At 42.1% G+C, this 250,089-nt stretch overlaps 9 protein-coding genes across 29 annotated transcripts in view; 6 read left to right on the top strand and 3 right to left on the bottom strand.

Moving 5' to 3' along the window:
• The first annotated feature begins 11,758 nt into the window (after positions 1-11,758).
• On the top strand, positions 11,759-34,845 carry LOC106579583 (WD repeat-containing protein 48). 2 transcript variants are annotated; one of them, XM_014159625.3, is made up of 19 exons: positions 11,759-11,849; positions 18,458-18,598; positions 19,036-19,111; positions 21,115-21,197; positions 21,602-21,731; positions 27,360-27,448; positions 28,048-28,149; positions 28,390-28,614; positions 29,855-29,929; positions 30,143-30,245; positions 30,827-30,924; positions 31,071-31,178; positions 31,287-31,383; positions 31,504-31,596; positions 31,894-31,999; positions 32,232-32,319; positions 32,693-32,769; positions 32,943-33,138; positions 33,395-34,845. In XM_014159625.3, the coding sequence occupies exons 1-19, from the start codon at positions 11,802-11,804 to the stop codon at positions 33,488-33,490; spliced, it is 2,031 nt and encodes a 676-aa protein (XP_014015100.1). In that variant the 5' UTR covers positions 11,759-11,801; the 3' UTR covers positions 33,491-34,845. The 2 variants fall into 2 exon arrangements, with proteins under 2 accessions (XP_014015100.1, XP_014015099.1); XM_014159624.3 differs by having other exon boundaries at positions 19,033-19,111.
• Positions 34,846-37,055: 2,210 nt separating this feature from the next.
• Positions 37,056-96,346, top strand: LOC106579584 (aspartyl/asparaginyl beta-hydroxylase). 14 transcript variants are annotated; one of them, XM_014159627.3, is made up of 25 exons: positions 37,056-37,348; positions 60,714-60,896; positions 62,357-62,401; positions 63,176-63,244; positions 77,476-77,544; positions 80,428-80,454; positions 80,546-80,587; positions 81,503-81,544; positions 83,756-83,788; positions 83,871-83,903; positions 84,060-84,095; positions 84,225-84,278; positions 84,401-84,490; positions 85,996-86,037; positions 86,117-86,202; positions 86,318-86,404; positions 86,612-86,762; positions 87,076-87,212; positions 87,417-87,515; positions 87,630-87,719; positions 87,944-88,081; positions 88,811-88,946; positions 89,102-89,193; positions 89,580-89,713; positions 94,125-96,346. In XM_014159627.3, exons 1-25 carry the CDS (start codon positions 37,309-37,311, stop codon positions 94,273-94,275), a joined length of 2,106 nt encoding a protein of 701 aa, XP_014015102.1. In that variant the 5' UTR covers positions 37,056-37,308; the 3' UTR covers positions 94,276-96,346. The 14 variants fall into 14 exon arrangements, with proteins under 14 accessions (XP_014015102.1, XP_014015103.1, XP_014015101.1 ...); XM_014159628.2 differs by having other exon boundaries at positions 62,354-62,401; positions 84,422-84,490; XM_014159626.3 differs by having other exon boundaries at positions 62,354-62,401.
• Positions 95,096-109,173, bottom strand: LOC106579585 (clavesin-1). 2 transcript variants are annotated; one of them, XM_014159634.2, is made up of 7 exons: positions 108,631-109,173; positions 108,457-108,534; positions 106,254-106,816; positions 105,613-105,787; positions 101,822-101,932; positions 101,158-101,390; positions 95,096-97,080 (listed from the first exon to the last, which is right to left on the bottom strand). In XM_014159634.2, the coding sequence occupies exons 3-7, from the start codon at positions 106,640-106,642 to the stop codon at positions 96,999-97,001; spliced, it is 990 nt and encodes a 329-aa protein (XP_014015109.1). In that variant the 5' UTR covers positions 106,643-106,816; positions 108,457-108,534; positions 108,631-109,173; the 3' UTR covers positions 95,096-96,998. The 2 variants fall into 2 exon arrangements, with proteins under 2 accessions (XP_014015109.1, XP_014015110.1); XM_014159635.2 differs by lacking the exon at positions 108,457-108,534.
• A 10,270-nt stretch (positions 109,174-119,443) lies between these two features.
• LOC106579606 (polymeric immunoglobulin receptor) lies at positions 119,444-128,137 on the top strand. The gene is made up of 7 exons (XM_014159681.3): positions 119,444-119,695; positions 119,830-120,165; positions 122,213-122,530; positions 126,567-126,692; positions 126,809-126,910; positions 127,238-127,287; positions 127,455-128,137. The coding sequence occupies exons 1-7, from the start codon at positions 119,659-119,661 to the stop codon at positions 127,653-127,655; spliced, it is 1,170 nt and encodes a 389-aa protein (XP_014015156.1). The 5' UTR covers positions 119,444-119,658; the 3' UTR covers positions 127,656-128,137.
• Positions 128,138-128,811: 674 nt separating this feature from the next.
• On the top strand, positions 128,812-137,526 carry riok3 (RIO kinase 3 (yeast)). The gene is made up of 13 exons (NM_001140510.1): positions 128,812-129,099; positions 129,602-129,720; positions 130,214-130,356; positions 130,606-130,713; positions 132,334-132,443; positions 132,656-132,799; positions 132,972-133,099; positions 133,409-133,591; positions 133,740-133,899; positions 134,085-134,165; positions 134,328-134,417; positions 134,868-134,975; positions 136,811-137,526. The coding sequence occupies exons 1-13, from the start codon at positions 129,064-129,066 to the stop codon at positions 136,922-136,924; spliced, it is 1,524 nt and encodes a 507-aa protein (NP_001133982.1). The 5' UTR covers positions 128,812-129,063; the 3' UTR covers positions 136,925-137,526.
• Positions 137,527-138,905: 1,379 nt separating this feature from the next.
• Positions 138,906-150,869, top strand: rmc1 (regulator of MON1-CCZ1). Of its 2 annotated transcripts, none has more exons than XM_082965472.1 (20): positions 138,906-139,128; positions 139,652-139,728; positions 139,820-139,904; positions 140,007-140,063; positions 140,192-140,278; positions 140,736-140,876; positions 141,045-141,148; positions 141,293-141,382; positions 141,668-141,773; positions 142,071-142,179; positions 143,252-143,296; positions 143,441-143,494; positions 145,483-145,611; positions 145,764-145,870; positions 148,171-148,290; positions 148,407-148,484; positions 148,727-148,831; positions 149,322-149,390; positions 149,646-149,876; positions 150,699-150,869. In XM_082965472.1, the coding sequence occupies exons 1-20, from the start codon at positions 139,027-139,029 to the stop codon at positions 150,771-150,773; spliced, it is 1,971 nt and encodes a 656-aa protein (XP_082821598.1). In that variant the 5' UTR covers positions 138,906-139,026; the 3' UTR covers positions 150,774-150,869. The 2 variants fall into 2 exon arrangements, with proteins under 2 accessions (XP_082821598.1, NP_001133503.1); NM_001140031.1 differs by having other exon boundaries at positions 138,959-139,128; positions 149,646-149,871; positions 150,694-150,862.
• Positions 150,870-151,092: 223 nt separating this feature from the next.
• On the bottom strand, positions 151,093-207,319 carry LOC106579586 (melanoma receptor tyrosine-protein kinase). Of its 4 annotated transcripts, XM_014159637.3 has the most exons (27): positions 206,752-207,182; positions 173,605-173,756; positions 173,024-173,231; positions 171,886-172,020; positions 171,260-171,328; positions 170,938-171,056; positions 170,614-170,755; positions 170,169-170,285; positions 168,590-168,716; positions 168,351-168,424; positions 168,156-168,246; positions 167,705-167,907; positions 167,076-167,208; positions 166,852-166,942; positions 166,483-166,640; positions 166,281-166,319; positions 165,780-165,924; positions 165,428-165,550; positions 163,175-163,273; positions 162,791-162,976; positions 155,204-155,359; positions 154,934-155,009; positions 154,666-154,812; positions 154,490-154,587; positions 154,122-154,265; positions 153,872-154,046; positions 151,093-153,721 (listed from the first exon to the last, which is right to left on the bottom strand). In XM_014159637.3, the coding sequence occupies exons 1-27, from the start codon at positions 206,828-206,830 to the stop codon at positions 153,393-153,395; spliced, it is 3,615 nt and encodes a 1,204-aa protein (XP_014015112.2). In that variant the 5' UTR covers positions 206,831-207,182; the 3' UTR covers positions 151,093-153,392. The 4 variants fall into 4 exon arrangements, with proteins under 4 accessions (XP_014015112.2, XP_014015111.2, XP_014015113.2 ...); XM_014159636.3 differs by having other exon boundaries at positions 153,872-154,265; positions 206,752-207,191; XM_014159638.3 differs by lacking the exons at positions 151,093-153,721; positions 153,872-154,046; positions 154,122-154,265; positions 154,490-154,587 and having other exon boundaries at positions 154,720-154,856; positions 206,752-207,258.
• Positions 207,320-220,678: 13,359 nt separating this feature from the next.
• On the bottom strand, positions 220,679-231,240 carry si:ch73-173p19.2 (V-type proton ATPase 116 kDa subunit a 1). Its single transcript, XM_082965543.1, has 17 exons — positions 231,206-231,240; positions 230,802-230,925; positions 230,571-230,683; positions 230,286-230,412; positions 230,069-230,151; positions 229,890-229,983; positions 227,641-227,853; positions 227,367-227,517; positions 226,527-226,660; positions 226,137-226,297; positions 225,951-226,044; positions 225,460-225,578; positions 224,851-225,058; positions 224,425-224,529; positions 222,939-223,056; positions 222,395-222,566; positions 220,679-222,167 (listed from the first exon to the last, which is right to left on the bottom strand). The coding sequence occupies exons 1-17, from the start codon at positions 231,238-231,240 to the stop codon at positions 222,083-222,085; spliced, it is 2,136 nt and encodes a 711-aa protein (XP_082821669.1). The 3' UTR covers positions 220,679-222,082.
• A 2,814-nt stretch (positions 231,241-234,054) lies between these two features.
• Positions 234,055-250,089, top strand: part of LOC106579588 (tomoregulin-1) — a 17,712-nt gene continuing 1,677 nt past the window's right edge. The window contains exons 1-7 of one of the 2 annotated variants that reach the window (XM_014159642.3): positions 234,055-234,777; positions 239,095-239,204; positions 239,487-239,616; positions 239,753-239,779; positions 239,971-240,067; positions 242,600-242,748; positions 249,828-249,884. In XM_014159642.3, the coding sequence (XP_014015117.1) occupies positions 234,576-234,777; positions 239,095-239,204; positions 239,487-239,616; positions 239,753-239,779; positions 239,971-240,067; positions 242,600-242,748; positions 249,828-249,884 (772 nt within the window). In that variant the 5' untranslated portion in view covers positions 234,055-234,575. The remainder of the gene's footprint in view (positions 234,778-239,094; positions 239,205-239,486; positions 239,617-239,752; positions 239,780-239,970; positions 240,068-242,599; positions 242,749-249,827; positions 249,885-250,089) is intronic. The other variant, XM_014159641.3, reaches the window with a different exon arrangement.

Here is a 250,089-nt window from a genome sequence, read left to right as displayed (position 1 = left end):
AAGATTGGAAAGCTGCCGCGGTCATCCCCCTCTTCAAAGGGGGTGACACTCTAGACCCAAACTGTTACAGACCTATATCCATCCTGCCCTGCCTTTCTAAAGTCTTTTAAAGCCAAGTGAACAAACAGATCACAGACCATTTCGAATCCCACCGTTCCTTCTCCGCTATGCAATCCGGTTTCCGAGCTGGTCACGAGTGCACCTCAGCCACGCTCAAGGTCCTAAACGATATCATAACCGCCATCGATAAAAGACAGTACTGTGCAGCCGTCTTCATCGACCTGGCCAAGGCTTTTGACTCTGTCAATCACCATATTCTTATCGGCAGACTCAATAGCCTTGGTTTCTCTAATGACTGCCAGTGTGTCAAATCGGAGGGCCTGTTGTCTGGACCTCTGGGAGGCTCTATGGGAGTGCCACGGGGTTCAATTCTCGGGCCGATTCTTTCCTCTGTATATATCAATGATGTTGCTCTTGCTACAGGTGATTATTTGATCCACCTCTACGCAGACGACACCATTCTGTATACATCTGGCCCTTCTTTGGACACTGTGTTAACAAACCTCCAAACGAGCTTCAACGCCATACAACACTCCTTCCGTGGCCTTCAATTGCTCTTAAATGCTAATAAAACAAAATGCATGCTCTTCAAACGATTTCTGCCCGTATCCGCCCGCCCAACTAGCATCACTACTCTAGACGGTTCTGACTTAGAATATGTGGACAACTATAAATACCTAGGGGTCTGGCTAGACTGTAAACTCTCCTTCCAGACTCCAGACTAAGCATCTCCAATCCAAAATTAAATCTAGAATCGGCTTCCTATATCGCAACAAAGCCTCCTTCACTCATGCTGCCAAACATACCCTTGTAAAACTGATCATCCTACCGATCCTTGACTTTGGCGATGTCATTTACAAAATAGCCTTCAACCCTCTACTCAGCAAATTGAATGCAGTCTATCACAGTGCCATCCGTTTTGTCACCAAAGCCCCATATACTAACCACCACTGCGACCTGTATGCTACATATTCGTCGCCAAACCCACTGGCTCCAGGTCATCTATAAGTCTTTGCAAGGTAAAGCTCCGCCTTATCTCAGCTCACTGGTCACCATAGCAACACCCACCCGTAGCACGCGCTCCAGCAGGTATATTTCACTGGTCATCCCCAAAGCCAACCCCGTCCTTTGGCCGCCTTTCCTTCCAGTTTTCAGCTGCCAATGACTGGATCGAATTGCAAAAATCACTGAAGTTGGAGACTTGTATATCCCTCACTAACTTTAAGTGTCAGCTGTCAGAGCAGCTTACCGATCGCTGCAGCTGTACACAGCCCATCTGTAAATAGCCCATCCAACCAACTACCTACCTCATCCTCATATTTGTTTTTGTTTTTCTGCTCTTTTGCACACCAGTATTTCTACTTGCACATCCTCATCTGCACATATATCACTCCAGTGTAAATTGCTAAATTGCAATTACTTACTACTAATTATGCTACTATGGCCTATTTATTGCTTTACCTCCTTACTTCATTTGCACACACTGAATACAGATTTTTCTATTGTGTCATTGACTGTACGTTTGTTTATCCCATGTGTAACTCTGTGTTGTTGTTTTTGTCGCACTGCTTTGCTTTATCTTGGCCAGGTCGCAGTTGTAAATGAGAACTTGTTCTCAACTGGCCTACCTGGATAAATAAAGGTGAAAAAAAATACAAAAAAATAACTCATAACCCTAACCTTAACCCTAACCCTAACCTTAACCCTAACTCCTTGCCTAGTTAATGTTTGGCACTTCACTAACATTAGCGTTAGCCACCTAGCTAACGTTAGCCACAACAAATTGGAATTTGTAATATATCATACGTTTAGCAAATTATTAACATATTGTACGAATTGTAATTCAGAACATATCATACAAAATGGATGATGGAAATCCACAATATAATACATACCATATGAAACATAACATATCATACTAATTGGAGTCTCTGTCACGCCTGCTCCCACTCCCCCTCTCTGGCGCTCGAGGGCGCCAGGTGGCCCATCATTACACACACCTGTCACCATCGTTACGCGCATCAGCGCTTCATTGGACTCACCTGGACTCCATCACTTATTGATTGCCTCCCCTATATCTGTCTATTCCTCAGTTTCATCCCCGTGTCAGCATTATTGTCGTTTTCTTCCCCCTGTCCAGACGCTGTCCCGACGCTGTCCTTGTTTTGTTTCATGTCGGTTATTTATTAAATATTCACTCCCTGTACTTGCTTCTCGTCTCCCAGCGTCTGTCCTTACAGTGTCCCGGATTTACAGGAACTGTTTTACGTCTACCCCTGAGTCCAGGTTGGTACATTTGGATTTCAGGGAAATGTATTTGAGTAAAAAGTACATATTTTCCTTTGGAATGTAGTGGAGTAAAAGTAAAAGTTGTAAAAAATATAAATAGTAAAGAAAAGTAGCCTACATATACCCCCCCAAAATACTTAAGTAGTACTTTAAAGTATTTTGGTTTACCTAGAGCAGCAAACATGAAAAACAACCCAATAATTTAAAAGAATGTTGCGTAGTGGCTTCAAATACCAAGTAAATAAAACACCACTAGATAGTTTCATTACAGAGAACAAACTGCACCACCTTTTTGTAGGAAACAGATGGAGGTGCATTTGCCAAGTCACACCTGCAACCAATCAGAGCACACAAACAATGAATTCAAACGGACCAATAAGTTCACCGTTTCAATTCACTTACTGTAATATAGGCACTTCTATAGTGTCAGAAACCCAGACCTAGGATCAATGGTACATAGTGGGAGCCAACCCGTCTGGATAGAGAGACTAGCACCTCAGGGTGTGCAGCTAAATTTAAGGGCACTAAATTCCTAGTCCCCTTGAGGGACTGGATAAATAGTCCTAGACAGAAATGAATGGACATATCTGTGATAAAATCCAGACAGAACACAGACAAATGTAGGCCTTTTGTTGAAATTGCAAACCAGGCAGGCACTGTTATGCGTTATATGATGAACCCGGAGGCGAATATCACTTTGGTTGACTTTAATGAAACAATAAGTAACATAACACAGGAGACTGTCTTCACTGGACTTGTTATGACGGCTGCACCAGGACCGACTTGCCCATTCACCTTTTAGATGACCTCATGAATATACTTGCGCCATGCGCTTTAATAAAATTGCTCCAGTACAACACATCACCCTTTCTTTTAGTCTTTTAAGACGTGTTTCTAAAATGTTTACACTGTTTATAGTTCATCACTCTGTAATAAACTTTTGTCTCCTTAACATATGAATTCATAAACAAACTTTTCGGACTTTAAAGTTCAACAACTCATGAAACATCAACTAATTTTCTGTTTTTAACTTTCCTTAAAACAGTCAGTCTCGGGGGTCGGCATCTGGAACCGGTAGGTACAACTCCGTGTCACACTCTGGGTGTTTCTCTCCACCCTTTTCAGAAGTCTCTGAAGCACTGGGGAGGGGTTTCAGGTGGCGTGGATTCCAACTGTGGTGCAGAGCTGTCTGCCAACCATGAACTGTGCTGGGCTTACATCTGTGGCTGGCAGTGTCGTTGCTCTGTAGGTCATGAGAGCTAGGAATGGGTCAGCCTGTTTCAGGATCCCTTTGGCTGTCTGCACTGCTCTCTCTGCTTCACCATTTGCTTGGGAGTAGTAGGGGCTGGTGGTAATGTGTCTGAAATCATAGTCCTTTGAGAATTGTGTGAAAGCTTTACCTGAGAACTGGGGATCAGTGTCTGTAATTAGAATATTTGGGCATCCCCACCTGGCGAAGATGTTCTTCAGTTCAGCTCTTGTAGTTTCTCCTGACATGTCTTTGAGGTAAGCTATTTCTATATATCTAGATAAACAGTCCCCAACTACCAAGTAGTGTTGCTTGTTGAGTTCACATACAGTACCAGTCAAAAGTTTGGACACACCTACTCATTCAAAGGTTTTTCTTTATTTGAAACTTTTCCGGATTGACTGACCTTCATGTCTTAAAGTAATGATGGACTGTCATTTTTCTTTGCTTATTTGAGCTGTTTTTGACATAATATGTACTTGGTCTTTTACCAAATAGGGCTGTCTTCTGTATACCACCCCTACCTTGTCACAACACAACTGATTGGCTCAAACGCATTAAGAAGAAAATAAATTCCACAAATTAACTTTTAACAACGCACACCTATTAATTGAAATGCATTCCAGGTGATTACCTAATGAAGCTGGTTGAGAGAATGCCAAACGTGTGCAAAGCTGTCATCAAGGCAAATGGTGGGTACTTTGAAGAATCTCAAATATAAAATATATTTTGATTTGTTTAACACTTTTTTGGTTACTACATGATTCCATGTCTATTATTTCATAGTTTTGATGTCTTCACTATTATTCTATTATGTAGTAAATAGTAAAAAATAAAGAAAAACCCTTGAATGAGTACGAGTGTCAACTTTTGACCGGTACTGTGTGTCAGCTGCTACTCTTTCCTATGAGCGACTGGGGAGTGGAGTGGTGATCAGAGGTTCCACCCTCTGAGTAGTTTTGGACTCATGGCACTCTTTGCATGTACTGACTAGTTATTCCAGGCCACCACACACTACCTCTAGCTTGCTCCCGGCACTGGCCATTGTGTCTTTAACATCTCAGTTCTCATATCTTGAGACACTACTATTCTATTACCATACAACACTAGTCCTTGTGAGGTTGGGAGGTTCTGTTGGAAGGTCTAGTAGGCTTTTACCTTGTCTGGCCCTTTGATTGCATACTGTCACATAGTGTTCCACCATCTGCAGCTCTGCAGCTCAATCTCCTGTGTTGTTATTTATTGTTTCATTAAAGACAACCAAAGTGATATTCGCATTCGGATTCTTCACATGTTGTCAGGAGATGATCAACGAAGTTTCCACCTCCAGAAAACTTCGACTTCGGTCACCCAGAACACTTGCCAGAATGGCGCCAATGATTTAATTGTTACAGGATAGCAACTAAGCTAAACAAAGAGGATGGAGAGTAACAGGTTTGCACTCTGCTTTATTCGCTGGGGAAAGAAGCTGAACAAGACATTCACGCATTCTGAGGATCAGAATGATTCTGAGATTGTTATGGGTAAACTGGACAATTATGTTGTGCCCAAAGTGAACACTATTCATGAAAGAGCCTGTTCTCATCAGTGCACCCAAAATCCCGCAAAACCCACCGAGGAATACATCAGAAGCCTACACGAGCTAGCTGATACCTGTGCTTTAGACACTGCCAAGAACAAAAATGTCCGTGACAGGTTGGTCATAGGGATATTAGAGAAGGAGTTGTCAGAGGAGCTTCAATTAATGCCTGACTTGATGCTCGACAAAGCGGTAGAGCTTGTGAGGCAGTCAGAGCAAGTAAAGGAGGATATTAGCGAACAAGTGGCTAATGCTAACGGTGCACAGCTCAGTGAAGAGTATGTAGTAGCATACAAACGCAAGTAGCACAATGAAAAACAGAGACACAGAAACGGGCAGGGACAAAACAAAGGGGCCAAAGCAAAAGGACACAATGTGAACATGACAGGATGCAAATGCTTCAGATGTGGTAAGACACATGCTAAAGAGGACAGGTGTGCTGCTAAGAATGCTGAATGCGCAACTGTAGGAAGCTGGGGAATTTCGTGGTTGTTTGTCGCTCCTGTGTGGTCAACAAGGTTACTGCACCCAACAAGAGAGGAGAAGGGGATGAGTTCCATTTCCTGAGCGAAGTCACAGATCTTGATGACTCAAACAATGCATGGACAGTGGAACTGCTGATAAAAGGTACTGCAATAGACTTTAAGATTGACACAGGGGCAGATACAAGTGTCATATCAGAAAATACTTCTAGCACACTGAAAAACATGCCACCACTGAAGAGCACAGTAACTAAACTAGACGGCCCAAGGGGGTAAACTGAACTGGATGGGTCACTTTACAGCTACTACTATTTGGAAAGGACAGCAGTTTAGGTTCAAAGTGTATGTGATAAAGGGGTCAAAGGGAAGCCATCTGCCAAGCCGTAATGTAGCTGTTGCCGTGGGCTTTGGTGAAGAGAATAGAAGAGATCAAAAGTACAGAGCAGATGGGCAGGCTGAAGATATGACCAATCAAAATAAGCCTGAAAGATGATGCGGTGCCCTACAGTGTAAACACAGCCAGATGTGTGTCAGTGCCCAACCTCCCCAAAGTGAAAAAGGAGCTTGACCGCATGGTAGCAAGTGGTGGGACCACAGCGATCAGGGAGGCTACAGAGCGGTGTGCTCCTATGGTCCTGGTAACCAAGAAGAACAAAGACCAGCTGAGGGTTAGGCGCTGTACCTGAGAAGGTTAAACAAATCAATGAAAAGGGAGAAATACATTCTACCCATCATAGACCATATCCTGACAAAGCTTGCTGGTGCCAAGGTGTTTTCTCTTTCAGATGCAGCAAGTGGCTTCTGGCAGATTCCACTATACAGAGAGTACCAAGCCTACCACGTTCATAACGCCTTTTGGAAGGTACTATTTCAATAGACTTCCATTTGGAATCACTAGTGCCCCAGAAATCTTCTAGCGTAAGATGACAGAGCTCCTGAAGGACCAAGAAGGTGTGGCCATTTACATGGATGATATTCTTATTTACTCAGACACGCCAGAGGATCATGAGATGAGACTCCAGAAAACCCTATACACACTGGTGATAGGAGGTTCAAAACTCAACCCAGACAAATGTCTACTGCGTCAGAAATGGCTTAACAACCTAGGACTCTGCATCGATGAGAATGGCATTTTACCTGATGACGCCAAGATCCAGGCCATCACCCAGCTGTAGCCGCCAAGTAATGTGTCTGATCTGAGAAGGATCCTGGGTATGGTTCACAACATAGGCAGGTACCTACCGGGTCTAGCCGATGTCAACAAACCACTCAACAACCTGCTCGAGAGTGATGCTACATGGACATGGAGTGCAGTGCAGGAGGAGGCCTTTAGGAAGGTAAAGCAACTCATCACAGAGTCACCTGTACTGGCATTCTATGATATGACAAAGCCTACCATAGTCAGTGCAGATGCCAGTAGTTATGGCTTAGGCTAGGTCCTACTACAGATACAGTTAAAGCCAGAATAGTATTGCCCCGGGACTCTCACAGATGTAGAGAAGCGCTATGCACAGATAGAAAAGGAATGTCTCGCAGCAGTCTGGGCATGTTGAGAAGTTTACCAGATATCTGTATGACCTAGATACATTCACAGTGCAGAGCGATCACAAACATCCTATTCCACTGATACACTGTAATGACCTAGACTTAGTGCCTTTGAGGTATCAGAGACTGTTGATGCGCATGATGAATTTTAACCCTACAGCCGAGTATGTGCCGGGGAAACAGCTTGTTATAGAAAACACCCTTTCCAAACACTCCCAGGCAGCTGTTACACGAGAGATCACAGAGCTGAGGCCCATGAGGATGCAGTTCATCCACCAAGCTTGATGTCATCAAGAAGCAGACACAACAGTATGCAGAGCTGCAGATGGTGAAACATTAAGTAACATAACTCAGGAGACTGTCTTCACTGGACTTGTTTACGATGGATGCATCCGGACCGACTTGCCCAATCATCTTTTGCATGACGTCATGAATATACAGTACTTGCTTGTAATAAAATAGTTCCAGTACAACAGATTGCAGGATAGATTCAAGCCCCAAATAATTCCTTGTTAATCTCAGTGTTTTGATTTTTATGTTACAATGAGCCCGTCCTCCTATAGCTCATCCCACCCGCCTCCTCTGACATACATTCATGCTACACACACACACCACAACTGCTGCTACCAGACTCTTATTATACTGCTAAATTTAAACACTTGCCCCCCAATCCCCCCTTCCCCAAAACACATCCTTAGCCGCGTCCTCAGAGCATGCGCAGACCAGCTGGCTGGTGTGTTTAGGGGCATATTCAATCTATCCCTATCCCAGTCTGCTGTCCCCACATGCTTCAAGATGGTCACCATTGTTCCTGTACCCAAGAAGGCAAAGGTAACTAAACTTAATGACTATCGCCTTGTAGCACTCACCTCTGTCATCATGAAGTGCTTTGAGAGACTAGTCAAGGATCATATCACCTCTACCTTACTTGCCACCCTAGACTCAATTTGCTTACCGCCCCAATAGATCCACAGACGATGCAATTGCCATTACTCTGCACACTGCCCTATCCCATCTGGACAAGAGGAATACCTATGTAAGAATGCTGTTTATTGACTATAGCTCAGCATTCAATACCATAGTACCCTCCAAGCTCATCATTATGCTCAAGGCCCTGGGTCTGAACCCTGCCCTGTGCAACTGGGTCCTGGACTTCCTGATGGGCCGCCCCCAGGTGGTGAAGGTAGGAAACATCACCTCCACTCCGCTGATCCTCAACACTGGGGACCCATAAGGGTGTGTGCTCAGAACCCTCCTGTACTCCCTGTTCACCCATGACTGCAATCATCAAGTTTGCAGACGACACAACAGTAGTAGGCTTGATTACCAACGATGGCGAGACAGCCTACAGAGAGGAGGTTAGGGCTCTCGGAGTGTGTTGCCTGGGAAACAACCTCTCACTCAACGTCAACAAAACAAAGGAGATGATCGTGGACTTCAGGAAACAGCAGAGAGTGCACCCCTCTATCTACATAGACAGGATCACAGTGGAGAAGGTGGAAGGTTCCTTGGCGTACACATCACTGACAAACTGAAAATGTATTCATTTTATTTTTTATTTTATTTCACCTTTATTTAACCAGGTAGGCAAGTTGAGAACAAGTTCTCATTTACAACTGTGACCTGGCCAAGATAAAGCAAAGCAGTTCGACACATATAACAACACAGAGTTAGTTAAACATGGAGTAAAACAAACCTACAGTCAATAATACAGTAGAAAAATAAGTCTATATACAATGTGAGCAAATGAGGTGAGATAAGGGAGGTAAAGGCAATAAATAGGCCATGGTGGCGAAGTAAATACAATATAGCAATTAAAACACTGGAATGGTAGATTTGACCGTATGGACCACCCACACAGACAGTGTGGTGAAGAATGCGCAACAGAGCCTCTTCAACCTCAATGTAGCTTGTCACCTAAAACCCTCACAAACTTTTACAGATACACAATTGAAAGCATCCTGTCGGGCTGTATCACCGCCTGGTATGGCAACAGCACCTCCCGCAACCGCATGGCTCTCCAGAGGGTGGTGTGTAACCGATGTGAAATGGCTAGTTAGTTAGCGGTGGTGCACACTAATAGCGTTTCAATCGGTGACGTCACTCGCTCTGCGACCTTAAGTAGTTGTTCCCCTTGCGTCGCAAGGGCCGCGGCTTTTGTGGCGCGATGGGTAACGATGCTTCGTGGGGTGTCAGTTGTTGATGTGTGCAAGGGTCCCTGGTTCGAGGCCAGGTTGGGGCGAAGAGAGGGACGGAACCTACACTGTTACATTGATGCTGTTGACCCGGATCATTGGTTGCTGCGGAAAAGGAGGAGGTCAAAAGGGGGGTGAGTGTAACCGATGTGAAATGGCTAGTTAGTTAGCGGTGGTGCGCACTAATAGCGTTTCAATCGGTGACGTCACTCGCTCTGCGACCTTAAGTAGTTGTTCCCCTTGCGTCGCAAGGGCCGCGGCTTTTGGGGCGCGATGGGTAACGATGCTTCGTGGGGTGTCAGTTGTTGATGTGTGCAAGGGTCCCTGGTTCGAGCCCGAGTTGGGGCGAAGAGAGGGACAGAACCTACACTGTTACAGGTGCAATCTGCCCAACGCATTACCGAGGGCAAACTACCCTCCCTCCAAAACACCCGATGTCACAGGAAGGCCAAAAAGATCATCAAGGTCATCAACCACCCGAGCCACTGCCTGTTCACCCCACTATCATCCAGGTGCATCAAAGCTGGGACCGAGAGACTGAAAAACAGCTTCTATCTCAAGGCCATCAGACTGTTAAACATTAGAGGCTGCTTCCTATAGGCATAGACAAGAAATCACTGGCCACTTTAAGGAATGGAACACTAGTCACTTTAAAAATGTATACGTCTAGCATTACTCATCTCATATGTATATACTGTATTCTATACTATTCTACGGTATCTTAGACACTTAATAATGACTACATATCTTGCATTTCTCATCTCATATGTATATTCTGTATTCTATACTATTCTACGGTATCTTAGTCAATATTACATATCTGGCATTACTTATCTTATATGTATATACTGTTTACTATACTATTCTACTGTATCTTAGTCCGTTCTGCTCTGACATCGCTCATCCATATGTATATAGTCTGAATTCATTACTACTTAGATTTGTGTGTATTGGGTGTATTGTTAGATATTAGATATTACTGCACTGTCGGAGCTAGAAGCACAAGCATTTCGCTACACCCGCAATAACATCTGCTAATCACGTGTATGTGACTAATAAAAGGTTTTATATATATAATTTTTTTAAATGGAAATATTGGACTATAAATTGTGCTGTCCTGAATTATACTCATGCTAACATTTATTATTCTATTCTACTGACATTTGCCTGACATTTACTTTTTTGTATTCTTATCTTTTATTATTTATTAGTATTTTTGTTGTATTGTCGAGAAGGAACCTGCAAGTAAGAATTTCGTTGGATGATGTATACTATGCACACGGTTGGGTAGGTTACTTTCTAAATGTAATCCGTTACAGTTACTAGTTACCTGTCCAAAATTGTAATCAGTAACTTTGGATTACCCAAACTCAGTAACGTAATCCGATTACATTCAGTTACTTTTAGATTACTTTCCCCTTAAAGAGGCATTAGAAGAAGACAAAAATGTATGTTACCAATTGAACGACATCTATTGCAGGAGAAATCCATGTTAAAGTTTACATATCTGGTCATATGGATGTTAAATATTATTTTATGAGTTGGTTATGTAGGCTTCTTCTAACCCATCGCTTTCTATTGCATATACTAATATGATAAAATGATATCTTTAGATTAATATATATACTTTATAAGTCCAAAAATAAATGTTGATACTACAGATTGCCCCTTTAAGTCTATCAAAAGTGTGCAAGTTTGAGCACGTAGCTAAATGAGAGAGCAGCAGTGTGATTCACGTCAATGCGCTATGTCGATATCAATAATAAGTGATATCCGTATCGCCGTAGACTACACCACTGCTGTCATCCTTACCTCCAAGCGTTTATTCAAATTGGATACTCTTTGGATGTCGACAGCAGTCACACAATTGGAAGACATAGCTTGGACTGTAGCCTACAAAAACCTATTTCTGCTCTTTTCCCGTGATCCATCTAATACATTTGGTGTTTAATCATAGTGGTCTCTGACTTGTGGTCAGATACGCTCAGGTGGAACAAACTTAAACATGCGCATTTTTTCAATGCTGATTTGAATGTCATTGAGAAAACAGAGAAGTGTCTAATATATTTTTTTCGCAAACATCTTTTCTGAATTTAAAAATAATCCTCTAAGTAATCATCTAGTTTTTCAAAGGTATCTGTAATCTGATTATAATAGTTTTGCTGGTAACGTAACGGATTACAGTTACCGTTTTTTGTAGTCCCTTACATGTAGCGGATTGTAATCCGTTACTCCCCAACCCTGACTGTGCGTATCCTGTACGTATGACTAATACCGCTTCAAACTGAAATTTGATCTTGAAACGTGAACATTTTAGAAATAGGCGGGGTTTATGACTTTGTGGCTGTGGTAACTAGGGACAACCGCCTTATGGAAGTGACGTCAAGCTGTCATCATGTAAGATGGCGACTCATCACAGGCAGAATGCTGCTGGGCGGAGAAAAGTCCAGGTAAATCACTAATGTATCTATCTTGTCATGCAGTTTCATGCAGAGTGAAGATTTTTCAATTTGCATTCATACACGATACTTATCCGCGGAAATGTATCTTTTGCCTGCTCATCCATGGATGTCTTTGAACCCTCAACGTGTGGCGGGCAAGTGCCACCGGTCACTCCTCCCTCGGCTCTGGCATTACTAGCAGAGAGCTAGCTAGTTTAGCTTGCTGCTACTCAATACATTCTGCGGCCCGCTGCAAATTACTCAATTCGGTTGACCGAGACCGTGTCTCGTGTTTAATGGGTTGTCAAGGGATTTGCATGTGAACGTGCGATTGTGTGGTGTTGTTATTTCAGCTAACGAGAGACATTGAAGATTTCCCCCGCGCCCACCCTCACATCACGAGCTAGCTGGTTAGCTAGAAAATCACATCCCCTTTAGCTAGCTATGTGGTATGCAACCAGTCGGATGGTGCAATTATCTTTGTCCGATTACAATTGCATAGGCTTGATCCTATGCAATTGCTCGACGTCAGCAAACTGCCGTCACACACATGCTTTACGAATGATGGCATGCAGTATGTTCAATGATGTTCAACAAGTTAGTGTCCTTGTCTTCTGATGCAATATGATATACTCTGTATCCATTCAATAATGTTAGTTTGTATGTACATTGCCTTCAAAGTATTCACACCCATTGACAAACTTATTATGTTATTACAAATTGGGATAAAAGTGGATTTAGTTGTCTATTTTTTTAAGGATCTACACAAAATATAAAATTGTCAAAGTGGAAGAAAAATGTTATTAAATAAAAGATTCATGAAAGCTATATAAAAAAAACAACAACAATAAATATATATAAGTATTCAACCCCCTGAGTCAATACATGTTAGAATCACCTTTGGCAGCAATTACAGCTGTGAGTCTTTCTGGGTAAGTCTAAGAGTTTTACACACCTGGATTGTACAATATTTGCCCATTATTTTATTTTTACTCTTCGAGCTCTGTCAAGTTGGTTGTTGATCATTGCTAGTCAGCCATTTTTCATGTCTTGCCATAGATTTTCAAGTCGATTTATGTCAAAACTGTAACTAGGCAACTCAGGAACATTCAATGTTGTCTTGGTAAGCAACTCAAGTGTATTAGGTTTGTTTTAGGTAATTGTCCAGCTGAAAGGTGAATTTGACTCCCAGTGTCTGTTGAAAACCAGGTTTTCCTCTAGGATTGTGTCCATTCATTTTCTATCCTGAAAAACTCACCAGTCCAATACATTACCAGTGTTTACAAGCCATTTATGACACTTGATTAGTTTCAGCAACAGTGCCTACATGTTATTGTAAAATGAACAAAAATATAAATGCAACATGTAAAGTGTTGGTCCCATGTTTCATGAGCTGAAATAAAAGATCCCAGACATTTTCCATTCGCACAAAAAGCTTATTTCTCAAAAATGTTGTGCACAAATTTGTTTACATCCCTGTTAGTCAGCATTTCTCCTTTGCTAAGATAATCTATCCACCTGACAGGTGTGGCATATCAAGAAGGTGATTAAACAGCATGATCATTTCTCAGGTGCACCTTGTACTGGGGACAATAAAGGCCACTCTAAAATGTGCAGTTTGGTCACAACACAATGCCACATATGTCTCAAGTTCTGAGGGAGCATGCAATTGGCCTGCTGACTGCAGGAATGTCAACCAGAGCAGTTGCCAGATAATTGAGTGTTCATTTATCTACCGTAAGCCACCTCCAACATTGTTTTAGAGAATTTGCAGTATGTCCAACTGGCCTCAACTGCAGACCATGTGTAACCACGCCAGCCCAGGACCTCCACATCAAATTGTATTGGTCACATACACATGGTTAGCAGATGTTAATGCGAGTGTAGCGAAATGCTTGTGCTTCTAGTTCCAACAGTGCAGTAATATTGAACAAGTAATCTAACAATTCCCCAACAACTACCTAATACACACAAATCTAAAGGGGTGAATGAGAATATGTACATATAAGTATATGGATGAGCGATGGGTGAGCGGCATAGGCAAGGTGCAGTAGATGGTATGAAATACAGTTGAAGTCGGAAGTTTACATACACTTAGGTTGTAGTCATTAAAACTTGTTTTTCCACCACTCCACAAATGTCTTGTTAACAAACTATAGTTTTAGCAAGTCGGTTAGGACATCTACTTTGTGCATGACACAGACAGATTATTTCACTTATAGTTCACTGTTTCACAATTCCAGTGGGTCAGCTTCTGATAGGCTAATTGACATCATTTGAGTCAATTGGAGTTGTACCTGTGGATGTATTTCAAGGCCTACCTTCAAACTCAGTGCCTCTTTGCTTGACATCATGGGAAAATCTAAAGAAATCAGCCAAGACCTCAGAAAAAAATGTGTTGACCTCCACAAGTCTGGTTCATCCTTGGGAGCAATTTACAAGCGCCTGAAGGTACCACATTAATCTGTACAAACAATAGTACGCAAGTATAAACACCATGGGACCACGCAGCCATCATAGCACTCAGGAAGGAGATGCATTCTGTCTCCTAGAGATGAATGAACTTTGGTGTGGAAAGTGCAAATCAATCCCAGAACAACAGCAACGTACCTTGTGAAGATGCTGGAGGAAACAGGTACAAACGTATCTATATCCACAGTGAAAAGAGTCCTATATTGACATAACCTGAAAGGCCGCTTAGCAAGGAAGAAGCCACTGCTCCAAAACCCCCATTAAAAAAGCCAGACTACGGTTTGCAACTGCACATGGGGACAAAGATTGTACTTTTTGGAGAAATGTCCTCTGGTCTGATGAAACATAAATAGAACTATTTGGCCATAATGACCATTGTTATGTTTGGAGGAAAAAGGGGGAGGCTTGCAAGCCGAAGAACACCATCCCAACCGTGAAGCACGGAGGTGGCAGCATCATGTTGTGGGGGTGCTTTGCTGCAGGAGGGACTGGTGCACTTCATAAATTAGATGGCATCATGAGGGAGGAAAATTATGTGGATACATTGAAGCAACATCTCAAGACATCAGTCAGGAAGTTAAAACTTGGTCACAAATGGGTCTTCCAAATTAACAATGACCCCCAAGCATACTGCCAAAGTTTTGGCAAAATGGCTTAAGGACAACAAAGTAAAGGTATTGGAGTGGCCATCACAAAGTCCTGACCTCAATCCTATAGAAAATGTGGGGGCAGAACTGAAAAAGTGTGTGCGTGCAAGGAGGCCTACAAACCTGACTCAGTTATACCAGCTCTGTCAGGAGGAATGGGCCAAAATTCACCAAACTTATTGTGGGAAGCTTGTGGAAGGCTCCCCGAAAACGTTTGATCCAAGTTTAACAATTTTATTGGCAATGCTACCAAATACTAATTGAGTGTATGTAAACTTTTGACCCACTGGGAATGTGATGAAAGAAATGAAAGCTGAAATATATCATTCTCTATCTATTACTCTAACATGTCACATTCTTAAAATACATTTGTGATCCTAACTGACTTAAGACAGGGAATTTTTACTAGGATTAAATGTCAGGAATTGTGAAAAACTGAGTTTAAATGTATTTGGCTAAGGTGTATGTAAACTTCCGACTTCAACTCTACATGTGATATGAGTAATGTAAGATATGTAAACATTATTAAAGTGGCATTATTTAAAGTGACTAGTCATTCATTTATTAAAGTGTCCAGTGATTGGGTCTCAATGTAGACAGCAGCCTCTGAGTTAGTGATGGCTATTTAACAGTCTGATGGTCTTGAGATAGAAAAACAGCTTCTATCTCTGTCCCAGCTTTGATGCATCTGTACTGACCTCGCCTTGTGGATAATAGCGGTGTAAACAGGCGGTGGCTCGAGTGGTTGGTTTCCTTGATGATCTTTTTGGCCTTCCTGTGACATCAGGTGCTGTAGGTGTCATGGAGGGCAGGTAGTTTGCCCCCGGTGATGCGTTGTGCAGACCGCACCACCCTCTGGTTAGCCTTGCGGTTGAGGGCGGTGCAGTTGCTGTACCAGGCTGTGATCTGTAAAATTTGTCAGGGTTTTGGGTGACGGGCTAAATTTCTTCAGCCTCCTGAGGTTGAAGAGGCGCTGTTGCGCCTTCTTCACAACACTGTCTGTGTGGATGGACCATTTCAGTTTGTCTGTGATGTGTACGCCCAGGAACTTAAAACTTTCCACCTTCTTCATTGCTGTCCCTTCGGCTTCTTCACCTGCTCGATCGTCTGAGACCAGCCACCCGGACAGCTGATGGAACTGGGTATGCACAACTGAAGAATTTCTGAAACGGTCTCGGGGAAGCTTATCTGGGTGCTCGTCGTCCTCACAAGGGTTTTGACCTGACTGCAGTTCAGCGTCGTAAACTTCGATGGCCACTGTCACGCTGGAGAAGTGTGCTCTTCACGGATTAATCCAGGTTTCAACTGTACCGGGCAGATTGCAAACAGCGTGTATGGCATCGTGTGAGCGAGCGGTTTGCTGATGTGAACAGAGTGCCCCATGGTGGGGTTATGGTATGGGCAGGCATAAGCTACGGACAACAAACACAATTGCATTTTATCGATGGCAATTTGAATGCACAGAGTTACCGTGACGAGATCCTGAGGTCCATTATCGTTTGCCATTCATCCACCACCATCACCTCATGTTTCAGCGTGATAATGCACAGCCCCATGTCGCAAGGATGTGTACTAGAGGTCGACCGATTATGAGTTAACACCGATACCGATTAATCTGACAATTAAAAAATATATATATATTTGAAATAATGACAATAACAACACTACTGAATGAACACTTGTATTTGAACTTAATGTAATACATAAATAAAATCTCTTTAGTCTCAAATAAATAATGAAACATGCTCAGTTTGGTTTAAATAATGCAAAAACACAGTGTTGGAGAAGAAAGTAAAAGTGCAATATGTGCCATGTAAAAAAACTAACGTTTAAGTTCCTTGCTCAGAACATATGAAAGCTGGTTGTTCAATATTCCCAGTTAAGAAGTTTTAGGTTGTAGTTATTATAGGAATTATGACATGTCGACTATTTCTCTCTATACCATTTGTATTTCATATACCTTTGACTATTGGATGTTCTAATAGGCACTTTAGTATTGCCAGCCTAATCTCAGGAGTTGATAGGCTTGAAGTCAAAAACAGCACTGTGCTTCAAGCATTGCTACGAGCTGCTGGCAAACGCAGTAAAGTTTGAATGAATGCTTACGAGCCTGCTGCTGCCTACCACCGCTCAGTCAGACTGCTCTATCAAATATAAAATCATAGACGTAATTATAATATAGTAAACACACAGAAATACGAGCCTTTGGTCGTTAATATGGTCAAATCCGTAAACTATCATTTCAAAAACAAAAAGTTTATTCTTTCAGTGAAATACGGAACCGTTCCGTATTTTATCGAACGGGTGGCAACCCTAAGTCTAAATAATGCTGTTACATTGCACAACCTTCAATGTTATGTCATAATTATGTAAAATTCTGGCAAATTAGTTCGCAACGAGCCAGGCGGCCCAAACTGTTGCACATACCCTGACTCTGCGTGCACTGAACGCAAGAGAAGTGACACAATTTCCCTAGTTAATATTGCCTTCTAACATGAATTTCTTTTAACTAAATATACAGGTTTAAAAAAAATATACTTCTGTGTATTGATTTTAAGAAAGGCATTGATGTTTATGGTTAGGTACATTGAAACGATTGTGCATTTGTTAAATCAGCACCCGTTTGGCGAAGTAGGCTGTGATTCGAGGATAAATTAACCGGCATCGCATTGATTATATGCAACGCAGGACAAGCTAGTTAACCTAGTAATTTCATCAACCATGTGTAGTTAACTAGTGATTATGTCAAGATATTTTTTAACATTTTTTTTTATAAGAAATTTAATGCTAGCTAGCAACTTACATTGGCTCCTTGTTGCACTCGCGTAACAGGTGGTCAGCCTGCCACGCAGTTTCGTCGTGGATTGCAATGTAATCGGCCATAATCGGCGTCCAAAAATGGCGATTACAGATTATTATGAAAACTTGAAATCGGCCCTAATTAATCAGCCATGCCGATTAATCAATCGACCTCTAATGTATACACAATTCCTGCAAGCTGAAAATGTCCCAGTTCTTCCATGGCCTGCATACTCGCCAGACATGTCACCCATTGAGCATATTTGGGATGGTCTGGATCAACGTGTACGACAGCGCGTTCCAATTCCCGCCGATATCCATAGACTTCGCACAGCCATTGTAGAGGAGTGGGACAACATTCCACAGGCCACAATCAACAGCCTGATCAACTCTATGCGAAGGAGATGTGTCGCGGCCCAAACTGATCAATGAGGCTAATGGAGGTCATGCCAGATACTGACTCGTTTTCTGATCCACGCCCCTACCTTTTTTAAGGTATCGGTGACCAACCGATGCATGTTTTCCCATTCATGTGAAATCCATAGATTAGGGCCTAATGAATTTATTTAAATCGACTGATTTCCTTATATGAACTGTAACTCAGTAAAATCAATGTCAAGGATTCACCAGAAACAATCCCAATCCATCTTCATTTTGTTATGTGGTTCAAATTGCACTCATATCCAATTCTCTGTGCAGGTATCCTATGTGATTAGGGATGAGGTGGAGAAGTATAACCGCAATGGGGTGAACGCCCTGCAGCTCGACCCGGCCTTGAACCGCCTCTTCACAGCTGGCCGAGACTCCATCATTAGGATATGGAGCGTCAACCAGCACAAGGTAACCTGTCCGTCACCTACACACTTAGGATGGCATCCTGCCAGGTTATCTTGACCCTTTGAACCCTTTCACTCTAGGTCACGCTGTGATAGTTTCCACTAAATAACACAGCCACAAAGTCAGATTTCACAGCCATAAAGTCAACATTTGTTTATTGCTTGCATCCTATCACTTTTCAACTGTATTGGAGGAGAGGCTCCAAGGTCCTGCCCCTCTGACTTTGTTCTCCAATATGGGGGAGATGTGACGTGTCAAGTAAAGAAAAATTGAGAAAGAGCTGATATGTCAGATGTATAGATGTACAGACCCAATATCCATGGTCAATGTTCAAATGAAAAGCGCCAAGCTTTTTGTTGTGCTGTTATTGTAATTGATTGTCATAGAATACTTGCATAAACCCAATGATATTGCAGCATAAGTCTTATTTATTGCAGCAGGACCCGTACATTGCATCGATGGAACACCACACGGACTGGGTCAATGACATCGTCCTCTGTTGCAATGGGAAGACATGTGAGTCAGTGTGACGTGTTAAGCCAGAGTTTAAGTTCTCTAAGAAATTCTCTGAGAACAGAGCCCTACCCGTCAGAATGGATAGCCTATATTTTTTATTATTAAAGAATGATCACTGAAACAGAACTACATTTTAGGACATATCCATCACATGCAAATTGGCAAAACCGTTTTATGGATATTTGCTTGTACAGTGCCTACAGAATGGATTCACACCCCTTGACTTTCCACATTTTCTTTGTTACAAAGTGGGATTTAAATGGATCAAATTGTCATTTTTTGTTAACGATCTACACAAAATACTCTGTCAAAGTAGAAGAAAAAAATCAATAATATATTTTTGATTAAAAGTATTCAACCCCCTGAGTCAATACATGTTAGAATCACCTTTGGCAGCGATTACAGCTGTGAGTCTTTCTGGGTAAGTCTCTTAAGAACATTGCAAACCTGTATTGTACAATATTTGCCAATTATTATTTTTTAAACTCTTCAAGCTCTGTCAAGTTGGTTGTTGATCATTGCTAGTCAGCCATTTTCAAGTTTTGCCATAGATGTTCAAGCCAATTTAAGTAAACTGTAACTAGGCCACTCAGGAACATTCAATGTTGTCTTGGTAAGCAGCTCTAGTGTATATTTAGTCTTGAGTTTTAGGTTATTGTCCTGCTAAACGGTGGATTTGTCTCCCAGTGTCTGTTGGAAAGCAGACTGAACCAGGTTTTCCTCTAGGACTTTGCCTATGCGAAGTCCTTATCCTAAGAAACTCGCTAGTTCTTGCCGATGACAAGTATACCCATAACATGAACTAAATATAAATGCAACATGTATTGGTCCCATGTTTCATGAAGTGAAATAAAAGATCCCCCAAATGTTCCATCAGCACAAAAACCTTATTTCTCTAAAATGTTGTGCACAAATGTGTTAACATCCCTGTTAGTGAGCATTTCTCTTTTGGTAAGAAAATCCATCCAGGTGTGGCATATCAAGAAGCTGATTAAATGTCATAATCATTGCACAGGTGCACCTTGTGCTGGGGACAATAAAAGGCAACTCTAAAATGTTTTGTCACACAACACAATGCCACAGATGTCTCCAGTTTTGAGGGAGCTTGCAATTGGCATGCTGACTGCAGAAATGTCCACCAGAGCTGTTGCCAGAGAATTTAATGTTTATCTACCATAAGCCGCCTCCAACATCGTTTTAGAGAATTTGGCAGTACGTCCAACCAGCCTCAACCGCAGACCATGTGTAACCATGCCAGCCCAGGACCTCCACATCTAACTTCTTCACCTGTGGGATTGTCTGAGACCAGCCACCCGGGCAGCTGATGAAACTGAGGAGTATTTCTGTCTGAAATAAAGCCCTTTTTGTGAAGGTAAGCTCATTCTGATTGGCTCGGCCTAGCTCCCCAGTGGTTGGCCATGCACCTTCCAAAGTGTCATTTATAACTTCACCACGATCAAAGGGATATTCAATATCTGTTTTTTTTTGCCCATCTACCAATAGGTGCCCTTTGCAAAGCATTGGAAAACCTCACTGGTGTGTGTAGTTGAATCTTTGTTTGAAATTCACTGCTTGACTGAGGGTCCCACATAATTATGTGTGGGGTACAGCGATGGGGTAGTCATTCAAAAATCCTAAAGTTATTTAGGCTTGCCATAACAGAGGTTGAATACTTATTGACTCAAGACATTCCAGCTTTTATTTTTAATAAATTTCTGAGAACATAATTCCACTTTGAGATTATGGGGTATTGTGTGTAGATCAGTGACACAAAATCGAAATTTAATCCATTTCAAATTCAGGTTGTAACACAACAAAATGTGAAAGTCAGGTGGTGTGAGTACTTTTCTGAAGGCACTGTATATATTTTGAATATTTTGCAGTCTGGTACAGTTAAGCCTGCAAGCCATTTTTATAAATAAATTGTCATCTTGTCGCTTTTTAAAGCCATATTACCTTTTCCTATTGATCCTGTGTCTGAATAATCTCACTCTGTATTCCAGTGATATCTGCTTCCTCAGACACCACAGTGAAAGTCTGGAATGCGCATAAGGGATTCTGCATGTCCACATTGCGAACACACAAGGTAAGCAATGCCATACTGTATACTGATGGCTCCAAAATACCACACCTCTTATCCCATTTCAAGTGTTATCACAAAGGCCTGAATGCTATCTTGAGATAAGTACCCATAACTTCCGTGTTCATACATCTTCGTTTGAGATAAATGCATATTTACATATTATACATTTTTAGTCAGTTATCAGACGCTCTTATCCAGAGCGACTTACAGTAGTGAATGCATACATTTCATGCATTTCTTTTCCTGTACTTTAAAGCGAAAGTTACGATACAACTTTATTTCTCTACAGCTGCATTAGATTTAGCATGCACATTTCAAGATGCGTGCTTTAGCCTAATCAGAACCAAAATCTAATTTTAAAAGCACTGAGACTTGGCATCAAAACCCTATGGTTTTGTCTGTACCAGGACTATGTCAAAGCCTTAGCCTATGCCAAGGACAAGGAGTTGGTGGCCTCAGCTGGGCTGGACAGACAGATCTTCCTATGGGACGTCAACACACTAACAGCACTGACTGCCTCCAATAACACCGTCACCAGTGAGTATGCTCTCTCATCTGGATCATGTTCATTCAGCACCAAACTGAAAAAAAGGACTAACCGGGGGAGGGATTACCTGGACTCCAATAAGAAATACTAATTTTATTTTCTTCTTGCAAAATGTTTTCAAATGTTTTCTGTTGCATGCCCTAATGAACATAACTCAGCTACCATGTCATAGGCACACCCTGGACCGAGTATTTTAAATGTTCACTGGACTACTTGGAATGTACTGTACAGATCTAGATAGATGTACTGTATATCTGGAGGAATCGCTCGTTGAAGACGATATCTGTGTTCGAATACTCATACTAACATACTATTTGTGACGTAAATTGAGTATGTAGTAGGCTTATTTGTCATAGTAATCGATATAGTAAGTATGCCAAAAGTTTCCAGATGTCCTACTAAATTCACAAAAATACGAAGTATACAGGCAGTCGACACTATTTCCGTGCATAATTCAGTTCTTCAAAAATGGGCGTGGCTTCACAACATTTTCAGATTTGAAGATGCAGCCGAAGTCCGATGAGAGCGGATACAAATTAATTGCTTTAACTAATTATGACAAATGTTAGGAAAATGTTGAGCAATATAATAAAGTAAGGCCTTTTCAAATAACTTACATTACACCTTATGTTGGCTGTCAATTTGTTAGCCACGCTAGCCTTACAAACAGCATATCATTACAGCAGTTGCTTGTATGTACCGTTATGTTAGCTACTAATACATAAAACTTGCCAGTATATAAACTATATACTATCTAACTACCCAACGTTTATTGACTTCATTATTCACGTCATTCTTAGCTAAGTGGTATAGTCGTTGTGCGTTCTCAGTGGACATTGTTAATGAAGTTGTAAGATGTCTAGCTAGTATATACGCATTAAGTATGTAGTATACAGTATGTTTACATTTACATTTAAGTCATTTAGCAGACGCTCTTATCCAGAGCGACTTACAAATTGGTGCATTCACCTTATGATATCCAGTGGAACAACCACTTTACAATAGTGCATCTAAATCTTATAAGGGGGGGGGGGGGTTAGAAGGATTACTTTATCCTATCCTAGGTATTCCTTAAAGAGGTGGGGTTTCAGGTGTCTCCGGAAGGTGGTGATTGACTCCGCTGTCCTGGCGTCGTGAGGGAGCTTGTTCCACCATTGGGGTGCCAGAGCAGCGAACAGTTTTGACTGGGCTGAGCGGGAACTGTGCTTCCTCAGAGGTAGGGGGGCCAGCAGGCCAGAGGTGGATGAACGCAGTGCCCTTGTTTGGGTGTAGGGCCTGATCAGAGCCTGAAGGTATGGAGGTGCCGTTCCCTTCACAGCTCCGTAGGCAATCACCATGGTCTTGTAGCGGATGCGAGCTTCAACTGGAAGCCAGTGGAGAGAGCGGAGGAGCGGGGTGACGTGAGAGAACTTGGGAAGGTTGAACACCAGACGGGTTGCGGCGTTCTGGATGAGTTGTAGGGGTTTAATGGCACAGGCAGGGAGCCCAGCCAACAGCGAGTTGCAGTAATCTAGACGGGAGATGACAAGTGCCTGGATTAGGACCTGCGCCGCTTCCTGTGTGAGGCAGGGTCGTACTCTGCGAATGTTGTAGAGCATGACCTACAGGATCGGGTCACCGCCTTGATGTTAGTGGAGAACGACAGGGTGTTGTCCAGGATCACGCCAAGGTTCTTAGCACTCTGGGAGGAGGACACAAGGGAGTTGTCAACCGTGATGGCGAGATCATGGAACGGGCAGTCCTTCCCCGGGAGGAAGAGCAGCTCCGTCTTGCCGAGGTTCAGCTTGAGGTGGTGATCCGTCATCCACACTGATATGTCTGACAGACATGCAGAGATGCGATTCGCCGCCTGGTTATCAGAAGGGGGAAAGGAGAAGATTAATTGTGTGTCGTCTGCATAGCAATGATAGGAGAGACCATGTGAGGATATGACAGAGCCAAGTGACTTGGTGTATAGCGAGAATAGGAGAGGGCCTAGAACAGAGCCCTGGGGGACACCAGTGGTGAGAGCGCATGGTGCGGAGACAGATGCTCGCCACGCCACCTGGTAGGAGCGACCTGTCAGGTAGGACGCAATCCAAGCGTGGGCCGCGCCGGAGATGCCCAACTCGGAGAGGGTGGAGAGGAGGATCTGATGGTTCACAGTATCAAAGGCAGCAGATAGGTCTAGAAGGATGAGAGCAGAGGAGAGAGAGTTAGCTTTAGCAGTGCGGAGAGCCTCCGTGACACAGAGAAGAGCAGTCTCAGTTGAATGCCCAGTCTTGAAACCTGACTGATTAGGATCAAGAAGGTCATTCTGAGAGAGATAGCAGGAGAGCTGGCCAAGGAAGGCACGTTCAAGAGTTTTGGAGAGAAAAGAAAGAAGGGATACTGGTCTGTAGTTGTTGACATCGGAGGGATCAAGTGTAGGTTTTTTCAGAAGGGGTGCAACTCTGGCTCTCTTGAAGACGGAAGGGACGTAGCCAGCGGTCAAGGATGAGTTGATGAGCGAGGTGAGGTAGGGGAGAAGGTCTCCGGAAATGGTCTGGAGAAGAGAGGAGGGGATAGGGTCAAGTGGGCAGGTTGTTGGGCGGCCGGCCGTCACAAGACGCGAGATTTCATCTGGAGAGAGAGGGGAGAAAGAGGTCAAAGCACAGGGTAGGGCAGTGTGAGCAGGACCAGCGGTGTCGTTTGACTTAGCAAACGAGGATCGGATATCGTCAACCTTCTTTTCAAAATGGTTGACGAAGTCATCCGCAGAGAGGGAGGAGGGGGGGGGAGGGGGAGGAGGATTCAGGAGGGAGGAGAAGGTAGCAAAGAGCTTCCTAGGGTTAGAGGCAGATGCTTGGAATTTAGAGTGGTAGAAAGTGGCTTTAGCAGCAGAGACAGAAGAGGAGAATGTAGAGAGGAGGGAGTGAAAGGATGCCAGGTCCGCAGGGAGGCGAGTTTTCCTCCATTTCCGCTCAGCTGCCCGGAGCCCTGTTCTGTGAGCTCGTAGTGAGTCGTCGAGCCACGGAGCAGGAGGGGAGGACCGAGCCGGCCTGGAGGATAGGGGACAGAGAAAATCAAAGGATGCAGAAAGGGAGGAGAGGAGGGTTGAGGAGGCAGAATCAGGAGATAGGTTGGAGAAGGTTTGAGCAGAGGGAAGAGATGATAGGATGGAAGAGGAGAGAGTAGCGGGAGAGAGAGAGTGAAGGTTGGGACGGCGCAATACCATCCGAGTAGGGGCAGAGTGAGAAGTGTTGGAGGAGAGCAAGAGGGAAAAGGATACAAGGTAGTGGTCGGAGATTTGGAGGGGAGTTGCAATGAGATTAGTGGAAGAACAGCATCTAGTAAAGATGAGGTCAAGCGTATTGCCTGCCTTGTGAGTAGGGGGGGAAGGTGAGAGGGTGAGGTCAAAAGAGGAGAGGAGTGGAAAGAAGGAGGCAGAGAGGAATGAGTCAAAGGTAGACGTGGGGAGGTTAAAGTCACCCAGAACTGTGAGAGGTGAGCCATCCTCAGGAAAGGAACTTATCAAGGCGTCAAGCTCATTGATGAACTCTCCAAGGGAACCTGGAGGGCGATAAATGATAAGGATGTTAAGCTTGAAAGGGCTGGTAACTGTGACAGCATGGAATTCAAATGAGGAGATAGACAGATGGGTCAGGGGAGAAAGAGAGAATGTCCACTTGGGAGAGATGAGGATTCCAGTGCCACCACCCCGCTGGCTCGATGCTCTAGGGGTATGTGAGAACACGTGGGCAGACGAAGAGAGAGCAGTAGGAGTAGCAGTGTTATCTGTGGTAATCCATGTTTCCGTCAGCGCCAGGAAGTCTAGGGACTGGAGGGTAGCATAGGCTGAGATGAACTCAGCCTTGTTGGCTGCAGACCGGCAGTTCCAGAGGCTGCCGGAGACCTGGAACTCCACGTGGGTCGTGCGCGCTGGGACCACCAGGTTAGAGTGGCAACGGCCACGCAGTGTGAAGCGTTTGTATGGCCTGTGCAGAGGGGAGAGAACAGGGATAGACAGACACATAGTTGACAAGCTACAGAAGTGTTGTTAGTATGGGTATTCGAACACAGCTAATGTCTTCAAGTACACATCAATTTGAATGATGGCCATGGGTATCTTTACCGGTCTTTAACCTCTTGGGGCTAGGTGGGACGCTAGCGTGCCACCCGTGGTGCACTCCATCAACAGCAGGTGCATTTCAAGAGCGGCAAATTTGAATCCAAATAAATGTCAAAATTCAAATTTTTCAAAAATACAACTATGTTACACCATTTGAAAGATAAACATCTCCTTAATCTAACCACGTTTTACGATTTCAAAAAGGTTTTACGGCGAAAGCATAAATTTAGAGTATGTTAGGACAGTACATTTACAAGAGTTGTGTGTAATGTTTTGTCAAGTCAAAGACAGGGTCACCAAAACCATAAAACCAGCTAAAATGATACACTAACCTTTTACAATCTCCATCAGATGACACTCCTAGGACATTATGTTAGACAATGCATGCATTTTTAGTTCTATCAAGTTCATATTTATATACAAAAACAGCGTTTTACTATGGCATTGATGTTGAGGAAATCGTTTCCCTCCAATAACCGGCAGTCAAGTCAGCGTCACAAATTAAATAATTAAAATTAGAAAACATTGGTAAAATATTATATTGTCATTTAAAGAATTATAGATTTACATCTTTTGAACGCAATCAACTTGCCAGATTTAAAAATAACCTTACTGGGAAATCACACTTTGCAATAATCTGAGCACTGTGCCCAGAAAAATACGCGTTGCGATACAGACTAGACGTCATGTTGGGGAGATCTAAAATCGAAAATACTATGTAAATAATCCATTACCTTTGATTCTCTTCATCAGATGTCACTTCCAGGTATCACAGGTCCATAACGAATGTAGTTTTGTTCAAAAAAGCTCATCATTTATGTCCAAAAATCTCCGTCTCGTTAGCACATGATGTAAGCCAGCCGGACTTCTCGTCATGAACGAGGGGAAAAAATATATTTCCGTTCGTTCAAACATGTCAAACGTTGTATAGCATAAATCATTAGGGCCTTTTTTAACCAGAACATGAATAATATTCAAGGTGGACGAATGCATAGCCTTTTATAACGTATTGGAACGAGGGTACCCAACATGAAGTAGCGCGCCAGGTGTCTAATGGGACATCACCGTTCCATGGCTCTTGTTCGGTCAGATCTCCCTCCAGAAGACTCAAAACACTTTGTAAAGGCTGGTGACATCTAGTGGAAGCAATAGGAAGTGCCAAAATATTCCTAAACCCCTGTGTTTTTCAATGGGATAGGTTTAAACTCAATACAACACATCAGGTATCCACTTCCTGTCAGAAAATGTCTCAGGGTTTTGCCTGCCAAATGAGTTCTGTTATACTCACAGACACCATTCAAACAGTTTTGGAAACTTTAGAGTGTTTTCTATCCATATATAATAAGTATATGCATATTCTAGTTACTGGGTAGGATTAGTAACCAGATTAAATCGGGTACATTTTTTTTATCCAGACGTGCAAATGCTGCCCCCTAGACCCAACAGGTTAAGTGCCACTGACTGACCAGAAGTCTGTTGAGACAGACCTGAGTGTTGTAACTATGCTGTTGTTGTCTTCTTCTCCCAGCCTCCTCACTGAGTGGGAACAAAGACTCCATCTACAGTCTGGCTATGAATCAGATGGGCACCGTCGTCGTGTCTGGGTCCACTGAAAAGGTGGGTTCTTAAATCACACTTGTATTGATATATTCTTAATGTTTCCAGTGGTGTGATGACATTTGGTGTAATACTTCCAGCTAACTGAAGCTGATTTATTTTACTGCCATTTTCTAAAGTGAGATGTGTTTAAAGGTTCAAAGCAGCCATTTTATCTCAATAACAAATAATTTATGGGTAACAATTAAGTACCTCACTGTGATTGTTCAATTAAAATGGTCAAAAATCAAACAGAAATAGGTTCTTAGCAAAGAGCAATTTCTGGGAGTGGTCTGAGTGGGGAGGGGAAAACTAGCTGTTATTGGCCGAGGGGAACTCTCTTTCTCATTGGTCTATTAACTAAATTACCGCCTGGTGATATCACCAGGCAGTCCAAAACTCCATCCAGCTGAAATTTCAGGTGGTCTTTTCAAACAGTTTTTGTTGGTGGCACACACCATAAACGAGTGTGCCACCAACACAAATGCAGACCTCTGCATGTAAGAGTGCCACCAACAAAAACCTTAACCTATGTTTTTACATTTTTTGGTTTGGCAATTCGAAATTAACTATGTTTTTTTCCCATATACCTCATAAAGAGTGAATGTGTCCTTTTAAAGGTACTGAGAGTTTGGGATCCTCGAACCTGTGCCAAACTGATGAAGTTGAAAGGCCACACAGACAACGTCAAATCATTACTGCTAAACAGGGATGGCACTCAGGTAAGGATGGCCCTTAAAAATCTAATCTTGTCGCTCACTTTTAAAAATGTCAGCCACTGGTACTCTTTTGTGGAAGCCTTATTTTTCATATAGGGACGAAGAGGACTTGACATGTTTTTTAAATACCATTTGGAGGATTTCTGGAATCAGCAGGGAATAAACTGCGAGGGAAGCCTCCAACCTGAAATTTTCAACTGGGATTTCGCATTCCTAATGTTACAGCTCTCTTTTCTCGCCCAGTGTCTCTCGGGCAGCTCAGACGGGACCATCCGGTTGTGGTCGCTGGGGCAGCAGCGGTGCATCGCCACCTACCGGGTGCACGATGAGGGCGTATGGGCCCTACAGGTCAATGAGGCCTTCACGCACGTCTACTCTGGTGGCCGCGACCGCAAGATCTACTGCACCGACCTGAGGAACCCAGAGCTCCGCATGCTTATCTGTGAGGAGAAGGCCCCCGTCCTCAAGGTGAGAGGGGTGTGGTTATTGGGATACTCTGAGCAGAGGGCATGCTAGGAAATGTAGTTGTAAAGTGTGTAACTTGTAGATATTAGGCCTGGATGTTTATTGGACTTAAGTATTTTGAGCCATATACAGTCCAGTCGTAATGTTACAATGTTTTTTCTTATCTCAGCCTTAAAGGCCCAGTGCAGTCAAAAATGTATTTTCCTGTGTTTTATATATATTTACACACCGAGGTTGGAATAATACTGTGCCATTGTGAAAGTGATGATAATGCCCTTTTAGTGTAACATGCTGACCAGACTGAACACGTCGTGTGTGCGAGCTTCGCAAAATGAATGTAGAAATCCATGTTATTCAATTGTTGCACCCGCACTGCTCGCGTGCGCCAACGAGCGTCTGCGTTGCCAAGGGCTAAAATAGAAGTCATTCCTATTTCTGACGCAGATCACGCTGCAAGTCCTGCTTCTCCCATCTCATTGGTTTATAGAAGCACGTACCCACGTGCCATCTTCTCATTGGTTATACCCACGTGGGTGATTGAAAGACGAAATGTTTTGGCGGTTGTAATATTATGGAAGTGTAGATGCCAATCACCATATAAGTTCAACGATGAAAAGGCCTGGAAGGAGGAGAGATGACTACAAACGATTCGGTTGACCGTTTTATGTGTGGATTAAAATTGTCGGGGTAGAGGACCTTGTGCATTTCAGGTAAAATAACAACTCAATGTTTATATCCCAGGACAAATTAGCTAGCAACAGCAAGCTAGCTAAATAGGACAAATTAGCTAGCAAGTGCAAGCTAACTAGCTAAATTGCCATACATGTTTAATGCTTTTCGACCTGTCCCCAAATTAATCTCATTGGTTCAGTGTTTGTTTTGATATTTTAACCTGCATCTCCTAATCGCGTTTGGTGTAGGGGGACAAAATAATTGTATGCACGATAGCGCACGATGGCGCACACGCGCAGCCGGTTTGGGTTCCGTGTAAGAGATGTTTGAAAAGACCACCTGAAATGTCAGCCTGTTTTGGTAGAATGGAGTTTTGGCCTGCCTGGTGACATCACCAAAATTCTTGCTTGAGAAATTGCTCTTTGCTAAGAAGCTATTTTTCTTTATTTTTTATTTTTTATTTAAAACATAGTAAGGTACTAAATTGTTACCAAGAAATGATTTGATATTGAGATAAAATAGTCTGCATTGGACCTTTAAGTGAAGGCTGCTCTGTGGCTCCCTGGTTCAGATGGAGCTGGACCGCTCAGCTGACCCCCCCACGGCCCTCTGGGTCTCCACCACCAAGTCCACCGTCAACAAATGGGTAAGCATCATAGCTGGAGTGGAACAGCAGGGGTTTTATATGAGTAATTGATATGTTAATATTACATGGAAGTAGAATTATACTGGATATAACACAGTAGAAACAAAGAATTCCGTATAGCCTGTGGGTCTCTTCTAAGAGAACCTTGTGTCTGTATACTTTTAATGCAATGTTCACTCCCTGATTTATGTTTCCTGTCATGATTCATTGCAGTCTCTGAAGGGCATTCACAATTTCCGAGCATCTGGAGATTACGACAACGACTGCACTACTCCCCTGACGCCTCTCTGCACACAGCCCGAGCAGGTTGTTAAAGGTAAACATTTAACTTCATAAGTCTCCCAGTCTTTGCATTGCAAATTCTGGTATTTAGAATATAATAGATACATTATGAACACATGCTCTTTCCATGACAGACTGACCCGGTGAATCCAGGTGAAAGCTGTGATCTCTTATTGACTTCTTAAATCCACTTCAGTCAGTTTAGGGGAGGAGACAGGTTAAAGAAGGATTTTTAAGCCTTGAAGCAATTGAGACATGGATTTTCTATGTGTGCCATTCAGGGGGTGAATGGGCAAGACAAAAGATTTCAGTGCCTTTGAACAGGGTATGGTAGTAGGTGCCAAGCGCTGGGGTTTGTGTCAAGAACTGCAACGCTTCTGGGTTTTTCATGCTCAAGCATGGTCCACAATCCAAAGGACATCCATCCAACTTGACACAACTGTGGGAAGCATTGGGGTCAACATGGGCCAGCATCCCTGTGGAATGCATTTGACACCTTGTAGAGTCCATGTCCCAATGAATTGAGGCAATTCAAAATTAGGAAGGTGTTCTTAATGTTTTGTACACTGTACGTTCTAGGCCTAAATGGGTGTTGTGTGTATTTCTGTCCACTAGGCGGAGCCAGCATTATTCAGTGCCACATTCTGAACGACAAGAGACATATACTAACCAAAGATACCAACAACAACGTTGCATACTGGGATATTTTAAAGGTGCGTGCCCATTGCCTTTTGTGTTTTACATTTGGGTTTTCTGCCATCATCCGTCTCTCTGCAATCTCTCTGCCATCTTCCATCTCTCTGCCATCTCTCCATCGTTTGCCATATCGTTTGATTGAATACCTCTTGTCCTCATTCAGGCGTGTAAAGGGGAAGACCTGGGAAAGATGGAGTTCGACGAAGAGATTAAAAAGAGGTTTAAAATGGTGTATGTGCCAAACTGGTTCTCTGTGGATCTTAAGACTGGGGTAAGATGATCCTGCCTTCTTTTTTTACATTGTAAAGCTTTGGACAGTAATAGCAATAGGTAGGACAGTGATTTGCCTTCATTTTAATGCACATATTTCGTTGGGTAGATGTTGACCATCACGCTGGATGAGAGTGACTGCTTTGCTGCGTGGGTGTCGGCCAAGGATGCAGGCTTCTCCAGTCCTGATGGGGCTGATCCCAAATGTGAGTGCTTTTAAAATAAAATGTACTGCCTTGCAAGATCAACTGGACTTTTTACCCACACAAAGTGAATATGGTCCCATATGTGCAGTACCGTCCGTATAGAGTTGTCTTCTCTTCTAGTGAACCTGGGTGGACTGCTGCTGCAGGCCTTACTGGAGTATTGGCCCCGGACACACGTCAACCCTATGGATGAAGAAACCGAGATGAACCACGGTGCGCTGTTACACACACACACAGTTGCAAGAAAGGCATTTCACTGTCCTTGTGCATGTGACATTAACACTTGAAAAACACACTTACATATACTACTGTTATAATGTATATAATAATAATATCAAGTATAATGCAGGCAGCCTTTGTGATATTCTTCTGACGTTATTGAGTTTAATTAAAACTATCAGTGTGTGTGTGTGTGTGTGTGTGTGTGTGTGTGTGTGTGTGTGTGTGTGTGTGTGTGTGTGTGTGTGTGTGTGTGTGTGTGTGTGTGTGTGTGTGTGTTTCTGTCTTCAGTGAACGGGGAGCATGAGAGCAGGATACAGAAAGGTAATGGCTACTTCCATGTTCCCCCTCACACGCCAGTCATCTTTGGAGAGGCAGGGGGAAGGACCTTGTTCAGGTAAAATACACAGCATTACTTACAGTACGTGAAATATGAACATTTTCCATCCATGCTGCTGTTGAAGTCTGCTAAACCGCCCTGTGATAGTCGGACATGGTTGGGAATAGTATTGGTTTTCGTTGAAATACTGTGCCGAGCGGCACTCAATCAAGCTTTTGCCGGTGTAATGGAACCAATGGAATAGTCCCAGAAGTGCAAACCCCACCCATCCGGCCCTCTCTTTCTCTAGGTTATTGTGTCGAGACTCAGGTGGTGAAACTGAGTCCATGTTGCTCAACGAGACCGTGCCACAGTGGGTCATCGACATCACCGTGGATGTGAGCTCTCGACTTATTATTAATGATAAATATTTTACATGTACACTCCCAGTCAAAAGTTTGGACACACCTACTCATTCAAGGGTTTTTCTTTATTTTTACTATTTTCTGCATTGTACAATAATAGTGAAGATATCAAAACTATGAAATAACACATACGGAATTATGTAGTAAACAAAAAAGTGTTAAGCAAATCAAAATATATTTTATATTTGAAATTCTTCAAAGTAGCCACTCATTGCCTTGATGACAGCTATGCACACTCCTCCATGACTGGTACTGTATATGTATCTTCTAACATTACAGTATTATAGCTAATTGTGTAGTGTTGATACAATATGATTCTCATGTATGATTCTTCCCTGTGATTTAGAAAAACATGCCCAAATTCAACAAAATCCCATTCTACCTCCAGCCTCATTCTTCCTCTGGTGCAAAAACCTTAAAGAAGTAAGTACAACATTTTAAACCGACAATCTGTTTTTCTGTTCCTATTATTGTTCTTTGTTCATCCTTCCCTGCAAAACATATTTTCCTAATGGTATCATTCACTTGAACTATTTATCTCACCGTTCAATGTTCTAAGCTTGCAGTTATATTCCAACGTTGTGGTTCTTCCGTAGGGACCGTCTGTCGGCCAGCGACATGCTCCAGGTGAGGAAGGTGATGGAACACGTATACGAGAAGATCATCAACCTGGACAACGAGTCTCAGACGGGGGCCTCGGGGAACAACGACAAGCCCAGCGAGCAGCAGAAGGAGGAGGAGGACGTGGCCGTGCTGGCCGAGGAGAAGATTGAGCTGCTCTGTCAGGACCAGGTACTGTACAGCATACTGTACAAAAACCCTACCTCTTCAAAGAGTATCTTAAACAATCCCCCCCCCCTTTTCTAGCTCTGACTTTGCTGATAGCTACTTTATTGAGGAAAAGTGTACTTACTATGCCTGTGATATGTAGTTGTCCCACCTAGCTATTTTCAGATGAATACACTAACTGTAAGTCCACTCTGGATAAGAGCGTCTGCTAAATGACTGAAATGTATTAATATATGTTCCCACTTTTCGTTGTTTGTAGGTATTGGATCCCAACATGGACCTGCGGACGGTCAAGCATTTTATCTGGAAGAGCGGCGGCGACCTAACCCTTCACTATCGGCAGAAGTCCACGTGAGGTCACCGGTGTCATCTTGTGCTATCCTGACCTCCTCCTCCTTCCTCTGGCACAAAACATGGACTGTTCAAACTCATCCAACCAGATCCATGTGTTAGTAACACAAACCTGTGCTCAACGACTCCTTGTTAGAGCCTTATAACCCCTCAAAGCATTTGTTTGGTCCGTAGCCAGAGTGTCACACAATAATCACTGTTCTCCAATCAGCCAGAACACACAAGGAGAAAGGAAGGTAACTATTGTTACTGTGTACAGTGAATGGACTGAAGACATTTCCAGGGCATTTTAAGGTTCTTTGTCATTTAGGTTTTATTTTATGACGTTTCCTTGCTTCCTTTTTGTTCATTTCTTTCCTTTTTTGTAAGTAAGATTTTTATTGACATGCCCATCTTCCGAGAGAGAAGGCGTGACGACCAGCTTGAGAAAGTCACTATGCTTGGGGGTTCACTTTGTGACATGAGTATGTTTTAGTTTCTGTTGGGGTCCCCCCCCCCATACATTCCTAGAACATGCTTGTTTTCGACCACCTATCACCACCCTTCATCCTCGTCCATGGTTAGGAAAGGGTTTATTGAGGAACATTTTCTGGATAGTCAGGCGACCATTCAAACCAATCAAAGACTTGACAGAATGTAAAGACGTGACGATGTTTATTGTGGGGCTTGTGTGATATTCCTCAGTTACCTTAGTTTGGCAACTGACTGATGTATTGAAAGCTGCTGGGTGAAGCTTCTCTCACCAAATGGACACATACAAGTACACATTCCCCATACTATCTCTTTAGCGAACACTGTTATTAAATTACTGAACCTATCTTTCTTTTTGTAAATAGACTGTCATATTTTATAGGCAACTTGACACAAGTTGTACTTCTGATCATCAGGAACATTATATTTTCTTTTTTTTAGCAAAACCTATGTTATTTTCAAAAGGGTGCTTTCTCATGTAAAAAAAATATCATTAAAATCACAAATGTCAAGAAGCAACAGGTATGTACAATTTAAAGGACCCACTGAATCAGGATGTTTATAGGCTACTGTACTGTATTTGAGAGCAAAGCTAAATTGTTGTCATTGGCATTACCCATGACAGTCTGCTGCTAAATCGGCCTATATCCATTATACACTGACAAAGTTTATGGGGGGATATTCTTGAGGAAAGTGGAGGGAATCACAAAACTTTTTTTTTTTTTTTTTTTTTATGACAACGAAATGAAGACTGTGCTCTCAAACTCCAACAATGTGAGTGGCACAGTGTTATAGCAAATGTATTATAATAAAGAATTTATTTGGTTTTAATCCTAAAGAAACTTTGGTTGTTGAATAATCTCTACATTAAAAAAAGATACTAAAGAATTACATGCCTCTGTATCCACAACCGCTTATGCTCCCAAGTGCTGATTGTAATTTTAATATATATTGTGGGTGCATAAGCGCTTAATAAATTAGCCAACATGACAATGAGAATAACATGCTTTTGAATTTCAGAGAAAGATGAATTGCATTGATCAGAGACTTAAGATCAGAAATCACATTGCCGAATTCCAGGACACAAAAGGCTACCACTTGCAATGTGGAATGTGATATTTGTCATGGAATACAAATGCTGCTGGAAGCAGGAGTGCAGTTGTCATGGTCTGAGCTCTGTCATCTGTGGGTCTGTACATCTGCAAGTATGTGTAAATGCTCAACTATACAGTATGTGTGTGTATATATATATATATATATATATATAAGACATTTTTTGCAATTGTATAGTCATCCCTGAAGCTCTCTTGATCTATATCTCTACAGATTGTTTCCAGGGAGCCCATCAGGGATCATCAACTAGAATCAGCCACGGGACTATTTATTTCTTGAATGGGTGGTCAGGGGACCTGAACATAATTACAAATACTTTGTAGACTGCAAATTGACAGCAAGAAGCCCAAACAGATATAATATTTGAATTTGGGGGCACGGCCGCCAGTTGGGGAACCCTGCATGGTTAGAGCTGACCAATTATTTATATATACACTAGATGACAAACGGGGAGCTGTTTAGAAGCCAACATGGCTCCATCTTGGCACTCCCCATCAATGTAGAAAATATTTTGGAAGCTATAGAAATTCGTTTTTTAACGTCTACATTTGTTTTTGCCATGTTTATTCTATTACAGACACCTTAATAGGCTTGGGCGGTATACCGTATACCAGGGGTATTTGGAAAAAGCCACAGGAGGGTTTTTCTATACTATAAATACCATCAAAACTATAATTTTGAAGTTTTTCAATAAATGTGAATATTTTTTGCGACATTTTTAGTTATTACCTGCAATCAACTTGTGCAATACCTTAGAAGATTGCGTTCATTTCATTTGTCAAATTATTTTAAACTATTTCGTTTACCGTAGTTCCCCAGAACAGTTGAGCCAGTAATGTGTTTGTAAATAGCACAATAAGAGAAAGCAAGCTGGTGAGGCCATAGCGTTCTATATCTATCGGCAAGTCTGTTGTGTGTCGCACGAGTTGGAGTTACACTTGTATGCAATACACTAAATGTTTGCCATCAGATATCTTATAATTGCTTTCTTCCAGAAGTCAAAGAGCTCTGGATGAGGTATCTGTACAGCTGTCATTTTTTTTGTGCTTCCTACTAGCATTTAGCTTTTTTTTATCTCTGTTCTTTTCCCATCTGGTCCGTGTACACATGCATGCTTTTCTGAAGAAAGAGCAGCATCACAACTTTGTTCATTTGCACAATTTCTCTCGTTCACTGTCGCTTATAAATGTCAACACTCACCGAAAATGACATTTGGTAGCTACTAGCTATGCTTGTATAACTTTATGAGCTGGATTTGCTTGTCTTTGCAATTAGTTTATGTCCGTTCTCGCTCGTTAGCCTTTAGCCAACAGCATCTGTGATTTTTCTTTTAGTTAGTGATAATTTTGTTAGCATTCTGGTAATAGAGGCCCAATGGGCTTTTCTCGCACCCCTTATGTGCTTTGCTGGTAATACCGTAAATCCCGGTATGACAATATGAACATCTGGATACCGCCCAAGCCTGCACCTTAATGCATACTTTTAAATTGTATTATGTGAGATAAACATAAAGATTGTAGTAAACTATTTTTGAAAGTTCTAGTTTTATTGTCCCCACTACACCAAAAAATACAAAAATACATTTAATTGAAATACTGTAGAATTCCATTTATTCCCATGGAGGACTGCTTCTTCTGGGGAGTGGCAATATGGCCGATCGGTGGCTTCAAAGACTCTCACTGGCCAATACATAGCAGTACAATCCAGGGTTTAAATACATCACTGTATTTGACCCCCCAGAAGATACTGCAGGCATCCCCATCAGGGACCCAGGCAGAGAAATCCCCGCCTGTCTCAGGTTGGATACTATACAGCCCTCTCTGTCCCTTCTAGGTCCACTCAGCAGCCACCTCAAACACTTTGATGTTTATGTTATGTGAAGATTTTTCGTGATTTTTGCTGTTATCAAAACTGCAGGGCGGAAATCTCTGGGCACTCCCAACAAGTAGTGGTCCAAGCGGTTGAATTACAACAAAAAATAATCCGCAGAAAACTCCGCCCATCTCTCATTCCCTGTCGTGGACTGGCGGAATTTAAGATCAATCAATAGTAAACTGGTTACCATGGACTTTAGCTTGTCGCTCAGTATACATGAGGACATGATTATTTTGTTGGAATAGTAGGTAATAGGAAGCTACCTCTATCAAGGTGGTATCAGCAATTCATTTAGGGAACAAGAAGGGAGTTTACAGGCTAATTATTTGAATCCTTTGAACAGTCAGCATCTGTGCACTTACAATGGCTCCAAGGAAGAATTTCAGAAACCAAGCCAAAAAAGGTCGGTAACCTTCCCTATGCTAACTAGCTAACAGCATAGCTCGTACGCTAAATGATTGTGCAAGTCTAGCTAGTTAAATATTTATTTGCCAGTTATGCAACTGCACGATCACCAGTCAAAGAATAATGTATTTGATAATGTTCTTTCCTCGAGCCAATTGTGCAGAATCTATTTTAAAACGCTACAATGTAGCAACTAGGTACTGTTACAATGTTACAATGTAGCCCCGCTGCTAACGTTCACTGTTGTCCACTGTGTCCGCGGGTTAGTTAATGTCTTCAGTACATTTAGAAGGGAGTTTATATGTTTAGCTATTTGTCTTCTGTTGTTGGTTTAGGCTTCGTGTTTCTCTCTTCTCAAATGATGATGAATGTGAATGATGCTATGTTGGCCTGTGGGGAATGGTCATCAAATTATTCCATATTCCCAGTGCACACCATGTCATTCATCCAGACCATCCCTGGGCACGCATATCTGGTAAAAAAAAAAAACCCGTCTAACTGTTTCATGGATTTTGTGTCATTTAAAAGGTTGCATAACATTTTTCACACTAATAACCTACTCTTAAATTATCTTAGAATAAGAGTGTCTTAATTGAGGACTGAGTCTAAACTAGTGAAAAGTGTCCTGTGTTGTGACTGGTGGATAATAGTTACTTATAACAAGGAACTGTCAATGCATGGATTTTAATTGTGTTTTCATTGCACAAACTGGCTTAGTTTATAGCAAGTATTTCCCACTATAAGTGGGTTTCAATCAGAAGTACAAAGACATGGGAAGTTGTCTGTTGCAGTGCATGGGATGCTATTATAAAAAGTCAACATGCACTGTGATTGTAATATCTAATTGGAAGGCATATCCTACTAATGCTTGGCCCTGTTTGCAGTGCTGTGACCTCAATGGGTTGTTTGTGCTGGTATTGGGAAAGAGACACTGAATCTACAGTAGGGTGTCACAACTGCCAAGGCAACATCAACCACAGACAAATGTTGCAGGCGTGCGTATGTCTGACAGTTCTTCATGGTCCATGCCCTGTAACATCCTTTGTTAGACAGATTGTTGCCGAACTCTTTGGCTGCCATTTATGGACCTACTACTCTGATGCACTCGCCTATTGAAAAAGAGGATGATGATGATGATTATTTGGTTAACACAAATTATGATTAGCCGATAACCTTTATATTTTTATAAACACATGAAGATTAGCCAATGGCCTTAGAGGAAGTCATTATAGTCTTCTGTCATGATGGCTGAAATACACTGAGTGTACCAAATGTCAGGAACTCTTTCCATGACATGGACTAACCAGGTGAAAGCTAGGATCCCTTATTGATGTCACTTGTTAAATCCACTTCAATCAGTGTAGATGAAGTGGAGGAGACAGGTTAAAGAAGGATTTTTTTTAAAGCTTTGAGACATGCATTGTGTACATGTGCCATTCAGAGGGTGAATGGGCAAGACAAAATATTGAAGTGCCTTTGGTATGGTAGTAGGTGCCAGGCTCGTGTGTCAAGAGCTGCAATGCTGCTGGGTTTTTCCACACTCAACAGTTTCCCGCGTCTATCAAGAATGGTCCACCACCCAAAGGACATCTTGACAACTGTGGGCATCATTGGAGTCAACATGGGACAGAATCCCATATACGCCTCTACAACAACAGCTAATGATGTCACTGAAACCCTTAACAAAGAGTTAGTCTGTTTTGGAATGGGTGGCCAGTAATAAAACTGGTCCTGAACATCTCTAAAACTAAGAGCATTGTATTTGGTGCAAGTCATTCCCTAAGTTCTAGACCTCAGCTGAATCTGGTAATGAATGGTGTGGCTGTTGAACAAGTTGAGGAGACTAAATTACTTGGTGTTACCTTAGATTGTAAACTGTCATGGTCAAAACATGTAGATTCAGTGGTTGTAAAGATGAGGAGAGGTCTGTCTGTAATAAAGAGATGTTCTGCTTTTTTGACACCGCACTCCAAAAATCAAGTCCTGCAGGGTCTAGTTTTGTCTTATCTTGATTATTGTCCAGTCATGTGCAAACAAAGACTTAGTTAAGCTGCAGCTGGCCCAGAACAGAGCAGCACATTTTGCTCTTCATTGTAATCAGAGGGCTGATATAAATACTATGCATGCCAGTCTCTCTTGACTAAGAGTTGAGGAGAGACTGACTGCATCACTTATTTTTATAAGAACCATTAATATGTTGAAAATCCCAAATTATTTACAGTCAACTTACACACAGCTCTGACACACACACTTACCCCACCAGACATGCCACCAGGGGTCTTTTCAGTCCCCAAATCCAGAACAAACTCTGTTCCTTATCATATTGCTCAAATAAACAGCAAACCTGGTTTAAAAAATCCCCAGATAAAGCAACACCACATGGCAGAACACCTCTTCCCTATTTGACCTAGATAGTTTGTGTGTATTAATATATAGACTACGTGGGCCTTTTTTTAATTGATGTAGTTCTGTCCTTGAGCTGTTTTTGTATATTAATGTTCTGTATTATTTCATGTTTTGTGTGGACCTCAGGAAGAGTAGCTGCTGTTTTCGCAACAGCTAATTGGGATCCTAATAAAATAACTAATCCCGTTGGAATGCTTTCGACACCTTGTAGAGTCCATGCCCCGACAAATTGAGGCTGTTCTGAGGGCAAAACGTGGTGCAACTCAATATGTTTTGTACACTGCTTGTGTAATGATGATTGTGACGTTTCAAATTGCATTGATGGCTTCTGTATCATGGCAACTAGCATATTGCGTGCCCCGTTGTTGGAAGCAGTCGAGAGAGTGCCATGTATTGCACGTTGTCTTCCGTTAAGGTATGGTATCAACATATTTAGACTAGGTTAAATGCTTGGAAGTTTGTAAGCCAATAAAACACTACTCCACCAATCTAGTGAGAAGATGGTAGTGCCGGTATAGCACCAGAATGGGTGTGTCAGCCTTGTCATGAGCCGTTCCTTCACACACATTTTTTTTTTTACTGTACAACTGTTTCTAAATGCTATAGTGCAATGTGCTCAAATTCAAGAGAATTTCAACCTCTGCACCAGGTCCTTTCTAAAGACCAACTGACAGGCAACGTTGTCTGTGTTTGGACAAGTGCCAACTCTGCTGCAATGTCTTTGTGCGTACCTTGTTCTGCGCAGTCCCTCTTGTGTCCTATCTTCCTATGGCAGAGTAGTGTCACACACACGGCATGTCCTTCCCATATTTGTTTGACGGCTCTAAAACAATAGTCCCCTGGGCTAGTTTGGCCAGTATCGAGTTCCAGCTGTCCAAGTGGTCACTCTACGCCTCATTCAGGCAGTGGGGATTCGTTAGAAACTGTGAAAGTTCTCATCATGGATCCCACTTCATCTGCTCTGATGGAGGAACCTGTGATGGAGGAGCCCATCTGTGAAGAAGCCATATTGGCTGAAGAAATCCTAGGTAGGGTCAAGGGGATTTCTAAATGGTAGGCTAATGGTTCTGCTTAACTGCTTCATTCAGAAGTGTTGAATGGTAACTGACAGTGTGGTGCCATTAAGCAATAAGGTTCGAGGAGGTGTGGTATATGGCCAATATACCATGGCGGTTCTTACGCGCGATGCAACGCAGAATGCCTGGATACAGCCCAACGCGGAGTGCCTGGATATATTGGCCATATCCTCTCTAGGCTAGGCGGGACGAATTCGTCCCACCTACGTAACAGCCACTTGCAGCCAGTGGCGCGATTTTCAAAACATTAAAAATCCTATTACTTCAATTTCTCAAACATATGACTATTTTACAGCTATTTAAAGACAAGACTCTCGTTAATCTAACCACACTGTCCGATTTCAAAAAGGCTTTACAACGAAAGCAAAACATTAGATTGTCAGCAGAGTACCAAGCCAGAAATAATCAGACACCCATTTTTCAAGCCAGCATATAATGTCACCAAAACCCAGAAGACAGCTAATTGCAGCACTCACCTTTTGATGATCTTCATCAGATGACAACCCTAGGACATTATGTTATACAATACATGCATGTTTTGTTCAATCAAGTTCATATTTATATAAAAAAAACAGCTTTTTACATTAGCATGTGACGTTCAGAACTAGCATACCCCCGCAAACTTCCGGGGAATTCGCTAACATTTTACTAAATTACTCACGATAAACGTTCACAAAAAGCATAACAATTATTTTAAGAATTATAGATACAGACCTCCTCTATGCACTCGATATGTCCGATTTTAAAATAGCTTTTTGGTGAAAGCACATTTTGCAATATTCTAAGTACATAGCCCAGGCATCACGGGCTCGCTATTTAGACACCCGGCAAGTTTAGCACTCACCATAATCATATTTACTATTATAAAAGTTTCATTACCTTTTGTTGTCTTCGTCAGAATGCACACCCAGGACTGCTACTTCAATAACAAATGTTGGTTTGGTCCAAAATAATCCATCGTTATATCCGAATAGCGGCGTTTTGTTCGTGCGTTCCAGACACTATCCGAAATAGTAAAGAAGTGTCGCGCGCATGGCGCAATTCGTGACAATAAAATTCTAAATATTCCATTACCGTACTTCGAAGCATGTCAACCGCTGTTTAAAATCAATTTTTACGCCATTTTTCTCGTAGAAAAGCGATAATATTCCGACAGGGAATCTCCTTTTCGGCAAACAGAGGAAAAAATCCCAAAGGCGGGGGGCGGTCGGGTCATGCGCCTAAGCCCAGAGTCCCTTGATCGGCCACTTGAGAAAGGCGATAATGTGTTTCAGCCTGGGGCTGGAATGACGACATTCTGTTTTTTCCCGGGCTCTGAGCGCCTATGGACGACGTGGGAAGTGTCACGTTAGAGCAGAGATCCTTAGTAAATGATAGAGATGGAAAAGAAGTTCAACAAATGGTCAGACAGGCCACTTCCTGTAAAGGAATCTCTCAGGTTTTGACCTGCCATTTGAGTTCTGTTATACTCACAGACACCATTCAAACAGTTTTAGAAAATTTAGGGTGTTTTCTATCCATATGTAATAAGTATATGCATATTCTAGTTACTGGGTAGGAGTGGTAACCAGATTAAATCGGGTATGTTTTTTATCCAGCCGTGTCAATACTGCCCCCTAGCCCTAACAGGTTTTAAACCACAAACTCCCGAGGTGACTTATTGCTATTATAAACTGGTTACCAATGTGAAAATAAATGTTTTGTCATACCCGTGGTATATGGTCTGATATACCACAGCTTTCAGCCAATCAGCATTCAGGGCTCGAACCACCCAGTTTAAAATATCGAATTGACTAGGATGAGGGACTGTTATTCTGGTTAACAGAGCAGTGTCTGCAGTAACGTAGGGCTATTACAAAAGGTAGTCGACAGAGCAACCTTCGCCAGCAACCTAAATAGGTAGCTTTGTAGCTATTTAACAGCACAAACTACCTTGCTTTTATACTGATGAAGTCATCACAGGAGGTTGGTGGCATCTTAATTGGGGAGGACAGGCTCGTGGTAATGGCTGGAGCCGAATAAGTGAAGTGTTATCAAATACATGGTTTCTGTTCCATTCAGACCGTTCCAGCCATTATTATGAGCCATCCGCTCCTCAGCAGCCTCTACTGTCTTTTTTATATATATTTATAATAATAATAGTGCCGGTCCAAGGACACACCTACTCATTCCAGGGTTTTTCTTTATTTTACTATTTTCTACATTGTAGATTAATAGTGAAGACATCAACTTTGAAATAACACTTGGAATCATGTAGTAACAAAAGTGATAAAGAAATCAAAATATATATGAGATTCTAATCAGGTCATCTGATGCAGCACTCCATCACTCTCCTTCTTGGTCAAGTAGCCCTTACTCAGCCTGGAGGTGTGTTTTGGGTCATTGTCCTGTTGAAAATCAAATGATAGTCCCACTAAGCGCAAATCAAATGGGATGGTGTATCGCTGCAGAATGCTGTGGTAGCAATGCTGGTTAAGTGTGCCTTGAATTCTAAATAAATCACAGACAGTGTCACCAGCAAAGCACCCCACACCAATACACCTCCATGCTTCACGGTGGGAACCACACATGCGGAGATCATCCGTTCACCTGCTCTGCGTCTCACAAAGACACGGCAGTTTGAACCAAAAATATCAAATTGGACTCATCAGACCAAAGGACAGATTTCCACCGATCTAATGTCCATTGCTTATGTTTCTTGACCCAAGCAAGTCTCTTCTTATTATTGGTGTCCTTTAGTAGTGGTTTGTTTGCAGCAATTCGACCATGAAGGCCTGATTCACGCAATCTTCTCTGAACAGTTGATGTTGAGATGTGTCTGTTACTTAAACTCTGAAGCATTTATTTGGGCTCCAATCTGAGGCTGGTAACTCTAATGAACTTATCCTCTGCACCAGAGGTAACTCTGGGTCTTCCTTTCCTGTGGCGGTCCTCATGAGAGCCAGTTTCATCATAGTGCTTGATGGGATTTGCGACTGCACTTTCAAAGTTCTTGAAGTTTTCCAGATTGACTGACCTTCATGTCTTAAAGTAATGATGGACTGTCGTTTCTCTTTGCTTATTTGAGCTGTTCTTGCCATAATATGGACTTAGCCTTATTTGGTAAAAGACCATCTTCTGTATACCACCCCTACCTTGTCACAACACAACTGATTGGCTGAAATGCATTAAGAAGGAAAGAAATTCCCCATTCACTTTTAATAAGGCACACGTGTTAATTTAAATGCATTCCAGGTGACTACCTTATGAAGCATGTTGAGAGAATGCCAAAAGTGTGCAAAGCTGTCGTCAAGGCAAAGGGTGGCTACTTTGAAGAAGTATATAAAATATATTTTATATTTGTTTAACACTTTTTTCTGTTACTACATGATTCCAAATGTGTTAGTTCATAGTTTTGATGTCTTCACTATTATTCTACAATATAGAAAATAATACAAATAAATAACCTGGAATGAGTAGGTATGTCAACTTTTGACTGGTTGTGTGTGTGTGTGTGTGTGTGTGTGTGTGTGTGTGTGTGTGTGTGTGTGTGTGTGTGTGCTAAATATTTAAAAGGACTATATATAGAACATAGTGACTTGTCATGGCTTGGATACTGTCAGAAACAGGATATGTTATTTGTGACTTAGGCCAGAGTATTTTTGTTGTTCTGTTTGCATCTGAAGAATGTGACCTTGTCTACAGCAATACTCTTGAACTTATACAGTTAGAGTAGGGTAGCTGTGTGTGTGTTTCAACCTTGTTTCTTTGGAGCCTTTAGTAGTTGAATAACAACACCTGTTCACACTCATGATCTTCCTCGCTCTAGCTCTCCCCACCTCTCCATCAGGTCATATTGTCACCATCACTCTATTTATGGTTGTATAGTTCTATTTACAGCACTATGACTACAGTACCTGTTCATGTTGTGGCCACATCTGTTTCCCTGGCACCAGAACTTCTTATTTTTCTTCTATGGAGGAATTGTGATTTGTAAATCTAGCGGGTCCTAATGAGCTATTGCAGTGCCTCTCTCATTGGTTTCACCTGTTCCTGTGGAGCTTGTGCTTCTGTACAGTGCCCTCCATGTGATCAGTTTTGCCAAAGCTGTCTAAGGCACGTTTCTGATATGGTAAGCCTAATTGATCTGTCCAGTTTGAGATGGGCCTATTTTGGTGTGAATATGATCACTCCCAGAAATGGCAATACAATGTAGTCTTGGTCTACTTCAATGTTTCATAAACTTCTTAATTGAGTTAACCTCTTGAGGATCCATCAAGACCTTATCTATTGACCATTTATTTTCTAGTTGATTATCACATTGTTTCTTTACACATCCAAAACGAGAGGTGATAGTGTTATTCAATATCAACTCTCTGCTATCTAGTTTCCTCGTGAATAGCCAATGTCACAAAGTATGACGTGACACTACCTCTCTACTGTATTTAAAAATATATATTTATTTAACTGTTAGAGGTGGAACATTCCCAGGGTCTCACTGAAAACATCTCTACGTTATTGGAGTTTTCAGACCATTTTTCAATCTCTTGTCCCAGTCTATAATCCCAACATGTTTCAAGCTGATCCTGTTCCCAAGAGAGGTTCGAAGGTAACCTGCCTAAATGTCTATCGCCCTGTAGCACTCACATCTGTTATTATGTAGTGCTTTGAAAGGCTAGTCATGACACACACCATCATCCCAGAACCATGGACCCACTACAATTTGCCTTCCGCCCCAACAGATTCACAGATGACACAATCTCAATTGCAATCACACTGACCTCTCCCACCTGGACAAGAGGGGAAATAGCTCAGTGAGGATGCTGTTCATAGACTACAGCTCAGCGTTCAACACCATAGTCCCCTCCAAGCTCATCACCAAGCTAGGGACCCTGGGACTGAACCCCTCCTTCTGTAACTGGATCGTGGACTTCCTGACGGGCCGGCCCTAGGTGGTGAGGGTAGGCAACAACACTTCCGCCATACTGACCCTCAACACGGGGGCCCCTCAGGGGTGTGTGCTTAGTAGTGGTGTGCTGACATGACCATACTAGTAATTAGTGATGCACCGATAAGACATTTTTGGCCGATACCAATATCCGATATTTTCCTCCCCGATACCGATATAAAAAATAAAAACTGCGACCTTTTAAGCATTCTAGTACAGTTAAATAGTTAGACCACTGCATCTATGTGTGTGTGTTGAGTCACTGCATCTCAGTGGAAAAGGCGTCACTACAGTCCCTGGTTCGAATCCAGGCTATCACATCCGGCCGTGATTGGGAGTCCCATAGGGCGGCGCACAATTGGCCCAGCATTGTACGGGCTGTCACTGTAAATAAGAATTTATTCTTGACTGACTTGCCTAGTTAAATAAAGGTTACACACACCACACTGACCAAAAAGTAATTTTGTTGGCATTTATGTATGTCCCCATTACCAGTAAAACATAATAAAAAGCTATTTATTTCACTGACTTGCTGTTTCGTTGTTCAGTCGTTTCATTCTCAACCAGGATTTCTATGGAACGCCGTTTGGGTCGTTGCGTTTCAAAAAAGATACACGTCAAATATCACAACATAATCTGTTTCAGTAGCTATATAGTTAGCTGGCTAACTATATAGCTGTAATCTAAAATAACCCTAATTTATAAGACGGTTCTTATTTGATTAATGGTGGTCGGACCCATCTATGTGAAACTAGCCACAATAAGGATTAGCCATAACAGTGGACTTTGCGGGTGGCCTTCAAAATAAAAGTATGGCATAATTTGAATATTTGTATTCATTTGCAACCCTGTCAATGACATATTTTATTTTGAAGGCAAACCACAAATTCCAGTATTGTGCCTAATCCTTATTGTGGCTAGCTTCACAACACAGTCCAGTCGAGCTCGCTAGCCAGCTGGCTGCTTATAACGTTAGCTTTGGGCAACAGGGTGAAGTAGCTGGCTAGCCATTTATTTTCATGAACTGAAGTTCAATTTCAATAGGTGAACAACAAGTGGCTACCTAGCTTATACTTACTTACAAGGATTCCTAAATCACTGCTAAGAATAATGAAAATGACTGCAGTTTTTACTGGTCATCGTTTTCAGCCTGGTTGTATTGGTGCTAGCTAGGTACCAAGCTAAAGCTAGCTACCCCAGAAGTTGCGGTCGAACAAATAATGCGTTATTACCAACGCTGTATTGTAAACACATCGTTCATGGTATGTGTTTGCAGACTTTTCTGTACAGCTTTGACAGTGTCACTGTATCCTTTTTTTGACACGCAAAGGCTCAAACAGCGTTCCAAAGTATGTATGTCGTGAAGCTAATAGCAGTGACGCTATTACTGTGTAACTCCGGTAGGGCAACATCGGAAAAATAGCGCACTTGGTGGTGTTAACCGGGGCTCGACCAGTCGGCGAAAGCCAACATCACCCACGACAGAGAACGGTTGATTGTCAAGGGCAATGAATTCCATTATCTTGGCTTTATTAGGTTTACATTTACATTTAACCTGTTGGGGCTAGGGGGCAGTATTTGCACGGCCGGATAAAAAACGTACCCGATTTAATCTGGTTACTACTCCTGCCCAGTAACTAGAATATGCATATAATTATTGGCTTTGGATAGAAAACACCCTAAAGTTTCTAAAACTGTTTGAATGGTGTCTGTGAGTATAACAGAACTCATTTGGCAGGCCAAAACCTGAGAAGATTCCTTACAGGAGATGGTCTGTCTGACCATTTCTTGCCCTCCTTGATCATCTCTAACAAATACAGGGGATCTCTGGCATGACGTGACACTTCCTACGGCTCCCATGGGCTCTCAGAAGGCGGGAAAAAGCTGAACGATGTAATTCCATCCCCAGGCTGAAACACATTAGCGCGTTTGGCAAGTGCTCTATCAGAGGGCCATTAGACTGAGGCTCGTGCATGAGGGGACAGCATGCTTTTACTTTCACTCTCTTTGTAATAAAAAACGATTTCCCGGTCGGAATATTATCGCTTTTTTACGAGAAAAATGGCATAAAAATTTATTTTAAACAGCGGTTGACATGCTTCGAAGTACGGTAATGGAATATTTTGATTTTTTTTGTCACGAAATGCGCCGTGCTCGTAACCCTTATTTACCCTTTCGGATAGTGTCTTGAACGCACGAACAAAACGCCGCTATTTGGATATAACAATGGATTATTTGGGACCAAACCAACATTTGTTATTGAAGTAGAAGTCCTGGGAGTGCATTCTGACGAAGACAGCAAAGGTAATAACATTTTTCTTATAGTAAATCTGACTTCGGTGAATGCTAAACTTGCTGGGTGTCTAAATAGCTAGCCCTGTGATGCCGGGCTATCTACTTAGAATATTGCAAAATGTGCTTTCACCGAAAAGCTATTTTAAAATCGGACATATCGAGTGCATAGAGGAGTTCTGTATCTATAATTCTTAAAATAATTTATGTTTTTTGTGAACGTTTATCGTGAGTAATTTAGAAAAATTCACCGGCAGTGTTCGGTGGGAATGCTAGTCACATGCTAGTCACATGCTAATGTAAAAAGCTGGTTTTTGATATAAATATGAACTTGATTGAACAAAACATGCATGTATTGTATAACATAATGTCCTAGGGTTGTCATTTGATGAAGATCATCAAAGGTTAGTGCTGCATTTAGCTGTGGTTTGGGTTTATGTGACATTATATGCTAGCTTGAAAAATGGGTGTCTGATTATTTCTGGCTGGGTACTCTGCTGACATAATCTAATGTTTTGCTTTCGTTGTAAAGCCTTTTTGAAATCGGACAGTGTGGTTAGATTAACGAGAGTCTTGTCTTTAAAATGGTGTAAAATAGTCATATGTTTGAAAAATTGAAGTTTTTGCATTTTTGAGGTATTTGAATATCGCGCCACGGGATTACACTGGCTGTTGAGTAGGTGGAACGCAAGCGTCCCACCTAGCCCATGGAGGTTAAGTCATTTAGCAGACGCTCTTATCCAGAGCGACTTACAAATTTGTGCATTCACCTTATGATATCCAGTGGAACAACCACTTTACAATAGTACATCTAAATCTTTTAGGGGGGGGGGGGGGTTAGAAGGATTACTTTGTCCTATCCCAGGTATTCCTTAAAGGGGTGGGGTTTCAGGTGTGTCCGGAAGGTTTCACCTTTGAGTTGTCTCGCTGGAATTTTGACTTGTTGACTGCTCGATCCACACAGCAGACATAGTGGGCTAGTTTAGGAATGCTGTGTTGCACGTATAGCGCACGTCATGCACCTTCGTTGTATAGGTATGCGCGTCAGCTTTGACATCGGTTTTGCACATCGGGCGTTAAACTAGACATCGGCTGATACCGATGTTTGCATTTTTAGCTAATATCGGCTGATTTTACGATATGTTCACCGATATATCGTGCATCCCTACTAGTAGTCGTATCTGTAAATTGACAGTTGATAATCAGATCAGCTAATAGTCGTGATTGGAAAATGTGTTTTTAATATGCCTAAATATATTAGCAAAATACCTCCCTGCACGTTCTCACTGCAGATTAGGAGGAGCGTGAAATTATGAAGCTATTGGACGGAGAAATGCAGCTTCACTCTATCCAATCAGAGCAGCAGGTTCTCGTCCTTATATTTATGTTCTTAATTCCATTCCTTTACTTAGATTTGTGTGTGTATTAGTTAGTTGTTGTGAAATTGTTAGATATTACTTGTTAGATATTGCTGCGCTGTCGGAACTAGAAGCACAAGCATTTCGCTACACCCGCAATAACATCTGCTAAACACGTATGTGACCAATAAAATTTGATTTGAACAACGCCCCTTCTCTTTACAGACAGACAAACGAGCCAGTTGACCAATTTAGACCATGTAGAACCTCGCACATGACTAATTGAAAGATGCGTGGCACACTATTATTATTATTTTTTACAAGTAATTACAAAAAATACTCTCATCATATCCAGAAAATTGCCATATCCGTTAGATACTAATATTGGACTATAGCGGAATGAGGGCAGAGCATGCCGCTATCGAGCGGGCCAGAGCTTCATGTTCCTTGGCGTCCACATCACTAAGGACTTAACATGGTCAACACACACCAACACTGTCATGAAGAGGGCACAGCAGCACCTCTTGCCCCTCAGGAGGCTGAAAAGATTTGGCATGGGCCCTCGGATCCTCAAAAAATCTTAACTGGCTGCATCACCGCTTGGAATTTGAAATGTACTGCCTTTGACCCCAAAAGAGTTCCAGAGGATGGTGCGGACAGCTAAGTACGTCACTGGGGCCGAGATCCGTGCCATCCAGCACTACCATATCAGGCAGTTTGTTTTATTTATTGGGGACAATGCACATTAATCAACATCAATAATGCAACATCCATGTAAATTTGCCGGGGTTAGCCAAAAGCTAATTTGCACCCGTAGTCCCAGGGCAGCTAAAGACAATTACACAGCTACAATACAAAATACAAATACATTACATCCAGAAATATCACTCTAACAACAACAACACTATCATCAACTGTTGTCTTACATATGAGGTAGCACGGATAACTCGTGTACAGGTTTGGATAGATTTTAGCCATGTTTTCAATTTAAAAGTACAATATTCAGTGCAGCTTCTCAAGTCCATGGGCTTGAGTTTATTGTTGATCTAATAGAGAAGGCTGATTTGGCCTATTTTTATTTTTTAATTTATTTATTTATTATTATTATTATTATTATTATTATTATTTTTTACTGTGTCCAAAAGGAACAACGCAATCCCCTCTAGTTACTGCCCTTGTTATCCTGGAGGTGCTTTCCTTGAGCATGATATGTCGGCATAGGGGTGGAGGGGCAAGACCATGCAGGATCTTAAAGACAAGGCTTGCATCTACATACTGCTTAAAGCTATCCAGACTAAATAAATGATGTTTGTAAATGATATGACAATGGTGGTAACTGTTTGGTTTGTTATAAAAAACTTAAGTGATTAGAGTGATTCAATTGGTTTCAGAATAGTAGCTCCTGCTTGTGATCAGCATGTGAGGCAATATCTCAAATGTGAGAAGATCATAGCATGCATATATAGTTTGGCGGCCTCCAGAGGAAGGAAAGGTCTTTATAAACCTAAAGCTGGACAATCCAAACTTAACCGTGTTAACCACCTTCACATGTTTCTTAAATGTCAAGTTGGAGTCCAAAATGACACCAAGATACTTGAAGTTAGACACAACTTTCATATTCTCCCCATTAACAAGAACAGCTCGTTGGGAAGAATCAATGGATTCCTTAGAGAAGTACATACATTTTATTTATTTATTTTACCCCTTTTTTTTTCTCCCCAATTTTGTGATATCCAATTGGTAGTAGTCACAGTCTTGTCTCATCGCTGCAACTCCCGTACGGACTCGGGAGAGGAGAAGGTCGAGAGCCATGCGTACTCCGAAACACAACCCAACCTAGCCGCACCGCTTCTTGACACAATGCCCATCCAACCCAGAAGCCAGCCGCACCAATGTGTCGGAGAAAACACCGTACACCTTGCGACCTGGTCAGCGTGCACTGCGCCTGGCCCGCCACAGCAGTCGCAAGTGCGCGATGAGACAAGGATATCCCTGCCAGCCAAACCCTCCCTAATCCGGACGACGCTGGGCCAATTGTGCGTCGCCCCATGGACCTCCCGGTCGCGGCCGGCTGCGACAGAGCCTGGGCTCGAACCCAGAATCTCTGGTGGCACAGCCTTAGACCACTGTGCCACCCGGGAGGCCCTTGAAGTACATACATTCTTGTCGATATTTAAATGCAGGCAAGACTTAGTTATCCATTTAGAAACATGTACCATAGCTTCAGTTAAGTTGTTAACAACCAGTTGTCTATTTTTTGAGTGTACATACAGAACTGTATCGTCTGCATACATCTAAATGTTAACTTGTGGGCAAGCCAGTGGGAGATCATTTATATAGATTGTAAACAGAAGAGGCCTAATATTGACCCTTGTGGGACCACAATGTTATAGTAAAGAGTGTCCCCCAAACGAACCCTTTGACTTCTGTTTGTCAGATATGAATACATCCAACTAATGACTTCAGTGGACACATTAAGGGAGGATAGTTCGGATAGGAGGACCTCATGATTCACAGTATCAAAGGCTTTTTTAAGATCCAAAAAGATTGTGCCAACTTCATCTATGTCCAGTTTAGATTTAATGCACTCCAGAAAATAGCAATTGGCTGTTTCGGTAGAATAGTTAGTTCTGAATCCAAATTGCATTTGATGTATAGCATTGCACTGAATAAGGTGATCAGTCACCAATCTTTCAGCTACTTTTGATAGCACTGGAAGAATGCTTATAGGGCTGTAATTTTCCACCAGTGTTGGGTCTAGAGGTCGACTGATTTAATCGGCATGGCCGATTTTTTTAAAATTTTTTTTTTTAATGAGGGCCGATTTCAAGTTTTCATAACACTTGGTAATCGGCATTTTTGGACGCCGATTACATTGCAATCCACGAGGAGACTGCGTGGCAGGCTGACCACCTGTTACGCGAGTGCAGCAAGGAGCCAAGGTGCTAGCTAGCATTGAACTTCTTAGAAAAAAACAATCTTATCATAATCACTAGTTAACTACACATGGTTGATGATATTACTAGTTTAACTAGCTTGTCCTGCGTTGCATATAATCAATGCGGTGCCTGTTAATTTATCATTGAATCACAACCTACTTCATCTTCGTCAAACGGTGCTGATTTAACAACGGCGCACTCGCGAAAAAAAACACAATCGTTACACCAATGTACCTAACCATAAACATCAATGCCTTTCTTAGAATCAATACACAAGTATATATTTTTTTAAACCTGCATATTTAGTTAAAATAAATTCATGTTAGCAGGCAATATTAACTAGGGATATTGTGTCACTTCTCTTGCGTTCAGTGCAAGCAGAGTCAGGGTATATGCAGCAGTTTGGGCCGCCTGGCTCGTTACGAACTGTGTGAAGACGATTTCTTCCCAACAAAGACCGTAATTAATTTGCCAAAATTTTACATAATTATGACATAACATTTAAGGTTGTGCAATGTTACAGCGATATTTAGACTTAGGGTTGCCACCCGTTCAATAAAATACAGAACGGTTCCGTATTTCACTGAAAGAATAAATGTTTTGTTTTCGAAATGATAGTTTCTGGATTTGACCATATTAATGACCTAACACTTGTATTTGTGTATTAATTATAATATAATAAAGTCTATGATTTGATAGAGCAGTCTGGCTGAGCGGTGGTAGGCAGCACCAGGCTCGTAAGCATTCATTCAAACTTTCCTGTGTTTGCCAGCAGCTCTTAGCAATGCTTGAAGCACAGTGCTGTTTTTGACTTCAAGCCTATCAACTCCCGAGATTAGGCTGGCAATACTATAGTGCCTATAAGAACATCCAATAGTCAAAGGTATATGAAATACAAATGGTATAGAGAGAAATAGTCCTATAATAACTACAACCTAAAACTTCTTAACTGGGAATATTGAAGACTCATGTTAAAAGGAACCACCAGCTTTCATGTGTTCATATTTCTGAGCAAGGAACTTAAACGTTAGCTTTTTTACATAGCACATATTGATTGCACTTTTTACTTTCTTCTCCAACATTGTTTTTTCATTATTTAAACCAAATTGAACATGTGTCATTATTTATTTGAGACTAAATAGATTTTATTAATGTATTTTATAGGAAGTTAAAATAAAAGTTCATTCAGTATTGTTGTAATTGTCATATATATATATATGGCTTTTTTTGGTCCTCTAATAATGAGTATCTGTGTTGATAAATCATAATCGGTCGACCTCTAGTTGGGTCACCAGATTTTAAAACGGGTATCACTGCAGCAGACTTCCAAGCACTGGGGAACAACCCATATTTGTTGGACAGATTAACTAGATTACAATAGGGGCAATCAGAGAATATTTGTGTCTTCAGGAATATCATGTCTAGACCAACTAAATATTTTGTTCTAGAGCTCCTGAAGAAACTAATAATATTCTTCTGACGCTGAGATTTCAGGAATTCTGAATATCGATGTATTATTATCTATTGAAGTGAGAACTGTGGTGTTGGTTGGAAATGTCAGAGGAAGGTCATAAAAATTGTCAGACTCCAGCCACTCAAGCCATAGACTGTTCCCTCTGCTACCGTCCAGAAAACTGTACCAGAGCATCGGCTCTCAGGCCAACAGGCTCAGAGACCGCTTCTACCTCCAAGCCATTAATGGTCAATTAGTTAGTCAGTGCAGATAACGGTACCCAATCTTGCACTGACTGACCATACGCACACTCACTAGACCAGGGATGAGCAACTGATTTAAAAAAAATGTTTTTCTTTTTTTTTCTTTACTTAGTCAGGGTCTCGACTCAATAGTGGAATACACAAGGTGCAATTTTGAAATTTGGTTGTGCTTCATCAGTTTTTCACTTGTTATGTCAGTCACTGATAGTCACTCAATTAGCCCATGTAAGGAAAAATATTTTAGATTGGTAAATTAGTGTAGCTGACCGACTGATCTAAATTTAGTTATCACGGTCAAATTACCGTCCGGGGGCCCCCATTGATTTTGTTAATTAGTCTCACTCAGATATCATATTAAAAACTGCACACATTTCACTCCATCCTATGGCAAAATGAGTAGAATTGCAGGAAATGTGTTTTATAAAATCTTCTACGCCACATGGCAAAATTTTGTAGAATTCCACTGAATCAACAAAATAAAAAATTCTCTGCTGTCGAGGGATCTGCTAAAATGTTTTGCAATGTGGTGTTGGGGGGTATGCACATGTGGATCCGCAGACTTGCGAGCAACTGTGGCCCCTCGTGATGGTGTTAAGATTTTTTGTGGCTCCCTCACCAATCCCTGCCGTACTCATTCAATCACACTACATTGACACTCCCACACAAAAACCACACACTCACTACCGTGCATTCGGGAAAGTATTCAGACCCCTTGACTTTTTCCACATTTTGTTACGTTACAGCCTTATTCTAAAATTGATTATATTGTTTCCCCTCCCCCCATCAATCTACACACAATACCCCATAATGACAAAGCAAAAAAAGGTTCAGAATTGTTTTGCAAATTTATCAAAATTAAACAACTGAAATCACATTTTACATACGTATTCAGACCCTTTACTCAGTACTTTGTTGAAACACCTTTGGCAGCGATTACAGCCTCGAGTCTTCTTGGGTATGACGCTATAAGCTTGGGACACCTGTATTTGGGGAGTTTCTCTCATTGTTCTCTGCAGATCCTCTCAAGCCCTGTCAGGTTGGATGGGGAGTGTCGCTGCACAGCTATTTTCAGGTCTCTCCAGAGATGTTAGAACAGGTTCAAGTCTGGTCTCTGGCTGGGCTACTCAAGGACATTTAGAGACTTGTCCTGAAGCCACTCCTGCATTGTCTTGGCTGTGTGCTTAGGGTCGTTGTCGTGTTGGAAGGTGAACCGTGGGGGGTCTGAGGTCCTGAGCGGGTTATCAAGGATCTCTCTGTACTTTCAACTGTTCATCTTTCCCTCGACCCTAACTGGTCTCAGTCTCTGTCGCTGAAAAACACCCCCACAGCATGATGCTGCCACCACCATGCTTCACCGTAGGGATGGTGCCAGGTTTCCTCCAGACGTGACGCTTGGCATTCAGGCCAAAGAGTTCAATCTTGGTTTCATCAGACCAGAGAATCTTGTTTCTCATGGTCTGAGTCCTTTAGGTGCCTTTTGGCAAACTCCAAGCGGGCTGTCATGTGCTTTTTACTGAGGAGTGGCTTCCGTCTGGCCACTCTACCATAAAGGCCTGATTTGGTGGAGTGCTGCAGAGATGGTTGTCCTTCTGGAAGGTTGTCCCATCTCCACAGATGAGCTCTGTCAGAGTGACCATCGGGTTCTTGGTTACCTCTCTGAGCAAGGCCCTTCTCCCTCGATTGCTCAGTTTGGCCGAGTGGACAGCTCTTGGAAGAGTATTGGTGGTTCCAAATTTCTTCCATTTAAGAATGATGGAGGCCACTGTGTTCTTGGGGACCTTCAATGCTGCAGAAATGTTTTGGTACCCTTCCCCAGATCTGTGTCTCGACACAATCCTCTCTCAGAGCTCTACGGACAATTCCTTCGACCTCATGGCTTGGTTTTTGCTCTGACATGCCTTGTCAACTGTAGGACCTTTTTATATAGACAAGTGTGTGCACATTTCCAAATCATGTCCAATCAAATGAATTTACTACAGTTGGACTCAAAGTTGTCGAAACGTCAAGGATGATCGATGGAAACAGGATGCACCTGAGCTCAATTTCGTTTCTCATAGCAAACGGTCTGAATACTTGTGTAAATAAGGTATTTCAATATATATTTTGCAAAAAATGTATTAACCTGTTTTTGCTTTGTCATTATGGGGTATTGTGTGTAGATTGAGGGGGGGAAAAAATTATTTCATATTTTAGAATAATGCTGAAACATAACAAAGTGAAAAAGTTAAAGGCTCTGAAGACTTTCTGAATGATTCGGAAAGTATTCACACCCCTTGACTTCATACAGGGACATCTTGTATTTCAGAGGTACAACAACTTTCATCTGTCATAGTAAAACGTAACTTGCCTGGCCCTACTATGGCCGACCTTGAGTTCAGCCTGTGGAACCAGTCAGGGTCTGGGGCCTTTAGGCCAACTGCCTTCCTCTGTCATTCATCATTTGATCCAGGCAGGGTTATTTTCTAACTGGACTGCAGCATCCCCCTCACTCCTCCTCATAGTCAGATCAGCTCTCACTAGCCCCTAGCATCTGGGGAAAGACTGACTTTCTTTCAGAATTCGCAATCACAATGACTGAAATATGCTCAGTCAAAATGACTGCGATATGTCCAGTTAGCAAATATCTTTGCCCTATGAGATACAGTGCCTTGTAAAAGTATTCAGACCCTTTGGATTTCTTCACATTTTATTGTGTTACAAAGTGGGATTACCAATCTATACAAAATACTCTGTAATATCATAGTGGAAGAAACATTAGCATAAGCAAATACAAATAGACAAATATAGCCTAAATTAGTTCAGAAATAACGTTTGGCTTAATAAATCACATGATACATGGACTGACTGTGAAATAATAGGGGTTGACATGAATCGTCCTTCTGAACTGAGCTGAAGGACAGGAATGAAACTGCTCAGGGATGTTACCATGATCCCATTGGTAATTTTTAAAACCGCTACAGAGTTCAGTGGGAGAACTGAGGATGGATCAACAACATTGTAGTAACTCCACAATAATGACCTAAGTAACAGAGTGAATAGAATAATACATATATACAGAATAAAAGTATTCCAAAACATGTATCCAACAAGGCACTAAAGAAATACTGCAAAGGAATCAAATCAATTGGTATTTGTCACATGCACCAAATACAACAGGTGTAGACTTTACCGTGGAATGCTTACTTACGAGCCCATTCCCAACAAAGCTGAGAATAGGTTTTTATTACGGGCATAAGGCTTGTTTTTCTTTTGAGGCCAGGAAGGAGCTGGTACGATGTACATTACTGGCAGTTTTAGATTTTAGTGATGTTATACAGTGCTGTGAAAAAGTATTTGCCCCCTTCCTGATTTCTTATTTTTTTGCACATTTGTCACACTTAAATGTTTCAGATCATCAAACAAATTTAATTACACAATGATAACCCAAGTAAACACAAAATGCAGTTTTTAAGTGATTTTATTAAGGGAAAAAAGCTATCTGAACCTTCATGGCCCCATGTGAAAAAGTAATTGCCCCCTAAACCTAATAACTGGTTGTGCCACCCTCAGCAGCAACAACTGCAATCAAGCATTTGTGATAACTGGCAATGAGTCTTTCACATCGTTGTGGAGGAATTTTGGCCTACTCTTCTTTGCAGAATTGTTTTAATTCAGCCACATTGGAGGGTTTTTGAACTACTCCAAAACCTTAATTTAAAAAAAAAAAATTTAAGCCATTCAGAGGTGGACTTGCTGGTGTGTTTTGGATCATTGTTCTGCTGCAGAACTCAAGCTTCAGCTTGAGGTCACGAACTGATGGCCGGACATTCTCCTTCAGGATTCTTTGGTAGACAGCAGAGTTCATGGTTCCATCAATCACAGCAAGTCATCCAGGTCCTGAAGCAGCAAAGCAGCCCCAGACCATCACACTACCACCACCATATTTGACTATTGGTATGATGTTCTTTTTCTGAAATGCTGTGTTACTTTTACACCAGATGTAACGGGACGCACACCTTCCAAAAAGTTCAACTTTTGTCTCGTCAGTCCACAGAATATTTTCCCAAAAGTCTTGGGGATCATCAAGATGTTTTTTGCCAAAAGTGAGATGAGCCTTTATGTTATTTTTCGTCAGCAGTGGTTTTCGCCTTGGAACTCTACCATGGATGCTGTTTTTGCCCAGTCTCTTTCTTATGGTTGAGTCATGAACACTGACCTTAACTGAGGCAAGTGAGGCCTGCAGTTCTTTTAGATGTTGTGGGTTCTTTTGTGACCTCTTGGATGAGTCATTGCTGCGCTCTTGGGGTAATTTTGGTAGGCCAGCCACTCCTGGGAAGGTTCACCACTGTTCCAAATTTTCTCCATTTGTGGATAATGGCTCTCACCGTGGTTCGCTGGAGTCCCAAAGCTTTAGAAATGGCTTTGTAACCCTTTCCAGACTGATAGATGTCAATTACTTTGTTTCTCATCTGTTCCTGAATTTCTTTGGATCATGGCATGATGTCTTGCTTTTTGAGGTCTTTTGGCCTACTTCACTTTGTCAGACAGGTTCTATTTAAGGGATTTCTTGATTCAACAGGTCTGGCAGTAATCAGGCCTGGGTGTGGCTAGTGAAAATGAACTCAGCTTTCCAAAAAATTTGATTTAACCACAGTAAATTCATGATTTAACAAAGGGGGAGCAATTACTTTGTCACATAGGGCCATGACGGTTCGGATACTTTTATTTATTAAGGGAAAAAAGCTATCGCTTAACCCAAGTAAACACAAAACGCCGTTTATCTTGGTGTTATTAAAATGTATTTGATCTGAAACATTTAAGTGTGACAAATGTGCAAAGAAATCAGAAATACTTTTTGACAGCACTATATATATGCAGGTCTCAGCCACTACCCTGAGAGCACTTGATTCAGTGTATCATGCAGCCCTCAGGTTCATTACAAATGAAAAACGTCTAACACATCATTGTGATCTCTACAGCGCTGTTGGCTGGTCGTCATTGACCAGGCTTAAACGCTGCATAGGCTTAAACACTGGCATACACTAATTTCTAAGACCATATTGGGTAAAATGCCCGTTTCTCTGTTCTTTTTTTAGTCAGGTCGGTAAATAAATATCAATATCATTACGGTCCCATTCTCATTTGCTTCTAACAGTTCCAAAAATTAGAACAGGTCATGGTAGAAATAGTTTTGGTTTCTTAGCTCCGTGGTCCTGGAATTCTCTCCTGAACATTTAAGAATTTGATGATCTACTTTAGTTGGAGGAGTTTAAACACTTGATCGATGTATATATCATAGAAGAGTGTAATTGTCTTTAGGCCAGCTGCTTTTAGTCAAGACTTTTGTGTTTTTAACGTAAAATGTTTTTGTTGTACTGTATGTGTGTTTTTGTTTAATGTGTTAGTGTATGTAAGTTGTTTTGTCTGAAACATTATTCCCCCTCCCCTTGCTGCTATTGGACCAGGTCTCTCTTGGAAAAGAGATGATATCTCAATGAGAAAAACCTGTACAAATAAAGGTACAACTTTTTTTAAATGCAGAGTTAAAAAGTAAGACACATTTTGCAAAAAAAGCAAATAGTCACACAAAGTAATAATGAGACTATATACCCGGTAGTGAGTCAATGTGCCGGGGTACGAGGTAGTTGAGGTAATACATTATGTACATGTGGGTAGGGGTAAAAGTGACTAGGCAATCAGGATAAATAATAAACAGAGTAGTGGTGTGTGTGTGTGTTGGACTCTCTGTAGTGAGTGTGCGGGTAGAGTCTAGTGAGTGTGCATTGAGCCAGTGCAAGAACACACATTTTGGCCTGAATGCAAAGCCTTATGTTTGGGGCAAATCCAACACATCACTGAGTGAGTGTCTGCCTCTTTATTTTCAAGCTTGGTGGTGGCTGCATCATGGTATGGGTGTGCTTGACATCAGCAAATACTGGGGAGGTTTTCAGGATAAAAATAAACTGGATGGAGCTAAGCACAGGCAAAATCCTAGAGAGAACTTGCTTCAGTCTGCTTTACACAAGAGAGAGTCAAATTCACCTTTCAGCAGGACAATAACCTACAATACAAGGCCGAATCTACACTAGAGTTGCTTACCAAGAACATAATGTTCCATTGTGGCCCAAGTTACATTTTTAAATCTGCTTGAAAATCTATGGCAAGACTTGACAATTGCTGTTTAGCCATGATCCCCAGCATCTTGAGAGTTCCACGTTTTTTAAAGCGTAATGGGCAAATGTACCACAATCCAGGTGTGCAAAGCTCTTATAGACTTACACAAGAAGACTCACAGCTGTAATTGTTGCCAAAGGTGTTTCTAACGTATTCATTCAGGGAGCTGAATACTTATGCAACGACGTTCATTTGAAATAATCTTTAAAAAAATATATATTTAAAATAATCTTCCACTTTGACATGGCATAATATTTTGTGTAGATTGTTGACAAAAAATTGCAATAATCCATTTTAAATCACACTTTGTAACACAACAAAATGTGAAGAAATCCAAGGGGTCTGAATACTTTTGCAAGGCACTGTATGTCCCAGTAGCGTAGCCTACAGTATGCTCCAGTCAGAATGACTGAGATGTATGTCCCGGTAGCCTGTCCCGGTAGCCTATGTTCCAGTCAGAATGATTAACCTACTCATTGTGTCCTTTCTTTTCCAGAGGTGAAGCCTGCAGCAGTGGTGAATAAGAATGGTGTGAAAGCGGAGGCTACTGTTGCTGCTAGTGGTGGTGGTTTTAGCGGCACAAAGATCTTCACTTGGTTCATGGTGCTGGCTCTGCTGGGGGTTTGGAGCTCCGTGGCCGTGGTGTGGTTTGACCTGGTGGACTACGACAATGTCATCGGTGAGTCACCTGACCTCCCCACATCCCTACGATAAACAGTAAGGTTTTATTTTACAGCCCGGTTTAAGCTGGTACCTGGTATTGACATGTTATTCACAAAGGAACCTTTGTGGTTACAATACTCACCTCTAAGAATTACACACTATCGGTAACTACTAACTACCAAAAAATGGTATGTCAATGAATTTCAAAGAAACCAAAGTGTAATTACCATGGAAGTATTATTTAATCAGGCTACTGTGTTAAATGAGAAATTACTTGTTAACTATCAACCGGCTGTAAATAATAAAGCGTTATCTGATAAACTCTTGCCATTTGTGTTACAATAAGATAAGAATTCAGTTATATCCGATTTAAATATAAAAATGCACAATGTTACAAACGTATGTATTGCAATATACAGTATAATATCATGTAAAATTTAGGGCATTGGGTTGTGTTTGTATTAGGGATGCACCGATATGAAATTTTCCTTGCTAAAAAAACCCGATAGCAATAACCACAGCCTTTTTAAGCATTCTAGTACAGTTAAATAGTTTAAACACACACTGACCAAAAAGTTATTTTGTTGGCATTTACAAATGTCCCCATTACCAGTAAAACATAATCAAAACCTATTCATTTCACTTCCTTGCTGTGCTGTTTCATTGTTCAGTTGTTTCATTCTCAACCAGGATTTCATCATACATGTCAAGCAGTGAAGTTTCAACTCTGTCTGTCCGTGGCCTCTCTTCCTCAGTGTGCACTGTCACTGTGTTCGTTTTCATCTTGTCCAGCTATGTCTGTAACATTTCACGTTAACCCTGTTTCTTACTCTTTCAAATGACTGCTCGACTTGTTGACTGCTCGATCCACACAGCAGACATTGTGGGCTAGGTTAGGAATGCTGTGTTGCATGTTAGCGCTATATTTTTTGTTGCGTCATTACGTCATCTACCTACGTTATGTAGGTATGCGCGTCAGCTTTGACATCGATTTTGCACATCGGCGTTAAACTGCACATCGGGCCGATGTTGGCATTTTTTGCTACTATTCCGATATGCTTACCGCTATATCGTGCATCCCTAGTTTGTATGCTACATTTCAACCTGCAGTGTTTAGCCTAAATTGAGTAATCCCCTATAGATGACGGTGATGATGATGATGATGATGATGTTCTGTTGGTGCATGAGAACGGCACTTACTTCCTGTATGATTTGGAGAAGGCATTATGGGGTTTAGACAGAAACCCGTTGCTGACAGAAGGCCATGACCTTATGAAGAAGAACATTTAAGGGGGAAAGAGGAATTCCTATTGAAATTAGTAAGAGGGTTTTGTAAAAATGTTTTAAATTATATTTTAGTACCCAATTTAATATGTGTAACATGAAGTAATACTGTTACTGTTTCATTAACTTTTGATATTGATGATGTCCCTTTAAACAAACTGCTCCTGTGTGTCTTTTAATCTTGCAAAGCAGAGAGAGCAAAGGAATTCCGTTTTAACTTTTCAGAGGTTTTACAAGGTATGGTCTTTACTTGCATGTATCACCAATCTTCAATTCTATCTGTCATTAGTTTTGAATAGGTTACATTATAGTATGCCTCAAAATAATGATTTAACAATATGCAGTACAACATACTTGTCTTACTGATGTTCCCTCTGGGACCACCCATACGAAAATGTATGCACGCATGACTAAGTTATTTTACATTAAAGTATCTGCTAAATGGCATGTATGTTGCATGGCTTGTTGATGTTGCTTTTCTTGGTCTTTTGATTGGTTTGTTTTTAATAGTCCCTTTTATTTATTAGGCTTTGACTCATACTGAATGTTTTTTTTATTTCTCATATCTGATTTTGAAGAAGAAAATTCTTTGGATTGAAGGTATAGCTTCATTTCATCAAGGCCCTGCGATGGACTAGCGTCCTATCCAGGGGGTGTACTTGTTAGCTACATTAAGCTGCCCGTGTTTGGCCTAGGGCTAGTCGAGTGGTTGCCGCTTCATATATATATGCGCTGCAGTATCACCATGACCACAACTTCCCTCTCAGAAATACAGAAGGAATTCAGAGCTGAGCTGTAGATATGATATGGTTCCACCCTGAACACCATGGTATGACTTCATTGGCAAGTAGTGAAGTATCACTAAAATCAGGAGAGTCACGTTAAAGAACCCCAATGACCTATTAACTGTCTGTAATTACAGAGGAAGTGTATGTCCCCTAGACATGATGGAAAGGCCTGTACTCTGAACATTGTTTATGATCTGACTTTAAGACTATTCCCTTTTTGCAGGTAAACTTTCAGCGTATGACGCAGATGGCGACGGCGACTTCGATGTGGAGGATGCCAAAGTACTACTCGGCAAGTGCATTTTCTAATAATGACCTTTTTGTGACCTCTAAAATGTTACTCATTCATGACTGACTTGGTTTTCTTGTGTTTGAGTACCAGTGCCATGAACTTAACAGCTTACTTAGAGCTCACTTCAATGGGGGAAAAACTCAAATGGGTGGCTTTAAAAACCGCCAGTCTTTGTTAAGAGTTCCCTATGAATTGGTAGTAAAACTTCAAATAAACAAATAGTTCCATGTAAGTACTCCTGCACAGAGTGGTTCAGCAGTAGCTATTTCATTTAGTATACGGCTCAAAAGAGCTTGAAGTCCTCTGGCAGCATCTACACAGCGTTATTTAACTTCGACAGTCTACATTTCTGTTGTGCATTTGTGCTGAAAACCAACAATATTGCTTATGGTTGTAACGTTGGCCTCATGTACAGTATCTAAAATACTGCTTTATTACTGACACTTCTCATTTCCCACAATGCCTAGCCTAATAGCTCTTGTCCTGTGTATCCTAATAAATAAAGGGACTAATAAAGACTAAACCAATCAAAGACCAGAACAAATGACTACCTTACCGACCACAATTCTTGAACATAGCTGGCAACGACATTTCATAATTCGACACTTTCAAGAGAGCTGCACTCAACTATTAAAGGGGGGGTATTTTCTTGCCGTTTTTCTATTCGACTTATACGCCTCTCTCTTTCCTGCATTACCATCCACTTTATTCATTTCTCTTCCCTCTCTCCATCCTCAATCCTCTTGCTCCTCTTCTCTCCCCCTTGTTTTTCTCCTCTCTCTCTCGTCAGGCTTGACCAAAGATGGCGGTGAAATTACTAATGAAAACGCAGATTCCCTAGAGGAAATCTTCGGTATTTTAGCCGAGGAGGGCTCTGATTGGTTTTACGGCTTCTTCACGTTTCTCTATGATGTGATCACTCCTCCCGTAGAGAAGGATCCAGAGATTCCAGAGAGTCAGACAGCAGAGGAGGAGGAGGAGGAGGGTGATGCTGGTACGTCCCAGAATGACGGTGGGGTTCAGGGCGTTATATTAGACCTACAGGATCAATAGCCAAAAGCTCCTGAGCGTTCCACTCCTAGCCTGCCGTCCATGAGGAGCAGAAGGAGACTAGTCTACTGGGTGAGGTCTAAGGTCACCCAAAGATCACCTCACCCCCCCCCTCATCTCTAACTGGAGGAAGTTGAATCTGGCGCTGATCCTGTCAAATGAAGGACTCTGTGAAAAGAGTGTCTGAAATAAGGATATTATGTTTTTGTCCTCGTCGACTTTGGCCTTGCTGCAATGGTGCTTGCCATTGGGAATATTGACCTGGACTTTTGGGACTATGCTTTGTACTTTTTCTAAGATTCTGCAATCTGTACTTCTCACCGTCATTGTGATGCACTAATTCTTTGCTCATCTGTTTTCTGACCTGAATTAATCATGTGCTATTCTAATCTTTTCATTTTTCCAAGTTAAACTGTGTTTCGCATTTAGTTGTAATTTTTTTTTAATGTAAATGAATCACTTAATCTTTACTCTTAAGCCTTACAGTAATTTCTTTTACTGTAATTTCCATTTCTTCTATCTATACAACCATCCACTCACCATCTACATAACACTGTTCAGGCTTCTGATTACGTTGGATGTTGCAGTTCAGATTACTTAGTTTAATTAGAAAAAAATATGATGTCATGTAGCTTTTTAAGCAAAGCAACGTTAGACACTGCAGTTTTTATACTCAGTAACAGATGACGTCAGCGTTGATCACCTTTGTTTAGTTAGCTTGTTGTACTGTAATTAATAATGTAGTAATGTAAACTTAATTCAAAACGTGCTGTATCTATTTGCGTTGTCTGTCCTAAGACTAAGTCTAGAAGTCACCTCTTTACCCAGCAGTAGGTCTAGGAAGACTGATTTTCTTAAATTCCTATGACTCGATGTTATTAGGCTAACATATGGGAAGTGCTAACACTGAGTGTGTTGTTGGAATGATGCAATGTGAATGACCACTTGAGCGGGGCCTATTCTCTGAATGTGCAACTCATGTTTTGGTACTTATGTTTGTTAAACTTTTAACTGCTAATATAGCACCATGCTATTATTGGATTTTAGAGAAGTTCCCGAACTTCACCGATCTCTTGCTAAACAGACCCATAAAGGTCAGCATGAACCCGGGAGTTTGGGAATATCCTCCACGTTGACTTGTGGCCATGTAGGCTAAGTATTTACTGAGGGATTTCAGACTGTTTTCAGTTTTTAAGGTCATGGTGACTAGGAGGGGTGTATTTCTGTTTCAGACTGGAGGGACAACAGTTTAGGCCATTTTAAGTAGGCATATTGCAAGATGTTGGCCTAGCCTATTAATATCTTGACAAACAAAATGCAGTGTTCAGATATTTTATGTTGTGAGGTAGTTTGAATGTCTGTCTATGGAATAAATATGTTGATTGAACTCTTATTTAGTGTCTGTCTACAAGCTTGGGCACTGTCAACGGTTATGGGCATCGATTAAGTATTTTATGCATTTTGTACAGGATAGGAATAAGTGACTAGTTTCTGTTTGATATTGATTGAGCGATCGTGTCAAATTGGCGCTATGATGCACTCTTTGAAATTGGCACGTACAGTCCCCTCCGACATGGTCCATGCTGTCTCTAATTTCTTTTTCGGTTTTGTTTGTATGTTAAATGAAAAAGAGGTCAAAGTTCCTGCTCTCAAAATGGAAAGGCTGAAAAAAGGTACTTCCTCCTTGTTGGTCACTCCTTGTGCGTGTTGTCATTGGCCAACATTTTTTGTTTGTTGCTCAACTCTCTCATGACCCTGCGTCCTTTAAAAAAAAACTACAATGTTGAAATATGTGTCACTGTAGCTAATGGTTCTTCTTTCCTTTGACATAATTAAAGGACAAGAAAAAAGTCCAAACGAATAGGTATCTTTCCCAGTGTTTTTTCTTTTCCAGCATGATTTTATTCTCCTTTGGGAATAAAATTGTCCTGTTTTGTTTGTGCGTGTGTTTTTAAGACAATTCATATCTGGTGGGCATGACATGGACAGACTTTGTGTGAGAATCAACCTTCTCTGGACTGTGACCCTTGGCTCTGTTTGCGTGTCTGCCAGGGATTTTGAAAACGCCTTTTGACTGACTGTTCAGCAGTCAGGGATCAGAGGTAGAAAACTTGTATCAATCACGTGGTGTTTTGACCTGGAAGCAAATTATAGTAGACAAAACCACATGCAACACCTCAGTCAAAACTGTGGTTTAATTAGCTTGTTACACTGTTGCCTCTCAATTTGAAGAGCGAGAGAGAAAATAGGAGTTTTAACTAGTGTGTAGCCAACGAAAACCTGAGTTCGGACTCAAGTTGTGCAAGTAGAGAGGCTGGATTATTTTGAACTGTACATCTGTTTTCTCCATCCAGAGGTAGCCAACCTACTCCTCTACAATCCTGCCCAATTCGAGTTTTGAGCCTAAATCCTCTGTTTTGTGGCTAGACTGTGAATTTGTATGATGTAAGACAATCTGCAGGCTTTTGCAAGGCACAATGGCATCTCAGTAGTGCATTCGGAAAGTATTCAGACCTTGAATTATTCCATATTATGTTACGTTAGTCTTATACTAAAATTGATTAAATCGTTTTTTCCCCCTCAATCTACACATGATAACCCATAATGACAAAGCAAAAACAGGTTTTTAGAAATGTTTGCTAATTCTTTTACAAATGGAAATATCACATTTGCATAATATTCAGACCCTTTACTCAGTACATTGTTAAAGCACCTTTAGCAGCGATTACAGCCTCGAGTCTTCTTGGGTATGACGCTCCAAGCTTGGCACACCTGTATTTGGGGAATTTCTCCCATTCTTCTCTGCAGATCCTCTCAAGTCCTGTCAGGTTGGATGGGGAGTGTTGCTGCACAGCTATTTTCAGGTCTCTCCAGAGATGTTCGATTGGGTTGAAATCCGGGCTCTGGCTGGGCCACTCAAGAACATTTTGTCCCGACTTGTCCCGAAGCCACTCCTGTGTTGTCTTTGCACTGTGATTAGGAAGGTGAAGGCTCTCTGTTCATCTTTGCCTCAATCCTGACTAGTCTCCCAGTCCCTGCCGCTGAAAAACATCCCCACAGCATGATGCTGCCACCACCATGCTTCACTGTTGGAATGGTGCCAGGTTTCCTCCAGATGTGACGCTTGGCATTCAGGCCAAAGAGTTCAATCTTGGTTTCATCAGACCAGAAAATTTTGTTTCTCATAGTCTGAGGGTCTTTAGGTGCCTTTTGGCAAACTCCAAGTGGGCTGTCGTGTCTTTTACTGAGGAGTAGTTTCTGTCTAGCCACGCTACCATAAAGGCCTGATTTGGTGGAGTGCTGCAGAGATTGTTGTCCTGGAAGGTTCTCCCATCTCCACAGAGGAACTCTAGAGCTCTGTCAGAGTGACCATCTGGTCCCTGACCGAGGCCCTTCTCCCCCGATTGCTCAGTTTGGGTGGGTGGCCAGCTCTAGGAAGTTTCTTGGTGGTTCCAAACTTTTTCCATTTAAGAATGATGGCGGCCCCTTTGTTCTTGGGGACCTTCAATGCTGCAGTCATTTTTTGGTACCCTTCCCCAGATCTGTGCCTTGACACAATCCCTTCTCGGAGCTCTACGGACTATTCCTTTGACCTTATGGCTTGGTTTTTGCTCTGACATGCCCTGTCAACTTTGGGACCTTTTTATACAGACAGGTGTGTGCCTTTCCAAATCATCTCCAATCAATTGAATTTACCACAGGTGGACTCCAAGTTGTGGAAACATGTCAAGGATGATCAGTGGAAACAGGATTCACCTGAGCTCAATTTCAAGTCTCATAGCAAGTCTCTGTCCTTTTTGTATATTTCTAAAAACCTGTTTTCGCTTTGTCATTATGGGGTATTGTGTGTAGATTGCTGAGGATTGTTTTTTGTATTCAATAAAATGTTAATGAGACTAATGTAACAAAATGTGAAAAGGTCAAGGGGCCTGAATACTTTCCGAAGGCACTGTGTGTGTGTATATAGGTAGATATAGTTTGGTTACATTTGGGTCTCATTGCTTATGTTATGAAAGACAATGAACTAGGCAGCGCATTTGATTAACTTAGTTGTTTTCAGAGACTGAGGTTGACTTTGGAGTGATGCACTCTGGAATAGCATGGTCAATCCTTCTTGATTTAACACACGCTTATTAACCTTTCTATTTGTCCTCTGAAAAAAATGTCAGCGGAGAAGATTTTTGAGGTTCCTGTTCCAAAAACAGAAAAGCCAAAAGGTAGTCTACTTATTTTAATGGTTGTGAGTAGGGATGCACGATATATCGGTGAACATATTGGTATCGGCCGATATTAGCAAAAATGCCAACATGTCAAAGCTGACGTGCATACCTATATAACGTAGGTACATGACGTAAGGATGCCACATGAAATGTTGCGCTACACGTGCAACACAGCATTCCTAACCTAGCCCACAATGTCTGCTGTGTGGATCGAGCAGTCAACAAGTCGAGCCGTCATTTGAAAGAGTAATACAATTTCAGCGAGACAACTCAAAGGTGATATCCATTAACGCCAAGATAATGGAATTCATTGCCCTTGACAATCAACTGTTCTCTGTTGTGATGATGTTGGCTTTCACCGACTGGTCGAGCACCGGTACAAATGTTGCCCTACCGGAGTTACCCAGTAATAGTGTCACTGCTATTAGCTTCACGACATACTATGGAACACCATTTGGGTCTTTGTGTGTCAAAAAAGATAAACGTCAAATAACACAGTTCTATTATAGAATGTTGTGTGTTCTGTATTTGCACGTGCAAGCCAAGCGCCACCACTACTATCAGTAGCGCTGTCAAAGCTGTACAAAAAAGTCTGCAAACACCGGCCACGAACGATATGCTTACAATAGAGCGTTGGTAATAAATCATTATTTGTTTGACTGAAACTTGACTGAAACTTCTGGGGTAGCTAGCTTTAGCTTGGTACCTAGCTAGCACCAATACAACCAGCCTGAAAACAATGACCAGTAGAAACTGCAGTCGTTTTCATTATTCTTAGCAATGATTTAGGAATCCTTGTGAGTAAGTATTAGCTAGGTAGCCACTTGTTGTTCACCTATTGAAATTGAACTTCAGTTCATGAAAATAAATGGCTAGCCAGCTACTTCACCCTGATGCCTAAAGCTAGCGTTATTAGAGAGCCAGCTAGCGATATCTGGCTAGTGACGCTCGACTGGACTGTGTTGTGAAGCTAGCCACAATAAGGATTAGGCACAATACTGGAATTTGTGGTTTGCCTTCAAAATAAAAGTACCTCTTTTGAAAGTGATGCAGGAGGTTACAATTGGTGGAATCATGCCATATTTAGGCTAGATAATGTTAAACAAGGTTGGAATGTGAAGCAATGAAATGGGGTATCAGTCTACTCAGTGAACCCACAGAACACAACTGTGAAGTTTACGCAAATATAAACATTGTAGCTCTTATCGCGGGACTGTGTTAAGTCACCCCCCCAGTCAGCCTATTGTGTGTATTGATATTCATATTGCACTGTGAAGCTTTACGTAAGGATTGGGGATCAATGAAATGGGGTATCAGTCTACTCATTACTCAAGATATTTGTTCCCAACGTCGTCGGAGTTATCAGACTCCAAAACATCCACGCAGTATTGGTTTTTCTCGGGAATAGTGTTCCATTGAATTGACCAACTAACTCTCATAGTCTCCAAGATGGCAGACCTAACACAGCTGTTTAGACCACCTCAAGATAAAAACGTAATATTCAATGTCGGTTAGACTAAATATTAGCACTACACAATCTGGTGGGAAATAACCTTCAATCTGGATAACAAAACAAATGATAAGACTAGAGAAATGTATCGACAAATATTCCGAAAACAAGCAACACTCTTATTTCAAATGAAAACGTGACTCTTCTACAGACACAGACAATTTAATATTTTCACCAGCGGGAATGGTAAAGGTCGAAACCGATCTGTTAAAATCAATAAATGACAAACTAGGTATACTTGAACTAGTCAGTAAGGATGTAAGAGTTGAAGGCAAGCCTTGGGATGAGTGACAAAAAAGCTGATAAGATTCAAACCGAAGTTAATGAACTTAAAAAGGAGAACATCGTTCTGAGAGAAGCCTTACTTGACTTACAGACTAGATCCATGAGAGAGAATCTGGTACTTACAGGTATCCAAGAGAAAGAAGTTCCTGAATCTGTAGTTAGAGTTCCTCCTTACAGCGCTTCAGATCCCAAGCGACGCTATCGACAAAATCCAACTCGAACTTGTACACCGCTTCGGACAGAGAGGGTAGAGGTATGAACGGGCAATTGTTGCCAAATTTGCTTTCTTTAAAGATAAAATAATGGTTAAAAGCCTGGGTAAAAGACTTGCTGGCACGAAAATAGGCATGAATGACCAGTACCCGAAGGAAATTGCAGAATGGTGTAAAGTTCTGTATCCAATTTAAGGAAAATAGATTGAAAGGGAAACGTGTAGCTAACGTGGTCGATTAAACTGTATATTGATAACCAGTTGTTCAGAGACAAAGACCCATGACTATTTTAAAAATGACAAAGTTCTCATAGAGGAGGGAAATAATGAAACACACAATTCTAGCCCAGTTATGGATTGTAATAATACAACAAAATATAGATTTTCTATCTTCAGATATAACTAATTGGAACACAAAAGCACTACTTCAACATGGTGGAGATAACTGAGTTTATCAGAAGGCACAGTATGTGTGGATGGATGGTGTGTTTTTTGGTGTTTGGGAAAGTGGTGTTGAGTGAGAAAGTAAATGGTTGCATATCCCAGAACCAATGTATTTCTGTGAGCAGGGCTTTCAATGTTGTGCAGATGAGGGATATACATTTATTTATTCCTATCATGGTGGAACAGCGTTTTTAAAATAAATTATACATCTCATTTATTTATTGTCCTATCATGGGGAACTACATTGTTTTTCAATATGTTATAGATTTTATTTATGTATGGTATTATATTGTTGGAACGGTCCACAACTCTATACCCTAGACACCCACCTGAACGACCCAGATACTAAGGAGAAGTCCCAATCTGTATTATGGGCCTGCTGTAAGCGGCCTGTATGCAGCCAAAATGCGGTCAGAGACCTTCTTGGAGCAGCACCGCTCCCTCAAGATTCTGAGCCTGCCTGGCAGGGTTGGTCCTGCAAAGCCAAAGCCCCCTGATGGGAGAGCATAACATGCAAGGAAATTCTCAAAGCCGCTAATGAGGACTTTGACGACCTTGTACCTAGCCGGGGGGGATTCCGATGTGGTGCCCCCACCCAGGCAGTGGCAGTGCTGGCAACACTAGCTGCAGTAACCCATGGGGACGGGGTCACACTCGGACATTCAGAGAGGGGGCGTATCATATTATTGTGGCCCTGGTGGCACAAAATCAAAGGTCTGACTGCACGGAGATGCTTGGGAATATGGTCACTATGTGGGACCATGTTGTGGTTGTTTCAGGGGAAGGGGAAGGGGGTATATCTGACCTCCATCATCTAGGATGTGACAATGGTTAATCAAATATCCCCATTTCTGCCCATTTTTTTGCACAGCTTTGCAAGCCTTCTCATACAGCTGCAACTGTATATGCATTTGTAAATCAAGACCTTTCTTGAGTTGGGCTCTGGGATGGTGCAGCTGTTGAGATTCTGAGTCTGTGGTTGTTGTGGGGGAAAGGGGTTGAGCGTGTATGTGGAAGAGGTTCCTTTGTTCTCCTGTGAATGTCTCTCTCTATACTGCATGGCCATGAGGAGAGAGACTCCTCTAGGAATTTATGACCTGCGATAACACAGCCTGGGTGTAGGGGGAAGAGAGGTGGTGAGAGCGAGAGAGGGGGATGGTGCTCGCTGTACCCAAAGAGGGCCACATCATGACAGGGTCTATCCCACAACTGTTGCGAGGGAGTAAAATATGTTAGGGAGAGTATAGGATGATTCACAATAATTGTTTGCTAATATAATAATTGCTTGCCATAATGTAATTTTGGTAATGGCGAGACTGGTGTGAGGTCAAAATCCTTTGCATAAATTGCCTACATTACTACAAATATTAATAGCTAATTATATATAATACAAATCGAGGTGAGGGCAATGGAAATGCATTTGGCAGTTGATCTGCTTCTGTTCTGTGGGTGGCATTGTGTGTTCTTTTCGAAGAATGGGTCCCGGTCTCTCTGGGGCTATGGGATCTGGGGGGTCGGGGGTGGTCTGCCGGGCATTGGGATGACAACCCAACTCGGGATGAGGAAGGCTTTTAGCGGCTGGAATAGTGGGGACCAATTTGCAGGTTTACTTAGTAGCAATGCAAATATCATGGTACAGCTATACAGACACTCAATCATCATATTACTTTTTAATGGTACTTTTACAAACCATATATTTTGATAAATAGAATTGAAACCTGTGTCTCATTATGGTAAGTGGTGAGAAGTATAGCCAGTTGTAATTGTAATGTCTTAGCAGATAATAAGAAAAGTCGATCAGTATTTACCTAGCTAAAAGAGAAGGAATATAATATCTATTGTTTACAGGAAACTCATTCAACAATTTTAGATGAAGTTTTGTGGAAAAAGAACTGGGGGGCGAAATATTTTTCTCCCATGGGCAAAGAAATTCAAAAGAGGTGACGATATTAATTAATAGTAATTTAAATCCGAAAGTGTAAATTGTCCGAACAGATCATTAAGGTAGATGGATTATTTTAAATATCTTATTGGACAATAAACAGATATGGCTTAATAACCTATACGGTCCAAATAATGATGATCCAAGCTTCTTTGAAAGTATATATAAGAATGTATCTACTCTACAAGCAACACTAAAGACTATTATTATGGTGGGATATTTTAATATGGTTTTTAATGCCTCTATGGACCGGAAAGGAAATCACACTACAAACTATCACCCTCAGGCACTTAAAGAAATCATGAATGTCATGGATATATTGGAATTAGTGGATATATGGAGGCTTAAAAACCTTGACCTGGCGAGATATACATGGCGGAGGCTTAATCAAGCTAGTCATCTTAATTACTTTGTCATTCTCTCTGGCACCAAAAATGTTAAGTGTTGATAGGGGACAGAATGCGGTCAGATCATCACATAATTGGCATATATATTACTCTTACAGAATTTCCCCATGGGCGAGGATATTGGAAATGTAATCAAAGCCTACTGGATGATAACTGGTTTATAACTAGAACAGAATAATTTATAACTGACTTTTTCCGACATAACATAGGTACAACAGATCCCCTTATTGTATGGGACACTTTTAAATGTGCCTTTAGAGGCCATGGAATTCAGTACTCATCTATGAAACAAAAGTGATTTAGATCAAGAGTCCATATTAACAAAGGAAATTGAAGGTCTAACAGAACAGATAGATGGCAATAAAAACTGTACCATAGAGGCTCCGAATAAGTTAGAGGAAAAACAAAAGAAATGGAGGAACTTATTCAAGAAAGATCCAGTGTAATATATTATTAAAATAAACCGTAACTGGAAGGAATATGAGGAAAAATGCACCAAATTCTAATTTCTTTTTCAATCTTCAACAATCTTCAATAGAAATGGTACCCCAAAAAAATGTATTGAAACTTGTTACAAATGGAGTCACGCATGATTCACCGAATTATATTTTGAAAGAGGAAGTAAAGTACTTTAAGAATATGTTTTCGTTTCAGTCTCCTCCATCTCCACTAACCAAAGCTACTTGTATGGATTTGTTTCCTATTAATAATGTAAAATTAACATCTGTACAGAAAGACTCATGTGAAGATCAAATTACAGAGGAGGAACTTCTTGATGCAATTAAAGCCTTTAAAGCTGGGGAAACTCCAGGGATGGATGGCATACCAGTGGAGGTATACCAAACATTTTTTGATATACTCAGAGGACCATTATTAGCATGTTTTAACCACTCCTATATAAACAGTAGATTATCGGACACGCAACAAGGTCTGATTTCATTATTTCTGAAACAGGATCCCAGTGGTGTGTGTGTGTGTATTTATATATATACACACACACAACACTGGGATCCTGTTTCAGTAATAATGAAATCAGACCTTGTTGCGTGTCCGATAATCTACTGTTTATATAGGAGTGGTTAAAACATGCTAATAATGGTCCTCTGATATCTATATATATATCTATATCCAATCCATTAAAAAAATTGGAGGCCTCTTACACTTCAGTGTTGTGATGCAAAGATTCTAGCAAAAATCTTGGCACATAGAATTAAAAAGGTTATTGTCAGATATTATTCATCCTAATCAGACAGGTTTTTTACATGGACGATACATTGGAGATAATATAAGACAAGTACTGGAAACAATAGAATACTATGATTTTGAAAAGGCTTTTGATAAAGTACGACTGGAGTTTATATATACATGCCTAGAATATTTCAATTTTGGAGAATCTCTTTATAAAATGGGTTAAAGTCATGTATAGTAACCCTAGGTGTAAAATAGTAAATAATGGCTACATCTCAAAGTTTTAAACTGTCTAGAAGAGTAAAACAAGGTTGTCCGCTATCGACATTGCTTATGGTTTTGCCTACACCTGCTTTTTAAATTATATGAACCAAAAAAATATTCAATTTTATTTGGAATGGCAAGCCAGACAAAATTAAAAGGGCCTATTTATATAACGAATATGAATTTGGAGGGCAGAAATTATTAAATATTAAAGCATTAGACATCTCACTAAAGGCATCAGTCATACAAAAATTTTACCTAAATCCGAAATGGTTCTTCAGTAAATTAGTAAGAAAGTCTCACCCCATGTTCAAGAATGACTTTTTTCCCTTTATTCAGATTACAACTGGTTACTTTTGGTTATTTGAAAATGAAATAATCTCCAAAATATTGTAATATTTTAAACAAGCCTTAGAAAGTTGGTTGCAATTTCAGATTAATCCACCTGAAAAGACAGAACAAATAAACAACAAACATTGTGGGTAAACTCCAAAATACTAATTGATAAGAAAAAAGTGTTTTTCGATAAAATTTTTAAAAAAGGTATAATTTTTGTAAATTATATCATAAATAGGACTGGTGGAGTTATGTCACACATGCAGCTAACACAGACATATGGAAATGTCTGCTCTACCCAAAATTACAACCAACTAATTGCAGCATTACCACAAAAATGGAAGAGGCAAGTCGAAGAGGGAAAAAGGACAGAAAATTGTGATAAATGAAATAGGTATATGTTTTTATTTAAAGACCCAAAACATTGACAGCTGTGCCATATAAATTGCAAAATAGTTTCCATGGCACATTGTTTTGCGTGTCAATTCAGAAACCATGTCGGATTCAAAACTTCAAATTTTTCAATTTAAATTATTATACAAAATTCTTGCATCCAATAGAATATATAATGGGGGATACATAATACGGGGGATACATAATGGGGGATACATAATACGTAATCTAACCTAACAATTTGTGTTAGTATAAGGTGTTTCTCAGTGAATAGGTATTCTACAGACATTTCAATCTTAAATATGAGCGCTCTAGACTCAATTGTTAACTGTCAACTGTGTGCTATCAGTTCTCTCTTTCCACTTATATGCTAGTTAAATAATATTTATTGTGTTAGCTAGCTATTGTAGGTTTTTTTGTGTGTGATGACAATAAGATTGGTCCTTTAGAGAGATGTATCTGCAGTAAAACCTGGGCACCTCTTTGCATATTTTGTGAAAAGCCTTATGAAACCAGGCTGTACATATATTTTTTCCGTAGATACTTGATTATGCCTTTTTAGTGAGAGGTTGAAACCCTCTGGGTGGAACAACCTACCAACTCTTTTTAGAGCACTGTTATTGCCATTTACCAGTTGTGAATCCTACCTGTACTGTGTTTTATTGCTGTAAAGGTATTATTTAGAAATTGTATGACAGAAAAAAAGTACCTTTTTTAGAATCTTTGTTTTTGTGTCTTTATGTTTGAAACAGCTGAGGTGTATTTTCATAATTATATGTTGGCCTTTTCTTGATTTGGTGAAGCATAAATCTTATCAGGTGCTGGTAGTACTGCTGAAACACCAATTTCAGGTTATGTGTTGAATCATGTCATTACTGACTTAGTTTTTGGTCCAAAAATGCAATGATACCAGATAAGGAAAGCTTGTGTCCTCAATGTAAAACCTCTGGTTATTGACGATCAGTTCTCAAATTGGCGTGTGCTCCTTCAATAACTACTTTATCTATAGCAACTTTCATACAAAATGTTGTAGCCCAACCCCAACGTGTTTCATCTTCAAGCATGTAGTACATATTTTGTTCTTTACATTAGGAATAGTGCCCTATTCGCTCAGATTGCCAGTAGCCCTGATATGTGATTGATAAACTGTCAATGTTGACATTGCTTAGGGCATGGCCAGGACTGTCAAAGGATACCCTTAAAATAACCAAACAAGATGAGGGGGGGTAAATAGTTAATGATGTCGTATATCCGTCTGTGTGACTAATGGCCCATACCTGCTGGATCAGGCACTGTTACGTCAAACTGTAAACCCAAGTCAGTTGTGCATTGTTGATGACTTCTTTCATTTAATTTCCCTTAATCTTTATAGAAACCTTTCTTTCATTTATTGGCCTTATGGTTCAAAAGACTAGAGCTCGATCAGTATGTTTTTTTAGTTCCGATACAGATTTCTTGGGAGGGGGACAAAAAAAAAAATGTTACTGCGGGGAAATAAAAAGTGACATTTTTCTACACTGAATTCTCATAAATTGCCATCCAAAAGAGCAATTGTCTAATAACTATGCTTCAGATATTGATTTCTTACATTGTGAGAATAATGACACGTCATGAGAATGTCCGCAAGTGTTCAGATAAGAGATTCCCTTTTGTCATCCTATTTATAGAATATTGGCTATCGGCTGGCAGCGATATATCGGTACAAGGCCGATTTATATCAGTGAACCAATATATCGGTCGGGCTCTACAAAATACCTAATTCTTTGGTTATTTTCACTTCTTGTAACATATGAATGTATTTAAATCAATCATATTCCTGACAGTTGAAATTGATACTCTTGTGAAATAGTTATTGTTTTGTCTGTGTTGCAAATAGACTAGCCGAGATTGGGTTTCTAGAGTTGTGTGTTGGTGAGAAATGGCATATATTATTTTTTACATAATGTTTCCCGTGCCCACATGAACATTTCCAAACTAACAGGACTGAAGGAGAGGCCGGTTTCTGTGCTGCTGAGGGAAGCCAAGGAGGAATCTGCTGTGAAAGAACCAGGTAAGACCACACCACCTTGAGTGATTGTTTTTCAGGGATTCTGTGCAAGGACCAAACTTAGTGTGCATTCATATTGCATAAAGGAAGGTATTATCTTACTTACCCCAAAAACACAAATGCATAATGTGATTTGTTCCATCTTGCCTTACCAAGAGACAATGAGAACGTGATACTACATTGAAAAAATGACCGTGATGTCAAAGATGCCTGTGTACATATCCTCACCAGATTTTTTTTTCGAGGACAGGTTAGAGTGGGTGTAACTCTCACTCAACTGAAGCCCTCTGGGCTTATTTGTTAACAGAAAATGTATTTGTCCTGTCCTACAGTACCAGTCAAAAGTTTGGACACACCTACTCATTGAAGGGTTTTCCTTTATTTGTACTATTTTCTACATTGGAGAATAATAGTAAAAACATCAAAATGATGAAATAACACATATGGAATCATGTAGTAATCAAAAAATATTTCAACAAATAAAACTTTTTTTTTTAATTCTTCAAAGTAGCCACCCTTTGTCTTGATGACAGCTTTGCACACTCTCGGCATTGTCTCAACCAGCTTCACCTGGAATTATTTTCCAACAGTCTTTAAGAAGTTCCCACATGTGGAGCATTTGTTGGCTGCTTTTCCTTCACTCTGCAGTCCAACTCATCCCAAACCATCTCAATTGGGTTGAGGTCGGGTGATTTGTGGAGGCCAGGTCATCTGATGCAGCACTTCATCACTCTCCTTGGTCAAATAGCCCTTACACAACCTGGAGGTGTGTTGGGTCATTGTCCTGTTGAAAAGCAAATGATAGTCCAACTAAGCTCAAACCAGATGGGATGGTGTATCGCTGCAAAATGCTGTGGTAGCCATGCTGGTTAAGTGTGCCTTGAATTATAAATACATCACAGACAGTGTCACCAGCAAAGCACCATCACACCTCCTCCTCCATGCTTCATGGTGGGAACCACACAGGGAGATCATCCGTTCACCTACTCAGCATCTCACAAAAACAAGGCGGTTGGAACCAAAAATCAAAAATGTATACTCATCAGACCAAATGACAGATTTCCACTAGTCTAATGTCCATTGGTCGTGTTTCTTGGCTCTTCTTATTGGTGTACTTTAGTAGTGGTTTCTTTGTAGCAATTTGACCATGAATGCCTTATTTCACACAGTCTCTGAACATTTATTTGGACTGCAATTTCTGAGGGTGGTAACTCAAATTAACTAACTTATCCTCTGCAGCAGAGGTAACTCTGGATCTTCCTTTTCTGTGGCGGTCCTCATGAGAGCCAGTTTCATCATAGCGATTGATGGTTTTTGCGAATGCACTTTCAATGTTCAAGAAATGTTTCTGGATTGACTGACCATGTCTTAAAGTAATGATGGACTGTCGTGTCTCACTATTGTTATTTTACTGCTGTTCTTTAATTACTTGTTACTTTTATTTCTTATTCTGATCTGTGTTTTTTTTATACTGCATTGTTGGTTAGGGGCTCGTAAGTAAGCATTTCCCTGTAAGGTCTTCAGCTGTTGTATTCGGCGTATGTGACTAATAAAATTTGATTAGATTATTTGAGCTGTTCTTGCCATAATATGGACTTGGTATTTTACCAAATAGGGCTATCTATTGTATACCACCCTTACCTTGTCACAACACAACTGATTTGGATCAAATGAATTAAGAAGCAAAGAAATTCCCCAAATTAACTTTTAACAAGGCATACCTGTTAATTGAAATGTATTGCAGGTGACGACCTCATGAAGCTGGTTGAGAGAATGCCAAGGGTGTGCAAAGCTGTCATCAAGGCTACTTTGAAGAATCTCAAATATAAAATATATTTGATATCTTTAACACTTTTTTTTTTGGTTACTACATGATTCCATGTGTATTATTTCATAGTTTTGATGTCTTCACTATTATTCTACAATGTTTCGTTACCCAGATAAACATCTTAAAATAACACCTAGTATAGGTGTGTTGGAAATCCTCATTCAATGTGGTGGGGAGAGTTTGCACTGTAGGACCTGTGGAACGACCCACAACCGGTACACATTCTCTAGCCTGACGTTGGTGTTGGGTCAGCAACTCACAATAGGACGATATTTGATTGAAAAAAAAACGTATGCATGTCCTCCGGCCAGCAGAACCCCATACAGCTACAATGACGAACTATGAAGGAGTTGTGCTACACTGCTTGGACATGCAGTACTGTCAACTAGTCTAAAAATGAATGACAAAAATCAATGTAAGCTGTGGTTTGCATGTCAAAGAGAGGGTAAAACTCCCACTTACGACTGATGCGTTTCAACAAACATGTCCTCACAAGGATATAGTCCCTGCCCTAAACGAATGTCCTTGGATTGTAAAATTCAACTTATGAGCCGAGCCCATTGTTAAGGAAGAAGTCCAGACAACAGAGAGGACTGAGGAAGAAGAGCTGCAGGCCCCTGAAGGGGAGAGTCCGAATGCTGAGGGAGCTCTAGTCAAATCAGAAGCTACCTCTGAGGAATCTTTTGAGGGGAAACTGGAGGTTAAGGCAGGCTCATTTGAGGCTCTCTCTGTGGCTGCGGTCCAGGTAGAGGAAGGTATATACCCCTCTTGATAAAACATTGTCTGTCCCAATCCCACCAGGGTACGAATGTAAACATCATTATCACCTGCTACATACTGTCATCATGGCTTATATCAACTGCTGTTCCATTTCCTCCATGTGTAGCTAAGCATAGTCCCATCAACATGTCAATCTGTTGGCATACAGTTTCAGTGGGGAGATATGTGTACTGTGACTTGAGACAAATGCATTCCACTCACTCTGTTGCTGTGCTTCATTGCAGAATAATGGAATCATAGAATTGGTTTGCAATACATGTCCTGTCTGTTCCTTCCAGATGCTGTCCCCCCTCCTGATGATGATGGTAAGATGGTATACTCTTTCTGTCTTAACTCTCAGACTGTAACATTCACTAGCCTATCCACTGACCTTTTTAATGTCGTTACTCATAACAGTTGATGGATCTCAGAACACGGATGTGGAATCTGAAATCCAAGGTTTGTGTGACTCAGACTAATAGTGAATGATAGAGGTAGTCAAGAGCTTGTAGTGAGTCCTCTTCTCTCCGCTCACCTCAGTCATGTACCATCGTTGGTCCCGGCCACACAGAGACGGATGAAATGGATCAATAAAAAATGATACTCATTTCAACTTTGGCTGTCTTTTTATCTCTGCAAGCCCTCAAAGTATGAACCCATAGAAGAACCATTGACCCGATCCGTTTTGGATGGATACTAAATCTATTTGCGGTCGGCACCGGCCTGTTATCCATTCTTTTGTGTAACTCGTTCTTATCATCCTGATTTGGAATTCAATAAAAAGATGCTATTCAGAGATCTTATCATAACATTTATTAATTTTTTGTATTGAGATTTCTCTGCCGCACATGTTATGATAATACCTTTGGAAAGACGAGGGAATTGCTAGGCTCCGTTCATTTAATACCATAGCTTTTAAACCTACTGTGATGGCTCATCCTTCTGAAAGGGCTGGAGAGGTCAAAGCAATGGCAGGACCAGTAACGTGCTTGGCCCAGTGCTCCCTCTCCTATTCCCATAGAAAATGTTTCTTAACTAGGCCCTGGATGTTGCTTTGGGGGCCTTGAGAACCACCCGAAAAGGTAGCAGCAGCGTTTCTGGCAACTGCACAAACTGATACGACCCGCCTGGGAAAAGTAATAATGGGGAAGCACTGGATTGGCCCACTACCTGCCAATAAAAGCATACTGTAGCGGTCAATGGCCACAACAGCAATAGGCTAAGCACATAGCTGCAAACCGGCTTAGTTTGAATTCCCATCAAGCTCAGTTTAACCCTAGTTAAAAAGCTTCTGCTGTACAGTATGGTGTGACTGCCTCCCAAGTTTCAGTATTTATTCTGTCTTCCTCAAGCTTCATGTCAATGTCATTTCAGCTGCTGTCCCTCTCCCCCCGATATCAGATGATTTTATCCCAGGTATGTTTTACATCTCCTCTTAATGAAATGTGGCAACAATTATAAATGACATGCTATGTTATAGCAATGGCTAGTACGACATGTTATAATAAATCACAAAATGGACTCTTATACATACTCATACTGTAACCGAGTGGCGCAGCAGTCTAAGTCACTGCATCTCAGTGGAAAAGGCGTCACTACAGTTCCTGGCTCGAATCCAGGCTGTATCACATCCGGCCGAGATTGGCAGTCCCGTAGGGCGGCCCCATAGGGTGGCGCACAATTGGCCCGGCGTCATCCGGGTTTGGCCGGGGTAGGCCGTCATTGTAAATAAGAATTTATTATTAACAGACTTGCCTAGTTAAATAAAGGCTCAATAAATGTTTAAAAAATGTATATACTCATTAGGGATGTGCATCTCTCCCGTTTTTAAGATTATTAGATACAGTACCAGTCAAAAGTTTGGACACCTACTCATTCAAGGGTTTTTGTTTAGTTTTAGTTTTACTATTTTCTACATTGTAGAATAGTAGTGAAGACATCAAAACGATGAAATAACACACATGGAATCATGTCGTAACCAAAAAAGTGTTAAACAAATCAAAATATATTTTATATTTGAGATTCAAATTAGGTCATCTGATGCATCACTCTCCTTGGTCAAGTAGCCCTTACTCAGCCTGGAGGTGTGTTTTGGGTCATTGTCCTGTTGAAAAACAAATGATAGTCCCACTAAGCGCAAACCAGATGGGATGTCGTATCGCTGCACAATGCTGTGGTAGCCATGCTGGTTAAGTGTGCCTTGAATTCTAAATAAATCATGACAGTGTCACCAGGAAAGCACCATCATACCACCTCCTCCATGCTTCATGGTGGGAACCACACATGCGGAGATCATCCAGTCACCTTCTCTGCGTCTCACAAAGACACGGCAGTTGGAATCAAAAATATCACATTTGGACTCATCAGACCAAAGGACAGATTTCCACCGGTCTAATGTCCATTGCTCGTGTTTCTTGGCCCAAGCAAGTCGCTCCTTTATTATTGGTTTACTTTAGTAGTGGTTTCTTTGTAGCAATTCGACTATGAAGGCCTGATTCACACGCAGTCTTCTCTGGACAGTTGATGTTGAGATGTGTCTGTTACTTAAACTCTGTGAAGCATTTATTTGGGCTGCGTTTTCTGAGGCTGTTAACTCTAATGAACTTATCCTCTGCGTCAGAGAACTCTGGGTCTTCCTTTCCTGTGGCAGTCCTCATGAGAGCCAGTTTCATCATAGAGCTTGATGGTTTTTGCGACTGCACTTGAAGAAAGTTCTTGACATTTTCCGTATTGACTGACCGTCATGTCTTAAAGTAATGACGGACTGTCATTTCTCTTTGTTTATTTGAGCTGTTCTTGCCATAATATGGACTTGGTCTTTTATCAAATAAGGTTATCTTCTGTATACCACCCCTACGATTGGCTTAAATGCATTAAGAAGGAAAGAAATTCCACAAATTAACTTTTAACAAGGCACACCTGTTAATTGAAACGACTACCTCATGAAGCTGGTTGAGAGAATGCCAAGAGTGTAGAAAGCTGTCATCGAGGCAAAGGGTGTCGACTTTGAAGAATCTCAAATATAAAATATAACTAATCAAAATATATTTGAGATTCTTCAAAGTATATTTTGGGTTGTTTAACACTTTTATTTTTTTTTGGTTACTACATGATTCCAAATGTGTTATTTAATCATTTTGATGTCTTCACTATTATTCTACAATGTAGAATGTCCAAACTTCTGTCTGGTACTGTATATAATTCGGATAATTTTTTGCTCAGAACTTGGCGGGCCAAAGAGAACCACGGGCTGCCAGTTGTGGAACCCTGGCCTAGGGCTGTTCAGCGTGCAAAATGACATGTAGATCAATGACACTCAACACAGTTACATGCTTAGTTCCACACTGAAGGAGAGAACGCATCAGTTGTCACAAAAGATGACACATTTTCAGAAGGTAGAAAGAAAGTAATATAAGCAAAACATTTTAGTAACGTTTGAGTCGATTTTCTGACCGCTACATTTTGGATCAGTTTAGGGTCAGTGGACCGATACGATTGCATCTTAAACATTTTGAATCCAGAGTTGTTACATCCCTCCTACTTATCGTACCGGTACCCTTTATAAGCTGCTCTGTGTTTTAGCATGATAGTTAACGTTTTTAAATGTTCCGTCTTGTCTCTCCTTAGATGATAGTAGAGATGAAGCAACACATCCTTATGGTTAGTATGTCTTCGATTTTGTTTTACCATGCGTCTTTAACTCATTCATACTTAATGAGTCTGTTTTGCATTTATTTTTTAGAGGATGAAAACAATGCCATTGACACGAAAGGAGGTGAGATTCAGAATGTTTTGATTATTCATTGGCCAAATAGACTCTTCTACACTCCTTCCTTGCCTTCTCCTTGGTTAACTGGTCTTAACTGTAACCTTGCAATGAAAACTAAGCAGACATTTCTGCACTAAATAAACTATGGATGTATATTTTCAGAATTGGTTGAGAAGGCACAGCCACAGCAGACAGTAGGTAAGCTACAGTACTGATTCTACATTTAAACATTTCCGTATGACCATTGGTGATGGTGTGTTTATTAGACGTTGTGAATGGTCTGTGTCTACTTAGTGTATTTGACGTGTTTATTTGCTTGTCTTGCAGAAGAGTCAAAGCAATACAACGACCAACCAGGCTCCCTGGAGACAAAGGAAACAGGTGTGTTGCTGATGCACACACACAAACGCACACACACACTCTCTCTCACACACAACACACACCAATGTGATATCTTAGATAAGTCCCCAATCTTACATATGGCACTGAAATCTAATCTTTAGTACAACTGCGATACAATGCAGAGGCTGAATCAGTCCCAGAACCGGAGGCTGACGTGGAACCAGAGGTGGAATCTGTTCCGGAACTGAAAGGTTAGGAGTGTAACACGTCTTGTACCATTGCTTTTTAAAGGAACATTCTCACTTAGAGCTCCTGTGAATAGTGTTGATTTCTTACTGTGAGTGCAGTGTACCTGCTCACCTGTACGTGTGGATTGTAGCTGAGGAGCCATTGGTGGTAGAGGACAAAACACCATAGGGAGATTCAGAACGTCGGCACAACAACACACACGTTCACGCTTTATTCTCAGTAAACATTTGTGCCGGATGTTTTTTGGGTGTTTCCCATAGCTGCTGCAGCACCCCCAGAAGGAAAAACGAATAAAAAAAAAAATTGTCACTTGTTGACATTAATGAGTTGGCTGTAAGATGTTCAATAGACGTGTATCACTACATGACTAGGTATCAAAGTCAGTCAGTTCCTCTTAAATAAGCCTTGACTGATAAACCGGGCCATCAGCACCCTCTTGTGGTCATTAACTGCAAGGACAATGTTGTGGTGTGAGGAACTCTGCCTACACAGCAAGCAGTAAGGGGAAAAAAACACCAGACTGAAGGTGAAGTGTGGAGTGCACTTTAAAAAGCCCCCCAGATCCCTGGCCTATGGCCTGTATCCAATAGGCCTAGTAAATTGTGACATAATCACCTTACATCACTGCTGAGAAATGTAAGCTCAGGTTACAACTTAAAATGGCACTGAAGAACTCATTTTATCAGTCCTTCATTAGGCCTGTCTGTTTTATTGAGATCTGATTGAGATTTGTACAATATGCAGTCCATATACGTCATGAAAAAACAGACCTCTACAATGTCAAGTGTCTATTATTGCAGAGTGTTTGTAAACCCTGGATTGTAATGCTATGTATTGGTCAGTGAGAGACTTTGAAGCCACCGGTCAGTCATACTGGCCCTCCCCAGAAGAAGCAGTCCTTAAGAATGAATGGAATTCTACAGTATTTCTATTAAATGTTTCAAGGACAAAATGACATGTATTTTTTGTTTTGGGTGAAGTGGGTACCGTAACATTAGAACTTTCAAAAAATATACTTTGAGGAGAATGATATATATATATCATTTTTATGTTTAGCTCACATAATATAATTTAAAAGTAGGGTGTCTGTAATAGAATAAACATGTAGACATGAATAAATGCATTTAATGGTAGGGGAGTGCGAAGATGGAGGCTTCAGCACAGTCATCTAGTGTATAATATATATAAATCATTGGTTTGCTGCTGTTGGCGTTATTGTTTTCTTTACTGTATTGGTGGACACCAGTTTATTCTCAATATAATCCTTTATATAAACCTTTGTTTTTTCCAAGAAAATCATTATGCTTTTTAAACCAGATCTGTTCTTGGAGCTTAAATGTGTCTTTCTTTATAAGAACTATTGAACATCTTGTCATGTTTTTTAGACCATGCTTTAGTTAAATCAATCTGAAAAGCTGTATTCAATATTTGTTATTTGTGCTGCCACATTATGTTGATAGCATTCATTTGTCTAGCTGTCATTTTCTTCCCTTTGTATATCTTTCAGAAAATGCTGAGGACCAGCCCAAGGATAAGCTTCAAGAAAAACGTAATTGCTTATTTTATCTATATTTTTATGGCGGAACGATCCAACCAATCCCTCAGTGAGGTTCTGTTCTTCCTTTCAGCCAAAAAGAAGAAGCCCAAACTCCTGAATAAATTTGAGAAAACGATCAAGATGGAGATTGACGCTGCTGAGAAGTTACGTAAAAAGGTAGTCTGATGTTGTCCTCTTTATAAGCCTGTGCAAGATTTTTAATGAACATGTTGTTCTCTTGAAAGTAAATGGCTGAATCAATGCTGATCTGTTGTCTTGTTTCACCACTCAGGGGAAAGTGGAAGAGGCTGTCCGGGCTTTTGAAACTCTAGTTCTGCAGTACCCCCAGAGTCCCAGATGTCGCTATGGGAAAGCCCTGGTGAGAACGACTGTCTCAATTTTCCTGGTTTATTTTGAACTGGTTAAACAATTTGTAACCGTTTAACATTTTTAACACTTAGTGTTTACACTTTAACAAAACACTTAAATACTGTATACTATGAGCATAAACAAATTGGACCCATGTACAAATAAGGAAAATACCTGAAATGTTGTGGGGCTCATTGTGTGTGCTATGTGAGTTCAGGCTGAGGATGGCCTGGCAGAGAAGATGCTCAGCAACGACATGCTGCAGAAGGCCATCGGCACATACAAGGAGGCGTCAGAGCTGCCCAACGCCACGCCTGACCTCATCAAGGCCACACTGAAGAAACGGGCTGAGCGTCAGCAGTTCCTAGGTAACACACAGGTCCCAGCATGCTGGAGTGAGCGCGCTCACACACACACACATTTTTGAAGGGAGAGAGGATATTATACTGTCCATTTTGTCCTGTGTACTTAGTTTGAATACCGTTTTGGACTCAGATTAATGGAAAGGGGGTTGTAGTGGTTGTCTTTCTCGTGTAGATTTAATTGATTATATATTTTTTATAACTCCAGTATTTTGGGAATATTTAGTCTAATTGAGATTACTGGGGAGTCTGGTTGTACATAGGGTGACTCTCTTTCTTTGTCTCTCTCTCTGTCTCTCTCGCTCTCTCTCTGGTGTAGGTCGTATGAGGGGTGCCTTGGCCACGTTGGAGAAACTGGTACAGATCTTCCCTGAGGACGTGGCCCTGAAGAACGATCTGGGCGTGGCCCACCTGCTCATCGGAGACAACAAGGGCGCCAAGAGGATCTATGAGGAGGTGAGCCAAAGTCGTCACCATATTGGTGAAACAATATGTAGAAAATGGATTGCCATTGTGTTTCACTTTTTCACACAACTGAAATGTGATCGTAATTTGCAAGATTACAAGTAAATGAAATTTGGCCGTTTTCAGTAGGGAAGTTTTAATGAGTGTCATTGTTTGATTAACAATTGATGATTTCGAATGATGTTTCCCCGGTAGGTGTTGGCCACTGCACCAAGTGACGGCTTTGCTAAAGTCCATTACGGCTTCATCCTCAAATCAGAAAACAAGATAGCAGAGAGCATCCCATTCCTCAGGGTAAGTACTGTGTGTTTTTATAAATAAAACATGAATTATGATCACACAGATTCAAACCACTCTTTTGATCCTGAACCCCCTCTCTCTGCACTGAACCCCCTCTCTGCGCTGCAGGATGGTTTGGAATCAGGACACCCTGGCACAGACGACGGAAGGTTTTACTTCCACCTCGGAGACGCTTTACAGAGAATGGGAGACGACAGTGTGAGTTAAGATCAAACTCAGACACCAAACTTACACCAATACTGACTCAACACCAGCAGTATTCACTAGAGTAACTTCACTGAGTATGGTATCAGTATGACTTCTCGTGATTACTCTTTTTCTTCTGACAATAAGAAAAAACAGAGCATTTGAAAATACTGTGTGTGTGTTCCAATGTGATGGTTTTTGAATGCTACAAGCACTATGGTCTTCTCCATTCTCAGGCCTACAAGTGGTATGAGAGAGGGCACCTGAGAGGTCATTTTGCCTCCGTATGGCAGCGATCTCTCTACAATGTGGACGGTCTCAAAGCCCAGCCGTGGTGGACGCCCAAGGACACTGGATATATGGATCTAGTCAAGGTACTGATGATGGTAGACTTGATAATGTCTCAGCTGGTTGTCTTTTCTCTCTGCTAGTTGATTGATCAATGTCACCGAGTTCAATAAAGCCTAGAGAGAGTACTTCCTCTCTGTTCCATTGATAGCTTCTGTGACAGCGTGGGCAGGGACATCTGAAGAACGATCTGGCCTTAATGGTTGTTCTGCCCCTGAGCAAGGCAGTTAACCCACTGTTCCCCGGGCGCCGAGGACCTGGATGTCGATTATGGCAGCCCCCCCGCACCTCTCTGATTCAGAGGGGTTGGGTTAAATGTGGAAGACACATTTCTGTTGAATGCATTCAGTTATACAACTGACTAGGTATCCCCCTTTCCCTAATGTCATTTTGTAATCTCCACTTGGCACAGCCAGAAGTGGACTGGCCACCCCTCGGAGCCTGGTTCCTCTCTAGGTTTCTTCCTAGGTTCCTGCCTTTAAAGGGAGTTTTTGCTAGCTGTGTGCTTCTGCATTGCTTGCTCTTTGGGATTTTAGGCTGGGTTTCTATATAGCACTTTGTGACAACTGCTATAAAAAACGGCTTTATAAAATATATTTGATTGATTGAACATAGAGGGCTGCCTGCGTCTTAAAGTAGCTTTCTTCTTCGTTTGGGTTTTGAACTGACATAAAGCTGACCATGTATCCCCTTTGCTGTACCTGGGGCAGACCGTAGAGATATAATAACGTGTCCTAACTCTGTCTATGGAACAGACCCTGGAGAGGAACTGGAGGATCATCAGGGACGAGGCCCAGTCTGTGATGGATAAAACCACTGGCCTCTTTGTTCCAGAGGAGGAGAACCTCAGAGAAAAAGGGGAGTGGGGCCAGTTCACCCTCTGGCAGCAAGGTAAACCAATCAAACCCTTCACAACTAGCACCTGGCAAGTTCCTATCTTACAAATACACTGAACTTAATTGAAATAAAAAAGTGCCTTAGGATTAGGGGTTAGTGGTGTCTGAACCTGGCCTCTATTTCCTTGCTTCACTTTCCTGGTCATGCAGGCAAGAAGGCAGGGGAGGCCTGCCGCAGTGTTCCAAAGACCTGTGGCCTGTTGGAGCGCTACCCAGAGGCTACAGGCTGCAAGAGAGGACAGGTAGGTCACCCCTCCACAGACGTGACTGACATGCCAACTATTAGGCATCACGCCAGCCAGCCAGCACTGCTGTAGAGCAGGGGAGGATAGATGGACAGACAGTCTGGCCCTGCAGGCTCCTACTGGAGATGGATGGAGTTACAAAGGCACTATGCTGCACTCACTGCAATTTCTTTCCATTTCTGTTGCAAAAATAGTAAATGTTTGTATTTTGTGAATGTGGCTGACCAATGCGCCTTTTGAGCTAACAGGTTGCTTCAAAAAGAAAAGTCAGATATTTTTTTAAACATACTTAAAGTATTAAAATTAATTTCAGCTGTGCTCACTTTCTCTGGGTGTATGACCGCCCCGCTCTCTCGCTCTCTCTCTATCTCTCTGGGCTCCAGATCAAGTTCTCGGTGATGCAGCCTGGTACTCACGTCTGGCCCCACACGGGGCCCACCAACTGTCGCCTGCGCATGCACCTGGGCCTGGTCATCCCCAAGACAGGCTGCAAGATCAGGTGCACCAACGATACCAGGTAACACCTTCCACTGTTATCAACGTCAAGCCTTTTTACATCTAATAACATCACCCACTTGTTCGTTTTTGGTACGGTGTAAGACTTACGAGTGCTCAGTACTTAATATCACTCAAGACTAAGTATTGCTGCAAAATATTTTTTACGTTATCTTGCCGATCTTGTGGACTGTAAGTCCTTGCATCCATAGCTCCGTCTATGAATTTGAGTGGTTACGTTTCCCCAGCCCCATCCCTCAGCTTTATACCAAACTAACTGGAAGAGCTGCCATTGGACTTATAAACTCATCCATGTGGCTTCATTAATTGCTAACCCGGTCTGCTAACTGCTAGCTTGCTATCCCTGGTCTGCTAACTGCTAGCTTGTTTAGCCACGGCCTACTAACTGTTAGCTTGTTAGCATCGGCCTGCTAACTGTCTGAATCGCCGTGTCCCCAGTCAGCCCAACCAAACACTGGACCCATATGTTCACTTGGCTACGCATGCCTCTCTCTAATATCAATATGCCTCGTCCATTACTGTCCTGGTTAGTGATTACTGTCTTATTTCACTGTATAGCCTTTAGCCCTGCTCAATATGCCTTAACCAACCATGATGTTCCACCTCCTGCATATGCGATGACATCACCTGGTTTAACCGTCTCTAGAGACTATATTGCTCTCATCATTACTCAATGCCTAGGTTTACCTCCAATGTACTCACATCCTACCTTACCTTTGTCTGTACGCTATGCCTTGAATCTATGCTATCGTGCCCAGAAACCTGCTCCTTTTACTCTCTGTTCCAAACGTGCTAGACGGCCAGTTCGTATAGCCTTTAGCCATACCCTTATCCTACTTCTCCTCTGGTGATGTGGAGGTTTATCCAGATCCTACAGTGCCTAGCTCCACTCCCACTCCCCAGGTGCTCTTATTTGTTGACTTCTGTAACCCTAAAAGCCTTGGTTTCATGCATGTTAACATTAGAAGCCTACTCCCTAAGTTTGTTTTACTCACTGCTTTAGCACACTCTGCCAACCTGGATGTCTTAGCCGTGTCTGAATCCTGGCTTAGGAAAACCACCAAAAACCCTGAAATCTCCATCACTAACTATAACATTTTCCACCAAGATAGAACTGCCAAAGGGGGCGGTGTTGCAATCTACTGCAAAGATAGCCTGCAGAGTTCTGTATTACTATCCAAGTCTGTACCCAAACAATTCGAGCTTCTATTTCTAAAAATTCACCTTTCCAGAAACAAGTCTCTCACTGTTGCTGCTTGATATAGACCTCCCTCTGCCCCCAGCTGTGCCCTCGATACCATATGTGAATTGATTGCCCCCCATCTATCTTCTGAGCTCGTGCTACTAGGTGACCTAAACTGGGACATGCTTAACACCCCGGCCATCCTACAATCTAAGCTTGATGCCCTCAATCTCACACAAATTATCAATGAACCTACCAGGTACAACCCCAAATCCGTAAACACGGGCACCCTCATAGACGTCATCCTAACTAACTCGCCCTCCAAATACACCTCTGCTGTTTTCAATCAAGATCTCAGCGATCACTGCCTCATTGCCTGCATCTGTAATGGGTCTGCGACCAAACGACCACCCCTCATCACTGTCAAACACTCCCTAAAACACTTCTACGAGCAGGCCTTTCTAATCGACCTGGCCGGGGTATCCTGGAATGACATTGACCTCATCCCGTCAGTAGATGATGCCTGGCTATTCTTAAAAGTGCCTTCCACACCATCTTAAATAAGCATGCCCCACACAAAAAATGTAGAACTAGGAATAGATATAGTCCTTGGTTCACTCCAGACCTGTCTGCCCTTGACCAGAACAAAAACATCCTGTGGCGTTCTGCATTAGCATCGAATAGCCCCCATGATATGCAACTTTTCAGGGAAGTTAGGAACAAATATACACAGGCAGTTAGAAAAGCTAAGGCTAGCTTTTTCAAACAGAAATTTGCATCCTGTAGTACTAACTCAAAAAAAGTTCTGGGACACTGTAAAGTCCATGGAGAATAAGAGCACCTCCTCCCAGCTGCCCACTGCTCTGAGGCTAGGAAACACTTACCACCGATAAATCCACTATAATTGAGAATTTCAATAAGCATTTCTCTACGGCTGGCCATGCTTTCCACCTGGCTACCCCTACTCCGGTCAACTGCCCGGCACCCTCCACAGCAACCCGCAAAAGCCCCCACCATTTCTCCTTCACCCAAATCAAGATAGCTGATGTTCTGAAAGAGCTGCAAAATCTGGACCCATACAAATCAGCCGGGCTAGACAATCTGGACCCTCTCTTTCTAAAATGATCTGCCGAAATTGTTGCAACCCCTATTACTAGCCTGTTCAACCTCTCTTTCGTATCGTCTGAGATTCCCAAAGATTGGAAAGCTGCCGCGGTCATCCCCCTCTTCAAAGGGTGTGACACTCTAGACCCAAACTGCTACAGACCTATATCTATCCTACCCTGTCTCTCTAAGGTCTTCAAAAGCCAAGTTAACAAACAGATTACCGACCATTTTGAATCCCACCGTACCTTCTCCACTATGCAATCTGGTTTCAGAGCTGGTCATGGGTGCACCTCAGCTACGCTCAAGGTCCTAAACGATGACATAACCGCCATCGATAAGAGACGTTACTGTGCAGCCGTATTCATCGACCTGGCCAAGGCTTTCGACTCTGTCAATCACCACATTGTTATTGGCAGACTCGACAGCCTTGGTTTCTCAAATGATTGCCTCGCCTGGTTCACCAACTACTTCTCTGATGGAGTTCAGTGTGTCAAATCGGAGGGCCTGTTGTCCGGACATTTTACATTTTAGTCATTTAGCAGAAGCTCTTATCCAGAGCGACTTACAGTAGTGAATTCATACATTTCATTTCATGCATTTTTTGTACTGGCCCCCCATAGGAATCGAACCCACAACCCTGGCGTTGCACACACCATGCTGGCGTTGCAAACACCATGCTCTACCAACTGAGCCACAGGGGAGGCTCTATGGGTGAACCTCTGGCAGTCTCTATGGGTGTGCCACAGGGTTCAATTCTCGGGCCGACTCTCTTCTCTGTATACATCAATGATGTTGCTCTTGCTGCTGGTGATTCTCTGATCCACCTATATGCAGACGACACCATTCTGTATACTTCTGGCCCCTCTTTGGACACTGTGTTAACTAACCTCCAGACGAGCTTCAATGCCATACAACTCTCCTTCCATGGCCTCCAACTGCTCTTAAACGCAGGTAAAACTAAATACATGCTATTCAATCGATCACTGCCCGCACCTGCTCGCCCGTCCAGCATCACTACTCTGGACGGCTCTGACTTAGAATACATGGACAACTACAAATACCTGGGTGTCTGGTTAGACTGTAAACTCTCCTTCCAGACTCACATTAAGCATCTCCAATCCAAAATTAAATCAAGAATCGGCTTCCTATATCGCAACAAAGCATCCTTCACTCATGCTGCCAAAACACACACTCGTAAAACTGACCATCCTACCGATCCTTGACTTCGGTGATGTCATCTATATAATAGCCTCCAACACTCTACTCAACAAACTGGATGCAGTCTATCACAGTGCCATCCGTTTTGTCACCAAAGCCCCATACACTACCCACCATTGCGACCTGTATGATCTCGTTGGTTGGCCTTCGCTTCATACTCGTCGCCAAACCCTCTGGCTACAGGTTATCTGCAAGTCTCTGCTAGGTAAAGCCCCGCCTTATCTCAGCTCTCTGGTCACCATAGCAGCACCCACTCGTAGCATGCGCTCCAGCAGGTATATCTCACTGGTCACCCCCAAAGCCAATTCCTCCTTTGGCCGCCTTTCCTTCCAGTTCTCTGCTGCCAATGACTGGAACGAACTGCAAAAATCTCTGAAGCTGGAGACTCATATCTCCCTCACTAGCTTTAAACACCAGCTGTCAGAGCAGCTCACAGATCACTGCACCTGTACAAAGCCCATCTGTAAACAGCCCATCTATCTACCTACCTCATCCCCATACTGTATTTATTTATTTATTTATTTATCTTCCTCCTTTGCACCCCAGTATCTCTACTTGCACATTCATCTTCTGCACATCTACCATTCCAGTGTTTAATTGCTATATTGTAATTACTTCGCCACCATGGCCTATTTATTGCCTTAACTTACCTCATTTGCACTCACTGTATATAGACTTTTTGTTTTCCTTTGTTCTACTGTATTATTGACTGTATGTTTTGTTTATTCCATGTGTAACTCTGTGTTGTTGTATGTGTCGAATTGCTACGCTTTATCTTGGCCAGGTCGCAGTTGCAAATGAGAACTTGTTCTCAACTAGCCTACCTGGTTAAATAAAGGTGAAATAAAAAAAGAAAATTAAAAATTAACAGAAAGGCTATGGTTTGTTTTTTGTTCTCTTCCAGGGCTTGGGAGGAGGGGAAAGTGCTCATCTTTGATGATTCCTTTGAGCACGAGGTGTGGCAGGACGCCGACAGTTACCGGCTCATCTTCATCGTGGACGTGTGGCACCCCGAGCTCACCCAGTACCAACGGCAGACTCTTTCCTCCATTTAGACTGTCCGACCGACAGACTGACTGACAGGTCCAAGGTATCTGTCAACCCATTCCCTCAAGTATTGACCCCACAGCCAGCCATTTTAGGTCAAATGGGACAATTGGGACACCTGCCTCTGCTTAGTCCAGGGTGCCATTTCGGCTCCATCTTGAAGAGTTACTAAAGGCCCTCTCAGATTGGAAAAAGCCTTACAACGACCCTTGGGAACACTGACTGCTAACTGTGGTACTCGCCAAGTAGGTTTTTAGGCATAAATGTGAATTTTTTTTAAGAACGGTAAGGTGTGGGTTGAATATCACGTAGGTTGTGTTGTAAATTTGTCACAAGTGCATTCTTGTTTTTCATTAGGGAACCAAAGTGCTATATGTCTGAAACATACCTAACATACGGTAACCGCACGAAGCTGTACTATTGCAGTTATTAACTTTACTGTTGGACACTTACTGATACTTAAAAGGGATCGTTTTTCAGGTGTTTGCCCCAATCTTAATTCATTTCTTACCTCAAGAAAATGTATTTGATTACTTTTGAGGTAAGTAAATGATATGGGTTAAAACACGGAAAACTATCAATTTTTAAGATGTTGCTAAGCTAGCTAAACTTCTGCTAGCTGAAAAGTGGGAACCTAAATCTGTTGTTTCTCTAACGTGATTCGTGAATATATGTCCTGTAATTTCCATAGCATTATAAAGTAACCTGCCTTTTACTGTATTTTGGTAGGGAAAAAATTGTAATACAGACACACTGCTTATTAGGTAATTCCATTTCACTTGTAGGATTTTCGCATGTCTCTTTGGATCAATGGATAGGAAATCACAATGCCAAGAATGTTTTTATTGCAGAATTAATATTGCCAAGAACCTTGACTGATACATCTTATTTTTGTACGCTAACAATATACACTATTTTCAACTGCGCCTTGACCTAGGAGCGCACACAAACATTCTACTCAACAGGCTTGTCTTTGTCATTTAAAATCTTACAACGTGTGTATTTACATTCTTAAATGTGTCAAATATGAACATGTGACTGAAGGCATGTATTTGTCAGATACATAAACATTTTATGTTTTATAAAATTACAATTTCCCTGTGTAAAACTTCGGCAGGAGCATGTTGAATGTATGCAAGACACGGCATTCCATATCTTGGTCAAATACTTCCCAATACTTCCGCTGGGCTTAATTTAGTTTGCCTTGTACAATGGAACCAATGGAATAGTCCCTAAAAGGAGAACCCCAGGCTAAATCAAGCATAGGCTATACTTGAAAGTATTGGACCCATGTCTGCTCCATTCCATGAATAGCAGAGCTGATTAGAGGGGCTTTGCCTGACCAATGTTGTTGATTTTCAAAATAAAAATGGCAAAGCATATTCTTCTAGATATGTTATTTAATCATTCTCTATGGACATTGGTAGTCGGCTTCACTGCAGGAATAAAACATATATATCATGTCCAAATCAGACCGGTGGTATTATGCAGCGTTCATGTGGTATTAGAATCTCGGTACTGACAAATTCTTGGCAATCCCAGGGACTCGTCACAACTACGAGTTTGAGGTCCCAAACCGTTCATAATGAGCTTCCAAGTGGGAAATATGTGAAGGAAACTTGGGTAACATAATTTTTCCCCTACTTCAGAGGAGCATGTGAACACATCATAATCCAATGGGATGGTGTCAAAACCTTAGGCTCATTGGATTGCCTTTCAACATGGTCATGGACATTGGTGTCTTGGGGTTATGACGATGACACATTCAAGCTATCTCCTCGATGCTTCAAATGATTCCCTTAGTTACAAGGGTAACAAATCCAGCACCTTCACAAAGCCACATCGTTTGAGATTACACCTTTTATGGTCCTCTGTTATGAATTGCTATCACTCATCTTAGATATGAAGTTAATACTTCTATGGTGTTGAAATCACTGAGCTGTTCCAACTGTTGTAACTGGCCTGCCAAGTAAGTCATGTTTCTTTCAATTCTATTTTGTGTGTTGTAATCAGTTGCATTGAATATATGTAAAGCTTTTTTTCAGTAAATTAAACAATGGTCAAAATGGTGTCAAGTGATCAGAATGTTGTGTAGTTTCATTAAATACATAGGTAGCTTCATTTGTATATTGTAACTCTGATTCCTCTCATTTGAAATTCTACTCCTTTGTGTGATTTTCAATGACAACCTGAACATTCACACACAACTAAAAATGCTTTTTCTATACATTCTTTTAAAGATTACTTAAATACATTGCAGTTCGACGGTCATACTGATAGTGCAGTTGCCCTGATAAATATACAATCTTGAAATATATTGACTTTCATAGAAACAACATCCCCTAAAACAGTAAGATACAGTTTGGCATTTTGTTCTCGAGACTTTTTGACATTAACTCGGTCAGTCGGTCCCTCCTAGTGGTACTGGTAACACTGACATTCGTTTAATCATTCTACTCCTATCAGCATTGATTTGGATGGCTGGTGACGGACAGGTTTGCCAGTGAAAGTAGATGGCACTGCTTTTGAAGGTCCTGAACTGAAACTGCCACTGGCTCAGAGTCAAGAGATGAGAGGTTTCCAGTACAGCAGCTCCATGTGAACAAGGGTTTAGAGTCTCCTTTTCCAGTCCGTTTTGGACTTTCTCAAAGTTCAGATTTAGGTTTTGGAGTCAGTGAGGTTGGAATCCTAATGAGAGGGGTTTGGATCCAGTGTGGACAGACAGGAGAGATCAGTCCAGAGCCAGGAGCGGCTGTGCCGTGTTCTCCCTGTCTGCTTGTCGTAGGGTACCCGGCTCCACGGCTGACTGGGACCTGAGATGATAAACAACAACAACAGTAAGAGATGGTCATTTCCTGTAAGACACAGGTGGGCCTCTATCAGCAGTATAATGGAGAAAGTCCAGCAGGGGCCAGGGTAATAGAGATCAAAGAGAGAACTGTAGACATACTGTATCTGTGGGTATGATGCATTATGATGTGGTTATAATACATTGTAAGACTAAGAATGGATCACCCCCCCATGTCTGAACACAAACTGAAAACCAACCATTTTGGGGGGGAAGTCCAGATTAGGAAAGTAGCACACTGCCAATGGTAAAATGCATGATGTAATACCCCTCGTCCCTAAACACTCCTCCCTGTTCTCTTCTCTACCCTCATTTTCATGCGTCATCATCACAAAGCCTCTGTGTTCTTGTCTCCTTTAGCTACCAGGAAGTACTTATAACATGCTAGGTTATGACTGGTCCATTAAGGATGACCTTAACGACCCAGCTGAGGAGGGCAATCCGATGGGGCTAAGACTAAATCCCTGCTCCGTGCTGTTTAACACCAGTGGGGGAGCTTAGCTCTCCTCTCATCTCCCCTTGTAAGCCCACTGATTAAAATCACCAGCCGGTGGAAATGGAGCCTACCCAGAACTCTCTCTGCTAAGGAAAGGAAGGACATCCAGACAAAGACAAACATGTCCTTCTGTCTCCAGTCCTGTCGCATTGAAAGTACTGAGATATTCCAAAATTAGCCTTGTTTAATATCTATCAGATTTAACATGATGATGATGATATAGTATTTAATAGAATGTTTTCAATTTTGCCTCAAATATATATTTGAATGCGACTCAAAATGAAACGCTTATATGTCAGTGAAAGGTCCCAATTCACATTATCTCAATGTAGAAGTATAGCTTATAAGGCTTAATAAAGCCTCTCCATAATCCTTTATAAAACCTACATAGAGCTTCATGGATCGTGTACACCCCATTTTGCCCTCAGAATATCCCTGAATTCGTTGGGGCATGGACTCTACAAGGTGCCGAAAGCTTCCACAGGACTGCTGGCCCATGTTGACTCCAATGATTCCCACAGTTGTGTCAAGTTGGCTGGATGTCCTTTGGATGGTGGAACATTCTTGATACACACGTGAAACGCAGCAATGTTACAGTTCTTGACAGACTCAAACTGGTGTGCCTGGCACCTACTACCATACCCCGTTCAAAGGCACTTAAATCTTTTGTCTTGCCCATTCGCCCTCTGAATGGCACACATACACAATCCATGTCTCGATAGGCTTAAAAACCCTTCAACTTCTTTGGGATTGGTGTCCCTTCCACGGGAAGGTTGAGCTAACGTAGGCTAATGCAATTAGCATGAGGTTGTAAGTAACAAGAACATTGCCCAGGACATACACATATCTGATTTTGGCAGAAAGCTTAAATTCTTGTTAATTTAACTGCACTGTCCAATTTGCTGAAGCTATTATAGTGAAGGAATACCATGCTATTGTTTGAAGAGTGCACAATTTTGAACATGAAGTTATTAATAAACAAATGAGGCACATTTGGGAAGTCTTGACACAGAAATACAATGATTCATTAAATCAGTCTAAAAAACTTTGCACAAACACTCATCTAGAGGCCAAAAACTAAATTGCACCTGGGCTGGAATAATACATTATGGTCTTTCTCTTGCATTTCAAAGATGGTACAAAAAAAATTCAAAAGAACGATTGGTCGTCTTATCTTTTACCAGATCTATTGTGTTATATTCTCCTCCATTCATTTTATATTTCCAAAGTGTTTCCTTTCAAATGGTACCAGGAATATGCATATCCTTGCTTCAGGGCCTGAGCAACAGGCAATTCGATTTGGGTATATCATTTTAGGAGAGAATTTTTAAAAAGGTGAACCTCTTAAGGATCCGCCCCTGTCTCCTCTCCTTCATCTACACTGATTGAAGTGGATTTAACAAGTGACATCAATAAGGGATCATAGCTTTCACCTGGATTCACCTGGTCGGCATATTTCAAGGAAAGAGCAGGTGTTCCTAATGTTTCTATACTCAGTGTATATGCATCGGTCAACCTATTCTACTTAAGCAATAAGGCCAGAAGGGGTGTGGTATATGGCTAATATACCACGGCTAAGGGCTGTTCTTATGCATGACGCAATGCGGAGTGCCCTATTGCTATTATAAACTGGTTAACAATGTAATTAGAGCAGTAAAAATAAATTATGTCATACCCATGGTATACGGTCTGATATCACAGCTTTCAGCCAATCAGCATTCAGGGCTCGAACCACCCAGTTTATAATGGATTATATAGCAAGGTCTCTACATCTGGAGCAATGCAAATCAAATTGTAGCAAAATTCTACTACTCAGTACAATCAGAGGTGAGTTTATTCTGCCATCTTGTTTCTGGGAGGATGTCCTTCACTGGTCATTAGCAGTCTTACTCTCTCTTACATCTGTCAGGCCCTTCTGCTGCACAGCCTTGTAGGACTACAGGCAACATGGCCTACTTAGTCCACACTGGAGCAAAACAGCGGCAATCAAAGGCTAACAAGCCCTCCTTGATCTAATCATAGAACATTAAGCATTTTCAACCAACCCACAAACAACCCAATCTTCAATAATCTGTTGTATCCATCTGATCGTTGCATCCATGGGCTCATGCCATCACATTGCTCATGACTACTATGATAACAGGATGCACTAATGACAATGATGACCGATAACAGGCAAGCATTTCCAGTATCCCTCATCAACGGTTGTCACTATTGGGCCAAGCTACAGAGCCGGTCGTATGACAGCTTCTCCAAACAAATCAGATTTTAAAAGAAACCCTCAACCATACCCCTAACCATGTGCCTCACCCTAACCATTAAATTAAGAACTAAAAGATCATTTCCGTGCTAATACATTTTCAAAATATAGTCAATTTTGACTTTGCAGCTTGGTCATATAGTGTGAACCCTAATCTATTCAATCAACATGATGAACGGGAGCTGGTTCATGCTCTCTGCACCAACCTCCCATCTACGCCCCGTCCCCTCCAGATGTCATCCCCTGTGTTATCGTGGCAAGCGAATGAGACTGGGGATCCCTGGGATTGGAGCAGACACTAGCTGGGGTCAGGAAGAGGGTCTCGTATGTGCTTTTTTAATTAAATCAATTCCGAGGAGCCCGCTCTCCCGAGACCTGATATTACATGGCTTTCTGTTGATTGCAGATGGGAGAGATTCTGCATGATTTTTAGATGTCTCTCTCTTCTCTCAAAGATGTTCTGTTTTCCCATTGCTTTAGGACAGAGCATCCATCTACAGTACTGTATACTGTATTCATTCATGTTCAGTCTTTAGCCTTTAGCTTGTAAAAGGGCACGATGTCCAATAGCTCTGAACCTAAAATAAACGTTACCCAGAGCCATATACAGTACCTCTATACCTCAGGAGGTTGGTGGCACCGTAATTGGGGAGAACGGGCTCGTGGTAATGGCTGGAGCGGAATCGGTGGGACTGGTATCAAAAACATCAAATATGGTTTCTATGTGTTTTATGCCATTCCATTGGCTCCGTTCCAGTCATTATTATGAGCCGTCCTCCCCTCAACAGCCTCCACTGCTCTATACATAGCTCTCGTGTAACCTTTGTTTCAGAGAGGAGTCTTTTTTTAGCTGGGGGGCGAGAATTAATGGCAAACTGCAGTGGGTCTCTGAGTGAGTGAGCTGTTTAGGAGACAGCAGTCAGCAAATCTCAAGTGTAATGACCACGTGCTGTAACGGGTATTTCTTAGGGCATACACTAGTCAGTGATCAGCCCCATAGTGGTCATTATCTGAAAGTCTTTGGACTGCGTAATTGCCCTGACAGAATTCAAACGAACGGCATGTCTATACTAACGAAGAAGAATGACCGCTCTGGATTGATCGTTTGTGTTCTCTAACTTTGTTTAGCTGTTTGTTAGCTTTCTGCACTACTATACTGTAGCTAGGGTTGCAAAGGAGGGGAATCATCCAAACATTCCATTAAATTCCCACAAATCCCATATATTCCCATGGATATTTTCCCGCTTGAAAATTACTTGAATTTTGCCACCTTTTTTGTAGCTCACCTTTTCAGAAGTTTGTCGGCACATTCCTTGTCTCCGCCACCATAGTTCTCTTTGACGTGGAGGGCGTCGTAGGTGAGTGTGTACTCCGTCTCGTCGTTGTAGTTGGGCCCTAAGAGGGTCCGCGCCCAGATGCCCATGTCATAGGGCGGCAGCGTGCCACCGAACTCGGACGGCAGACAATCGGGTAGAATTAACTGGTGTAAACTGTTGAGATTGTTCCCATGGAGGAAAATCTGTTGGGAAGAATGTTTTCTTTATTTATCCAGGAGTTCTCATTCTATGGGAACCCTGGCCAATACATTTCATAACTATCCACAATTCTTGTTCTCTTCCCCTTTTAACCAGTGTAATCACACACCCCTCCCAAAAATAATTAAACTCTTTGAAGGAAGCTGTATTACAAAATAGCTTTTAGCTTTTCCATTGATCTAACCTGCACTACCCTGAGGAAAGGTTGAAGTACTAAATTATACATCCCCTTTGTGTCACCTTTCATTTTATTCAACTAGCAAAGGCATTTAACGACATCTCTATCTGGCTTCATGTTCTACCTCTACCAGACCATTCAATAGGACTGCAACTGAGGCAGTTATAACGGAATGGATAGAAAAAAAGGGAGGGGTAGGGGTTAGAGAAAGTGACCAAGCAGTGAAAAGGCAATTACCCTTTTCCTTGTCTTGTCCTTGAGGAAAGGCTTGATGATGGTGTACATGGCGTGGATGTACCAGGGCTGGTTTACAAAATGGATCCCACCAAAGCGAGCAGGGAAGCTGTCCTGTAGTGGGAGGGAGGGGAAAATAGGTTGAGATACTCATACTGCTATATATGTTTTACTAATTGTTGTTTCAAACTCTGCTCACTCTCTTTTATTTTAGTTGCAATAGAGAGACTAGAAATTCAATGGCATAAAAAATATATATTAAATGGTAGGCTAACCCAGTTCTTCTTTCTTCTCTATTATCATAGCTAAATGAAATGGCATTCCTTATTTTATTGAAAAGGTTTTTAACAGAACAGTACAGTAGCCTGCAGCAAAATGGACTGAGGGGAGCAGGCCAAGCGCATTGCTTAGAACGGAAGAAGGGACAACCAGCCTGTTTGGCTAGCAACTTCAGAATATCAGAACTAAACAACTGGCTTTTGCCCAGACTATACTGTATGCTGGAAGGATGAAATAAAACACATTTACTCATTAAAATAACATTTAATGAAATCATGTTGTTCATCTTTTTTTTATATGTTGGTAACCATTTTATAAAAGTAATAGCCCCCGAAACTGAATATTATTATGAATACACAGTCCTAAAGGCTGCTCCTTCACACAATAATCCCCAGGTTCTCATGCCTTGTTGCTTAAATAGATTGATAGTTGATTATGAGGATTTTCCTTGCTGTTTGAAACTGTGCTAGCTATCTACAGTGTGCAGTACTGCAACAGCGCATTGTTTGGATATGTCCCTTTCACCCTTGCAATTGACACCTTTAATGATTGCAGTGTAAGACCAACAATGTAGTCCCCATGACAAAACCATGCACAGTTGAAGTTTACATACACCTTAGTCAACTACATTTAAACTCCGTTTTTCACAATTCCTGACATTTAACCCTAGTAAAGATTCCCTGCCTTAGGTCAGTTAGGATCACCACTTTATTTTAAGAATGTGAAATGTCAGGATAATAGAAGAGAGAATTATTTATTTCAGCTTTTATTTCTTTCATCACATTCCCAGTGGGTCAGAAGTTTACATACACTCAATTAGTATTTGGTAGCATTGCCTTTAAATTGTTTAACTTGGGTCAAACGTTTTGGGTAGCCTTCCACAAGCTTCCCACAATAAGTTGGGTGAATTTTGGCCCATTCCTTCTGACAGAGCTGGTGTAACTGAGTCAGGTTTGTAGGCCTCCTTGCTCGCACACGCCTTTTCAGTTCTGCCCACAAATTTTCTATGGGATTGATGTCAGGGCTTTGTGATGGCCACTCCAATACATTGACTTTGTTGTCCTTAAGCCATTTTGACTCACCTTTGGAAGTATGCTTGGTGTCATTGTCCATTTGGAAGACCCATTTGTGGCCAAGCTTTAACTTCCTGACTGATGTCTTGAGATGTTGCTTCAATATATCCACATCATTATCCTTCCTCATGATGCCATCTACTTTGTGAAGTGCACCAGTCCCTCCTGCAGCAAAGCACCCCCACAACATGATGCTGCCACCCACGTGCTTCACGGTTGGGATGAGGTTCTTCGGCTTGCAAGCCTCCCCCATTTTTCTCCAAACATACCGATGGTAATTATGGCCAAATACTTCTATTTTTGTTTCATCAGACCAGAGGACATTTCTCCAAAAAGTACGATCTTTGTCCTCATGTGCAGTGGTGGTTTTGGAGCAGTGGCTTCTTCCTTGCTGAGCGGCCTTTCAGGTTCTGTCGATATAGGACTCGTTTTACTGTGGATATAGATACTTTTGTACCCGTTTCCTCCAGCATCTTCACAAGGTCCTTTGCTGTTGTTCTGGGATTGATTTGCACTTTTCACACCATCATCTCTAGGAGACAGAACGCGTCTCCTTCCTGAGCGGTATGACGGCTGCGTGGTCCCATGGTGTTTATACTTGCGTACTATTGTTGGAAATTGCTCCCAAGAATGAACCAGACTTGTGGAGGTCTGCAATTTTTGGCTGATTTATTTTGATTTTCCCAAGATGTCAAGCAAAGAGGCACTGAGTTTGAAGGTAGGCCTTGAAATACATCCACAGGTACACCTCCAATTGACTCAAATGATGTCAAATAGAAGCTTCTGATAGGCTAAAGCCATGGCATCATTTTCTGGAATTTTCCAAGCTGTTTAATGGCACAGTCAACTTAGTATATGTAAACTTCTGACCCACTGGAATTGTGATACAGTGAATTATAAGTGAAATAATTTGTCTGTAAACAATTGTTGGAAAAATGACTTGTGTCATGCACACAGTAGATGTCCTAACCAACTTGCCAAAACTATAGTTTGTCAAAAAGAAATGCGTGGAGTGGTTGAAAAACAAGTTTTAATGACTCCAACTTAAGTGTATGTAAACTTCCGACTTCAACTGTAAATACAAGGCTGCTGGGTCATTCAATCATGCACCTCATAGGATTTCATTTTATGAAAGCGTTTTTTTAAATAAATAGAGTTTGATGTAAAGCGGAATACTGCTACCGGATTGGTTGTACGTCTCAGACGTATCATGGCCATTGCTAAATAATTCCCTCATAAGCCATAAGCATTTGGTGTTTTCACAACACTTTTGGGCTAACCATCTATTTGTAGTTAACTTCAAATGAATATATTCCCTGATATATCCACTGTCTGCTTGTTGATCTGCCCATATAATGTGTCCACATCATTCACTGTCTGATTATCATAGCATTTCAACATCAGGGCATACACTAACCGCTGTGCTTCACCTTGTTACTTAGCAACAGGACATCCCATCGGTATGTAGACCTAAAGTGAGGATCATCATCATATTGTATAGAAATCTTTAGTTACTGGTAGTCATATAGTGTAGTCTACATATAGACTACACTGCAAGGCAGGATACGCTGTCTATCTGTCTCTGATCTTAGAACTGATAAAGAAGAACCCTGAAATGATGCAATAAAAAAGTTGCCTGTAGAGTCGGCCATATAGGGTGCGATGGCTCCACATAATGCATGGGTCAAAACATCTAGTGGAATAGACTTGGGTTGAATAATCGAACCAGAGCATAGAGACATATGGCTGTAAGATTAGACTAAAACCATACAATCCATCTTCATTTCAACATTCAGTACAGTACAGTAACAACAATTGTTACACCAAATAGGTACAGTGAACTGTGCAAATTAGGGCCTTGTTGAAAGGCCCATCAACAGGTTTTTCACCTTGTCAGCCCTGGTATTTGAATCAGTAACCTTTGATTTACTGGCCCAACGATCTAACCGCTAAGCTACCTGCCACCCTATACGATCAGGACACAACCCACTGGGCACAGACGTCAATTCAACGTCTATTCCACGTGGTTGAATGTCATTTCATTGAAATGATGTGGGAAAAAACCTTGGTTCTACCAGTGTGCGCCCAGTGGGAATGTGCTGATGATACTCATCACTTTCCACCTTTTCTCTCTACAGCTAACCAATCAGCACAATTTACCTCAAGTAAATGTCTACATAATAGCTGTACAGTACAATCCAACTGTACTATACAACCGTGACTACTGTATATTCAACTTCATGCTTATTACCTAGCTACAACATCTATCTGCTTTGGGTCGATTCAACCCAGTCAGTGCTGGGTCATGTTCATTAGGACACACCGTAGTAACATGAATATAAGTGTTTCTTATTGGACAAGATCAGATTCTGTAGTACCTCCCTGTTTCACTCTGTTTTGTTCCGTTTCATGCCTACTGAACACAACCCTGGTTAGGCCTACCTGCAGGCCTTCGATGGCCTGTTTGAGGATGTTGGGCGTGAGCTTGGAAGCCTGCTTGAAGGAGAAGTTACTCCAGTCGATAATCAAGATGAAGCCGTTGATCTGGAGTTCTGGGTTCTCTATGAGAACCTCTAGGGAGAGGAGGATGGCTCGGAGGATGTCTGTGAAAGAGTTCCTTCACAGAGAGAGAAAGAAACATCTGATTGGGATAAAATCCAGAACAATGCAGCCCTGTGCTGTATCCAGACTAGTACCATAATTCAATGATGTTTGTTCCGGGTCTGTTCTAATGTGTCTGATTATTGACATTGTCCAGACAAGGGCTGGAGTAAAGTTTCTGGGCAAGTGAGTTTTGCTATTTTGTTCCAAATTAAATGTTCCAAAGTATTCTATCAAATCAGTATCAATCAGTAGCTAGAGCACAATTGCTTATTTGATTAATGAAACGATTAGATCATAGAAGCCATTTCAGTGAGACATCACTGAAGCCATTTCATTGTGAGACATCACTGAAGCCATTTCATTGTGAGACATCACTGAAGCCATTTCATTGTGAGACATCACTGAAGCCATTACAGTGAGACATCACTGAAGCCATTTTATTGAGACAAATGTGCTTACTAAAATATCTGTACACTCACCTGCCTTGATCCCAGTTGGAGGCGAACAGGATGAGTATCTTCCGGCCGTGCTGATCCGGTGTTTCTAAGACTCCTGGGAAGCCATCCATCAGCGCCCGCTTGATTCCCGGGTCGTCCACCTTGAAGCTCTGGAACATGTCCAGGTTCTGCTGGCGGAATTGAAAGTACTGGGCCAGGAGCCGGAAGGTCTCTGCCTGGTTAAACTTGCGCGCCCGCAGAAACCTCAGGATGAAGTCGTCGTCCGTGCGCAGGAAGCCGATGTCGGGCCGCGTCACGATCATGTCGCGCACCTGCTGGATGTCTGCGTGGAGGCTGTCGGGGTTCTCGTTGAGCTCCAGCCGAGCTTTCTCCGTGGTCTCGGAGCTCAGGCCGGCTTGCAAGTGAGTCATTTTTTTGGGTCAAGTTCACACTCTCTATATATGTGTTTTGGATAACTACTATTGTTTACACCTGCTTAGGAAACAGTCTTGATTGCTGTACAGCACATTGCTGTTAGTGGCGTCTAGCCGGCACACGTGTCTCTCCAGTACAACACCTGATCTGTGTCTGAGGTAGTGTCTAGCCTAGAAAGACAGAGGTTTAGCATAACACAAATGCACAAATCCCAGGGTTCCGTTTGAAAATTAATCGCATGCATCCTTTCTCCTCTCTTCCTTAGAGTAGGCCTATAGGCTCAGCACGGATACTAAACAAAACACAATAATTTCAACCATTTTACTGAGTTACAGTTCATATAAAGAAATCAGTCATTTGAAATAAATTAATTAGACCCTAATCTATGGATTTCATATGACTTGGCATGGGCGCAGCCATGGTTAGGCCTGCCCACCCACTGGCGAGCCAGGCCCAGCCAATCAGAATTCGTTTTTCCCCACAAAAGGGCTTTATTACAGACAGAAATATTCCTCAGTTTCATCAGCCTGTTGTGGAGGTCCTGGGCTGGCGTGGTTACACGTTCTCTGTGGTTGTGAGGCCGGTTGAACACACTGCCAAATTCTCTAAAACAACGTTGGAGGCTTATGGTAGAGAAACTAACATTACAATTATCTGGAAACAGCTCTGTTGAGCAGTCCTGCAGTCAGCATGCCAATTGCATGCTCCCTCAAGGCTTGAGACATCTGTGGCATTGTGTTGTGTGACAAAACTGCACATTTTAGAGTGGCCTTACACAGGTGCACCCCAGCACAAGGTGCACCTGTGTAATTATAATGCTGTTTAATCTGCTTCTTGAAATGCCACACCTGTCAGGTGGATGGATTATCTTGGCAAATGAGAAATGCTCACTAACAGGGATGTAAACAAATTTGTGCATAACATTTGAGAGAAATAAGCGTTTTGTGCATATGGAACATTTCTGGGATATTTTATTTCAGCTCATTAAGCATGGGACCAACACTTTACATGTTGAGTTTATATTTTTGTTCAGTATAGATAGGAGAATGTAGTGTTTCCACCTCATATCTATTCAGTGCTTGACTTGGACTGAAGTAGGTTCTGGTACTCATTTTGGGTGCCTGCACTGGTTATATTAAGGTGCAGAAGCTCCACAAGACTTTTGAGTTAATATTCTATAATGCAGGAGCTCATGTAGTAGAAATGTTGAGGTGTGGGTACTCAGCTCCGTTGAGCTCCTGCCCAAACCAAGCACGGTATCTATTACAGATCAAATCATGTCAGATCACTAGATATTCCAATGAAAGGGAGGAAGGAAAAAAAAACTTTATTTATTTATTTTTTAATATTCCAACAGTGCCCGGTTTTGGGACATGCATAAGGGCTGACCATTTCAATGACATACACAGACACTGGCGGGTATTGCTGACTTCATGGAGAAACCCATGAGCTATATTTTGTTGTGCATGGTCATCAGATCAGAGTTCAATTATAACAGGCACGCATTTGCATTCATTAAAATGAAGCGTGCCAAAATGTAGGCAAATCATATATGCATTTTATATGATAAACTCAAATATAATTAACAAAAGAGTTTGAATGTTATGTAATAACACTAATAATAATTTATTATTAGGCTATTATCATAAACCGTATTGTATTATTTTTGTACATGTTACTAATAAGGATCACTAGCAAGACTGACGTATAGCTAGCTGGTACACAAGCAGGTTATCGATGACTGATGCTCACCAATTAATGGGGCAAAACGCTGCGACAAATATTATGCCAGTGCTCAATAATACAATACCTATCCATCCATCTGCCGTTCAGGGATTAATTGCATCACATGACGTTCTGCACCCACCACAATGTGAATCGGGACGACCTGCCATGTACCCGTAAAAACATGCCACATATTGATAACTCATTTTTTTTCTATACACATTTTATAAATCCACATTAAGATAAATGAAATACTTACATGAACACCACGCCCTGTAAAACCAGCAAGGTGTCCGATGACGCGCAGGACCGCACAGCAGACGTATCATTTCATTGATTTAAAGACTGGCCGTTGGGGTTTCAAGAAAGACAAAATAACCAGTTGGTAAGGAAACGTTGGCCTAAATAATGAAAAAAAGAATAATTATTTTTGAAAGAATATCCGGTAAAATGTTCTTTGAAATCCTATAAGGGACTGCTTTGTCCAAATGTTGGCTATCCTCCGGTGAAGGCTGCCTAAAATGATGCTGTGACCCATAAACGAGACAGATTGGCGACCATGCGCGGCTGTAGCTGCTTCGATGAGGGTTGTACGCGCTCTGCCTGGAGGCGGACGCAAACTGAGAACATATTGATAGAGACCCACAGAGGAGGCGAATCACCCCGCGGTGCTCAATGCCGTGTGCCGCAAAGTATCACACCATTCTCACGACATAAACCATAGGCTATTCTCATCCCAATGGTATTTTCAAACCTCCAATAAAAAATTTACGCAGTCTCCATCAATTCCGTTTGCCGCAACTGTGCCTAGTTGGTTAGAATATGGGTTCTGAAGGACGCACGCATCGCATCCTTGTCCTGTTCATGCACAGTTAATAATTTTTTCCCCCATTTGACAAGTAAGCCTAGTTTTGCCTTTTCACTAGGCCTAATGTAATTTATTATAGCCTATTGCACAATGCCAGAATAAGCATAATATATAATTTATTAAAGTACTGTATATAGGATGGGTTAGGCTATTTCAATTCATTCAATTCCAACTAGACTACAAGTGACATTTTTCAAAAATGACTTTCTTGAATTGGATTTGAGAGAAACAGAATAAACCCGCACTGTAAAAAATATTGTGCCCCTTTTACTTAAAAAATTGCAGGTAACTATTTGCATCAGCTTTTTAAGTAAATCCAACAAGGAGGATCGTTTGTATAATATACTTTGCTTTTAGTGTATTACAAATTCAAATATATGAAGTGCAAACAACTGGATCTCAAAAATTCCTTTCATTCAACTTAATTTTATCAGGTTGTTGTTGACCTGCTTAAATCCTTCAAGTCCCAGAACTAATGTTATGAGTTTGATATACTTCATGTAATCAGTTAAAGAACTAATATTGTACGTTTAAATTGCTGAATTTACTCAGTATCATAATTGATATTCTATGTTTTATCTACAAATGTTTTTTGCTCAGTTACTTAGGTTAGTAGGTTAGTAAAATGTATTTAAATTGGGTTCCTACTACTCAAATATATACTCAAAAAGCTGATGCAAATAGTTCCCTCAATATACCTGGGATAATTTACAAAAAAATATTATTTCTATACAAGGGAATATGCAAAAAGAAACAACAATGTTCAACTTCAAACTTCCACACCTTTATTTGGAATTAAAATAAATGTTAAAATTTCTTCAAACTTTAATCTCAAATTGCCGCTTAAACCCTACTCCTTAGGCAATCATATTTTGTAATCTGTAATCATTCTGGGTATAACTCCACCTTGCCTCCGTAGTTACATCCAGATAGCTTGCACCTGACTACAAATCATTTTAGATCTTCACAACTGCATAAAGTTTAGGTGATAGTTTGTGATTAGCACTTTGACCTCACATCGTGTACATTTTGGCAAGACATTTCTGGTGGTCTGTGTGCTCCTTAACAACAAAGCAATATTTTAACAGAAATGTAAATTAACGATATGTCTTAATAGACTTTACACAAAGCACAATATGAACTTTAGCTCAAATACAACCTCATTCAAACTGTTTTAGATTAATGAAAACATGGGTTTTCAAAACATACATTGCACATATTGTTACACAATATATGCCAAATTGTCCCTTAAACCTGACTCCATATGCACTAGTGAAGCCCGTATGGACATTTTATTTTGACAGGTATAAGCATTCTAGGTATAACTCCACCTTGCCTCCTTAGGTAAAGTTACATCCAGACAGCTTGCACCTGACAAATCATCTCAGGTATCCACTAGTGCATGTGGAGTAAGTTTTAAAACAAAACTTTAAAAAAAAACAGGAATTGACAATGTCTCTTATGACTTCACCTGACAAAGAGCATCATATAAACTGTAGCACCTATACCACCTAGCAACTAGCTTTTCAGCGTACTGAGTAGGGTTTAGACCACAGTTTGTGAGTGGCCCTTTAAGAGTTCTCATAGATATATTTAGATATCTCTGAAAACAAGAAACTTCATCTTTAGAGCTTGGACCCGTGGGGAGGTCCTGAGATCATCAAGTTCCAAGAATACTTTTTGGAACACCTCAATGGTATATTTCAGTTCTTTGGGGTACCTTAGATTTCAGCCATAGATGAGGCCTATAAGCAACGTACATGACTGTGTAACTGTAACGGCTCTCGTTGGTGGTAGAAGTGGACCAAGGCGCATCGTGGTAAGTGTTCATGATACTTTATTTCACAAAAACACTTCAACAAAATACCAACGTAACAAAACGAAAGCGCACAGTTCTGTCAGGCTCAGATGCTAAACAGAAAACAACCTCCCACAAACTCAGGTGGAAAACAGGCTGCCTAAGTATGATTCCCAATCAGAGACAACGATAGACAGCTGCCTCTGATTGGGAACCACACTCGCCCAAAAACAAAGAAACAGAAAACATAGAATTTCACACCCATGTCACACCCTGATCTAACCAAACATAGAGAATAACAAGGATCTCTAAGGTCAGGGCGTGACAGTAACACAGGGAATACCAGCCAGGACCTCTGCTCTTTCGATGCAGATCCCATGCTCTATATTCTGGTGCAGATCCTTCACAATGAACACATTCATTACATGCTGAACGAGGTCCTCTCAGATCATGGTGTCGTCAGCATCATGAGTGAAAAAATTTGATTAACTAGATTAACTGTGCAACTTGAGAGGAGAGAGAGGGAAAGAAAGGAAGATACCTAATTTAGAGATAAATAAGGATACAAAAATAAAAACCTTTACCTTGTATTCTGTGTTAAGGTCTTCAACCCTCTCACTGAGGTATATGATCAGGCCACGGATCACACTGTCTCTTCTTTCCTGGATGGTGTTGCACTGTAATATGATAAACAAATAATTGCATTTAATACCGGCAAATAAATGCACAGTATAACCTATATACTATTGTGAAGGTGTTACTGTGCATACCCTGTACAGAACTTCAATGATTTTCTGCATGTCTGCCTTTACAGCACCTCCTTTTGACTTAAACAAGTCCAATAGTTTTGGTGTAAATTCATCTAGCTTCTGCATAAAGGTGGACTCAAGAGCAACAGTTGTAATTCTTCTGAACTCTTCCTTAATCTGAGAGAGAGAATTCTGAACAGATAAGGACAAAAGATGACCTGAGAGCCAGAATGCAATTGGGAAACCCCTCCCAAAGCACGTGCGAGTGAGAATGTTCAGACTAATCTTTAATACATATTTAATTGTAGATTAGAATATTAGGTCAAGACAACACAAAATATTTAAATCAATATACATATTTTTTTTTTTTACTTACATTGACTATTTTCATTCAGCTGTATTTTGTACCTGAGTGGGCTCAAACAGGGCTGGTCATCTTTCTTTGAAGTCCTTGACAGGAAGGGCCTGAACGACATCTTGTCTTTGATATGAGAAGGTCTTTGCCATTTTGGCACTCACAATGTTGTGGTTGTCACATATTTGTAGTCCTCCCAGTAGCTCCACTCAGTCTCTCTCCAGGGTCTCATCTGTTTCTCCAGCAGGGTGGGGTGGGAGGTCATTTACCTCCGCCGCCTTTGTTTTTTTTTTATGTTCTTGGCAACGGGCCTGTCCTCTGGTGACTTTCTCTTGACAGAGTTCACTTCCAGTTCTAGGCAACCAATTCCTCTCAGTTTTGATCTGTAATTGCCCATCTTGTACTTCAGGCAGGTTTGCCATCCGTACAGGCCTGAGAAGGACCCAGGGTCTTTAAGACATATGGGTACTTTTTTACCAAAGCTTCTGCAACCTGCCAAATTTGTAAACTTGACGGATAGGCTGTTAACTGGAAGATCCTTTCAGTTTTTCCAGGATGGCTGATTTCACAGACAGATTGTTGAGTAGTGTTCCATCCTTCACGTGTGCTTCATTAGCTGCTTCAAGAATGAGTACTGTATCATAAGCAAAGCGAGGAACTTATAACTCAGATGGCCACAGATGGCCACGGAAGAGGTACTTTCTGGAGAGGACAATATCAGGAGGGAGCCCCTCTCATCTGATGTCTCTGTGGAGCTGTTATTGAGTTGTTGTACATTTCAAGTAATAAGAGGTGGGGGGGGGGGGGGGGGTCAAGGTCAACCACTTTGATGGTGTCTTTATCCTTTAGGTCTTCAGTATCAAGCAAAGAAAATAACTAATCTCCAAATTCACTGTCCATGTACTGTAGAACAAATTATTTTTTAAGCTGAAATGTCTCTTGCACCATTGTGCCAAGCTCAGCCACAGTAGCAGGGATTCCAGAAGGCAATGTTAGCTTACGGATATCAGAGCCCTCAAATAGGATCCGTAGCCTGGCAGACATTTCTGTTCGGTTGTAGCGATAGTGATCCTGTCAAGAAAAAAAAAGCATAAATGTTATCAAATCGGGATGATGTCAAACATGGGTATCCCTCGAAATCGATATCAAGTGCTGCTTACTAGATCTCATAATAATAAACGTGCAAAATCAAATCAAAGTTTATTTGTCACGTGCACCAAATATTCGTGAAATGCTTACTTACAGGCTCTAACCAATAGTGCAAAAAAGGTATTAGGTGAACAATGGGTAAGTAAAGAAATAAAACAACAGTAAAAAGTCATGCAGCACATCTGGTAGATAGCCAGACAGCACGTCAAAATGTTTCAGTTTTTCAGTCAAAGCACACTGCTTTTTCACACCATAGCAATGTATTAAGGTGGGACTTTCTAAAGCTGTGTGTATTTGTTCAGAATGTTGCTGCTTTGTTCTGGGTTGGAATGCCCCAGTTCTCACTTCTTTTATCTGGATCTCAGATAGCTCAGCCAAACAGAACCTGCAGACATGCGTTGCACTGAAACTTTCTACAAATCCACCAATAGAGTGGGCTCCAAGATTATCTGCGCCACGAAAAAACAGTTGCCCTTCAGTATCTTTCCCAGCACAGGAATAAAAAGTCCTTCCTCCTCCAATTGTGCAAGATCTTTTAAAAGTGGCTCTAGCACCTTCCCATATGTTTTAACATCAACAGCCTTGCAGAGAACAGCTAAGTAAATAGACTTGAGTGTGGACCTAAACTGTAATGGGACTTTTGCCAACACCCAATAGACTCCTGTGATTTTGTGCTTTCTGCGGGATGTTCCAAGGGGATTGCACACTTCAAAGTCATCAACATAGAGAAGATAGGGTTAATTCATCTCCTGATAAACAGTCCTTTTCTTTCAAATGTGTGCCATCATAAAAAGACTTCATATCAAGAAAAACTCGTAGGCCTACTTTTTAAAGCTTTCTCCTGAATGTCCTTTTTGCTCAATACTTGTAACAGTGACTGCAGAATAGGAACATACTGAAAGCTTCTTCCTTTCTTTGCATCAAGTATATATTCTAACGCCTTCACCACAGAAAAGCTTCCTCTTGTACGGTGTGGCGGGGGATCCATCCGGACTTAAAACTGTGCTCATGGGATTTGTCTCACAGACATCTTGAACCAAATCTGTGATGATGTAATTGTCAATAATGACTGGACCTGACACAGAGCACGATATGAACTGCAATTCCTCTACTACCTCATTGATACACTTGTTTGACACGTTGCAAATACTTTCCAATTTGAGGATTTTTTTTTTGCTCAATGTCATTTTGTAATTCTGGTTCTTCTAAAGTTTCCTCCTCTTCATGGACTTGTGTATTTGAAATGGTCAATATGTTTTTGTACGACTCCGGTTCTAAAGTCGCCCAGAGAACGCGGATTGTGTTTTCGACTCCTATGAGATGCAAAGGTACCATATACATCTCTTCTAAATCCGCACGTGTCAAATATGCAGAGGACAGTTTCGTGTTTCTTTAGATGGTTTCCAAGAAAGAAAAAATAAATAATAGGAACTGCAAGCAGAAACAGAAACTGCAAGCTCTACAAATTTCACATTTAAAAGAAAAGACCTCTCCTGGCCTTACTGACTTGTCAGTTGCATGTTGCATCAACAAATGTACCTTAAAGGAACCCCATGTTTTGAAGGAACAGGCGCAATCTGGGTGGAGGCAGGGCAGTGGTTGATTATGTCCATGCCTCAGTCTATAGTGCTTCAAAAGTTCTGTTTGTTTGAATGCAGAAAAACTGCATATCTTATATTGCATGTGCCGCCTGATCCCTACAGAATTAAGATAAAATCTATCATTTTTGTGTGTATATATAAGCTTAAAACATTATTACTAACACATCCCATATGCAATCTCATTCTAAAATAAGGAAGACACACATTGTCAATACCTGCCTGGGCGACAACGCATTGTATAAAACACTAATAGGGCCCTATGAAATACTTTTGCTTTTTTATTTTCCGAAATTCCGTGTTAACTTTTTGTTTCCCAACTTGTTCAATCCACTTGGTTGATTTAAAAATACAGTATATATGTAATACCTATTATTCACACTAATGTTGGGTTACTGTAATAAACATATCCTGCATATCCTGTCTGAGGGGTACTGTTTACATTTCTGGATTCCGTCTGAGTTTTCAGCATTGTGGAAATCATTGGGCCCGACAAGCCCTAATGTGAGCTACAATCAAAACACAGACATTTTAATATATTTACATACCATGTCAATGTATTCTGGAAAATATGGTCTGTCCAGTACTCAGGAATGTCTGAAAACGTGAATACCAATAATGTTACCTAAAGAAGAGGAGTTGTATTAAAATCTATGACAATGTCAGGAAAATAAAACTCGACTTCAGCTTTAGATAGCTAGCAGAAACATCACAATCCTAGCTGACTTGGAGAGCTGCTTGTTATCTATATTACTAGCCAGCCCAGTTATTTCATTTAGCCAGTGTGGCTGTTAGATTATTGACTAGATAACTACTGCCTGCACAAGGTCAACGTTTGCAGTGCTGCCTTGAGCATGTTGTGAATACGTGAACAACGAGGTTTCTGCGAGGACAGGTGTAGCTAGATGGCTAGGTGGAGCTAGATACGTATTGTTTGTTCCTGTCTCTGCCTGGCTAGCTTGCCTAGCAGGCAAATATTCAATTGCAAGGGCACCATGTGTTCCGTTCTACTGTAATGTTTGCTGATGATGCATTTTTTGGTAAGCTAGGTAGGTAATATGTTACATAGCTATTTTGGTTAATATAAAACTTACACAAAAATGGCAAAGGTTAGAAACAGCGCAAAGGCAAGTAAATGCACTGCTAACTTACTAGCATGCCCACCACCAGCTAACTATAGAGACATCACGGCCGTTATCTAGCCTCTCTAGGTTATGTGGGACGAAATCGTCCCACCTACTCAACAGCCAGTGGAATCCCGTGGCGCGTTATTCAAATACCTTAGAAATGCTATTACTTCAATTTCTCAAACATTTGACTATTTTACACCATTTTAAAGACAAGACTCTCGTTAATCTAACCACACTGTCCGATTTCAAAAAGGCTTTACAACGAAAGCAAAACATTAGATTATGTCAGCAGAGTACCCAGCCAGAAATAATCAGACACCCATTTTTCAAGCTAGCATATAATGTCACATAAACCCAAACCACAGCTAAATGCAGCACTAACCTTTGATGATCTTAATCAGATGACACCCCTAGGACAGTATGTTATACAATACATGCATGTTTTGTTCAATGAAGTTCATATTTATATCAAAAACCAGCTTTTTACATTAGCATGTGACGTTCAGAACTAGCATTCCCACCGAACACTTCCGGTGAATTTACTAAATTACTCACGATAAACGTTCACAAAAAACATAACAATTATTTTAAGAATTATAGATACAGAACTCCTTTATGCAATCGCTATGTCCGATATTAAAATAGCTTTCGGCAAAAGCACATTTTGCAATATTCTGAGTAGATAGCCCAGCCATCACGGGCTAGCTAATTTGACACCCACCAAGTTTGGCCCTCACCAAACTCCGATTTACTATTAGAAAAATCTGATTACCTTTGCTGTTCTTCGTCAGAATGCACTCCCAGGGCTTCTACTTCAATAACAAATGTTGGTTTGGTTCAAAATAATCCATAGTTATGTTCAAATATCCTCTGTTTTGTTCGTGCGTTCAAGACACTATCCGAAGGGTGACGCGCCCGACGCGTTTCGTGACAAAAGAATTCTAAATATTCCATTACCGTACTTCGAAGCATGTCAACCGCTGTTTAAAATCTATTTTTTTGCGATTTTTCTCGTAAAAAGGGATAATATTCCGACCGGGAAACCCTGTTTACGTTCAAAGACAGAGAAAATAAAAACATGGTGTCGCCTCGTGCACGCGCCTCAGTCTCATTGTCCTCTGATCGACCACTATCCAAATGCGCTAATGTTTTTCAGCCAGGGGCTCCAAAGACATCATTCACCGGTTTGCCGCCTTCTGAGAGCCTATGGGAGCCATAGGAAGTGTCACGTTACAGCAGAGATCCTCAGTTTTCAATAAAGAGAGTGTAGAAGCCCAAGAAATGTTCAGACAGGCCACTTCCTGTAAGGAATCTTCTCAGGTTTTTGCCTGCCATATGAGTTCTGTTATACTCACAGACACCATTCAAACAGTTTTAGAAACTTTAGGGTGTTTTCTATCCAAAGCCAATAATTATATGCATATTCTAGTTTCTGGGCAGTAGTAATAACCAGATTAAATCGGGTACGTTTTTTATCCGGCCGTGCAAATACTGCCCCCTATCCCCAACAGGCTAGCTAGCTTATCAACGTGCAAATATAACATGCTATGGCAATATAGCTAGCTAAAGGCTTTTCGTACTTGGAAGAATATTATCTAACGTTTTCCACAAATATTTTCGAAATTGTCGAAAATATATGTAGAGAGATCCAAACTACATTCCAAGTTATAATTGGATCCTTACCTGCCGCATGGCCATTCCAGAGGAGTAAGATCAAGACAAAGTCCATTGAAATGTTCCAAGCACAATTGACATTCAGAACTGGATTTAGCATGTCAGTCCAACATAATAATGATACTTTGAATAACATTTTTAAGTTGTTGGTTGTTACTTAGAAATATTAGTTCTAATTTAGCAGCATATTACCTTGGATTTTTATTTACAAATGCCAGTCTTTTTCAACACATATAAATTAAGCATTATATTCCAAAATGTAAGTAAAACCAAAAACCTATTATTTTAAGTAAAAATCATAGATTTTTTTTGCAATATTTACTAAGCCGGTGGGTCATTTTTTACAGTGCGCGCACGGCTCTTGCTAGTATCACTGCGCTTTATTAAGCTTTACGTATCGGCCTGAAATCCTTGTCAGAGCTTTTGTGAGCTTTTAATTGTCACCGTTATGTAGACATTTCTCCACACATAACCGTTCAATGCATCGAATGGGGTTGGAGTCGAGGGAAAATAACCATGTGTTACCAAATATAACAATGTGCATTTCATAAGTATTCTAATAAAGTGTGTACATGAAACGTTATTAAGCACCTCTGTAAAACCACAATAAGGACATCAATCAAGCAAGTTTTCTTAAATCATTCAGTGTAACGTTGATGTGGCAACTCTCTTATTCTCTGCCATTGCACATTCTAATTTGTACATAGGTCACAGCTATTGTAGCACAACTCATGAGCCACATCCTGCACTGCTCACACCTAATCTAGTCCCCACCTGTGACTGAAAACAGGGGGAGAGATGCCAGTTGAAAAGCTCTCTCTTAAAAACCAAGTTAGCTATCTAGCTATATGACATACAATGCTGTGGAAACTAGCTAAAGGGCTATAAAGTATCATTAACTGTAAAGCTATCAGTCACTAGTGGAAACATTTACAACTGAAATTAAATTACGTTATCTTTTTAATGTATTTTACCTCAGACGATTTGGTACTAAGGTTTCTAGCTAGCACTCCTAGCAAGCTGGCTAGCATTTACCACTTGTGAAGTTACTAGCTGGCAAGTTAGCATAAACTAGCGCTAACTGGGCTAGTCATTGTCTAAATGACAGCTAGAAACACATTCATAACCATAAAGCTCCTAGGGGCCAGTTACCCCATAGTGGGGGGGGGGGGGGGGGCGAGTTGCCCCCAACAAACTCATCCAACATATTACTACTTTACTCAAAAATTATCTACATTTTTTTCTCTAAACAAGTGGATTATTTCTCTTAAGGCTTTCCTACTTGTATATTTAAAAAACAATTATAGATCTAACTTCATTGGAATATATCTATAACAAAAAAATAAAAACTTACCACAAAATCGTTTTGTTTAAATATCTCCAAAAGTTATTTTTGTTGAGCACCAGGGAAAGTGTTGGGGAAATAATTTGCTAAAATCTAGTTACCCCCTAGTACCCTACCATGTGATTTTGTTTTTTACAACATTAGACATTTTCATGATAAAAAAAAAATCTAAATGATTGATTTGACAAAATCCCAGGTGGAGACAAAAATATATTGTTGTCCACTTTTATGGGTTCCCTATGTACAGAACTGGCAACTCTTTGTTTCTGCTGAATGTAAAACAATGTGTACCTAGCTGTTCAATAGTACACTCTTGAACCAATAAATGGCTTTGTATACAAATAACACACACACACATGCACATTATATGATTGTGAACAACGATGTGTGTTCTGCAGGGCTGGTGTCCCCCATCAGAAAGAAGTCGACACACACAGGAAACACTGAAGCGGAGAGAATAGAATAACACACAGACACACAGAGAGAGAGAGAGAGAGAGCGAAAGAGAGAGAATAGCTAACCTACCCTCACTAGGAGGAAGTAGGAGTAATCTGAAGGTGAGAGACAGGAGACAGCAGCTTAATAAAGTCAGTATAAACAAATTGAGGACAGCAGTTCATCATGACAAGTCTTCGAAGAGTGTTCTTTAGCCTCTCTGGTGAGTTCATCATCATATCTACAGAACATAACATAAAGCTTATTTGAAGAACACTGGACGTTGTCGCAGTTGCTAAGCAGCTAGTAACTAAAGGGCATATCTGTGTCTGATGTGAACTTGTTGTCTCTCTCCAGCTGCTCTGTGGAGTGTATCTATTGCAGATGGGATCGTAGTATCAGGATATGAGGGAGGAGAAGCAGAGATCAGTTGCTCCTATGGCCATGGGTATGAGAATTACAATAAGTACCTCTGTAATAGGCACTGTGACAACTCAGATATTGTCATTGAAACTCAATTGAGAGTTCACCACACTAAGAAAGGCAGCTTTTCTCTGCATGATGATATAAAGAGAAGAGTCTTCACTGTGAATGTCACTAAACTGACCCTACAGCATGCTGGGATATACTGGTGCGCGGTGAGCAGATATGGGAAAGACATCTATACAGAAGTCAGACTGCAAGTTGTCAAAGGTAAGTTTCCTTTTTTATACATGTATTTTTTTCATAATTTTACACGAACATCAACACAAAAATGACACAGGCACATTTAACAATTTCAAAGAAACTCTAAAGACAGTTAGATACAGATGGCGTTGACTAAACTGATGACAATTTACTAACGTTTCCTGTGTATTTGTATATAATGTATCTAAAATCGCTTTGTCCAGCTCATCCCTTACAGAATGATTTCACATGAAATTTCCACGTTTTGCACGTAACATTTTATTTCACGTGAAATTTCACATGTGAAACCATGTGGTTTTGGAATGCTTCACATGTGATGATATTTCACATGTGAATATTTTTCACATGAGATTTTACAGATGATGCCCTGGAAACAGAAATGACTCATTTACATTACATTACATTTAAGTCATTTAGCAGACGCTCTTATCCAGAGCGACTTACAAAATGGTGCATTCACCTTATGATATCCAGTGGAACAACCACTTTACAATAGTGCATCTAAATATTTTAAGGGGGGGGGGGGGGTTAGAAGGATTACTTTATCCTATCCTAGGTATTCCTTAAAGAGGTGGGGTTTCAGGTGTCTCCGGAAGGTGGTGATTGACTCCGCTGTCCTGGCGTCGTGAGGGAGCTTGTTCCACCATTGGGGTGCCAGAGCAGCGAACAGTTTTGACTGGGCTGAGCGGGAACTGTGCTTCGTCAGAGGTAGGGGGGCCAGCAGGCCAGTGGTGGATGAACGCAGTGCCCTTGTTTGGGTGTAGGGCCTGATCAGAGCCTGAAGGTATGGAGGTGCCGTTCCCTTCACAGCTCCGTAGGCAATCACCATGGTCTTGTAGCGGATGCGAGCTTCAACTGGAAGCCAGTGGAGAGAGCGGAGGAGCGGGGTGACGTGAGATAACTTGGGAAGGTTGAACACCAGACGGGCTGCGGCGTTCTGGATGAGTTGTAGGGGTTTAATGGCACAGGCAGGGAGCCCAGCCAACAGCGAGTTGCAGTAATCTAGACGGGAGATGACAAGTGCCTGGATTAGGACCTGCGCCGCTTCCTGTGTGAGGCAGGGTCATACTCTGCGAATGTTGTAGAGCATGAACCTACAGGATCGGGTCACCGCCTTGATGTTAGTGGAGAACGACAGGGTGTTGTCCAGGATCACGCCAAGGTTCTTAGCACTCTGGGAGGAGGACACAAGGGAGTTGTCAACCGTGATGGCGAGATCATGGAACGGGCAGTCCTTCCCCGGGAGGAAGAGCAGCTCCGTCTTGCCGAGGTTCAGCTTGAGCTGGTGATCCGTCATCCACACTGATATGTCTGACAGACATGCAGAGATGCGATTCGCCGCCTGGTTATCAGACTCGTTAGGATGTCCCCAGAACATCACAAAATAATCGCAGTGTTTTCAATGTACATATTTGACATACATGATTACATTGTGTATGTTATTTATTCAGTAATTATTATTCAACATGTCCTCACCTGGGATTTAAACCCACAACCTCTTGGTTCACGGCATTCCGATCTTCCTGCAACGCCACCATGTTTGTGTCAATGACTGATTTTACCTGTATTCCTAGCCTTTGGACTTCAGCTTTGCACAATACACTCAAGAAAAACTATTGTTTTTATCATAGTAATTCAGGAGTAACATTCAGGAGTAAATTACCAATCTGGCCCTCCTACCATCACGGTCACCTAATCATCCCCAGCTTACAATTGGCTCATTCACCCCCTCTTATCCCCTGTAACTATTCCCCAGGTCGTTGCTGTAAATGAGAATGTGTTCTCAGTCAACTTACCTGGTAAAATAAGGGTTAAATAAAATGTTAAACATTTGAAATTTGCAGTTCCACATGCAAGAAACATTCACATGTGTAGTTTCATGTTATCTTTACATGTTGTCACATGTTATCAAATTAACTTCACATAAGATTACATGTGAGACGTGATTACGTGAAATTCATGTGGTTTTTCCTGTCATGAATTTGCCCTTTGTGTAATAATGTCTTGGACGAAATGGAATTGAACTGAAATTTGTATCTCATTTGATTGGCAGACTGGTGCTGTGACAACCATGCCCTCGTCCAGGGCAACAGCCAAGCTTCTGTGTCAATAAGCTGCCCCTACAAGCCTCAGCACAAGGAGAGTCAGAAGTACTTCTGCATAGGGACCCGACCCTCAACATGTCTACAACAGGCTACAGTCACATCCAACCACAACACTGGGAGGTTCTCTCTCCATGACAACAATGCAGATGGAGTGTTCACCGTGACAATCACTGATCTGACCCAAGAGGATTCTGGGATGTATATGTGTGGCGTCCATGTCGATCGAGGTTTGGATGTCTACTCTGTGGTTCATCTAGAGGTCAAAGGTGAAAAGTTTTTTCTCTAACCTTTCAGTCATGTGACCCTCACCCCTACCTGTACTCAAAGATGATCTATAATATTTGACAAGATAGTTTAGTGACAGCTCTAACAATGGAAACACATGTCCTCAAAGATTGAAGGCAGGCGGGAGGAGGCGAGAATTCGGTGGGACCATTCTAGCCAATGAGAGAGCAGATCCCCGTGTGAACAACTGGATCAACTCTGATATAAAGTCTGTTAGTTTGTTTCCGATATAAAGTCCACTTATATCAGCACAACAACCTTACCATTACAAAACTTATATTCTATCAAATAAGCCTCACATAGCAAATTTGAAATAAAAAAATATGTTAACCAAATTCGACACTCATTGACTTCCGTACAAAAATTCTTATTTTTGTGGACGTATTTTAGGCGGAATATTTTTATTTATTTTACCAGGCAAGTCAGTTAAGAACATTTCGCATTTACATTGACAGCCTACTGGGGAACAGTGCCTTGTTCAAGGGCAGAATGACAGATTTGTACCTTGTCAGCTCGGGGATTCAATCCAGCAACCTTTCGGTTACTTGCCCAATGCTCTAACCACTAGGCTAACTGTAAACCCTCTCACTTCGCTTATTCCTCTCTGCTGTACCCACTACCTGTTTCATAGCATGAGAATGTGTAGCTCTTAAAGGTTTGATTTGATTTAGATTTGAAGGTACTGTATATTTTATCCAAAAATCTAATCTAATCTGGAATTTTATGCTATATGTATTAGAGAGAAATCTGCATGTATCAATATCAAATGACTGGGATAGATTATCTAAACTACCCCTTTAATTAACTACACTGAACAAAAATATAAACACAACATCTAAAGTGTGGGTCCCATGTTTCATGATCTGAAATAAACGATCCCAGAAATTTCCCATACGCACAAATAGTTTATTTCTCACAAATGATGCACACAAATCAAAGTTTATTTGTCACGTGCGCCGAATACAACAGGTGTAGACCTTACAGTGAAATGCTTATTTACAGGCTCTAACCAACAGTGCAAAAAAGGTATTAGGTGAACAATAGGTAAGTAAAGAAATAAAAACAACAGTAAAAAGACAGTGAAAAATCACAGTAACGAGGCTATATACAGTAGCGAGGCTATAACAGTAGCGTGGCTATATACAGATACCGGTTAGTCGGGCTGATTGAGGTAGTATGTACATGTAGATATGGTTAAAGTGACTATGCATATATGATAAACAGAGAGTAGCAGTAGCGTAAAGAGGGGTTGGCGGGTGGTGGGTGGCGGGATACAATGCAGATAACCCGGTTAGCCAATGTGCGGGGGTACTGGTTGGTCGGGCCAATTGAGGTAGTATGTACATGAATGTATAGTTAAAGTGACTATGCATATATGATAAACAGAGAGTAGCAGCAGCGTAAAAGAGGGGTGGGGAGTCTTATGTCTTGGGGGTAAAAACTTTTGAGAAGCCTTTTTGTCCTAGACTTGGCACTCCGGTACCGCTTGCCATACGGTAGTAGAGAGAACAGTCTATGACTGGGGTGGCTGGGTTCTTTGACAATTTTTAGGGCCTTCCTCTGACACCGCCTGGTGTAGAGGTCCTGAATGGCAGGCAGCTTAACCCCAGTGATGTACTGGGCCGTACGCACTACCCTCTGTAGCGCCTTGTGGTCGGAGGCCGAGCAGTCAGGATGCTCTCGATGTTGCAGCTGTAGAACCTTTTGAGGATCTGAGGACCCATGCAAAATCTTTTTAGTTTCCTGAGGGGGAATAGGCTTTGTCGTGCCCTCTTCACAACTGTCTTGATGTGTTTGGACCATTCTAGTTTGTTGGTGATGTGGACACCAAGGAACTTGAAGCTCTCAACCTGCTCCACTGCAGCCCCGTCGATGAAAATGGGGGCGTGCTCGGTCCTCTTTTTCCTGTAGTCCACAATCATCTCCTTTGTCTTGGTTACATTGAGGGTTAGGTTGTTATTCTGGCACCACCCGGCCAGGTCTCTGACCTCCTCCCTATAGGCTGTCTCGTCGTTGTCTGTGATCAGGCCTACCACTGTTTTGTCGTCTGCAAACTTAATGATGGTGTTGGAGTCGTGCCTGGCCACGCAGACGTGGCTGAACAGGGAGTACAGGAGGGGACTGAGCACACACCCCTGAGGGGCTCCAGTGTTGAGGATCAGCGTGGCAGATGTGTTGCTACCTAACCTCACCACCTGGTGGCAGCCCGTCAGGAAGTCCAGGATCCAGTTGCAGAGGGAGGTGTTTAGTCCCAGGATCCTTAGCTTAGTGATGAGCTTTGAGGGTACTATGGTATTGAACGCTGAGCTGTAGTCAATGAATAGCATTCTCACGTAGGTGTTCCTTTTGTCCAGGTGGGAAAGGGCAGTATGGAGTGCAATAGAGATTGTATCATCTGTGAATCTGTTTGAGTGGTATACAAATTGGAGTGGGTCTAGGGTTTCTGGGATAATGGTGTTGATGTGAGCCATTACCAGCCTTTCAAAGCACTTCATGGCTACAGACGGGAGTGCTACGGGTCTGTAGTCATTTAGGCAGGTTGCCTAACATCCCTGTTAGTGAGCATTTCTCATTTGCCAAGATAATTCATCCACCTGACAGATGTGGCATATCAAGAAGCTGATTAAACAGCATGATCATTACACAGGTGCACCTTGTGCTGGGGACAATAAATGGTCACTCTAAAATGTGCAGTTTTTTCACACAACACAATGCCACAGAGGTTTTGAGGGAGTGTGCAATTGCCATGCTGACTGAAGGAATGTCCACCTTAGCTGTTGCCAGAGAATTTAATATTAATTTCTCTACCATAAGCTGCCTCCAACGTCATTTTAGAGAATTTGGCAATTCGTTCAACAGGCCTAACAACCGTAGACCATGTGTAACCACGCCAGCCCAGGACCTCCACATCCGTCTTTTTCACCTGCTCGATCGTCTGACACCAGCCACCCGGACAGCTGATGAAACTGTGGGTTCGCACAACCAAAGAATTTCTGCACAAACTGTCAGAAATGTGTTTGTCATCCTCACCTGTGTCTTGACCTGATTGCAGTTCTGCGTCAAAACCGACTTCACTGGGCAAATGCTCACCTTCGAGGGCCACAGATGGCAGACAGCGTGTATGGAGTCGTGTGGGTGATCGGTTTGTTGATATTAATGTTGTGAACAGAGTGCCCCATGGTGGCTCTGGGGTTATGGTATGGGCAGGTATAAGCTATGGACAACAAACACAATTACATTTTATCAATGGCAATTTGAATGCACAGAGTTACCGTGACGAGATCCTGAGGCCCATTGTCGTGCCATTCATCCGCCGCCATCACCTCATGTTTTTGCATGATGATAGACGGTCCCATGTAGTTAGGATCTGTACACAATTCCTGGAAGCTGAAAATGTCCTGCATACTCACCAGACATGTCCCCCATTGAGCATGTTTGTATGCTCTGGGTTGACGTGTATGACAGTGTGTTCCAGCAACTGTGGGACAACATGCCACAACCAACAGTCAATGATCAATTCTGGGAAGGAGATGTCGTGCTGCATGAATTGTGGCCACACCAGATACTGACTGGTTTTCTGATCCACGCCCCTACCTTTTTTTTAAGCTATCTGTGACCAACAGATTCATATCTGTATTCCCAGTCATGTGAAATTCATAGATTAGGGCCTAATTAATTTATTTCAATTGACTGATTTTCTTATATGAACTGTAACTCAGTAAAACCTTTGAAATTGTTGCGTGTTGCATTTCTATTTTTGTTCAGTGTGGAATGTTTCACTAGCCATGTATGTACTCCACGGGAGGTTGGTGGCACCTTAGTTGGGGAGGACGGGCTCGTGGTAATGACTGGAGCAGATTAATTGGAAGGGTATCAAATACATGGTTTCCATGTGCTTGAAGCTCCGTTCCAGACATTATTATGAGCCGTCCTCCCCTCAGCAGCCTCCACTGATGTACTCATATTGACTGAATTCATATTAGATATTTTCTGATCTCATTCTGATTTATCCAACAGAAACAACAACGCCTCTGTCTCCATCTCCGATGACCCTTGTCACCACCGTGACCTCAGTGACCTCTACATCATCATTATCATCATCATCATCACTAATGCCCCCGTCATCAGCAGGCTTCACCAACAGTACAGTAACACTGCATCATTCAGACACTATTCCATTAGAACACTAGTGGTTATAATTTGTGTTGTGTTACCTGTTAATTGATGGTTGCTGTGCTTGTTGGTTCCCTGTGTTCTAGGGACCTATGTGTTTATTGCGTTCACTGTGATGACTTTTTCTGTGAGTCTGTCTGTGTTGATGTTGGCACTCATCATAATATACAGATGCAAAAGGATCCAGGGTGAGTAACAATCTCTCTTTCTCTTTCTCGTTCTCTTTTTTTATCTCTCTCTTCTCTCTCTCTCTGTCTCTCTCTTTTCTCTCTCTCTCTCTCTCTCTCTCTCTGTCTCTATTTCTCTTTTCTCTCTGTCCTTCTCTGTCCTGCTCTGTCTTTTCTCTCACTCTCTTTCTCTCTCTCTCTCTCTCTCTCTCTCTCTCTGTTTCTCTCTCCCCCCCCCCCGCTCTCTCTGCTCTCCCCTGCTCTCTCTTCTCTCTTTCTCTGTCTCTCTCTCCCCTGCTCTCTCTCTCTCTCTCTCTGAGTGTATATGACATGTTATGTGTTCCACAGGGTCTGCAGAACCACACAGAGAAACAGGGCTGTTTGAGTCGGTGTATGAGGTGAGGGCCTTTTCTCTACTCTGTCCACTCTGTACATGCTGCTCTGTCCACTACTTTGATCTGATTACTATCTGCTCCAAAGGCTGACACACTAACCACAGTCCCTGGATTCAGTCTTTTGAGTAGATATGCCCATGTGACTTTGTTTCCCCTTTCCCTCTCCTTAGGATGTTTATGAGAATACAGAAGCTGTGTGTGTGAATGTGAAACTGGCTTCCTGTAAGAACCAGTACTCCTCCCAACCTCATGATGATGATGATGTTGATGATGATGATGACGACGCCCAACAGGAGTCTGTCTATCAAGACATCACACCTTATGACAACATCTATCACAGCCTCAATATCACAACCACAGACAGACACTGAGTGTGCTAAGTGATGATGCAGTGGCATATGAGTTCCAGAGGGGGATGCTGTTTTTTTGTCAAAAAATAAGAGGAACGGCTGCTCATCTGAGCATAATATAAGACAGGCTGATTGGACATTGAATGTGTGTGATCAGTGAGAACTGACAATTTAACAAGTGGCACAGGGGCAGACTGGCCATTTGACATTTCTGGCAAATTCCAGATGGCCTGGTCCATTTTTTGCCTTGTGGGCCTGTCATTATCTGGCTAATAATGAGGTCCTCAAGGAAGAAAATGGGCCGGTGGGTTAGAAATGCCAGATCCGATTCTGGTCTCAGTCTGCCCCTCATGCACACACTTTGAACAATTACATGTATTCTGAATGAAACTTACTGAATGCCAATATTGTGTAGTATACCTTGATTAACGGTGAAAGACAGTCATTTTTGACCTGTATAGGTGTCTGGCCTACTAATTTACTTCAGAGATAATGTGTTCGCTTTTTAGGATGATATTGTTAAAAATGCTTGTGAAAGAATAACATACATTTTAAAAAGAAAATTGCAAGACTGGATGCATTTTTTTATACTAAAAGGAGGCGAGTTTTGTTCAGGAGCAGGGTAAGAGCCATATACCGTATATGGTAGGACGAGGGAAACACATTGAACTGTAGATGGCAGCAATGCGCCTGGTTTAACCTGCTGGTTTCCTTTTTTTTCCCGAAGAAGGATCGAAACGTCATTTCCTTATTTAGGATGAAGAACCAGAGATACTTTTGAGGAGATGGGAAATTCTATTGAAATCATTTTCCCGCGCGGTGCATTTTGGGCGATATCACTCCTTCACGGGCGCTAGTTCAAAAAAGCACGAATTAGCATGAATTGCGTGAGCAACAGGTACAAGATTACAAATATTTTTCGAGATATGAGATAATTAACTTGTTCTCTATAATATCGTGTAGCTTTGAAATTACGTTATTTTGAGGGAAATAGGCAAGTTTCTCGACTCATACCCTGACTTTTAGAAGGGATTGCTTGACGACTGGCATAGCAACTGCGTGACGCAGTAGAACAACCTGAACGCGATTGGTCAACAGTCTGCTGGGCGGAGCGTTATACGTTGTTCCACTCATTCCGGCTGAGTTTCTTCTCCCTTTTTTAATATCTCTGGAAGAACACAAAGCATAATTTGCTTTACAGCTCTCGTAAAATCCTTGTCATTTAGCAAGAAATCTGTTCATTAGTGACATTAACTTTATTTGGCTTAAGATAACACATCTAAACTGTTTCATTATCGTGTCTAATTCAGGAAACGAAAAAAGGACACTGTTTTGTCGGCGTAAAAGTGTTGCTAGCTAAGATTATTGCTCGTCAAGCCCGACATCTGAATACTGTTGCTGTCAAAGACTGAAACTCTGGGCTGCTGTCATGGATCAAATAGGGATCACTGCAGAAGGACCAAAGGTGAGTTGGTTTGCTAATTTAGCTAATCAGTCCGACATTCTTGACATGTAATATGGCCCTGGTCGTGGCGAAAACCGAGCCTTAAAAGGCTCGTCTTGGGGAGGACAGATTAACGTGACCTAAATTAGTTTTAAATAACGTTACAACCATACATTAATCGATCTACTGTAGCGCTAATTCACATTTGTATCCAACTCTGATAGCGACTAGCCAACAGGCTGACGTGCTACAAACGTTGGCTAATTCCGAATAAGTTACTAACGTATTAGCTAGCAAGCTATATTAACGTCAGACAAGTCGCGGCATGTCCCTGGCTTGGCTTTTTTGATTAACAGGATGGCTAACGTGTGTATAGTTAGCTTAGAATGTCAACTAATTGGTTAACTACTGCTTTATTCAAGTAGTTATTCAAGCACATAACGAGTACATCGATATGTTAGCAAAGGAAAGCATCATGTTTGACTGTATTGCTGTTAACTCATTTGAATGTATGGTCCTTCAGAGTCCATGGGGCGCCACCACTACCAAGGTGGTGTCACCCTGCTCCCTCGCTGACGTCATGAGTGAGCAGCTGGCCAAGCAACTGGATGAGGAAAGCAATGCTTTCCCCGATTCCCCAGAGTAAGTACCGGTCTGTGTTGTCGATTCACGTTAACCAATCTGTAAATGGCACACCCAACTACCTCATCCCCATATTATCACTTACCCTCTCTACTTTCACATCTATCACTCCAGTGTTAATGTTAAATTGTAATTATTTTGCCTCTGGCCTATTTATTGCCTACCTCCCTACTCTTCTACATTTTCCCACACTGTACATAGGTTTTTCAATTGTGTTATTGACTGTACGTTTGTTTGTGTAACTCTGTTGTTTTTTGTCTCACTACTTTGCTTTATCTTGGCCAGGTCGCAGTTGTAAATGAGAACTTGTTCTCAACTGACCTACCAGGGTAAATAAAGGTGAAATAAAATAAAAACTTGAAAGGACATGTTCACCCTCTTGTCTAGCCGGTGTACGCACTTCAGTGTCAATTGAAACTAGCATCACACTCATATTAGGTTATTGTGGGGGTGTAGGGCGCCATGTTCATGTCCAATATCCTATGTGTTCTAGTGTCAATGCTGCTCTGGATGCCGGTGAGGAGCCAGAAACGGACTGTGACCTGATGCTGGCTCAGATGCTGCAGATGCAGTTTGACAAGGAGTTTGACAGCCAGCTGCGCACAGAAGAAAAAAAATTAAACGGGGATAGCAAACGTAAGCCTATGAACAAGTCTGGTATTAGAACAATACAAAGATTGTTTTCATTAGATAACGAATGGAATAAAACAGACTGCAACAGGGAGAGAACACCTGGACCGCTCATTTTAGTTTTCCGTATCAGAACGTTTTTCAAGTGTTTTGTACCCTAGTAAACATGACCAGGTTTCTAGAATGTGTTAAAAAAGAATGAACTGTAGTGGAATTATGAAGAATTTGAGAGATGATTGGTCTTGACTGTTGCAGTGTCCATCTCCTTTGAGAACTATCGCATGGTGCACCCTTACGAGGACAGCGACAGCTCCGAGGATGAAGTTGATTGGCAAGACACTCGCCACGACCCCTACAAAGCCGGTAACGTCCATCCCTTTAAATTTTACCCCTATATCAGTATTGATGCTAGGCCCAATACATCTACTTTATACTTGTAACAGGCCAACATCTTGCTGCATAAGATATTGGTTGCTGTTGATTGGTGGTTGTTAACCTCTTGGGGCTAGGTGGGACGCTAGCGTGCCACCTGTGGTGCACTCCATCAACAGCAGGTGCATTTCAAGAGCGGCAAATTTGAATCCAAATAAATGTCAAAATTCAAATTTTTCAAAAATACAACTATGTTACACCATTTGAAAGATAAACATCTCCTTAATCTAACCACGTTTTACGATTTCAAAAAGGTTTTACGGCGAAAGCATAAATTTAGAGTATGTTAGGACAGTACATTTACAAGAGTTGTGTGTAATGTTTTGTCAAGTCAAAGACAGGGTCACCAAAACCATAAAACCAGCTAAAATGATACACTAACCTTTTACAATCTCCATCAGATGACACTCCTAGGACATTGTTAGACAATGCATGCATTTTTAGTTCTATCAAGTTCATATTTATATACAAAAACAGCGTTTTACTATGGCATTGATGTTGAGGAAATCGTTTCCCTCCAATAACCGGCAGTCAAGTCAGCGTCACAAATTAAATAATTAAAATTAGAAAACATTGGTAAAATATTATATTGTCATTTAAAGAATTATAGATTTACATCTTTTGAACGCAATCAACTTGCCAGATTTAAAAATAACCTTACTGGGAAATCACACTTTGCAATAATCTGAGCACTGTGCCCAGAAAAATACGCGTTGCGATACAGACTAGACGTCATGTTGGGGAGATCTAAAATCGAAAATACTATGTAAATAATCCATTACCTTTGATTCTCTTCATCAGATGTCACTTCCAGGTATCACAGGTCCATAACGAATGTAGTTTTGTTCAAAAAAGCTCATCATTTATGTCCAAAAATCTCCGTCTCGTTAGCACATGATGTAAGCCAGCCGGACTTCTCGTCATGAACGAGGGGAAAAAATATATTTCCGTTCGTTCAAACATGTCAAACGTTGTATAGCATAAATCATTAGGGCCTTTTTTAACCAGAACATGAATAATATTCAAGGTGGACGAATGCATAGCCTTTTATAACGTATTGGAACGAGGGTACCCAACATGAAGTAGCGCGCCAGGTGTCTAATGGGACATCACCGTTCCATGGCTCTTGTTCGGTCAGATCTCCCTCCAGAAGACTCAAAACACTTTGTAAAGGCTGGTGACATCTAGTGGAAGCAATAGGAAGTGCCAAAATATTCCTAAACCCCTGTGTTTTTCAATGGGATAGGTTTAAAGTCAATACAACACATCAGGTATCCACTTCCTGTCAGAAAATGTCTCAGGGTTTTGCCTGCCAAATGAGTTCTGTTATACTCACAGACACCATTCAAACAGTTTTGGAAACTTTAGAGTGTTTTCTATCCATATATAATAAGTATATGCATATTCTAGTTACTGGGTAGGATTAGTAACCAGATTAAATCGGGTACATTTTTTTTATCCAGACGTGCAAATGCTGCCCCCTAGACCCAACAGGTTAAAGCAATAGTTAAACTTGCTACATGAACCCTTTTTTCCCTAAATGTGTTCCAGATAAGCCCACGACAACTCCAAGAAAAGGCTTTACTGGGAAAGGCAAGAACATCACTACTAAGCACGATGAGGTTGTGTGTGGCAGGAAGAATACTGCACGCATGGACAATGTAAGAGTGATAACAAGTTCACCTTTTGCCTTGGTTCAGCGTTATTCTATAGATAGACACATGGGGGAAATTGTATGAGTAGTAATTAGCATCATTAGCATTTGTCTCCATTTAGCTTTGAAATGTGTGGCTTAATTGGTGTACACACTAATATGAACATATCCCAAACTGTCAGCCTTTTTGTAATCTCCCTCTCTGTCTTGTCCTCCCAGTTTGCCCCAGAGATCAATGTGGGAGATGGGCTTGGCATGGACCTGAAGCTCTCTAACCAGGTGTACAACTCCCTGAAGCAACACTGCTACTCCGAGCAGCGTCGCAGTGCCCGACTGCATGACAAAAAGGAGCACTCCACTGCTGTGAGTCTATGCTAAAGGAGGAATTGACAATACAAATAAGAATTTTAAAATAACAACAAAATGGCCTCATGCCATGTTCAGATCTGTATAGTATTTTAATATATTTGAATTCCGTCGTGATTATCCACTTCTGCTTTCTTTTCTGTACTTTTCTCCCTTTTTTCATTCACAGGAACAAGCAGTGGACCCAAGGACCCGTCTGCTCATGTACAAAATGGTGAACGCAGGCGTTCTGGAGAACATCAACGGCTGCATCAGCACTGGAAAGGAGTCTGTGGTGTTCCACGCAGATGGGGGAAGGTGAGGGTGACATCATGACAAGTTGTGTCGCAAGAACCCACACCTTGAATTGACTGACCGAAGGTTGATCGACCCAAGGAGATTATCACCTGGCCTGTTGAGTCAGATCAGGAACTTTCATTGCCTGACGTTACGTCATGACATTTACATTGTCATGATTGACAGAGACACTATAGCAGTAGATTAATTTGCTGTAGTTGTAGTATTTGTTTAATAGTTTTTGTATAGAACTGCCCCCCTAAATGTCTCCGTTAATTCATTTGTAGTTGGTTTCTAAGGTTTTCCAATACTGTTGTTTTTTTCCCCCAGCATGGAGGAGAAGGCTGTCCCAGATGAGTGTGTACTCAAGGTCTTCAAGACCACACTCAATGAGTTCAAGAACCGCGACAAGTACATCAAGGACGACTACCGCTTCAAGGAACGCTTCAGCAAGCTGAATCCCCGCAAGGTCATCCGCCTCTGGGCTGAGAAAGAGATGCACAACCTGGCTCGGTGGGTGGTGGTGATGTCACAAAAATGGACCAACACCAGTTCACATCATTTCTCTAAAAACTCAGTTCAAATAACTTGTTATTTTTTAGATCAGATTCCAATGCTCCAACTGTGTTACGGCTCACTCTCTCTTCCCCCCCGCCATCAGTATGAAAAAGGCTGACATCCCATGCCCCGAGGTGGTGGTTCTGAAGAAGCACATCCTGGTGATGTCGTTCATTGGCAAGGACCATGTGCCGGCTCCCAAACTGAAAGAAGCCATGTTGGGCTCAGAGGACATGAACAGGGCCTACTACCAGGTGCTTCATGTGAGTGCAGCTGCTGTGCCGCCATGCACTAATGTAGACGTTACTTATGTTGTGTATTTACGTACGTCATAGTAATATCTGGTTGTGCGCACTAGTTTCAAAGACATGAGTATCCTCAGAACTCGTCCCGACTGAGAAGTATAATTCTGGATTATTATGACCCCTGGGTGTGTCTGTCTTTGCAGATGATGCAGCAGTTGTATCAGGAGTGTAACCTCGTCCACGCCGACCTGAGCGAATACAACATGCTGTGGCATCAGGGGAAGGTAGGCTATTTATCATGTTTGTCTAACCTTTATTTATCCAGGTGGGTCAATCTACACCTTATTTTTATACCTGATTCCTCATGGTTAATTTTAACTGGAAATTCTGGCATGAGATTTTACCTTCATACAGCATGAGTGATTTAATCATCTTGTTTTATGTAGGTTTGGCTGATTGATGTAAGTCAGTCCGTTGAGCCCAATCACCCTCACGGCCTTGAGTTCCTGTTCAGGGACTGCAGGAACGTGGCTACGGTAAGTTGGCTCACAGTGATGCAAGTACTGTAGGTTTAAATTGCCTGTTACTTACAGCTCATAGTAAGTACTGACTAAAGTCCTGATTTGCACAACAAGCTCTGTCTCACTGCAGAATTCATGTGCATCCACGTTCTCCAAACATCAAATTTCGAAGTGTTTTCGTTGCTCCTGATGCTCTCTTGTTTCCATTTCTTCAAATGTCAAATCCTGAAGTTAAGGCTTGAGTTTAGTCACTCATTCTGAATGGTTAAGGGAAGGGTTCAGGTACATTTGAATGGATGAGGTCCTGTATATTTAGCTGCCACACCTCAAAACATACGATGAGTGTTGGTGGAAACTGAGCGACAGTCAAAACAAAATATGTCCACTATTCTTACATCAGGTTTTGTATCAGTGACACACAGGTGGTTTTAATAACAAGATACCGGTTTTATCTCATTTCTGCAGTTCTTCCAGAAGGGCGGGGTGTCGGAAGCCATGAACGTGTACGAGCTCTTCAACGTTGTGTCTGGGCTGCAGCTCAGCGGTGACAGCGAGGCAGACTTCCTTGCCCAGGTCAGAAAACACTGAGGCCCCTATGAGGGTATTATTTCTCTGTTGGAGATTCATGTAGTTGCATTGAATTTACAGAACTAAGTTTTACAGGCAGTTTAAAGTGGGCTCTTGTCTTATCTAGAGTCCCACACACAGCAAAATCTATCATGCACTGAAGTGCCTTTTTGGGGTGGGGAATGTTTATACTACACTGAACAAAAATATAAACACAACATGCAACAATTTCAAAGATTTTACTTACAATTCATATAAGGAAATCAGTCAATTGAAATAAATTAGACCCCAATATATGGATTTCACATGACTGGGAATACAGATACTTTTTATTTTAAAAAGGTAGGAGAGGATCAGAAAACCAATCAGTATCTGGTGTGACCACCATTTGCCTTGTGCTCCACGACACATCTCATTCGCATAGAGTTAATCAGGCTGTTGATTGTGGCCTGTGGAATGTTGACCCACTCTTCTTCAATGGCTGTGTGAAGTTGCTGGATATTGGAGGGAACTGGAACACGCTGTCGTACATGTCGATCCAGAGCATCCCAAACCAGCTCAATAGGTGACATGTCTGGTGAGTGTGCAGGCCATGGAAGAACTGAGACATTTTCAGCTTCCAGGAATTGTGTACAGATCCTTGCGATATGAGGCCGTGCGTTATCATGTTGAAACATGAGGATGGCGACGGATGAATGGCACGACAATGGGCCTCAGGATCTCATCACGGTATCTTTGTGCATTAAAATTGCCATCGATAAAATGCAATTGTGTTTGTCTGTAGCTTATGCCTGCCCATACCATAACCCCACTGCCACAATGGGGCACTCTGTTCACAACGTTGACATCAGCAAACCACTCGCCCACACGACGCCAAACACGCTCTCTGCCATCTGTCCGGTACAGTTGAAATCGTGATTCATCCTTGAAGAGCACACATCCAGCGTGCCAGTGGCCATCGAAGATGAGCATTTTCCCACTGAAGTCGGTTATGATGCCGAACTGCAGTCAGGTCAAGACCCTGGTGAGGATGACGATTAGCTTCCCTGAAATGGTTTCTAACAGTTTGTGCAGAAATTCTTCAGTTGTGCAAACCCACAGTTTCATCAGCTGTTCGGGTGGCTGGTCTCAGATGGTCCCGCATAAGAAGAAGCCGGATGTGGAGGTCCTGGGCTGGCGTGGTTACAGGTGGTCTGCGGTTGTGAGGCCGGTTGGACGCACTGCCAAATTCTTTAAAACAACTTTGGAGGCGGCTTATGGTAGAGAAATTAACATTAACTTCTCTGGCATCAGCTCAGGTGGACATTCCTGCAGTCAGCATGCCAATTGCATGGTCCCTCAACTTGAGACATCTGTGGCATTGTGTTGTGTGACAAAACTGCACATTTTAGAGTTGCCTTTTATTGTCCCCAGCACAAGGTGCACCTGTGTAATGATCATGCTGTTTAATCAGCTTCTTGATATGCCACACCTGTCAGGTGGATGGATTATTTTAGCAAATGAGAAATGCATACTAACAGGGATGTGCACAATATGTTAGAAATTTACTTTTTGTGCGTATTGAACATTTCTCGGCTCTTTTATTTCCGCTCATGAAACATGGGGCCAACACTTTATATGTTGCGCTTATATTTTTGTTCAATGTACAATTTGACCCTAATCCATCATCGTATAGATATAGAGCACTTTTTCTCAAAATGCTTATCAGAAACCGGGGATTTTAGTATTCATTTTCATACAGTGGTTGACTACCTGTATGCACATAATTAAGTTGATGGGTTACTTTCCTCTACGTCTTTGTGATTTTTGTATTAACACTGTCCTCACTTGTCGTTTTATAGATTGAGGCACTGGAGAAGATGAATGAAGACCACGTGCAGAGAAGAGGCAAGAAAACCTACTCCTCTAGCACCAGCGACGGAGGGCCTCCCCTATTACACCACGAGGATGATTAACGATGAGATGATAGACACCATGATTAGCTCCATGGATCCTGTTCAGTTGATTCTGTTTTGAGAGAATGGGCGAGTAAATCCCCCCCAAAGGTCTTTCATCACAATGAGGGACACAAGGTCGAAAGGTCACTGCATCCCAAGATGCTACACTGGGGGCAGTGGGCTGAAAAGCCTCCCATACACCTCCATGAAATGTCAACATCTCATTCCATTACTACATTTGTAGATGGAATGGATGGGGACGTCTAAGGGGGGACATGACAGATGCATCTACATGCGTACACAATTATTGCTTTTTTTAAAATTAGATGGTATTCAGCCTTCATGACATGAAGTTATCTTCACAGGTGAACTGAGCTCGAATGAGAAGAGCTTTGTGTTATATGAATGGAACAAATTGCAGTCCAACATTTGGTGAAGAGCCCTAGTACGTGTCAGTGAATATTTTAATCATGGAAGGTGCAGTCATGAATGAAGACACACAATGAATTGTTTGTCATTGGCTCCGAGATACATTGAGGTCCATTGATCGTACAAGGGAGCTGTGTTTTCTGTGATCTCCAACTTCAATATAATGGTGGAAATAAATGGCAAAAATTTTAGTTATGTTTTGTCATTCATTTTACTTTGCTCTGGACAAATCGAGCAGCAGCAGCTTGACAGGAGACACCAAACTGCTCCTAAACTAGGAGTTATAAAACAATACAACAAGCAATCTATATGTAACTATAACATGTCAATATTACTCATAGTCAGCCAGTCCAACTTGTATAAAAGCCTGCAGAAACCACCTATATCTCGTTTGAGTGTTCGATTTCAGTTTGACAATCGACTGTTATTTTGAAAGTAGCGTTTAACCGCATTCATGTCATGTTGGAAACTCGGAAATGTCTGACTTGCTATCCTAGGCGGAAGAGTCGGATCCCAAGTTTCCCACCAGGGAGGTACCAGAATCAACAAATGGGAAGCTTTACGCAAATAATTTAATTTGAACTCGGAGGTCCCGAGTTTTCGACATGAACGCAGCATTAACACACGGCATTACCAAAGATTTTTATAACCGCTCCTATAATCGCTCCTCCGCTCTCTCCACTGGCTTCCAGTTGAAGCTCGCATCCGCTACAAGACCATGGTGATTGCCTACGGAGCTGTGAAGGGAACGGCACCTCCATACCTTCAGGCCCTACACCAAAACAAGGGCACTGCGTTCATCCACCTCTGGCCTGCTGGCCCCCCTACCTCTGAGGAAGCACAGTTCCCGCTCAGCCCAGTCAAAACTGTTCGCTGCTCAGGCACCCCAATGGTGGAACAAGCTCCCTCACGACGCCAGGACAGCGGAGTCAATCACCATCTTCCGGAGACACCTGAAACCCCACCTCTTTAAGGAATACCTAGGATAGGATAAAGTAATCCTTCTAACCCCCCCCCCCCCCCCCCCCTTAAAATATTTAGATGCACTATTGTAAAGTGGTTGTCCCACTGGATATCATAAGGTGAATGCACCAATTTGTAAGTCGCTCTGGATAAGAGCGTCTGCTAAATGACTTAAATGTAAATGTAATAACCAAACCAAGATAGACCACAGTCTGTGGTTTCTTATGGGAACAAATGTGTCATTTTGGGCAGAACAAATAAGGTGGCATCTGTATATTTCCGTTAGGGAACGCCCACTTTGTGAAGTGCGCGTGTGAAATAACTCAATTCGCCTTTGTATTCCTACATAAAGCGATATAAAAAGTGTTTTGGCAAAGGGTAAAGTCTACAAAACTTATTCCACTCAGTTCAAAACATATTTTCGTTTTAGTAACCGAAAACTCTATTGAGATCAAATGTTTTGAAGATGAGAAAATGTGCAAAATGTCGGCCAAAATCGATCTTCTCCCGCTGCCGGCCACTGGGCTGTAGTGAGTGGTTTATGCATCCGGTGAAATAGCTGTCATTGTTCAATGTGTGGCGTTAATATCTTATGGGATTCACGTGACTGTCACATGATTTTGAAACCGGAACTTGCCGTAGAGAGAGGCTTTGGACAGTTAATTTATTAAATGCAGAGCGAACAACTAACTGCAGGACATAATAGTCAGCAAAGCTAAAGGTTCACAATGAGTGAGGAACACTACTACCTAGAACTTTGTGAAAATCCTGTGCAATTTGAAAATGCCTCAAGCGTCAACAATGTGTTTTTTGACGAAGCAAACAAACAGGTACATTAACGTTAATAGTAGCCAAGGCTAGCTAGAAGGATATGCTCAGCTATGGCGGTTACTCCAGAGACAGACAGATATAGCTAGCCAGCTAGATGCTTAGTTAGCGCGATTATAGCTAGTTAAATAAATCATATTTTATCTTGATTTTACATTCAGCTAGGTACTACAAGTATGTTGGCTTATGTGAACGCAAGTACATATAACTAGCTTTGACGAGGGTGGCTGTCAAACTGTTGATTCCCATGTTGCACCGTGGTGAAGGTCCTAAAGTGTAGCCATACAGTATGGCTAATTAGTATGGTAGGTATTAAGGAGGTAGACGAATTAGTGAACTTCAGTCAACATTAATGCTTGTCTCTGGCAGTACATTCACCAGCTAAACAAGGCAGATTAGATGAGCAGTAACCCTCATTCTATTGCTTCAAGTAGAAGTTACACTATCCTCCTATTGTAATGTATACCAGGCTCCAAGTCCTTTTATATATTGATTGTTCTCTATTTACCCTGTTTTCTCCTTCAGGTGTTTGCAGTGCGATCAGGGGGTGCCACTGGGGTTGTGGTTAAAGGACCAGAGGACAAAAGCTCAGTTGCCTTTAGGTAATGAGATGATGCATATATTGCGACGATGATGAAGATCATAAGCTCAATGATGATCGTCTCTCATGCAGTATATACATTTTCTTCACAGAATGGATGACAAAGGAGAGGTGAAGTGCATCAAGTTTTCGATCGGAAATAAGATTTTGGCAGTTCAGAGAACACCAAAATCTGTGGTAAGCATTACAGCAATCATTCTCAACTCAATGTTATTCAATTATTCTGTTTTCTATCCATGTTGATGGCCTGACTAAAAGCCTCAGTTTTTTTTCTCGTAGGATTTCATAAACTTCATACCGGATTATCCACATTTGGAATTCTCCCAGGAATGTAAGGTATGCAAGCATATGCAGTGTCAAATGTTTGAAGTTCAAAATAGCTGTAATTTCTTCATGTTGTAACTAAATATGAGTCAATTTTCTATAGGTGTGATTTGTTTTATATTCTCCTTTTTGATTGACAGATGAAGAATGCCAGTATTTTGGGCTTCTGTTGGACTAACTGGAATGAAATCGTTTTCATCACTGACCAGGGAATTGAGTTCTACCAGGTAACTATGTTTCACATTAATTTAATTTCTTGTGATATGTAATAATGCCAGTCGTTTTTGTGATTTAGGATAGGAATGCACTACCAGGAAAGTTACACACTCCTAGATTGTTTCCTAGGTTATTGCATCGCAGCACTATCAATTGAGTTTGCCCTGTATTACTCTTTCTTATACTAAAACATTGTCACATGACGCTTACGTGACTCAACTCAATTCAAACTACAACCACTAGTGGTCTTAATGTACCACTGACTGAGAAATAAAGTTGTTTGATTTTGCAGTACTGCACAGTATTAGGTTGATTGGTAATGTTACCTCTTTATACTGGAATACGAATAGAGGAAGACTGCAATGTGAACAGGGATGCCTATTAGGCTCAAAATGTTCGTCAAAAAGTTGTCTTGTGCCAGTTTTTCATTTGAGTTGAAGTTGTCAATGACATGCTCTCTGTGTTTAGGTGCTTCCTGACAAGCGTTGCCTGAAGCTGCTGAAGAGTCAGAGCATCAATGTGAACTGGTACATGTACTGTCCTGAGACTGCAGTCATTCTACTCTCTACCACCTTCCAGGGCAATGTGCTGCAGCCGTTTGTCTTCAAAGTAAGTGGTCACAACTGACATAAGATGTCTCAAACATCCACCTGCTGATACAGTAAGACATGATATATACCACCAAAAGCTCATGTTCATGTTGAAGCATTAGCATCCTAAAGTTGCTGGAAATATAATCATCAAACCTATTGTTTTTTTTTTTTTTTGTCCCACCAGAGTGGGACCATGTCTAAAATGGCCAAGTTTGAGATCGAGCTTCCGGTGGTTCCCAAGCCAGCCAAGCTCAATCTGTCAGAGAGGGACATTGCTGTGGCCAACATGTGAGTTTGTAACTGTTTTGAATTGATATTTGATATTTTGGCTCGATATTCAAGTAACAATTTCAAACAAAAAGCAAAAGCCCTTTGGGCTGTATGAAGCAGTATGAACACTGAATGAGTTGTTCACTTTGTTTCTAATGGTAGTTACGGTCAGCTGTATGTAATGTATCTGAAGCATCACTCCAGAACTACTGACAGTCCCTGTGCTGAGGTGGTCCTCTATCATCTACCCAGGTACATCTTATTTAACATATTCCTAATGGGCATTCCTCTAAACATGCTGAAATTCCTCCTAACTTAACATGGTCATGCAGCAATCATATCACCCTTATATTCAGAGTTTCTTGTGTAACTAGAGAAACAAGGACTAGCTAGAGTAAGAAAGCTACTCATAGTCATTTACTGGATCAATCTTGAAATGAAATATCCATGGTGTTATTTATACATAGGGAATACCTGAAGGGCTAAATTGGTAAATTATGTCAATTAATATCTGGCCTAACGACATGTTGTTCCCAGGGAGGGATCCTGTAAGAAGACCAACGTGTTAAAACTCAACACCACAGGGAAGTTTGCCCTCAACGTGGTGGATAACCTGGTGGTAGTGCATCATCAGAGCACTCAGGTGAGTCCTTTTGGCAAGAAATGACAATTGGATCCTTTTGAGCAGGGTTCTCACCAAAGAATGTAAAAAGGATGCTGTGCCATGGTATGTATGTATGTATCTATGTATGTTTTTCTAGATTCTAGGAAAATATATTTTACAGGTCTACATAAACGCAAAATCTCTTGAGTCCAAAGGGGGAATCAAGGCAGAACCCTGCTTGATGTTAGACAGGCAAACTCCTCCTACGGTTGTGTTGTTTCATATCCTCGGTCCAAACCCATTGTCTGGCATGATGTAGATAATGTCTTATTTCAGACCTCCATCATATTTGACATCAAGCTGCGGGAGCCCGACTGTGCCCTGAACGTCCACCAGCCTGTGCTGCCTCCTCGCTCCATACACCCCTACAGGATTCCCCTCACAGGTATAGGCTACTTGGATTTACTCTATGCATCTACACTCATTGGCCAGTTTATTAGATACACCCATTTAGTACTGGGTCTGATACACTTGTGTGTTCAGATCAGCCTGAATTCTTTGGGGCATGGGAACGTTACTCAATTGTTATCAAGAGACCTAGCAAGAGACCTAACGTGTGCCAGGAAAACATTCCCCACACCATTACACCACCAGCCTGTACTGTTGACACCAGGCAGGATGGGGCCATGGACTCATGCTGCTTACGCCAATTCCTGACTGCCGTGACGCAACAGGATCCAGGATTTGTCAGACCAGGCAATGTTTTTCCACTCCTCAATTCTCCAGTGTTGGTGATTGTGTGCCCACTGGAGCCGCTTCTTTTGTTTTTAGCTTATAGGAGTGGAACCCGGTGTGGTCGTCTGCCGCAATAGCCCATCCATGACAAGGACTGACGAGTTGTGCGTTCTGAGATGCCGTTCTGCACACCACTGTTGTACTGCGCTGTTATTTGCCTGTTTGTGGCCCGCCTGTTAGCGTGCACGATTCATTCTCCTTCCACCTCTCAACTAGCTGTGTTTTCACGTACAGGACTGCCACTGACTGGATGCTTTTTGTTTGTCGCACCATTCTCGGTAATACCTAGACACTGTCGTGCGTGAAAAGTCTAGGAGGCCGGTCATTTCTGAACCGGTCGCTTAGGTCACTCGTTTTGCTCATTGTAACGTTCAATCGAACCGTAGCTGGATGCCTTTCTGCCTGCTTTATGTAGCAAGCCACGGCCACGTGACTCATTTCCGTGAACAGAGTGGTGTTCTTATAAACTGGCCACCGAGTGTGTATGGACAGGCCAGACTTTACCAACGGCTTGGCTGTTTTGGTCACTGACTGGCTGACTGTGTCTTTGCCTGTCTTGTCTGCCTCTCAGTCACTCCAGTTGTAATTGTATCACTCTCTTGTGTGACACATGACGTAACCTTCTGTCACTTCACTCCCATCTGTCGCTTTTAGAATACTCTTTCCCTCTCTTCATTATGTCTCTTAAAGCCCTGACAGAAACTAACTTGACTTCTCCATAGGTCCTTCTGCTGTACCCAGCCAGCCTCCGGTGCCTTGTGAGCTCTGTATCCTTTATGAAACACGAGTAGCTAGATGAGCTGCGCGGGCACTTGTCAATGAAACGGTGTCAATGACGATTGGAACAGCTAGCAGGGAAATGGTAGGTGGTGGTATTACTGATGATCGTGGATGCTTCCCTTGACCTTCAGACTCCTCATCTTGGAGCGTCTTTCAACCCGACATCATCATCAGTGCAAGCGAAGGTGAGTGAGAACACCCACACATCTAACCATAGACTGATATGTCCTGGCTAACTGTCTGTTATCTGGACCAGAAACATCTAACCATAGACTGCTATGTCCCGGCTAACTGTCTGTTATCTGGACCAGAAACATCTAACCATAGACTGCTATGTCCTGGCTAACTGTCTTATCTGGACCAGAAACATCTAACCATAGACCGCTATGTCCCGGCTAACTGTCTGTTATCTGGACCAGAAACATCTAACCATAGACTGCTATGTCCCGGCTAACTGTCTGTTATCTGGACCAGAAACATCTAACCATAGACTGCTATGTCCCGGCTGTCTGTCTGTTATCTGGACCAGAAACATCTAACCATAGACTGCTATGTCCCGGCTAACTGTCTGTTATCTGGACCAGAAACATCTAACCATAGACTGCTATGTCCCGGCTAACTGTCTGTTATCTGGACCAGAAACATCTAACCATAGACTGCTATGTCCCGGCTTACTGTCATCATCTGGACCAGAAACATCTAACCATAGACTGCTATGTCCCGGCTTACTGTAATCATCTGGACCAGAAACATCTAACCATAGACTGCTATGTCCCGGCTAACTGTCTGTTATCTGGACCAGAAACATCTAACCATAGACTGCTATGTCCCGGCTAACTGTCATCATCTGGACCAGAAACATCTAACCATAGACTGCTATGTCCCGGCTGTCTGTCTGTTATCTGGACCAGAAACATCTAACCATAGACTGCTATGTCCCGGCTAACTGTCTGTTATCTGGACCAGAAACATCTAACCATAGACTGCTATGTCCTGGCTTACTGTCTGTTATCTGGACCAGAAACATCTAACCATAGACTGCTATGTCCCGGCTAACTGTCTGTTATCTGGACCAGAAACATCTAACCATAGACTGCTATGTCCCGGCTAACTGTCTGTTATCTGGACCAGAAACATCTAACCATAGACTGCTATGTCCCGGCTTACTGTCATCATCTGGACCAGAAACATCTAACCATAGACTGCTATGTCCCGGCTAACTGTCTGTTATCTGGACCAGAAACATCTAACCATAGACTGCTATGTCCCGGCTAACTGTCTGTTATCTGGACCAGAAACATCTAACCATAGACTGCTATGTCCCGGCTAACTGTCTGTTATCTGGACCAGAAACATCTAACCATAGACTGCTATGTCCCGGCTAACTGTCTGTTATCTGGACCAGAAACATCTAACCATAGACAGCTATGTCCCGGCTAACTGTCTGTTATCTGGACCAGAAACAACCACTAACCCATATTCACTGTAGATCAGATGGGTGTATAGTAACCAACGTGGTAGTAGAACCACCTCCTCTTCTAGGCTATGTAGTTACCATATTGCTTTCACCAATCCACATTTTTCATCTACAGTTTGTTGTTCCGGATGGTACTCATGTTCTTGCATGGTTGTCTGACCTGTTCTGTGTGTTCCCCCTCTGTTTCAGGGTGTCTGTCCTGTTCTGTGTGTTCCCCCTCTGTTTCAGGGTGTCTGACCTGTTCTGTGTGTTCCCCCTCTGTTTCAGGGTGTCTGTCCTGTTCTGTGTGTTCCCCCTCTGTTTCAGGGTGTCTGACCTGTTCTGTGTGTTCCCCCTCTGTTTCAGGGTGTCTGACCTGTTCTGTGTGTTCCCCCTCTGTTTCAGGGTGTCTGTCCTGTTCTGTGTGTTCCCCCTCTGTTTCAGGGTGTCTGTCCTGTTCTGTGTGTTCCCCCTCTGTTTCAGGGTGTCTGACCTGTTCTGTGTGTTCCCCCTCTGTTTCAGGGTGTCTGTCCTGTTCTGTGTGTTCCCCCTCTGTTTCAGGGTGTCTGACCTGTTCTGTGTGTTCCCCCTCTGTTTCAGGGTGTCTGTCCTGTTCTGTGTGTTCCCCCTCTGTTTCAGGGTGTCTGTCCTGTTCTGTGTGTTCCCCCTCTGTTTCAGGGTGTCTGACCTGTTCTGTGTGTTCCCCCTCTGTTTCAGGATATCAGTGGTATCTGCAGGTGAAGCTGCCGCCCACCGTCAACCTCCTGCAGGACAAGGGCAAGCTGATCGACTTCCTCCTGCGCAGACGAGACTGCAAGATGGTCATCCTGTCCGTGTGCTCACAAAGTAAGACTGCCTTGTGAAACAGATAGGGGAGACTGTGTTCGTTGCTGAAGGAAGCACACTATTAAAACAAGGTTGTAGAATAGACGATTAGAGAAGCCTGAACCATAGTGAACATAGGCCTTGAGTGAACACTGCCTCTCTCTCTGTTTCAGTGCTCAACGGGGAAGACAAGGGGAGCTTACCAGTGGTGGCCACAGTGTTCGACAAACTCAACCAAGTCTTCAAAGAGTACCTGGAGGCAGAGCAGACCTACACTGTGGTGAGTACTGCCTACTAGGGTCAGGACCATACCAGTATCGTGTAACTTGAATAACAAAAAGGATGAAGAGGATATAATCAACTGAACAGATCTGAGTTGTCGTCCGTATTACGGATGATTAGGACAGTAGCCCGTACACTGTCCGTTGCAGTAACTTGACTTTTGTTCTTACCTGGGCTGTTACGGTGACCCTATTACCGCCACACCGGCAGTCAAATTCCATGTGACTGTTTAGTCACGGTAATTAGGCTTCTCCAAGCTCTGCTGCTGATGGTCGTTAGTAGCCTACCAAACTTGTTAACTGTTTGGTACTCAGCACTCTATTGTCCCTCTTATCACTCTGATCGAAAATCCAATCAAACACTTCATGAGAGCCCATGAGCTCATGTTGCATAACATTTCTATAGGTTATGCAATTGCAGAAGAAAACCGAGTGATGGCCTCTATTAAAAAGAGGAGGATCCCATCAGCTTTCTATAGGCTAGGCCTAGTATATTTATTTCTCAACTTTCCTAATATTAAGCATATTGCTTCTCTTTACAACAGGAGTATAGCCTACCTGGCTGGCATGAAAATTAACCACAGGAAAAGCGTCCTCCATTCACTATTTAAGTGCATAGATGACATGTATTTTTTCCACTGCCCCTGTTTTGATACAGGTGCATGATAATGGTCCATTCTAAATCAAAACAAATTTAAAACATTATTTAGGATATGTAAAGACGAAATTAAATCAAGAATAGTCTGATGGGTGACAATATTAGCATATAACTTGTGAATTATATATTATCACTTGTGAGTGATTCCCAGCGTAAGGCAAGAAACAAAGCTTTTTTTAATCATAGTCGCACACCTCATGTAGCCTAGCCCATAGGCCTATATGTTTTGATAAGGTTTCTATCACATCTAAAGTGGCCAAATCGCATCTTAAAATTAAGCACATTTAATCCTTTTTTACAAAGGCTGTAGAGCTTAACTGGGATATATAAGCAGCGTGTGAGTTTCAAGTTTGGAGAAGACAATTTTCCCCACAAAAATGTGACTTTATAATAAAAAAATGACATGCATAATTGCATTTGCGGTCACTTTTGATAATGGTGTTTTCCCGCTAATAGAACATTCGTGCTTATGGCCTTCTGCTGTGTGTGCATTGCTGCGCTTATAATGTGAAGATATAGCCTAATAGTTTATCACATTTTAAGCTAAATGTTCTGATCTGTTGCGTGAGCCACATTGCTTAGCCTCTATGGGCTAGGTGGGACGCTTGCATCCCACCTACTCAACAGCCAGTGTAATCCCGTGGAGCGATATTCAAATACCTTAGAAATGCTATTACTTCAAATGCTATTACTTCAATTTCTCAAACATATGACTATTTTACACCATTTTAAAGACAAGACTCTCGTTAATCTAACCACACTGTCCGATTTCAAAAAGGCTTTACAACGAAAGCAAAACATTAGATTATGTCAGCAGAGTACCCAGCCAGAAATAATCAGACACCCATTTTTCAAGCTAGCATATAATGTCACATAAACCCAAACCACAGCTAAATGCAGCACTAACCTTTGATGATCTTCATCAGATGACACCCCTAGGACATTATGTTATACAATACATGCATGTTTTGTTCAATCAAGTTCATATTTATATCAAAAACCAGCTTTTTACATTAGCATGTGACTAGCATGTGACTTAAAAATCAAAACATGTAGCCCAACGTTTGTAGAACAACTAAAGTTACATTAACTCTAAATGAAGCATATAGGAGGACCTGTTTCTTTGTTAACCACACTACACAGAATATTCGCATGTGCGCACTCCCTCAAATAATTTGGAGAAAATATCCTTTCTATTTTATTCAGCTTTGTTCAATTGTTTTCTTTATACTATAAAAGAATGCCACAGAATTATAAGCAAATGTTGTCTACTAAATGAGCTAGTGTAGCCCACAGACATATGACATAGTCAGATCAGCACCTAACATAAGGACAACTCTGGGTATGCTGTTCTGTTTGTCTGAAATGGCCTACATTTTCTTCATATGTTTCTTTAGACCGGTCTAAAATAAATACCATTTATTGTGAATGTGTAGGCAATATTACATGGATTTATGTTCCAAAGGTCTGCATCAGTGGCTTGTAGGCTATGTGTGGGAGCCAGGAGATGCTAAATGTTTTGTTAATTACCATGAGGCCGGAGTTATTTGCTTGATAATCATAAGCTGACAAATGTTGTGACTGCCACAGCCCTAGTTGGGACTGCCACAGCCCTTGTTGTGACCTGTTGATCTCTTTCAGGCTATGGAGTCTGGTCCCAGCCGAGGCAGCGCTGCTCGGGAGAGGCCCGTCCGGACGCAGGCGGTTATCGACCAGTCAGACATGTATACACACGTCTTGTCCTCCTTCACAGAGAAAAAGGTGAGGGTGGTGAAGCCCATATTTCAATGGCTGCTGCCTTATTTGAATTTAAAGTAATTTTTTCCTCAATTGCCTGTTAGATGACTGAACATTATATTGTTTCACCCCTCCAACAGGACGTATCTCACAAATTCATCATTGCTGTGCTGATGGAGTACATCCGCTCACTCAACCAGGTCCAGATCACTGTGCAGGTAGGTTGCAGAAAAGTATTTTCGTGCGGCTATATCAGAGTTTTGTGTTGTTTTATGAATAATGGTGGGATGACACTGTTTCATCTTGTAACATGTTAGCAGTGCTACACTAGTATGCTTTGTGTTCCTGTAGATTCTGCATATTTATTGTCCCATATTGTCATTAAATGACCTTTCAATTGGGAACTGTGATGTTGAGTTGTCTGAAATATAAGGTCCACTTTCCTCTGTTTCTCTTCCAGCATTACCTGTATGAGCTGGTCATTAAGATGTTGGTTCATCACAGCCTCTTCTACATGCTTCATCAGTTCCTCCAGTACCACGTCCTCAGTGACTCTAAACCTCTGGTGAGTCCTCAATTATTAGAAACAAAGCTCAACTTTTTCATGGTAGTTTTATCCTGTAGGTTTTGGGTATTCAGAGGAGTTGGGGGTGAAGTTTAATACAAAGGGCTAGCAGGCTGTTACTGCTAAAGACGCAATGCTTCAGAAAATATCTAGGTCAAATACTTAAATTCAGCTGCACGTCATAAGATTTGCCTGTTCCAATGGAAACAATATAAAATCATCTTGACATATGTGTTTTACCCCGGTCTTTGAAAGTTAATTCCTATATAATATTTAATCCAATATAATGCGTGGGAACCTCCTTCCTGTGATCCCATTTCTCACCAGCTAACTGTTTGTTGTAAGTAAAAGGCACAAGGCTACTGTAGCGCTGGTTGATTATTTACTCTCTGTTGTTACATTGGTTGAGCAGACCTTGGATCAGTTCTACTGTATGATCTTTATTTTGATTGGTTGTGGAATTAACATCTGTAGTGTCTGTTGTCTTAAGGCCTGTTTGCTGCTGTCTCTGGAAGGCACTTACCCCGCTGCACACCAGCTCTCCCTGGACATGTTAAAGGTATGATGCACACACACACACACGCTAACATGCAGACTATTTTAAACAGCTATCAGTTATCACACAGGACATCCCCAAAGTCCTTTGTAGAATTGGTTGTTTTTCCAGAGAATCCTGTCAACTAATTATAGAAAGAAAGGAGCCTTCATGTGAACTTCATTCATGGCTAACTTATAACAATAAATCCTGGTACTCATATAGACATGTATAACATGCTGATCTGTAACGTCCTATATCTATCTGTGTGTGTGACAGAGACTGTCCACGGCCAACGATGAGATCGTGGAGGTGCTTCTGTCCAAACAGCAGGTGCTGGGTGCTCTGCGCTTCATCCGCAGCGTGGGCGGCAACGACAACATCTCCGCTCGCAAGTTCCTGGATGCGGCGCTCCAGACGGCCGACCAGATGCTCTTCTACACCATCTTCCGGTTCTTTGAGCAGAGGAACCTGCGTCTGAGAGGCAGCCCCAGCTTCAACCCAGGTGAGGTGACACCTCTACACTAGGTCTTCAGCTGAAATGGCTCCCCATTCCCTATGTAGTGTGCTACTTATCACCATGGAGACCACTTACTCGAGCCACATTGTCTTAGGTCTGGTGCCTTGACCAATAGTGTGACTTGTCTGCACCGATAGGTGGAAGGAATGGCTCTGCGTAGGGTGACACTAAATTCCTGTATTTCCATGGCTCTGGTCTGACTAACTCCTTTGTAATGACCATAGAAAGAATTCACACATTGACTCTAGAATGTTGTAGAAATGTTGATAACGCCATAGTTTTCAATAATGAATGAGTGCCCTCTGTTATTTTTATATTAGATTACCTTGACCCAAATAATAACTTTGTTAAGCCAGGAACAACAGGCATATGCTGAAAGGTACGGAAGCCTCGCCTGCTGTTGTGTGCTCCTATTGCTTTTTTATTCATATGAATACATTTATCCTAGTTGCATGGTTTCTTTGAAACGTTGGAACACGTGGGAGAGTATCAATGATTGTGAACCTGTTTCCTGTAGGTTTCAGGTTTTGATAGACGCCAACATTATCAACGCAAACTGAAATCCATAATAGAGCAAAGCATAGACCTGTCTAAATATCCAATAAAAATACATTTAAAAAAGTATACATTTATAAGGACCCAATCTGTACCAATGCTAAAAACACAACCAACATGTGGGTAATAAGTAAAACTTGGAATTAATAGCTCATTATTGAATGAACTGCAAATAAATCACTTCCCACCCATCTGCCACTGGTGTGTATTGACTGACCTTTGACCCAATACTCTGTTTTGATTGGCCTTTAGGTGAGCACTGTGAGGAACACGTGGTATACTTCAAGCAAGTTTTCGGGGAGCAAGCACTCATGAAGCAAGCAACAGTTTGAGTTGTGACATTTCATATTATCCCACAGCCCGTTTAACTTATTGTAAATAGTTGAAATCATGCTAATAAAGTCATTTGTACATACTCTAACAATCAATTTTGTATTAAATGTCATGCTTTATTCTGCTTGACAAAATGTCCTTCTGACTAGCCCTGGGTCATGTTCATTAGGGCACGCAATGGTAAACGAAAAGGACTGTTTATTGGACAAGTCAAGGTAGTCCATCTGCCTAATTAACACAAACCTGGCTTATGGTTTGAAAAATGATCATGTCAGCTTCTATTACTGATGGAAAACCTGATCAATAACCCATACAGTGTAGATTAAAGTCTTTATTTTACAGCATCGTAGCATCTAGGACATAGCGTTACAGTGGAACGTTGTACTTTTTGTATGTGTGAAGTGCACAATAGAAAGTGATCTCCTAAACACAATACTACTAGATACAGTATACAAACACAGGAAGAATGTCATGGTAACATGTCAAACACTTTTGGCTCAAAGAGAGTGTAGTAGTCTCACAATTACCAACTGCTTGATTGAGTTGAATTGCCAACTTTTTTCTACTTGCATGCATTACGGACTTCTAACTACTATCGTACACAATCACAAAAACAGGGCATGAGCCGCCTCTGTTATTGGTTCAAAAAAGGCAATGGAAAGAGTCACGTTGAAGGGTTTTCCAGGAAATGCTCATTTACATACAAGTGTCTAACCTTCTAACGAAATACATTTGAATTGGTATTGTACATTCATACCATATGAACTGAAAGTGAATTTGCATGTGGATGTGTAATTCAGGTATCGACAGAATCATAGGTTGTTAAAACAACCCCCAATGTATCACATTTTGGTTTTGTTAGACATTAAGGAATTTCACAAACAGTTACATTACATCTATTGTTAACAAGAGCTAAGAGTCGATATGACACACTTCTCGTCCTCAACTAGACCCTTACAATGCTGTATGCTTTATGTATTGTAAACATTTATAGCATTTGTACATTTTTAGGGTTCAATGTTCCCTTTCAAACAACCCACATAAATAATATTTTTTCCCAAATTATTTATCTTCATTGCCAAATAGCTATTGTAAATCTAAAACCAACACTTAACATACTTTAGTTCACAGTAGTAGGTTTAATCCATTATTGACAACGATGGAAGTAAACAAGGGCACATTCAAAAGTACCTATACATTATTTAACACCTATTCAAGGTTATTTTAAGTGGAGAATACGTTGACGATGATTTGTGCTTAAAATAATCTAAAAACCTGGAAAGGGCATTTTACTAGGTCACTATGTGCAAACGTTTAATTACATTGCTCTTTCGAATATCTGGCCCAATTATTCCAAGTCCAAGAATGGCACTCAAAATTGAATTGTCAGCCCAGCCTTGTGACTGTCCCCAACATTTCAATAGTAATAAACAGGTATAGACAATTTAAGTTCAGCTTAAACCTCTGCAACAACCATTCAATACCATATACTGTTTGGTGACCTTTCGTCCCCTTTTCCCATCAGCCTCAGTATCAGCATCAACACCTTAACCCGAAAGATATTCAATATGTTAACTTTGGCTGTACATGTGTGTAGTTATAGTACTTTATAGTATATATTTGTACTCTTCCAGTGAAGTACCTGTTCAGTATTGTATTACTTTATATTTTCACCACGGCAATGACGATTCTCATCAGAAAACAAAGTTACTATCACAGATATGTTGGGCTCTATTCAATCTGCATCGCTGGAGTTCAGCGTTTTATTGGGCGATTTGAAATTTTAAAGGCCATGTCCCCTGCATTCACAGTAAACGCTGCAGATGTCGGCTTGATTTGAAATGACCTTTACATTTCTATTCCGCAATCAGTAACGCTTCTGCTATCCAGATTGAATTGAGCCCTAAACTTATGTCTTTATGGTTACTACGGCCCAATTGAAATGATTAATACTAGTAAGAGGTAAGACTTATCTTTCCAAGACGGAGTGAGACCCGAATAACCTAGAATAAATAGTTATTTACTGTCTTGTGGGTCTTGTGCAAGACATGTATTGATCTACACAATCTGTACATCTGTGTCATTTTCCAAAAGCCTTTGGATTGACCCTGTTAGTTACCGGTAGCTTGGTACACCACATTGAGTCTTGGCATTCAAGTGTGTACAATCAGAGAACAGAGCTGTAAAGAATGATGTCCACAATGCAATGTAAGCACACGGTCCATCAGTGTCCAGCCTTAGCGGTCTGTGTCTACTCCGTCCTCTTCACATTTCAAGGCAAGACAAATAAAAAGTCAACTGTTCCACACACTCGACTCAGACTGTAAAAATGATTTGCATGACATAATTGTTATGTCAAGGCTTTGGCTCATTCTTCTGATCTGAAAGTCACTCAGTCATCTAAATGGATGGTTGATTCATGGATTTGAAATAGAGAACATATTTTCTAGGAGCATCATGTCTGACAGCTCCATGAAGCCTATTCCCTCCAGAAATAAAGGGACAACCACATGAAAAATTCCTCCAAAACCTCACTGATGTCCCACATCTGTCACCATCCAAGTTTCTTCAGGTCCCATTGTTCCTCACTGTCCCCTGTGTTCTGTGGGAGGAGTCCTCTAGCGTACAGGGGTGTGTACAGCAGCACTCAATCCGAGGTACTCCAGGTTCTCTGCTGCGGGCAGGAAGTGACTACTGGTGGGTGTGGCCTGAGGCAGGAAGTCCTCCTGGTAGTCTGGGTTGTCCATGCTCTCACCTACAGAGCGAGGGAGGGTACTGCGGGCCATGTTGAGATACTCGGGTCCCTCCGGCACGCGCGGCAGGGAGTTGAAGAACTTGTTGTCCGGGTCGTACCCAGAGGAGGTCCGAGTAGCCCAGGCTGGCTCGCTGGGGTCCTCATAGTTGGGGTTGAAGACATCAGAGTGCTTGGTGTCCTGGTTCATGTATTCTAGAATACGGTAAGAAAAAAGTTAATACCCAGGCTTACAGTAGAGAGCAGTGATGCATGTTGCTGAACTGTTACGCTCTCAATGCGTTTGTGTTACTGTATTATGAACGTTAAGTCAATAACTCGCCATGGATACAGTTTGTACTGTACCTGGAAGAGCAGAGAGATCTTGCTCTAGAGAACCACAGTGGATGGGGTCTGTGATGTCTTTCTTTAGAGAACCACTGTGGGTGGGGTCTGTGATGTCTTTCTCGAGAGAACCACCGTGGGTGGGGTCTGTGATGTAGCGAAGGATCACACTGTTCTCTCTCATCAGATGGCCATTCTGTGGTGAGCAGATCGAAAATTCAAACATCAGCCGTGTGTGTGTGTGTGTGTTTGTTTGCACGTGTGTGTTTACCCCTGAGTTGTGGTGCTGGGTGGTCTTGTCGGGGAGAAGATACTCCTCGGCATCTACCACATCCTCCATGTCCTCTGATGTACTGATCAGGCTACGGTAGAACTTAGAGTCCGTAGGACTGGGGAGGTACATGCAATCATCTCCCTGAAATGTACATTTAAAGTGAATTAGATATAAAATAGATGCCATTCTCAATTAAAAGCTTTATTTTATTTTTGCTTATGTAAAATGTTTCGGCCATCAACTGCCTTTATCAGAAAGTGAATTAGTCACAATCATGGGTTCAAATACCTTGGTTGTAATGTCCCGTCAAAGAAATAAGAGGTGATGCAACTATCTAATAGAATAATAATAATATTTTCAATTACCTGAATGACCAGATAGCGAGATGGATCCCGGGCCATTTTGGAGAACTCAGAGATGAGCTCTCTGAACCGTGGTCTGCTGTCTGCATCGATCATCCAGCCTGAAGGAAAATAAGACTGGCATCAATCCCCTTGTGTGTGTGCGCAATACATATATATCTATGGCGCACATCACTCACATTTGACCATGATCATGTAGACGTCTATGGTACAGATGGGGGGCTGAGGTAGGCGCTCTCCTTTCTCCAGGACTCCAGCGATCTCCCTGGCCTGGATGCCATCGTAGGGCTTCGACCCAAACGTCATCAGCTCCCACAATGTCACACCTTGTATGTCATTACAGGAACATCACCAGGAAACCTTTCAGAAGCTGCAGTTGTTCAGAAGTTCAGTTTATTTGACTATTTCCTCAAATACGTGCTGTACTGTTTGTCCAGTTGGACTTACCGTAGCTCCACACATCACTCTGATGGGTATAGGTCCAGTGAAGGATGGACTCCAGTGCCATCCACTTTATGGGCACCTAGGAGTAAAGATTATTGGTCAGCCATGGTTGAGTGAGTATTTTCACTCACTTTATTCACACAGTTAAATCCATTGATCATCCAGTAAAAGTTTAACTGAATTCAATGTTTATTGTTCCAGTAGGGAAATGAAATGTGTTGTACAAAAATAAATGTGACTATTGGAATGATCAGTGGTGTCGGCTGCTCCAACCTTCCCCCCATCAGCATGGTACTCCTTCTCGTCGGCGGTGAGCAGCTTGGCCAGTCCAAAGTCTGTGATCTTCACATGGTGAGGTGTCTTCACCAGAACGTTCCTGGCCGCCAGGTCACGGTGCACTAGGTGACGTTCCTCCAGGTAGTTCATACCCTGCAGACAACATCCAAAAGACTCTTTGTGACTCTGAGGCTGTCCTGATATGAACACTACATACACAATGATAGTAGATGAGGTGATTTTTTCCCCCTCCATACAATGTAAAGCATTGTATAAATTCAACCCATTATTATTATCAGTAGTAGAATCGGGGGTGATATGTAGGTGCAAAGAGAAAATCATTTTGCCATGTAAAATGTTTTTTTGATCTGAATTCCTATTGATTTTACAGTGTTGAATTCACAAATACACAACATGACCAAAAGTATGTGGACGCCTGCTCGTCGAATCATGGGTATTAATATGGAGTTAGTCCCCCAATTTCTGCTATAACAGCCTCCACTCTTCTGGTAAGGCATTCCACTAGATATTGGAACATTGCTGCGGGCACTTGCTGCCATTCAGCCACAATAGCATTAGTGAGGTCGGGCACTCTCAATCGCCATTCCAATTCATCCCAAAGGTGTTCGATGGGGTTGAGGTCAGGGCTATGCAGGACAGTCAAGTTCTTCCACACCGATCTCGACAAAGCCTTTCTGTGTGGACCTCGATTTGTGCATGGGGGCATTGTCATGCTGAAACAGGAAATGGCCTTCCCCAAACTGTTGCCACAAAGTTGGAAGCACAGAATGTCATTGTATGCTGTAGCGTTAAGATTTCCCTTCACTGGAGCTAAGGGCCCCAGACCATTATTCCTCTTCCAAACTTTTCAGTTGACACTATGAATTGGGGCAGGTAGCATTCTCCTGCCATCTGCCAAACCCAGATTCGTCCATCGGACTGCCAGATGGGGAAGCGGGATTCATCACTCCAGAGAATGCGTTTCCACTGCTCCAGAGTCCAATGGTGGTGAGCTTTACACCACTCCAGCCGACGCTTGGCATTGAGCATGGTGATCTTAGGCTTATGTGCGGCTGCTCGGCCATGCAAAAGCCATTTCATGAAGCTCCCGACGAACCGTTCTTGTGCTGACGTTGCTTCCAGAGGCAGTTTGGAACTCTGTAGTGAGTGTTGCAACCGAGGACAAATTATTTTTACGTGCTAAGCGCTTCAGCACTCGGCGGTCCCATTCTGTGAGCCTGTGTTGTGTACCATTTTGCGACTGAGCCATTGTTGCTCCTAGACGTTTCCACTTCACAATAACAGCACTTTCAGTTGACCAGGGAAGGTCTAGCAGGGCTTCCCTGGTGGCATCCTATGTCAGTGCCACGTTGAAAGTCACTGAGCTCTTCAGTAAGGTCATTCTACTGCCAATGTTTGTCTATGGAGATTGCATGGCTGTATGCTTGATTTTATACACCTGTCAGCAATGGGTGTGGCTGAAATAGCCAAATCCATTAATTTGAAGGGGTGTTCACATACTTTTGTATATATAGTGTATTTCACCCCAAATTCCACCGCTGGTTATCATGATCAAAATGAGGCAAATCAGTGGTTATCCAGAGGTAAGCATTTGTACAAAGCCCTTTTGATCAGGAACTTTAACATATAACCTCCCAACACTTAACCTTCCATGGAGGTCTACTTTGAGGGGGGAATAAACAGCTTCAGATGCCTAATTCACTAATATTCATCAAATACAGCCTTTATAGCTTTTTATGCCTGCTTTGAGCCATATTTCCATAGAATCAATAAGACAAGCTGCGAACAGATAGACACCTCTGTGTATTCAATAATTAGCCCTCAGTAGGCTTACTGTACAAATAGACTAAGTATAGCCAGAGGCAAGGTCCCAATCAAGGCTGGGAAGAGACTGCTGCCCAGGCCTGGGAGGTTGATGGATGGATGGGTGTGTGTGTGGGGGGAGATTAAACTAATCTTTCAGATTAAACATCCATTCCTAACTACAGCTGAAATAGTGGGAAGGCAGAGCGAGTGTCAAAGAAAGAAAAGTTTGCTCCCATTTGTAATAATCTATCAAATCAAACTTTATTTGTCACATGTGCCGACCTTACTGTGAAATGCTTACTTACAAGCCCTTAACCAACAGTGCAGTTCCAGAAGAGTTAAGACAATTTTTACCAAATAAACTAAACTAAAGAACAATAAAAAATAAAACAATAAAATAAAACAATAACGAGGCTATTTACAGGGGGTACCGGTTAGAGTTTTTTTTATTTCACCTTTATTTAACCAGGTAGGCTAGTTGAAAACAAGTTCTCATTTACAACTGCGACCTGACCAAGATAAAGCAAAGCAGTTCGACACATACAACAACACAGTTACACATGGAATAAACAAACATACCGTCAATAATACAGTAGAAAAAGTCTATATACAGTGTGTGAAAATGAGGTAGGATAAGGGAGGTAAGGCAATAAATAGGCCATGGTGGCGAAGGAATTACAATATCCCAGTTAAACCTTGGAGTGATTGATGTGCAGAAGATGAATGTGCAAGTACAGATACTGGGGTGCAAAGGAGCAAGATAAAATAAATACAGTATGGGGATGAGGTAGTTGGATGGGCTATTTACAGATGGGCTATGCACAGGTGCAGTGATCTGTGAGTTGCTCTGACAGCTGGTGCTTAAAGCTAGTGAGAGAGATGTGAGTCTCCAGCTTCAGTGATTTTTGCAGTTCGTTCCAGTCTTTGGCAGCAGAGAACTGGAAGGAAAGGCAGCCAAAGGAAGAATTGGCTTTGGAGTGACCAGTGAGATATACCTGCTGGAGTGCGTGCTACGGGTGGACGCTGCTATGGTGACCAGTGATCTGAGATAAGGCGGGTTTTACATAGCAGAGACTTGTAGATGACCTGGAGCCAGTGATTTTGGCGATGAGTATGAAGCGAGGGCCAGCCAAGGAGAACGTACAGGTTGCAGTGGTGGGTAGTATATGGGGCTTTGGTGACAAAACAAATGGCACTGTGATAGACTGCATCCAATTTGTTGAGTAGAGTGTTGGAGGCTATTTTGTAAATGGCATCGCCGAAGTCGAGGATCGGTAGGATGGTCAATTTTACGAGGGTATGTTTGGCAGCATGAGTGAAGGATGCTTTGTTGCGAAATAGGAAGCTGATTCTAGATTTAATTTTGGATTGGAGATGCTAAATGTGGGTCTGGAAGGAGAGTTTACAGTCTAACCAGACACCTAGGTATTTGTAGTTGTCCACATATTCTAAGTCAGAACCGTCCAGAGTAGTGATGCTGGACAGGCGGGCAGGTGCTGGCAGCAATCGGTTGAAGAGCATGCATTTAGTTTTACTTGCATTTAAGAGCAGTTGGAGGCCACGGAAAATGAGTTGTATGGCATTGAAGCTCGTCTGGAGGTTAGTTAACACAGTGTCCAAAGAAGGGCCAGAGGTATACAGAATGGTGTCGTCTGCGTAGAGGTGGATCAGAGAATCACCAGCAACAAGAGCAACATCATTGATGTATACAGAGAAGAGAGTCGGCCCGAGAATTGAACCCTGTGGCACCCCCATAGTGACTGCCAGAGGTCCGGACAACAGGCCCTCCAATTTGACACACTGAACTCTATCATAGAAGTAGTTGGTGAACCAGGCGAGGCAATCATTTGAGAAACCAAGGCTGTCGAGTCTGCCGATAAGAATGTGATGATTGACAGAGTCGAAGGCCTTGGTCAGGTCGATGAATACGGCTGCACAGTAATGTCTCTTATCGATGGCGGTTATGATATCGTTTAGGACCTTGAGCGTGGCTGAGGTGCACCCATGACCAGCGCTGAAACCAGATTGTATAGCAGAGAAGGTACGGTGGGATTCGAAATGGTCGGTAATCTGTTTGTTAACTTGGCTTTTGAAGACCTTAGAAAGGCAGGGTAGGATAGATATAGGTCTGTAGCAGTTTGGGTCTAGAGTGTCTCCCCCTTTGAAGAGGGGGATGACCGCGCCAGCTTTCCAATCTTTGGGAATCTCAGACGATACGAAAGAGAGGTTAAACAGGCTAGTAATAGGGGTTGCAACAATTTCGGCAGATCATTTTAGAAAAAGAGGGTCCAGATTGTCTAGCCCGGCTGATTTGTAGGGGTCCAGATTTTGCAGGTAATTTGTACATGTAGATAGGAGTGAAGTGACTATGCATAGATAATAAACAGCGAATAGTAGCAGTGTACAAAACAAATTGGGGGGGGGGGGGGGGGGGGTCTATGGCTTGGGTGACTGGAGTCTCTGACAATTTTAAGGGCTTTCCTCTGACACCACCTATTATATAGGTCCTGGATTGCAGGCAGCTTGGCTCCAGTGATGTACTGGGCCGTACGCACTACCCTCTGTAGCGCCTTACGGTCAGATGCCGAGCAGTTGCCATACCAGGCAGTGATGCTACCGGTCAGGATGCTCTCGATGGTGCAGCTGTAGAACCTTTTGAGGATCTGGGAACCCATGCCAAATCTTTTCAGTCTCCTGAGGGGGAAAAGGTTTTGTCGTGCCCTCTTCATGACTGTCTTGGTGTGTTTGGACCATGATAGATCGTTGGTGATGTGAACACCAAGGAATTTGAAACTCTAGAACTGCTCCACTACAGCCCCGTTGATGTTAATGGGGACCTGTTTGGCCCTCCTTTTCCTGTAGTTCACGATCAGCTCCTTTGTCTTGCTCACATTGAGGGAGAGTTTGTTGTCCTGGCACCACACTGCCAGTTCTCTGACCTCCTCCATATAGGCTGTCTGTGGTGGCAAATAATATAGATGAGAACTCTTGGTAGATAGTGTGGTCTACAGCTTATCATAAGGTACTCTACCTCAGGCGAGAAATACCTTGAGACTTCTTTAATATTAGACATTGCGCACCAGCTGTTATTGACAAAAAGACACACCCCCACCCCTCGTCTTAACAGGTTCTGCCGGTGCATTGAAAATCCCTCCAGCTCTATATTGTCCGTGTTGACATTCAGCCACGACTCAGTGAAACATAGGATATTACAGTTCTTAACCTCTATGGGCTATGTGGGACGCAAGCGTCCCATCCCTGGTACACCCAATCAACAACAGGTGAAATATCAAGAGCGCCAAATTTGAAAACAATTAAATGTCATAATTCAAATTTCTCAAACATACAACTATCTTACACCCTTTGAAAGATAAACATCTCCTTAATCTAACCACGTTGTCCGATTTCAAAAAGGCTTTACGGCAAAAGCATAGTTAGATTATGTTAGGAGAGTACATTGACAATAGCTGTGTGTAATGTTTTGTCAATTCAAAGACAGGCGTCACCAAAAGCAGAAAACCAGCTAAAATGATGCACTAACCTTTGACAATCTCCATCAGATGACACTCCTAGGACATTATGTTAGACAATGCATGCATTTTTTGTTCTATCAAGTTCATATTTATATCCAAAAACAGCGTTTTACTATGGCGTTGATGTTGAGGAAATCGTTTCCCTCCAATAACCGGCAGTCAAGCAGCACAACAAATTAAATAATTACTATTGGAAAACATTGGTAAAATATTATATTGTCATTCAAAGAATTATAGATTTACATCTCTTGAACGCAACCGGATTGCCAGATTTAAAAAATAACCTTACTGGGAAATCACACTTTGCAATAATCTGAGCACTGCGCCCAGAAAAATACGCTTTGCGATACAGACTAACCGCCATGTTGGAGAGATCTAAAATCGAAAATACTATGTAAATAATCCATTACCTTTGATTCTCTTCATCAGATGTCACTTCCAGGAATCCCAGGTCCATAACAAATGTCGTTTTGTTCGAAAAAGCTCATAATTTATGTCCAAAAAGCTCCGTGTTGTTAGCACATGATCTATGCCAGCCGGACTTCTCGTCATGAACGAGAGGGAAAAAAATATTTACGTTCGTTCAAACATGTCAAACGTTGTATAGCATAAATCATTAGTGCCTTTTTTAACCAGAACATGAATAATATTCAAGGCGGACGTTTGCATTCTCTTTTAAAATGTTTTGGAACGAGAGTACCCAACATGAACTCGCGCGCCAGAGTCTAATCGGCCACCACCGTTCCAAGGCTCTTGTTCGTTCAGTTCTCACAGTATAAGACTCAAAACACTTTCTAAAGACTGGTGACATCTAGTGGAAGCCATAGGAAGTGCTCAACAATTAATAAGCCCTGTGTGTTACAATGGCATAGGCTTAAAGGTAATTCAACACATCAGGTATCCACTTCCTGTCAGAATTTGTCTCAGGGTTTTGACTGCCATATGAGTTCTGTTATACTTACAGACACCATTCAAACAGTTTTAGAAAATTCAGAGTGTTTTCTATCCAAACCTGAAGAATAATTTGCATATTCTAGCTTCTGAGTTGGTGTAGGAGGCAGTTAAAAATGGGCACATATTTTTTCAAAATTCTCAATACTGCCCCCTAGCCCCAACAGGTTTTAATGTCCCCTTGGTAGGATAATCGTAATCGTCGGTCATCCATTTTATTTTCCAATGATTGCATATTAGCAAGTAGAATTGATGCCAATGGGAGTTTAGTCGCTCGCCTATGGATTCTCAAAAGGCAGCCTGATCTGCGTCCTCTTTTCCTCAATTTTTTTTTTTAACCTTTATTTAACTAGGCAAGTCAGTTATGAACAAATTCTTATTTTCAATGATGGCCTAGGAACAGTAGGTTAACTGCCTTGTCCAGGGAAATTATGAGCTTTTTTTAACCTTTATTTAACTAGGCAAGTCAGTTATGAACAAATTCTTATTTTCAATGATGGCCTAGGAACAGTAGGTTAACTGCCTTGTCCAGGGGCAGAACGACAGATTATTATATATATAAAAACATTTTTTTAACCTTGCCAGCTCGGGGATTTGATCTTGCAACCTTTCAGTTACTAGCTACCTGCCGCCCCAGGTAGCCTAGTGGTTAGAGCGTTGGACTAGTAACCAAAAGGTTGCAAGATTGAATCCCCGAGCTGACAAGGTAAAAAAAAATAACCTGCTGCCCCAGGTAGCCTAGTGATCGGGATCTGGGCCTGTTCCCGGGAGAGCAGTATATCTTTCTTGTCAGATTCGTTAAAGGAAAAAGCTTCTTCCAGTCCGTGGTGAATAATCCCAGTTCTGATGTCCAGGAGTTATTTTTGGTCATAAGAGACGGTAGCAGCAACATTATATACAAAATAAGTAAAAGAAATAAGTTACAAACAACGCAAAAAAAACAAACAAAATAGCACAATTGATTACGGGCATGTAAAACATCATCCATCCTCTTCATCGCCATTTTAACCATCCTGCGCTAGCTACCGTCCGTCTACATATTGCAGACACATCTGGTTATCCAGCTGTGATAGCGGCTGGCATGGTTCTATTTGAGACTTGTCGCGTTAGTCAGATCCAGATTGACTGACAATGTAGCTACTTCTTTGACAGAGGCTTGCTAATGATTTGTTAGAAGGTTCTGTTTACCCAGAAGTAATGGGTACAGTATACTTGTATACAGAAATAAGACACAAATGTAAGTTAACACAGCAGTTATTTCCTGTTTGCTCACCTTTGCGATCTGTACACACCAGTTGAGTAGACACTGGGAGCCGATGAGGTCCTTGTTCTCCTTGACATAGTCCAGCAGGCAGCCATAGGGCATGATCTGGGTGATGAGCTGCACTGTGGACGTCAGGCAGATGCCCAGCAGACGACATACGTGGGGGTGCTCCACACTGGCCATCACATAGGCCTCCTGCAGACAGAAAACATGGGGAAGGGGGAGTCAACTTCAGATCTCATAACGCCTGAAGAAGTGTTTAACATCTCAGGAAGGAACCACATTAATATGATACGGCAATCTGCTGAAAACGCGCAGCCCAAATGCAGAAAAAGTGAACCTTGACCGCTTGGGCTTCATTCAGAATATCTACTATACAAACAGTTGACTCACGTCTAGAATCTCCTTGTTGGCTTTGGGAGATGTGGCCTCTCTCAACACCTTAATGGCAACAGGGATCTTCATGTTTTCTCCCTCAGGAATCCACACGCCCTGGGGAGAAAAAAAACACACGTTTATTAGGTCTGGGACGATACCAGTATCGCAATATTTTTTCCATGCCAAAAATGTAATCACGAAGCAGACCAAACTCTTTGTTCCTTTAAAAATCTGCTGTATGTAAAATATTGTGTGCTATAGCTTGGAGAATAAATGTGACTCTGGAAGACAACATAATGATGTTTATTTCCAACATTAGGGCTGTTTTCCTAAAGAAGTTAAATCCACTTCGTGTTTTGTTTCCTTGCCACGATACTAACGAGTATCGCGATACTGGTATCGTCCCAACTCTAACGCTTGTCACCTTTAATAAACTAATGATTACATACTATTCTATCACTGGACGAGGAACACCTCGTAGGATCCGTTTGTTCACTAGTGATTTGTGTAAAGTGTGACTGACGGGATTCCTGCCACAAGACGTTGTTCATCCGCTGAGGTAATGCTTAGGGAGCCGGGTTGGACTCAATTCAGAATTTTGGAATCGACTCACATTCAACAGATTTTAAGGAAATATAATTTCATTCAGGGCAATTCTTAGAAATTTTACTCAGTCATTGAATCTGACAGGTCACACTTACAGATAACAAAGAATATATAACTTTTCTCTGGAAACAATGTTCATATACAGTATACTCTTTAACCTTAGTGTAAAGTATAGACAATTATATTTCCACGAACCATTTCATTTGTTTGGCTCCTTTTTCTAAGCCTCAGGATCAATTTGAGGATTAAACTAATGCATTCTGGGAATGTTGTATTTTCCCAATATTTAACCAATTTTAAGTGATTAATGAAATATAATAACGTAGAATATTCACATCCTTTTTCCACATTTTGTTACGTTACAGCCTTATACCTAAAATGGATTTAAAAAAAATTAATAATCTTCATCACGCTACACACAATACCCCATAATGACAAAGCAAAAGCAAGTTTAGACATTTTGCTAATTTATACAAATAAAAACGGAAATATTACATTTGCATAAGTATTCCGACCGTTTACTCAGTACTGTTGAAGCATCTTTGGCAGCGATTACAGCCTCGAGTTCTCTTGGGTATGATGCTACAAGCTTGGCACACCTGTATTTGGAGAATTTCTCAAATTATTTCCTGCAGATCCTCTCAAGCTTTGTCAGGTAGGATGAGGAGCGTCGCTGCACAGCTATTTTCAGGTCTCTCCAGAGATGTTCGATTGGGTTCAAGTCCGGGCTCTGGCTGGGCCACTCAAGGACATTCAGAGACTTGAATCGAAGCCACTCCTGCATTGTATTGGCTGTGTGCTTAGGGTCGTTGTTCTGTTGAATGGTGAACCTTCGCCCCAGCCTGAGGTCCTGAGTGCTCTGGAGCGGGTTTTCATCAAGGATCTCTCTGTACTTTGCTCCGTTCATCTTTCCCTCGATCCTGACTAGTCTCCCAGTCCCTGCCTCTGAAAAACATCACCACATGCTGACACTACGCTGACAGACACAGCAAACCTTCTTGCCACAGCTCGCATTGATGTGCCATCCTGGATGAGCTGCACTACCTGAGCCACTTGTGTGGGTTGTAGACGCCGTCTCATGCTACCACTAGAGTGAAAGCACCGCCAGCATTCAAAAGTGACCAAAACATCAGCCAGGAAGCATAGGAACTGAGAAGTGGTCTGTGGTCCCCACCTGCAGAACCACTCCTTTATTGGGGGTGTCTTGCTAACTGCCTATAATTTCCACCTGTTGTCTATTCCATTTGCACAACAGCATGTGAAATGTATTGTCAATCAGTGTTGCTTCCTAAGTGGACAGTTTGATTTCACAGAAGTGTGATTGACTTGGAGTCACATTGTGTTGTTTAAGTGTTCCCTTTATTTTTTTGAGCAGTGTATATTTGTATAGACTACACATCATATAGAATAGAAGAGGCATTTACATTTAATTTAAATTCACTGAATTAAATTATATTTCCTTTAATACAAATTCGAATTACAATTCTGTATCCTGCTTACTACTTCAATTCAAGTTCAAGAACTGAATTGGAAATTATGAGGCATTCTCAATTCCATTCTGAATTGAGCCCAACCATGTTGAGAGTCTTCAGGTCTCAGGTAAGATTACTCATTCACGGTCTGAACCACCTCCATTAAAAAAGCATTGATCACTCTGCTTACCTTAAAGACAGTTCCAAAGGCCCCTGATCCCAACACTTTGATCTTCTTAAACTCGGTCTCCTTCAGAATGCGGAGCAGGGCCTGGTTGGGTGCCTCTCCACTTGGGGTCAGGGGTTCAACCAACTATGGGACCAACAACAAAGCAAGTGTAATTATCTACCTACTGTACGTCATTGCGGCCCTGTAAAGGTGTTATCGTGTATGTTGGCCCCTCTTGTTGAATGATCAACATGAGCGTGTCACATCTGTGACTGAGTCTATATGTGTGCATGTCTGATGCATGCCCGAGTATACAGTTTGTGAACAGTACAGTTTGTGTCCTCCCTCTGGCAGTGTGGTCTCTGTCTGTTACCTCTCTTTCCTGCAGCAGGCGGCGCAGCGTCCTCTTCCTGACGATGTGACGTCTGCGGACTAGCACGAATACACCCAAGGCCAGGACCACAAACACCAGGAGGCCTCCCACCACACTGGCCGCCACCACCGACGGGACGGGACCACTGGGAAAGCAGCAACAACACAAGAGGTGAGTTTCCTGGTAGCTTCTTAATAAAAACATCTGATATCAAACACTTTGTGACAACTGCTGATGTATAAAAGGCTTCATAAAATACATTTGATTGGTTCATTGATTGACCTTTCATCTGTTGCCTATACTGGACTTATATAAGGTTACATCAACCTAGATCACTTAGCACTTGATCTATCTTGATCTTTCACTATGATATGGTTTCGGCGTAAGCCTGATCCCAGATGTGTTTGAGTGTATTATTATAGTCATTGTCACACCAAACGGCACAAACAGATCGGTAATCGGACTGGTTTCATGTTGCTTTATTTGAAAGATCTTGCTCACCCTCTGGCATTGCAGCCATTCAGTCCAGGTCCAGAGCATCTACAGAAAGAAAGGAGGGAATACTATGCTCAGAGTGACTACTTCACACAGTCCTGACCATGGTAAACACTCATCATAGTTTCTGAATAGACAATCATTCAAAAAAGGCTGACATTGCCTTTACTACGAGGAGTTAGAGATCGCTGTGTAGACTGTGCCTTACCCGTCGGTGCAGTTCTCATGGCAGAGCTGACATTCTCTGTTCTTGTCAGCGTATTTCCAGATGGGCCTGTCCCCGTCCCCGAGAACGCCACGTGGGCACCGATAGACACAGTGGGGGCCATCTTTGACGTGGGCGCACTCCACACACTTGTCAGGGCCCTTCAGAGTGGAGGGTCAGAGGTTAGAATTGTTGATCTAATTGTTATCTTGAGTGAAAATACAGCTGACTTTGCAATATTTGCCAAATCACACAGAATTCTCACAAAATGTTCAGAATTTGTTTAACAACTTAATAGCTATCACACCTGAATGTCAAAATAATTAAATTAGATGAGACAATTCAGATGGATTTAAAGATAAAGGAGCATACAGAACCAAAGCAGCTTCCGGTTCTGTTCTTCACCATACATTCTTGGTCACACTCTAGGCACATGTTGTTCAACACATACTCTCTTGGCGCCCTGAAAAGGCAAGAGAAAGGCGAGGAAAAACGATCAAAACGTTGACACAGCACAACCCTCCATCTCGAGTAGATATAGTCAACATATGAGCAGTATCAGTAGTATTGCTCTTGGTGTCGTTGGGTTAACTCACCCCTCCAGAACGTGACAGGCCCCGACACAGCGGCCCCTACGGGCGTAGTACAGGCAGGTTAAACACATGGTGGGACCGGGCCCCCAGCAGCCCTCCTTAGTGCACATGTCATCACAGGTACTGTTCAGCTGGGCTGTAGGGAAGAGAAGGGAAGACTGTAGGCTCCATCCAGAAACAACTCCTAGACCAGGACTGGAGGGACGAAACACTTCTGTTTTTTTATCCTCTCCAGACCTGGGACATCAGGTGAGTGCAATTAACTGCCAGGTAGAAACCAAAAACTGAAGTGTTTCGCTTTCGGCCCTCCAGGACCGGAATTAAACAGTCCTGTCCTAGACCCAACCCCCTAGGCTAGGTTAAATCTGAATGGATACAATAGGTCTAAGCTGTAGTGCTCAAAATCTATCTAACCTACCAGAGGGTGGAAGTAGAGCCATAACCACATTGCTTATATCAAATAATGGCAATGTTAGGTAGCTAAGCTAACTGCAACTACCTGTGGCCTATGTGTATATGGCTGTTGGGATGAATGTTAGCATTTGGCTATTGTTAACCTTTTTTTTTTTTTGAAAAGCAGTGTTTGCAAAGGCGTTGATCAGAGTTTATACTTGATGCTTGTCCTTGCTTACCACATGTGCTGTTGTTGGCGTTGTTGTCCACCCTTGCGAACTGTTTGTCCAGTCTGAACAGGCCATTCCAGTGGCCTCCGTTGGTATAGCAGAGGTGGGGGTTGTTCTTCACCACAATGTTGCCATCGCTGATCTCTCGTAAGGAGCGGAGGCCTAGATACTTCAGATGGGCCACGTTGAGGGCAGCAAAACTCACCTGACCACTATGGGAAGAGGGAAGGTAATGTTAGCTTACTGCTACTGTAGTTAGCCCATACGTAACATTGAACAATGTTTCTGTGACATTGCTAAAATATCATACAGCAGAGTTTCTCAACCCAGCCCAGGGTTGACCTCCTAGGCTATTGAGTATTTACTTTCTATCATGAACGGTACTCCACTGAAAAAACACCCCAAAAACCATGTTTCATAGTCATTACAATAGCAGAGCGTTAGACAGAGATACACTTACAACTGTTTGGTCCTTCCCCTGATAATCTCCAGGTTTTCAAATGCACTGAGAGAATCGAGGTGCTTTGGCCAAGCTTGTATGAGCAGAAACCCTTTAGGGAAGTAACAAAAATACATGTAATCAAGCATTATCTTTGCTTTGGTTACCCTCAGCTGAATTACATAGCAATTGAAGATAAGTTAAACTTTGTTCTACCTGAAATCTCCTTCACAGTTCTGAAATAATCCAGTTTGGCAGGGTCCATTTTTGGTGTTGATGTGTACCTATCACTGAGAGAAGCAATTACAAAGACACATATCTTAGACAAGTAATTCAAACACTCATAAAGTTTAATTAATTTGAATGAACACAGGGCAAATTGCATTTTGTTTCAGTGCTAGTGTCCATATTAGGACAGCCCATGGACGCTGTACAATGCTATTGTTATTCCTTACCCATTCAAAGAGGTTCCAATTATTGAAACATCGCCATTGATTTTGGTGCAGTTTTTGAAAGAATCAATGTTAGAGGCGTTGATTGACAAGACGGCAGTAAGCGGCCCCATTCCAAGTCCATTGCACACTAGACGAGAAGAACACCAAAACATTAAAATCATTGACGATCTAATGCAACATTATGAGGTTTAGAAACCACACAGCTAGCAAAGTTGAAAAGAATGTACAATTATGTTGTCCAGCTTACCACGGACAAAGAGTTACATTTACAATATTCAGACCCCTTTACAGTGGCAATTTTAGAGCAAACTTCCCACCATTTTCTTTTTAAAACATGCCAGCAAAGCCACTACACAACACAACACTAAACAATGCATTAATTGCACTATAACAGTGACAAACGGTGCCCACAAAATGTTATGGCCTACATAAAGCTCTCCCAACAGCAGAGTCCCAACAGCAGTCCCAACACCTTACCACTGCTACACCTGGCTATCAGCGGAGCCTTGTCTTGTAGCGAAACAGTTCATTCAGCCTCATTTACTGCCTTTAAAAAAACATAGCTGATATGGCTGACTTGTTTAAACAAATGTGGTTTCTACTGACAATTGAGATGTGCAAACTATGGCATAAGGGAAAGACGAGCGGATAATATGCAAACCGTAATTTCGATTAAGACATTAATGAGTGAGCTAGTGACGGCGTGCAGACTATTTGTTCAGCACTTTTGAAATGTACAGTGACAGAATTCAGAACATGAGCCATTCTTACAGTATTCTCCCTATACAGCAAGTCAGATAAATAAAGGGGGCATATAAGCAGACAATGAAAGCTCTTACAATATTCGATGATGACATTTCTCTAAAACAGGCTATAGGCTACATGTGCACCACCAAGTTAGAACAGTAGGCTAAATTATGAGGGGAAAAATTGACCAAATTAGTAGGGTGAGGCACATGGGCTACTAACAGCTTACTACACAACCAACACTTAGTTTTACTTTCTTAGCTGCAGTATACATATCTTCCTGGCATATTACATAATTTATGCAGCAGCATACACAACATTTTTGGACTCACCTTGTGCTCACTTGAATAAGCAGGTAGCGCGACGGTCCTTCCAGGGCAAATGTCATCAAACTTTGTAACCGAAGTCTGGCATTCTCTGGATTTATAGTGCTTTCAAGACAACTGGGGACTCGTAAAAAAAACAAGGTCGAATCATGATGATGTCAGTGATCTTCAGGTCAGAGCTCTAGAAAGAGGCCCGAGTTCCCCACTTGGAATTCCGAGTTGGATGACCGTTCAAAAAACATATTTCCCAGTCGGAGCTCGTTTTTTCAGAGTTCCCAGTTGTCTTGAACTCACTGAAGTCTGAGATTTTCCAGTTCCGAGTTTCCAGTTGTTTTGAGCGCGGCAGAAGTCATGCTGGATTGACAGCATGGCTAATGTTGAATGTTTATCCTTTTAAGCTTGGAAAAGAGACCCTTAAACCCAGACTTGGACCACACACCCACTCCACTGAATAGCAGGCTAGTGATTGCTTTGCAATGCTTGCAGCTAGCCACTGATTCCTTTACCTTTTGGACAGATTCCATCACACTTCTTGCACCTCCTGACACCATTCTCCTCCACCTCGTGTGTGTTGCCACTGCATGTTCGGACACACGCCCCGTGGTCCGTCACCACATAGTTATCTGCAAGAGACAACCAATCACAGGACAGGTCAGGGGTCACCCAAAGACACCTTCGCCACTCCAACCAATTATAGGCAAAAGTCTCTTCACCGTGTAGGTACAGTGGAGTTTTCTAGATAACTGGGCTGTATTAAGTGAGATGAAACGTTCTGAAAATTGCAGAAAGGAAAGTAATAAATCTAGCACAATTTCCAATTCTACCTGACATACAAGCATCTGTTCTTTACATTTCTATCTGAGCGATCAGTAACATTGCACCTTTCTGAGCAGACCCCTGAGTGCATCTGTATTAATAATGGATCATACAGATGGACACTATTGGCCTTACGTGGGCAGGTCTTCACACAAGTGGCCCCGAACGTGTACTTGGCGTTAGGGTTGGAAGCCAGCTGGTGGGTGTTGGGATTGTAGATCATGGTAGGAGGGCAGGCGTCCTTACATGTGCCATCATCCTGGAAGTCTCTGCAGGCCTTTGAATACAAGAATGAAAGACTAGGATCACAATAAGTGTGCAATATTGTCAACCATATCTGTTTTCTAATGTGGAGCAGCCCAGGAGTGGGTCGTCTGCCTGTTGTCTTTTAGATGTGTTTCCTATGTGATTATAACTTTTGCAAATTATAAATTAATTGGAGTCAGAAGAGTCCCTCACCAGACACTCTGTAGGCCTAGGGCCGGTGCAGCCTGCAGCACAGTGTTCGTTACAGCAGTCACTGGGTTTAGGACCCCTACACCTTCCAGAGCACTGCTCTGCACACTTCAGCTTGGTAACTGAGGATAGACAGAGAGATGAAGACAGAAAGATAAGGACCAGTCAACAGAACACACCCTTCACTGAGAGCAAGGGTCTGTGAGAGAAAATGAGCAACCAACAAAAATACTTTCAACATCAACAAAATATTGAGAAATAGCATGTGAGGTTTTTGTGTGACTGCTCTCATGCTAATTTCAGGTAGAGAAGAGTGTATTCTTACATGTTTGACAGTTCTCTGGTCCTGGTGTCCAGCATGATCCATTGTAGCATCCAGGGTCACACTTGCCACCTGTCAGGTGGGAAAAACACTGCTTAACTTCTGAACGATCTCATTCATAGAAAACTATTATTAACCAGGTAGTTTGGATCCTGGAAGCTGATTGAATGAAACAGCATTTAAACCGTGTGTATATCAGACAATATACCATGGGTATGATGCACAAACACTCGTTTACTGTTCTATTTATGTTGGTAACCAGTTTATAATAGCAATAAGGCACCTCGGGGTTGTGATATATGACCAATATACCACGGCTAAGGGCTGTGTCCAGGCACTCCGCGTTGCGGCGTGACTAAGAACAGCCCTTAGCCGTGGTATATTGGTCATATACCACACCCCATTGGGCCTTATTGCTCAAGTGTAACACATGGCAAAACCTGTCCATGCAAACCCGAAATCTGTATGATATGGAATAATCATAGTAGTTGAGCAACATACTGTACATCCATATTACAGAAGCTTCAAATGGAAAACAACAACCCAAAATTATTCCACTGAACAAAACTGAGAAAAGGATTCATTACTTTACAGTGTTTTTGTTTTTTAAATGAAGCTAGCATACTTACAGTAACGGCCATAGCTCTCCAGTTTGAACTCCATACTGGGGTTGCCGGCCTTGTTTACCATGTCCCACCATTGGATGGTCTCCACATTACACAGCAAAGGATTGTGGGCAATTTTCACCCCTCCCTTGAGAATGTCTGTGCAAAATAGAAGGACAGATCCAGTGCCTTCAGAAAGTATTCATACCCTTTGATTTATTACACATTTTGTTGTGTTACAGCATGAATTTAAAACAGATTTTTTTTGTCTCACCCATCTACACACAATACCCCATAACAACAAAGTGAAAACATGTTTTTAGATTTTTTTCTTCAATTTATTTCAAATGAAATACAGAAATATCTCATTTGAATAAGTATTCACACCCCTGAATTAATACTTTCTAGAAACACCTTTGGCAGCGATTACAGCTGTGAGTCTTTCTGGGCAAGACTCTAAGAGCTTTCCACATCTGGATTGTGCAACTTTTGGCCATTATTCTTAAAAAAATTCTTCAAGCTCTGTCAAATTGGTTGTTGATCATTGCTACACAACAATTTTCAGGTCTTGCCATAGATTTTGAAGTAGATTTAAGTCAATATTGTAACTCGGCCTCTCAGGAACATTCACTGTCTTCTTTCGACTTTGGGACTGCTTGATGTGTGGGGTAACGTGTTATGACACTGGGTGTCAAGTAAAGTGTTACCGATAATTGTGTGTGTGGGTGACAGAGATGAGATAGTCATTCAAAAATCATCTTAAATGCAACTTATTATATGACATGTTAAGCACATTTTTACTCCTGGACTTATTTAGGTTTGTCATAACAAAGGTGTTGAATACTTATTGACTCAAGAAATTTCAACTTTTCATTTTTTTGCCAGTGACAAAAAATCTATTTTAAATTCAGGCTGTCACACAGCAAAATGTTGAAAAATCATGACTGTGAATACTTTCTCAAGGCACTGGAGCGATATTTTTCTGGCCTGTGCAATGGAACCAATGGCATAGACCCAAAAGTTCTAACGCCACGCTAAATCACGCGCACCTTAAATACTTCAAAGTACTTTAAATAACATGATATAATGTATTTGACCCACTCAGATGTGGACAGAATCCTGGATACAGTCACTGAAGTGGACCCCCTAGTCACCCACTAACCTGTCAGTCCTCTCAGCATCAGCTCCCTCAGGCCCCGGGTGTAGTTAAGGGTCACAGAGGAGTGGTTCTTCTCGTAGTTGGACATGACAGCCAGGGCGTACTTGTTGTCATAGAGGGAGTGTCCTCGGATCAGACGCAGGTTCTCCAGTGGGATGATGGCCGCCTTGTTGACGGCGATCAGAACATAGCCTCCAACCTCCTGAATGGACTGGAGTGCAAAACAACATAGAAATAATGAAAATAATTGCTAACAGGATGTTAAAGTTTGGTCTAGTAGTAGTGCAGCCATCTCCAGAATACATGTTGCCCCTGAAGGTAATGCCAGGTTTGCAATAACATCATTGTTCAGTTGGTGTTAGTAAAGGCACAAAGGAGAGAAAAGCTTTATTCTGACCATTACATTGACATTGTAGTCATTTAGCAGACTCTTATCCGGAGTTATTTACAGCCAGTGCATTGAACTAGGAGCTAGATGCCACGGCATTCTAGATCTGCGAGGGGGAGAGGAGCTAGGACATAGGAATGGTGGATAGGAAGCCACTGCAAACAATGTGTTATACTTGAACCCTCCATCTCCTCACCTTGAGGAAGGACAGGTCGTGGTATTCCTGGATGTAGGTGAGCTCTAGGTTCTCCAGGACCACGGTACAGTTGCTGTACATCCTCACCAGGTTGTTGTAGTGGTCGTCTACAGTCCCCAGCAGCGTCAGCCTGTTGCTGATCCCCTGACACACTGAAACCACAGGACGACACAGCTAAAGGGAAAATGTGTTTCACTATGAAAGTTTAGTTGCTCATCGTTTACGTCCAATTTTGGCTTGAAAGTTGGCTGTATGAGTGAGTCATTTACATAATGAACGAAACAGAGTTTCACTTCTGGATGAGAGACATCATTCAGTGGGAACCGTACATTCCAAACAGGTTCCCACTGAACATTAACACGGAAACCCAACCTACTGTGGGCATAGTTAATCGTGTTGAGGTGCAGGTGATTGACTGTCAGCTCTGATATACACTGAGTGTACAAAACATTCATCTACAAGGTGTTGAAAGCGTTCCACAGGACTGCTGGCCCATGTTGACTCCAATGCTTCCCACAGTTGTGTCAAGTTGGATGGATGTCCTTTGGGTGGTGGACCATTCTTGATACACATGGGAAACTGCTGAGCGTGAAAAACACATCAGCGTTACAGTTCTTGACACAAACCGTTGCACCTGGCACCTACTACCATACCCCGTTCAAAGGCACTTACATTTTTTGTCTTTCCCATTCACCCTCTGAATGGCACACATACACAATCCATGTCTGAATTGTCTCAAGGCTTAAAAATCATTATTTAACCTGTCTCCTCCCCTTCATCTACACTGATTGAAGTGGATTTAACAAGTGACATCAATAACCGATCATAGTTTTCACCTGGATTCACCTGGTCAGTTTATGTCATGGAAAGAGCAGGTGTCCTTAAGGTTTTGTGCGCTCAGTGTAAGTGAGATATGAACATCTCCACAACAGGTTGGACAGGTTCTGAGCAGATGAAAGGTTGACACATCATTAACCTTTACACAGCTGCAGGCTACATAACAACCAAGGGGAAATGTTCACCAATCCATAGGTCTCTCAGATAGTAGTGTGTGTTTTGGGGAGTGGTTGTCGCTGGTACGTAGAGTTAGGCAGCATGTACTAGGATATCATGAGTTGAATGAAGACACACACGCACATACACGGATACACACACACACACAGTTTTAGAGGCAGATGCTGTAGTCAGTGGGAGGTGAAAGCAGCAGGTTAGGGAATAGCCAGTTCCTGTGTAATTTATCTTGGGATAAGACAACAGGGCTCACAGCATGATCATGGGGATGTAGAAAAACAAATAATTTAATAAGTCTTATATACTTGTGGTTCATATTAGCTGTTTACGCAGCTTGTGAGAAAGCTTTTCAGTGAGTCATGCTGTGACTCACTGCGGTAGACAGGCAAGTTCTTCTTCAAGAAACCGCTTTTAACTTAAAAAATTACAAGCCCCTAGGCTTAGAACAAACATTATAACATTATAAGTAAAATCGTAGACCATCCTCGCTTCTTGACTAAATCAACATACGAGTGTGTATGTATGGCTCCCTCATCCTAACCACTAAGTACGCCCCTACCTGTTACAGTACCCCTCATCCTAACCACTAAGTACACCCCTACCTGTTACAGTATCCCTCATCCTAACCACTAAGTACACCCCTACCTGTTACAGTATGCCTCATCCTAACCACTAAGTACACCCCTACCTGTTACAGTATCCCTCACCCTAACCACTAAGTACACCCCTACCTGTTACAGTATCCCTCACCCTAACCACTAAGTACACCCCTACCTGTTACAGTATCCCCCTACCTGTTACAGTATCCCTCACCCTAACCACTAAGTACCCCCCTACCTGTTCCAGTATCCCTCACCCTAACCACTAAGTACACCCCTACCTGTTACAGTATCCCTCACCCTAACCACTAAGTACACCCCTACCTGTTACAGTATCCCTCACCCTAACCACTAAGTACACCCCTACCTGTTACAGTATCCCTCACCCTAACCACTAAGTACACCCCTACCTGTTACAGTATCCCTCACCCTAACCACTAAGTACACCCCTACCGTTCCAGTATCCCTCATCCTAACCACTAAGTACACCCCTACCTGTTACAATATCCCTCACCCTAACCACTAAGTACACCCCTACCTGTTACAATATCCCTCACCCTAACCACTAAGTACACCCCTACCTGTTCCAGTATCCCTCACCCTAACCACTAAGTACCCCCCTACCTGTTACAGTATCCCTCATCCTAACCACTAAGTACCCCCTACCTGTTACAGTATCCCTCATCCTAACCATTAAGTACACCCCTACCGTTCCAGTACCCCCTACCTGTTACAGTATCCCTCATCCTAACCACTAAGTACACCCCTACCTGTTACAGTACCCCCTACCTGTTACAGTATCCCTCACCCTAACCACTAAGTACCCCCTACCTGTTACAGTATCCCTCACCCTAACCACTAAGTATCCCCTACCTGTTACAGTATCCCTCATCCTAACCACTAAGTACCCCCTACCTGTTAAAGTATCCCTCATCCTAACCACTAAGTACACCCCTACCTGTTACAGTATCCCTCATCCTAACCACTAAGTACCCCCTACCTGTTACAGTATCCCTCATCCTAACCACTAAGTACACCCCTACCTGTTCCAGTATCCCTCACCCTAACCACTAAGTACACCCCTACCTGTTACAGTATCCCCCTACCTGTTACAGTATCCCTCACCCTAACCACTAAGTACCCCCCTACCTGTTACAGTATCCCTCACCCTAACCACTAAGTACACCCCTACCTGTTACAGTATCCCTCACCCTAACCACTAAGTCCCCCCTACCTGTTACAGTATCCCTCATCCTAACCACTAAGTACGCCCCTACCTGTTACAGTACCCCTCATCCTAACCACTAAGTACACCCCTACCTGTTACAGTATCCCTCATCCTAACCACTAAGTACACCCCTACCTGTTACAGTATCCCTCACCCTAACCACTAAGTACACCCCTACCTGTTACAGTATCCCTCACCCTAACCACTAAGTACACCCCTACCTGTTACAGTATCCCCCTACCTGTTACAGTATCCCTCACCCTAACCACTAAGTACCCCCCTACCTGTTCCAGTATCCCTCACCCTAACCACTAAGTACACCCCTACCTGTTACAGTATCCCTCACCCTAACCACTAAGTACACCCCTACCTGTTACAGTATCCCTCACCCTAACCACTAAGTACACCCCTACCTGTTACAGTATCCCTCACCCTAACCACTAAGTACACCCCTACCTGTTACAGTATCCCTCACCCTAACCACACCCCTACCGTTCCAGTGTCCCTCATCCTAACCACTAAGTACACCCCTACCTGTTACAATATCCCTCACCCTAACCACTAAGTACACCCCTACCTGTTCCAGTATCCCTCACCCTAACCACTAAGTACACCCCTACCTGTTACAGTATCCCCCTACCTGTTACAGTATCCCTCACCCTAACCACTAAGTACCCCCCTACCTGTTACAGTATCCCTCACCCTAACCACTAAGTACACCCCTACCTTTTACAGTATCCCTCACCCTAACCACTAAGTCCCCCCTACCTGTTACAGTATCCCTCATCCTAACCACTAAGTACGCCCCTACCTGTTACAGTACCCCTCATCCTAACCACTAAGTACACCCCTACCTGTTACAGTATCCCTCATCCTAACCACTAAGTACACCCCTACCTGTTACAGTATGCCTCATCCTAACCACTAAGTACACCCCTACCTGTTACAGTATCCCTCACCCTAACCACTAAGTACACCCCTACCTGTTACAGTATCCCTCACCCTAACCACTAAGTACACCCCTACCTGTTACAGTATCCCCCTACCTGTTACAGTATCCCTCACCCTAACCACTAAGTACCCCCCTACCTGTTCCAGTATCCCTCACCCTAACCACTAAGTACACCCCTACCTGTTACAGTATCCCTCACCCTAACCACTAAGTACACCCCTACCTGTTACAGTATCCCTCACCCTAACCACTAAGTACACCCCTACCTGTTACAGTATCCCTCACCCTAACCACTAAGTACACCCCTACCTGTTACAGTATCCCTCACCCTAACCACTAAGTACACCCCTACCGTTCCAGTATCCCTCATCCTAACCACTAAGTACACCCCTACCTGTTACAATATCCCTCACCCTAACCACTAAGTACACCCCTACCTGTTCCAGTATCCCTCACCCTAACCACTAAGTACCCCCCTACCTGTTACAGTATCCCTCATCCTAACCACTAAGTACCCCCTACCTGTTACAGTATCCCTCACCCTAACCACTAAGTACCCCCTACCTGTTACAGTATCCCTCACCCTAACCACTAAGTACCCCCCTACCTGTTACAGTATCCCTCATCCTAACCACTAAGTACACCCCTACCTGTTACAGTATCCCTCACCCTAACCACTAAGTACACCCCTACCTGTTACAGTATGCCTCATCCTAACCACTAAGTACCCCCTACCTGTTACAGTATCCCTCATCCTAACCACTAAGTACACCCCTACCTGTTACAGTATCCCTCACCCTAACCACTAAGTACCCCCCTACCTGTTACAGTATCCCTCATCCTAACCATTAAGTACACCCCTACCGTTCCAGTACCCCCTACCTGTTACAGTATCCCTCATCCTAACCACTAAGTACACCCCTACCTGTTACAGTACCCCCTACCTGTTACAGTATCCCTCACCCTAACCACTAAGTACCCCCCTACCTGTTACAGTATCCCTCACCCTAACCACTAAGTACCCCCCTACCTGTTACAGTATCCCTCACCCTAACCACTAAGTACCCCCCTACCTGTTACAGTATCCCTCATCCTAACCACTAAGTACCCCCTACCTGTTAAAGTATCCCTCATCCTAACCACTAAGTACACCCCTACCTGTTACAGTATCCCTCATCCTAACCACTAAGTACCCCCTACCTGTTACAGTATCCCTCATCCTAACCACTAAGTACACCCCTACCTGTTCCAGTATCCCTCACCCTAACCACTAAGTACACCCCTACCTGTTACAGTATCCCCCTACCTGTTACAGTATCCCTCACCCTAACCACTAAGTACCCCCCTACCTGTTACAGTATCCCTCACCCTAACCACTAAGTACACCCCTACCTGTTACAGTATCCCTCACCCTAACCACTAAGTCCCCCCTACCTGTTACAGTATCCCTCATCCTAACCACTAAGTACGCCCCTACCTGTTACAGTACCCCTCATCCTAACCACTAAGTACACCCCTAACTGTTACAGTATCCCTCATCCTAACCACTAAGTACACCCCTACCTGTTACAGTATGCCTCATCCTAACCACTAAGTACACCCCTACCTGTTACAGTATCCCTCACCCTAACCACTAAGTACACCCCTACCTGTTACAGTATCCCTCACCCTAACCACTAAGTACACCCCTACCTGTTACAGTATCCCCCTACCTGTTACAGTATCCCTCACCCTAACCACTAAGTACCCCCCTACCTGTTCCAGTATCCCTCACCCTAACCACTAAGTACACCCCTACCTGTTACAGTATCCCTCACCCTAACCACTAAGTACACCCCTACCTGTTACAGTATCCCTCACCCTAACCACTAAGTACACCCCTACCTGTTACAGTATCCCTCACCCTAACCACTAAGTACACCCCTACCTGTTACAGTATCCCTCACCCTAACCACTAAGTACACCCCTACCGTTCCAGTATCCCTCATCCTAACCACTAAGTACACCCCTACCTGTTACAATATCCCTCACCCTAACCACTAAGTACACCCCTACCTGTTCCAGTATCCCTCACCCTAACCACTAAGTACCCCCCTACCTGTTACAGTATCCCTCACCCTAACCACTAAGTACACCCCTTTCTGTTCCAGTACACCCCCCTTTCTGTTACAGTACCCTCCCCTTCCTGTTCCAGTATCACCCCTACTGTTCCAGTATCCCTCCCCCTACTGTTCCAGTATCCCTCCCCCTACTGTTCCAGTATCCCTCCCCCTACTGTTCCAGTATACCTCCCCCTACTGTTCCAGTATCCCTCCCCCTACTGTTCCAGTATCCCTCCCCCTACTGGTCTAGTATCCCTCCCCCTACTGTTCCAGTATCCCTTCCCCTACTGTTCCAGTATCCATCCCCCTACTGTTCCAGTATCCATCCCCCTACTGTTCCAGTATCCATCCCCCTACTGGTCTAGTATCCCACCCCCTACTGTTCCAGTATCCCTCCCCCTACTGTTCCAGTATCCATCCCCCTACTGTTCCAGTATCCCTCCCCCTACTGTTCCAGTATCCATCCCCCTACTGTTCCAGTATCCATCCCCCTACTGTTCCAGTATCCATCCCCCTACTGGTCTAGTATCCCACCCCCTACTGTTCCAGTATCCCTCCCCCTACTGTTCCAGTATCCATCCCCCTACTGTTCCAGTATCCCTCCCCCTACTGTTCCAGTATCCCTCCCACTTCTGTTCCAGTATCCCTCCTCCTCCTGTTCCAGTATCCCTCCCCCTACTGTTCCAGTATCCATCCCCCTACTGTTCCAGTATCCATCCCCCTACTGGTCTAGTATCCCTCCCCCTGCTGTTCCAGTATCCATCCCCCTACTGTTCCAGTATCCCTCCCCCTACTGTTCCAGTATCCCACCCCCTACTGTTCCAGTATCCATCCCCCTCCTGTTCCAGTATCCCTCCCCCTACTGTTCCAGTATCCATCCCCCTACTGTTCCAGTATCCATCCCCCTACTGTTCCAGTATCCCTCCCCCTACTGTTCCAGTATCCCTCCCCCTACTGTTCCAGTATCCCTCCCCCTACTGTTCCAGTATCCATCCCCCTTCTGTTCCAGTATACATCCCCTACTGTTCCAGTATACATCCCCCTCCTGTTCCAGTATCCCTCCACCTACTGTTCCAGTATACATCCCCCTTCTGTTCCAGTATCCCCCCTACTGTTCCAGTATCCATCCCCCTCCTGTTCCAGTATCCCTCCCCCTACTGTTCCAGTATCCATCCCCCTACTGTTCCAGTATCCATCCCCCTACTGTTCCAGTATCCATCCCCCTTCTGTTCCAGTATCCATCCCCCTACTGTTCCAGTATACCTCCCCCTACTGTTCCAGTATCTATCGCTCTACCGTTCCAGTAAACCCTCCTGTTCCAGTATCCATCCCCCAACTGTTCCAGTATCTATCCCCCTACTGTTCCAGTATCCCTCCCCCTACTGTTCCAGTATCTCTCCCCCTACTGTTCCAGTATCCCTCCCCCTACTGTTCCAGTATCCCTCCCCCTACTGTTCCAGTATCCCTCCCCCTACTGTTCCAGTATCCCTCCCCCTTCTGTTCCAGTATCCATCCCCCTTCTGTTCCAGTATCCATCCCCCTACTGTTCCAGTATCCGCCCCCCTACTGTTCCAGTATCCCTCCCCCTACTGTTCCAGTATCTATCCCTCTACCGTTCCAGTAAACCCTCCTGTTCCAGTATCCATCCCCCAACTGTTCCAGTATCTATCCCCCTACTGTTCCAGTATCCCTCCCCCTACTGTTCCAGTATCCCTCCCCCTACTGTTCCAGTATCCATCCCCCTACTGTTCCAGTATCCCTCCCCCTACTGTTCCAGTATCCCTCCCCCTACTGTTCCAGTATCCCTCCCCCTACTGTTCCAGTATCTATCCCCCTGCTGTTCCAGTAAACCTCCCCCTACTGTTCCAGTATCCCTCCCCCTACTGTTCCAGTATCCATCCCCCTACTGTTCCAGTATCCTCCCCTCCTGTTCCAGTACCCCCCCTCCTGTTCCGTATCCCCACTCTCCTGTTCTAGTACCCCCCTCCTGTTCCAGTACCCCCCCCCTCCTGTTCCAAAATCCCCCTCTCCTGTTCCAGTACCCTCCCTCTTGTTCCATACCCCCCTCCTGTTCCAGTACCTCACCCCTCCTGTTCCATATCTCCCCCTGTTCCGTATCACTCCCTCCTGTTCTGTATCCCCCTTCCTGTTCCAGTACCCACCCTCTCTTGTTCCGTGCCCCACCTCCTGTTCCAGTACCTCCCCTCTACCTTTCCATATCCCCCCCATTCCTGTTCCAGTACCCCCCTCCTGTCCGTGCCCCCCTCCTGTTCCAGTACCCCCTCCTGTTCCAGTACCCCCCTCCTGTCCGTGCCCCCCTCCTGTTCCAGTACCCCCCTCCTGTTCCAGTACCCCCCTCCTGTTCCGTGCCCCCTCCTGTTCCAGTACCTCCCCCCTTCCAGTTTCCCCCCCTCCTGTTCCGTATCCCCCCTCTCCTGTTCCAGTATCTCACCCCCTCCTGCTCTGTATCCCCCCTCTCCTGTTCCAGTACCCCCCCTCCTGTTCCAGTACCCCCCTCCTGTTCCAGTACCTCCCTCCTGTTCCAGTACCCCCCTCCTGTTCCAGTACACCCCTCCTGTTCCAGTACCCCCCTCCTGTTCCAGTACCCCCCCCCTCCTGTTCCAAAATCCCCCTCTCCTGTTCCAGTACCCTCCCTCTTGTTCCATACCCCCCTCCTGTTCCAGTACCTCACCCCTCCTGTTCCATATCTCCCCCTGTTCCGTATCACTCCCTCCTGTTCTGTATCCCCCTTCCTGTTCCAGTACCCACCCTCTCTTGTTCCGTGCCCCACCTCCTGTTCCAGTACCTCCCCTCTACCTTTCCATATCCCCCCCATTCCTGTTCCAGTACCCCCCTCCTGTCCGTGCCCCCCTCCTGTTCCAGTACCCCCTCCTGTTCCAGTACCCCCCTCCTGTCCGTGCCCCCCTCCTGTTCCAGTACCCCCCTCCTGTTCCAGTACCCCCCTCCTGTTCCGTGCCCCCTCCTGTTCCAGTACCTCCCCCCTTCCAGTTTCCCCCCCTCCTGTTCCGTATCCCCCCTCTCCTGTTCCAGTATCTCACCCCCTCCTGATCTGTATCCCCCCTCTCCTGTTCCAGTACCCCCCCTCCTGTTCCAGTACCCCCCTCCTGTTCCAGTACCCCCCTCCTGTTCCAGTACCTCCCTCCTGTTCCAGTACCCCCCTCCTGTTCCAGTACACCCCTCCTGTTCCAGTACCCCCCTCCTGTTCCAGTACCTCCCTCCTGTACCAGTACCCCCCTCCTGTAAAAGTGAAAGTCACCCAGTAATATGTAATATACTACTTGAGTAAAAGTCTAAAAGTATTTGATTTTAAATATACTTAAGGATCAAAAGTAAATGTAATTTCAAAAATATAGTTAAGTATCAAAAGTAAAAGTATAAATCCTTTCAAATTCCTTATATTAGGCAAAGCAGATGGCACTATTTTCATTTTTATTTTATTTTACTGATAGTCTAGACACTCAGACATAATTTACAAACAAAGCATTTGTGTTTAGTGAGTCCACCAGATCAGAGGTAGTAGAGATGACGGGGATGTTCTCTTGATAAGTGTGTGAATTGGACCATTTTCCTGTCCTGTTAAGCATTCAAAATGTAACGAGTACTTTTGGGTGTCAGGGAAAATGTATGGAGTAAAAAGTACATTATTTTCTTTAGGAATCTAGTGAAGTAAAATATAAATAGTAAAGTAAAGTACAGACACCCCAAAAAAACTACTTAAGTAGTACTTTAAAGTATTTTTACTTAAGTAGTTTACACCACTGAACTCATCCTCCATTCCCACTCCTTCAATAACACCAGTGTGTTGAACTCATCCTCCCTTCCTCAAAAACTCTCCTGCACTCTGCTGCTGCTCGTAGCACACTGGCGATCTTAGACGCTCCAATTTGAATCAAATTGTGAAGTATTCAAGAACACCAGTATGCTGGTTTCTTCTTTTTCAAACATACACAAAGTAGGTGTGCAAGGGCAATTTTTTTCAATGACTGTAGTTCACAGCAGACTATTAGAGCAATTAGTTAAACACCTTAAGTGAAAGAGATGGGGCATGAGAAGATAAATTAGACTGCTAATATGACTTTGGATTCCAGTGATGTAAAGCGTGCTATCCTCTCTGGTTTAGCTCTCTATGATCCTCCTGCTTTGTTTCTGAAGAACAGGTTTTAGTTGATTGTTTGACTTGGAAAGCCTCCACTGCAAGGCCTTGCCAGACTGCATAGGAAGAAGTTCCTGTGTGTGTTGTACTGGGTGGGGTCTATATGAGAGAGATTTTGCAATCTCAATCGTTTTATTTCTTCTGTACACCCACCGTATGAGTTCATTTAGCTGACATTGCAAGTTCAATGTTTGCTGTATGAGGCATTGCAGTTCATTTGTCTTAACTGGAAATATAGAACTAAAGTTTATATTCAATTTCCAAATATGATATGTTACAGAGTGCAGCTGGGTGACTCTGAAAGGCCAAATGAGGGACTAGAATAGTTTCTAGAGTGAGCAAGTTTCCTTCAGGCCAAGTGCTATGGGACCCATCACATACAGTGCCTATAGAATGTCTACACCTCCTTGAACTGTTTTAACATTTTGGTGCGTTAAAAAGTGGGATTTAAATAGATTTAATTGTAATTTTTGGTCATTGATCTACACAAAATACTGTAAAAGTGTATACAGTACCAGTCAAAAGTTTGGACACACCTACTCATTCAACGGTTTTTCTTTATTTTTTTACTATTTTCTACATTGTAGAATTATAGTGAAGACATCAAAACTATGAAAAAACACATGGAATCATGTAGTAACCAAAAAAGTGTTAAACAAATCAAAATATATTTTATATTTTACATTCTTCAGAGTAGCCACCCTTTGCCTTGATGACAGCTTTGCACACTCTTAGCAATCTCTCAACCAGCTTCATAAGGAATGCTTTTCCAACAGTCTTGAAGGAGTTCCCACATGTTGAGCACTTTTTGGCTGCTTTTATTTCACTCTGCGGTCCAACTCATCCCAAACCATCTCAATTGGGTTGAGGTCGGGTGATTGTGGAGGCCAGGTCATCTGATGCAGCACTCCATCACTCTCCTTACACAGCCTGGAAGTGTGTTTTGGGTCATTGTCCTGTTGAAATAAAGCGCAAAGAAAGCTGAGGATGGATCAAGGCAGTTTAAATCTGCGTGAAAATCTATGGCAAGACCTGAAAATTGTTGTTTAGGCATGATCCCCAACACCTTGACAGAGCTTGAAGAATTTTTAAAAGAATAATGGCCAAATATTGCACAATACAGGTGGGCAAAGCTCTTTATGAGATGTAGCCAAGAAGACTCACAGCTGTAATCGCTGCCAAAGGTGATTCTAACATGTATTGACTCAGGGGGGTGAATACTTATCTTAACAAGTTATATTAGGTGTATTATCTTTAAAAATATATATAAATACTTTTTCTTCCACTTTGACTGAGGTATTTTCTGTAGATCGTTGTTTGAATCCCACTTTGTAACACTATAGAATGTGAAGAGTGGGGGGGTGTGTAGACTGTATATTCACTGCCAGAAGAAGTCCTCTGTGTGAGAATATGTGTTGCAATGTAAGGCTGCAAAACATTTGAAACAAAATATTTGTCTATATATTTCTACTTGAATAGCCTCAATAGAAATCTGAGCAACAGTTGACGGTCATACAGGTTCTGTGCTACTATGGGTAGCAGAGTGGGAACCAAGACAAACTATAAGTCATACTTTCCATTCGTATACAGTCCACAGATGACCTCTCTCCTCCTCCAGAGTTCTCCTCTGCCCACTCCTGTGCTCCTGCCTCTCCCCTCCCTCCTCACAGAGAAGTGTGGAATTTCCTGAGTCTGTGCCATGTATCCTCTGCGCAATGGTAGAGCGGGAGGGATGGAGGGAAGGAGGAGTGAGAGGACACTGATGGACACTCTCTCTTGCAGAAACACGTAGTCGCAGTCATTCAATTCACACAGAAAATGGGTTGGCCTGCCCACTCACCACTGATGTCTCTTTAAACAGTCCTCAGACTGCTGGCTGAAGGAGGGAGGAGAAAGAAGGAAAGTAATGTCCCTTCCTGTTTCATTCATTGCTCCTGCTGAAAATGTCCTATCTTGCTGAATTCAGTCCTGCTGTCTAAATGGCTAAGGGCATCTGGAACATGTCTTATTTTTTATGGAAGTACAAACAACAAACCAAAATGAAAGACAAATAAACAGACACAAAAACAACACAACCACCATACTTGATACATACCACAACATGCCCACACTTGTGGCATGTATCCTGCTCAGGGCATCTTAACTGAAGTCTTCCAATTGACAATAAGTCTGAGTTAAACATGCATATTGCAACTCTGGAATCGGGCCCTAAGAGAATGACAGTAGGACATTGATGATAACAACACTTCTTGTGTTGTACCATGAACCTGGTGTTTGGAAAGCTTTGGTGGTCCTAACTTAAAGATGCAAGTAGGCTGTATATTACAGTAACAGTGGTCATAGTGTATGATACAGTCTGCCCTTCAGCTCCATGGTGTTAAGTCTATACTCATATCCTCCAGCTTTTTAAATATTTAACTAGGCAAGTCAGTTAAGAACAAATTATTATTTCCAATGACAGTCTACCGGGGAACAGTGGGTTAACTGCCTTGTTCAGGGGCAGAACGACACATTTTTACTTTGTCAGCTCGGGATTCAATCCAGCAACCTTTTGGTTACTGGCCCAACGCTCTAACCACTAGGCTACCTGCCACCCCAGTTGGCTGGGGCTGCCTTACTGCACCAAACTATCTTATTTAATAATAGCGAACGCTTGACCCCATCCCCTGCCACAGTATCCCCCTAACGTAATCTAATAAAAATAGCCTCAATTGCCCTGCTGCGACTCTGGACGGCCTGCCTTAAGAATTACATTAAGAGTCTAGAATTTGCACCTACTGACTTACAGCACTAGTGAAGGTCTAATCGGCATCCACTGAATTACGTTAATACTAATGGCCTAATCTGTGTCGAGTGAAATTCATTCCGACCCGGGTTCAAATCAAGCAAATCTTTCAAATACTTGATTGAGCTTGCCTGGCGCAATGGAACCAATGGAATAGTCCCAAAACTCTTATCCGCAGAGGGCCGGTATGGCTGCAGGCTTTTGCTCTAGTCAAAGCAGTAACACACCTGATACAACAAATCTGTTAAATAGTCTTCAAGAAAGTGAATTAGCTGAATCAGCTGTGTGACTGTTTGGTTGGAGCAAAAGCCTGCTCCACCCTGGCCTGAGTGCATGTACTTGCCTATCTGAATGTTTGAACCTAAAAAAATGATTCCTGAGTAGCAGGATCTGACTGAACAAGCCGCTTCCCCTGCGGTTTCCCTCCCATTCTTTAGTGGCATGGGTTTCTACATTCACTTTACAGTTATAGATGACTAGATATTGCATCATTTCACATCATACAGACCATAACATCAGTGTGTAGGTCTAGGCCAATCTGAGTAAATAAATGCTATGTTGACTTAACAGTGTGGGCATTAGAAATGTGGCAGATACATGACGTGCTCACCATAATCAGCGTTTATCTTCCCAAGGTTGGTTACAGAGAGATTTAAAAGACTCTTGATCATTTCCACTGTGAACCTGGATGACCGGTTATGGAGCAATTGCTGATGCAAATGTATGTGGTATTGAGGTGAATCCATTCTATTGTATGTGGTATTGAGGTGAATCCATTCTATTGTATGTGGTATTGAGGTGAATCCATTCTATTGGTGTTATACATTTATTCTAAGGAAATTGCATGATAGCCATTAGCCACCCCTCATTGACTCAATAATACAGTTATGGTGCATTCAATTCCTGCAAAATTCTTGTTTTTAACCCTGTTATAGTAACACCCGGTTCTTGGGGTGTTACTGACCGTGACCGGTCAGGTTTTTTGGTATTTTATTAGGATCCCCATTAGCTTTTGTGAAAGCCACAGAACATGAAACATTACATAATACAGAACATTTATAGACAAGAACAGCTCAAGGGTAGAACTATATACACTTAAAAACGGTACACATAGCCTACATATCACTCAGGCTCCCGAGTGGTGCAGCGGTCTAAGGCACTGCATCTCAGTGCAAGAGGTGTCACTACAGTCCTTAGTTCAAGTCCAGGTTATATCACATCTGGCTGTGACTTGGAGTCCCATAGGGCAGTGCACAATTGGCTCAGTGTTGTCTGGGGTAGGCTGTCATTGTAAATAATAATTTGTTCTTAACTGACATGCCTAGTTAGATAAAGGATACATACACACAAAATATCTAGGTCAAATAGGGGAGAGGTGTTGCTCTATCTATTTTTTTAAACCAGGTTTGCTGTTCATTTGAACAATATGAGATGGAATGGAGTTCCATGCAATAATGTCTCTATATAACACTGTAAGCTTTCATGAATTTGTTCTGGATTTGGGGACTATGAAAAGACCCCTGGTGGCATGTCTGGTGGGGTAAGTGTGTGTGTTAGAACTGTGCTTAGGTTGACTATGCAAACTATTTGGAATTTTCAACACATTAATGTTTCTTATAAAAAGAAGAAGTGATGCAGTCACTCTGTCCTGCAGCTTCACTCGGTCTTTCTTTGAGGCACAGGACTTTACGACCTGCAGGATTTGCTTTTTTTTTCCGGTCACAACTTGCAGACTTGTTTACTCTGCTGTGCGTTTTGTTGCCGATCTTACTTTGCTACCTGACGGTTTTTTACTTTTTCATTACCGTATATTTTTACTTTTTCCCTCACTCAACTTTTTTCATTCAACTTTTTCACCCCGGAGGTTTTATCTGGACATGGTTCGTCAGGACTTCAAACAGCCGAAGCTAAGTAACATTAACATGATGCCTTCTAATTGCAGTCGTTGTACCTATAATATACAGGAGAACGATCGCCTTACGGCAAGGATAGCTGTGCTGCAAGCCCAGCTTCAGACGCGATCGTTAGGCAAGGGTAATTTCAGTGTAGGAAAGGATGAAACAGCGTCTGTGCCACCAGTAAGTACAGATAGTAACGTTAGTATAAACCCCCTCGCACGGTCCCCGCAGCCGGACAACTTTCTCATGGCTTCTGGAGGGAAACGCTGTAGGAATGCTCAACCGGTGTCGCTTATTCAGCCGACAGAAACTTTCAACCGGTTCTCCCCATTAAGCGAGTCGGAGTCGGAGGCCGAGACTTCTCTGGTCTCTACTCCTCCCGTTGTGGGGTCTGAGACGCCGACGGCTCCCACCATTAGCTCTGACAAATTGAAAACCCTAGTCATTGGCGACTCCATTACCCGCAGTATTAGACTTAAAACTAATCATCCAGCGATCATACACTGTTTACCAGGGGGCAGGGCTACCGACGTTAAGGCTAATCTAAAGACGGTGCTGGCTAAAGCTAAAACTGGCGAGTGTAGAGAGTATAGAGATATTGTTATCCACGTCGGCACCAACGATGTTAGGATGAAACAGTCAGAGGTCACCAAGCGCAACATAGCTTCAGCGTGTAAATCAGCTAGAAAGATGTGTCAGCATCGATTAATTGTCTCTGGCCCCCTCCCAGTTAGGGGGAGTGATGAGCTCTACAGCAGAGTCTCACAACTCAATCGCTGGTTGAAAACTGTTTTCTGCCCCTCCCAAAAGATAGAATTTGTAGATAATTGGCCCTCTTTCTGGGACTCACCCACAAACAGGACCAAGCCTGGCCTGTTGAGGAGTGACGGACTCCATCCTAGCTGGAGGGGTGCTCTCATCTTATCTACGAACATAGACAGGGCTCTAACTCCTCTAGCTCCACAATGAAATAGGGTGCAGGCCAGGCAGCAGGCTGTTAACCAGCCTGCCAGCTTAGTGGAGTCTGCCACAAGCACAGTCAGCGTAGTCAGCTCAGCTTTCCCCATTGAGACCGTGTCTGTGCCTCGATCTAGGTTGGGCAAAATTAAAAATGGCGGTGTTCGCTTTAGCAATCTCACTAGTATAAAGACCTCCTCCATTCCTGCCATTATTGAAAGAGATTGTGATACCTCACATCTCAAAATTGGGTTACTTAATGTTAGATCCCTCACTTCCAAGGCAGTTATAGTCAATGAACTAATCACTGATAATAATCTTGATGTGATTGGCCTGACTGAAACATGGCTTAAGCCTGATGAATTTACTGTGTTAAATGAGGCCTCACCCCCTGGTTACACTAGTGACCATACCCCCGTGCATCCGGCAAAGGCGGAGGTGTTGCTAACATTTACGATAGCAAATTTCAATTTACAAAAAAAAAAACAATGACGTTTTCGTCTTTTGAGCTTCTAGTCATGAAATCTATGCAGCCTACTCAATCACTTTTTATAGCTACTGTTTACAGGCCTCCTGGGCCATATGCAGTGTTCCTCACTGAGTTCCTTGAATTCTTATCGGATCTTGTAGTCATAGCAGATAATATTCAAGTTTTTGGTGACTTTAACATTCACATGGAAAAGTCTACAGACCCACTCCAAAAGGCTTTCGGAGCCATCATCGACTCAGTGGGTTTTGTCCAACATGTCTCTGGACCTACTCACTGCCACAGTCATACTCTGGACCTAGTTTTGTCCCATGGAATAAATGTTGTGGATCTAAATGTTTTTCCTCATAATCCTGGACTATCGGACCACCATTTTATTACGTTTGCAATTGCAACAAATAATCTGCTCAGACCCCAACCAAGGAGCATTAAAAGTCGTGCTATAAATTCTCAGACAACCCAAAGATTCCTTGATGCCCTTCCAGACTGCCTCTGCCTACCCAAGGACGTCAGAGGACAAAAATCAGTTAACCACCTAACCGAGGAACTCAATTTAACCTTGCGCAATACCCTAGATGCAGTTGCACCCCTAAAAACTAAAAACATCTGTCGTAAGAAACTAGCTCCCTGGTATACAGAAAATACACGAGCTCTGAAGCAAGCTTCCAGAAAATTGGAACGGAAATGGCGCCACACCAAACTGGAAGTCTTCCGACTAGCTTGGAAAGACAGTACCGTGCAGTATCGAAGAGCCCTTACTGCTGCTCGATCATCCTATTTTTTCCAACTTAATTGAGGAAAATAAGAACAATCCGAAATATCTTTTTGATACTGTCGCAAAGCTAACTAAAAAGCAGCCTTCGCAAATGGAGGATGGCTTTCACTTCAGCAGTAATACATTTATGAACTTCTTTGAGGAAAGGATCATGATCATTAGAAAGCAAATTGCAGACTCCTCTTTAAATCTGGGTATTCCTCCAAAGCTCCATTGTCCTGAGTCTACACAACTCTGCCAGGACCTAGGATCAAGGGAGATACTAAAGTGTTTTAGTACTATATCTCTTGACGCAATGATGAAAATAATCATGGCCTCCAAACCCTCAAGCTGCATACTGGACCCTATTCCAACTAAACTACTGAAAGAGCTGCTTCCTGTGCTTGGCCCTTATATGTTGAACATAATAAACGGCTCTCTATCCACCGGATGTGTACCAAGCTCACTAAAAGTGGCAGTAATAAAGCCTCTCTTGAAAAAGCCGAATCTTGATCCAGAAATTATAAAAAACTATCGGCCTATATCGAATCTTCCATTCCTCTCAAAAATTTTAGAAAAAGCTGTTGCACAGCAACTCACTGCCTTCCTGAAGACAAACAATGTATACGAAACGCTTCAGTCTGGTTTTAGACCCCATCATAGCACTGAGACTGCACTTGTGAAGGTGGTAAATGACCTTTTAATGACGTCAGACCGAGGCTCTGCATCTGTCCTCGTGCTCCTAGATCTTAGTGCCGCTTTTGATACCATCGATCACCACATTCTTTTGGAGAGATTGGAAACCCAAATTGGTCTACATGGACAAGTTCTGGCCTGGTTTAGATCTTATCTGTCGGAAAGATATCAGTTTGTCTCTGTGAATGGTTTGTCTTCTGACAAATCAATTGTAAATTTCGGTGTTCCTCAAGGTTCCGTTTTAGGACCACTATTGTTTTCACTATATATTTTACCTCTTGGGGATGTCATTCGAAAACATAATGTTAAATTTCACTGCTATGCGGACGACACACAGCTGTACATTTCAATGAAACATGGTGAAGCCCCAAAATTGCCCTCGCTAGAAGCCTGTGTTTCAGACATAAAGAAGTGGATGGCTGCAAACTTTCTACTTTTAAACTCGGACAAAACAGAGATGCTTGTTCTAGGTCCCAAGAAACAAAGAGATCTTCTGTTGAATCTGACAATTAATCTGGATGGTTGTACAGTCGTCTCAAATAAAACTGTGAAGGACCTCGGCGTTACTCTGGACCCTGATCTCTCTTTTGAAGAACATATCAAGACTGTTTCAAGGACAGCTTTTTTCCATCTACGTAACATTGCAAAAATCAGAAATTTTCTGTCCAAAAATGACGCAGAAAAATTAATCCATGCTTTTGTTACTTCTAGGCTGGACTACTGCAATGCTCTACTTTCCGGCTACCCGGATAAAGCACTAAATAAACTTCAGTTAGTGCTAAATACGGCTGCTAGAATCCTGACTAGAACCCAAAAATTTGATCAAATTACTCCAGTGCTAGCCTCCCTACACTGGCTTCCTGTTAAGGCAAGGGCTGATTTCAAGGTTTTACTGCTAACCTACAAAGCATTACATGGGCTTGCTCCTACCTATCTTTCCGATTTGGTCCTGCCGTACATACCTACACGTACGCTACGGTCACAAGACGCAGGCCTCCTAATTGTCCCTAGAATTTCTAAGCAAACGGCTGGAGGTAGGGCTTTCTCCTATAGAGCTCCATTTTTATGGAATGGTCTGCCTACCAATGTGAGAGACGCAGACTCAGTCTCAACCTTTAATTCTTTACTGAAGACTTATCTCTTCAGTAGGTCCTATGATTAAGTATAGTCTGGCCCAGGAGTGTGAAGGTGAACGGAAAGGCTGGAGCAACGAACCGCCCTTGCTGTCTCTGCCTTGCCGGTTCCCCTCTTTCCACTGGGATTCTCTGCCTCTAACCCTTTTACAGGGGCTGAGTCACTGGCCTACTGGTGTTCTTCCATGCCGTCCATGGGAGGGGTGCGTCACTTGAGTGGGTTGAGTCACTGACGTGGTCTTCCTGTCTGGGTTGGCGCCCCCCCCTTGGGTTGTGCCATGGCGGAGATCGTTGTGGGCTATACTCGGCCTTGTCTTAGGACGGTAAGTTGGTGGTTGGAGACATCCCTCTAGTGGTGTGGGGGCTGTGCTTTGGCAAAGTGGGTGGGGTTATATCCTGCCTGTTTGGCCCTGTCCGGGGGTATCATCGGATGGGGCCACAGTGTCTTCTGATCCCTCCTGTCTCAGCCTCCAGTATTTACGCTGCAGTAGTTTGTGTCGGGGGGCTAGGGTCAGTCTGTTACATCTGGAGTATTTCTCTTGTCTTATCCGGTGTCCTGTGTGTATTTAAATATGCTCTCTCTAATTCTCTCTTTCTGTCTTTCTCTCGGAGGACCTGAGCCCTAGGACCATGCCTCAGAACTACCTGGTATGATGACTCCTTGCTGTCCCCAGTCCACCTGGCCGTGCTGCTGCTCCAGTTTCAACTGTTCTGCCTGCGGCTATGGAACCCTGACCTGTTCACCGGACGTGCTTGTTGCACCCTCGACAACTACTATGATTATTATTATTTGACCATGCTGGTCATTTATGAACATTTTAACATTTTAACATCTTGACTATGTTCTGTTATAATATCCACCCTGCACAGCCAGAAGAGGACTGGCCACCCCTCATAGCCTGGTTCCTCTCTAGGTTTCTTCCTAGGTTTTTGGCCTTTCTAGGGAGTTTTTCCTAGGGAGTTTTTCCTAGCCACCGTGCTTCTTTCACATGCTTTACTTGCTGTTTGGGGTTTTAGGCTGGGTTTCTGTACAGCACTTTGAGAATATCAGCTGATGTACGAAGGGCTATATAAAAATAAATTTGATTTGATTTGATTTGGAGTCAAAAAAGCAGAGAACCAATTTATTACGGACAGACCTGTCCCCATCTTTACAACCATTGAATCTAAACTCAGCAAAAAAAGAAATGTCCCTTTTTCAGGGCCCTGTCTTTCAAAGATCATTCGTAAAAATCCAAATAAAGGGTTTAAACACTGTTTTCCATGTTTGTTCAAAGAACCATAAACAATTCATGAACAACAACCTGTGGAACGGTTGTTAAGACACTAACAGCTTACAGATGGTAGGCAATTAAGGTCACAGTTATGAAAACTTAGGACACTAAAGAGGCCTTTCTACTGACTCTGAAAAACACCAAAAGAAAGATACCCAGGGTCCCTGCTCATCTGCGTGAATGTGCCTTAGGCATGCTGCAAGGAAGCATGAGGACTGCAGATGTGGCCAGGGCAATAAATTGCAATGTCCGTACTGTGTGACGCCTAAGACAGCGCTACAGGGAGGCAGGACAGACAGCTGATCGTCCTCACAGTGGCAGACCACGTGTAACAACACCTGCACAGGATCGGTACATCCGAACATCACACCTGCGGGACAGGTACAGGATGGCAACAACAACTGCTCGAGTTACACCAGGAACACACAATCCCTCCATCAGTGCTCTGACTGTCCGCAATAGGTTGCGAGAGGCTGGACTGAGGGCTTGTAGGCCTGTTGAAAGGCAGGTCCTCACCAGACATCACCGGCAACAACGTCGCCTATGGGCACAAACCCACCGTCGCTGGACCAGACAAGACTGGCAAAAAGTGCTCTTCACTGACGAATCGCGGTTTTGTCTCACTAGGGGTGATGGTCGGATTCGTGTTTATCGTCGAAGGAATGAGCGTTACACGGAGGCCTGTACTCTGGAGCGGGATCGATTTGGAGGTGGAGGGTCCGTCATGGTCTGGGGCGGTGTGTCACAGAATCATCAGACTGAGCTTGTTGTCATTGCAGGCAATCTCAACGCTGTGCGTTACAGGGAAGACATCCTCCTCCCTCATGTGGTACCCTTCCTGCAGACTCATCCTGACATGACCCTCCAGCATGACAATGCCATCAGCCATACTGCTCGTTCTGTGCGTGATTTCCTGCAAGACAGGAATGTCAGAGTTCTGCCATGGCCAGCGAAGAACCCGGATCTCAATCCCATTGAGCACGTCTGGGACCTGTTGGATCGGAGGGTGAGGGCTAGGGCCATTCCCCCCCAGAAATGTCCGGGAACTTGCAGGTGCCTTGGTGGAAGAGTGGGGTAACATCTCACAGCAAGAAGGTCAGGTCGCAGTTGTAAATGAGAACTTGTTCTCAGCTAGCCTACCTGGTTAAATAAAGGTGAAATAAAATAAAAAATAAAAAATAACTGGCAAATCTGGTGCAGTCCATGAGGAGGAGATGCACTGCAGTACTTAATGCACCAGATACTGACTGTTACTTTGATTTTGCCCCCCCCCCTTTGTTCAGGGACATATTATTCAATTTCTGTTAGTCACATGTCTGTGGAACTTGTTCAGCTTATGTCTCAGTTGTTGAATCTTGTTATGTTCATACAAATATTTACACACGTTAAGTTTTCTGAAAATAAATGTAGTTGACAGTGAAAGGACATTTCTTTTTTTTCTGAGTTTATATGTTTTGAACATGACAGTTTAGAATCTAAGGTAACACAAAGTAATTTAGTCTCCTCAACTTGTTCAACTACCACACCATTCATTACCAGATTCAGCTGAGGTCTAGACCTTAGGGAATGATTTTTATCAAATACAATGCTCTTAGTTTTAGAGATGTTCAGGACCAGTTTATTACTGGCCCCCCATCCCAAAACTGACTGCAACTCCTTGTTAAGGGTTTCAGTGACTTAATTAGCTGTGGATGCTGACACGTATATGTTTGAATCATCAGCATACATGGACAAACAGGCTTTGTTTAATACCAGTGGCATGTCATTGGTAAAAATAGGAAAAAGTATAGGGCCTAGAGAACTGCCCTGCAGTACACCACACACTACATGTTTGACATTAGAGAAGCTTCCATGAAAGAAAATCCTCTGAGTTCTATTAGATGCATAGCTCTGAATCCACAATATCACAGAGGATGAAAACCCATAAAACACATGTTTTCTCAACAGGTTATGGTCAATAATATCTTCTTATTATCCTTTTCTTTCAACCAATCATCAGTCATTTGTGTTAGTGCAGTACATGTTGAGTGCCCTTCTTTATAAACATGCTGAAAGTCAGTTGTCAATTTGTTCACAGAGAAACAGCATTGTGTTTGGTCAAACATTTTTTACCAACAGTTTTCAAGAGCTGGCATGCAAGTTGATTGGTCTGCTGTTAGAACCAGTAAAGGCCGCTTTACCACTCTTGGCAAGCGGAACGACTTTGGCCTGAGGACAAACACCTTCCTCTAGACTCAGATTAAGAAAATGACAGATAGGAGTGGCCATAGAGTCAGCTACCATCCTCAGTAGCCTTCCATCTACAGTATGTTGTCAATGCCAGGAGGTTTGTCATTATTCATCGATGACAATAATTTTTTACCTGTCCCACACTAACTTTACAAAATTCTAACTTACAATGCTTTTCTTTCATTATTAATTTTTTTATACATGAATACGATGGCTTACTGTTCATTGTTGGCATTTGCTGCTTCAGTTTGCCCACTTTGCCAATGAAGTAATCACTTGATGACTATTGGCCTGGGTCTGTCACCTAGGCCGGTGTTGGGTTTTCCAGTCCTGTGGGCGCACTCCAACTCAATCTTCCTGTGGTCCAATTTCAGTTTCTCCGATATCATTTCCCTCACTTTGTCCTCGGACTCCATCCAGGTCTCATGTGGAGATTCTACAATTCCATCTCCAACAATGTTGTTCCGCCTTGTTTGTCCCTCAAGATAATCAGATTTCTCTGTCATTGTTATCATGAATTCACATACAGAACTAATGTCCTCACTCAATGACTTACAGACTGTGGTCATCTTGCCATTTTCCTGTTTAAACTCATCGAGCTGACCCTGGGAGAACTGCAAACTGTTCTTCAGGTCCTGGACCTCTCTGGTCAGGTCGTCCATTATTTTATTAATTGACTCTACCAGTATTTGGACACAACACAACAAGCTATTTTCTTATTGCTGTAACAACTGCTTGTAGAACTCTTTTCGTTTGTTTAAAAGATTCTTCACCTGTGATAGAGACACCCCACTGTCCTCAACGATACTCTTTATCATGGTAGCAACGTAGGCTATGCTGTTACTTCCCGCAATTCCAGACAGGGCAGGTCACAGGGAAGATGGAAACAGCAACAAACTGTAGGGATGTAGACAGCCACAAGCACAGGACAATCCACGGTCCCAGCTACAAGGGCTAACCACGTCGCGGGCTGCGTTCAAGCCGTCAAGGAAATCCCGCTAGCTTGATAGACAGCTAACAGTGGCAGCTAGGCTAGCTGCTAAACAAAGCAGCTCATCAAAAGACCCTCGGTCAGCAGGATCCCTGGACAGATAGCAGCAGTCCCAGCAACTGATGCCAACCGTGTCACGGGATCCAAATCAAAAGGTAGCTAGCTAGTAACCAAACTTTTACAATACAACACTTTTTCAGACACTTTCAAAACTTTATAAAACAACAAACTGCCTCATTCCGCATTCACAATTTAATCACTCCTCAAGTGCTATTTTTACTGTAGTTCAATCGATGGGTCTTCTAAGGAGAATGGGCCGATAGCCTGCCTGTCTCTGGTACAATAACGTTAGGGGAAACCACCCTGCTGAGTGAGTATGCACAACAGACCTGGGTTCAAATAGTGCTTAAAATCTTTCAAATCTTTTGAGTGTTTGCTTGAACCTGCCTAGAGAGCCAGATGGGTTGTGTTGGCACTTTTGGGACTATTCCATTGGTTCAGTTGTGCCAGGTATGCTCAGTCAAGCACAGCTAAAAGTATTTAAATATTTTTTACACTATTAGAACCCAGGTCTGGTGCTGTGTGGACAGTGCATGAAAGGTGTTGAAAGGATCTTTTTTTTTTTTTTTTTTTTGCATAAACAATCCCACGAGGCACTAATATAAATATGCTGTGGACTGATAAAAATCGAACTCTTTCTCCCCTAAAGCCCGCAGATGAAAAGCGTGTAAATCTCAGTGGCAGGCAGTGGACTGCATTTGAAGTAGCAGCACACGGCTCAGTTAATTGGCCAACAGATTTATCCCCTGTGTTCCCCTGTCAAGGCCAAAGAACTTGGACTTTCTGTTGTTTACCCTCATTCAAAAGGCTGTCAACCCCGTTTTCTGTGTTTGGTCGTTTAACCCTTGGTTTTATCTTTAACACTCTTTTTCTTTCACCATGGTCTTTATATATCACTCTCTCTGTGTCTACTATGGGAAAGTGATATCAGCAAGAATAGAGGGTGGTACCAATTCCGAATGTCTTTTTAGAGTTTTACCATCTGTTGAATTATAGGGGTGTGTTTGGCTAGCTTGGGTGCCAGTCTGTTTTGGCTTTAGCTAACTAGTTGTTGTCTTGCATTGGCATGGCTAACTTTGTTGAATGCAGAAACAGTCAAGTGCCCTGGTTAGTGCCTGGAAAGCATCCAAGTAAAACCAAAACCAAACATGTTAGTATGCATAGGCCTACATAGCACGCTACTATTTTTCTAAATTAAATAATCAGGAGAAATCATATTCCTGTGACGCTAATTTGACTTGATTACAATAATCAGTTTTAAGGCATAATCTATAACCTGCCCCTCTACAATTCAACTGCATTCATTTAAAGCCAGAAATGGATGTACCAATTCCAGATTATCTCTGTAACGGGAATTAATGTCGAAATATTGATGCTGTAAAGTTGCATGACTATTGTACCAATGCACAATGCATGCTTAAACACAAATGAATCGGTCGTTTCCCGCAAGAAAAGGCAACTTTGCACTTGTTGGCACATCCCTCACCTCAAGTGTGGGTCATCAATTCACAACCATTCAGATCAGTGTAAAAATAACAAAGCTGCAGTCTTGGTGTGTATGCCCTAGTCAGACCCTACAATTGATGACACATGTATATTAGCAACCTGGCAAATCACTTTAAAATACAGAACATCACTTTCGTGGAAGTCCAACATCGGTCAAACAAACCCTTTGGGGGGGGGGGGGGGGGGACAAATCAATACGATTTACAGGATGTTATTTACATTGAAGCCCACCACTTAGCGTCACAAGAATGTTATTGATTCTGATCTAGAGCAGAGCAGAAATTCTAAAGTGTTTTTCTCCTCCTCCCACATCAAGCACAGGAGTCAAGTGACCCATCTATCACTTGTTAAGTACAGTACATGTTCTTTGACAAACCCCTGCTATGGCAGTTCAGGGCTGTTTGATTTGGGTTTTGCTGGAAATGACCTCAGTGAAGACTGGAAGGTGAAATCTGTCAAAGTCAACACTGAACTGAGGCAGAGGAAGGTGACCCTGATGTTTCAACATGGCATGGCAATGAGGATTAAAAAAACAACTGGCCTTGTTTGTCAAAGCAGGAAGGAAGATTTAAATGGGAGGAAACAAACATATGAGTAAAACGGCAGGGAATTTGGTTGAGAAAACATAATTAATTAGATCTTCAAACATATTAGCTTACTCTGTCACACATCCAGTAAGTCACAAATGCATTCACTCTTTCACAGACACACTGTCATATAATCCATGCTGTCTCCCTTCTGACTTTATTTTGGATTCATTTCCAGTCTTTTGTGAAAAATAAGGTGCGGTTCACTACGCAATACTAATCTTAGATCCAGATTCATTCTAAGAATTGGGTCTAAGTCGAGTCTTTCACAAAAAAACTGTAATCTGCTTTCTGATACCTGTGCTGAAACAGCAAGAGGGGTATGTCACTCTCTTAGCGAATAGAAGGGCTTTTTAGCTTCTTATCTCAATAGGAACACAAAATATGTTCTCTCCTAGGTGAATGTCTCGCATTTAATCACCATGACTGACTGGTCTGAATAATTTACATATGAAAACAACACCACGTAAGAAGAATCAACCCAGCGACAGGATTTTTGTTTTTCCCCCGCAAGCCAGTATTTCACAACACTTTGGACTCGAGATTTTGAGATCAGGCTTTAGATGTCTCCCTGTCTCTCACAGAGTATGTAGCGAGAGACAAGAATATTATTCACTGAGCAGTTCCACTTTAAGTACAAAGAAGTTCCCCTTTAAGTAAATGTTGCCAACAAAGACAGAAAGGTGTACCAGCAGCTTTATATTAAAAACAAATGGAAAATGACTTTAAGGCTGCTTTAAATTAGATAGTGCAGTTAACGAGGAGGTGGAACATACATGTATAGAAACACGTTTCAGATGACATAAGATAGCATAATGGTTTATTTGTTACTACAGAAGGACCATACATTCACAGTGTATACGGAGTATATTTTAGTTAAACCTATTTTGACGCTGACAGGATTCAGACAATTTGAAGAAAACAACTATATAACACCAATTTTATGATAGTATACTTGAAACTCAAGACAATTGAGAATCTCTCCTCCAGGGGCGGCCAACACTCTTCCTGGAGAACTACTGGATAGGCAGGTTTTTGCTCCAGCCCTGTCCTTCGTATCTTGATTAGTAAAATTCCAGAGTGTAAAGCATTACTGGGGAAAAAGCCTTTCCAGAGTGTAAAGCAGGACTGGGGAAAAAGCCTTTCCTGAGTGTAAAGCAGGACTGGGGAAAAAGCCTTTCCTGAGTGTAAAGCAGGACTGGGGGAAAAGCCTTTCCTGAGTGTAAAGCAGGACTGGGGGAAAAGTCTTTCCAGAGTGTAAAGCAGGACTGGGGAAAAAGTATTTCCTGAGTGTAAAGCATGACTGGGGAAAAAGTATTTTCAGAGTGTAAAGCATTACTGGGGAAAAAGCCTTTACAGAGTGTAAAGCAGAACTGAGTGTAAAGCAGGACTGGGGAAAAAGTATTTCCAGAGTATAAAGCATTACTGGGGAAAAAGCCTTTACAGAGTGTAAAGCAGAACTGGGGAAAAAGCCTTTCCTGAGTGTAAAGCGGGACTGGGGAAAAAGTATTTCCAGAGTATAAAGCATTACTGGGGAAAAAGCCTTTCCAGAGTGTAAAGCAGGACTGGGGAAAAAGCCTTTCCAGAGTGTAAAGCAGGACTGGGGAAAAAGCCTTTCCAGAGTGTAAAGCGGGACTGGGGAAAAAGCCTTTCCAGAGTGTAAAGCGGGACTGGGGAAAAAGCCTTTCCAGAGTGTAAAGCGGGACTGGGGAAAAAGCCTTTCCAGAGTGTAAAGCGGGACTGGGGAAAAAGCCTTTGCAGAGTGTAAAGCAGGACTGGGGAAAAAGCCTTTCCAGAGTGTAAAGCAGGACTGGGGAAAAAGCCTTTCCAGAGTGTAAAGCATTACTGGGCAAAAGCCTTTCCAGAGTGTAAAGCATTACTGGGCAAAAGCCTTTCCAGAGTGTAAAGCATTACTGGGGAAAAAGCCTTTCCAGAGTGTAAAGCATTACTGGGCAAAAGCCTTTCCAGAGTGTAAAGCATTACTGGGCAAAAGCCTTTCCAGAGTGTAAAGCATTACTGGGGAAAAAGCCTTTCCAGAGTATAAAGCAGGACTGGGGAAAAAGCCTTTCCAGAGTGTAAAGCATTACTGGGCAAAAGCCTTTCCAGAGTATAAAGCAGGACTGGGGAAAAAGCCTGCAGACCCAGCAGCTCTCCAGGAGGAGGGCTGAACACTCCTGTTCTACTTTAAGACACCAATGTCTGTAGTTATTTCTGGACATAAGTACAACATCAACAAATGTGTTAAATATTAGCCTGACCATGATATTTTTAATCAGAGACATTGGTTTATTAATGGCTTCAGTATTTCTCCTGGGAAATTGGTGGTATTTTCCAAAACAAAACTAATGCAGCATGATCTATCCCATAAATTACTTTTATGATGATGTGCCAAATTCAAATAATGAGATCAAGCCCAGGGGACAACATGTCTGCTAAAGTACAAATAGATAGACCTGTATCTAGAAGTGTTTGCACCAGTTGCAGAGTTTACACTTGTTTGTTTTTTTCAGTTGGGTATAAAACACATAAAATCATAAAACTCTTAATTTTACAGTAAACATAATTTCATCTTTATTGTATAATTTTGTTCTGATCTGAATGTACAACTTTTTTATTTATTCTCTGGTTAATTTCACTCATTTACTTGCCAAATAAGACTTCAGAGCTGTTTCAATAACAAGTCCAATAATTTTCAAGCAAAATAAGTCCATTGCAATTCAGCCAACAGATCAGCTGTGATTAGTGAAATATAATGCTATTGGACTAACACCGATAAGTGTTACAGAGTGGACACACTCCCAAGTGACCTCCCCCTGGGTGATACATTTGGATGATCAGGCTTGAAATCAATGGAACATTGTTCACTCTCCACACACTCAATAACAGATGATGCCTAAATGCCTAACAAGTTCTGTATTTACATTGTTCTTGAAATTGTATGTGGCATCAAATGTTAAATGTTAGTGTTTGGATTGATTTCTAATCAATTTCCAGTAAATAGTGATTTACGTGAATTATCTCAAAAGGACGATTTAGTCTTGTGAAAACGGCAATGAGAAAGCTTGGCGTCTGAGTTGGAGAGGACTTGTAGTTCTGGGAATAGCCGACGTATGCTTGAGAAGACAATATTTTGACAGACCCTAGAGCCAAATGCCAACGCTGGACAGTGCCCTTGTTGTGCCATAGACATAGCTGATTAGAACTAATGCTGTTGACACTGAAGTATTTAGGCAGATTATTGACATCGATGCTAAACAACACTAAAACAATAAAAGCCAAGTCATGGAATAAGAAAAACAAATATTTAAGTTATTTGTTGACCAGCTTGGATGCTGTTCAATTTACTGTCATAGAGTGTCGTATATCTGGGACCTCTTTCTGTAACTCTTTGTGGAGGGAGGTGTAAAGCTAAAATCTTGCTATATCCACTCGTGGTCTTAGAAATGAATTATATACTGTATACCTATTGATTCTTGAAGAATATAACTTATAGATGCCTCATTTGCTTAGTTCAATGGTCGAAGCCCATGAGAGCGCAAAATATAAGCTTGTTTTACTCCAATGGTTGTAAATGATGTAAATGTAAACAATCACTGCATACCATCCAAACATGGTTAAAACTATAATTTTGATATCATGGATGGTCGGTCCTTGCATCCATAGCTCTGTCTTAATTTGAGAGTGGTTACATTTCACCAGGCCCGTCCCTCAGCTTTTTACGTTAACAGAGGCAGGATGGCCGTTTTGTTATTGTTTAAGGATTCTAGCATTAAGGTTCCTCCAGTCAAACTGATAAGGTGTCCTTTAGATAGGGGTCTAAAGAACATGTAAAAGAAAATGTCAATGACATTCATACCAATCAAAATCTTTCACTCATCGAGCTTTAAAAAAAACAAAAGTTGATTGAAATTTTGACAACTTCCTTTCAATGTACTTCGATACTTAGGCCTCGATTCAGTCTGTATCACTGAAGTTCAATGTTACAGCATGATTGAAATTTAAGGGCAATGTTTTTTTTAGCGGAGACTGCATTCACGGTAAACACATATCTCGGCTCAATCAGAAAACACCTTTACATTTCTATTACACTTCAGCAATCCAGATTGAATAGAGCCCATACTTTCATGATTTGAAACAGAGGCGTTACAAGCATTCCAGGTAGGGTTAGAGTGCACCATTTGATGGGTAGAAATACTGTCATAAATGGAGCCTAGGGAAATGCAGTCCAGAACATGACGCCACACGTTTTTAGAACAGGTGAGGCAGACAAACTTAAAGGAAAACTCCACCCAAAAACTAGCTTTTGGAGTTTTCCTTTAACTGATTTTCTAATCTTGAGGAAGAAAGAAAGAAATGTCTCTTTTTCTCAAATGGATTGCTTTCGTTCAAATGTTTTGTGATAACTTTGTGTTGTTGATACGCAAGTAGGCAAGGTCACAATTAAGGCAAGAGTTTACTGTCTTAGCATTGCATTTCAAACTGAGATACTTGATACTGTATGTGTTTTTATGAACACCCGAACCAGACACAAAGACTTGACATACAGACAGGATATATAGAGGGCGTCCACAAACTGTCGGAACGAGTTCCACCTTACCTTCTCATTCTATAAAATCATTCAAAATCAGTTGTGTGCCCTATCTGGTGTGCTGTTTTAACTCTTCCCCTGTACAATAGGTGAGACCTTTGGTGAGCCATAACACCCCACCATTACAGTATGCTCCGCAGGGTTCTTAAAAGTCCTGGATGTTTGCAACTGCCTGGACGTTCTGTCAATGGATTAAAAGCTGTTACATTGACTGTGTGACTCATTAAAGACCTACTACAGCTTTGCAGGACTGTAATTCTAATGTGTATTTGGTCTGATGAGCTCTGTATGGCTGGCTGCTTTGACTGTATTTAAAACTGTTCGAGGCCACAGGCGGAGTGGCGAAACAAAACAAAACCCGTGACTCCCCTTGACACAATGAAATTATGATTAAATGCAGACAGCTGCCATGGAGAGTCTGGCAAGAGTTTTAGAGAACAATAACATTCATTGAATCAAAACAACAGCAAATGTTACTTCAGCATCCCTGGTATAAACTGAACCAGTGTCATAGGAACAAGACATTCCTTCCATCAATTTGAGATGGGTCTTCCAATCAACTCTATGCACATTTCCCTTCCATCTATTTACTTGCATTAAATAACTGTGTTCATTTTATCAAGGACATCGTTACATTGCTATTATCACTCAGTTATTAAATTTTTAAAAGATATTGAGAATGGACCACAATTACACTGACATACTGTACCAATGATCCTTATTATTAACAATGCTAATTCTGTACATGTTTTCTTTAAAGTCTGTGTTATGGTGGAAACAGAGGGAACATTCCTAAGGAGTCAAGTTTATGACACAGGAACAGTCTTATCAATTCAGACAATGTACTGAAGATGAACACTAATTGGCTAATACACACACACACACACACACACACACACACACACACACACACACACACACACACACCACACACACACACACACACACACACACACACACACACACACACACACACACACACACACACACACACACACACACACACACACACACACACACACACACACACAAACCAGGATAATTTGGGTGTGGGCATTAAACAAGGGTCCTTCCAAGATATACCTTTTGTTGAAGCTGTTGTGTCACGCCAGACAAAGAAAAGGAACAGTCAGCTATTCTGATTCAAAGAAGAACAATAACTCAATTATTTTCTCTCATGATGAGAGGTCTTTTAATTACAGAAACATATAAGAAAATCATGTCAGCATTATATAGCTCAATATGCATCAATTTTAGTAACTAAAAAGGAAAATCTTTCTTCCCTGGTGCTCAATAGATTATTAAATATATCAGACTTTATAATGGCTCACTGTAGAATTCCCAAGTCCCTACATTTCCAACAAACAAAACTGTGAATTCTTCCCGGCAGAATATGTTCTTTCTTCTATATCACCGTTTATAAATGACTGCTAAATATGTCTAATGTTGCTTTTTTTTAACCAGCGAATTTTTAACACTATCTGTATGACGGCACATTAAATACAGAATGTATAATAGAATAGAATATATACTAACATGTTCCATCCATTTTGGATAGAATGGAAATGTGTCACTGCCTTTTGCCAAACACCCCAAACAAAAACCCAACCAGATCACACATATCCACAACCTGCTAGCAAACAATCTGCTGTGTTTTGACAGACAGCTAACACTATGGCCAGATTATAGGGTCTCCTACTGCAAGTGGAGGTCCACAGGGGAGCCAGGGGGACATGGGGCAGTCCCTGCTCCATAGGGGACAGCTGTCTGTCATCACCACCATCTGGACTGGAGACAAACTTTGGCACAACACCGCACCAGATTTTGTCTCCTCTTTCCCAGGGGTGGCTAATGTGCCAAGACAGTTTAGACAAGGAGCAGGGTTGAACAGTCCCACAGCATCTTTGCAACTCCTTGTGGGTTACTTATCTCCATTTTTACATTTACATTTTAGTCATTTAGCAGATACTCTTATACAGAGCGACTTACAGGAGAAATTAGGGTTAAGTGTCTTGCTCAAGGGCTCATCGACAGATTTTTCACCTTGTCGGCTCTAAGTCTACTTTTTGGTTACTGGCCCAACGCTCTTAACCGCTAGGCTATCTGCCGCTGGGTAAAAAATAAATAAAGATGACGTTGCATTTTAATTTGAAGTTTGAGGTGTAATGTTTGATGTGTAAGGAGTGAAGCGTTTTACCACTGTGTGATGCAATTTTTGCTTAATTTATTGTGTTTCTGTTCAGAATATGAAAATTATTATTTTGCTTAGAAATTAGACTTAAATTAACTGTCCAGTGAAAATCTAAAAAATTCATTTTTGTTAACTCTTACCCAAATAATGTTGTTGACTCATCATATACTCGTATTTGTGGCCAAAGTATAAATTGGAGAGAAAAACCATTTAAAACCCCCCGCCTCAAACCTGTATCTCAAACAGACTATTTAAAAATGCTTGCTATTTCTTGATAGAGGATGATGTCATCCTCCTGAGGAGGACGAGCTAGCCAATCAGCAGTCTACTTGCGTTAATATTTTTAATGACCGGTATACGCCCACACCATTCCAACATCAGAAAACATACTTTTTAACATACCTAATTACATTTTTTGGGAAGGAAAACTATTTCACTCATATTCTTATTAATTATAGGTCATATTTAATAAAAATCTGGAAACACTGGACAATTACTTTAAGACAGTAATGTAGTGACAGGAACAACATTGTAGAGCTCTATGTAAATATCTGAAGCCATGAGGTAGGTGTTCAGCAAGGTAGGCTAAATAGCTTGCATATGTCAATACTGTACTATTAATTTTAAAAAGTTTTTCTAAAAAGTGCAATTTATTTAAGTGTATCAGCCTACATACATACTACTGTGTACCTTTTTCTACTGATCCATAGAGGGAGTTGCTTTTGAAATCATGTGAAACTTCTTCAGTATTAGACAACATGCTGTCGATGACTCCAAAAATGTTTTATATGTTATACTGTGTTATATCCAGAAGAATTGTCATTCATAGTTGTCCATCATTCCTTTCAAGTAATTAGCCTAGACTAGCCTACTATTCCCTACTAATTTCCCATTTTTACCAAATTCCCCACAGCATATACGTGATAAAGTCGGTCTCACGCTTACCTTTCTTGTCCGCAGTCAGTGTCATGCTGCAGCCCAGGCTGAACAAGGCAGCAATAACTATTCCAGTTCCAGGTCGCATTGTTTCCAAAATGTGTTATATTCAATGAAATTACAGGAGAAACTTGTCCATAGTCTTGGGCGAACAATACTAAGTTTGAGTGATGTATCTACCCCCGTTTAACGTCCTGGGGGAGGTAATTTTTTGGGTGGGACTTAGTTGCGCTGGCACTCTCTCTTTTCCCGGCGAAGGGTCCTCTCTTTTTTCTCCAGAATAGCAGTCGGAGCAACTTTCAACTGTTTTGACGTCATTCGGAAGGAGGATCGTTCGACAGCAATGCAGGTAAGTAGAAAGTTATCTCAAGCATTGCCTTTCACAGTCATAGGCTTTGCCTCAAATATTTAAACCTTCAAATAACATGTTGTTTCGGTTGTTTATGTTCGTATTGCAAAGTAGACTAGGTATGCCTAGGCTACTTTATTGCAAGCTATTGTATAAGACACCCGTTTGTTTGTTGAAGATGTTTGTTATTGTTATTATGTTATTATGACATTTCAGCTCACTCACAATGGAATGTCAGTAAACAGCGTCTGATTCCTTAAAATGTGCATCGTCAGGTGGTCAGATGTGAAATGCAGACTCAGGCTATCACAACATGCCCTTCTATGGTGAGTGGCAGGATCTGTTGTTGAGCAGGTCAACTAACTCTGTATTTCATTGCAGCCTGGTCTCATAGACTAGATGTAACATAGTAAATGTAAATCCGGGCCACTTAAATTAGTATGATACTGTATGTTATGTTTGGTATGGTTACATAAGATAGATGGTAACTTAAGGGAGGGGATATAATGTGTAGATCTAGCATCCCAAAGGTTGCGAGTTCGAATTTCATCACGGACAACTTTAGCAACTTTTCAACTACTTACTACGTTTTATCTACTTTGCAACTACTTAACATGTTAGCTAACCCTTCCCCTAACCATAGCTTTTTTAGCTAACCCTTACCAAAACCCTAAACTTAACCCTTTAATTTAACTACTAAACTTAGCCCTAACGCTAACCCCTAGCCTAGCTAACATTAGCAAGCTACATAGCTAATGTTAGCCACCTAGGCAGAATTGTTAACATATTGTACTTTTTGCAAATGTTTAATATATTGTACATTTGGCAAATTCGTAACATATAATACGAATTGTAATTCGTGTGATGGACATCCACAAATTAATACATACCATATGTAACGTAGCATATAATACTAAATGGAGTGTCTCTGATTTACGTGCAGAATCATTCAAAATGCTCTGAGACCAGGTTGTTCATTTGGATATGGTAAAATAATAAGATCCTGACAAGGCAAACCTGGTGAAGACTTCTAGATTTGACAAGCCCTCATGAATCACAAATGCTGAGGGTAACTTCAAATAAACCACAAGAGCCACCCTCCTCCTGCTCCAGGCAGGTAGGATTAGTTTAAATTCTCCTCTCAGCTACTGCAGTCTACCTTCGCACATCTGTACTCTCCCTGTCAACTGTAGGATCTTTTGTTGCTGAGAATTGTCCTGCACGTCAGGAAACGAGGTTTAAAAAGGCTTCTACAGTTTGTAATTTCCACTTTAAAATGTCAGACATGATTTGCCCTAACAAAAAATGTATCAACCCCTACAAAAAATGTCCATTAATTATAATTCACATAATTGACATTTCCTGTTGCTGCAGGATTATTTTCCTGCTGTAGCAAACTGGTTCAAATTAAGATCATACATCTCTAAGTATTATTCTAAACTAATAATAATAATAACAACACATTTAATTTGTATAGAAATTCACTCACACCCAAGGTTCTGAAGGAAATCCAAAATCCAATTCTAATAATAAGAACAATCCAAAACACAGAACATTGTAAACAGACAACAATCAAAGCTATATACAGGTGTCGTCAGATCCGGTGGACAGGAGAACAAAATGAACATAGGACCTTGAAAGCGTTTCCGAACAGCTCTGTCTTTAGCTTGTGTCTTAAACGAGGCCAGAGACTCTGCAACCCTGACAGTGACTGTAAGTGCGTTCCACAGCCGAGGAGCCGCACAACTCAAAGCCCTGTCACCCATAGTTTTTAACTTGCTGTGAGTCTGCTGAAGGGAGACTGACCTGGAGGAGTGATGGGTGCGTGTGGGGCAGGAGGGTAGGATGAGGTCAGACAGGTACTTGGGACCAGAGTTGTGCATAGCTTGGTAGGTGTGAACCAGGATTTTAAATGGCAGAGCAATAGAATGGCAGTTTTGATATAAACCCACACAGCACCAGTCTCCATGAAACAATTTCCTCAATCAAGGGATCACTTGATTTGGATGACACAACAAATCTGATGTATCAGACATACCATTGAATACTGTAGTCAGATTGCACATTAATGACACATGTTATGAAAACAGTTGGGCATACTATTCTCTTGTTCTGGACAATTTGTTTGAGATTCAGGAAATGGCAGGCAGATGGTGCAACCACAGAGCAAGTATATACAAGGCCCTTAATGCAACAAAGTGATTAAAAACATTAAATACATTTAAAAAATAACATTGTGGCAACATACATCCACTACTAGGGGATTATATAAGTTTATTGTCGATCATGCATTTGATTATGGTTATACAGGTCTGAACATATTGTAGTTTAGTGTTGTCACAAATACAAGTGGGACATGATTCTCAGCCAAAGCAAATTACCTAATCTCTTCCCAGTAGGTATTAGCGCTACAATGGTAAAGGGCCCTTGTTGAATCGAGTTCCTGTACAGCACTGTTAGAAAGATTTATGAGTATAGCAGTGATTCACATCCGGTCTTGTCACATTTCCTTGCCAAGATTTTTTTTCTCCATGTTTTTAGATTTGATGGTGTTTTATGTTTTTTGAAATCATATCAAATCATATTTTATTTGTCACATTCGCTGAATACAACAGGTTTAGACTTTAATGTGAAATGATTGCTTATGAGCCCTTCCCAATGATAAAACCATTATTACAAATATATAAATAACGCAATAGTAATAAAATACACAATAATGAAGCTATGTACACAGAGTACCAGTACCATATCTTTGTCCAGGGGTACCAGGTATTTGAGGTAAATATAGTATGTATTCTGAACAAAAATAGAAATGCAACAATTTTAAAGTTACAGTTCATATAAGGAAATCAGTCCATTGAAATAAATTAATTAGGCCCTAATCTATGGATTTCACATGACTGGGAATACAGATATACATCTGTTGGTAACAGATACCTTAAAAAAAGGTAAGGGTGTGGATCAGAATACCATTCGATATCTTGTGTGGCCACGATTTGCCTCATGCAGCGTGACACATCTCCTTTGCAAGAGTTGATCAGGCTGTTGATTGTGGCCTGTGGAATGTTATCCCACTCCCCTTCAATGGCCGTGTGAAGTTGCTGCATATTGGCGGGAACTGGAACACGCTGTCTTACACGTCAATCCAGAGCATCCTAAACATGCTCAATGGGTGACATGTCTGGTGAGTATGCAGGCCATGGAAGAACTGGGACATTTTCAGCTTCCAGGAAATGTGTACAGAAGATCCTTGCGACATGGGGCCGTGCATTATCATGCTGAAACATGAGGTGATGACGGCGGATGAATGGCATGACAATGGGCATCAGGATCTCGTCACGGTATCTCTGTGCATTCAAATTGCTGTCGCTAAAATACAATTGTGTTCATTGTCTGTAACTTATGCCTGCCCATACCATAACCCCACTGCCACCGTGGGGCACATTTTAGAGTAGCCCTTTACAGTCCCCAGCACAAGGCGCACCTGTGCTGGGGACTTCACATGAAGTCCCCAGCACAGGTGGGGACACATTTCCTGGAAGCTGAAAATGTCCCAGTTCTTGCATGGCCTGCATACTCACCAGACATGTCACCCATTGAGCATGTTTAGGATGCTCTGGATTGACGTGGGGCACATTTTAGAGTAGCCCTTTACAGTCCCCAGCACAAGGCGCACCTGTGTAATAATCATGCTGTTTAATCAGATTCTTGACAAGCCACACCTGTCAGGTGGATTTATCTTGTCAAAGGAGAAATCACTAACAGGGATGTAAACAAATTTGTGCCCAACATTTGTGATAACATTTCTGGGATCTTCTATTTCAGCTCATGAAACATGGCCAACACTTTACATTTTGCGTTTATATTTTTGTTCATTGTACATAAAGGCATGGTAACTTGATTTTCATCAGGATAGATAATAATAATAATAGTAAAATAAAGAACTGAGTAGCATCAGCCAATGATAAGTATGAAAGTATGTGTGTGTGTTTGCGTATGTTTGTTTGCTGGATGGTAGGAGAAGTCTTTGGCAATTTTTCAGGCCTTCCTCTGACACTGCCTGATATAGAGGTCCTGGATGGCAGGGAGCTCGGTCCCAGTGACGTACTGGGCTGTCCGCACCACCCTCTGTAGTGTTTTGTGGTCGAGGGTGGTGCATTTGCCATACCAAGCAGTGATGCAGCCAGTCAAGCTGCTCTTGATGGTGCAGCTGTAGAACTTTTTGAGGATCTGAAGGCCCATGCCAAATCTTTTCAGCCTCCTGAGGGAGAAGAGGCGCTGCCGTGCCCTTTTCACGACTGTGCGGGTGTGTGTGGACTATGTTAACTCAGTGATAAGGAACTTGAAGCTCATATTTCTCTTCCACAATTTCTCTTCATCCACATAGTGGGGAGAAATATAATTTGATGTAAAAGCCACTCTGTTATTACAAACTATTCATAAATCAGACTTTACATAAAATATAGTTTGAGGTCTACTGTGTTGTAAACATGATGCACTCACTGGACCTTCAAAGCACAATGCATTATTAAACTATGTTTGTTCGAGTTAAAAAGGCTTTCAACATGCCACAAATTACTTTGCCAACTATGCATTTCTGAGTACACAAAGCATTATGGCAAATGGGTTACCTTTCTTATTTTTGTACATTAGGTGACAGTGAATGAAATGAATTTGGAAGTGCCTTCTTAACCACTGAGCGGAAGCAAAAACTCAAGACCTGCAGACGGAAAATCTGGGCTGAAATATCCACTTTATTGACAATTTAAAACAAAATATGTCCAAGAAATGTGCAGATAACTCATTTAAATATCTCTGTCTTACATTTTATTTACTTGTCTTATAGTTGCTGGGAAATGGCTGTAGTAAAGGACACATAATCCCACATTGCTAAGAAACAAAAACTGTCCAACCAAGGTCATCTGAATCATAATGCTAACATGTTTACCACGTGTTCTAACCAGTGAGAGTATCCAGTGGGATGCCTAAGAGCAAAATTAATGAACTACTCTGTCGGAATGTTTTCATGCAATTGTTTTGTTCAAATCACAACCTGCAGTGTATGATAAGGTAAGAGAAGTCCAGTGGAAAATAAAGTCCCCAGTTGACCAGCTGGGATGACCTGTTTGTTCAAAATGTGTTGCAGTATGTGACCTGCTGTACTATGATACACCATACAACACATCTCAGAAGTTGTTCTTATGGACATTGCGAAACAACATTTGTCCTTAAATACACCTTTTCCTTTAGAAACTCACAAAGCAGTGCCCAAACATGCCTCTGTACCTAACACTTTACAACAGAGAATGACAGTCTGAATTCAAAGACTGACCTGGAATTTGAATTGAATTAAATGGAATTTACAGGGAGAGGGAATTTAATTAGAATTGAATTTGTGGAATTAACCCCAACCCGGCTGAGTACATAAACTGGTTCTGAGGCACATCAGATTGATCCACACCTATAGGGCTGAGTACATAAACTGGTTCTGAGGCACATCAGATTGATCCACACCTATAGGGCTGAGTACATAAACTGGTTCTGAGGCACATCAGATTGATCCACACCTATAGGGCTGAGTACATAAACTGGTTCTGAGGCACATCAGATTGATCCACACCTATAGGGCTGAGTACATAAACTGGTTCTGAGGCACATCAGATTGATCCACACCTATAGGGCTGAGTACATTAACTGGTTCTGAGACACATCAGATTGATCCACACGTATAGGGCTGAGTACATAAACTGGTTCTGAGGCACATCAGATTGATCCACACCTATAGGGCTGAGTACATAAACTGGTTCTGAGGCACATCAGATTGATCCACACCTATAGGGCTGAGTACATTAACTGGTTCTGAGACACATCAGATTGATCCAAACGTATAGGGCTGAGTACATGCTCTTTATTTAAAAATAATAATAACAAGAGTAACATGTAAGGGTACTGACACGCTGGCGTTGGTGTGTGTGCATGCATGCAAGTTGAGACCCCTCAGTGAGATTTGATCATGCATGAAGCACAAGTGGAAAAAGTAAGTGGGAAAAGTGGAGGAGAATAAAGAATGAGGGCCAAGAGTTGGCACATGCTCTCACACTTAATACACTATTTTTAAAGCTCAATTCAATTAACCTGCATCTCACAACTTGCACTTACGGCAAATGCACCATTTTTTGTTGTTGTTGGTAAAGCCGGCAGTCGTCTTTTCTCCAGTTTTGACAGAGCTAAGTGAACACCCAGAACTGGCAGGCCATGTCATACTCCACAGAGATAAAACAAAATATTATACATATTTTTATTTTATTTTATTTCACCTTTATTTAACCAGGTAGGCAAGTTGAGAACAAGTTCTCATTTACAATTGCGACCTGGCCAAGATAAAGCAAAGCAGTTCGACACATACAACAACATAGAGTTACACATGGAGTAAAACAAACATACAGTAAATAATACAGTAGAAAAATAAGTCTATATACAATGTGAGCAAATGAGGTGAGATAAGGGATGTAAAGGCAAAAAAGGCCATGGTGGCAAAGTAAATACAATATAGCAAGTAAAACACTGGAAAGGTAGATTTGTAGTGGAAGAAAGTGCAAAGTAGAAATAGTAATAATGGGGTGCAAATGAACAAAATAAATAAATAAATACAGTAGGGGAAGAGGTAGTTGTATGGGCTAAATTATAGATGGGCTATGTACAGGTGCAGTGATCTGTGAGCTGCTCTGACAGCTGGTGCTTAAAGCTAGTGAGGGAGATGTGTTTCCAGTTTCAGAGATTTTTGTAGTTCGTTCCAGTCTTTGGCAGCAGAGAACTGGAAGGAGAGACGGCCAAAGGAGGAATTTGCTTTGGGGGTGACCAGAGAGATATACCTGCTGGAGCGCGTGCTACAGTTGGGTGCTGCTATGGTGACCAGTGAGCTGAGATAAGGGGGGACTTTACCTACCTGTAGATGACCTGGAGCCAGTGGGTTTGGCGACGAGTATGAAGCGAGGGCCAGCCAACGAGAGCGTACAGGTCGCAGTGGTGGGTAGTATATGGGGCTTTGGTGACAAAACGGATGGCACTGTGATAGCCCTGTACGAGCACCCCGCTCGTACAGGGCTACTAGTTCCATCCAGCCAAGCGGGTTGTGCAGGAGGTAAGATCTAGACCGACTGTGCGCCTCCATAGCCCTGGGTTTCCAGCTCCTGTCTCTCGTGCGGACCCGGAAGTGCGTCAACCCAGTCCGACTCGTCCTGTTCCCGCTCCCCGCACTAGCCTGGAGGTGCGTGTTCATAATCTGGTAAGCCCAGTACCAGCACCACGCACCAGGCTACAAGTGCGTCAACCCAGCCACGCCAGTCAACAGTCACCAGAGCTGCCCGCCAGTCAACAGTCGTCGCCAGAGCTGCCCGCCAGTCAACAGTCGTCGCCAGAGCTGCCCGCCAGTCAACAGTCGTCGCCAGAGCTGCCCGCCAGTCAACAGTCGTCGCCAGAGCTGCCCGCCAGTCAACAGTCGTCGCCAGAGCTGCCCGCCAGTCAACAGTCGTCGCCAGAGCTGCCCGCCAGTCAACAGTCGTCAGAGCTGCCCGCCAGTCAACAGTCGTCAGAGCTGCGCTGAACTGCCGGAGTGGCCAGACTGCGCTGAACTGCCGGAGTGGCCAGACTGCGCTGAACTGCCGGAGTGGCCAGACTGCGCTGAACTGCCGGAGTGGCCAGACTGCGCTGAACTGCCGGAGTGGCCAGACTGCCCAGACTGCCCCCCGGCGATGCCAGACTGGCCCGACTGCCCCTCGGCGACGCCAGAGTGGCCCGACAGCCTGGAACGGCCGGAACCAGAGCCACCTCCAGATATAGGTGGGTTGGGGAGGGGGGGTGTAGCACAGTGCCGTCGTTGACGGCAGCCACCCTCCCTTCCCTCCCTTTAGTAGAGGGGGATTTTGGTTTTGTTGTTTGGGGTTGTTTTTTCTTTGTTGTTTTTGTTTTTAAGGTGCTTCCGGGGTTAGCACCTTTAAGGGGGGGGGGGGGGGGTACTGTCACGTCCTGGCCAGTATAAGGGTTAATTAGTATTGTAGTTTGGTCAGGACGTGGCAGAGGGTATTCGTTTTATGTGGTTCGGGGTGGTGTGTTTGTTAAAAGGGTGTTTGATTTAGTATTTCCGGGTTTTGGTTTATGTTTAGGTATTTCTATGTTTAGTCTGGTGTGTCTGGTTCTATGTTGAGTTAATTGGGGTTGGACTTCCAATTGAAGGCAGCTGTTTGGTGTTGCCTTTGATTGGAAGTCCTATATTAGTTGGGTGTGTTTGTCTTGTATTTTGTGGGTGATTGTTCTGTGTTAGCCTTGTGCCTTGCAGACTGTCAGTGAATCGTTCGTTTTCTTGTTTGTTGTTTTGTATTCGTTTTGAAGTGAATAAATGTTCAAAATGAACAATCACATACCTGCTGCGTATTGGTCTACCTTTTCCGACGATGATTTCGTTATCGTCAGAAGACGAAGAAATCCCTGACAGAATCACCCAACACTCAAGGACCAAGCAGCAGAGGAAGGAGCAGAGGGAATTCAAGTTGGACTGGCGGGAGAAGTGGACCTGGGAGGAAGTTCTGGACGGGGCCGGACCTTGGCACCAGGCTGGGGAGTATCGCCGCCCGCAGTGGGAAATTGAGGCAGCCAAGGCAGAGAGGCGTAGGTACGAGGCCATGGACGCGCTGAGGGAGAAGCACGAGAGGCACCCCCAATAATTTTTTTGGGGGGGGCACACGGGTAGTTTGGCTAGGCGTAAGAAGAGCCGGAAGCCAGCTAACCGTGGTTATATGGAGGAGCGTATGGCGTGGAGAGCGCTATGTTTCGCTGAGGAGCGCACTATCTCACCCATACGCACGCACAGTCCGGTGCGCGTTATTCCAGCCCCTCGCAGGTGCCGTGCTAGAGCGGGCATCCAGCCTGGTAGGAGGATGCCTGCGCAGCGCATCTGGTCGCCGGTACGCCTCGGAGGACCAGGCTACCCAACTCCCGCTCTACGCACGGCTACCATCAGGCCCCTGCACAGTCCAGTCTGCCCTGTACGAGCACCCCGCTCGTACAGGGCTACTAGTTCCATCCAGCCAAGCGGGTTGTGCAGGAGGTAAGATCTAGACCGACTGTGCGCCTCCATAGCCCTGGGTTTCCAGCTCCTGTCTCTCGTGCGGACCCGGAAGTGCGTCAACCCAGTCCGACTCGTCCTGTTCCCGCTCCCCGCACTAGCCTGGAGGTGCGTGTTCATAATCTGGTAAGCCCAGTACCAGCACCACGCACCAGGCTACAAGTGCGTCAACCCAGCCACGCCAGTCAACAGTCACCAGAGCTGCCCGCCAGTCAACAGTCGTCGCCAGAGCTGCCCGCCAGTCAACAGTCGTCGCCAGAGCTGCCCGCCAGTCAACAGTCGTCGCCAGAGCTGCCCGCCAGTCAACAGTCGTCGCCAGAGCTGCCCGCCAGTCAACAGTCGTCGCCAGAGCTGCCCGCCAGTCAACAGTCGTCGCCAGAGCTGCCCGCCAGTCAACAGTCGTCGCCAGAGCTGCCCGCCAGTCAACAGTCGTCGCCAGAGCTGCCCGCCAGTCAACAGTCGTCGCCAGAGCTGCCCGCCAGTCAACAGTCGTCAGAGCTTCCCGCCAGTCAACAGTCGTCAGAGCTGCCCGCCAGTCAACAGTCGTCAGAGCTGCGCTGAACTGCCGGAGTGGCCAGACTGCGCTGAACTGCCGGAGTGGCCAGACTGCGCTGAACTGCCGGAGTGGCCAGACTGCGCTGAACTGCCGGAGTGGCCAGACTGCGCTGAACTGCCGGAGTGGCCAGACTGCCCAGACTGCCCCCCGGCGATGCCAGACTGGCCCGACTGCCCCTCGGCGACGCCAGAGTGGCCCGACAGCCTGGAACGGCCGGAACCAGAGCCACCTCCAGATATAGGTGGGTTGGGGAGGGGGGGTGTAGCACAGTGCCGTCGTTGACGGCAGCCACCCTCCCTTCCCTCCCTTTAGTAGAGGGGGATTTTGGTTTTGTTGTTTGGGGTTGTTTTTTCTTTGTTGTTTTTGTTTTTAAGGTGCTTCCGGGGTTAGCACCTTTAAGGGGGGGGGGGGGGTACTGTCACGTCCTGGCCAGTATAAGGGTTAATTAGTATTGTAGTTTGGTCAGGACGTGGCAGAGGGTATTCGTTTTATGTGGTTCGGGGTGGTGTGTTTGTTAAAAGGGTGTTTGATTTAGTATTTCCGGGTTTTGGTTTATGTTTAGGTATTTCTATGTTTAGTCTGGTGTGTCTGGTTCTATGTTGAGTTAATTGGGGTTGGACTTCCAATTGAAGGCAGCTGTTTGGTGTTGCCTTTGATTGGAAGTCCTATATTAGTTGGGTGTGTTTGTCTTGTATTTTGTGGGTGATTGTTCTGTGTTAGCCTTGTGCCTTGCAGACTGTCAGTGAATCGTTCGTTTTCTTGTTTGTTGTTTTGTATTCGTTTTGAAGTGAATAAATGTTCAAAATGAACAATCACATACCTGCTGCGTATTGGTCTACCTTTTCCGACGATGATTTCGTTATCGTCAGAAGACGAAGAAATCCCTGACAGAATCACCCAACACTCAAGGACCAAGCAGCAGAGGAAGGAGCAGAGGGAATTCGAGTTGGACTGGCGGGAGAAGTGGACCTGGGAGGAAGTTCTGGACGGGGCCGGACCTTGGCACCAGGCTGGGGAGTATCGCCGCCCGCAGTGGGAAATTGAGGCAGCCAAGGCAGAGAGGCGTAGGTACGAGGCCATGGACGCGCTGAGGGAGAAGCACGAGAGGCACCCCCAATAATTTTTTTTGGGGGGGCACACGGGTAGTTTGGCTAGGCGTAAGAAGAGCCGGAAGCCAGCTAACCGTGGTTATATGGAGGAGCGTATGGGGTGGAGAGCGCTATGTTTCGCTGAGGAGCGCACTATCTCAACCATACGCACGCACAGTCCGGTGCGCGTTATTCCAGCCCCTCGCAGGTGCCGTGCTAGAGCGGGCATCCAGCCTGGTAGGAGGATGCCTGCGCAGCGCATCTGGTCGCCGGTACGCCTCGGAGGACCAGGCTACCCAACTCCCGCTCTACGCACGGCTACCATCAGGCCCCTGCACAGCCCAGTCTGCCCTGTACGAGCACCCCGCTCGTACAGGGCTACTAGTTCCATCCAGCCAAGCGGGTTGTGCAGGAGGTAAGATCTAGACCGACTGTGCGCCTCCATAGCCCTGGGTTTCCAGCTCCTGTCTCTCGTGCGGACCCGGAAGTGCGTCAACCCAGTCCGACTCGTCCTGTTCCCGCTCCCCGCACTAGCCTGGAGGTGCGTGTTCATAATCTGGTAAGCCCAGTACCAGCACCACGCACCAGGCTACAAGTGCGTCAACCCAGCCACGCCAGTCAACAGTCACCAGAGCTGCCCGCCAGTCAACAGTCGTCGCCAGAGCTGCCCGCCAGTCAACAGTCGTCGCCAGAGCTGCCCGCCAGTCAACAGTCGTCGCCAGAGCTGCCCGCCAGTCAACAGTCGTCGCCAGAGCTGCCCGCCAGTCAACAGTCGTCGCCAGAGCTGCCCGCCAGTCAACAGTCGTCGCCAGAGCTGCCCGCCAGTCAACAGTCGTCGCCAGAGCTGCCCGCCAGTCAACAGTCGTCGCCAGAGCTGCCCGCCAGTCAACAGTTGTCGCCAGAGCTGCCCGCCAGTCAACAGTCGTCAGAGCTTCCCGCCAGTCAACAGTCGTCAGAGCTGCCCGCCAGTCAACAGTCGTCAGAGCTGCGCTGAACTGCCGGAGTGGCCAGACTGCGCTGAACTGCCGGAGTGGCCAGACTGCGCTGAACTGCCGGAGTGGCCAGACTGCGCTGAACTGCCGGAGTGGCCAGACTGCCCAGACTGCCCCCCGGCGATGCCAGACTGGCCCGACTGCCCCTCGGCGACGCCAGAGTGGCCCGACAGCCTGGAACGGCCGGAACCAGAGCCACCTCCAGATATAGGTGGGTTGGGGAGGGGGGGTGTAGCACAGTGCCGTCGTTGACGGCAGCCACCCTCCCTTCCCTCCCTTTAGTAGAGGGGGATTTTGGTTTTGTTGTTTGGGGTTGTTTTTTCTTTGTTGTTTTTGTTTTTAAGGTGCTTCCGGGGTTAGCACCTTTAAGGGGGGGGGGGGTACTGTCACGTCCTGGCCAGTATAAGGGTTAATTAGTATTGTAGTTTGGTCAGGACGTGGCAGAGGGTATTCGTTTTATGTGGTTCGGGGTGGTGTGTTTGTTAAAAGGGTGTTTGATTTAGTATTTCCGGGTTTTGGTTTATGTTTAGGTATTTCTATGTTTAGTCTAGTGTGTCTGGTTCTATGTTGAGTTAATTGGGGTTGGACTTCCAATTGAAGGCAGCTGTTTGGTGTTGCCTTTGATTGGAAGTCCTATATTAGTTGGGTGTGTTTGTCTTGTATTTTGTGGGTGATTGTTCTGTGTTAGCCTTGTGCCTTGCAGACTGTCAGTGAATCGTTCGTTTTCTTGTTTGTTGTTTTGTATTCGTTTTGAAGTGAATAAATGTTAAATGAACAATCACATACCTGCTGCGTATTGGTCTACCTTTTCCGACGATGATTTCGTTATATCGTCAGAAGACGAAGAAATCCCTGACACAATCCCTACATGTTTTTTTCTCTCTCAAAAGTCTCATGGAATGTAGGCCTACATTGAACACCACACATTGGCTGCTACTGTAGGCTGAATGATAGAACAGCTATTTCCATGTTAAAATGTTATGAGATTAGTTTTCCTCCATTGTTTTTTATTGTAGGCCACTTTGGTAGATCTGCATTATGATCAAATAGACAAAATAGCCTACTTGGCCACTATTAAAACGGTAACTTAAAGCAGGTACAGCCTCGGTGTTCACAGTAAACGAGAGCCAGAAGTTGCACAGAATTTTCACAATGTTCAAGTTTGCGCTCAGCAGACCTGACATTCGCTCAGTGGACAAAAAAAAGTAGAGGGAACATTGCTTGTAAATGGATGGAACTGACCTCAGCACTTAATGTTGTGTAGTAATAATAATAAGCTGTGTGTTATAGTCATGTTGACAAAACTCCTAGGTATTGGCACAAGATCACCTGGTACCATAGAAATAAAATACGATTTATAAACATCTAATAAACATCTGAAGAGCTTGGGCAGTCAGTCTCTGAGATCACCGTCGTAGTCACAACCCTCCTCTTTTTTGCAAAGACAAAGGAACACAGCCATATACTGCAATGCTTAGAATAAACTGTGGCATACATAAGGATGGGAAAGGGCCAGGATACCCACTGTGACCAGTATGGTTTCACAGCTGTGTTATAGACTTGGTCACTGATAGCTGAATGTACTTGGTCTGTCTTTAGATGGTCGTTAATGTATTTGTTGTGACCATCCTTTTTGAGCTATGAATATGCTACTTGATTCTTTAAAATGTTTTATGTAGCTGACGATTGTTATTGGCAAGCTCAATGGCCATGTAGGTCAACTGTTATTCTTCAAGGTAACCAGGGTTGAATACTTGTAACTTTCCAAGGTACCAAGGTAACTTTCCTTAAGCGGTTGAAAGGCAATGAAGTGAGCTGAAACTCTATGTGTTTTTCATCACTGCAAAAGTTTGTATTTTTTTTACACTGCTTTTCACACTGAATGTATTTACTTTAACAACTAGCCTAAATATCTCTGCAGATTTAGCCTGCATTCCATGGTGGTTCCTTCAAGGGAGCATTCTAATGTCGATGTTTAGGTAATGATGCAGTTCTTTCTTCAAGTGGACAAGATATTGATCAAATGTAGCACATCCACAACTAACTAATCTATCCACCAAATCTATAGATCAATCTACTCTCTCTAATTTAATCTTTGGCCTATTAGGACCAATTAGTTTATACAAGAAAGTATTTATTTAGCTGAAGGGATATGGTTCAACTTCCCTTGAACCCAAAGATATACAGTATTATTACTCTTAATATGAAACCTCTTGCAAGGCAACAGATACACTGATTGGTTTGGGATTTGAATGTCAATGCACTAAGCATGTACAAGAAGAATCCCTACAGACAATCACAACAGAATAACATTTCCATGCTCTATCCCAAGATATACACTGAGAGTACAAAATATTAAGGACACCTGCTCTTTCCAATGACATAGACTGACCAGGTAAATCCATGTGAAAGCTATGATCCCTTATTGATGTCACTTGTTAATTCCACTTCAATCAGTGTAGATGAGACAGGTTAAAGAAGGATTTTTAAGCATTGAGACATGGATTGTGTATGTGTGCCATTCAGAGGATGAATGGGAAAGAAAAAATATTGAAGTGCCTTTGAATAGCGTAAGTGCCAGGCTCACCGGTTTGTGTCAAGAACTGCAACGCTGCTGGGTTTTTCACACTCAACAGTTTCCCCATGTTACATTTACATAATTTAGCAGACGGTGTATCAAGAATGGTCCACCACCCAGAGGACATCCATCCAACTTGACACAACTGTGGGAAGCAGTGGAGTCAACATGGGCCAGCATCCCTGTGGAATGCTTTTGAGGCCTTGTATAGTCCATGCCCCGACTAATTTAGGCTGTTCTGAGGGAAAAAGCGGCAGGGTGCAACTCAATATTAGGAAGGTGTCCTTAATGTTTTGTACACTATTGTTGGATCTAAATATTGTTAATTGTTTTTTAATCTAATTCAACTCTTAAGACATTTAAGACATTTTAGGAAGTAGATGCTAATCTAATGTGTTCTTTTGGCAATTCTTATGTTGCTGAATGTAGCCTACTTTTAGAACCATGACTGACTAATAATTGTGTGCTGCTATCTTGTGGCAAATGCTGCACCTTGCTTGCACAGATTTTTCATTCCATGGCGACAGTTATAGAGTACGATCTACATACCGAAACCAACTTAATGTGATCAATGACTAACACAAAGACATATCAACATAAACAATAAATGAATATGAGAACGGACTCGTAGCAATAACACGTTTCTCTATCTGAAATCACTGCATGTCTCGCATCCTGTCGAAGGAAAGCGGTGTGAACTTGTACCCAGATCCTTTGTAGAACTTGTTTTGGAATTCAACCCTGTAAAAGACAAATGAGACAGAAAAACATAACCTTTGGAAATATCATTCAAGTGTAATTCACTTGTTAAATTCTTTACATCAGTGCTGCTTCAGTTGTGTCAATAAGCTCAAGGTCTGTACGTGGATGGAGTGCTGCAGAATCCAAAGGTCTATATCAGGTGTGTATGTATGAGTGTGCGCATTTGCGCTTGCGGATGCATGTGTGTTTGTGTCGCTTGTCCCTACCAGTGCAGCCGTAGGGCGTGGAGGAATGCAGAGAGACCCTCCATGACCAGGAGAATGGTGACTGTGAGGACAGCGAAGGCAGCAAAGGTCACTGCCAGCAGAACAGAACCCATCCCCGAGGTGACCCTCAGAGCCACCTGCAGAACCATCTTCCACAGCACCTCTGACAGCTCTACACAGACAACATACACAGGAACATAGAATACAGTTAAATGAATTTGAACATAACAGGTGACTGCAGGTAGCCTAGCAGTTCGGAGCGTTGGGCCAGTAACCGAAATCCCTGAACCGATTAGTTGAATAACCTGTTAATAACCTGTTAATGGCCCTTGAGCAGGTCACTTAAGAGCATCTGCTGAATGACTTAAGTAACTACTTATTATTTTTTTTAAATCTTTGAATGATTGCTATTGAAGTTTACTCTATATACCATCTTATGTCATCCTTTTCACTATGGGGATCAGAAAGTCGAAGGAGGTAAGGTCATAACCATAACAGCCACATGGATATAGCTTTTATTGTGTTGTGCAGAATAATACACTACCAGCATGAGCTAGACTGAGAGCCCACAGGCGGAGGTAGGAGGCTGTGTTGGAGATGCAGCCAAGGCAGTACTCAATGGTGTGGATGCCCTGGTACACGAAAATGTCAGCCATACTGACCTGCAATGAGAAAAAGGCTTTTCTCACACCAAAGAAAAGAAGTGAAAGACAAAACAGTAGAGATAAAAACCTGGTAAAAACAGTGTTCAGTTGAGGTAGGAAGCCCAAAAGTGCTGCTATGAAAACCACACCACAAATATGAGTACAAAAAAAAAGGTTTCTTGAAATTAGTTAAACAGCATATTAATTATAATTGTACATAATATAGTCAGTATACAAGAAACACCGTGTGTGTGTGTGTGCGAGAGAGAGAGAGAGAAAGAGTTAGGCTACATAGAGGGGATTATTTGGTAGTTTGGTTCATCAGGCTGACCCCCAGTCTTCGCTTGAAGTTATTGAGGGATGATGAGCTTTTGGCAATGTGAAGATAAGAATTCCAGAGTGTGGTACCTCTGTATCTGATATAATTGACTATGTGAGGTGCGGCAGTGGGGAGGGTGAAGGTTATTGCAGTGTCTTGTGTTATATAGATAATTTCAGAATGAATCTGGAAGAATCCATTGAAAGGTAAACTGTCTGGGAGGTATGAGTATTTCTAGATGAAAGTTAATAACTGGTGTACATTAATGTTATAAATAGACAAGATATTGAGTTTATTAAACAAAGGTGCAGATGGAGCCAGGTAATTAGAGGAGGTGGCTAGTTTAGCAAATGTATTTTGTATGATGAGTAATTTGTGTGGGTAGGAGGCATATGTACTGGCCTAATATTACAGGAAATGAGATATGGGTAAATGAAGGTGTAGTATAGAGTTAGGAAGTAAGCCTGATGAACCAAACCACTAATCTTTCTGATGATACCTACAGATTTCATCACTTTGCTGCAGACAAATTGAATATGATCTTTCCAGGATAACTTTTAATCAATTAGTACTCTGAGGAATCTAGTGGATGTGACTTGTTTCATTTCATTCCCACCAATTTAGATTCTGGCTCTTTTCTTTTTATTCTTTTTTTTTTACAATATTTCTTATTATTGCTATTTAATACAATAAAGTTGGATTTTTAATATTTAATGGCGTTTGCATAAACATAACTATGATAAATTACAGAACATATTTTCTGACCATGTATATTTATTTATAAACACTGTTGTTTTAGAAGTGGCTTACCTTCTCTTTCCTGTTATCTGAAGCCTCTTGGTTGGAGATCCCAAAAACCTGCATGGGAAGCTTGTTTGTTGAGGGCTTCTGTTGGAATCATTTTTATATTAACTTTCATTAAAATATGTATTTTAATGGCAGTTAAATAGGCAAGAAGTCTACTTACAGAGTACACATTGACATAAAAAAAACAGCCTTGTCAATCCAATACTTTTGATCACAAACGTCTACTTATAAAATGCATTACTCTAATCTAGTTGACTTACCAGCTTTGATTGCTTGTGTTTTCTATACAAGAGCAGGGGCTTGGCAAACAGTAGCCAAGGCACCATAAGCACAGCAACAACCACCAGAAATATTTGCACAGTTTTCTGTATAATAAAATGTAAACAAAAAAAATTGAAAATTACAGTTTTTGGTTAGAACTTAATGCATAGCGAGGTTTATGTTGTGTCTGGGCATCTATAATTGTTTGTGTCCAAATGCATACGTTAAGTTGAAATAATTTCTGTGGTTTCCTTGGATGAAAACATGATTACATTATGTCACTTAGCAGAGTATTCTATACAAAGGTCTTAAAGTACAGTGAGTGCATACATTTGAGTATGTATGTGTGTTCCAATCTGGGAAATGAACCGGCAAATTATATTTTAAGAACCCATGATATTTTAGGTTGAAGAAACCCATTGTACCTGTGTTCTGTAAAGCACAGTACCCTCAGAGCTGTAGTCAAAGAGTATCATGTTGATGAAGAGGAGCAGGATGCTAGGAGCAGATTCAGACTTCATCACTACACACCACTTGTAGAGGATGAGGAAGATCAGGTATCCAAACAGAGACAGCATGAAAATCACCTCTGGAATGAACTGCAACGCAACATCCTTTAAGTTTCTGAAGAATCTGCAATGAAACGATACAGTTGGAGGCAATCAGTTGGCACTACATTTTAAGTGACAGTGTATTGGTTTATCATAAACAGTGCTGTACACAGTGTTTTTGTAAGTACTGTAGTTATCCTGGCAAAAATACATGTACTTTTCTTTATTACCCTGTTACTCTTACATGTAATTATCACAGTGATATTCCTGACTCTGTGTTAGTATTAAGGGCTTGCCAGACAGGAAGCGGCGACAGAGTTTCCTATTCACTTTCAAAGGAGCTAGGCGGGTGGTGGAATTATATCCAGGAGTAGTCGGCGGCGCTCTGGAAAGCCACCTGACGGAGGCGGAGAAAATAGGAATCTGCTCTATTTTGGCAAACTTGGCTAGTTTCGCTTCCTGTCTGGAAAGCACTTTACTTACATGTAGTTCACCAGACTCAGAGTGACACCAAAGAGCATGTGGGCCACTCCCATGATAACAGACATCTTCATCTTGTAAGAGTTCAGGAACGACAGCTTATTTGATGCAATATTCCAAATCTGTATCAGACATCAGTTTGAAATATAAAAAGTTGGATCAGGTTACAATGTATATAAGATCATCTTTAATTAAAAAAGTTAAATAACTGCAACCCAGCTGGTTAATAACTTAATACTCAAGCATTTATAATACACAATAAGATAAAATGCAAGAAAGAAACAAACAAAACCCAGAATAAAATACACTGAAGGAAAGCCTACCTTACTGAGTAGCAGAGAAAAGCACTTTTCATGACATGATATGAACAGTAACATAATGACAATGAAAATAGTTCTTTTTTTTAACAACTGCAAATAGAGATAAATATATTTGACCCTTTGTTCTCAAATCTATGTGGGGTTAGATGGTTAGAAGAGTTTGCACACACTAACCGGGTCAACACCAAATGGGTAGGGATTGCCAGAGTAGACTCCAGATACCAGGGGGTCCAGATGAAGATGGCCAGAGTCATGCAACGTGTCATTACTGGGAAGAAAGAACAAAACAAACAATTTACATTCTTATTCCAACTCATTTGTTACAATACTATTACCACTTTAATAAAGGAGGAAACTCACGTCCACGGTCCGTGTGGATGGAACATGGGTCGAACACTCCATGAGGATCCAAAGACGTTGAAGGACTTGGAGAAGCAGTCGTTGTAGATGAGGCCAGTGTATATGGAGAAGAGGCCCATCAGGAATATAATGTAGCGTCCATCCACCAGCATGTCAATCAGCTGCAGGGATGAGTAACTAACGTTACAGTCAAAACAATGCACCGCATTGTCTTTCAATGTTAGTATAGTTGTAACACCTTAATCTTTCCCACTAACATTTTGTACAACATCCCTTTTACAGCTTCAAAAGTTGACTTTTCACTAGTGGCACTTAAACAACACAATTGACTTGACATATACTATTCATCCTCAGGGCTCAGACCATCCTCTGACAGAGTGCTTTTCATACCTCGTTCTTCAGCTTCCTGAAATGTTCTTGGTGTAGGATCAGCCATAGAGCGAGCAGAGTCATGACGAGACCATGACCGCAGTCTCCAAACATGACCGCAAACAGGAAGGGGAAGGTCACCATGGTGTATGGAGCTGAAAAGATATCACATTCGAACATGATTTCAATAGTTGTGATCTCTGCCAAAACGACTTTGGGGGGACTTCTCTTTTTCTTTACAATATTACCAACAGCTAAAAAAGGAAACAAACATAGGCTAATCAGATCTGGGTCAGTCACATTAGGTCATTAAGGGATCCTGAGTGGCGCAGCGGTCTAAGGCACTGCATTACAGTGCTAGAGGCATCACTACAGACTGGGTTCAATCCCGGGCTGTATCACAACTGGCTGTGATCGGGAGTCCCATAGGGCGGCGCACAATTGGCCCGGGTTAGTGGAGGGTTTGGCCTGGGTAGGCTGTCATTGTAAATAAGAATTTGTTCTTAACTGACTTGCCTAATTAAATAATAAAAAGTGAAATACTTCCAAATACACACGTAGGATCTTAATTTGAACCAGTTTGCTACAGCAGGAAAATAATCCTACAACAGGAAAGGTGGATTGTAATGAGTGAAAATGTTTGTAGAGGTAGATACATTTTTCATGAAGGAAAATCAAGTCTGAAATTTCTATGTGGAAATTACAAACTTCAGAAGCCTTTTTAAACCTCAAATACACTTCAAGTTTTACAGTTCCTGCATTGCGGGAATGTTCTCCTGCAACAGGGTGATGAAATGGAAGTCCCCAAAGTGCACACTCCAATGTAAATCAAGCGCACACAGGAGATAGTGGTGTTGTTACCTGGGTTTATTTCCTGATAGTTGCCGACCCCATAGGCATCAATGATGCTCTGGAAACCTGAGGTAAAGGAGTTAACCCTGTTGAATGTTGGGGGTGTCTGCTGGGTTTGGATTCTATTCACGACGGGGCTAAGACTGGAGCCGCTCTGCTCCTAATGTAAAACGAGCACCAACACATAGATACACACAGAAAGATAAACACACTCAGTTCATTTACAAAAATCTGTGTGTACACCCTGAATGCTTAGTAATTTAAGCAAGTTTGGGAGACTTACTGATCCATGTATCAGTGCAGTGTGCACAGAGTTTAAGTCAGACACAGGACACCAAATCTCAGCAACAATCAGCTTCTGTGTGATGTCTATGTTACACAGGTTCAATGTGTAATAAATGGCCTTCATCTTCTTTACTTTAGTGGTCCACTCCTGGAGGTTGGCTGCTGCTGCAGTCAGGGCAGTCGCACGGAACTCCTCTGTCCTCTTCAGGACCTGACAGAAGATTAATAACCAGAAAGAAAGAAAAGTGTTTTGTTTTCTTCCATCCCTCTAACCTCTTATTTTAAATCTTGTTCTACTTCCATCTGTGACATTACATTAGGAGTAATTAAAGCAGGATAGCAAAAGTCCTAACATATTACTGACATATAATGTACAGTTGAAGTCGGAAGTTTACATACACCTTGGCCAAATACATTTAAACTCAGTTTTTCACAATTCCTGACATTTAATCCTAGTAAAAATTCCCTGTCTTAGGTCAGTTAGGATCACCACTTTATTTTAAGAATGTGAAATGTCAGCATAATAGTAGAGAAAATGATTTATTTCAGCTTTATTTCTTCCATCACATTCCCAGTGGGTCGGAAGTTTACATACACTCAATTAGTACTTGGTAGCTTGGCCTTTAAATTGATTAACTTGGGTCAAACATTTCGGGTAGCCTTCCACAATAAATTGGGTGAATTTTGTCCCATTCCTAATGACAGAGCTGGTGTAACTGAGTCAAGTTTGTAGGCCTCCTTGCTCGCACACACTTTTTCAGTTCTGCCCACAAATTTTCCATAGGGTTGAGGTCAGGGCTTTGTGATGGCCACTCCAATACCATAACTTTATTGTCTCTAAGCCATTTTGGCACAACTTTGGAAGTATGCTTGGTGTTATTGTCCATTTGGAAGACCCATTTGCGACCAAGCTTTAACTTTCTGACTGATGTCTTGAGATGTTGCTTCAATATATCCACATAATTTTCCTGTCTCATGATGCCATCTATTTTGTGAAGTGCACCAGTCCCTCCTGCAGCAAGGCACCCCCACAACATGATGCTGCCACTCCCGTGCTTCACGGTTGGGATGGGGTTCTTCGGCTCGCAAGCCTCCCCCTTTTTCCTCCAAACATAATGATGGTCATTATGGCCAAACAGTTCTATTTTTGTTTCATCAGTCCAGTAGACATTTCTCCAAAAAGTACGATCTTTGTCCCAATGTGCAGTTGCAAACCGTAGTCTGGCTTTTTTATGGCGGTTTTGGAGCAGTGGCTTCTTTCTTGCTGAGCGGCCTTTCAGGTTATGTTGATATAGGGCTCGTTTTACTGTGGATATAGATACTTTTGTACCTGTTTCTTCCAGCATCTTCACAAGGTCCTTTGCTGTTGTTCTAGGATTGATTTGCACTTTTCGCACCAAAGTACGTTAATCTCTAGGAGACAGAACGTATGACGGCTGCGTGGTCCCATGATGTTTATACTTGCGTACTATTGTTTGTACAGATGAACATGGTACATTCAGGCATTTGGAAATTGCTCCCAAGGATGAACCAGACTTGTGGGGGTCTACAATATTTGGTTGATTTCTTTTGATTTTCCCATGATGTCAAGCAAAGAGACACTGAGTTTGAAGGTAGGCCTTGAAATACATCCACAGGTACACCTCCAACTGACTCAAATTATATAAATTAGCCTATCAGAATCTTCTAAAGCCATGACATCATTTTCTGGAATTTTCCAAGCAGTTCAAAGGCACAGCCAACTTAGTTTATGTAAACTCCTGACCTACTGGAATTGTGATACAGTAAATTATAAGTGAAATAATCGGCCTGTAAACAATTGTTGGAAAAATTATTTGTGTCATGCACAAAGTAGATGTCCTAACCGACTTGCCAAAACTATAGTTTGTTAACAAGAAACTTGTGGAGTGGTTGAAAAACGAGTTTTAATGACTCCAACCTAAGTGATGTAAACTTCCGACTTCAACTGTATGTATTAGCATGCGTACCTTTATTTAACTAGGCAAGTCAGTTAAGAACACATTTTTTATTTACAATGATGGCCTACCCCGGCCAAACCCTAACCCGGACGACGCTGGGCCAATTGTGTGCTGCCCTATGGGACTCCCAATAACGGCCGGTTGTGATACAGCCTGGAATTGAACCAGGGTCTGTAGTGATGCCTCGAGCACTGAGATGCAGTGCCTTAGACCGCTGTGCCGCTCGGGAGCAGCTTCATTGTCAAAGGGCTCTATAATTAACTTTTACCAATCGAAGGTCTTCAATGCGTGTGTTGGCGTTTGTTCTCATTTCCTTTCTTGCGTACGCGTTGTTGGGACATGGATACATGCTGGCATGAAACCTGAAGTGGAACATAATATTAATATTTTTTGCAAATTTACTTATTTTCAAGGCTTTTGACATACTCAAGGGATCTTTTCACTCACCCATCACATAGCTTTCTGATCTTTCCTCTGATCTGGTCTCCTTGGACAAATACTACAAACACATCCTTCTTCACTGGATCCTCCTGTGAGCATAAAACAATGTTTGTTTCTGCAATTATAAGCTAATGAACAACCGTTTTGTTTAATGGTTGTTTGCCTTTAAATAGAGGAGATCCTTATGTTTGAACATGTGCTTAATAGTGAACCATTTCCTTACAGCCATGTTCTCCTCCTCATGGGGCTTGATTTCAGCATGGCGGAGAACAAAGTTTCCATGAAACAGTCGCCACAGGATCTTTTCGAAGGCAGGGAAACGTTCGTGCTTGATGACTCCTGCAACAAACCTGCCATGGGGATAGAAGAGGAAGGCATCAAATACTTGGTTATCTGATGTCTCTATAACCTGATAGCAACCTGAAAATGGTGGTGGCCCCTACTTTAAACCAATTCCAGTGTTTTTTTTATGGTTTGCCTGACTAGTAACATTAGGCTAATAATTCACCCAAGTTTCAGGGGTCCGTTGGTGCTGGTGTAACTGGTGCGTCGACTTGTCACCCTGGAAGAGTACACCGAGTCTTCAGAAGGAAGCTCAGAGATGGAAAGCTGGGACTCAGCCTATAGGCACAACATGAGAAGAAACAGGACTGTTTATGCTATCATTCTTTATGACATTCTTCTTTCCATCCCAGTATTTGTTAGGATGGACACAAGTCAAATGCAGTCAGTCATTTACCTCCTCAAAAAAGTCATCAGTCATCTGCAGGAGGTGGTTGATCTCCATTAGTTGAGTGAAGTTCTGCCTGAGTGTGTCTCGGTTTGAGTTGATCTCCTTCAGCTCCTGCTCCAGTTTATCAAAGCTAGACTGTAACATACATGGAGAAAAGGGGATCCCAAAATGAGTTTATTGTATTAAACAGTAGTCATTGGACTAACTTGGTATAAACAAGTTACATTAACATCAAACACATTTTTACGAAAACCAATAACTAGCCTACTGGGTTTGCTGCACTCATTATGTCTAGGGGTCTTAGGCCTTGCTACATGGTCTGTAACCTGATTTGATGTGTGCATAAATGTGAGACATAAGCATATGCGACCAGGTGTTCAGTGCTTGTGCCCAGAAGACAGTCACCTTACCTCAGGTCCAGGGCCAGCTCAGCCATGACACCCATCATCCGCCAGTCCAAGCAGATTAGTATTCGTTCAAAGTGGTGACCCAAAGTAAATATATACAACAACAAAAAACTACAAAGAGGCATGCCTAAACTAAAGAGGTTAACCAACACAAAACAACTCCAAACAAGCCGAGAGGCCTCTCGTCACACATTGCCAATCAATTCTGATTGGCACCACTTGTAGTGCTTATCAAGGCTTCATGGTAGAGCACAGACCATGACCTGGTTGCTGCTGCCACCTGGGGATGGAGTGTGGAGGTGCATCCTGGTAGTGTGTTTGTCTATGTCCCAACACTAACCTTCCACCCATATCATAACACGAATCAAGCTAGACTTTAACATACATGGAGAAAGGGGGATTGCAAAATGAGTTTATTGTATTAAGTGGTTGTCATTGGCCTAACTTGGTATTAACAAGTTACATCAAACTAATGATGACACGGCTGGGAAAGAAGCCGACCAACTATGAGAGCAAGCATCTTACCTCTAAATCCAGAACATCTCGTGGAAGAGGTATTGTCTCACTGGTAAAGCCTGCTGGGATGGGGATGTTTGATTTGACAACCTCATTTTCCAAGAACCCTAGTAGAAATGAGCCCAATGTTTAGAGAGGGGATTTTCTAGGTATTTATTTAGAAGGGGCATTTGTCCAGACTCCTATTTAAATCTACCTTTAAAAAGCACATACTTACGAAGAATTCTCTCCATCTCCTCACATTTCTTCACCTCCTTCACAAATCTGCGCTGAAAGGCGACTGTTCCAGGATTTAGCTAAAACATATGAAAATACTTCAATTGGTTGACGTGTTAGGTGTTAGTAGCCTCGGTTGCAGTTCAAATAATGATTTCAGTGTAAACTATTTTCTCATATTCTGTGTGAAGTGTTTACTTTCAATAGAAAACAAAAACTCACACTGAACTAAGTACTGTAACCAAACTGAATTGCTCTGGGTTGAAGTTCTCATGTACAGATCTAAACTCAGCTTCCCCTCCCACCACATAAATGATCAATCGCGTTCTAATACGATCAGTTATGTAATTGCTTTATAGTAAGTATGCGTAAAAGTAACCGTTTGTTTTTGCATGGTGAATGTGTAATTGTTGGTTTGTGCACAAACATAATGAAATCTTTTTGGGAAGGATTTTTTCAGGCAAAATCGATTAACCTTAATGTGAGAGGGGAATCAATAGACCTACACATGTATGACACAGTATCTCCACGGTTCACATGTTATTTGTCATTAGAACGCACAACAATTTGGATAGGTTCAAATTTTCCTTTAATGACTCTATATTATTTCAACTTACAGTGTTAATGACTCTATATTATTTCAACTTACAGCAATGTGTCAATATTAATCCAGTGTACATGGTGGAATCAATATGTATTAGACTGGCATGCAGTTAAATGGATTTGACCTTTATACCATTGGCCATACCGTGCTCGGTTTAATATGGGCTATTTTAACTACAAAGGTCTGTTTTTTTTTTATTTTGTTAACTTCTACTAATACCCAATACTTGAAAAATATTGAAAAAGTCATACTATAAAAGGGTTAGACGAGTAGCCTCAAATGTAAAGAACTTTCCGTTAATATAGTTTAGTTACTATAGTATGTACCACATTTCCATAAGTTTCACTGGAAATGTGATTGTTTTTACTCACATCTTTAAATTGCACAAGTCCTAGATGCCCAAGCTCATTGATGCAGTTGTGAGCTGACTCCGTTTGGAAAAACAGCTGGACAAGACACATCTCTTCACTCCGAAAAAAGGAATCCATATTTTAGTCAAACCTGTCCTGATTTGCCTTAGGTAATCCTATAACAAAACCATGTGTTGTGCTCTTGGAATAACAACATTCACAGCAAGCACCTCACATTTCTGATACAGGCTAGACTACCCTTCAATGTGTCTTTTGAAGGGCAGCCCAAACATGAAATGGGAAGAGTGGTTGTGTCATCAGGATCAATAATGACACTGCTGCTGTGGTACTCACCAACACCACATGATATACTGAGCCTGTGCCGTATAAGGGCTGAGTGAGCCAGAGAGATTAGCCATTTAATAAGCCATTGAATAAGTAAGCCATGTTATAAACCATGTTATAAGCCATGTTATAAACCATGTTATAAACCATGTTATAAGCCATGTTATAAACCATGTTATAAACCATGTTATGAACCATGTTATAAACCATGTTATGAACCATGATCTAAACCATGATGCAAGCCTCTAGTGAGGCTACTCTTGAGACAAACTGCTACTGAAAGACAGTGTCATAATAATCAGTGTTTTTAAAATAAAGACAGTGTCATAATAATCAGTGTTTTAAATATAAAGACAGTGTCATAATAATCAGTGTTAAGAATGTAAAGCTTTTTAGAAATTGTATAATTGTGAATCTGGGATATAATTTGTTAAGAATAACATGACTTCGAAATAATCAATTGAACATGGATTGGTAAAATGTATATCTGTATTCTCCATCTGCCAGATTTAGGCTACCCCTTATTTTCTGATCTGTGTAGAAGAGCACATAAGGCCTGCATTTGAAGATTTTTTTTTAATAAGAATTGTAATAATTCTAATTTCTTTAGGCCTAATTGTCTTAATTTCCATGTTAACAAAATCAAGTTTAGGCTTAGGCTGTAACCTCCGCCTGGTCTCATAGGTGGTAGGCTTTATACAGGATTAGTAACTGTCGCGTTATAACGTGTCCCACCAGGGTCCAACCGGCATCCCCTCCCCACACATATTTTATTTAGAAGGGGTTATATTGCCCCCCCATCTCAAAGCGTGCTTCAATGATGGGGGTGGTCTCGCGTCATGTGATCCCCAAGCTTCGCCGAAGTCCTTTGTTGATGGTGATACACAAAACCTCACTAGGACATTGTCTGGGTAAATTGCTACAACAACACAATATATTTTCGCCTTTGCTGGGATTGTGTTGATGAAGGAGGGACATTTTAACCAGGGATATTTTCCGCTGGGATAAAATAGAGAAAGGCAGGCACGTCAAAGGTAAAGGCGACAGTCAAAATAGCCCATGATCGCACACCCTATCTGTACGACGGTCAGTCGAGCGACCAGTAGAGTCAACCCGACATTTGGTTTATGCGATTTGTGTGCTAAAGTCCGAGATAATGGTGTTTTTTTTATGGCTATCCTGGGAGAAAATCCCCTTTCTGCGTTGGAGATGAAACCTTTTTTTTAGCCGTGGGTGGAACCGTTTCCAAATAACATCGCGTTTTGTTCGTTGGGTGTCCATACACATCTGGTGGATTCGTTGGAATATTTCTGCAATTAGAAAAAAGCATAGGTTAGGAAACATGGGAAACGACAGTGTGTCCATTCTACACAGCATTGTAAGCATCATGTCCAGAGGATATCCCCTCTCATCTCACGGACCCTCGACAGGCCGTTTTATCTCCTTGGTCCTCTGCCTTTTGGCCGTCTCTACACTGCCTGGAGCACAAGCTTCATACTCTCAGAGCAGCGAATGTGTCTCAGGAAAAGGCAAGGGCTGCCTAGGTGAGTATCAACACATTTACTTTATCAGTTCACTTTGACAAAGCAAGTTCTTCTAGGGGAATCATTTGGGTTAATCAAGCACTTGATGTGTTTTTGCTACATAGGACCTCAGGAGGTAGGTTATCCTCCTTGCTGAATGAACGCTGCTCGGTAATTGGGCATCCTTGACCAGCAGACAAAGAACATCATGCTCACTTAGTCTGAATTAGTCGGAAATACGGCACTGAGTGGCCCTGCTTCATTAGCGGAATCTCTTTGGATCAATGCATGTTTTTTGAGAAATGTGATTTGTTAGGCCTATGTATATTTGGGGGATGCCTCGATCTGTCCCCTCTGGTGAGGTGCATGCAGGGAAATAATTTCCATCTGTGAACCCCACCCTGGATTGTCCTGCTCTCTTTGGTTGTGGTTCATTATTAAATGGAAACTGCCAGTACTCAGTTTCCTGGTTAGGAGTAATACAGTGGCATCATTGGTCAAACTGGGGGGTGGGGTTCCACCATCAGGATGATCTGGATGGAAGACAACATTCAGTGTGACTTTCAATCAATCACAAATATTTATAAAGCCCTTTTTACATCATCAGATGTCACAAAGTGCTTATACAGAAACTCAGCCTAAAACCCCAGACAGCAAGCAATGCAGATGTAGAAGCATGGTGGCTAGGAAAAACTCCCCAGAAAATGCAGGAACCTAAATCAAATCAAAATCAAATCAAATGTTATTAGTCACATACACATGGTTAGCACATGTTATTGGGAGTGTAGCGAAATGCTTGTGCTTCTAGTTCTGACAGTGCAGCAATATCTAACAAGTAATATAACCTAACAATTCCACAACAACTACCTAATACACACAAATCTAAGTAAAGGAATGGAATTAAGAATATAGAAATATAAATATATGGATGAGCAATGACAGAACGGCATAGGCTAAGATGCAATAGATAGTATAGAATACAGTATATACATATGAGATGAGTAATGCAAGATATGTAAACATTTTTCAAGTGGCATTATTAAAGTGACTAGTGATCCATTTATTAACGTGGCCTAGGAAGAAATCTAGAGAGGAACCAGATTTGACCTATGATTTGGCCTATGCTTGATGACATTAGAGATGAATGGAAACACAATGTGGATCTATTTCCACCCCTACCTAATCCCAATTGCCCTGTGTGTTCACATAGCATCTGTTTTTAATGGAGGCCTATATGTATGGTATTCGTTAAGTAACCTAGGGTTTTACTTTTCATTTCAAAGCATTCCGATTTCTAAAGAAGAGCATGTCGGCGTAGCTTTCCTGATAAAACCAATAGTCGTTGTTTTCCTCGTGTTAAGCTATTTATTTACTTTCGCTGCTCACCCGATTCACTTCCTTCAATAAACAGAGCCATTCCTTTTCCCCATGGTCCTGGTTGTTCTTCACAGCTCATGAAAACAACCTATAATTGGGTGCTGATCAGGCTCAGAAAACCCCATAGCAGATGTGACCGTAGCAACCATAGATCTCCCAGATATAAAGGGTGAAATTCCTTTCAGAATTGAATGGAAAATACAAGCACCATATTTCCTGGCTTTTTTTTGGTGCGTTTATCTTTTCCATCGTTTTCAGGTTGAGGCATTTAGCTGGATCTAGGTCACACATCTGATCATGTGGGACGTGGATTAAGCTTGACCTGACATTAGACTACTTCTAAAAAATATCTGACAAAATTTACATTTTGGAGTTAACTGTACCTTTTAATACAGTGAATTGTGGCATTTCCCCACTTTCACTGAGAAACACTGATTTTATTTGTCAGAGCATGGTTGTTGTGAACCTGCACTGCTGCTCTGCTGTAGCTGAGTTGGTAGAGCATAGAGCTTGCAACACCAGGGTTGTCCGTTTGATTCCCCACGGGGAACCAGTGAAAATAAAATGTATGCATTCACTACTGTAAGTCGCTCTGGATAAGAGCATCTGCTAAATGACTAAAATGTCTGTAAAGAACAAATATTGGCAAAACAGCAATAATTACCATACTTACATTACTAATGCTTCTATAGTGCTGGTCAGGATCAATGCTGTTTGACTGAATTCTAGGCCTGGTCCTGCTCAAATAAAATAAAATGTTATCGCGGGTGTGGTGAAATGCTTGTAAATGCTCTCTGACTACTGCAGTGTTTTGAAGACTTCTGATCCTATACAGTGGTGCTATTTGTTGATTACAGAGGAGTTTTAGGTCAGGACCTGTATTTAAATCGTCTAGCTTCAGGACCCCAGGGTGTGACTTTAATGAGGAAATTAGCAGTTTGGTCCTTTATGTACAGGGTGACTGAGATGGGGGATAGCTGCCTTTATAACTGAGACTGGGACCATTGGTTGAGTAACATTTTTACACTCTAGTAATTTAGCAGACGCTCTTATCCAGAGCGTACATTTTCATACTTTCTTTGTACTGGTCCCCCACAACCCTGTAGTTGCAAGTGACATACTCTACCAACTGAGCTACACAGGACTGCCTATCAGTAACAGACTGGTCTATTGAGAAGAGGAGCTAATTGTTAGGAATGGCTGATGATAATCTTTGGCATGGAACTACTTTGCCTCCCATTTGTTCAAAGGTTGGGTTATTAGCCCCTGTGGTGCGTTTACCTGTCTCAAACTATTGGATAAAGCTCCTATTGCAGATCATGTGTGTTGAAAATGGTTTTCTCTCATGGGGACTGGCAACAAGAACAGAAGGGAACTTCAGGTCAAACCTCAGTGCAGTAGGATTCTTCCATTCCCATCACCTCTCCTTTTCTCTCTCTCTTTCTTTCCCTCTCTCCTATGTTTCTCTTCCTCTCTCTCTCTGCATCTCCCCCCCCCCCCCCCCACACCCTCTAAATCTCACAGGCCAGGGGTTTTCCAATGTGCTGCTAGTTTATAGGAAGGCTAGGAGATAACGCTGTTGACCCCAGGAGGATGTAAATGGCTGCTGTCAAACCTGCCTGGAAGGCTGGGAAGGCCTTTTCACTCCTCCATTAGAGCTCAGTGTTTACCTTTCCTCCGGAGTCAAACACTCTCCCTCAGGGTGTCCATGAACCTACAGTTGTTCTAGTACAACAATCATTTCCCACTCCTGCTGTAGTTATCAAAGCTAGGGAAAAAACCAAATATACTGCAACTGCATGTTAACAGGGGGAATTAAACAGTTTACTGAAAGCCTACCGGTTGTACAGCACTGGCTTTGTTTTCACTAAATATCAGGATTACATAACACATCATTCCGTACACATTGTGATGGCATACCTGGCTCTGTGCTGGTAAGTCTACCTTGGCTACCTGAAATCCTCATCAATCCTATCAGTGATGCTTCTTACACATAATGTGCTTCAGCTCCCGATTAAAGATTCTCACATTGCCTTCTCCTCCAATATTTTCTGGTCAACTATCTAGGTCCCTGTTGGTCGTACTTGGCTTTGGACTCCCGTGATCAGTAATGCCAAGGCATTTGTTAATGAGGGCTGAATGGTCCGAATGACTAGTGGCACAATTTCTCAGTCCAATTATACTGGGCAGAGACTGTTGCACAATGCTCATAGCACTGTCTTTCTGAATGAGGTGTAGCTCAGCTCTCTCTGTACCAGATCTCATTAGTAGACCCATTGACGAAGTGATGAGATTACTGCTATTGATGTGTTGTAGTGAAGCAGTCCGGTGGCTATGTGCTGCTAACGACCCGGATCTTCGCTCTTTTAGTGCCATTGATTTTGGTTTCTCCTTCCTCTGATAAATACTGTCCAGTATGAGAGATGTTGAAGTGTATTTTTGGCTAAAGGGGAAGCTTGTTATTGGCTTTGGAGCTTTTACAAGTGATGAAAGTCATTACTGGAAGGAGTGTCCATGACTCTTGAGTTGCCAGGAATTCATTAGCTTTGGTTCATACTGGATTTTAGCCTGGAATCCTAACTGATTTACTCAGTTTCATGGTGAAACAAAGCATATGGATTTGGATTCCAGGCTAACTGTATTTAAGGTAAGATACAAATGAGGGAAAATACTGTGTTTGTGTACAAATTTGAGTGGGAAGTTGAGGGTGTGTTTTGGAACATGAATTATACACTATTTCATATTCTCTTAGTAAAAAAAGATATTAGGCTAAATTATTCACATGTTATTTTCAAAGATAGAAAAGCTCTATCACATGGATACTGGTAGCCTACACTAGATACATTGTCCAAAATATTTAGGTGGTTTTATTGTAAACTGGAAAATATATCTCTACTTAATTTCTTTGTAAAATAATGGTATTTCACTGCCTTGCTGATAAGAACACCTTGTTTTTTACAGATGCGTCTGAGAAGAAGAGTGACCTGAGAGTATGTGATGCTGCAACATGTCGCTACGGTGGAACCTGTCGAGAGAACGGGGCTGACCTGAAATGTGTCTGCCAGTTCCATGTAAGTAACACAGTGGGAAAAAATGCTATCATGTTCTCTGTTGTGAAATAAGACTGCCATCACCATTACCATGAGCAAGAAAGCAAGCAGGAATGGCTCATCCAAATGTGGCACAACGCTTCGCCGTCCGTTAGCATGGCATTTGCTTATAAATTATTTCTGAAGTCTATAGGCATTAAAAATGTTATATGCGCTTTCAGGTTCCTGTCCTCAGAAATGGTTAGGTCTAGGCTACGGTGGTTCAGTAACTCTAACATCCTACCATTACCCGTTGTGTTCCAGTGCTCTAAGAAGTACATCTCTGTTTGTGGGTCCAACGGAGACACCTTCCAGAACGAGTGCTTCATGAGGAGAGCAGCGTGCAAGCAGCAGAAGTCCATATCACAGGTCTCTGAAGGGCCCTGCGCTACCGGTGAGTGTCAGGATGCAGCAGACCGCATAGATCTTTGAGATCACTTTTTTCTCACTCTAAACTGTCCCTAGTCATTGCCTTATTACTCATTTAGATTAAGCTGAAACCAACTCATTTTCTATGCTCTAACTCACAGATGGCAGTTCTGGATCGGGTGATGGAGGTATAGTGCTGTAACTTGTTCTTGCTTCACTTTAATAAGTTGGACTTGCCAACCCATGTTACAATGTTACAGAAAGAGCTTGCTAAAAATAACTTGCTAAAATAAAAGCTTTGCAAATCCAAACACTAATGGAACAATATTAACTTTGTTGACAGCTAACAGCGCATTTTTGTTATACTCCTCTCCTACAGATGATGAAGGATCAGGCACAGGCAGAGGGAAAAAGCCTACAAAATGTGGCACCTGCAAGTTTGGAGCAGAATGCGATGTGGACTCTGAGGATATCTTGTGAGTACTTTCTTCTGGAATTACACCCTTTACAGAAAGACTTCACGGTATGTTGCCTATAAAATAAATCAGGCAATGTTTTTTAGAACCCAATTCATACAGGCCCATTTTTGCCACATCCTTTCCAGGAAAAGCTTTTTATATCTCCCGTGCACTTGCCGGTACGTTTAGGAATGTGACTAGACTTGGGCTGATGTGGTGGATTTGAATAAATCTATTAAATATACACCATTACAAAGAAATCCATTATTTTCTAGGCAGGTCCTAAGAAACATTATAAGACTAATAAAATGTATTTTTATAAGATTAGAATGCCATATTTTGAGTTGAATTATGTTACTGGTCTGTGCATCCTATAGGATACATGGCTGTGCCATACACAGGAGAACAATAGTTATTTTTAGTTCATTAAACAGACAAGACTTAGACTACCCTGATCACAGTAAACACTCATATATTTTACAGAAGGCTAAGAATATAATGAACAAACACAAATAATACTTTTCCCATACAACTTGCATCACGGCAGCGTGTGGAATTGCTGTCAGTTAAAAAAAGTGGTATTTTTAAACTGAACCCATGCTTTTATTATCCACGTTTTGTATTTTTCCTGACCTCATTCTGCTTTGTTAGGGAGCAGGCGTAGTGTCTTACATTGAGAGTATCTTCATCACGATACCAAAATAATACCTATCTATTGTACATTTTCAAAAGCATGTGAATTTCGTGTTTATATTTCACAAACTCTGCAGGCATTTGGAGTTGCTTTTAGTTGATTGAGCAAAATAATAGATCTACAGTTGATGTAGGCTACATTACAGCATGCTAAATGTTTCTGATCGGTGATAGACCTACAGTTGATGTAGGTTACATTACAGCATGCTAAATGTTTCTGATCGGTGATAGACCTACAGTTGATGTAGGCTACATTACAGCATGCTAAATGTTTCTGATCGGTGATAGACCTACAGTTGATGTAGGCTACATTACAGCATGCTAAATGTTTCTGATCGGTGATAGACCTACAGTTGATGTAGGCTACATTACAGCATGCTAAATGTTTCTGATCGGTGATAGACCTACAGTTGATGTAGGCTACATTACAGCAGGCTAAATGTTTCTGATCGGTGATAGACCTACAGTTGATGTAGGCTACATTACAGCATGCTAAATGTTTCTGATCGGTGATAGATCTACAGTTGATGTAGGTTACATTACAGCATGCTAAATGTTTCTGATCGGTGATAGACCTACAGTTGATTTAGGCTACATTACAGCATGCTAAATGTTTCTGATCGGTGATAGATGAACTATACCACTTCCACTTGTCTGCCCAGCCAGAGAATTAACCAAATATACAGATGGATATTCAGTGAAGCAAAATCACATTGATTGATTTAGACAAGTCACAGGATTTTGGTCAGGAGTAGGCCTAGGCCACTAAGCGACTGCGAGTGAAGAGAAAAATGATCCACTTGTTAAGTTACATAACATGCTGGCAAAATGTTCTGACCAGTGCTAATGAATGAACCAACTAGACAAGGTGATCATGAGCAGCACTCACTTCAACTTAGCTAACATTTCCACAGCCTAATTGTTGCCTAACTAATATCCAAACTGATAATAATATGACATTGATTGATCCCCACACTTGTCTCAAAGCAGCACAAAACGGTGCTGAAATAGTTGCTATTGCTTCAAATGTATTATAACAATTAGATGACTTTAGGAGTTTCAGTAACCAATCATTTGATGCCTTCAATTGCATTAGCCTACTTTATTCCAGTATTTTCGCCATTCAGTAATATTTATTTCCACAGTAATTATTTATGGATCCATCCAGTTGTGGTTAAGAAAACAGTGTGTGTGGTGACATGCCTCGCAAAGTGTACAACTGCCAGGAGGATAGTAATAACGGGTGCTGCCTAGCAACCAGAGCATAGTGCGTGCCAATGCCGTCTCAGCATTACGGCTACATTTCATACTCAGCCATAGGCAGAACTTTACCTCAATCATGGCTAGGTCGGTTTGCAGAAATAAAAGTTTCGGCTTTGATACCGGCAACACTGTTCAGATATAAAGAAAAGGTGGAAAAAAGTTGGTGGGATGCTAAAGTTGTTGGAAAAACACATTGTTTTCAAAGGTATGTTATTGTGCAACCAGTAGTTTCTGAAAGGGGGACTTCTTTATTTGGGTCCCAATTATCTGAATCCTTAGCGACCGCTAGTCCTCCTTCCAAATCTTCTGTTATTTTCTCCATATACTGAGGTCCTGGGTTGTCACATTCGATTCCGTTTGATTGATGGTGTATGTTTAGAGCTTTTAATGTTGCAGTGTTAATACAGTGTTAATGGTGTTAATACAGTGTTAATGGTGTTAATACAGTGTAATGGTGTTAATACAGTGTTAATGGTGTTAATACAGTGTTAATGGTGTTAATACAGTGTTAATGGTGTTAATACAGTGTTCGTACAGTGTTCGTACAGTGATCATTAAACAGTTGCTTATATAAATGTTTTCTTCGACACTCAGGTGCATGTGCAACATTGACTGCAGTGGCCATAATGACAACCCGGTGTGTGGAACAGACGGAAACTCCTACAGTGCCCCCTGTCACGTAAGAGAGGCATCGTGCTTGAAGCAGGTGAAGATTGACGTGAAGCATCTGGGGAGATGTCCAGGTAATGCCACATTTTCATCTTAAAATGTAATTTAGAAACATGTAATTTTATGTCCAATATACTGCATTTACCCTGCATTGCATTGCATTATTATATTGTATTGTATTATAAAGAGGATTATGTCAGGGGGGGAAACATTGGGCTTTCGATGGATTTCATTTATTTTTCATTCTCAGGGAAGAAGAAATCACAATTTTATATTTGACTGAGATTTTTAGTGTAGATGATATAATACCTTCATGTTGAATATAATGTCCTAGATATCGTCCCCTGTGTTTCTGGTGCCAGTCCTGATATTCCTGATGCATAGTGTGTTAATATTAACATCCCTCCTTCCAAGTCATGACTTTCCCCTGCATCACTCTACACAGCCAGTGACCTATATGATGACTAGTTAATGTCAAACTCTAATGCCTCTGTTGTGAACACAGGAAGGGCAATTCAAATATGATCCCCACTCCAATTGGTTGATTGATTCTCACTATGACCGTGCACTATGCTATGCTACAGTATACGGTGATAGTTAAGTCTATTAGGTTCACCCCTACTTACAACAGCTTTATACATGGTGATAGCTAAGTCTATTAAGTTCACCCCTACTTACAACAGCTTTATACATGGTGATAGCTAAGTCTATTAGGTTCACCCCTACTTACAACAGCTTTATACATGGTGATAGCTAAGTCTATTAGGTTCACCCCTACTTACAACAGCTTTATACATGGTGATAGCTAAGTCTATTAGGTTCACCCCTACTTAAAACAGCTTTATACATGGTGATAGCTAAGTCTATTAGGTTCACCCCTACTTACAACAGCTTTATACATGGTGATAGCTAAGTCTATTAGGTTCACCCCTACTTACAACAGCTTTATACACGGTGATAGCTAAGTCTATTAGGTTCACCCCTACTTACAACAGCTTTATACACGGTGATAGCTAAGTCTATTAGGTTCACCCCTACTTACAACAGCTTTATACACGGTGATAGCTAAGTCTATTAGGTTCACCCCTACTTACAACAGCTTTATACATGGTGATAGCTAAGTCTATTAAGTTCACCCCTACTTACAACAGCTTTATACATGGTGATAGCTAAGTCTATTAGGTTCACCCCTACTTACAACAGCTTTATACATGGTGATAGCTAAGTCTATTAGGTTCACCCCTACTTACAACAGCTTTATACATGGTGATAGCTAAGTCTATTAGGTTCACCCCTACTTACAACAGCTTTATACATGGTGATAGCTAAGTCTATTAGGTTCACCCCTACTTAAAACAGCTTTATACATGGTGATAGCTAAGTCTATTAGGTTCACCCCTACTTACAACAGCTTTATACATGGTGATAGCTAAGTCTATTAGGTTCACCCCTACTTACAACAGCTTTATACATGGTGATAGCTAAGTCTATTAGGTTCACCCCTACTTACAACAGCTTTATACACGATGATAGCTAAGTCTATTAGGTTCACCCCTACTTACAACAGCTTTATACATGGTGATAGCTAAGTCTATTAGGTTCACCCCTACTTACAACAGCTTTATACATGGTGATAGCTAAGTCTATTAGGTTCACCCCTACTTAAAACAGCTTTATACATGGTGATAGCTAAGTCTATTAGGTTCACCCCTACTTACAACAGCTTTATACATGGTGATAGCTAAGTCTATTAGGTTCACCCCTACTTAAAACAGCTTTATACATGGTGATAGCTAAGTCTATTAGGTTCACCCCTACTTACAACAGCTTTATACATGGTGATCGCTAAGTCTATTAGGTTCACCCCTACTTAAAACAGCTTTATACATGGTGATAGCTAAGTCTATTAGGTTCACCCCTACTTAAAACAGCTTTATACATGGTGATAGCTAAGTCTATTAGGTTCACCCCTACTTACAACAGCTTTATACACGGTGATAGCTAAGTCTATTAGGTTCACCCCTACTTAAAACAGCTTTATACATGGTGATAGCTAAGTCTATTAGGTTCACCCCTACTTACAACAGCTTTATACATGGTGATAGCTAAGTCTATTAGGTTCTGTGAGGGAAATTTCTGTTAAACCTTGCTGATGCTTGTATACTCAAAGATCTTTCCTTAAACTGAATTGCTTAAGGCATTACGGTTGAGATTGTTAAAGAAACTTGATCACATAAGATAGAGATGTGTGTGAACTAATATTGGCCTGTTTCACCCTGTCTTGTGTGTTCAGTATAGGAACCTAACTAGGGAAGTAGATCCCTATGGTTCGTTCTGTGCGCACAGCCACGAGCTGATCGGCATGAACTATGGTTTCCTATTAGTCAGAAGAGAATGAACTGGTTCCTCTTAATCTACTGAAAGCAGAGCAAAGTGTTGTATCCACCAAACCATTGATAAAGCTGTTGTCCTGGTATTAGCCTGTTGCTGAGCGAAAGGTTCATGCTTGTGTATGTGTAGGTGTGTAAGTGTGAAACTATCTATCATCTGGGCAGACAACAAAAGGTGCTTGCTGGCTAATTTAGGAGGAACTATGTCTAGAGTAATTTCCTGTTTCTCCACACACGTACACATACCAAGATCACGTGTTTTGTATATGCTTACATAAGACAGCCTGATTATATAAGGTTCCTGCCCTTCTTGTGTCATTGGAGCTCTCACCTTCCACCTCAGAGTGTAGGGTCGACCAGCTCCATTACTGCAATTCTTAACAAAAATAAAGGTTGATTGTTTGAAGAAATAACAAGACCTCTCCTCATTAATTTGAATTTACACGACAGTTTATTCCTACTTACAACAGCTTTATACACGGTGATAGCTAAGTCTATTAGGTTCACCCCTACTTACAACAGCTTTATACACGGTGATAGCTAAGTCTATTAGGTTCACCCCTACTTACAACAGCTTTATACATGGTGATAGCTAAGTCTATTAGGTTCACCCCTACTTACAGCAGCTTTATACACGGTGATAGCTAAGTCTATTAGGTTCACCCCTACTTACAACAGCTTTATACACGGTGATAGCTAAGTCTATTAGGTTCACCCCTACTTACAACAGCTTTATACATGGTGATAGCTAAGTCTATTAGGTTCACCCCTACTTAAAACAGCTTTATACATGGTGATAGCTAAGTCTATTAGGTTCACCCCTACTTACAACAGCTTTATACACGGTGATAGCTAAGTCTATTAGGTTCACCCCTACTTACAACAGCTTTATACATGGTGATAGCTAAGTCTATTAGGTTCACCCCTACTTACAGCAGCTTTATACACGGTGATAGCTAAGTCTATTAGGTTCACCCCTACTTACAACAGCTTTATACACGGTGATAGCTAAGTCTATTAGGTTCACCCCTACTTACAACAGCTTTATACATGGTGATAGCTAAGTCTATTAGGTTCACCCCTACTTACAACAGCTTTATACATGGTGATAGCTAAGTCTATTAGGTTCACCCCTACTTACAACAGCTTTATACATGGTGATAGCTAAGTCTATTAGGTTCACCCCTACTTACAACAGCTTTATACATGGTGATAGCTAAGTCTATTAGGTTCACCCCTACTTACAACAGCTTTATACATGGTGATAGCTAAGTCTATTAGGTTCACCCCTACTTAAAACAGCTTTATACATGGTGATAGCTAAGTCTATTAGGTTCACCCCTACTTACAACAGCTTTATACATGGTGATAGCTAAGTCTATTAGGTTCACCCCTACTTAAAACAGCTTTATACACGGTGATAGCTAAGTCTATTAGGTTCACCCCTACTTAAAACAGCTTTATACATGGTGATAGCTAAGTCTATTAGGTTCACCCCTACTTACAACAGCTTTATACATGGTGATAGCTAAGTCTATTAGGTTCACCCCTACTTAAAACAGCTTTATACATGGTGATAGCTAAGTCTATTAGGTTCACCCCTACTTACAACAGCTTTATACATGGTGATAGCTAAGTCTATTAGGTTCACCCCTACTTACAACAGCTTTATACATGGTGATAGCTAAGTCTATTAGGTTCACCCCTACTTAAAACAGCTTTATACATGGTGATAGCTAAGTCTATTAGGTTCACCCCTACTTACAACAGCTTTATACATGGTGATAGCTAAGTCTATTAGGTTCACCCCTACTTACAACAGCTTTATACATGGTGATAGCTAAGTCTATTAGGTTCACCCCTACTTAAAACAGCTTTATACATGGTGATAGCTAAGTCTATTAGGTTCACCCCTACTTACAACAGCTTTATACAATGCTTGAGATTCAAATAAAAAAGACCTGAGATTGTTCTTTCTTCTGTACACTAACATTACAATGCGAACATGACCCCAATCTCACACAGTTGGGATTTGGGGCACATTATTATGACCCAGGGACATTGGGCAACCAGCTGGTCAGAGAACTACAAAAATGTTTATCCATTCTTATTAGAAAATCAGTTTAAAGCCATTTTTCCAATGTAGTTCTTTATCTGAATGCGATGCCATACCACACAAAAAATGGCCCTATTTGAAATATGTCCCAAAATCTAGATCTAAAATATCAATTTACACATGTAATGAACTGTTTTGTCCCACATATCACATTAATCTAAACTTGAAAAGAATGCATCCCACCGTGGATCCATAATAACTACTTATGGATGTTCCAATATTCCTATAGTATTCCTATAATGGTATTTCACCTTGTATACAACCATGGTGATATTATTGGCAACCATGGTGATAGTATTGGCAACCATGGTGATGTTATTGGCAACCATGGTGTTATTATTGGCAACCATGATGTTATTATTGGCAACCATGGTGATATTATTGGCAACCATGGTGATGTTATTGGCAACCATGGTGATGTTATTGGCAACCATGGTGATGTTATTGGCAACCATGGTGATATTATTGGCAACCATGGTGATATTATTGGCAACCATGGTGATATTATTGGCAACCATGGTGATGTTATTGGCAACCATGGTGATGTTATTGGCAACCATGGTGATATTATTGGCAACCATGGTGATATTATTGGCAACCATGGTGATATTATTGGCAACCATGGTGATGTTATTGGCAACCATGGTGATGTTATTGGCAACCATGGTGATATTATTGGCAACCATGGTGATATTATTGGCAACCATGGTGATATTATTGGCAACCATGGTGATGTTATTGGCAACCATGGTGATGTTATTGGCAACCATGGTGTTATTACATTCATTCCCAGATAGTAATTGTTGTGCATAGCCTGATATGTGTTTTAACAACATTTGTCATGTGACCCCTATGTACAGTACGTGTCTATCTCTTCTTAAATCAGTTGCGAGGCATTTCTGCTGACGGTGCAGTTGGCCAGTCCTTGCAGGAGGGCCATTAAATGCAGTGAAGCTGAAGCATGCCTGTGTCAGCCTACATTTCAACAGGCCAAATTCCCCTCAAGTTAAACCCAGCCACTCACCACTTATCTGTCATTTATTTCATTTGGTAATGCAAATGACCATTGCAAATGATTGCATGCATTACAGTAACTGTCTGTCAGAGTTACCAGCAGCCTCCTACGGCGACAAAATAGAAACCCAAAATAGAAACCCGCCATACCCCTCGTTTTATTGTCAATGAGCATCCTAAACAGTACTGTAGGTTATTAGTTTGTTATTAGTATCTAGTTTGTTATTAGTATCTAGTGCTGTAGGTTATTAGTTTGTTATTAGTATCTAGTTTGTTATTAGTATCTAGTGCTGTAGGTTATTAGTTTGTTATTAGTATCTAGTTTGTTATTAGTATCTAGTGCTGTAGGTTATTAGTTTGTTATTAGTATCTAGTTTGTTATTAGTATCTAGTGCTGTAGGTTATTAGTTTGTTATTAGTATCTAGTTTGTTATTAGTATCTAGTGCTGTAGGTTATTAGTTTGTTATTAGTATCTAGTTTGTTATTAGTATCTAGTGCTGTAGGTTATTAGTTTGTTATTAGTATCTAGTTTGTTATTAGTATCTAGTGCTGTAGGTTATTAGTTTGTTATTAGTATCTAGTTTGTTATTAGTATCTAGTGCTGTAGGTTATTAGTTTGTTATTAGTATCTAGTTTGTTATTAGTATCTAGTGCTGTAGGTTATTAGTTTGTTATTAGTATCTAGTTTGTTATTAGTATCTAGTGCTGTAGGTTATTAGTTTGTTATTAGTATCTAGTTTGTTATTAGTATCTAGTGCTGTAGGTTATTAGTTTGTTATTAGTTTCTAGTTTGTTATTAGTATCTTACTTGTACAAAATCCACATCATATAACTGGTTTGTTGATCAACCAGTATTAGTATTTAGTATTTCTATTTTATTTTTATTTTTTTACCCCTTTTTTTATTGGTAATTGTTACTGTCTTGTCTCATCGCTGCAACTCCTGTACGGACTCTGGAGAGGCAAAGGTCGAGAGCCATGCGTCCTCCGAAACACAACTCAATCAAGCCGCACTGCTTCTTGACACAATGCCCATCCAACCCAGAAGCCAGCCGCACCAATGTGTCGGAGGAAACACCGTACACCTGGCGACCGTGTCAGCGTGCACTGCGCCCGGCCCGTCATGGACCTCCCGGTTGCTGCCGGCTGCGACAGAGCCTGGGCTCGAGCCCAGAGCCTCTGGTGGCACAGCTACCGCACCACCCGGGAGGCCCTTTATTCAATTCTTGAGGTGGAGCTGAAATGTATGTAAATTACTATCTCTATCAAGCCAGCACTGAGTGAGCACTGAGTGCATTATGGATGAGACCATAATGTGACCGTGCCACCGCTTGCTCCAGGCATAAAAATAATTTGGGGGCAGTTTTCAGGCCTCTTATGATCAGTCGTATAATCCTTGTGATTACGTTTCTCCAACTCCAAGAACAAAGAGCTGGAACACTGATTCCCTGAGTCACTCCCAATTCAATTTCTCTTCAACTTCTTACAGTAGAACAACTATTTTTAAGGTAGCCTAATGAATTATTTCACATTTAAAATGCTGCTATCCCTTAAAGGGGAAGTAGATAAAGGGCCTTGTTGCAATACTGGGCAATGTCTGTGTTGCACTCACAAATATGTGTCTTGTTTTCAGAAAAAGGGCAGAAAAAAGACAAAGACGATGGTAGCAAAAGCAAGACTGATCTTTTTGGTAAGATTTACCACACTCTGTTAGGATGTTATGGTAGTTGATTTATCTCTCAGACCATGGTTCATGTTGTCTATATGGGAATAGTGTTGTAATGCTGTTACATCACTACAAATAATATTTCTGCTCGACGATACATTTCAGTTATGTTTGATTTGCAAATGATGACAAGGCCTAGCTCACTCATTAAAATGTATATAAACAATAT

Source organism: Salmo salar, chromosome 19 (genome assembly GCF_965601325.2).
Source record: "Salmo salar chromosome 19, fSalSal1, whole genome shotgun sequence".
Classification (NCBI taxonomy): Eukaryota; Metazoa; Chordata; class Actinopteri; order Salmoniformes; family Salmonidae; genus Salmo; species Salmo salar.
Note: the sequence above shows the minus strand (reverse complement) of the source record. Positions and strands in the feature narration are given on the sequence as shown.

Bases quoted from the DNA above. Each gene is read 5' to 3' on its own strand.
- LOC106579583 (XM_014159624.3), top strand. From the start codon at position 11,802: ATGGCGACTCATCACAGGCAGAATGCTGCTGGGCGGAGAAAAGTCCAG. The intron at 27,449-28,047 runs GTGGGTTCTTAA...GTCCTTTTAAAG, and splicing joins TGTCTGGGTCCACTGAAAAG to GTACTGAGAGTTTGGGATCC. The intron at 31,597-31,893 runs GTGCGCTGTTAC...TTCTGTCTTCAG, and splicing joins AGAAACCGAGATGAACCACG to TGAACGGGGAGCATGAGAGC.
- LOC106579584 (XM_014159626.3), top strand. From the start codon at position 37,309: ATGGCTCCAAGGAAGAATTTCAGAAACCAAGCCAAAAAAG. The intron at 83,904-84,059 runs GTGAGATTCAGA...GTATATTTTCAG, and splicing joins TGCCATTGACACGAAAGGAG to AATTGGTTGAGAAGGCACAG. The intron at 87,516-87,629 runs GTAAGTACTGTG...TCTGCGCTGCAG, and splicing joins AGAGCATCCCATTCCTCAGG to GATGGTTTGGAATCAGGACA.
- LOC106579585 (XM_014159634.2), bottom strand. From the start codon at position 106,642: ATGACTCACTTGCAAGCCGGCCTGAGCTCCGAGACCACGGAGAAAGCT. The intron at 101,933-105,612 runs GTAGGCCTAACC...CTCCCACTACAG, and splicing joins AGGCCATCGAAGGCCTGCAG to GACAGCTTCCCTGCTCGCTT. The intron at 97,081-101,157 runs GTGAGCTACAAA...TTATCATCTCAG, and splicing joins GCCGACAAACTTCTGAAAAG to GTCCCAGTCAGCCGTGGAGC.
- LOC106579606 (XM_014159681.3), top strand. From the start codon at position 119,659: ATGACAAGTCTTCGAAGAGTGTTCTTTAGCCTCTCTG. The intron at 119,696-119,829 runs GTGAGTTCATCA...GTCTCTCTCCAG, and splicing joins AGTGTTCTTTAGCCTCTCTG to CTGCTCTGTGGAGTGTATCT. The intron at 122,531-126,566 runs GTGAAAAGTTTT...TTTATCCAACAG, and splicing joins GGTTCATCTAGAGGTCAAAG to AAACAACAACGCCTCTGTCT.
- riok3 (NM_001140510.1), top strand. From the start codon at position 129,064: ATGGATCAAATAGGGATCACTGCAGAAGGACCAAAG. The intron at 129,100-129,601 runs GTGAGTTGGTTT...ATGGTCCTTCAG, and splicing joins TCACTGCAGAAGGACCAAAG to AGTCCATGGGGCGCCACCAC. The intron at 134,166-134,327 runs GTAGGCTATTTA...TGTTTTATGTAG, and splicing joins TGCTGTGGCATCAGGGGAAG to GTTTGGCTGATTGATGTAAG.
- rmc1 (XM_082965472.1), top strand. From the start codon at position 139,027: ATGAGTGAGGAACACTACTACCTAGAACTTTGTGAAAATCCTGTGCAA. The intron at 139,129-139,651 runs GTACATTAACGT...TTTCTCCTTCAG, and splicing joins TTGACGAAGCAAACAAACAG to GTGTTTGCAGTGCGATCAGG. The intron at 139,905-140,006 runs GTAAGCATTACA...TTTTTCTCGTAG, and splicing joins AGAGAACACCAAAATCTGTG to GATTTCATAAACTTCATACC.
- LOC106579586 (XM_014159636.3), bottom strand. From the start codon at position 206,830: ATGCGACCTGGAACTGGAATAGTTATTGCTGCCTTGTTCAGCCTGGGC. The intron at 173,232-173,604 runs GTGAGGAGATGG...TTTGCACTCCAG, and splicing joins ACGACCTGTCCTTCCTCAAG to TCCATTCAGGAGGTTGGAGG. The intron at 167,908-168,155 runs GTAAGTGTATCT...CTCTTCCCATAG, and splicing joins AGGGGAAGGACCAAACAGTT to TGGTCAGGTGAGTTTTGCTG.
- si:ch73-173p19.2 (XM_082965543.1), bottom strand. From the start codon at position 231,240: ATGGGTGTCATGGCTGAGCTGGCCCTGGACCTGAG. The intron at 229,984-230,068 runs GTGAGTGAAAAG...GTTCCACTTCAG, and splicing joins ATCAGAAAGCTATGTGATGG to GTTTCATGCCAGCATGTATC. The intron at 225,579-225,950 runs GTTAGTGTGTGC...TGTCTGATACAG, and splicing joins ACCCATTTGGTGTTGACCCG to ATTTGGAATATTGCATCAAA.